The 288,358-nt window shown below is 41.3% G+C and overlaps 1 long non-coding RNA gene across 1 annotated transcript; it reads left to right on the forward strand.

The window, feature by feature from the left end:
• The first annotated feature begins 4,932 nt into the window (after positions 1-4,932).
• LOC123844313 (uncharacterized) lies at positions 4,933-149,311 on the forward strand. The gene is made up of 9 exons (XR_010406031.1): positions 4,933-6,352; positions 10,972-11,130; positions 18,472-18,593; positions 38,713-38,876; positions 55,030-55,159; positions 69,836-69,959; positions 144,439-144,592; positions 144,765-144,856; positions 148,792-149,311. It is a non-coding gene; the product is annotated as an uncharacterized LOC123844313 (long non-coding RNA).
• The last annotated feature ends 139,047 nt before the right edge of the window (positions 149,312-288,358 follow it).

Consider the following 288,358-nt stretch of genomic DNA (forward strand, 5'->3'; position numbering starts at 1 on the left):
CTACTCTGGAATTAAAATAATAAACAAACAAATAAATAAATGGCATGAGGCTCCCTCCTTGCCCACTCTTGGATCACTCACTCTGGAGAAAGGCAGCTGTCATGTTGTAAGGGCATACAAGAAGCCCTTTGAAGAAGTTCATCTAGCAAGGAACTAAGGCATCCGACCAGTCGCCAGCATCAACTTGTCCACTGTATAAGCCTTTTTGGAAACAGATCCTTCAGCCTCAGTCAAACCTTCAGATGCCTGGAGCCCGGCCAACATCATGACCTCAATCTCATGAGAGTCCCTGAATAAGAACCAGTCCCCTAAGTTGCTACCAAGTTCCTTACCCACAGAAATTGGAAGGTAATAAATGTTTGTTGTCTTAAACTGCTAATTTTTAGGGTAATTTGTTATGTGGCAATAGATACCTAATACCCTTTCCTTGGTTGAACCCCAGTCTGGGCGTCTCCACATCCTCACTCTTTAATAAGTCCTCATCACACTGAATCACTCAAGGTTCCTAGGAACATATCTGTCTTTTACCATTACTTTCGAACATCTCATATTTAAAATAATATTTGTTTCACAAATTCCCTTATGCTATGCCTTGGATTAATTTTCACATGATCAATGTTGTATTTTCTTCTGGTATTAAAGCTTTAAACAATGAAGCATGTTGTTGGTAATCTCATTCTTCAGAGAGGAATTCCTGTAATTTTAGGGTAGTTTTAATATATTGTGTCTATTCTACATTTTCCTTCTGGACATTAAGAAGTTACTGGTATGACTTCATTCTCATAAAGCCCCTTAGACATGAAGGAGACACATCCTCCTACTTTGTGGTCTGTGGTTAAGAAAGATAGCATATGCTATATGCTAAAATTTTACAGTAGTAGTTCTCAACCCTAGCTACACATTAGAATCCCCTGGCAAGCTTCATAAAAATTTAAATCAGAATCTCTGTTGGGGTTGGGGGCAGGAATTTATATTTTAACAGGCTTCCATGTGCCTCTATTAGGCAGCCAAGATTGGGACCACTGCTTTGGATCATACCCAGCATAGAATTCAGTCCTTTAGTACCAGCTCTAAAGAAAGCACAGTGCTGGTGGTTCTGCTACTATTTAGCTATGTCATCTTAAGGAAGTCACTCTACCTCGAGAACATCTATTTTCTAAAATAGAGCAATGGTTCTAAATCTTGGTTATAGGTCTGCAGAGATTTAAAAACACTAATTTTTTTGAGTCCTACCCCCAGAGATTTTAATGCAGCCATTTTGGGGTGTGCTCTGGACATCAGGATTTTTCTTTTCTTTTTGAGAGAGAGTGAGAGAACAAGAAGGGGGGAGGGGCAGAGGGAGAGGGAAAGAGAGAATCTTAAGTAGGCTCCTCACCCAGCAGGGAGCCCCATGTGGGGCTTGATCTCATGATCCTGAGATCATGACCCGAGCAGAAATCAAGAGTTGGATGCTTAACTGACTGAGCCACCCAGGCGCCCCAGGATATCAGGATTTTAAAAAGTCCCCCCTGGTGATTCCAAATATGCAGTCAAGTTTGAGAACTAGAAAAGAGATAATTGCTAAGATCCTTTCCAGCTCTGCTTCTATTTTCAATGCCAATGATTGTGGTTGACACAATTCATAATATGAAAATATTTTACACTCATGGGGGGAAGGAATTCTCAAGCTACATAGCTGGCTCTTGACATATATGTGGCATTATTCATGAGTTATTTAAAGTTATTCGATAAGGGGCGCCTGGGTGGCTCAGTTGTTAAGCGTCTGCCTTTGGCTCAGGTCATGATCCCAGGGTCCTGGGATCGAGCCCCGCATCGGGCTCCCTGCTCTGCGGGAAGCCTGCTTCTCCCTCTCCCACTCCCCCTGCTTGTGTTCCCTCTCTCGCTGTGTCTCTCTCTGTCAGATAAATAAATAAAATCTTAAAAAAATAATAAAATAAAGTTATTCAATAAATAGAATGGTTGGAACTGGAGAGGGTTAATCTTGGAACACATTCAGAGGAGTTGTTTTAGCAAAGTTGGGAAGTCAGGAGGACTAGGGAACAACTAAGAGGAGGAGATCTTCCAACACCAGGTTTCATGGATTGTGCATGAACATGGACAAAAGGCCAACTTACAAAATTTTTCCGAAACTACATACTATGATTTTTCCACGGTTGTCCCCCTGACAACCTCCCTTTTTTTCCCCCAACGACTTTATTGACTTGAGACTGCACTATGACAAATAAAGTACACATCATTTTTTTTTAAAGATTTTATTTATTTATTTGACAGAGAGAGACACAGCGAGAGCAGGAACACAAGCAGGGGGAGACGGAGGGGGAGAAGCAGGCTTCCAACCGAGCAGGGAGCCCGATGTGGGGCTCGATCCCAGGACCCTGGGATCATGACCTGAGCTGAAGGCAGATGCTTAACGACTGAGCCACCCAGGCGCCCCTCATCTTTTCTTTTTATTCTTTGAATGGTGTGACAGAGGAAAAGTTGTGCTTTCATTTCTAGAAGCAGGAAGGGAAATGGTAATTTCCGTTAAGAGATACCTGCAGTAGGTGGTCTCTAAGAGGTCTTCAGTGATCTCCAGCTCCTGGTAGTCATGCCTTTGTGTAAGCTCTGCCCTTTGAGTGTGGGCTGGACCTAGTGATATGCTTCTAACCAATAGAATACAGCAAAAGTGACTGGCTGTCACTTCTGGTATTGTTTACAAAGTATTTACACACTCTCTGCCTCACCTCATGGGCTGTCTCTTAATGAAGCAAACTGAATGAGGCCAACATGGCAAGGAGCTGCCAGTGACGACCTGAGGCTCTCAGTCCAACAGCCCTTGAAAAAGTGAATTTTGCCAACAAGGAAGTGAATCTTGTCAACAACCACTTGAGTGAGCTTGGAAGTGGGTCCTTCCCCATCAGGCCTTCAGATGGGACAGGTTCATGGCAATTATGTCACTTGTCCAGACCCTAACCTATGTTTTCCTAAATATGAATTTTCCACTATTCTAAGCTGCATTTATAACTAATCGTTGTGATCTGAATGGGTTATTCCCACCGACAATTACTGCTACACAAATGTAAAAAATGATCCCCCCTTCATACACACCAATTTTTGCTGAGTTATCACCATCATCAGGGTGTTTATCATTTCTGTGGAGAGAGTAATAAGCAATGCAGCCTGTTCTTTTACATCTAGTTCCAACTTCAGTTGTGTTAAAGAACAAAAATTCAGTGGAGTCAATTTGAAGATCTGGTTGGCTTTATTAAGCGATTTGTGAATTGGGCAGCATCCCATCTAGCAAGTAGAGGGGAGCTCTGAGGAGGCGTACAAAATGGAAGGTTTCTATGGGGAGGATTGTTCCAGGCAAGGTCACTTCTCCTTAGGAGGAAGACCAGGAGATCTTTCCATGCAGATGATCTCCTCTTCCTTTGGGGGATGAAGCAGGCCAAGTGACAGATTGCCTCGTTGGTGCTGATGGGAAAATTCCTGACTGACCAGTTCCTGACTACATTTCTGGGGGAGGTTGAAACTGCAATGAGGTTAGATATTAAGCCCTGATTTGGTGTCTGGGCCTAAGTGGCTCCATTTTGGGCCTGTGGTTTTCTTTTTAATAGTTGGAAATAGGTTTTGTTTGCCAATGTCAATTGATTGGTAGTGGTTGCTGGAACTCAGTGTTAAGAATGATCATAAGGAGCCCAAGTCTAGGCTCTGTTGGCGAAAAGAGCTGTGATCAGTTAGAGATTAGTTGGGAGTATAGTATATTTGCCAACAATTGCGTTGTTCTAATGTCAGTCCTGACCCAGGCACCTGGGTCGGATGACCAACTCTTCCTGGTTTGGGCAAGGAAAGTGCTGCATCCTGGCAACCCCCTCAATCCCAGACAAACTGGAACTGTTGGCCACCCTATATACCCACCCAGGTATCTTTCTGGAAGCCAGGAAAACTGGGAACTGAGTGTACTGTAATACCTTGCTTCTCAAATGTGATCCATGGACCAACTGAATCAGTATCCTCTGGGAGTTTAGTTACAGGGCAGACTCTCCTGCCCCACCCCAGACTTACTGAAGCATAATCTGTACTTTTACGAGGTCTCCTGGGGATTCATGCACATTGAAGTGTGAGCAGCTGCCCTAGAGCTTAAGTCCTGCTGGAGGATCACTGTTTATGGATCAATGGCTCCCAATCCCTTCACTTCGAACACCCAAAAATGATCACATCACCCATGTGACGTAATGTCACACACACAACCTGTGCTCTGCATAAAGTGGGCAATGGCACACTTCACTCCAGATTCATATGAAAATGAGAGGAAGGAGAGAGGCTTTTCAGAGCTACCTTGAAACTGCTCTAATATTTTAGTGACAGAGTAGTATGTTGGGGTGCTGTAGAGGGGAACTGCTGCTTGAAACTCTTGCTCCAACAGCAACTGACGCTGAGCGAGAGAAGGGGAGGTTCAATGGTCCTCCCCTGCTCCGTGTTCACCCTTTGGTCATGTGGCCAGTGGCGTCCGTCCTAAGATCCCCTGCTAGATGGCGTGTGGGGGAGAAGGGGGTTGGATTTGCAGAGAAGCCTTAAATTCCTTAGACCAGTAGTTCTCACTCGAGCATGCATCAGAATCACCCGGAGGGTTTAGAAAAAGAGTAGATTAGCCGGGCACGAGAGTGGCGGGGACCGCCTGCTGAGCGAGCAGGCGCCTTACGGAGGAAAGGAGGGACGCACGGAAGAAGAGAAGGTAGCAGACCTCACTCCGAAAAGTAGCAACAGTGTAGGAAGCCGGGAAAGAGAAGGTGCCGGCGTTCCCTGAAGCCGCTCGCCCCACTTCCCACGCGCCGGTTTCCCAGGAAGACGGAGGGCGGCCAGGGGGCGTGGCTGGCGGAGCTGACGGGGTGGGGCGGGGCGCGCGCTGGGCGCTGCCCGGAAAGCGCCTGCGCGGGCTGGCGGGGCGGTCTCGGGGGCGGCTATGTGGGAGCGGAGCGCGAGCTTCCGCAGGAGGGAGATACTCGCGAGCTCTGGTGGCGAAGTGACATTTAGTAATAGTTCATCTTTTACGATTGTCAAATTTTACTAGGGCCTGTCTCTCGCCGTTGTGGAAAGGGTCCTTTGAAGGGGAAAAAAGGAAAGTGAATGGCGGAAGCCTTTTGCAGCTCCTCCCCTCCTGCCGGCGCGCGCAGCATGGGCGGGGAACGTCCGTCTTGCGCCGGATACGTCATCCCGTCCTGCGCACGGGGCGGAGCGGGGCGGAGTCTCTAGGTCTAGGGCGAGCCTGCGCAGAGCGTGGGAAAGGCGTGCTGTGTGGCGTCTGACGTATCTGTGGAGACATCTTAAGTTTCCCTCCCTGGGCAGGAGGAAAAAGAAGTGCAGGTTTGCTTGGCTCATCGCCGGTTTTTCCGGCCCCGCTGCAGCGGTCTCCTTGTATTCGGCGAAGTGAATGTCCCGGCGCGGTCCCGGCGCGGTCCTTGCGGAGCAGCAGCTGCCCCCGCTCCTCCCCATTCCGGGCTCCAGCCGACCCCGCGGGCCAGGAAGCGGTTCTGTGGCGGTAGCCCTGGGGACCGGTGGCCGCCTGGCGCTACACGTGGGCACGTTGTCTAAGATTTACTCCACCCTGAGAAAAAACAAAAAGCAAAAAACAAACTTCGGAAATTTTGAACTACAGCGCCCTGTGTTGGTATAAGTTTTAGGGGACCTGGACTCTTTAGCAATAGCTGCGAATATATAATTACAAGGCATTTTGTTAGTTTTAGCGCTACAATAGTTACAATGAGGAGTAGTTGTTATTTTGAGGAACAAGTGGTTCCTGCTAACGGTATTCATTATCTGGGTCTTAACTGAGTTAATTTTAGGGATTGAACAATGGTTTTTAGAAGAGCCTAGTAACTACCCGGTATAGATCAGCTCTGCTGGGGCTGAATAAGAAAGATCTATACTGGATTATCAAAATCAGTTTATCTGTATGATTCTCAACAGTTATTTGGTTGTAAAAGACAGAATCATCCTTTTGAGAAGCCCTGTTGAGGTTACTGTTTTGTCCTTTGTGATGTAACAATTCAAACTTTGAAAAAAACCTTAGGACATTTGGATAATAGATTTACTGTTAAAGTGATTTTTAAATGATATTACATTGAATACAGATTGGAAGATTTGTCTTCAAAGCCTTGTACAGAGTGACTACTTAAGAATCGTGGCTGCTACAACTGAGGACGTTCTGCCACCTTTGGCAATAATTTGATTTAACTTGCCTTCAAGCGCCTCAAAACTCCAGATGTTGTGAAGTTGTGATTAGAATCTCAAATGAGGATTTCCTAAGAAAAGAGTTTGGTGTAATTGGTCTGGAAATGTCAGCTCTGCTAAATGCTGCTGAATTGCAAACTAGGCAAGTTATTACTAAATTGGGATTTTCTTACCTCTAACATCTTTTCTACCTGTCCTGTAGATAAGTTCAATTAATACTAGATAACTTATGTGGAATTAAACACATAGTGCTTTGAAATAATAAAAGCACTACATACATTTTCATTTTTTGGTTAGAATGAATGATTCCATTGGCATTCTTGTCAGTAAACTGGGCTGAGAGAATTAGGGCTTAGTGAGACACTATTTAGGTGGGTAGTAACAGGATTAAGGAAGAAGTGTATGGAAAAGATTTTTAGAATTCTTAAACTGTTGTCAGTCTCCAAATCCTTGGAATTGTATAGGCATCATTTGGAGAGTGGAAGTAGAAAAGGTTACTAGTCTATACAAATTGAATCTTGAAAAATATTGGCTTTGTACCTAAGTATTTTACATTTGTTTAAAAGCCCTTATTTTTTTTTCAGTTCAGTTTTCTACATTTTTATGAAGAAAGATAGTCTTCAAGAACTTAATACATTCCTCAAGGGAAGAAAAAGGCTTAGAGCTATAGGAGATAAACTCAAGAGTGTTTTAAAGGACTGTATTAGGGTTTCAGAAAAGCTCAGTAAGTGAATGTTAATGTACATTACCCACCTATCTTATAAAATACAGAATGCTTTTGGCTAATGGATTTTAAGCTAACATTTAAAATTCTTCCCATAAGTTTAAATAATGGTAAGTAATTCCAGTGCATTATAAAATGTCATTTTACACTCTTGTGTAAATGTATGCAATAGAATTAAATTATTTTGACACCCATCATCCATTTTTAAAAAGGGAACTAGCTCTTCGATAGTCAAAACTTTACATTGTATTGCTATTCTTTGTCGTTCTGGTTTAGGGACAAGGGGTTCCCAGAGGGCATTTGGCAATTTCTAGAGACATTTTTGGTGTCCTAACTAGGGAGTGGGGGGCACTGGCATCTAGACGGAATAGGCCAGGGATATTGCAAAACATCCTACAGTGCACAAGGCAACTCCCAACAACAAGGAATTAACCAGCCCGAGATGTCAGAAACCCTGACCTACAGAATTCTACTCTCACTTAGTGTGGCTTTAGGAATGAAAGTCTTTTTTTTTTTCTTTTTTAATTTTATTTATTTGACAGAGAGAGCACAAGCAGTGAGAAGGGCAGAGGGAGAGGGAGAAGCAGGCTCTGCTCTGAGCAGGGAGCCCGGTAACGTGGGGCTCCATCCCAGGACCCTGGGATCATGACCTGAGCGGAAAGGCAGATGCTCAACCGGTTGAGCCACCCAGGCGCCCCAAGAATGAAAGTCTTATTGGTTATCATTCTTTCCTGCAGCAAAAATGTGTGTATATTTAAATTTATTGAGTATCTTGTGATCATAAGGTTCTAAATGTTAAGTCAATCCAGAGAAACATTTTTTTAAAAATCATTACAGGTATCGTCTGCTTTTTGAAAGTTTACATTATGTCACTTTGCTTTTCGAAAGACTTACATTAGTACTAGTTTTGCTAACTGAAAAAACCCGTAGAGAATTTTCGCTTTTACAAAAAAGGTGAAAAGCAAAAATAGCGTTCAGCTTTTTGCAGCAAGCCCGGTGCACCCTGAGCGAGAGTGGCGCCACCAAGCCCCTTCCACGGGAATTACACCCAGCATCAGCATCTAGTAGCCCATAGCTTTTGAACTGTTATCTGTCAGCATCTGTGGTGTATCTTCATCTATTTTGTGCATCTATTGGCGAGATATGTTCTAAGGTATCAGAAAAGCCTAAGAGAGGTGGGTTTTTTGGGTCTGGGAACACTCAAAAAATTTTCAACGTAAATTAATGATAATTGCTTCTTCACTTTACGCCATTTTGGCTTACAAAAGTTTTCATAGGAATGCTCTACTTTCAGATAGTGAGGGAAACCTGTACAACTATTATTAGTACATAGCTGATCATAAATATCACAATTTTGAATAATTATCAAAGTAATATTTTATTAAATGCATTTTAAATATTTATTTTAAAGATTTTATTTATTTATTTGACAGAGAGAGACACAGCGAGAGAGGGAACACAAGCAGGGGGAGTGGGAGAGGGAGAAGCAGGCTTCCAGCTGAGCAGGGAGCCCGACTTGGGACTCGATCCCAGGACCCTGGGATCATGACCTGAGCCGAAGGCAGACGCTTAACGACTGAGCCACCCAGGCGCCCCTATTAAATGTATTTCTTAATGAGATTGGGCTTTTTATCATTTAGCTTAGGTTTCCATGGATGGATATTATTCATTGCTAGAACGTGACAGAGTTCTTTCTCTCTCTTGTTTTTAGAGATGTAAAGCCAAAACATCTTGTTCATTTAAATTGAGAGGAATAAAAAGAATGTTAATATAGTAATGTCATTCAATTCTTTCTATTCCTTCTGAGTTCTGTGCCAAAAATCATTTAGTGAGAGTGATCGAGTAGAATACTGTTAATGACGTATCTGTTACATGCTCCAGTTTAGTCTGCTTTAGAAGTGAAGTACTGAAATCCCAACTTGAAAAATGACTCCTTACCTAGTCATTCATTTTCTCGGTATTGACTGTTTAGTGCTGTGGCAGTTGTGTCCTAGAACAAGACAGTGTAGGAAGATTCAGGATGGCTAAGAGATATTCCTTTTGTAGAAGCCAACAGGGCAATCTCTGTGTACTTAAGTACCGAATGTCTGGTTTAAGTGGTTGTTGATGAGTAGTTGTTGGATGGGTAGATGGAGGAACACTTTAGGATTAAATATTGTAATAATCCAAGCTGGAAATCACGAGTGATAGCAAGGAAGCTGGGGAGAACATTCTGGATATATTCTGAAGACAGACCTCACCGAATTTTCTCAAGGTTTGGATGTGAGAGAAAGGGAAGCATCAGCTATCACTGCATGGTTTTTGTCCTAAACCACAGAAGAGTTACCATTTCCTGAGCTGGGGGAGAAGGAGTAGGGAAGAACAAGGCGGGTACGAGCGCAGGCCCCTGATGCATTTTCTCAGGGCCACGTTGGTGTTCCCCAGCTTAACTGAGCTGTTGACACCTGTGGCTATCTATCAAAATATAAATAATCTGATCACTTTTAGTCAGATTAAAAGTCTTACACGGTCATTGCCCCATAAGATGATGGAGTCTTTCCCCTTGTTTTTAACTCCCGTGCCTCAAATTCAAACACTTGGTGATGTTATTAACTCTGTTACTAAGAAATGTTAATTATCTGATTTATGTATATTAGATGTACCTTAGGGACAAGTTTTGTAGTTTAAAGTTGTTAAGCGTTTTAATAGATTTTGTTTTTTTCTTTAAAGGTTTTATTTATTTATTTGAGAGAGAGAATGAGAGAGAGCACATGAGAGGGGGGAGGGTCAGAGGGAGAAGCAGACTCCCTGCCGAGCAGGGAGCCCGATGCGGGACTCGATCCCGGGACTCCAGGATCATGACCTGAGCCGAAGGCAGTCGCTTAACCAACTGAGCCACCCAGGCGCCCCGTTTCAATAGATTTTTTAAAAGATTTTATTTTTTTAAGTAATCTCTACACACAACATGGGGCTGAACCCACAACCCTGAGATCAAGAGGCGCACACTCCACCGACTGAGCCAGCCAGGCGCCCCATAGAATTTTCAACACATTTTACTGTACTTAATTTTTTTAAAGATTTTATTTATTTATTTGACAGCAGGAGAGAGAGTGAGAGAAAGCACAAGCAGGGGGAGCAGCAAAGGGAGAGGGAGAAGCAGGCCCCTCACTGAGCAGGGAGCCCAATGAGGGGCTCCATCCTAGGATCCCGGGATCATGACCTGAGCTGAAAGCCGACGCTTAACCAACTGAGCCACCCAGGTGCCCCGATTTTATTGTATTTTAAATCAATAATTCTCTACAGAGGTATTGTTTAGGACAGATTTAATATTCAACAGTTAGCTCTGTTGGATGTAAAAATAGACTTCTCAAACTCCCAAACACCAAAACCATGATTTTGCTTCAGATAACTGAATCCTAGCTTTCTGACTTGGTCAGAATAATGCAAATTAGCTCAAATGCAACTTATAATTTATGATTTACATTAATACAGATTAACATGCAATGTTACGAAGGGTTTTCCGTCTTGGCTAAACTAATCCAGAGAGGCATATTTTTCTCTTAGTAAATTTTTAATACTTCTGTTTTTTCCCCCTGTTTGTTTCAGCAGAGAAAATAGTATATGCAAAGACAAAAAAATTAATATCATTTCAGTGAGAGGGCACTTATATACCCAGTTGTTAAGATCTTTTGAAAAGTTAACCCAAAACATGTTTGCCTGTGTAAATTAATGTTATTAACACCTGTCTTATGGGTTGGCATACATATGGAGAGTGCCCACGTACAAGATTCGGAGGATGTGGGTTCTCAGAGTCCAAGGGATGAGACAGATACCTACATACCAATTTTGTGACCATGTTTGTGGTAAATATTGAGATGTAAGCAAATATTAAAGGAACATAAACAAGCAAGAAATTCCTGTAGCTTCAGATATGATCTTTGCGTTGATCACACTCCTCAGGAGAGAAGGTTGTGTGCACTAGGGTAATTTTCCCTATTTCACCTGTTTCCCTCCTAAGCCTGGCACCCTGTATTTCTCCTCCCTCTCTGCATCTGCAGGCTGGTGCAGTGATGTTCCTGCCACTCAGCTGGATGACGGCACCTGCAGCCCACCGCTGTTCTAAGCGAGCATGCCAGAAAGCTTGGAGGACCGCAGCTGCCCTTTCAGAGTAAAAGCATCCTCTGGGTAGCTAAAGCTCGGATTTCTTTCTAAGCAAGGTATCTTTTACCAGGATCCCTTCATGGAAACCACATATACACATAAAAGACCTGCCATAGTCTTCAGACTAATGGCTGTGCCATTTATGAAGATCAGCCACAGCTGAGGAAGGCCTTTTATGTTTTGTACTTGGGTATCAAGCATAATGTATATTTAGTGCTCAAATTATATTGTAGAGACATATCAGTTTTGTTTGTTTGTTTGTTTTTCCTTACAAAAGGACTTATAAACCCTGTAGGTAAATAATTAAGAATTCCCATTTTGGGGAATTAAAGTTTCTGGTCACCAAAACAAAAAACCAAGAAGCCTCAGGGTGTTCCTGATTCTGTAGGTCAGAGATGGGACATGGATATTTGTAGTTCTTGCAAGTTCCCAGGTGACCCTTGCCGCTCAGATTGTGGTCCATGGGCCCGCAGCATCAGCATCACCTGGTCGTTTGTTAATAGTGTGGACTCTCACAGATTCTCAGGCCCACAGCAGACCTTCTCTGTCAGAATCCGCATTTTAACATGGTGCCAGGTGATGAGTGCACCATGGCCCACAGGCCACAAACTGAATAGCAAGGGTTGGATAGCCCCGAGAAGTTGTTTTTCTTGTTCCGGTCTTGTCGGAGGTGATGGCAGCCTTTAGAGCTGTCTCCCCCTGAGCCTTGACTTTGTGGTTGGTACCTGCCAGTCAGTGACCTGCTCTATGCTGTCCCCTGCCTCCGTGTGACTTGCCTGGTTTTGAATACTCCCTGAATTGAAATACTACTTGGCCCTACTCTGGAATATTAGTTCTGAAAAATATAAAGAAGGTGAATGCCTGAACATCTGCTTACCTTCCTGCTTCCTTGTTTCCTGCTCACTTCTCTCAACTCCCACATTGGCGAGCTCTTTTCCTTCAGCATCCTCTAGCAAATATGTGGAAGGCCAAAGCACCACCCCTGTTGAGCACTTTTATAGGAAGGCTCCAGATATATATTTAAAGGTCTAGAAAAATGAATGGTGATCAAGTGCATGTGCTGGGTATGGTTGGAGGTTATTTGGCAAGAATTGCTGACCAGCTCGATGGGTCAGGGCTGCACCTATTGGTCCTGGACTGAGAGGAATCTAAAAATGTTCAGAAAGAAAGCAAGGACAGCGGCAGTGAAATAGATCATAATGTGCTAGCAGAGCATCGAATAGGCTGAAATTGAGCAGAACTTTCTCATATTTTGCCCCCATCAGCCACCACTCTTTTGTCTGCAAAAGATTTATAGAAGTAATATAACAATGCAAAGGGTTAGGAAAATAGAATAGCAAATATTTACCCACTGTCCCACTGCCCTATTATATAGTTACATTTTTATATAAATTTTTCTATCTCTTGGAAACCATATGTGATAGGCAGAAGAATGGACTCTCAGAGATGTTCGTGTCCTAATTCCTTGAGTCTGGTAATTTGTTAGGTTGTATAAGAATTTGGAAATTAACACTGCGGAAGGAATGAAGTTGGCTTATTGCTGACCTTCAATATGGAGGTTACCCTGGATTATCTGGGTGGGCCCAATGTAATCACAAGAGTCCTTAAAAGTGGAAGAGAGAAGCAGAAGACTCTGAGGGAAATGTGACTGGAGGTAAGTCAGAGTGATGTGAGAACGACTCAATGAGCCTTGGTGGACTTTGAAGACAGAGGGTAGGGCCAAGGGCCAAGGGGTGTGGGCGCCCTCTAGACGTTGTAAAAAGGAAATGGATTTTCTTGTACAGCCTCCAGAAAAGAATGCTGCCCAGCTGACAGCTTGATTTTAGCTCAGTAAGACCTGTGTTGAACTTCTGAGCTCCAAAATTGTAAGATAATAAATGTGCATTATTTTAAGCAGCTAAGTTTGTGGTAATGTGTTACAGCAGAAATAGAAAAGTAATATACCATATTTCTCATAGTTATATCATGCCTAAATATTTTTCTGTGTTGCTAAAGTTTTTATAATTATTTGAATGGCCATATATTATTCTGTGGAGCTGAAGTACGGTCATTACTTAATCATACCTTCGTTTGAACATCAGATGTGTGAACTGCTTTCTGCATTTCCTTTTTTCATGTTTCATTATTTTCTAAGGATATTCTATCAGAATTACATTTGGACTTTTAATTTCTTTCAGTTTTTCTTTCTTTAATTTTAAGGAAAAAATCTCTTATGTCCACATGAAATATTTTTTAAAGATTGATTGATTGATTGATTTTAGAGAAAGACTGCAAGTGCATGGGGGGAGCAAAGGGAGAAGGAGAGAATCTCAAGGAGACTCTCCGCTGAGAGTGGAGCCCGCCGCAGGGCTCGATCTTGCAACCCTGAGATCACGACCTGAGCCAGAATCAAGAGTCAGATGCTCAACCACCGACTGAGCCACCCAGGCGCCCCTCATTTAATTTTCAATTGATTTTTTCAGATGAATCTTAATTTATTGTTTCTAGCTCCTATAAAAATCTTATTGAGGGATTCCTGGGTGGCTCAGTCGGTTAAGCGTCTGCCTCAGCTAAGGTCATGATCCCAGGATCCTGGGATGGAGTCCTGCATCGGGCTCCCTGCTCAGTGGGAAGCCTGCTTCTCCCTCTGCCTGCCGCTCCCCCTGCTTGTATTCTCTCTGACAAATAAATAAATAAATCTTAAAAAAAAAATCCTATTGAGAGTTTCTAGTGTCCATTGCCTTGGCAAACTCCTTCAAAACCCATAGACTTGCAGTCAAAGCCCTCAATCTTGTGATCCCACTTTTCCTATTTCCATTTTTCACAAACTTAAATTATATTTAGGCCATTTCTTTCATATCTACCCTATCGATTGTTTCCCACTTTAAGTCTTTGTGTAATCTTTTCCCAGTCCAGGTTGCAGTTTTCACAGTGAAATTATGTGTGATTTGTCTTACAAGCTTTTCCTCAGCAGCTTGGTATATGAAGAGTGTGAGTGTTAGAATCAGACAGCCCTGGGTTTGAATCTCAGTTTTGTTTCTCACTAGCTGTATGGCCTGGAATGAGTCACTCATCCTCTTTGAGCATCAGTTTCTTCTTTAGAATGAAGTTAACAGTGTCTTCCTGCATGGTTGTCAAGTGGATTATAGCTAATGTATACAAAGGATCTAGCAAGATCCCTGTGACTTAGTAGGCAATCAATGAATATCATTAATCATCTTATGACTTCTTTTATCTACCCTCATCAAACTATAAATTCTTTAAAAATAAGAACAGTTCATTATTCTTACATGTATACCCTGTGAAGCCTAGAATGTAATAGGTGCTTAATAAACATTTACTATTTTGACTTCCTCCTCCCTCTTTCTGTCTTATTAAAATCCCATTCATTCTCCCAGGCTCCTGCTGCAGCCCCATCTCCTTTTATGATTCATCCTTGCCACCTTTACCACACTTAACCTGGGTGAGTGAGTAGAATTGAATGATGTAAAATGGAGGATAAGGGAGAAAAATAGAGATTCCTGGAGATGATCCATTGGGTACCTTTTACCTCTTTTTTTTTTTTTTTTTTAAAGATTTTATTTATTTATTCATGAGAGACAGAGAGAGAGAGAGAGAGGCAGAGGGAGAAGCAGGATCCCAAGGAGCAGAGAGCCGGATGCGGGACTCGATCCCAGGACCCTGGGATCGTGACCTGAGCCGAAGGCAGACGCTTAACCATCTGAGCCACCCAGGCGCCCTTTTTTTTTTTTTAAGATATTATTTGTGGGGCGCCTGTGTGGCTCATTCGGTTGAGTATCTGCCTTCAGCTCAGGTCATGGTCCCGGGGTCCTGGGATCGAGCCCCGCTTCGGGCTCCCTGCTTGGCGGGAAGCCTGCTTCTCCCTCTCCAACTCCCCCTGCTTGTGTTCCCTCTCTTGCTGTGTCTCTCTCTGTCAAACAAATAAATAAAATCTTTTTTTAAAGATTTTATTTATTTGTCAGAGAGAGAGAGCACAAGCAGGGGGAGTGGCAGGCAGAGGGACAAACAGGCTCCCTGCTGAACAAGGAGCCCAATGTGGGACTCAATCCCAGGACCCTGGGATCATGACCTGATCTGGAGGCAGACGCTTGACCCACTGAGCCACCCAGGTGTCCCTTAGCTTTAACTTTTTATGTAATTTTGGAATTTTCTGGGGAAGGAGTTATTACTGAGCTCTTGTTAATATGCCCAAATGTTCCACTTATGCTAGGGCTTGTCATGCCATTTAAGATTCAACCCAGAATGAGAAAATATTTGCAAAAGGCATATCTGATAAAGGACTGCTATCCAAAATATACAAAGAACTCTTAAAACTCAATAGTAAGAAAACAAACAACCCGATTAAAAAATGGGCCAAAGACTTTAACAGACACACCACTGAAGAATGTATACAGATGGTGAACTAAACATATAAAAGGTGCCCTGTATCATATGTCATCAGGGAAATACAAATTCAGAGAACAACGAGTTCCCACTACACACCTATTTGGCCAAAATCTGGAACAGTGACAACACCAAATGCTGGCAAGGATGTGGAGCAACAGGAACTCTCTCATTCATTGCTGGTAGGAATGTAAAATGGTATAGCTACTTTGGAAGACAGTTTGGCAGTTTCTTATAAAATTAAATATACTCTTATGATTCAGCAATTGAATTCCTTGGTATTTACCCAGTGGAGTTGACAACTTCTGTCCACACAAAAACCTGCACACACATGTTTATAGCAGCTTTATTCATAGTTGCTAAAACTTGGAAGCAACTAAGATGTCTTTCAATGGGTGAATGAATAAACAGTTGTCCATCCAGACAATAGAATATTATTCAGCGCTGAAAAGAAAAGAGCTATCAAGCCATAAAAAGCCATGGAGGAACCTTCAATGCATACTACTAAGTGAAAGAAACCAATCTGAACAGGGTACATACTGTATGACCAACTATATGACATTCTGGAAAAGGCAAAACTATAGAGACAGTAGAAAGATCAGTGTTTGCCAAGCAGTGGGGCGGAGTGGGTAGGGAACGAGTAGGCAGAGCACAGAGGATTTTTAAGATAGTGGAAATACTCTTCATGATACTATAATGGATACAAATCATTATACATTTGTGAAAAACAATAGAACGTACAATACCAAGAGTGAATCCTAAGGTAAACTATGGACTTTGGTGATGATGATGTGTCAGTGTAGGTTCATCATTTGTAACACATGTCCCACTCTGGTGGGGTGTTAATAACGAGGGAGGCTATGCATATATGGGGCAGAGGATATAAGGGAAATCTTTGTACCTTCCTCTCAATTTTGCTGTGAACCTCAAACTGCTCTAAAAAAAATTTTTGAAGAGAATCCCCAAAACTCAAGCCAGCCCTTACCATACTATACTCATTTTTAGAATAAGGAAATGGAGAGACAGAGGTTATGTGGCAGAACCAGGACTTTCATCTCAATTTCTTTGCCTCCAAAACCCGCAGCCTTTCTACTCTCATCACAGTGGAGCAACACCGACAGTGCCCTGTCTACAACCTCTTGGTTCTCACTCTTCCCATACATTGTACACATGCCTACAGCTTCCTCTCAGGAGCCCCGTGCTCCTCCACCTTCTCAGACTGCAGAGATGTGCTTGGCCTGTATGCTGGGTAGGCTAGAAAGACTGGGAGTCCATATCCTGGGGAGCAGCTCTTGATAATGCTGGGCGGGTGTCAGTGGATAACTGTTCCAGCCTCCTCACCTGATAAGAAAGGCAGTGGGGCTGTGGATAGTGGTGACGGCCATGGCTGAAGTCAGGGGCCCAAGCTGTCTGTGATGTTAGGTGCAGAACTTCACAGTAAGCATTTAGAAGCTCTTCTGGTAATTGGACAGAGACAGCGTGTCTTTTGATTCTAATAATTAAAAAAACCCCAAAACGTGGGGATGCCTAGGTGGCTCAGTCAGTTGAGCATCTGCCTTGGGCTCAGATCAGGATCCCAGGGTCCTGGGATCGAGCCCTGCATGAGGCTCCCTGCTCAGCGGGGAGCCTGCTTCTCCCTCTCCCTCTGCCTGCCGCTCCCCCTGCTTGTGCTCTCTCGCTCTATGTCAAATAAATAAAATCTTAAAAAAATATTAAAAAGTGAATTTTTTGTATGTCTTTTTTAAATTTCATTTTTCTAGTGACTCATTTTTGTTGTTTTTACAAAAGTCTTGTTTTGCAGTGGATTGGGCACTTTTTAAGAATTGGTTCATCATGGGAGTTTAAGAAACACTATTCTCCAGCAAGGGGTTGACAAACTACAGCTCTTGGGCTGGCTGCCTGGTTTTGTAAATAATGTTTTATTGGAACACAGCCATGTGCATTCGTTTATGTATTATCCATGGCTGCTTTTTCTCTACAGTGACAGAATTGAGCCATTGCGACAGACGCTGTGTGGCTCCCAGAGCCTGAAATATTCACTCTTTGCCCTTACAGGGAAGTTGGGCCAAGTGCCGTTGTACTCTGTCTCCCTGAGTTCCCCAGCAGGGTTGAGCTCTACAGTGCTAACTTGCTTGCTAACATACCTTCTATTGATTTCTTTCCCTCCCCTGTCTCATGTTTTTCACTCCCTGCCAGTGTTTCCTAGCTATCCCAAATAGATGACTTGTACTCACATTCTTGACCCAAAGCGGAGTTCTGGGGGAACCCAACCAATGCACACATCATGTCCTTGTTTGTCCTAATTCCAGGGCAAACTGACTAGCAGAGCAGGGACCACTTACTAGCGGTGTCAACCTCAGCACAACGGTTACACTGTCACGTCCTTCCCGCCCCGTCTGTCCTGTCTCTTCTGCAGCACTATTCGAAAATTCAACCTTGTGGGCATGGCTTTTTCTGGTTCAGACATTCTGTCTTGTTGAGTACCACCTCTGCATCAGGGATGATGGAGGAGAGGAGGAAGAGAGGAGGAAGAAAGAAAATCCCATCTTGTTCTACGTAGGATGCTCCCTTTTCCCGGCGGCAGCCTGCTTGGAGCTGATCCCAAGGTGCCCATGCACCTGAGTCATGGCCAGTTGTTTGCAGCCTCACGGGACGTGGCCAAGTCAGTGGCTCCCCCCACTTTGCTGCTGCTGCTTTCATTTGTCTCTGCCCCTCCTGATTACTTAGGTCACTTCAGGCTTTGATTCTGTCTCTAAAGTGTAACACAGCCATAATTAGGCCATATGTTAATTAGCAAGATGACATCCTGTCACTCGTGAGAGATGTGGATCATCCCAGAAAGTACCATAGAAAGGGGAGTTCAGCAGGAAGAGGAAGTCTAAGGAGGCTGGAAGTGACACTCTATCTAGCCGAAACTACCTTAGAGAGCAGGAGAAAATGGCAGGATACAAGAGGGCAAAAGGATGGGGTCACACAAAGAAAAAGAGCTAGAGTTGACCTCTTTTCCACTCCAGGAATGAGCTGTAAGCCAGGAGACAAGCCTGAGGCCGCGAAGTCACCAGGGATGGCAGAATCTTCTGAAGGACTGGAGGTGGCCAGGGCTGAGGTCAAGGCCCCAGTGGAGGCTACGGGCAAGGTGAGTGTCAGGCATGCATGCTCCCATCTCTTACCCCTGGAAGCCTGCGGGGATGCCAGTCACAAATCAAGGCCATTCTCTGCTTCTATGGCCACTCCAAGGGGCCTGCAGGAAGTGTGGAAGATGGGGTTGTGGTAGCTCAGAGACTATTTCTACATGCTGTTTACTCAGTGTCAGTTCCCCCATTTTCTGTTAACTTATATTGTGACATTCTTGGGATGACAAAGTTGGAAAGAGGATTGGGCAGGTCATGATAATTTCCTGTTTCAGATAGTGGGTCACCTTTATCACTCAGGAGACCATTTTCCAGGAAACCAATTACTCCGGGAATTCATGACTGGGTACAATGACATTTGAATTATTAAGATATTAGCCTTCCTCCAGTTCGCTGTCAAAACATGATGTGATGAGAACTTGTTCTGTCATCACCCAACTAATGGATGAAAGGGACTGGGACAGTCGTTTAAAGTTGTGTATTTGCTTGGATTTCAGAAAAAGGCATTTGACATAGGAATTCTCAAAGCATATTAAAGGGGAAATTTTGAGCGGTAAAGTTTGTGTTAATAATAATAATATTAATAAGTATTATTATTATTGTATTTGTAGAGTTCCAGCTATATTCCAAACCTTTACAGGCATTACTTCTAATACTCCTAACAATCCTTCAAGGAAAGTATTATTGTCCTCATTTAACTTGAGGCTCACAGATGTTGAATCATATTCAAAGATCATACTGTCAGCCGAGACAAAGTTGAAAGCTGTTATTTTTTCTAAACTCTAAACTCTGAGCTCTTATCAGTACACACACTAAAATTTGTTTTTAACATAGTTTTCTTTTTTTTAAGATTTTATTTATTTACTTGTCAGAGAGAGAGAGGCAGGCAGGCAGAGGGAGAAGCAGGCTCCCCGATGCGATGCGGGGCTCGATCCCAGGACCCTGGGATCGTGGCCTGAGCTGAAGGCAGACTCCTAACCGACTGAGCCACCCAGGTGTCCCTAGATAATTTTCATATATCGTGTGTTATCATCGTTCTTTGGAATTTTCCCCCCAAACTATTTAAAAAATGGTAAAATCATTCTGCTCATGGGCCATGCAAAAACAGGTGGCAGTCCAGGTTTGGCCCACAGGCTGTAGTTTGCTGACCCGTGCCCTCCAAGAAACCATCTATCTCACAGTGACTTACGAAAACAAGTGAAAGCAACTGAGCTGCATATTTTACCTAAGAGAGTCAAGTCATCTACAGGAAAAGTTCTCACAACCTTTAGGACACAGAAGCTGTAGGGAACAATAATCCTCATTCTGGCCGTACCATCAAACTTAATGTATAGACTTGGGTACATCTCAGGAACTTCTGGGTCTTGCTCACCTCATCTCCTGAATTAGATAGATCCCTAACAGCTCTGCTGTTCTTTGATTCTACTCATAGTATGCCTGCACGGAATGATTTCCATAAAATTGGAATTTAAATCTAAGACGATTACTTGGAAGATGTCATCATTAACATGGGGAAGGCTGGGGGAGAAGCAGGTTTGTGGGTACAGCAAGAGTTTGGTTGTGGACAAGTTAAGTTTGAGGCACCTAATAGACATAAATGAAGACGGTTGCATATGAGAACCTGGAGTCGGCAGGGGAAGGCCGGACTAGAGATTCAACTCAGAAGTGCTCAGCTTGTAGACCGAATCTGGGTGTATCATAGCATTGAATAAGATCTTGTAGGGCAAGATTTCATAACCGTGGCACTATTAACATCTGGGGAGGGATAATTCTTTGTCGGGGGGCCGTTGCATCCTACAGTGGACATCACAGGGTGTTTAGCAGCATCCCTGGCCTCTACTCACCCCATCCCCAGTTGTGACAACCCTAATGGCTCCAGACACTGCCACATGTCCCCTGGAGTGAAAATCACCCTTGGTTGAGGGGGAATCGCTGTCTTAGGTAAAAGGCTGAGGATGGTCCCCAGGGACTGCAACTTTGGAGGTCAGAAAGAGGACGAGGAAATGGGGAAAGGGACTGAGAGGAGTGGCCAGTGAAGTAGGAGACAAACTCAACTGTGAGGTCCCAACTGTTTAGGCTGGACTGGGTGTAAAAGGAAAGGCAGAGGTGGAGGTCAGACAAGAAGTAATGGCCCATAGCTCAGGGCTGAGCCCCAGTGAGCTCCACCGCGTTTCCTTCATGGGACCCCCAGTGGTAGGGGGACAAGGGCACATGAAGCATTAGGTCATACATTTTCTAACTGCATGGCACCTGAAGACAGTGCATTGGACAGAGTGTTTTCTAGTAGGGAACTAAACTAGATAGCAGGTTAAAAGTAACATTTACAAACCAAAGATAGAGACTGTTCCATGTTTCTTCTTTTCCATTTTATTTTTAGAAATAATCCTCAGAGGATAAAAATGTTATTGTCTGGGTGCAGGAGAAAAGCAAGAACAGAAATAGAGTTGCTATGGTTTTGAGGGAAAGCAAAAGGGACTTAAGACCTGGGGCATTTGCCATCCTGAGCTGCAGGATGGATCCTCTTTGTTTTGTGATCTCTTCACTTGCTTCATGTCTAACAGTAGTAAAAAAAAAAATCAAGAGATGTGAACTTGAATTTGTGTGAACTTTCTCTTTATACATTTGAAAATTGAAGAGCTATGACTTAATGAAGCCCCAATATAAAGATTAAGAAAATCAATCCCTCATGTTGAAATTGATGTCATTAGACAAGAGTTCCTCTTAGTCACATGCCTGATAGTAAAGGACGGAAGAAGGGACGATGTATGCTTTCCCCTTTTTATATTTGTCTTCTCACTCCAAAATGAGGATAGTAAGTTTACCTCATGAGGTTATTATGTAAAACTGCCTAACAGTGCCTAGTGCCTAGTTGGGCCTCCATAAATGTTTTAAAAGAATAACAATGTATATCCTGCTTGCAGTGGTGGTTACACATTTATTACATTTATGTAAACATGTAATAAACATTCCATGTTTAGACATGTAATGAAATTCCATAGAACTAGATCCTGAACACCCACCCCCAAAAAAGTATAGCAAAATAGTGAAATCCAAATGAGATTATTAGCCGAGTTGGTAATATTCTATCAATGTCAATTTCTGGTTTTGACAGTGCACAATAGTTATGTAAGATGTTCTCATTTGGGGAAGCTGGGTGGAGGTACAGAGAACTCTATTATTTTTGCAACTTCTTGTGAGTCTTAAAACTATTTCAAATAAAAAAGCATTAAAAACAAATAATTAGGGCGCCTGGGTGGCTCAGTGGGCGACTGCCTTCGGCTTGGGTCATGATCCTGGAGTCCCAGGATCGAGTACCCACATTGGGCTCCCTGCTCAGCGGGGAGTCTGCTTCTCCCTCTGACCCTCTCTCTCATGCTCTCTCTCACTCACGCTCTCTCAAATAAATAAATAAAATCTTAAAAAAACCCCAAATAATTATATGTTAAAATAAATTACAAAGCCCCCCTGTTTGTGACTATTGAATAGCTCTGGATCATTTGGTTTTGTTGTCAACTTTACCTTGTAGATTCATTTTTTTTTTAATAGAGAGTCATATCATGAGTAAATCAAATTATCAGGTTTTATTTATAAGTGATAATGTGGAATCAAATCACTGTATGTTTAGGCTAATGCAATAGGTTATAACCCCCAGATTGTGAACCTAAATTGATCTTAATAAATGTGTAGTCATGAAGCCCAATGATAGGTGAAAGTCTGAAATTAAACAGGATTACCATTTAGTCTTTAGTTTTGGAATATTCTATTTTTGGATGGTCCAAGACTCATCTAAGTTTGCCAAAGATTGAAATTTTCACACAACACATCCTTAAATTCCCTGAGAAGTAGAAAGTAGAGGTGGCTTGCATACTTTTTTAGGTGAGAATTTCTACTTCAGCAGACTTTGGGGAGGGCAAGCCTCCTCTATCTTGCTGATATGCCTAAGATGTGATCTATTTATATTACAAACCATATGCAGAGCCTGGCAAGCCTTTCTGTAAATGAGCTCATCGGTTCTGCCCTAAAATAGGAGGCTGGAAGGAGGGTGCCAAAGACATTAGGGACCTTTCACAACCATTACACCTCTTGGTGCTGATTGAACAGGAAGGATAAACAAAATCTATGAGTTCTGATAGGAAGGATAAATAAGAAATACCTGTCAAGGGGAACAGCATGCTTTCCTTGGTCTTCTTTGCCGGCCATCAAAGTCAAGTTCTTAAAGACTTTGAGTCCTTTTTAATGGATTTTCCTTTTCTGTGTTTGTGCAAATTGCAAGTGAAGATAATTTCAAATTTGTCATACTGATGGGCCTCCTTCAAAGTGTGATGAGTTTTATCTAGAGCTTCATTCAAAGCAACCAGTATTTATAGAACATTTTATCCAGTGTTAAGTCATTAGATTTATCTGTAAGGAAATAGAGAAGAGCAGTTGCTGACCTTAAGAGGCTCCCAGACAAGTAGGAAAGAGATGAGAAAACAAAGAAATGTATTACAAAATGACAAGCACGCTCCGGAGAAGGAAGTAAGAGAGAGGTCATTAACCGTTTAGGACAGCATGGCTCAAGCTGGGCCTACAAAATGATGTATTCTTGGAGTGTGTTGTTTGCTACAAGAACGTGAAAGTTTGGTGTTTTCATTAGGTGGAAATTATATGTACACATATATACACATAAATATATTTTTTTCTAGTTATCTGGATGAGTGTGTATCAAAAAAATTTCTGGGGCGCCTGGGTGGCTCAGTCGGTTAAGCGGCTGCCTTCAGCTCAGGTCATGATCCTGGGGTCCTGGGATCGAGTCCCACATCGGTCTCCCTGCTCAGCGGGGAGCCTGCTTCTCCCTCTGCCCCTCCCCTTGCTTGTGCTCTCTCTGTCAAATAAATAAGTAAAATCTTTAAAAAATTTTTCTTTTATTGTAGGGAGAACATTTAACATGAGATCTACCCTCTTAACAAATTCTTTTTTAAAAAGATTTTATTTATCGGGGCGCCTGGGTGGCTCAGTCGGTTGAGCGACTGCCTTCGGCTCAGGTCATGATCCTGGAGTCCCGGGATCGAGTCCCGCATCGGGCTCCCTGCTCGGCGGGGAGTCTGCTTCTCCCTCTGACCCTCCCCCCTCTCATGTGCTTTCTCTCTCTCATTCTCTCGCTCTCAAACAAAAAAAAAAAAAAAAAAAAAGATTTTATTTATCTATTTGAGAGAGAGTGAGCACAAGAGAGGGGAGTGGCAGTCAGAGGGAGAGGGAGAAGCAGGCTCCCCATTGAGCAGGGAGCCTGATGCAGGGCTCGATCCCCAGACCCTGGGATCATGACCTGAGCTGAAGGCAGATGCTTCACTGATTGAGCCACCCAGGCGCCCCCAACCTCTTAACAAATTCTGAAGTGCACAATACAGTATTGTTAACTATAGGCACAGTGTTGTAAGCAGATCTCTAAAACTTACTCATCTTGCATAATTGAAACTTTAATCTGTTGAGTAGCACCCATTTCCCCCTCCCCCCCAGCCCCTGGTAACCACTATTCTATTCTCTGCTTCTATGAGGTTGACTACTCTAAGTTCCTCATCTAAGTCGAATCATATAGCATTTGCCCTTCTCTGACTGGCTTATTTCACTTAGCATAATGTCCTTCAAGTTCATTTATGTTGTAACAAATGGCAGAATTTCCTTCTTTTTTAAAGCTGAATAATATTCCATTGTATGGATATGCCACATTTTCTTTATCCATTTGTCCACCTATGGACATTTAGGTTTCCATATCTTTGTTACTGTGAATTGGATGAGCCTGTATCTTATGGAATACTCATGTCCACATGGTTTTAGTGCATTTGCACCTATGAACTGTTCAAACGAGAGTTTTGCTTTAGTTTGGATATAGAGAAGTAGATAAGAAAAGTGAGTTATTCCACAGCACAGGTAGTTGGAAATACGGAATTCAAAGAACCTGAACTAGAACATCAGTGGCATATTCTGAGTTCCAGGGGGATATTTTGCATAGATAACCATCTTTATTTGTTCCAACTTGCAAAGCTTCCTTAATAAGAAGGGTGGTAGTACATACTCGAAGAATTTGTGTATTCCTAATTTCAACCACAACTGGTTAAGATATCCATTTAGTTTCTGAATAATGCCCCAGTGCTTACCCTGCCTTTAACCGAACAGGAAAGCCGTGCCTCTGACAGACACTTTCCCCCCTCCATATTTTTGTAATGAGCAAGGCAGCATCGATTTTAATACTTTAAAGAAAAGGCCAAAGGAGCTATAGGTACATTGGCTGTATATGAATCAGAAATTGCATTCAGCTGCTAGTAATAAAAACCCATAAAAAGGGGGCGCCTGGGTGGCTCAGTTGGTTAAGCAACTGCCTTCGGCTCAGGTCATGATCCTGGAGTCCCGGGATCAAGTCCCGCATCGGACTCCCTGCTCAGCGGGGAGTCTGCTTCTCCCTCTGATCCTCCCCCTCTCATGCTCTCTGTCTCCCATTCTCTCTCTCAGAAAAATAAATAAAAAATCTTTAAAAAAACAACAACAACCCATAAAAGGGTGGCTTAAATTATGGCTTTATTAGTCCACAGTGGGTAGTCTAAGACTGCTATAGTAGTTACATGTTATACCCGGGGACCCATACTCCTTTTGCCTTTGTGCTTTGACATCTGAATCCTCCTGTTCTCAAAATGGCTGTCAGAGCTCTAGCCATCGTATATTCATTTTAGCCATAGAGAAAGGGAAGAGCAAAGAGAACAGAAGGTATATGCCAACTGTCTTAACCCCTTAAAATTGCCTTCCTAGAAGTCCCTTTGAGTGACTTTTACCTACATCTCATTGACCAGGACTATCTCAAATACTCCTAGTTGTAAGGGAAACAGGAAATTTCATTTTTAGTTCATCACATTGCCCCTTCAAGTAATCTCAGGGTTCAAATAATACAGAAAGGAGAAAATAGATATTTGGTAGACAGCCAGTAGCCTCTGGACATTAGGATCTTATTATCATTGGGCTCTTGATCCAACTTGAGCAACTACCTGCTTCCAGACTTCTTGATAATGTGAAACGAAAAAAAACCCCATTTGTTAAAGCTAGTATTATTTAGATGTTTGTTATTTGCAGCTAAACATATTCCTAACTGAAACAAATATAAACACTGCTTATTGATGTTTAACATTTGAAATTGACTCTTTTACCAGGAATCACAAATTCAAATATGTTGAGAATTAGAGAGGCAATGGGAGTGAGTGATGCTAGTTGAGGAAGGGGCCATGACAACCTGAAGAGTGTGTGGCCCATCTCAAGTGGGCTACTGCTGCAGCTGGTGGACTGAGAGGGTTATTTTCATACAGGATGACCAGCCCCTGTTACCAGACAAAAACATTTCAAGAGAACCAGAAAGCTGGATCTTAAAAAAAAAAAAAAAGATTTTATTTTTAAGTAATCTCTACACCCACTGTGGGACCCGAACTCACAACCTTGAGATCAAGAGTCACGCACTCCACTGACTGAGCCAGCCAGGCGCCCCAGAAAGCTGGATCTTTATGCTTATCACAGGGTCAGAAAATCCTTTTCATACCACATTCTAGATACGAAGAAAAAGAGCTCATTTCATTATTTAGTGTGTAATTTTGGCCTCTCCCAATCTCCCTTCCTCTGGCTAGAGGAAAAACATAAGAAGACATCAACAACACCTAAAAGTCAAACTTGTTTAAATGTTACTCCACTCTGAAATTTTAGGAAATGTTTTCCCCTGTTCTAAATTATTAAGGTATAATTCAAATGCCATAAAATTCACCTTCGAAAGTTTATGATTCAGTAGTTATAGTATATTCACAAAGTTGTACAGTTGCCACTGTCTAACTGCAGAACATTCATCACCTCAAGAAAACCCCCAAAACCCATACCCATTAGTAGTCACTCCCCTCCCCCCATCCCCTGGCCACCACTAATCTACTCTCTGTCTCTATGGATTGTCTACTCTAGACATGTCATATAAATGGAATCATGCAATACGTGGCTCTTTGTGACTGGCTTTTTAACTTAGTATAATGTTTTTTAGGGTTTATCCCTGTGTAACATGTATCAGTACTTCATTCCTTTTATGTCTGAATAGTATTCCATTGTATGGATAGACCACATCCTGTTTATGAGTTGATAGACATCTGAATTGTCTCCACTTTTTGGCTATTATAGATAATGCTGCTATGAACAATCGTGTACAAGTCTTCATGTAGACACATGTTTTCACTTCTCTTAGGTATATGCCTAGGAGTGAAAGTGCTGGGTCAAATAGGAACTTTGTGTTTAACTTTTTGAGGAACTGTCCAACTGTTTTTCAAAGTGGCTGTACCAATTTCCACTCCCACAAGCAGCGTGTGAGGGGTTCCGGTTTCTCCACCTCTTTGCCAACTCTTGTCATTGTCTTTTTGATTATAGCCAACCTAGTGGGTATGAAGTGGTATCTCGTTGGGTTTTGATTTTTTTCCTTAATGACTAATAATGTTGAACATCTTTTTATATGCTTACTGGCCATTTGTAGATCTACTTTGGAGAAATGTCGATTTAAATCCTTTACCTACATTAAAAAATGGGTTATGTCTTTTTATTATTGAGTTGTAAACTTTTTATATAGTTTGAAATAAATGTTATGGTCATATTTTGCGGATATTTCAACCATTTCAACAAATGGTTGAAAATGGGTGACTAATACGGTTCAAACTAATATAAAAATACCCAGTTTCCTACTGCTTTTCTCTCTAGAAGAGCATTGACATGTGTGGGGTAGGGTGTAGTTTTTGTAACCTCCTGGCAGGAGGGAAGAGTCAGGTTCTTTGGATCACCTTCTGGGTTCTTGGAGCATTGTTACTTGTTCCCTTGGGTGCTGCTAGCTTGGCTGGCATTTGCAGCTCACATCTTTGATGGGAGAACCGGTGATATGGCCATTCTTGGCTTTGTGAGGGTCTTGTGTTGCTCTGGCTGCTTTGGCCTTAGATCTTCCTCTCTTGTCACTGCAGATTCCTCTGAGGTCTGACCCTGACTTTCATTTGGCCTTGTCTTAGTCTGTTTGGGCTGCTCTAACAAAATACCAAAGATTGGGTATCTTATAACAACAAAACTTTATTTCTCACAGTTCTGGGAACTGGAAGTCCAAGATCAGGGTGAGAGCCCTCTTCTGAATCACACACTTATCATTGTATCCTCACATGGTGGAAAAGGCTAGGGAGCCCTGTGGGATCTCTTTTTATAAGAGCACTAATCTCATTCATAAAGGCTCCACCCTCATGACATAATCACCCCAAGGGCCCTGCCTACTAAGACCATCACCTTTGGGGGTTGGAATTTCAACATATGTTTTGGGGGGTGGGTCACAAACATTGAGACCATAGCACTCTTGACTTAAGTGGTCTGTAGAATCTTCAGTCGATGCCACCTTACCCCCACTGTAGTTATTCTCTTTAGCAAATTCTACATCTGGAAAACTCAGCTATTTTGCATAGTGGGAAACCAGGATACCCTGAGCAAGCTGAATTTCAGGGTCTCCCCCTGCATGACTTGGTTGTCGGGCAAGGTATATGATTGCACTGCAGAATGGTATGAGAGCTTCATCTCAGAGTTCCAGATTTTCTGTATTCACCCGCATTTGTCCATGATGTCTCTCCTTTGCCAGGCACAAGCTAAAGAAAAGAAATCAGGAGACCCAACTCTCTACTTTGCTCTCCTGCTTCTTTCTCTTTCTCAGAGCTCCTCAGATCAGAAGACAGGAGGTTGTAATAGGTAGGGTTCTTAAGGAAAACAGAACCAATAGGGTGTGTGTGTGTGTGTGTGTGTGTGTGTGTATAAAGATGTTTACTAGAAGGAATTGTCTCATGCAGTTATGGAGGCTGATGAGTCCCAAGATCTGTAGGGTGACTTGGCAGGCTGGGGACCCAGGAGAGACAATGGTATAGTTCAAGTCTGAATCCAAAGGACTGAGAATCAGGAGAGCCAGTAGTGTAGTTCCAGTCTGAAGGCCAGCAGGCTCAAGACCCAGGAAGAGCCAACGTTTCAGTTAGAATCCCAAGGCGGGAAAAAGCCAGTGTACCAGTTTGAAAGCTATTAGGCAGGAGGAGTTCTCATTACTTGGGAAAGGGTCAGCCCTTTTTGTTCTATTTCAGCCTTCAAGTGATTGGACAAGGCCTAGCCAAGTTAGGGAGGGCAGTCTGCTTTACTTAGTGCACCAATTTCAGTTTTAATCTCACTCAAAAACACCCTCACAGAAATACTGAGAATAGTGTTTGACCAAATATGTGACCACTGTGTGGCCTGGTAAGTTGATACATAAAATTAACCATCACAGAGGGCTGCCCCTTAGCTTCTATCATAACGAGGATGACCCATAAAATATATCATGTGACCTGGAACACATTTGAGAGCTGAAAGGAGATACTACCTGGAGGGGCTGAAGGGACAGCATGTGTAAACTGGGACCGTACAGGTCAAACCAGGCTGTAGAGTGAGCCTATGTGTAACATCCTCGGACTGCCATAGCATGTGTCCGGCTGGGAGAGATGGATTAGCTACTGTCAGGCTACTGTAAGAATCTGTGAGGCTGGGTCCTCAAAGCCTGTTCCTTGGCAAACTTAAGAGGGACATAAAGTAATTGAGAAAATCCTGTCTCAAGCAATAAGCTAGTTTTGGAGGATTAGTGTCCTGCTTTATAAGCCTGGTTTTAAAGACCTGGAGATTAATATTTCCTTGGGTTTTCTCTTCAGATTTTTTCTTTAATGAATTCCGGTCTCTCTCCAGGCAGCTGGATGATGGAACATGTTAGGGTGAAGGTCATGAAACTGAGAAGGCAAAAGAATGAAGCACAAAAGAAATAAGAAAAGAGTACTTCACTTACAGGTGAAATTTCTCAGTTTAAAATACTGAGAAGCTAATTTAACTTAGAAATTTCTATTTAAATTAAACAAAAAACATTCAGTCATCGTTCACTCAGGGGCTGATAGTTTGCGACCCTTGTTGGACAAAGCACTGATGAGTTTTGTTACAGAATCAGGCTGGTAGGGACAGGGAAGGAGCAGTAGAGAAACAGGAGAGAGGATTACTGCTTCCCTTTATAGAATGAAGAACCAAGAGACAGTGCCTATGGTGGAGGGAACATGAAATAGAGAAACAGAAGTGTATTTACTTACTAGCAGTATTGACCAGTGGAGATCTTGATCTGGAGATATAATTGGAATATATGCCCAAGTATAAGTGGACCCCGAATATAAGTGAAAACATCCCTTTCCCAAATGAGAGTTGAAAACAACATCTCTTTTTTTCAACTTGAATATACAATATTTAGGGAGAGAGTTGAAATAGCTAAATGTCTACCTATAATATTTAACTTGAACTTTAATTACTTTTTAAAAAGATTTTATTTATTTCAGAGAGAGAGAGAGAGCGCACAAGAAAGGGGGAGGGGCAGAAGGAGAGGGAGAAGCAGACTCCCTGCTGAGCAGGGAGCCCGATGCAGGACCCGATCCCAGGACCCCGGAATCATGACCTGAGCCAAAGGCAGATGCTTAACCATCTGGGCCACCCAGCTGCCCCTAACTTGAACTTTAATTATATCTACATGTTTTAAATCTCATGTTATATAAAATATAGTTATACAAAACTGCTCTTTTTCACTCTCACATTTCATAATATAACTTTTTTCAAACTCCGCACATACACATTGACATTCATTTCTCTTTCATCAAGAGCCAGTTGAAGACAGTGCCATATTCACTTCCACGAAGTTGTTTGATTGTAGCGCTTTTTTATTCTGAGCCCAGTGCTGCCATTAGAAATTTTACCATGATTCACATATGCCCATTATTTTGCTGTAAGCTCCACAACATACGTATTTAATGTATTGTAATAAACTGATTTTTTTTTTTTAAGATTTTATTTATTTATTTGAGACAGAGAGAATGAGAGACAGAGAGCATGAGAGGGAGGAGGGTCAGAGGGAGAAGCAGACTCCCTGCTGAGCAGGGAGCCCGATGCGGGACTTGATCCCGGGACTCCAGGATCATGACCTGAGCCGAAGGCAGTCGCTTAACCAACTGAGCCACTCAGGCGCCCATAAACTGATTTTTAAAAAAGGCTTGTATGCAGTGGCACTGAGAGCTGCAGTTTGAAGTCATTTCTCCAGAAATGGTGACTCAATATGTGTAAATTTATTTACCTTCCCCCATCCTGTCAAGTGACCTCTATAAGCATTCAAGCTGAGTTTGATTGAGGTCATTTCAGGTTAATGTGTCTTCCTCAAATAGCACTTTGTTGTTCAAAATTAAGTCATTGGGAGACTGCCTACTGCCTGTAATATGAAAATCTTAATGAGGACTTTATTTTATTTTGTTAGGAGTTTATTAATGATGAGGTAATTTTGAGGAAAAATCTTGCCTTATATTTGGGTTGTAAATTCAGAATTTTGGGAAGAAGGGCTACTGGAAATTTGGGGGTGAGAGAGATAGGTTAAACCTCATCTAGAGTAGCAGAAAATTAATAGAAATTTCATTTTGATAAACCAAGAAATTGTGACATAAAGCATACTATGTAGAGATACTGTGGCAACTACTAGATGACCAAATACCTGTAATAGTTCCAGTTAGTGGCTTGTGGGGAGCTAGACTGGAACAGGGTAAGTTCAAGTTAAGAAATTTGTTGTTCACGGGTGCCTGGCTGGCTCAGTCAGTAGAGCATGCAGCTCTTGATCTCAGGGTCGTGAGTTCAAGCCCCATGTTGGGTGTAGGGATTGCTTAAATAAACTTTAAAAATCGTTAAAAAAAAAAGCCTTAAACTATAATATAGTATAATGAATGAAGCATATGTAAAAGTTAAAGCTGGATGTTACAACAGTCCAAATGAGAGATTATGAACCATGTCGTTTGTGATGAGGATGGAAGGAAGAGGCAGATTTTAGAGCTGCCTGGAGATAGAGTTGATGGGGCTTCATGCCTGGATTATGGAAGTTCATGGAGAAGGAAGAGTACAGGATGACTTCTGGTTTCCCAGATTTGGAGACTAGGTGAATATGGTGCCAAGTTGGAAATGCATGAACAGGGGAGTCCCTGTGCCCTGTTTAGGTAGAGGTAAATTGGGAGTGCAGGAGAGAGGCTCTTGGGGAGAATCACATTTGGGATTCGTCAACATAAAAGTGTAGATACAGCCGTGGGAGTGGATAGATGGCCCAGTAAAGGTGTCTTATTAAGAAGGCGGGGGATTGGGCTTTGGTAAAACTACCACTATTAGAAGCAAGGAGAGAGAATCCAGTGAAGGAGGTTGAGAGAAAATAGGCCCAAGGCAAAGAAGGTCAAGCCAAGGAAGAGGAAAGTGTCAAAGAAAGAGTATTTGGTAGTGTTGGATTTCTAAGGAATACCAAGCAAAATAAGGAATGAGCAGTATCCACTTGATTTGGCACAATTCTATTTCCTAAATAAGCTTGTGAACTTCTTAGATAGATCCTTCTGTCTATAATCAATTTCAAAGAACCTTTTGGTCAAGGTATGGTATAAGAATGTTTAGTTGAAATAAACTCAGTATTCATCAGTAGGATGCTGACCCTCCCCAAAACAAATGATTGTGCTCTTTGCCCAAATTTGCCTATGGCCCTACGATAACCTCACAAGCACCTAAACTGAGCCCCTGCCTCTGTCCTTCAGGACCTCAAGGTCACTCTGAGTCTGGCTTGCTGTCTGGTTGTCTCTGATCCCTGCCTCATTTTCCTGCAAAGCCTACCTATAAGGCAAGGGCTTCAATTTTTTGGTGGGATTTCTGTTGAATAGATATTAGATTTGCCTCTGGACACTTACTGCTATCTTTCTGATTCCCACTGATAAACCTAAAGGGTGGGAATTATGGAGACACAGATTGGCTCAATGTAAGGATGACTCTCAGACAAGGTGATTCAAGGAGGTGTTGAAAGAGTTAATCAAGGAGGCACCAAATTTCCATTCTCTGAAGATCTTCCAGCATAGACTAGATGACCTTTCAGCAGTCCTGCCGCAGAGAAAAGAATTCGTCCATTGGATGACCTTTCAAATCCCTTCTTGTCCTAAGAAGTCAGTGGTCTCTCAACACCAAACAGAGCATAGAAATCAGGGAACCTCAGGGTTGGAAGGGACTTTAAGAGGTCATCTGATTCACTTTGTACCAAATAAATACATCCCTTCTACTGCCTTATTGAAGAGGAACATCCCTACTTTTAAAAATGAATAAACGTTATTTTTTTAGAGGCTTTTAGGTTCACAGCAAAATTGAGGGGAAAGCACAGAGAATTCCCCTATACCCTCCGCACACTTGCACAGCCTCACCCACTATCAATATGCCTCACTAGAGTGGTGCATTTGTTAGTTTATGAACCTACAGTGACACGTCATTATCACCCAAACGCTAGTTTACATTAGGGTTCACTTGTGGTGTTGCACACACTCCACAGGTTTTGACAAATATATAATGACATATGTCCACCACTCTAGTGTCGTATGGAATAGTTACATCATCCTAAAAATCCTCTATACTCTGCCTATTCATCCCTCCCCCCCCAGCCCCTGTCAACCATGATCTTTTTACTGTCTTTATAGTTTTGCCTTTTCTAGAATGTCATATAGTTGGAATCATATGGTATGTGGCCTTTTCAGATTGACTTCTTTCACTTACTAATATGTGTCAAAGGTTCCTCCATGGCTGTTTATGGCTTGATAGCTCATTTCTGTTTAGTGCTGAATAATATTCCATTGTCCGGATGTACCACTGTTTGTTTATCCATTCACCTACAGAAGGACATCTTGGTTGCTTCCAACTTTGGCAATTTTAAATAAAGCTGCTATAAACATCTCTGTGCAGGTTTTTGTATGGACATAAGTTTTCAGTTCATTTGGGTAAATACCAAGGAGTGCAATTGCTGGATCATATGGTAAGAGTATTTATAATTCTGTGAGAGACTGCCAAACGGTCTTCCAAAGTGGCTGTACCGTTTTGCAGTCCCACCAGCAATGAATGAGAGAGTTCCTGTTGCTCCACATCCTTGCCCACATGTTTTGGCCTTTGGCCCTTCCCCAGCTTCTGTTTGAATGCTTGAACAGTGGTAACCCACCGTGTCAGAAATTCAGAACTTATTTAATGGCCGGGCAAGGAAGGCCTTATAGGGTAGTATGCTGAGATAAAGAATGTCTATAGCATCTCTGCCTGGAAAGGGTTTTATCTGGGCGATGCAGCCTCTGGCAAGTGAGCTCACTGAATAGCCGTTTCCTCCCCTACATTTCCTAGCCTCCCTCATAGTTGGGTTGGGGCATGTGACTGAGCTCTGACCAATGGGAATATGAGAAGAGGAGCCTCACTGTAGTTCTGAGTCACTTAAGAGTCTGCGTGCTCCTGCCTTTTCCTGTTTCTTATATTCAGAGAACTTGGAGCCTCTGTGATACAGATAAAGCAGCTATAAAGCATCAGACCTCTGTGAGCTCAGACCTCAGAATAACTGTGTGAAACCGAGTTCCCTACCTACCTGCTTTGGAACATGTATTTTGAGCAAGAAATAAACTTTGTTGTGTTAAACCACTGAGATTCCAGGGTTGATTTGTTACCTCCACATAGGCTAGCCTAACCTGATCTCTCTTTGCTGACCCTTAAGTTTTCTCTTGGGGCTCAATTCCCCTTTCTCTCTATCCAGTTGGAATTCCCTTCTATGCTTGTGCTAAACTTCAACTTCATACCTCTTTAGTTATGGTTGGCCACCTGACTCATCTCACAAGGCTTTTGGAATCTGCCCCATGTCAATAAGGTTCCCAGTCTCCCAATTCATTCTTGGTAGCCCATCTTTGTCTTTGGCCTCTGTGGGAATCTCTGTGTTCACTCTTCTGTCCAGTCCTTCCATTGGCTCTCCACTGATTTCTCAGAATCTCACTAATACCAGCATTCCAGTCTTGAGCTCTCTCAGTGACAATGCCCCTCACTTGACAATTACAAATGAAGTAGCCATTCTGTTTCTAGAAGGGACTAACTGATATCAGATATCAAGTTTTTCCTTAAGTGAGTTTAATGTGCCTAATGAAAGTTGTCTTCTATTTGTTCAACCTCCATCCTCAGGAGTTGTCAAAATATCTTCTCCTTTGTCCATGTAGTAGACTTCTAGGTAACTGAAGATGGAAAGGTATCATGTTTTTTCTAATTTCTTCTCTTACCTAGGATATCTGCCTTTATCCAGATGAATACATATATATTTTTTACAAAACTAAAACCTTCCTGATAATATGAAAATGGAATCATAAAAGGACATATATTTCAGTACATAAATATAATTAACATTATACACCTTAACACAAGAGAGATGAACTTGTTTAAAAAACCATAACATGTGTAGGCTATATGATTATACCTATAATCCATCTGCTTTTTATATATCTTTCAGTTTTCTTGATAAGATTTCACTTGGGGTTGAAACTTGGCAAAGCCTTAGTCTGACAGCAATTTTTAAAATACAAAATGTGAGAAAAGGAGAAAAGGATCTGTTATATTTTTCAATTACAAAAGCACTAGGGCAAGAAATAGCTCGCTTATCTTCTTCTCTTTTTTATGAACTCAGAAAGTCCAAAAAAAAGGAGGGTTAGAAAAATAAAACCCTAGTATCTTTTAACTTTGAAAAAAAAAAAAAAACAAAACAACTTGCTCTAGATATTTAAGTGGGAGAAGTAACCAATGACCTCTCAGAAGTCAAGGAGGCCACTGTAATTTAAAAGTACAGTTGACCCTTGAACAACACTAGTTTGAGCTGCATGGGTCCACTTGTATGTGGATATTTCAAAGTACAGTACTGTAAGTGTATTTTCCTTAGGATTTTCTTAACATTTTTTTAGCTCACTTTACTGTAAGAATACAGTTTATAATGTATATACTGTACAAAACTACGTGTTCATCAATATATTATTGGTAAGGCTTCGGGTCAACAGCAGGCTATTAGTAGTGAAGTTTTGGGGAGAGTCAGAAGTTATCCACAGAGTTTCAACTGCATGGGGAGGTCGGCACCCCTGATGCCCACGTTGTTCAAGGGTCAACTGTACATTGAAAAGAGTCCATTCTGCCATGATAGTTTTCCACTGTTTCTTGTCTTCTAAAGCCAGGAGGACTCTGTATTTCTTTCAAAGTTCAGAGGAGCTCTGGGAGCCTGTTATTGTCCTCTTGTTCCATTTAGCTCAAATGCCTTTTCCTATTTAATCTCATCACTGTCGGTTTTCCCTCCCTTATCCTTCTGTCTCCTTATCAAAGCAGCCAGATTACACCAAACCGGCAGGACAAAGGGCACAGATACACATATATAAACAGAGGAGATGAAAGTAGGCATGTACAGGGCAGCACTGTGGCATCCTAGGAAGTGGAGTGTGAGGTGGGGCCGTGGGAGGAGCAGCCTTGAGCCTGGAGCTAGAGGGTCAGGGGGCCCGAGGAAGAAGCCAGGTTGGATCAGCCCAGCAATGATTTCCTCTTCTTCCTGCCCTCCCTCTTCCTTTTCCTGGCTTCTTCGTCTTCCCTTGACTTCCTTTTCTCTCTTTATTTTCCACTCTTTTGTCCTTTCTTTGCTTTCCCCAGTTCTTACTACTCTTCTTTCCTGCAACTTGTGTCCTCCTTTCCCAGTTTCTCACTTGCCATGGGTGCAGGAAGCCTGAGGCTGCTATCTTTAAGAGGCCTTTTTACAAGGTGGGTCCTTGGCTGGCGCCTGGGAACTCTGCCTTTGAAACCTTCTCTGAGTGATAGGTTGTTTTGCCCATCTGGGGCACTAAGCACCTGCTTACTTCTGGGGATCTGGCAGTTTGGCAGATGTGGCAGGTCATTACGCCGATGTGACAACCCCCCAAGAAAACCCTAAACTCTGAGCATTCGGGAAGACTTCGCGGAGCAGAACACCACGCACGTGTTGCTGCATGTCCTTGCTAGAGGAACACATTCCTTTCTGCTGCTAGGGAGAGAGCAGGAAATATGGGCATGGATTCTTCTAGATTCCTCCTGCCGGGTCCTTCCCCCTTGGTGATATCAAGGGAAATCAACTATACCCCTGAGAGCAACTGCTTCTGAATCCTGTGAGTCCTTCTAGCAAATCACTGAACTTATGGGTGGTCTTAGGATTCCTGAAACACATACCAAGGCTAATATTTTAGCTGGCCCATCTTTGCGGCCTTTAAAGTGGCATTTAAAAGTCAGAAAAAGGGCTGCTGATTTTTTTTTTATCTTGGGAAAGTTACTACTCTTTCCCACTGAGAAGAAACTTATCTTAAAAGAAGAGGTGAGGGGAGTGGAGACTACCACATACCAGGCACTGTGCTAAGTGCTTCTATATATTGTGTCATTTAATTAACATCCCTGTGAGGTAGTTCTATCATTCCTATTTTGAAGGTAGGAAGCTGACTCATTAAAGATCACAAAGATGGGAGTCAGAGGGCAAAACTTCAGTGGTTTAGTTTTGCTTAATGAACATTTATTGAACAACGAATAGCAATGTGTTAGGCATCAGAGAGAAAGTAATCAATGAGACTGAGAACCAATTATAAAGTTGCTCACTATTTAGGCAGACGCTTAAACAACTGAGCCACCCAGGTGCCCCCCCCCCCCCCCCAAAGATTTTATTTATTTGAGAGAGAGAGTTGCTCACTATTTAGGGAGGAGACAGAGAAACCCAACCATTATGCTCTGGTGAAAGCTTAAGACAAATATATACCTGGAGTGCTATGGAATTTGAAATTAGGCTTTTTTTTTTTTTTAAAGATTTTATTTATTTATTTGAAAGAGAGAGACACAGCGAGAGGGGGAACACAAGCAGGGGGAGTGAGAGAGAGAGAGAAGCAGGCTTCCCGCGGAGCAGGGAGCCCAATGCGGGGCTCGATCCCAGGACCCTGGGATCATGACCTGAGCCAAAGGCAGATGCTTAACGACTGAGCCACCCAGGTGCCCCGAAATTAGGCTTTTTAAAGTTCATTATTGCTATGGCCCTCCTTTCTTTCAAGGGACATACATATGAGAAAATGAAAAAGCTGTGTGTTGTTCTTGAATAATTTTTATTAGGTTTTGAAATATAAAAGAAGTATATGTTCATGACAAAAATGTCTGACAGTTCAAAAAAGCAAAGTGAAAAATCAAAATCCACATCCAGTTTTCAATAATAGGCCCCATTCCATTCCCCAGAGACAGCCACTTTTCCATTTTTCCATTGTCCTACTCACTCCTTAGTGCTAGGAAATATCAAATAAAAGGATATGAGCCTAACAATTCCTAAATTTAATCCTTAAAATAATAAATCACTTTTCTTACAGCCTTTCTGGGCAGAGTTTAAGCATCCTGCCTGCCCATGGCCATGTTGGACTGAATATATGTTTCTGATGATAAATTATATTTCTGACTATGAATTATATTTTAGTTTATCTTTGAATTCATTTTTTAAAAAAAGATTTTATTTATTAGAGAGAGAGAGCGGGGGTGGGGGGGCGGTGGTAGGGGAGGGGCAGAGGCAGACGGAGAAGCAGGCTCCTCACTGAGCAGGGAACCGGAGGACTGGGGGCTCCATCCCAGGATCCCGGGATCATGCCCTGAGCTGAAGGCAGGTGCTTAACCGACTGAGCCACCCACGTGCCCCTCTTTGAGTTCATTTCTAAACTGGGGGGAAAAAAAAAAGAGTTGTATTTCAATACATTTCTTTCTCATTTAAAAAAAAAAAAGTCCTACCGGTTAATGCTTTACGTTAGGAATCTCAAACCTTTATGTCGATGTTGGATTTTGAGAAAGCTATTTTGAAATGTTCCTGGATTCAGTTTTTAAAAAGCTGAGATTTTGTTTCTTCTATTCTGGATTTGAAAAAAAAAAACCTAACTTTCCTAAGGATTTATTCTTGGTAAAAGAATAGTGTGACAAAAATAGATTTATGCTCTCCTACTACAGAAATAGGTGATAATGGGTAGAAATGATAAATAATAGGAATAACAGGGGGTCATGATTTATGTTAGAACTGGAAGGGCTCGTAGAGCTCATCTGGCATGTCCCCTCATTTTACATGTAGAACTCTTCATACTGCTAATGATGAAAAGGAGGAATGACTATTAATCCACAATGACACGACAGTTTGTGGTTTGTTTTTGTTTCTTGTTTTTATCCTAGAGGCTACTTTTTATTTGTCCCTGGATATGAGTATTCCTGTGTATGTTTGGGGAATTTTGAACAGTGCAAGCTGAGTAATTAAGGAGTAGAAAAGCCACTATGTTCGATCTGATTCAGGAGAATGGCTCAGTCTCACCATGCTTATTCCTACAAATTTAAACCAAGTAAGTTCAGTCCAAATTAACTCATCAAGAATTTAACACAAATTCCTGCCCTATATTTACTTTATCTCATGGGAATAGGACCCTCAACATGAAGACACTTAGAAAGCAATATCAGAGTTCAAATACGAGATACAAAGCACAGGTACTAGAAGGATATTCAGACATTTTTATGGGCTTAAAAGGCAGTTTTCTTATTTGTAGAATAAAGATTTTGGATTAAATCAACCCACCGGTTTTTCTTTTTTAATTTTTAGTATATTTATGGAGTTATATAACCATTATCACAATCTTGATTTAGGATTTTCCCACTGCCCTCAAAATTTTCCTTGAGCCCATTCGTAGACAATTCCCAGCCCTATGCCCCCACCCCCATCCCTACCAGGCCCAGGCAAACACTGATCTGCTTTCTATCCCTAGAATAGAGTTGCCTTTCTGAAATTTCATATACATGGACTCGTATAGTAGTCTTTTGCATCTCGCTTCTTTTACTTAGCATAATTTTTTGAGCTTCATCCATGTTGTAGCCTGTATCAGTAGTTTGTTTTTATTGCTGAGCAACATTCTATTGTATGGATGTATCGTATTGTGTTTATAGAGTTACCAGTTGATGGACATTTAGGTTATTTTTACTTTTTGACTATTACAAAGAATGCTGCTATGAACATTCACATACAAGTGTTGTGTGGACATATGCTTTCATTTCTCTTGGGTAGATTCCTGGGAGTAGACATGCTGGTTTGTATGATAAATTTAATTTTTAAAGAAACTGCCAAACTGTTTTACAAAGTGGCTGTACCATTTTATATCCTTACCAGCAGTATATAAGTGTTCTAGTTTTTCTGAATCACTAATGATGTACATCCTTTCATGTGCCTATTATTTATTTGTGTGCCTTTCTTGGTGAAATGACTATTTATGGCTTTTACTCGTTTTTAAAATTGGCTTGTGTTTTTATTGTGTTACATGAGTTCTTTATGTATTCTGGATACAAAGAACTAAAAAAATAAATGTTTAAATCTTGAACTCTTCTTATGGATTTTGTTAACAAAGGATTTGGGGAAGTACTTGGCTTTAGCTTAGGTATGATGACAATAGAAATTTTTGAAAATGGCCAAACTCACACCTTGGAATGCAAATTATATATAGTTTACCTATAGTAACGGGTATAAATGTATATTTAAAAAAAAAAACAATTTAACAGATATACAGTAAGGTTCTGCTCTCAACTTCTAGTTCTTTATCACAAGGAAGCTAATGAGATCCTTTCATCTGGTATGACTAAGAAAAGAGTTGTTTTGGTCCAGTGGCAAGATTCCCTTCTTCACTGCATATTAGCTGACAATAAGAGACCAGCCCACTGGTCTGAAAAATGGATGATGGGTGAGGTGGGGATTGGGATATTCCTGTTTGGCCCTTTTGTGTCATCTGGGCCACATAGTCATACCTTCTACTTGGGAATTAATTATGTATGAGCAGGAAAGAAGGAAGCACCAGGCTTCATCAGTAAAATGGACCATACTCCACTTTCTCGGAGTCTATGGTGATAGCACAGTTTGTATGACTTTAGACTTTTCAAATTTATCGTGACTTTTTTTGTGCCCCAGTCTATAGTCTATCCTGTAGAATGTTTCATGTGTACTTTAAAAGAATGCTTACTATGAAAACTCTTACAGAAGAAGTTGATGCTGACTATAAAGTATCCTGTGAAATGTACTTTGAATCAGTTTATGATACCGTTGTGTAAATGAGGCTTCTTCCTATTCTCCTAAGGTAAACTTAACAAGGAGATGCATATTTATGATGCAAATTATTAAGAAAGCAAATATTATACTTGCAGAAATCCTTAAAAATGTAGCTGTCAAAATAATTTATTTTTTCCTGTCCCTGGTTTTAATAAACAAGTCAAGGTGTGAAGATACTATTTTTTTCTTTACCATGTTGACTTCAACATTTGTGTCCATAATAGAGGCTTAGTAAGGCCATTCCCACGCTTGAACTGAGCTATTTGACATTTATTTAATTAAAAAATTATTCATTTACTGTACATGGGAAGAACTATACTTGCAGACAAGGACATAATTATCCAGGATATCAATTTTTATTCTCTGCAGTATGAAGTTGATAATAACTAAAAGTAGGAAGCACAAAGAGGCAAAGCATAGCATTATGCAGTGTTTTAAGGCTTTGTCATGCAGTGTTAAAAAGAAATTTCAAGGGGTGCCTGGATGGCTCAGTCAGTTAAGTGTCTGCCTTTGGCTCAGGTCATGATCCCAGGGGCCTGGGATTGAGCACTGCATCGGGCTCCCTGCTCAGTGGGGAGACTGCTTCTCCCTCTGCCTCTTCCCCCCACCCATGCGCTCTCTCATGCTCTCTCTCAAATAAATAAATAAAATCTTTAAAAAAAAAATTTCAGGTTTTCACGTGATAAAAGTTTTGCAAAATATACTTGCTTTTGTTCTTTCAAACTTAGAATTGATCATTTTGAGATAGAATCTTTTTTTTTTTTTTTAATTTATTTGCGAGAGAGAGAATGAGAGACAGGGAGCATGAGAGGGAGGAGGGTCAGAGGGAGAAGCAGACTCCCTGCTGAGCAGGGAGCCTGATGCGGGACTCGATCCTGGGACTCCAGGATCATGACCTGAGCCGAAGGCAGTCGCTTAACCAACTGAGCCACCCAGGCGCCTGAGATAGAATCTTGAGATGAGGTGGACATTTTCTAGGGGAATTAAAAAAAATAAAGTCCACGTTAGGACAACAGAATTCCTCCATTTTGCATAAAGTACGGAAGGCCTCTTTCTAAGACTTTGAGTTCTTGCCTTTTTGTGTTTTAGAAGCTAAATAGTTAAGATTGCTTTGTTAATCAATTTATCACTACTTTAGAAATAATGTTGAGGTTGAAGGTCAGTAAAGAATTACTGAAATTGGGCGCCTGGGTGGCTCAGTTGGTTAGGCGACTGCCTTCTGCTCAGGTCATGATCCTGGAGTCCCGGGATCAAGTCCCGCATCGGGCTCCCTGCTCGGCGGGGAGTCTGCTTCTCCCTCTCCCACTCCCCGTTTGTGTTCCCTCTCTCGCTGTGTCTTTCTCTGTCAAATAAATAAATAAAATCTTAAAAAAAAAAAAAAAGAATTACTGAAATTGTTTTCTCCACGTATTTTAAGAGTTTTGCTTTTGGAGTTATTTACCACCCTACATCTGTCCCTTGTTACATTAACTGGTTTCCCCTGGAGTTTAGGCTAGCTTCTGCTGCCATTTCACATGAAAGGCTCCTTGCTCTTTCCTGATGTTTTCGCTCTGCCCGTGTCCTTCTCCTTCCTGGGGGATATATTCCTATCGTTGGGTGTGCTTTTTCTGGTCTTTATATTTGAGGATTTGGACTGTCAGTTCTCTTAACTCTGCTTAACTTTTGCCTTGTGTGTTGCAAACTTCCAAGAATTGTTGTTGACTTAAATGAGTCAAATGAGCAATTAAATGCAGCAAGGATGCTTCTTGGGACAATATAAAATTAAGAACACATTTGCCAGAGCACTTGAAATCTATGACAATAGGCATAGATTTTGGAAATAATAGTTTCTCAATTTACAGTTTTCTAAGAATGCATTGCTATAGTCCTTGGCTGGCTATTCTATGCAAACTTATTATATGTGGTTACTATTCCTCAGGTTAATCACCTTTTTGAGACTGAGAGGTAAGAAGAACTTTTTATTGAGGATTTTCTATGGGATGTTGGCCTGAAGTTCAGCTTCTTCCAAGGTGTATCTGGACTCTGTGCTTGAACTGCTCCGTGACTCAGGTGGCATTTGGAATCCTGATTCATCCCTTGCCGAGCAGCATATTGATGCCAGAGGATGTCTCCTGATAATCATCAATGTTCTCTTTGCTCAGATATACTTGGTTTTTCCAGGAAAGGGAGTTGGCAACTTAGAGCCAGTTGGTACTTGACTAGCTATTAGTGATGTGTTCTTTTCCCTCTGGGTGTCAGCTCCCCAAGGGCTCTGTGACAATCATACTTTAATGATATTTAGAAGACACGAATTGTCTTAGAGAAAATGTTTCTGCCTTGGAAGCATCTTTCGAGGTTCTTGAAATCTGATTATAAATGAACTCATGAAAGAGATAAAAATTTTATAAGTCAGTTGGATTTTCCCTAAACCAAGTTAGGAATACATGGTTTGTTGTTTCAGGTAACATGGGCTGAGTTTTAAAGGGCTTTCTGTAAAGCTCAAATTCCAGGTTGTCCTTGGAGATAAAGATTGATTGATCAATCTTCATTTGCTACTGATTTTTGTTTTATTGAAAAGTGTACAAGGTTCTCTATTTACATAAGAGTAGTTAATTTGGAGATTTTCTTTTTAGTCTAAGACTCTTGAATTCAACTGACATACTTTCTCAGAGGATTTAATTTTTAAAAAATAAAATAGCAGGTAAATCTTTGCTTTGAGACTCTTAAGCAACTTCAAGGCATTTATTGATTTTATTTCTTTGTATTAATTGTGGATGTATTTGGCACAAAGGTGAACAAGAGCCAAAAGCTCCAACAGAAGATCGACACTGAGATCTAACGTAAGTGATAGAGTGATAAAAAGGACATAGATAGCTGAAGAGGTTTTATTAAGGCTGTTAAAAGAGAAACTGAGGGGCGCCTGGGTGGCTCAGTTGGTTAAGCGACTGCCTTCGGCTCAGGTCATGATCCTGGAGTCCCTGGATCGAGTCCCGCATCCCGCTCCCTGCTCGGCAGGGAGTCTGCTTCTCCCTCTGACCCTCCCCCCTCTCATGTGCTCTCTCTCTCATTCTCTCTGTCAAATAAATAAATAAAATCTTTAAAAAAAAAAAAGAAACTGAAGCATATTTTAAGACTTTGAACAAACACCAATTGGAATTAGGCAGTACCAAACCTTAAGTGGTTAGGAGCCTTTCACCAACAGGAGCTTGGGGAGAGACTTCTATAGAGCAAAAGAGGAAGCAAAGTAAGAAAATTATTGAATGGCTGTACCTCAAAGCCTAGTGGGTTATTTGGGATTGGTGATCCATAGCGTTTTGATTTCATACCCTTGAGGCATTTACAGGCTTAGATTTGGGTTTGCTTATATAGGCTGCCCTACAGTCTCCTCAGTCTCATGACCTCTTTATTAATTTAACAGTTCCCCCTTTGGTCATCCTCTCATACATGACAGACAGAACACATCTGGGTATTAGTGGCATTCTTTTCTTCTTTACTTTTTTTTTTTTTTTTTAAGATTTTATTTATTTATTTGAGACAGAGAGAATGAGAGGGAGGAGGGTCAGAGGGAGAAGCAGACTCCCTGCCGAGCAGGGAGCCGGATGCGGGACTCGATCGCGGGACTCCAGGATCATGACCTGAGCCGAAGGCAGTCGCCCAACCAACTGAGCCACCCAGGCGCCCTACCTTTATTTTTTTTTTTTAAGTAAACTCTATGTGCAACGTGGGGCTTGAACCCACAAGATCAGGAGCTGCGTGCTCCACTGACTGAGCCAGCCAGGCGCCTTGGTATTTGTGCCGCACTCAGTCACCATCAGAGTTAAGTTGCTCTTGCTCATTGTGAAGCTCACAGGTTATGACGTCAGATCCGTGGAAGAAATGTTTTTGCCGTTCATCTTGTTTCTGTTTCCCCAAGTCTCTCCAGTGAGACCATCTGAGGTGCTGCTGAGGGCTGTGAACGTGCACTTAAGACCTTTAAGAGAAAATAGCATACCAGAGGACTAAAACGATGACTTAGTATACGGATAATACCAAGAGACTGAAGTATACTCCTCAGCCAGGGCCCCCATGAGCCAAAGCAATTGGTATCAAATACATCAAAGAAGGGACATCAACCTGTTGTAGCCCAGGGGCTGGTTGGTTAATGTATTGCATTTGCTGCGAGACCAGACGGGTTGGTCCAGGTACTGCCGGAGGTGTCTGCGACGGCATAGGCTCCTCCCTGTTCAGCCCATAAGCAATCTGAAGCAGCTCTATGATCTGGAACCAGACGTTCTTAGCAAGAGCGTCTAGAGACTTTGCTGCGAGGCTCTGGCCTTAGCAGTCGATTCAGCAACGGTTGCCCGAGTGGAGGAGCGTTATTTTCCTGTGCGTTACCAGCGAGAAGAGGCAAGTAGCGGCAAGGCCAAGGAATAAAGGTTCGGACTGGAGATGAAGATCTTGATCTGTGATCGTGGGGGAGCCGTCCACCTCAAGATGCCATCTGCTTCTGAGGAGGAACCTCCCCAGTCAACTTGAATTTTACATCTCCAGCTGGTGCGCAGTTCCAAGAGTCTGGAGGAGCCCCTTTTAATTGGGAGAAGTGGCCCCAAGCTCAAGTCCCTGAAGTTGGGCTGTGGTGTTGGCCGTGAGAAGGACCGGGTTTGGTTTCTTCCAGGGACATTCAAGGGCAGCCTTTGTTCTTAGTGCCTCCAAGTCAGAAGGGTGGGAGAAGATTGGAAACGTTGGCCTGGAGAGTTGTAGCCAGACGTTTGAGGCAACTGGGAGAATTCAGGATCCAGTTCAGGTTATAGATACACAGTAGTTTCCTTTCTTTCTTTTTTTGTTTTTTGTATCAATTTTTTATTTACATTGTAGTTAGTTAACATATAGTGTAATACGGGTTTCAGGAGTATACAGTAGTTTCCTTTTACCCTTATTATTTCTAAGTAGGTTTTTTTGAAGTTTTATTTATTCAGGGAATCTCTACACCCCGTGTGGGGCTTGAACTCACGACCCCCGAGATCAAGAGTCACATGCTTCTCTGACTGAGGCAGCCAGGCGCCCCTCCTAGGTAGTTTTAATTAGATATGTTGATTAGAATTCTTAACCCTTAGAATCCTTTGTTCCTAGTGAAAACTAAGAAGTAAGCAATGTGGACTGGCGGTTACACTAGCGTTCTGTGGATTGGGAAATTTATAAATACATTTCACAATTTCTAGAAGTATATGCTTCCTCATAGTAAAATTTTCAGTGTGGCACAAAAGAGGTTTACGAATAGAGCCAAATATCTTTAGTTCCTCTGTAAAAGAAAGCCAAAAGTGGATAAACCTGTGTTCAGTAATTAAGGTTTTAGTATTTTATCATATTCGGAATGATTGAGATAGTCAGTGAATAGCCATCATTTAACTTATCTCAGGATAACTTTCAGGTTTCCAGTTACTAAAAAGATTTTGAAGGGTACCTGGGTGGCTTAGTTGGTTAAGGGTCCTCTTGATTTTACTCAGGTCAGGATCTCAGATGAGCCCTGCCTAAGGCTCTCTGCTCAGCGGGAAGAGTCCACTTCCTCCTTCTCCCTTTCCCTCTGCCCCTGCACCCCCTGCCCCGCTCGCACTCTCTCTCCCTGTCTCTTTTTTGAAAGATTTATTTATTTCAGAGAGAGTGAAAGTGAGATCACAGAGGGAGAGGGAGAGGCAGACTTGCCACCGAGCGGAGAGCCCTACATGGGGCTCGATCCCAGGACCCTGAGATCATGACCTGAGCCGAAGGGAGATGCTTAACTGACTGAGCCACCCAAGTGTCCCACACTCTCGCTCTCAAATAAATAAATAAATGAGTAAATCTTTAAAAGAAAGATTTTGAAAACTATCTTTTTTGACCCCCCAAAACATATAACTCATTGATAATCATAATATTAACAAAGTCGATATAGTGTTTTTTCTGTTCCAAGCACTTTATATTTAATCTTCATATTGACCCTATGAAATATGTACTATTAGGGGTACCTGTCTGGCTCGGTGGGTAGAGCATCCAAGTCTTGATCTCAGGGTCATGAGTTCGAGCCCCATGTTGGGTGTAGAGATTACTTAAAAAATAAATAAAGAGAAAGAAATATGTACTATTATATGGACACACACAAATACATATATATACAAACATACATATACAATTGCCAAGAATACACATATTATTAATATATATATAATTTTATATTTGGTTCATATCTTAAAAATATTTCTTTTTCATCATGTAAATCATAGAACAGATGATTTTTGGCAAATGAAAATATATACATAAAACACATAACAGGATTCAGTGCCACAATTCATAGTGTAAAAATGGCTTGAGTTCTTCATTTTATTTTTTAGGTTTTCTTAATATACTGTATAGATGTGTTGTTCACATTATCTTTTTCATTTTTATTTTTAATTATAGTTGGCATATAATATTAGTTTCAGGGGTCCCTGGGTGGCTCAGTCAGTTAAGCATCTGCCTTTGGCTCAGGTCATAATCTCGGGGTCCTGGGATTGAGCCCCACGTCGGGCTCCCTGCTCAGTGGAGAGCCTGCTGCTTCTTCTCCCTCTGCCCCTCCACCCCACTTGTGTGCGTCTGCACGTACATGCACGGTCTCTCAAATAAATTAGTTTCAGGTGTATAACAGTGATTCAACAATTAAAAACATTATGAAATGATCACAAGTATAGTTACCATCTGTTGCCATACGAAGTTATTACAATATTATTGGCTATATTTCCTATTCTGTACTTTTCATCCCTGTGACTTATTTTATAATTGGATATTTATACCTTTTAATCCCCTTCAGCTATTTTGCCTATCCTCCCACCCCTTGGATTTTGGAAACTATCTTTAAGTAGATATACCATTAGGCATAATTATTGTTGAAAGTGCATTTATAAACCTCTATCTTCCTTACATATATTTAATTTACTTGTTCTTAACAATTATGTTTAAATTACTTATGAAAATTTTATAAGGCATTAAGCAGCTTAGCATTATTCTTGTTGACATGTTCTGTAACAGAGATAACACGAGCTTATTTCACTTTTAGTAAACCTAGGTAGAATAAAAGTATTATATTTAATGCTGGTAACTCTAAAGACATGCCTATTTTAATTAAACCAACACACTTAAACTAGCTTTTATTTACCGAAAATTATTCTAGATCACGTGAACTTGAAAACCATTCGGGTTAGTTCCTATATTTCTGAGAGTATACTGATTTATGTAAATACTTTTTTGTCTTTAAGCTCATTAAATAGAGGTCTTTACAAATTAATTTTGATGATATTATCTGGAGGTAGAAAAATATCACACATCTATAATATACATACATAGACATACAGACACAAAAATCTTATCGCTTTCATTTTTAGAGGCACCTGGGTGGCTTGGTTGGTTAAGTGTCTGACTCTTGATTTTGGCTCAGGTCATAATCGTAGGGTCATGAGCTCAAGCCCTGATCTGGGCTCTGCACTTAGCGGGGAGTCTGCTTAAGATTCTCTCTTTCCCTCTCCCTTTGCCCCTCCCCGCCACAGTGCTCTCTCTCTTTCTAAAATAAATAAATAAATCTTAAACAAAAATTTAGGCATGAGACCAACAGACACATACAAAGATGCTCAACTTCACTAGTCATCAGGGAAATGCAAATCAAAACCACAATGAGATATCACCTCACATCAGTCAGAATGGCTAGTATCGAAAAGGCAAGAAATAACAAATGTTGGCAAGGATGTGGAGAATAGAGAACCCTCTTCTCTGTTGCTGGGAATGTAAATTGGTGCAGCCAGCCTGGAAAACAATATGAAGTTTCCACAAAAAACTGAAAATAGAAATACGATATGGTCCAGTAATTCCACTTCTGGGTATTTACCAAAAGAAAATTAAAACACTAATTTGAAGAGATACATACATCTCTATGTTTTTTGCAGCATTAATTATAATAGCCAAGGTATGGAAGCAACCGAAGTGTCCATCAAAAGATGAATAGGAATACCTGGCTGGCTTAGTCAGTAGAGCATGTGACTCTTGGTCTCGAGGATGTAAGTTTCAGCCCCACATTGGGTGTAGAGGTTACTTTAAAAAAAAAATCTTAAAAAAAAAAAAGATGGATAAAGAAGATGTGGTATATATATACAATGGAACATTAGTCAGCCATAAAAAAGAATAAAATCTTGCCATTTGTGACAACATGGATAGACCTAGGAGGTATTATGCTACGTGAAATGTCAGAGAAAGACAAATACCATATGATATCCCTTATATGTGGAATCTAAAAAAACAAAACAAATAAATAAATAATAGTGAATCAAAAATAGAAACAGATTCATGAATATAGAGAACAAACTGGTGGTTGGCAAGGGACAGGGAAGGGAATCAGGCAGAATAGGTGAATGGGATTAGGAGCTTCCAAATTACGAAGCTTCCAGTTATAAAATAAATAAGTCATAGGGAATATAGTCAACAATACTGTAATACTTTTGTATAGTGACAGATGGTAACTACACTTCTTGTGGTGAGCATTTCATAATGTTAGTAATTGTCAAATCATTATGCTGTATACCTGAAACTAATATAATATTATGTATCAACTATGCTTCAATTAAAAATACAGATAGGGCTCCTGGGTGGCTCAGTTGGTTGAGCGACTGCCTTCGGCTCAGGTCATGATCCCGGAGTCCCGGGATTGAGTCCCGCATTGGGCTCCCTGCTCGGCGGGGAGTCTGCTTCTCCCTCTGACCTTCCCCCCTCTCATGTGCTCTCTCTCTCTCATTCTCTCTGTCAAATAATAAATAAAATCTTTAAAAAATAAAATAAAATAAAATAAAAAAATAAAAATACAGATAAATTTTGGGGTGCCTAGATGACTCATTTGGTAGAGCATGGGACTCTTAATCTCAGGGTTGTAAGTTCAAGCCCCATTTTGGGTGTAGAGATTACTTTAAAAAAATCTTTGGGGTACCTGGGTGGCTCAGTCAGTTAAATGTCTGACTCTTGGTTTCTGCTCAGGACATGACCTCAGGGTCGTGAGATGGAGTCCCCGTATTGGGATCCACACCTTAAGATTGCTTAAAAATGCTTAAGATTCTCTCTCTCTCTCTCTCCCCCGCCCTGACCTCCCCCAGTCACACATGTGTCCTCTCTCTCCCTCTCTTAAAAAAAACAAACAAGTTCCTATCAGGTTTTGTGTATCAGCTGCCAGTTTGACCAATTTATGGCCTTGGAACTACTTGAAAGAAAAAAAATCCTTTTGAGTATCTTGTCAGATTTCAGCTGGGGCAAACAGTAAATATTCCTGGTAGTATTGAACAACCCCACGGAGCCAAGAGGGGTTCTGAAAGAGGTGCAAAAGATTCTGTCTTCCCAAAATCCAGAGCCACTCCCAAAGATAACCAATAGAAAGAAGACTTGGACAATTCCCCTGAGAGCCAGAATTACTGGGTAATTTTAACAGTTGGTAGGACCCTAGCCGCAAATGGAATGCAATCCACATTTCTGCCCAGGCTTATCTAGCCATGGATAGGGCGCAACACACATTTCTGTTCAGCTATCTTTTTGGGGCCCCCAGTCTGACGGTTGCCAAGCCAAGTTCTCAGGATGCAAAATGAGACGAAAAAGAAGGCTATCGCTCTCCTTAGGAGAGAAAGGATGGATAACCAATGTTTTTTTGTTTTTTTTTTGCCAATCCGAATTTGGAAAGGAAGGCAAAATGTGAAATCTACCTCCTTCTCTCCAGGGAACAGACAGAGGTCTGGGAGAGCTGATTTTGGTAAGAATTGTTACCCTTTGCTGGCCTCTGCCAGTTTTCCCAGGATGCCTTCTTTCTGCATGCTCCAGAGTGAGCAGGGGTGTCCCAGCAGGTCTTATCCTGGCCACCAGAGACTGTAGAGGAGGAAAAATAACTTTCTCTCTACCCTTTGTAGTCAGTGTCTGGCTGAGACCCCTTTTTCTCTAGGGCACCTAGTAAATTGATAAGATTATCTAAAATGTTTAAAAGTTCCCCACTGAAGCCACTGTAATTGAAGATTATCTTTGGTAAGATTAACCTACTTGCTCAGTCTTAAAACAAAAGTTTATTCACCTGAGGCCTCACATTGGCACTGGTTCAGTTTAAGTCAGACCTAGTCTGACCCCAGACCCAGTCCAATTTTTAAGTCAGACCCAGTCCATTTCCAACAGTTTTGGAACCAGTCTGGAATAAGAAATGTTCAAATAAAGTCCGAAAGCTCATAATGCAAAAGCTGCAGAACTAGGATCCAGGAAGCAAGTAGGACTTGCCTACCATCTCCACAGGCAGCAAAAAAGCAGCAAGCTCAAGGGGCTCAGCAGGTACCTAAGTTTGGTTTCTCATTGCTCTGGAACTGTTAAAAGACTGAGGCATATTAATTTTTTTTTTTAAGATTTTATTTATTTATTTGACAGAGAGAGAGAGAGATAGCGAGAGAGGGAACACAAGCAGGGGGAGTGGAAGAGGGAGAAGCAGGCTTCCCGTTGAGCAGGGAGCCGGATGTGGGGCTCGATCCCAGGACCCTGGGATCATGACCTGAGCCGAAGGCAGACACGTAATGACTGAGCCACCCAGGTGCCCCTAAATTTTTTTATTTTTATTTTATTTTATTTTTTATAAAGATTTTATTAATTTTGTCAGAGAGAGAGAGAGCACAAGCAGGGGGAGCGGCATGCAAAGGGAGAAGCAGGCTCACTGCTGAGCAGGGAGCCTGATGCGGGGCTCGATCCCAGGACTCTAGAATCATGACCCAAACCGAAGGCAGATGCTTAACTGACTGCGCCACCCAGGCATCCCATATTAAAATTTTTTGGAGTTTATTTGAACAAAAATCAATTTAAATTGGGCAGTGCCAAACTGGAAGTGGTTAGGAGCGCTCCCCTCACAGGAACTGGGGGAGAGAGTTTCATAGAGAAAACATGGAAGCAAAGTAGGGAAATTATCGACTGGCTATCACTCCAAGCCTAGTTGGCTGTTTGTGATTGGTTGTCCTTAGCATTTTGATTTTGTAACTTTGAGGCCTTTAGAGGCTTAGATTTTGGTTTGCTTTTGTAGGCCTCCACAGCATTAGAGCCTTCTCTCAGTTTAATGGCCTCCTAGTTTAATTTAATAGGATTTTGTATTTAAATCTCTTGCAGAATATTCATTTATTGGGTCAGTTTCCTATGTCAGCTAATTATACTGAGTGGATTCTCTATGACTGCAGCAGTGATGATGTTCTTTCCCAGGTCAATGGGGGTTTTTGCATTGCATTTGAGAATCAAGATTAGTTTGGGTTTGATAGTTCCTGTTTATCTTTTTTTTTTTTTTTTAAGATTTTATTCATTTATTTGACACACAGAGAGAGAGAGAGCACAAACAGGAGAAGCTGCAGGCAGAGGGAGAGGAAGAAGCAGGCTCCCCGCCGAGCGGGGAGCCCGATGCAGGACTCGATCCCAGGACCCCGGGATCATGACCTGAGCCGAAGGCAGACGCTTAACTGACGGAGCCACCCAGGCGCCCCTCCTGTTTATCTTATAAATGTTTTTTTTTAAAACAACACAAACATGAAAATAAAAAAATAAGAAATAAAGAAGTTCTTTCAGCTTTATTTTTAGTCCTGGGTCAATAGATATGCACCGGGCCAGAATCTGTCTTTCATTAGTTCGTTTGTTTTTTTCAACGCGCTGTTCGCAAAATAGTACAGTAATACACACTTGAAATGTTTGCATTCCTTCCTGGGGTTGGCTATGGAGATAGAACTTATAAGAACTAAAGCAAGTAGAAATTGCTTAATAGAATTCTCTGGATGTTCTAAGGCAAGAAGGAAGCTTTCTACAAGGGTAGGGGTTGAGCAGATGGGGGTGGGCAAGAGTTTTGAATTTGGTCTTAATGTTGGATTGGCGTTTCAGAATGACCTTACAGCAGAGTAGGTAGGAGCTTGAAAAGAGGGTTTGAGCTGAGGAAAGTGAGGAGGGAATAGTATGAGGGAAAGCATTTTGGTCACCCTTTGGGGCTCCTATGGGGACCAAAGGGTTACTTAGACTAATGTAAAAGTGTCAAAAGAGGAAGTGCCAGAAACTAAGGTTACACATGGGTTAGGTGGAGATCAGGGAAAATTTGGATGCCAAGCTCAAGATTTATTGCAGATATAAACTTTTGAATTTCTCTGTAGTAGTGGTGTGTTGTCCCTGAGAATTCACCTCATAGGCCTCCTATACCAGGGGAGCAGTTGTCCCAGGGCCCCAGCCTCTGCCCTCTGGGATCCACTGTGGCTCTTGCCTCCCATGGGCTGCTCCCCAGCAGTGACCGAGTGGGGATACTACAGCATGCTGTTTCAGGAGGCAAACTCTTTGTTGGTTGACCTTGGCTCAAGAACTCCCAGACAGGTTTGCTGAACCGTCCTTAGATGTTAAGGGGGTCTAGGATGCTTCCACCGAGTAATCGGGGGTCTGTCATCGCTCTTAACCTTGCCTCACCCCATCTGATATTTCCCTTTGCGTAGGCATTTCTATTAACAAAATTCTCATATATTTAATCTTGTCTTCTGCTTAGATGAAGCACAAGGACTAACTTGAAGTGCTTAGGGTAGCAACCTGGTTGGAGGTGTATGACTTGGGAGATTGTCTCAAAGATGTGTTTGTATGGCAGGCACACTGCTTTTTTTAGATCACGTGGATATTTGAAGAGACTTTGGTGGAACTGGTGGCGATTATAGAGGTCTATAGGACCCCCTCTAGGTTCCCCTGGATGTTGGTAGTGGGGAGTCACTTAAAATTTTTGACTTATTACAAAAATAGTGACACAGATTGTTCCATAGTTCAGTCGTAAACTATTATTATTACATAATAACACTCATTTTTGCCTCTAGTTCAGTGCTTCTGACTTAGAACTGATGTGTTAAGTGTTTGACAAAGACAGCTTAGAAGTTCTTTTCTCGGGGCGCCTGGATGGCTCAGTCGTTAAGCATCTGCCTTTGGCTCAGGTCATGATCCCAGGGTCCTGGGATCGAGCCCCGCGTCGGGCTCCCTGCTCTGCGGGAAGCCTGCTTCTCCCTCTCCCACTCCCCCTGCTTGTGTTCCCTCTCTCGCTGTGTCTCTCTCTGTCAAATAAATAAATAAAATCTTAAAAAAAAAAATTCTTTTCTCCATTATTTTCTTCCCTCGGTAACCTTTCAATACATTTTATCAGGAATTATTGTATGACCATACAATGTCTTATTTTACAGTGCCCCTTCTTTGTGTAATTTGTGAAAGAACTTTTATGACAGCCAGAAATTACTTTGAGTCAGTTTAGCACTAATAAAGACTTGCGCCTTGTTCGCCTGTTACTCAGCTTTGGGTTCTGCTTGGTCTTGCATTGAAATAATTCTATGTTTAGGACCTTGCCGTCGGTTGCCTTGGATCTCCCGGTGCTGTCACAAGTTTGGGCTGTGACTTTGCTGCAGGTGCTAACAGGAGGAGACAATAGGCTGCCAGGCAGAGGCAGAGGGAGGGAAAACTGGATTCCCACACATCCTGCGGCCTTGGCAAGTGGCACACATCGCATGAGTCTGTGAAAATAACTTCTACTGAGAGTATGTGCCATAAATAAACAAAGACTGCTCAGAAAGTTAACAGGAATGGAGGAATGAGGGAGGGAAAAGAGAGGACCCTGGGTAAGGACTGAAGGCCCTTGAAGGGCACTGGATTGGTAGCACTAAGTGGGTGGTGAGACACAGCAGAGGGTGGAGGACAGAGGAAGCCAGCTAGGGGACGCGCGAGCCCACAGGAATCAGCCCAGACTGTGAACAGGGTAAGTCGAAGGGAAGGGGAAAGTGGCCCGCGGTTTTGATTTGCATGCACAACTGGACAATTGAGAGCTCTTGGTATCCTTTAGGGAAAGCGTGCGTTTCTTCCTGAGTGACTGAGGGGTTATTTAACAAATGCAAAAGCAACCAGGCCTATTGTCTTTATATGCAAAACCATCCTATCATTCTTCTGTTGCTCTGGGAATATTGTAGAGAATCGATGCCACATTTACTCCTGAAGACTTCCACTCATCTGCTGATCCCCTAAGAACAAAGACACATTCCAAAATTGAAGAGTTTAATGGACATTTTCCATTGACCATCCCATGCTTTGATTTTGTTGGCATTCTTAATTTCTGTTTATAGTAAAATGTGAGTGTTTCCCTGGGTAGTAAAATGGATTTTTCTCTAGTGAATGTTCCTGTGCAGAAAAATGTGAACGAGGCTTTATAATTCATTGTTACGAGTAGTTTCATAAAGTTAATCATTATTTAAATTGAGGGTGGTAGAGATAGAAAAGTCGGAAGAACAGCTATTTGTGACATTTTTAGGAGACGAATTCTCATAATGAGTAAAACTGAGTGGATTTTACTGTTCTTTAAAAATGTATAACACATTTTCTACAAAGAAGGTAGTCAAAACCAGATATCATTTATCTTCTAGGTGGACGGAAAAGAGACCAAGAGAAAAAAATAAGTGGCTTAATGACCCAACTTTACCCAGAGAATGGAAAATAAAATGCAAGATTCCAAACCCTGCCCTTCCATTTCATCTTCATTTTTGAAAAATACAGGTGAGCATCATCATTTTGAAAATTGATCTAGTGACTATGAAAGCAAAGTGGCCAAGACAGCAGTACAGATCTGATTCAAAGATTGGTTTGGTTTTCTTGCAAATACAATTAGAATGGTAATGTTTTCTTATTCGTGAATGTGAAAATGTGTGACTTGATTTTTTTTAAAGCACATCTCTGTGCGGGGCGCCTGGGTGGCTCAGTTGTTAAGCGTCTGCCTTCGGCTCGGGTCATGGTCCCACAGTCCTGGGATCGAGCCCCACATCGGGCTCCCTGTTCCACGGGAAGCCTGCTTCTCCCTCTCCCACTTCCCCTGCTTGTGTTCCCTCTCTCGCTCTGTCTTTGTCAAATAAATAAATAAAATCTTAAAAAAAAAAAACCAACCTCTGTGAGTTGTGTAGGACATACGAAGATGGGCTACACAGAACTCGGTCTCCACAGGAGGGACAACTACGACAATAGCCACAGCTTAGGGAGTACTCATTCTGTGTGGGACATTATACTAACGTGTGCTCTCTAGGTTTTCCAGTGAATCCTTATCATAAGATTCATTAGGTAAGTATTTTCAGCATTTTATGACTATGGAAACGGAGGCATAGAGAGGTTAAGACATTGGCTGATGTTCATGTATCTAATATGACTAGTCCAGGTTTGTTATCTCTCTCCAAAGATAATTCTCTTAACCAGGGCAGATGACATAAGTGGTAAACTGAGTGGTGATAGGAATACACCAGCTCCTTTCACACATTTGATTCTCCTAAAGGATAGCCAGATTGTAGAGTAAGCCGAATCAAAATGCTCTGATTCGTACAAGGCTTTGGCATAGGAATAACTACTATGTGGCCTGGTCTTATGATATCTTCTGTCCATCAGCTACTTGCTTTCAGGAGAAGGACTTCACCAAGTCGGTAGTATCCAGGCAAGTAGTTCAGGTAATAAAGGACTGCGGACATTGAGATCAGGCAATAGCAGGAGAAACAGGGTGAAAAAGCACAGCTCTCAGTTCTGGGGTCTTAGAAATCCACAGGCAGCTACTGGAGGTCCAGGGCAGACAAATTCTGTGAGCTGTAGTGGTGGTCTCCAGACTTACTTGTTCACACATCACCTCAGCAAAAAATGCTTCTGTGTATGTGTATATATGTTTATAGATTACACACAGCAGTCCTCTCATAGCCATGGTTTTGCTTTCCGTGGCTTCAGTTTTCCTTGGTCAACTGCGGTCTAGAAGTAGATGATCGTTCTTCTGACATATCATCAGAAGGTCAGTAGGAGCCCAGGGCTCCCCCACAGTGCCCACATCATTAGTCTCATGTCATCTCATCACGCAGGCATTGTGTCATCTCGTCATCACAAGAAAGGTGAGGACAGCACGATACGGTATTTTGAGGAGAGAGACCACATTCACATAGCCTGTATTATAGTATATTGTTATAATTGTTGTTTTATTATTAGTTATTGTTGTTCATCTCTTACTGTGCCTAATTTATAAACTCTGTCATAGGTATGTATGTGTAGGACAAAACATTGCATAGATGTGTTTCATTACTACCCGCCGTTTCAGGCATCCACTGGGGGTCTTGGAATGCATTTCCCTCAGATAAGGGAGGATGACTGTACTACTGAATTAATATATTAAGAGATCTTCAATGAGAGTTTTATTTATTTTTTTTAAAGATTTATTTGTTTATTTGAGAGAGAGAGAGAGTGTGCACAAGCAGGGGGAGGGGCAGAAGGAGAGAGAGAATCTTTAAGCAGACTCCCCACTGAGCATGGAGCCCAACATGGGGCTTGATCCTGCGACCCATGAGATCATGACCTAAGCCGAAACCAAGAGTCAGACACTCAACCAACTTAGCCACCCAGGCGCCCCTCAATGAGACCTGAGACTTTTAAACATACATCGGGTTTAGTAAAATTTTGCAAAGTAATGGACTGAATGTTGTCTCATGGTTTCTTAAAAAATTTTAATTCCAGTATACTTAACATACAACATTATATTAGTTTCAGGTGTACAATATAGTGATCTAACACTTTCATACATCACCCTGTGCTCATCACGATGAGTGCACACCTTAATCTCCATCACCTGTTTCACCCATCCCCGCAACCGCCTCCGCTCTGATAACCATCAGTTTGTTCTCTGTAGTTAAGAGTCTGTTTCTTAGTTTCTCTCTCTCTTTCTCCCTCTCTCTCTCTGCCCCCTCTTTTTTCTTTGCTCGTTTTGTTTTGTTTCTTTAATTCCACATATGAGTGAAGTCATACGGTATTTGTCTTTCTCTGACTGACTTATTTCACTTAGCATAATACTCTCTAGTACTAGTCATATCAATGTAAATGGCAAGACTTCATTCTTTTATTATGGCTGAATAATACTCTATTATACACACAAACACACACCCTACATCTTCTTTATCAATTCATCAGTCAATGGACACTTGTCTGCTTCCTCATAAAACCGTGAGGTTCATAATATTACTGAAAAATATGGCAGTGGTTTGTTTTCATAGTCTGGATGTTTAGTTTTAAAATATTTTGCGAGGGACGCCTGGGTGGCTCAGTCGGTTAAGCGTCTGCCTTCGGCTCAGGTCATGATCCCAGGGTCCTGGGATCGAGTCCCGCATCGGGCTCCCTGCTCCACGGGGAGCCTGCTTCTCCCTCTGCCTCTGTCTCTCTCTCTGTCTCTCATGAATACATAAATAAAATCTTTAAAAAAAAAAAAATTTTGCGAATTTTGATGACTTCGTGCTACCATTAACCAATTTCTAAGATGGAAATAGGCTTTTGTGCTGAGATTGATGACTAACAGTACCGTATGTAGGGAGTCTTCTTAATTTCAGTGTTGTGTGCCTGATTTCTCCTTGGATCTGATTATATCAGTATTTTTTTTCAAGTACTGCATATCATAACTGATTGGTAGATTATAATATTAATATCAAAACCTATTGGTGGGTTATAATATTAATAGTAACTAATACCACTTTTTAATAAAATAGAAGACAAAATGTTAGAGTATGTTATTATTAAGTATTGTTTTGAGAAACTCTTCTTTCAGTTATATACCCATATCTCTGTATTTGTATATATTTACACATCTATATATACACATCTAAATACTGAATTATGACATGAAATGTGGCAGTCAGACGCTTTTGAAAGTATTGAATTACATCATTATTGTTTTTACTCAGGACTTGTCGTTGTTCAAGAGGTTATAATAGGAGAAGGAGAAACGTAAACTCTATTTTCTTGCTTTTCTCTTGTGCTTGCATTATTTGCATTAGTGTTAGTCCTTGATTCTTTTACACAGAGCTTTTTAAGCCATTCATGTGTTGTGTGAGGGTTCATTTAGTTACAAGTAGAGAGTATAATGTGTAAATTCACTTAGCCAGGTACGTATCAACTGCAACAGAACAGAAGTATTCCGGGTGCCTGACAAACCCTTTGAATATAACTCTTTTCCCTCAGGAGATTTCCAGTAACATACTTGGCTCATGACCTTCAGCTATCCCGACTGAGAGAGAGTACCCCTGACAATCTTTATATGACCTACTGGCAAAGCTTAATTTCTTTCTTACTATTTTAGACAAAAAATACATTGGAATTCAAGTGCTGATACTATCATCTTGCACCCCAGTGGACTGTTTTGGGTCATGCCCGGGGGGGCATGGGCCCTGCTTTCTAGACACGTTCTCTAGTTGCAGCCACCCCTGCCTTCTGTTTTGACGTCCTGTCACACCATTGTACCTGCTCTAGCCTGACCACACTGAACACACCAAACAAGTTCCTGTCTCAGGCCATTGGAACAAGAGCTTCTCACTATCCCACCTGACCCCTATGAGTCTAGATTTTGTCGTTATGCAGCATTTGGCTCAAAAATACCTTCTTGAGGAGGACCTTCCTGATTATTGTATTTCATATAGCCCCCTCCTCTTTCCACAGCCCCCAGTTACTCTCTATTCCATTATTCTCTTTTATTTATTTTCACAAAAGTTATCACTCTCTGTTTAATCCCACCCCCACACTCCAAACCCCTCTAGAATGAGAACTTATCTCTACATTATACCCCAATATCCCCAGGATGTTTTGGGGGCTGGTAAATATTTCTGGAGAAATTCAACAAATGACTTAACATTTCTCCTGTCCCTCTGCCTCACTTGAGCCAGTGCCTTTGGACCTAGTTTTCTCATTTTTCTCTGAAACCAGTTCCTCCTCATGGTATCAGTTGGCAGAGACACTGTATTTGTAACCTACAACCACCCACTTGTAGGGTAAGCCAAATGCTGTGAGAACTCCCTGGAAGAAATGCTCATGACCAGGGGTTGGGTAGGGATGGTAGTGGTAGTCCTGGGAGTTGGGTCTGGCCTGGCTCTGACATTATTCAGTTGTGCAACCTGGATCAGGGTCTGACAAACTATGGCTCATAGGCCCAGTTCAGGCCCCCACCAGTTTTTATAAATAAAGTTTTATTGGAACACAGACATGCTCGTTTGTTGAAATATTGCCTTTCACATGACAGTGGCAGATGAGACCATATAGCCCACAAAGCCTAAAATGTTTACTGGGAAAGTTTGCTGACCCCTGGGCTGGAGAATGTCACTTAACTTCTCCAGGCATTGATTTTGTCTTCATAAAATGAGTTGAATGGACTCAGTGGTGTCTGAGGTCCTTCTCAGAGCTCACATCTGCATTTCCTGGAATCCAAGAGACTATGTTTGGAAACTCATAGTGATATGGATTTAAGGTTACCCTCATTGTCTTCTTAGAAAACATGATTTCAAGAAGCTATGCTTTCATTAAATGGACATAAGTGTTTTACCGCATGTATCTTAAAGACGTATGGAACATTCCAGGTTGAGTTAATTTCTCTGGTTTGGTGTTTAAGTGCTTGGAGCAGCAGACTTACTATGCTGCTTAGTTCCTTCCCACTGCTTTTACCAAGGGCTTTGCTAAAGTGAAAATCAAGAGTTTGTAAAGAAATTCTGAAAGGTGGGTTTGCTTATTATTTATAATGCTTTAGGTGTGGGTCTAGTATATTGAGTTAAGAAGTGAAAAATAGGGGCGCCTGGGTGGCTCAGTCGTTAAGCGTCTGCCTTCGGCTCAGGTCATGATCCCAGGGTCCTGGGATCGAGCCCCGCATCGGGCTCCCTGCTCTGCGGGGAGCCTGCTTCTCCCTCTCCCGCTCCCCCTGCTTGTGTTCCCTCCCTTGCTATCTCTGTCAAATAAATAAATAAAAATCTTAAAAAAAAAAGTGAAAAATAATGTTAAATATAACATTAAAATCTCAGCTGAATTTCTTTGACTTACTGTGAGGTCATTTATGGGCCAAATAAGAAAATTATTAGTTGCTACATGTTGCAGAAGAAAAATTCTGGTTTGGGAAGAAAAAATTGTCTATTAAGTTAGAATCAATTACTTTATCTTGATTGGTTTTCTTGTTTGGATTTAAATTACGAACGCTTAAGTAAATAAAAGCCTCATGGATACCTTTCAAAGATCATTAGATCTGCAAAAATTTTGTTCAGGTCACAGAATTTGCATTGGATGTTTCTTCTTACCATCTTCGTCCTTAGCTCCTTCTGTTTCTATTGCCTGCACCCTATATCAGAGATCACAGATGAACAACATAATCAAATCATGTAGTCAGGAGTTTCTAACAAACTGAACCAAAAGAAGTGGAATACATTGAATTTTTATGTGAGGATAAGCAATGAATTACAATTCAGGGACTCTGTCCCTTATTCATTAAACCTCTATTGAGCATCTACTATGTGGCAGTTCTACACCAGGAGCTGGAATATTTCAGTTACATGTTATCTTTTATAGATCGCAGATCTATGGAAATTTAGAGATTTCACACCATGATCCCACTTGATTTTCACACAAAACTTTGGGAGCGAATCAGAACAAGGATTCCGTCCACTCCTAAGGTTTGTGTGGGACTCCTCTGGAGGAATACTGGAGTGATAGAGTGGAGAGGTGAGCCCAGCTTGCTCTGGCCTCCTCCAGGTGAGTTTTTTAAGATGGGATCTTCGTGTGAACTGGGGAACACTGGGCACCTCAATAACCTGAGGATGGGGAACAGAAAAAGGTCAGTGACATGGTACTGGTGCAGGGCAACCTCTGCATGCAAGAGGTGCGATTCCTAACTTACATCCTACTCTGTCTCCCAGACCCAAGCAGGAGGCTGGATTTTCAGCTCACAGTGAGAACGTCCCTTCTGGGCCTACATAATTACCAGATAGCTCTGGTGTTTGCCCAACACCCCATTCCTAACCAAACTCAAAGAGCTACTTCTCTCTTGGGTGTAGAATGCTCACACCGGCGTCCATGAAATGTGAACATTCTTTGCACATCACCCATCAGTGTTTGATGGTGACCTCATAATAATAGAATTAGCATCTTAGACCTGTCAATAGGTAACTCTTTGCCTTTGGGTAAGTAATTCCCTGAGCCATAACACCCTGATCTGTGAAATAAGGGAGTTGGACTCGATTATCTTTGAGGTCTTTCCCAATTCTTACTTCCCATGATTTTTGGACTTAAACTTGATTCCCAAATTAACTCAGTTTATACAGGGCTCATGATCCAGAGATATCACTGTAGCAGATGCTGTCACGGTAGTGCCTGTTCATCTCCCCTTGGCACTCCTCATTTCTGCAGGCTTTCACTACCACTCTGCCAGAGGCTTTCATCTGGCTGCCGAAACATGCTTGGCTGGAAATGCAGGGGAATTCAGATCCTCAGCAGTGGTCCTCAATTAATGCCAAATGTGAGCTGAAGAAAGATATTGCAGCGTTCTTGTTCCTTGGGGGAGACAGCTCTGAAGCAGGTTCTTGCTTATCCACAGCAGTAACTTGTTGGTTAATGCACACCGCATTGACTTCCTTCTCTTCCCTCTCTTATGTCACCTCCCAGATAAACCACTTGCACTCAGATCTTTCCCCCAGGGCCTGCTTCTAGGGCGGGGGTGGGGGTGGGGCAAATCCAACCTAAGACTAGTCCCTAAGCAAGTCCTACTGTAATTCACCTAGGAGCACATGCATTAATTCATGGTGGTCAGTTCCTTGAGGAATGTATCTTGTTTACCCTGACTAGGTAAACAGATAAAAATACAGGACTCCCAGTTATATCTGAATTTCAGATAATGTCAAATAATTGCTTAGTACTTGCCGCAGTACTTCTAAAATTAGGAGGCTACGGTATAATACGAATCACAATATTACTCAACCCATTAACAAGTTCCATAGCATACCCCTTTAATATAAGTATATCCCATCCCAACTATTACATGGAATATACTTACACTAAAAAAATCATTGTTTATCCGAAATTCAAATATAGTGGGTGTCCTGTATATTACCTGTCATCCTTAATCCCAGCTCTCAATGGGGGCAGTGGGCATTGCACCGAACCAATTCCAGAGCTGAGGAAAGGAGGGTGATTGGGACTGGTTTAGAATTTTTTTTTTTTTAATTTATTTATTAGAGAGAGAGAGAGCACAAGAGGGGGAAGGGTTAGAGGGAGAAGCAGACTCCCCGGGGACTGGTTTAGAAGATGTAGAACATAGAGGGAGTGAAGCAGACCTGAATAGCAGTGCTTTAGAGATAAAGACATGTTGAGTATCAAATAGGAGATGGGTATGAAGTGGTGGATGATGAATGATCAAAGAGTTTGGCAAGGAGACAAAAACTGCAACAAAACTGCAACCAGCAGTCTCAAACATTGTGGGGAAGGAGGTGCCGAAGTCAGTGAACTTGCCCAGACCTTATTCATTTCTCTAGCCCTGCTGCCTAGCACAGTACCTGGCTCACTCTGGGTACTCAGTAAACATTGAATGAATGATAGGGAAGGAAGATCGGTGGAAATAGGAAATTCTGCTTTTGTGAGTTTTATGGAAAATGGTGCCCACTAAAAACTGCACAGGGCCTTTTAGAGCAATGACTTGCATCTGATTATAGAAGCATAGAAAATATGAATTGCTGTGCAAATTCTAAGTAATGAGCTTTTCTAATCCTTTCCTCATTTTTCATTGCACGGACAATTCAACTTACATCTTTCATGGCTAGCCAGGTTTTTGAATGCCACTTTTATGTTCAAAGCTAATTTATTTAATAGCCAACTTATCTGAACCTTGAACAGTATTACTGGAGCATTTAGATTGACAGAGGGAATTTGGGATGAGAAAATTCCCCATTCAATTTCAGAAGATTGTAATCAATTTATGTTTTTAATGACATTTCCTTTTCTTTCTACAGGAAGGATAAAATCTCACCCTATGTTTATGATTTCTAACTATAAGTTCAAAGTTGAAAAAGATTGGTTTTATCCTCAGCAAGCTATGTGAAATTTCCTAACTCTTTTATAGAGAAAATAAAAGGAAATACAAAAATAAATGACAGCATATAGATAGCAGAAGAGTAGCACTAACATGTCTTCAGTTTTCATTAAAGTCAGCTTTTATTGTTACTAGACAAAAAATTTTGTATGAAACACAAAGCAGGCCAGTCTGTGGATGATGTATCTTTAGAGTTAACATGTTCATTCTTTGTTAACAGTGTGCCAACCACATGAGAAGGGCAGAAATCTGTATATGGAGAAATACCAAAAATGCACCTAGGAATTCAAAATAATATATATCTTAATGTAAAGTTAAAGATGTATTTGTTCTCACTTTTCTATCAGAAGTAAAAGGTTTCTCTGATGCTATAGAGCTGTTAAAAAGAGAACCATAGGCCCCAAATGGAGTCACTTGTACCAGGCCCACCTCACCAAACCAGGGCTTGATACCTAACCTAATCGCAGTTTCAGACTTCCCTGGGAATATAGTCTTCATGGGTTAGTCTGGAATTTTCTAGTTAGCACCAATGAGGTAATCTGCCACATAGACTCTCTTCTATCCCCCAAAGGGAGATGATGTAATCTGCTCTTTCTTTATCCCTGTTCCCTTCTGTCTATAAAAGCCTTCCATTTTGTACAGCTCCTTGGGTTCCTTTCTACTTGCTGGATGGGATGCGGCCCAATTCATGAATCATTCAACATAGCCAATTAAATCTTGAAGTTTTACTCTGTTGAATTTTTGTTATTTAATAGAGCCAATGATATTACTTTGAGGTTTATTACCAAATCTGTGTGGTACTGTCATAGAAGTTTGCAGAAGAAGTAAAGGGAGGTCTCCTGTTTCTGAGGGTGGCAGGGTCAGTTATTCAGACCAGTTCTCTGGATAAAATATTTTTTATAAAGCTTAAAATTACCAAAGAGCTGACAAAAGCACAAAAGTGAAGGAAAATGTAAAATAACACGCGTTGGCGAGGATGCGGCGAATCGAAACCCTTGTGCATTGCTGTGGGCATGAAAAATGGTGTAGCTGTTCTGGAAAACAGTTTGGCAGTTTCTCAAAAAGTTAAACATAGAAATACCATATGATCCAGTAATTTCACTGCTAGGTGTATATTCAAAAGAATTGAAAGCAGGAACTCAAACATACTTGTACGCCAATATTCATAGCAACATTTGTCACCATAGGCAAAAGGTGGAAACAACCCAAGTGTCCATCAGCAGGTAAATGGATAAAAACGTGGTCTATCCATTACCATGGAATATTACTCATCTATTAAAAAGGAATGAAATTCTCATACATGTAACAACACGGATAAACTTTGAAAGCATCATGTTAAGTAAAATAAGCCAAACACTAAAGAACAAATACTGTGTGGTTTCACTTATATGAGGAGGTACCTAGAGTAGGCAAATTCATGGAGACAGAAAGTAGAATAGAGATTACCAGGGACTGTGGGAAGGGGTTATGGGGAATTACTGCTTCAGGGGTACAGAGTTTCTTTTGGGGATGATGAAAAAGTTCTAGAAATGGATAGAGGTGATGGTTGCATGGCACTGTGAGTGTACTTAATGTCACTGAACTGTACGTTTAAAAATGGTTAGAATGGCAAATTTAATGTTATGTATATTTAATCAGAGGGGGGAAAAAAAGGAAAAAAATGAAGGAGAAACCCAACAGGTAAATGAGCACAGAAGCTGCTCTTGACCCAAAGGCATTTACCAATTTTCAGAAAATTAAGACCTATTCTTTATAGCTTCCTGCAGCAAGAGAGACAGAGGAAGCAAAGCATAGAGTCTTTTCGTTGGGTTTTTAATACTCATCTCATTAATTTTATCCTGATTGTGTTCATGAGGTTTCTGAATCAGAGACAGACTATCATTAGTGTTATTTACATAATAATCATTGCATTGGCCTCCTTGCCCCAGACCTTACCGCCTGGGGCCTCACAATTAAAGTCAGAGGGAAAAAATCACTCCTGTGAGGGACCAGATGATGCATAGGTGAGGGATGGAGAAGAATGGATTTTCTCTGCTTATATACAGGAGAAAAAGGCAATTGTCTCCGCCTCTTCTCTCAAAAAGAGGGAATAAAACTTTTGCTTCTTGGGGATGGGGTGAAAGGATCCTGGGTTCTCACTCTAACCTTTTGGAATGTATCTTTTTAATGACTTGATAAGCCTGAATGGCTGGCTCCCCAAGGCCCTGGAGCCTCATTTTCCCTTGAAATGTTAACACAAACCTCCAGAGTTAAGTGAATCTCTCTGGAGTTCTCTCAGTATCTATACTGTTCTAAATTACCTTCCCAAGGCTTGCTCTTCGCTCTGGATCCCAAGTTTTCAGCAAAATTTATTCAGAAATCCCCACCTCTGCAGAAACACAAAAATATTTTCTCTGCATCCACCCTGTTGAACACCACACTTTAAAAATTTTTGATAAAAAAAATTTTTTTTTTATAAAATTCAGTTTATCAGCTCTTGCCACTATTTAAGAATGATTTCCCCATAAGATCAGGAAGAGGGCAAGGATTTCCCTTCTATTCAGTATTGTACTGGGGGTTCTAACCAGTACATTAAGGCAGGGGGGAGAAGTGGGGAGAGAAGGATAAGAAGAGGAAGAAGCAAAACTGATTTCATTTGTAGATCACATGATCATCTATGTAGAAAATGCTGAAGTAGCTACAAGAAGCCTACTAGCACAATAAGTGAGCTTTGCAAAATTATACACAAGTACCTGTCATGTACGGCAGAATGTGATAGTTGCTTTATAGAGGTACTGTGTCCTTTCCAAGTACTGAAGTGGCGAGATTAATTCTCTTAGAGAAAGAGGAAGGCATCATAAGAGTAAGCTGTGAATCAGGTGTTTGAGGAAAGATTGATTTTGGTCAGGAAGAAGGCAATTGGCGTTCTAATGGGAGGACAGAGAAAAAACAAATGTTTGGAGGTGGAAGATGATGGCACTGAAATGTCAGACCTTGAATGTCAGACCCAGAATTAAGGACTTTATCTGAACAATTTGAAATAATTCTCAACAGCTTCCTTAGAGCGTTGTAAAATTATCTTCTCAACTATAAAATAGTAGTCTTATTTTTCTATTGGCTAGTCAAAAAAGATGATTATGTTCATAGGTAATTTAAAATCACTCAATGGGACGCCTGGGTGGCTCAGTTGGTTAAGTGTCTGTCTTCGGCTCAGGTCGTGATCCCGGAGTCCTGGGATCCAGCCCTACATCAGGCTCCCTGCTCAGCGGGGGGCCTGCTTCTCCCTCTCCCTCTGCCCCTCTCCCCGCTTGTGCTCTCTCTCTCTGTCTCTCTGTCAAATAAATAAATAAAATCTTAAAAAATAATAAATAAAATCACTCAAAGTATACCTTAGTATTTTGAAGTAGGCAAAATAATCCAGTTTGATGTAAGAACAAATGAGAACATGACATGAAATGTTCCAAATCTGCAGCTCTTGGATATTTACCATCTCTCCATAGAATCCTAGAATTTAAGCTTTTTGAGGGTAGCAACACGTGATCTAAGTCTTTCATATTTGCCACTGTGCAGACCATTTGGTTGGTTTTTAGTAAATCCTTGCTATCCAGCAATGATGTAAAGCTGCAGCAATCCAGTTGGTAGCTCTTGACATTATTAAGAAATGAGTGTTGCCAAGTTAAGAAAAGAAAAGAAAAATCCACAGCACACAGCCAAGGAATAAAGCTGGGAAATAGGCTAGAAATAGATTTATTTCTTGAAGCTCCTGCTTCGAGGACCCGGCGCTTAACTGGAGGGTCCTTCCCCCCATCCAGGCCACACTGAGCATCCTGGACATTTCCCAAGGCAGACCGTTTCCTTCTCCTCCAATCCAGTCCATAGAGGAGGACATGGGTTACCCATTTCAGGACACCAGTGTGCTCATTTAAATACTGTTTCTCTTTCCTGTCCCAAAGCAAATGGGGCATGCACCTCTCTTCCCCTGCCTATTCAGTACCCTTTTTTTCAGAGGATCCTGAAAGCACAAACCTCAGCACTTCAGAGAATGACCCTCCGCACTAATTTCCAGAATAAGCCCTGGAGTGGACAGACAGCCGTACTGACACAGTTTACCATGTAAGGACCTTGCCTTCCTTTGGGTCACACCCACTGCTACTCAGAAAGCAAACTCTGAGGCTCCGAAGGCTGTTCGTCTCCCAAGACAACTTCCTTTCTGCAAGACTGCTCCCTTAGACCTACCATTCTTCTTAATGACAAGATGTCCGCCATCACCTGTGGACTCGAACTGCACTTTTGCTTTTGAAATCATCTGCCTAATTTTCTCAGTGTTGAATTTAAATAGACTGCTGTTATTGTGTTTAATTGAAAAGGCTTTTTGTGTGTGTGTGCTAATCTGAGGCTCATAAGGAAGCATCTCAACTGGGGTTGGTTAAGGTTACACGAATAGACAGGGAATCTATGTCCTCATTATCTCTGCCTAGATTTGTTTGGCTGTCAAAGATCAGCTCAGAATAGTTTGCCAGAGCAAAACTTACTTGCAATGGGATGACAGAAACCAAGGTAAAATGAAGGATCTGTAACGAAGGAGAAATTAACATATTTTAAATGGCAGGTTTGGGAGACTTGCAAACTATAGTAGTGTATTAGGACTCTCCAAGAAACAGAACCAATAGAATACACACACGCACATATTTGGACAAGAGTTCCTAGAGAGGTATTCTAAGGAATTGGCTCGCATGATTCTGGAGTTTGAGAAGTCCCATGATCTGCCATCTGTAAGCTGGAGACCCAGGAGAGCCAATGGTGTCAGTTCCAGTCAGAGTGCCTGAGAAGACCCATGGCCCAGCTCAAGACTAGGCAGAGAGAACAAATTCTCCCATCCTCCACCTTTTGTTCTATTCAGACCTTCAGTGGACTGTATGAGGCCCATTCACATTGTGGGGGTGGGGGGGCAGTCTTCTTTATTCAGTTTACTGATTCAAATGTTAATCCATTTGGAAGCATCCTCACAGGTACACCCCAAATAATGTTTAACCAAAAATCTGGACACCCCATAGCCCAGTCAAGGTGACACAGAATTAATCATCACAGGTAGTGAGCAGTTTAGCAGATGTCCATGGAGAGTTGGTATTCCCCACCTCAGCTACGTCTCTATTTTGACAAATCAAATTGGCCACCTGCATATGAGTTGTATGGTTCACCCACAGCCTTGACTTTACCTACCACCTGTCTTTGGCAGGAGCCTATCTCAAATGTAAATAACATTCCTCCTCTTTTGAGCAACTTCACCCAACCAATGAGTCTAGCACGGTGGTTTCAGCCGGGAGTGATGCTAACTCCTAGGGGGTACTTGGCAAGGTCTGGAAACATTTTGGTTGTCCCAGCTGGGGAGATGCTGCTGGCGTCTAGTGGTTAGAGGCCAAGGATGCTGCTCAACAACCTCCAGTGTACAGGGCAGCCCCACAACAAAGAAATATCTGGCCCAAAATGTCAATAATGCGGAGGTTGAGAAATCCAGGTCTAGAGAAAAAGAGACATTCCAAACTGCTCAACACAGTGTGCCCCCGATGTCCCCTGTCTTGGCCGTGAGAAACCAACACTTTCTGAAAGCTTCCCGGATTGGCATTTTTCCACTGGGTTTAAATTGCTGGGTAGGATCTAGCATTAAAATTGGCAACTTTTGAATAGCTTTAAGGTAGACGTGCTACATATCAAATTTGGATGAAACACAAGAAAGCCATGAGAGCAGTTAGCAGCCCTTTGAAATCTAAGAGAGCTGTCTGAGTTGTGTGCAGGTGGCTTTATTCCAGCTCACAGCGCAAAATACCCCGTAGTGAGTTCTCAGATGAGGAAGAGCAAATACTCATTTTCGTCAGAGGCAAATGCGGAAACTGCAGTTGTGACCTCAGACCTTCAGAAGGTGCCAGTTCATTCCCAGTATACTATCAGTTTTGATTCTAACTGCACTGGGTTGGCTTGATTCATAGTGGTCGGGGGCAGAACTTCGATCAGAAGAAATCTTGTTTCTTGACGTGTCGATTTATGTGCTCGAGTCCAACCCTGATTGCTTTTTTCTTAAATGGGTAACCTGTGCTGCTTCGGTCTTGGTCAGGAAAAAAAAGTCCGTTAATAATTTACAAAAGACAGAGCGACTCCTCTTTTGCATCCTCAAATCTCTCAAAGCACGTGATTGTCTAAGCATATCTGGTTTCCAAGTAGCTGAGGGATGAAATAGGATTGGCCTCTCAGCATCGATTCCTCCTCTCCTTCCTCTCTCACTCTTCTTGCCTAGCAGTTGTTTGCTATGATACAATCATTCTTCTTTTAAAAGAATAAAGAACGGAGTTCTTTCCTTCCCTCCTTAGGAAAAGGTGGGCTGTTTTGCCTTCCTACGATGGACGATGATCTTGAAGGAGAAACTTGGCAGACTTTTTCCATTCCCTGGGGCTTCGGCCAGGCAGTAGAGGATGAAGGAGAACATATATGCCAGTGAGTACTAGTCCTCAAGTACAAATATCCGGGGTCTTATCATTGTTTTCTGAGATTAGCTTATGTTTTTCGGTAGGATAAATTTATTTGCACATGGGTTGAAGAGCATGTCTCAGAATTCTACAAAAATGATGCCTTTGATAGACAAGTGATGGGAGCCTTCTGAGTTTTGTCTCGGTAATTCTAATTTTTAAAAAAGAATATCGGAGGTGAGGCAGGACTATCCTGTCCAAGAAAAGTATAACAACCATTATACTACTTTGGCTGTTTATTTCCTTAAGACTAACTGTCCAGAGGCACTTTTGGGAAGAGAGAAACTGATTTTTAGCTGCTCGTCCTTATATATGGTATTATAATAGGCTATCATTCACAGTAAACTTTTGATGGTGCTTTTTGCAAGGGAAATTGGATTGTGCTGTGCTTATTTTCTTTTTAAAAGCGGTATCTTCTCAGTGACAAATATATCTGTCAGGATGAAAAGTTTTGATTTTTAAACAGAAAATGCTCTGTTGGCTATACAAATTGGTTTGTATTTAATTGCTTCTTTATCTTCAGTGGTCTTGATAAATAAGTTTTTTCTCCTTTGGAAAAAAACTTTTTACAGAAATTTCAGATCCCTGATGAGTGACTTATGGTTTATATAAATATGTAAGTCGTTCTTAAGGTTGTTGAAGTTTCAAGTATGAGAAATTTGTCAGTAATGCATACACTTTGGAATGCTAATTGGAATGTTTCCAGTCATTCTGCTATTTAATGCTTTCTCATTAATCACTGGCACTTAGGGATTTGTTTAAATGATATTCTTTCAGCAGATTCTGTGATTATTGAGGGTTAAAGCATTGCAATAAGAACATTGTGTGGAGGCCCACGTATAAAGGAACTGCCACAGGTTAAGAGAAGCTCTCCAAATGGGTAAAATTCATTACCCTTGACTTTTATCACTTGACACTTTGAGCCAAATGTGTTTAGAGTTGCCATAATTTTCCATAGTAATAATCACTTGGTACACTGTTTTAAAATGGTTTTGATGGCTTGCACGGGTGCAAATGAAACCTCTTTCTGTTATGTAGTTCATTGTAAGGAAAATTTAGAAACTGATGTTGTCATTTTATGGGATTAAAACACACAAAACTGTGACATTTTGGAACTAGCAACTATGATCTCCCAAAACTACGGTTTGCTTGTGATGTCATTTCATTGGATAACTTTTCTTTTTAGTGCACACATTTTCTTCCTGATTTCATACCTGAAGGATGAAATGATTGAATATATTTGGATTAAGGAGAATGACTGCTTAAGACCTAGGATCCTGAGATTTGTGTCTCTTGCTTGCCTGATCAGTAACATGAAAAGAAAAGGATTCAGCTCCAAGCTCATTGAAGCATATTGTTTACAGGTTGGGGAGAAAGTAGGTAATGAAAGAGATAAGAAATATCGTAAATCAAAATGCTACAGCCAAACCACTGAATTCCGGTTTGATAGTTTGTTGGCCATAGTTTTAACGCCATGTATCTGGTGAAAAGTCTAGTGTGTCTTGTTTTATTAGAATCAGTGCTAGGTAAGTCTCTGAAGACTGGAGTTCTGTGTTATCCCTGGATGTACTTAGTCATTAGATGATCCAAGTTAGTATATTATTTGTTTTCTTTTTATACATAAAATATGATTTTATTTTTATGACTCAACACAAAAAGCAAACCATTATTATAACTTCAGCTCGTCTACAGTGGAGGATGCTATCAGTTATAGAACATAGAACTGTGTAATCGTGGTTCAAGATTCAGCGGGCAGGGACAGTCTTCACAGAGCAAGTGATGCTGGTCCAGTTCGCTCAACTGAGTCTCACTCGTGCTGCTGACTTTTCACAGGAATAAGATCTAAAATCCTTAGTCTGTCCTCCAGTCAGGCAGTGCAGGCTCTCTAGACTGGGAGGTCCCTGAGAATGGTTCACTTTCCTGAAGTTTTATAACCTTCAAAATTAAAGGGACTTGAGGTTGTTTTGTTGTTGATTAAAGAGCACCTGGTTCCTTTGCCCAGTAGAGCTGCCTCACAGAATGGTTAGGACTGTAGTTTCTGGAACTAGTCTGACCTGGGCGTGCACCCTGGTGCTTCATTTACTGGCTGTATGGCTGTGGGCAACTTTGTCAGTTTCATTAAGTCTCAGTCCTCATGTCTGTAAAACGAGGATCACACCGACCTCGTGGGGATGGGGGGTAAGTTAGTTATTACAGGAACATCTCCTTTCACAGTGCCTGGCTCATCCAATTATCTACCTACTGGTGATGATTCTTACGGTTCGCTAGTAGGATAGGAGTGATAGCAGAGCCTTTCAGAAACGATCTGGATCGCAAGCCTTCAGGTTCAGTGTAAGTTTGAGAGAAAGTTAGAGGTTGTGTTGCTGTATCTTCTGGTACGAAGATTCTAATCTTCCAGTAGGAAGAATGATTCATTTAGAACTTGGTAGAAGGAGTGAGTACAGGCAGGTAGGAAGGAATGTAATACTTCCCTGCAGTTTCTTTGGTTTTTAAACACAAAGCTTGGTAGAAAGTATAATGAAAACATTAGTGAGGTTAAAAACAGAAGTAAAAAATGGGATGAGTTGGTTTCAGTTTAATGAATATTTATGGATAACCTACCAATGTGCTAAGCACTGGGGTACAAAGATAAAAGTCAAGGCTACAGTGGGATGGTGCACCACACCTACTAGAATGGCAAAAAGGAAAAATGCTGGCAATGCCAAGTGCTAGACAGGATGTGGAACAACCGGAACTCTCACTGATTGCCAGGACAGTGGACCAGCAAAATGGTATGGCCACTTTGGAGACTATTTGGTAGCTTCTCATAAAGCTAAATATATGTTTGCTATAAAACCCATACAGTCCCACTCCTGGCTATTTACCCTAGAGAAATGAAAACTCATGTTCACAGAAAAACCTTTCACAAAAGTTGATAACAGCTGTATTCACAATTGCCCCAAACTGGAAACAACCCAAACATCCTTCAAGGGATGCCTGGATAAACAAGCTGTGTTAAATCCTCATGATGAAATACGACTCAGCAAGAAAAAGGAACAAACTGTTGATACACACAATTTTGGGTAAATGTCAAAGGCAGTATGCTGAAAGAAGCCAGTTTCAAAAGGTTATGTACTGTGTGATTCCATTTATATGACATTCTCCAAAAGACAAAACTATAGTGACAGAGAACAGATCCTTGGTTGCCAGGGGTGAGGGGTTAGGGACGGGTGTGATGGTACCTTATGTGATGGAGCTGTTCTATATCCTAATTGTGGTCATGGTTACAGGAATCTCTACATGTGATAACATTTATAGAACTGTACATCGAAAAGTCAACTTTACTGTGTGATAATTTAAAACATGAAAAATGAGATTATAGGGTTCTTGCCCTTGAGGAGTTCACAGGTGCAATGAAGGGCAAACACAAATAATTATAATACAGTGGGGTGAATGCAGTGATTGTGACATGCTGAGAGCAGAGCTACCAACTAGTGTGACATGTCATGCTGGTATGCCATGACTGGGTTACAAGTGTACCCAGATGTTGCTGCACAAGGACTGTGGTGTCCTGAGACCCAGGCCAGTTGCTTATGGCCACGCACAGCCTTGCCCCTTTACCCTTAACCTTCTTCTGTGTGTACCAAAATGTGAAAAAGTTTGGGAAGTCCTGGATTAAGGTATTACGAGAGCACAGAGGACGACCACTTTGTCTGCTTGCCTGGGAGGAGGAGGGTACTGGGAAAGGCTCCATAGGGGAGGTAATGCCTGCAGTGGGTATTAAAGGAGAAGAAAGAGATAGCTAGGCATTGCAGGCAAGCCAGACCTTGCCTGAGAAAGGCACAGAAGAGACAAAGTGGGATGCAAGTTGGGAGCTCTAGGGTTTTCAAGATTACAAGAGTATGAAGGGTGAGGTCCGGCTGGAGAACTGAGATTCAGAACAGATTTCTGGATAGCCTTGTATAATGAAGGAACATGTGGTTTTTTGATAGTAGATTCTGAGCATATTTAGAGATGGATAGGGATGAGGCAGCTGAGAGGGCGATTTGATGGAAGAAGAGGAGACTGGAGGGATGAGATAAAGGGAAGAAGTATAGGGTTCAATCTTAACTGTCAAGTGCTGGAGAACACTCTTGCAATGTGTAACGTTAATGGAAAACTCGGCCTCCTGGGAAGGTCTTTTCACTCATTCATTCATCAGTTCATTCAACAAATCTTTACTGAGCACCCACCTGCATGATAGGCACTATTTTAGGTCCTGGGGATCCAGCAGTGAACAAAAGCAAGTCCCAGCTCTTGTGGACCTGATATTTTAGGGGCTAAATGAGCTCAGCTTTGGACAGTTTGGAAGTGTAAAGGGACTCTGAAGTAATAATACCTAGTAGACAGGCCCCATAAAGACTAGTCTGGGTTGAAAATACAAATTGGTAGTCACTGGTACAAAGAAATCAGAGCCTTGGAAATTGGTTGGATAATCTATTTTTTATACCTCAGTAAAGCTGGAAAAAAAAATCTATCTTTTTCAATGAGTTGTCATTAGGATTTGTTCTTATGTGAGAGAAGGAGAGATGCATCTAGCTTATGCTGTAACCTCAGGGTGCTCATCCACCCAGGTTCCTTTTTTCTGACATCCTGGTAAAGGGTTCTCTAATCTTTCCGGAAGAGACTGTCTTAAAATTAACAAATGTTTCTGACATGCAGAGCATTATACTAAGCTCTAAGGTGGGAAGGGGATGGAAAAGAAAGAGTAGACCTGGTCCCTGTTCTGAAAACACTTAAGAGTCTAACAAAGAAAGCTAGCTCCTTTACCCTTTGTGTTTGTGGTGCTTGAGAACAACCATAAGCAAATAAGTAGAAATTCTAGGTTGCTAAGGGTATGAATCTTGCAGTACACATGCACGGGCAGAGTTGCAAAGCAATCATCAAGGACACTTCCGAAAGGAGTTATGTTCTGAAGCCAATTTTTGATGACCTGACAATAATTGGAATGTCATAGGCCAAGTTCTTGGGTTTGCCTTTGGGCAGCGTAAATGGGCACCTGATATTTTGAAGAGATTCTTTTCATGAAATAGTTTTAACCCAGCTGTGTTGTTAGAGCTATTGCGACTCAGGTTCCTGTTGATGTGAGCCCACCCCCCGACCAAAACATTAGAATTCTAGCTGTTCTGACAACAAGGAAATAAACAAATGGATGTCCTTTCTCCATCCTCATCGCCTTGTGGTAGGTCTGGGACAAGATGTGAGTCAAAAGTGGGAAGGTAAAAGGTTCAGGCACCATCTGGTAGGCAAACTACCCATGACAGGGAATCATGTGCTAACCATTGTCCTCACCTCATAAAGGACTTTGGGTCATTCTAAGGTGAGTGACCACTCATGTTTGGAGCTGCCATGACATCTTGAATGGTCTATATCTCATGTTATTTAATTTCACTTTTTTTTTTTTAGATTTTTTTTTTTTAATTTATTTATTTGAGACAGAGAGAATGAGAGAGAGAGAGCACATGAGAGGGGGGAGGGTCAGAGGCAGAAGCAGGCTCCCTGCCGAGCAGGGAACCCGATGTGGGACTCGATCCCGGGACTCCAGGATCATGACCTGAGCCGAAGGCAGTCGCCCAACCAACTGAGCCACCCAGGCGCCCCTCACTTTTTTTTTTTTTTTTAAGATTTTATTTATTTTTTGACAGAGGGAGACACAGCGAGAGAAGGAACACAAGCAGGGGGGGTGGGGGAGAAGAAGCAGGCTTCCCGCTGAGCAGGGAGCCCGATGCGGGGCTCGATCCCAGGACCACGGGATCATGACCCGAGCCAAAGGCAGACGCTTAACGACTGAGCCACCCAGGCGCCCCTAATTTCACTTTTAAAATGACAATGGCTCTACTTGTTTACATGTAACAAAGAATTATACTTACTCAACTAAAAATTTAACTTATTTTCTTTTCTATCTGATAATTCAGGGATAGACACCTCTGTTATTTGAAGTCTTCTTGAATATACTCAGTTTTATTCATCAGTGTTATGTTGGACACTGGTAAAGGGTAAAGAGGAGGAAAAACATATGTGTCTTTATTCTTGGCTCCATTTTGGACAGAAAGTCTTCAAATAAATTTCTAACAGATCTAATGTATATTAGAATATGTACATTCTATATAGAATTCATTTACTAATATATTATAAATTTCCTTTTAATTGATGTCTTAAGAGATAGTTGATACCCTTAAATACTTAGTTTTAACAGATTTTAAAAGATCTTTATTGCCTTTATTATAAATTTAATGCATACTTGTAAAAATTCAAAAAAAATACTGAAAGGAATAAAGTTGAAAGTAAAATTCACATAGTTGAGGAGGGGATAAGTATAGCTTAAGGATCAGGAAGTCTGTCACGTGCATGACTTGGTAATGAAACACCAATTTCACATTTCGGAGGAACCCTTTTGACAAGGGACCTGACTCCAAATTGCTGAGTCATGGTGTTCCTTGCATAAAAAGGGCCCATCAGAGTGGCTGAGTCAAAACTGTCCTGTCATTCCACTTCTGGGTATATATCTAAAAGAATTGAAAGCAGGATCTCGAAGAGATAATATCCATTCATGCATGTTTATGGCAAAATTATTCAGTATAGCCAAGAGGTGGAAACAACCCACATGTCTATTGACATATGAATAGGTTAGCAAAATGTGGTATATACATACAAAGGAATATTATTTAGCCTTTAAAAGGAAAGGAAATTCGGACAAATACTACATCATAGGCTAAGAACCTTCAAGACATTACGCAAAGTGCAATAAGACAGACAAAAACCCCCAAATATTCTCTTATATACCACTTATATTAGGCACCTAGAGTAGTCAAATTCATAGAAACAAAGTAAAATGGTAGTTGCCACGGGGGACAGGGAGAGGGAAATACGGACTTGTTGTTTAATGGGTAGAGCTTCAGTTTCCCAAGATGAAAAGAGTTCTGGAAACTGGTTGCACAACAGTGTGAATACACTTAACACAACTGAACTGTACACTAAAAAATGGTTAAGATGGTAAACTTTATTGTCATGTGTATTTTACCACAATTAGGAGATTTTTTAAATATTAAAAACAAAACAAAACAGTGGTATGTCAACACAGCCTGCCTGGCTGTACACATCACCTACAAAATGAAAATTCTTCTTCCAGTGCCACGCAGACCTGAGGTATTTCTGTTGTCTTCCAGTGTCTCGAAGGCAGGGGGCTCCCACAGTAGACCCAGGGGACCCATGAATTCCTCCATATTTGATGCACATTCTTATCTGTTGGCTTATTCTTCTGGGCTAAAGGGCCCATCACTTCCTTCAGTTCCTCAAAGAGGCATGTGACTCCCTCCTCACCCGAAAAGGCTTAGAAGCGCTGCTCAACAAACTATCTCTATTCAGGAAACTTAATTAACTATGCACAAAAACTATTATTTCAATGCTTTGAGTTGAATATATACTCAAAGCAAAATCTTATTGAGGGAGCCTGGCTGGCTCAGTTGATAGAGCATGGGATGCTTAATCTCATGTTTGTGAGTTCGAGCCCCATGTTGGGCATGGAGCTACTTTAAAAAAAAAAAACAAAACACCTTACTGAGGTTCATTTATGTAATTGATCATTCCATCTGTACTTTCAGTGGCTGGGATGAATTTATGGCCGCATACTTATAAAACCAAAGTGCCCTTGTGAGATGCTCACTTAGAGGGCACCTTATTCTGCAAGGATGCACATGTCCTCAAGGAATCATATTTGTTAGTTTCTCAGCTTTTCTCTCACACATCAAGAAAGTGTGTCCAGTAGTAATCAATGATTCAAACCCCGCCAATTTGTACTCCCCATTCATAATTTTCCTCCAGTATGCACTTCTATTTTCTCAAGTTTTTTAAGACAATAATTAGGGAGTCTTCTGTTTCAGTACAGTGGATTTCTAGAAAGAAACAGCTGGGAAACATGTTGGAATTACAGAGAGGAGATCGATTTAGACATCACTCGCCCCCCACCCTGCCTTTTTTTTTTTTCCTGGTTAGGAAGCACAAACTCAGTGCTTTGAAAAGCAAACAGAGAACTCAGGTCTTTCCCTAGGCCATTCAACATGAACTTGAAGGGCCCTCCTCTGACAAGGACTGTGCTTTGCCCTTTCAAAGCCCACTCTCAGGTAAAGATGGTTATCCTGCATTACAGATAATTGCTGATGGGGTTGAACACAATCCTCCCAGGGGCCTGGGCCTAATGGGTTGGAAGTTCTGTGTCTTGAATATATTTGCTGGGGGAATACCATGTCCCCTTTCCAATACAAAACTCAAAAGCCCAAAGTGGGGGAATATGCACACACACTCACATACAAACCAGCTCCACTAATCACATCTTTCATTTTTTTGTTGTTTATACTTTTCTTTTTTTTTAAGATTTTTTTTTTAAATTTATTTGAGAGAGAGAAAGAGAGCACATGAGAGGGGGGAGGGTCAGAGGGAGAAGCAGACCCCCTGCTGAGCAGGGAGCCCGATGCGGGACTGGAGCCCGATGCGGGACTCGATCCCAGGACTCCAGGATCACGACCTGAGCCGAAGGCAGTCGCTTAACCAACTGAGCCACCCAGGCGCCCTGTCGTTTATACTTTTTCTGTTTTACTTATTCTGTTTCTCTGTTTTTAACTATTATTGTTGTTGTTATCTGATAATCATTTCTTAATATCAACCCTCCCTTCTGACTCATGATTTTGTGCAAATTGTTCCCTTCATCTGGAATGTTTTTATCACTCCTCTCTCTGCTCAAATGTCTCCTCCTCGGAGAAAGCTTGCACACATTGACATCCATTCATTTAATGACTCTATTTACTAACAGTGTACCTGGCACTGAGCTATATGCTAGTAGGAGGGTAACATTATACCATTACTAAGCCAGTCTTTTGTCTCTTTGTGAGTATACAAACACTTGACTATGATTTTTTTGTTGTTGTTGACTATGATTTTTGGTTGAAACTTTCATCTAAAATGGGTACTATTCTGAGGTTTCACATTACCATTATATCAGGATTGTGTTTTTTCTCCCTGCGCTTTCATGAGGAAAGAGGTAACAAAATGATAACATAGATAAATGGAGTTTTGAGAAGGTGCCTACAAGATTAATTTCCTGTTTTAACAAAGTGGATTGATTTATTATCTAGTACAGTTAAAACATGATTTGTAAGTACATAATTTCCCTACAGAAAATGCTTATGACGATGAGAAAAATAAGTACATTTTTAGATTTTCTTGCATCTTAAATATGAAACTCATTTTATTGGAATATTATTGGAAAATCTTAATTCTGATATTTCACATGGCCAGTAGCAACCATTTAATCCAACATATTTTCCAAAAAGTACATTATGACTGAGATGTGGGTGAGAGGCCTAAAGATGATTACCGCGTGCATCAAATCCTTTATGTTTATTTTCCAATGCTAGTTTGTGTATGCCTTTTGCCTTCAAAGTTCTACATAGTCATCTTTTGGCTTTAACACTACACCTTCATAATGTTTACTTCCATGACATCTCTGAAATTCTATTTCTATTTCTGGAGCATATATTCTATGATATTCTTGTATCCTCACAATTTACTAGCTTAATGGAATTATGTGTGCCATGTGCCATAGCAAATAAAATTTTAAGAGTGTATTTAAAATTGTCATTCTCAGGGCACCTGGGTGGCTCAGTCAGTTAAGTGTCCAACTCTTGATCTTAGCTCAGGTCTTGATCTCAGGGTCGTGAGTTCAAGTCCCACGTTGGGCTCCATGCTGGGCGTGGATCCTACTTTAAAAAAAAATTGTCATTCTCTGTATAGAGGACTTTGAGAACTTTCTAGAATGTATTTGTCAGTAGGGCTGACTTTTTCAGTTTTCTATACCAGATTTGAACACCATTGCTCAATCATTACATACTTGTTTTTACTCCTCATTTATCCGATTCAAGTTGTACTTCCTCTAATGGACTGTTCTCTGATAACTCTAGAATACACTAACTGAACTTTTTCTAGGGGTCCATAGAATTTTGTTTTTGATGTTAAAATATTCTGATTCTCAGATATATGCTTAGTGTACTGTTATTGATTGAGGCATATTTTCTAATTGTTTTCTTTGTAAAATACTAGTATTTCCAAATATATTACAAATTTCTTAGAATTATGTTTCCAACTTTTCTCACATTACGCAGCAGCCCTGAATAAATACTTATGAAATTGAATTGAATACAGAAAAGAGGTCTTTATGAAGAAGATCTAGTCTAAATGTATAAGTCAGATCTTGGCATATATTCTGCCCTCCAGTTGGTAGGCATGTTTTTATATAGTTCTTCCAAATGTTTTGGTTTTTAAAATTTCTTTTTTTTTAAAGATTTTATTTATTTATTTATTAGAGAGAGACAGAGAGAGTGAGAGAGAGAGAGAGAGAACACAAGCAGGGTGAGGGGCAGAGGGAGAAGCAGACTCCCCGCTGAGCAGGGAGCCTGACACGGGGCTCCATCTCAGGACTCCAGGATCATGACCTGAGCCGAAGGCAGACGCCCAACTGACTGAGCCACCCAGGCGCCCCAGCTTTTAAAATTTCTATCATCTCCTATGCAAGCAGAACATGTGTATATGTATCACTGGCTGTGTAATGAACTACCCAAAACCTAATAGCTTAAAACAGACTTATTATTTTTCATAATTTCTGTGGATTGGGATCAGCAAGGGTGGTTCATCTGCTGCATGAGTTCTCAGCTGGGGTCACTTGTGAAAACTAGGAGGTCAGCTGGGGCTGGAATGTCCAACATGGCTGTGCTCACATGTCTGGCCCCTCAGCTGCAGTGCCTAGAGCTGAGGGCTAGTGAGCCCTCTCCCCCCTTTCTCATTCAGCAGTCTGGTTCAAGCTTGTTTTTACATGGCAGCTGGGTTCTAAGCAGGCAAAGAGTGGAAGCTGCCAGGCGTCCACAGGCCTAGACCTAGAAATCACAGAGCTTTACTTCTGCCACATTCTCCTGGTCCAGGCAGGTCACAGGACAAGGGAGATTTAAGGGGAGGCACTCCACCTCTCAATGGGAGGAGCAGTAAAGTCACACTGCAGAAGGACAGGTAGGGTGGGAGGAACCCTTGGCAGCCATTTTTGTGGATAACCTATCACAACATGATAGTGTGGTAGGAACGTGAAATGATTTAGATAAACTTCAAAAATTTTGCATCTTAGAAAGCCGAAGCCTAGAGAAATGAGATGGCTTGTCCAAGGTCCCACAGCTGTTTTCCCAGAACTCTGTTACACCAAGTGTGGCCCCTGGACCAGCAGCATCAATACTGGGAGCTCGCCAGAAATGCAGACTCTTAGGCTCCACCCCAATCTGCTGAACCAGAATCTGCCTTTTCCCAAGATCCCCAGGGGCTCTGAATACCCATCAAAGTGTGCTGAAAAGCTCCATTGCTCCTTTTACTTCCAAAGCCGAGACCAAAGACCTACCACCTATGAAATAAGAATGTTTTACCATCAGAGACTTGTCTCAGCATTAAAAAGGTTTTGTTTTCTTAATACCTACTGTGTATTTTTTGAAGCACTGCCCTTAGCTCTTTAAAATTATTACTGTATTTAATCCTTACAACAACTTTCATTGTTATATTATTAATAATTATTATAATTATTACAATTTACATTTTACAAAAGAGCAGACTGATGCTTCGAGACCCACACTTGTACATGATGGGGCTGAATTCAAACCTAGGGTTTTCTGACTCCAAACTGCATGCCCTTAATTACGGGACCATATACACTGGCAACTGCCACATAGCAGCTGTGAAGGAGTCTAAATGTTTAGAGGAAGAGATTGAGGGGAGCTGTGGCATGTGGCTCAGCCTGGTGAGCGGTCTCTTCTCTGCTGATGCCTTCCCACGCCCACCTTGCCTAAAATGCAGAGACTGGCACAGACCTGTGACAGATGGCAAGGCCCGCTCGGCCGTATGTGCCCTACTCCCTGTTCCTGGGCACACAGCTGCCTGATATAGGCCTTGCCAGTTGGGCAGCTGCCTCTTGAAGTGTCTCCAAGGGCTATTGCTCAGAGAGTGCAGTCCAGTGTTTTCCCTTTTAGGTATGTCTTCCCTCTGCTTCTAGGTCTCCACCTGGAACAGAGAACACTGTTGGGCTCTGACCGGGAGCCCAGGCCAGACCTTAAGTGGCACATAACAGGTGGTATGTGGACAAAGCTCATCCCAAAGTGGGTGAGCCAAGGCAAGGAGTAGGGAACAGGGAATGGCTTCTCCTGGATTCCCGCTTCTGGGAGAGCATGGCGCCTGCCAGAGCTTCTTTCCAACAGCTGTGCGTGGGATGGAAAGGCAATTTCCTTCTTGCTGTTCCCTTTCCAGGAATGAGAGAGGAAGGAATGAGGAACGAGGAGCAAGTGCAAGCAAGGGCACTCCTCTTCCTAGACCCAGGAGATGAGGGAAGAAAGGGCCAAGAAAGAAAGCTCCAGAATCTTTCCATCTTGGAGTAAACAGAGCAATATTTATGTCTGCTTTGGTCCTGTCAGCACTTTATGCCACCACTAGATAGGTTAACACTTGCCATCTGACACTCAATGTGCAGCATGAGCTAGCTTAGGTACTGTGATTACCCTCTCTTGATTAAAATCTACGTGCTGGGGCACCTGGGTGGCTCAGCCCATTAAGCATCTGCCTTCGGCTCAGGTCATGATCCCAGGGTCCTGGGATCGAGCCCCGCATCGGGCTCCCTGCTCGGCGGGGAGCCTGCTTCTCCCTCTCCCTCTGCCCCTCCCCCTGCTTGTGTACTCTCTCTCTCTCAAATAAATAAATAAAATCTTAAGAAAAAAATAAAAAATAAAATCTATGTGCTATCACTTTCTTTGGATAAGTTAGTTGATCTTGATAAGCTTCAAGGTTCTCATCTGGAAATTGGGAGCAATAATTTTACCTCCTCATACGATCGCTGTGAGGAGTAAATGAGAAAATAAATGTAAAAGGATTACATAGCCCAGTAACTGGCATTTAATACATATTTGATAAATGTTATTGAGTAATGTTAAAATTTTTGTGAGGGTAGAAACTGTCTCATTCACTGTCTTGTTCACTGTCTTGTCATATCCCCAGCTCCCAGAACAGTTTCTGGCACGTGGTAGGTACTTGTTAATTATTTGATGAATGAATTAATATATAAATTCTATAATAGTCTAGCAGTTCTTTTTGTGCTTTATCAGAGGACTTGATGGCTTTAGGTTTAGAGGGTCGAGTGTGTGATTGTGTTTGTGTGTATGTATACATAGGAGGTGTATATATGCATATAGACAGGGATAGACGGAGATTTTTCAGATGCTGCTCAGTTGGTCAGAGATGACACTGCCTTTTTTTCCTGGAGCTAGCTGAATAGCTGTCTCCCTCTCTCCTTCCTTCATGTGCCTGCACACTCTTGCATACTCCTGTTCTCCCTCTCACACGCACTCTTTCTTTCTTCCTTTCCATTCCATTCTGGCTTTGGTGTTAAAATCCTGCCTCAGAGCCTACGGAGACAGCTTTCATACTCACAGTAGACGCAGGGTCTTTGCCAGGGGAAACAGTACAGCCTTTCTGCTCTGATGATGGTCTTGCAACAGTGCGCTCACTTGCTTCTGTCGTGTTAAACAAAGTTCAAAGAAGTAAATTTGAAGATTGAATTGCTTTCTTGAACGATTTATGAATTGGTCAGCATCCCATTTAGCAAGTAGAGGGGTGTTCCACTGAGCCAAACAAAAGAAAGATTTCTTTTTTTTTTTCTTTTAAGATTTTATTTATTTATTTGACCGAGAGACACACAGTGAGAGAGGGCACACAAGCAGGGGGAGTGGGAGAGGGAGAAGCAGGCTTCCCGCCGAGCAGGGAGCCCCATGCGGGGCTCGATCCCAGGACCCTGGGACCATGACCTGAGCCGAAGGCAGACGCTTAACGACTGAGCCACCCAGGCGCCCCCAAAAGAGAGGTTTCTAAAGGCAGAGAGAGGCCATTAAAAAAACAAGAAAGAAATGTATTAGCAAGGAATGCATTGTTTAGGTAAGTTTTCCCTCCTAAGGGGAATGGATGGGGTCTATCAGTAAATTTCCTAGTATTGATCAGGATATTCCGTGTTGACTGGTTAAAGGTTACGATCCCAGGGGGTTAAAACTATAGTTAGGTTAGGTATTAAGTCTTGGTTTACTGACTCGGGGTCTAACCTAAGCCATACCATTTTGGACCTGTGGTTTTCTTTTTAACCGTTGTAATTCAACTGCCAGAGCATTCATTTTGCAGTCCTCCTTGGGGGTGTGAGTGGTTTCCCAATCTTCGCCTGTGAAGGCCATGAGGCTCTGACTACCACCGGCTCCTTACTCCCACATGTACAGGAAGGAAGACAGGATAAGCAAAGAGCCACACGTGCAGTAGGATACAACCAAAGGCGTAATAATGAGTACATAAAAATCTGCTGTGCAGAGAATGGATTTACTCTGTTCAATAATGAAGTTCTGAGATGGTGAAACTGAGGGGACTTTTCACAGTGAAAGAAAGGGCAAAGAATGAAAGACGGCTGACCTTGCATTTCCCCAGGCTCTGCAACGTTTGGTCAGAGATCGGGAAAGTGCAACAAGGATCCTGGGCCTGGCTTGCTGTCATATTCCTCAGGTATCGGGTGTTTCCTGGAGGGATGATTTTATAATAAGAATTTGGAATAGAATATGTTCTTTTAGAAATGAAGCTTGGGATGGGTCTCAACCCCGGAGTTTGCTTCAGAATCAATGAATATTTGTTATTTTATTAAATAACCCTTTTTATTTTAGAATAATTTCAGATTTACAAAAGGGTTTCGAAGCTATCCCAGGTAGTTCGCATGCAGCCCTCACCCAATTCCTCCCATCGTTAACACCTTAGACTTCCATCTTGTATGGGTACATTACTATTAACTAAACTTCGGACTTTATTTATATTTCATCAGTCTTTCTGCTATTCCTTTTTGTGTTCAAGGATCCCATCCAGAATACTACATTGCATTTAGTAGTCACATCTCCACAGTCTTTGGTCTGTAACAGTTTCCCTGTGTTTCCTTCTTCTCCATGACCTTGATCATCTTGAGGAATCCTGGCCAGAGGTATATTTACTTTTTCCAAGTTTCAAGTTCATTCTGTTAGTCTCTCCTTCCTGTATAGGTGCTTGGGCTTGCATTTCTTTTTTGTATATATATTTTTTCTCCTGAGTTCTTAAAGGTTTTATTAAGATTTCTTACTGCCTGTCAAGTATCTATGACATTTTGGTGCCAAATAACCTATTTTTGGTTACGGATGAAAACATATTTTGGCTATAATAGAAGCCAGTGTAAAGTTGAAATTGAGATTTAGCCATGTCAAAACACATTATGTGCCCAAGCACTTTGGTATAAGAATCTTTGGCTAAAAAAACTTTTGTGGTGGTGATAAAGACAATAATCACTTACTGAGTGCTGACTGTGAATGAGGTAGTGTCTTCAGTGAGTTAGATATGGTAAGGCATTTAACTCTGTGATAGCTTTAGATGTGTCAACTTGGCTAGGCTCAATGACAGTCCAATGGTTCCCTTCTAGGGAATTCTGTTTCTGGTTAGGGCGGGCAACAAGGGATATTCTCAAGAGTTTCAAAGGAAGAAAGGGACACAGTGACTATTTTGTAGCACATACATCTTATCCCAGTTATTCAGACACTAGTCTAGATGCTGCCATGAAAAGATTTCCCAGGTGTGATTAAGACACAGAATCAGTTGATTTTAAGTTAATCAAAAGGCAGTTATCCTGAGTGGGCCTGACCTAGTCAACTAGAAGGTCTTTAAAAGAGAACTTATGCTTCCCTGAGTTAAGAGATGTTTATGGGGGGCACTTGGAGGGCTCAGTTGGTTAAGCGTCTGCCTTTGGCTCGGGTCATGATCCCAGGGTCCTGGGATAGAGCCCAGCATCGGGCTCCCGGCTCAGCGGGGAGCCTGCTTCTTCCTCTCCCACTCCCCTTTGCTCATGATCTCTCTCTTTCTCTCTCTCTCTCTCTCTCAAATGAATAAATAAAAAATCTTAAAAAAAAGAGATGCTTATGGACAAGCTGATGCTTATGCCCGTGGGCCTGCAGCGTGCTTATGACCCTGCCTTCCTGACTGACTGCACTAAAGACGTCAGGCTTCATAAGCAGCCTTCACAACTACATAAGCCAGTTCCTTGTAAAATACACACACACACACACACACACACGTTGTCCTACTGGCTCTGCTTCTCAGGTTGAACCCTCATTGATGGAAGCCCTTATCATATGCAGTAGTTATTCCCATTTACATCTGGAGAAGCCGAAGCACAGAGAGATTAAATAACTTGTCCAGGATCACCTAATCAGTAAATGACAGTTGGAATTTAAACCCAGGGAGTTTCATCCCAAAGCCAGGCTCTTGACTGCTCTATTATACTGACTCCTCTGTAGGTTGTGGAATGTCTACATGAAAGAAGCCAGTATCAACCGTAACAAGAATTACTAATCCAGAGGAGTGGTTCTCAGCCTTGGCCACACGTTAGAATCTTATGGGAAGCTGTAGAAATCCCGATGCCTGAGGTGAGCCCCAGACCAGTTACATCAGGCTCTGTGGAGGTGAAGCCCACACATCGGTGTTTTTAAAGTTCTCCCCCACGATTCCAGTGCACAGCCAAATTCTAGAATCACTGCTCTAGACTAGAGCAGTATGTCTCAGACTTTGATGTGTGTGAGACTCATCTGGGCATGGTGTTAAAATGTAGGTTCCAACTCAGTACGCCTGGGTAGGGACATAGATTCTGCATCTGGAAGAGGCTCCTCCCGGGCGATTATGATATTGTTGGTGCAGGTACCACATTTGGGGGGCAAGGCTCTTAAGTGTGCCTGAAAGTGAAGGATATTTGAGAGGAGGTGGGAGACTAGAAAAGAGGAGGGTATTCTTGGCTGTGAATTACAGGATATGGAGCAGTGTACATGGAGCATGTGAGAGAGGGCCCTGGGGACAGACCAAGCAAGCGGAGTCACCTGCCTGATGGGTGCACCCAGGCTGGATGTGGGCGCTGGGGGCTCAGGGAGGTTCACTGGGAGAAGGTCTTAGAGCTTCCTCCCAGAAATATGAACTCAAAGGACTGGAAAGATTCCTGAACGGTTGATATGGACAAAATGCTTCCTGCTCTTGCTCGTGTAACAGATTATAGTAGAGCATGGTTTCCGAACAGCGGCACTGACTGATATTTAGGGCCAGATGATTCTTTATTGTGGGGCTGTCCTGTGCATTGTAGGGTGTTGAGCGGCAGCCCTGGCTTCTGCCCTCTATGTGCCAGTGCCCCCCCAGTTGTAACCCCCCAAAATGTCTCCGGGCATTGCCAAATGTGCCCTGCGGGACAAAATTGCCTCTGGTTGGTTGAGATCCACTGGAATAGACTGAAAATTAGCACAGGATGTTGCACTAGGTTCCAAGATCAAGTATTTAGAGCAGTAGTGAAAACTTCTGGAAGAAAGAATGAATGGCAGATCCAGGTAGTGACTAGAGAACAGGGAGCACTCGGTTAAGGGGGAGAAGGAAATAAGAACAAAGGGACTTGGGTTCATCCAGCGTAACAAGCGTGAACTTATTAAAATCAACAAAATTTTTTTCTGCACTTCAAATGTAAGCAGTTTAAGGATAGCAAACAGGGCGTATCCTGCTGCTCGTGGTAACCCTGCAGAGACCAGTGGATGGGAAGCTAGACCGTTGTAATACGCAGATTCGTTGTACGTCATGTTAATATGGGGAACGTCTTCTGCCTCTTAGTCTTCCATTAGTGCCTACCCAGGGCCTGTTTGCTTTGTAGTTCTAGAAACCTCTCAGCCATGTAGTAAGGAGAGCTTCCCTCACATGCATTGTTTCCTTCCTGCAGCTGGGTCAGTTTATGGTTCTGATAGAGTTGTTTAAGCATCCTGAGATGTGATAGCCCTTCTGAAAGTTCCTATTTATATTTGCACCTGAATCCCTTTTCCCAGTATTTTGTAATCCCCTCTCATCAAGCTACCCTTCTGCTTTCCATGAATACGTAAGAGCTGAAGGAGTCTCTCTTTGAGAGGAACTATTCCTTAACTGATGCTCTTCTATGTGATTTCTCAATTTGGGACTTCCAGCCATTGCGTTCTGAATGATTTCCCCTGTGTAATTACACAGACATCCTCCCTGAGCTCTATAGGCTATCGGAGTTTAGATAATCCAATTAGCTTTCCCAAACCTCAAAGGCATATGTATTTTTTTTTTTTTAAGATTTTATTTATTTATTTGCGAGAGAGAGAATGAGAGACAGAGAGCATGAGAGGGAGGAGGGTCAGAGGGAGAAGCAGACTTCCTGCCGAGCAGGGAGCCCGATGCGGGACTCGATCCCGGGACTCGGGATCATGACCTGAGCCGAAGGCTGTCGCTTAACCAACTGAGCCACCCAGGCGCCCCTTTTTTAAAGATTTTATTTATTTATTTGCGAGAGAGAGAATGAGAGACAGAGAGCATGAGAGGGGGGAGGGTCAGAGGGAGAAGCAGACTCCCCGCCGAGCAGGGAGCCCGATGCGGGACTCGATCCCGGGACTCGGGATCATGACCTGAGCCGAAGGCTGTCGCTTAACCAACTGAGCCACCCAGGCGCCCCTTTTTTAAAGATTTTATTTATTTATTTGCGAGAGAGAGAATGAGAGACAGAGAGCATGAGAGGGGGGAGGGTCAGAGGGAGAAGCAGACTCCCCGCCGAGCAGGGAGCCCGATGCGGGACTCGATCCCGGGACTCCAGGATCATGACCTGAGCCGAAGGCTGTCGCTTAACCAACTGAGCCACCCAGGCGCCCAAAGGCATATGTATTTTTAAGAAGAGAATTCAAACTTGACTACATTAGTTGCTTTGTCCTGCAGTATTCCTTCCTTATCTTTCCAGCCCCCAGTGCCAAGCTGGTGTTTGTAAAGAGGCCAAGATGACATTAGGAGTCCTTGCTTAGGTTCTGTCAAGTGGGCAGCAGCAGTGAATTGTGTTCCAGCTGAGTCCTGGCCCAGTAGCCACATACTATGTTACTTAGTAACTAACTAACTCTAACTAACTAACTAACTAACTAACTAAGTTAGAGTGGGGCGTGACGACTGCGTTACCGAGCCTCTCCACTAAGAGTATTTATTTATTTATCTATTTTTAAAAAGATTTTATTTATTTATTTGACAGAGACACAGCAAGAGAGGGAACACAAGCAGAGGAAGAGGGAGAGGGAGGAGCAGGCTTCCCGCCAAGGAGGAAGCCCGATGCGGGGCTCGTTCCCAGGACCCTGGGATCATGACCCGAGCTGAAGGCCGACGCTTAACAACTGAGCCACCCAGGCGCCCCTCCCCTAAGAGTATTTAAGCAGGTGCTTCACAAACCGGGAGGGGCTCCCTAATCGCCTGGGCATTTTGTTAGAATGCAGATGCCAATTCAGTAAGTCTGGGACAGGACCTAGGATTCTGCATTTCTAGCAAGTTCCCAGGGGATCCTGATGTCACTGGTCCCTGGGACAGACCAGGGTAGTGAGGATTTAAACCTTTGAGTAGTGAGGATTTAAACCAGTCTTGTGGTCGGAGATTTGGAAACTGCTAAATTCAGTGTTTGAATTCATCTGGGTATAAGTTATTTAACATTCACCTCACCTTGCTTTCCTCAAAAACCTTGCTAATTACTGTTCCAGTTTTTTACTTTAAGATATGGTATGAAGTGTGGATGACTTGCAAAAACATGATGCTGAGCAAAAGAAGCTAGACACAAAAGAGTACATACGGTATGATTTTATTTACATGAAATTGTGAAACAGGGGAAACTAACCTGGTGTGACATCAGCTAGATCAGTGGTTTCCTGGGGCTGGGGTTGGTGGCGATGGTGGGCTTGTCTACATTTGTTGGAGGTGATAATGGTTCTTATATTTTAGAGGTAATACCAATGTATTTACAAATAAAAGATATGATTCCTGGGACCAGCTTTAAAATAATCTGCTGGGGGAAATGGGTGGAAGTATATAGAAAACAAGAATGGTCATGTGTTGATAATTGTTGAAGCTGGGTGTTGGGTCTGCGGCCCTCATTGTATTTTTCTCTATTTCTGTGCGTGTGTGTATGACCAGAATGCTTTAAAAAAAAAAAAAAAAACAAAGTGATTTTTCTGTTGAGATGTTTCCTCTCGTGAGGAATGCCTTTTACAAATGTAAGAGATGTTATCTCCGAGAACTACTTCCGTTCATTCAACATAAATTCTTTGCGCACCTGCTGTGGTCCATGTGCCGTGCTAGGTAATGGGAATATATCAGTGAATGAGGCTGAGAAAAAAATCGCCCCGACTACATTGCTTGCCTTCTGGCGCAGGAGACAGGCAGGAACTGGTTACGGTGATAAAGAAGTAAGTACATCGTATAGGATGTTAGATGTAAGTGCTCTGGAAAACCAGACTGGAGTAAGGGGATTGCAAGTGGCGGAAGGCTGAGAGGATGAGAGGGACAGGTGAGGGCTCATTGAGGAGTTAGGTGCTCAGGGTTGGCCTTCCCGAGAAGGTTTCATTTGCATCAAGTCCTGAAGGAAGTGAGGGATTTAGCCCATGCAGATAATGGGAGAGAACATTCTAGGCCAAGAACTACCAGGGAGAAGGCCTCAGGCAGGAGCAGCCTGAGGCTCAAGCAGAGAGGAAGAGGCCCTGTGACTGAGTGGTGTGTGTGGGAGGGGAGGGCGCAGCAAGAAAGGAGATCAGGGTGGTGATAAGTCCAGACGAGCCATTGTGATAACTGCCTATTACTCTGAAATGGTGGCCTCCTGAGAGTTTGAGCTGAGAGTGGCAGGACGTGACTGCTGTTTGGAGACCAGACTCTAAAGAGCACTTACGTCTAACATCCTATACCTCTGTATGTAGCAGAGGTTGGAGCTTGAGTAAATAGAAAGATGGAGCTGCCTTTGAGATGGGAAGAATGCTTTGGGTGTCTAAGTAAGGGTTTAAAGGTTGCTTGACAAAACCCCCCACTCCGTAGTGAACATACCATCTAACTTCCTTAAAGACTTATGTTTGTGCAATAGCTTCATAAAAACTACAAAATGGCTCTTCCGTCGAAGCAAATTTGAAGAGGTTATTGAGGAATGCAGGAGGGCTGAACTGTAAATTTGTAGGGTGCTTCATGTGATGCTAGCAGCTAAGGGCAACATGCTCTATATTCCTCTCTGTAGCATCCTAATTTCTCATGTCTAGAACGTACTCAGGTGATTGAGAATGAATTTACTTCTTTTCAGGATGTGGCTGGTGACTGTAGCAAGGGGAATGTTGCAGAATAATTTGTTAGTTCAGAAGAAAATGGCTGGAGGGTTTATCGTAGACTAAAACCTGACGTCAATCCTAATCTCATTTTCAATTGCTGTGACTCAGGGGTGATGTTGACTTTGCAGCTGACACTTAGTGCTGCCAACCTCCCCTTCTCTTTCTTTGTTTTTGCTTCCTTTTTGTCACCCCACCAACATCGTTCTCTTTCTTTTCATGAGAGTTAAGGATTAAGGTGTAAAGGAGATTATATAATATACTGATTATTTAGCCATGGTCATTGAGTTGCTCAATAATACTTTCATTTTTATAAGGAGTTTTAAATATAAGTACACATTCACTTAAATGGACTCTTACGTGAAAGAATTTTTATGCCGGCCACTGGGTCAATTAGTACTAACAATAGAGCGCACAATTCTAAACCGACAGTATTCAGGACACCTGGGTGGCTCAGTCGGTTAAGCGTCTGCCTTTGGCTCAGGTCATGATCCCAGGGTCCTGGGATTGAGTCCTGCATTGGGCTCCCTGCTCTGCGGGAAACCTGCTTCTCCCTCTGTCCCTCCCCCCAACTCATGTGCGTGCACTTGTGCTCTCCCTCAAATAAATAAAATCTTAAAAATACATAAATAAATGGACAGTATTCTTTCCTTTGCATCAATTTGTTATTCACTATCAGTATAGCATCGTATTTCCCTGAATCATTTTCTGCTATTACCACAATCCCACAATAATACAAAAGTATTGGGTATTAAAGAATTATCCAAATGCATGGTCTTTGGGGCGCCAGGGTGCTTCAGTTGGTTGAGCGTCTGCCTTCGGCTCAGATCATGATCTCAGGGTCCTGGGATTGAGCCCCACATCAGTCTCCCTGCTCAGCGGGGAGCCTGCTTCTCCCTCTGTCCCTCCCCCCAACTCAGGTGCATGCACGTGTGCTCTCCCTCAAATAAATAAATAAATAAATAAAATCTTAAAAAAAAAAAAACCAACCAAAAAACAAATGCGTGGTCTTTGGAAAAATACTCATTGATTCAGGAGTCCAGGTTTCTGAACGATTTTCTTTAGGTCAGTTTCTTTCAGGTCTGTCATGAGCTGAGCTCCCTGTCTCTCTTTTGCTTTTTCATCCAGTTGTAAGCAATACTGTATGAAAGATGTAATAATTTGACAGATTATTAAATTGCCTTTCAGTGAGATTTGTTATTTAATTCTCACCTCAGAAAAATGCAATTGCTAGGAAACTGCTCTGTGGCTGCTCACACTTGGCATGGGAAATTATCTCCTAGAATGGAATTGGCATGGAAATGGCAGTGGCCTCTTACGTCCGTTTCACCCTCACTGTGAGGGAGAATTCCCAGAAGGAAAACGAATGGCTGAGCAAAGGGCAAAGGTGGGGGCTAGGAGACCTGTTGGGAGGTTGTTGCAGTCACCCAGGAGAGGGATGAGGGAGGTTGGCATCACTGGGCTAGCTGTGGAGCTCTCAGGAGATGGATAGATTCTGGATATGTTTTAAATATAGGGCTAATGGGATTTGCTGATGGGATAAAGATATGGTGTGGGTCAAGGACATCTCTGAGGTTTGTGGCCTGAATTACTGGAATAATGAAGTCGAAGACAGGGTGTTCTTGAAGGCCTATGGAAAGGAAACTGAGGAAGGCAGGATGTGGAAGCACGAAGTGGCACTGAGCAGGAAATGCTGCCAGGTTTCATGGTGTCGATAGTCTTTGAGCGTGATTACAAATCTGATCTACCACTGGACATTTTCCAAAGCTTTTGAGTAAATGAAACATGCTGGGCAAGTTAAATGGTGTGTGTTTATATGTCAGTATTGAGCATAGACTTCAACCCCAAAATGGAATCTATTGCCCTAGTTTTTTAAGCTATAATATTTTCAACTTTAATATTTATGCTAATATAATACTTTTATTGAAGACAAATTGAATCCAACTTTGGTTGAAGAACAAATTAAAGCAAAGCACACTTATATATAGTCTAAATTCCTGGAGCCGGAACATCAGAACATTTAGTGTAGCTAGCAAATAATGAGGCTGATTAATAAACCACATGGAAACCCACTCTTGATTCTTTAAGGCCCTACTTCCTCTTCTCTGATTTAAATCCAAATCACAATTCCATTTTGTTCAAGTTCCACCTTTTAAATTCCATGCTTTCTTGTTTGAAGTCAAGAGATTTTGAAGTTACAAATTTTTTTTTTTAAGATTTTATTTATTTATTTGACGGAGAGAGACACAGCGAGAGAGGGAACACAAGCAGGGGGAGTGGGAGAGGGAGAAGAAGGCTTCCCGCCGAGCAGCCCCCTGATGCGGGGCTCGATCCCAGAACCCTGGGATCATGACCTGAGCCGAAGGCAGACGCTTAACGACTGAGCCACCCAGGCGCCCCTGAAGTTACAAATTTAAAAGTCGTTAAATTATATTAGAAACCCAATACTTGAATCATAGTTGTAAATTTAGAGTTTATGTTCTCCAGCCAAAATTCCATAGAAATTTCTCTTTGTAGCCCTACACGTTGTCTTTTTAACAATTACTGTTATTTTAAATCCTGTGCTATTTCAGTTTTAATATATCCTGTTTTCAGTCCAATTTTGAGACTACTAAGTGAAACATTTTTTTGAAATGTTAATTTATTTTGAAATGGTCGCATTTATCCCCTCTTTCTTTTTCATATAGGTGGCTATAAATAGTCATCATCTGGTTTAAAGCACTGTCATTTTTATTTTTTGCAGTGTCTTTTAAGAAAAAACAGAGCCCTCCATCCTAAAAGGTAGTCTTCATAAAGTGCTGCTTTACTCACTGAACTCAAATAACTAAGGAGAGACTTTGCCACTAAGCTTGAGATGAAGGAAGGGTATTTGTCACTTTCATCAAATCCTGTTGATCCTTGGCCTTTTTAGTTGAAGGGCAAGGGGCACTGTTAAAATGTTGGCTGCAAGGAAGACAGGAGCTTGATTTAGGTTTTAAATTTAGCATTCAATTTTGTCCAACCAACATTGAGTCAAGTGGTTTTACACGATTAGGTGAAGTCAATATTGAGTTTCCTGTCTTGGTCCTCACTTTCACCCCTCTCAGGAAGCAACTTGGAATTGACTCTGCAGCAGCCTTGATTTCCAAGGCCCATGGGAGGTCAATACTCATCAGCCACCTTTTAGGAGTATCAACAATGACCATACTAGGACAGTCATTATTGATCCTTCGATTGCTGTTCTCACTTTAATGTTAGAACTCTGAAGTCTTGACCTTGTCCCCATAAGCTCTGGAACTTTTATAATATGATTATTTTTAAAGATACAAAAGTAATATTGACATGTAGAGAATAAATCTATTTTTGGTGATAATGGAAGTAGCTCCTCAGATAGCAAGACTGTGTTTTTTTCTATTACTTTCTGTGGCAAAGTTAGTTATATCCATAATAACACTTCCCCTTTCTCCTTGCCACCAAGAACACGATTTTATTTAGGTGGTGGTATACACCCCCACCCCCCACGGAGATGAATCTAAACCAGTGGTCTAAACTGGTGGTCTAAATAAGTACACTGTCATTCCATTTTCCTTGATACTCCCTTTCCCATCCCCTCTTGCAAACTAGCTGGTTATGTGACTTTTGGTCAAGGAGACATAAGGGTAAGACTGCGGAAGGATATCCAGGAGAGATTTTACTGCCTGTGAAAAGCAAGTTTAGAAGGACACCTCCTCAGCAGTTCACTTTCTTCCTTCTTCCCTGCCTTGAATGTGGTTATGTGATGCTTGGATTTACAACATCCATCTTGAAACCATGGGGTTACAAACTAAGGCAAAATGCTAAAGATTATAAAGTGGAAAAATAAAAATGATCCTGAAACCTTGGTGATTTTGTTGATCTGAGACATTGAACCAGGAACTCCCTATCTTCTTTTGTTTTGAGATAATAAAATATATTTATTTTTACATTGTTAATAATTCTATTCCTCAGTAAGAAACATTCCTTATTGGGGTGCTTGGGTGGCTCAGTCAGTTAAGCATCCAACTCTTGATTTCGGCTTAGGTTGTGATCTCAGGGTCATGAGATGGAGTCCTAAGTCAGGGCTCTGTGCTCAGCGGGGAGTCTGCTTCTCTCCCTCTACCCCTCTCCCTGCTCATGTGTGCAAGTGCCCTCTCTCTCTCTCTCTCAAATAAATACATAAATCCTTAAAAAAGAAACATTCATTATTGATTCAGCTTCTATTATATTCTTCAGGCAAATCATCCACACACTCCACTTCGTAGAAGCAAGTTTTGCGTACTAAAAAGAGTCTTGAATTAGCCCAGACTTGGGCTCTAGTCTTAGAACTCTTATATTTGAATGCCTACTATTCATCAGATTCTGTGCTACATATTGGGGATATTAAGATTGATAATATGTGCTCTTAACCCCAAAAGATCTTAGAAACAAGTAGGAGATATTGGGGCACCTGGGTGGCTCAGTTGTAACTGTCTGCCTTTGGCTCAGGTCATGATATCAGGGTCCTGGGATCAAGCCCCGCATCTGGCTCCCTGCTCAGTGGGGAGTCTGCTTCTCCTTCTCGCTCTTCTTCTGTGTGTGCTCTCTCTCTCTTTCAAGTAAATAAAAGCTTAAAAAAAAAACAAAAAACAAGTAGGAGATTTTGGCTTTAAATAGATAATTTTGATATACTGTGTCAAGTATAATAACAGAAGTATTATTTTTTTAAGATTTCATTTATTTATCTGAGAGAGAGAAGGGGAGACAGAGAGCATGAGAAGGGGAGGATCAGAGGGAGAAGCAGACTCCCCGCTGAGCAGGGAGCCTGATGTGGGACTCAATCCCGGAACTCCAGGATCATGACCTGAGCCGAAGGCAGTTGCTTAACCAACTGAGCCACCCAGGTGCCCCTAATAGCAGAAGTATTAACTAAAAGTTATTAAAGCAAAACCTGGGGTTATGGACTCCATTTTGTAAGGCACAGAGAAAGCTTCTGAGTAGAAGATTATTTTTCTTTTTAAATAAGTTTTATTGAGGTATAATTTACAAACAATAAAATTCACCAATTTTAAATTTTATGTACAGTCATGGAACAGCCATCAAAATCAAGATACAGGGTATTTACATCCCTCTAAAAATTTCCTTTTCAGTTAATACTCTCCCCAAATCCTCTAATCCTGGCAAACATTGGCTTTCATTTTTGTCCCCATAGTGTTGCCTTTTCTGGAATGTGAAATCAATGTGTTTAGCTCCCTCTCATTTTGAAGGTTAATTTTGCTGAATTTGAATTCTTAGTTGACAGTTTTCTTTTCCTTTTTGTACTTTAAATATATCATCTCACTGCCTTCTACTCTTTGTTATTTGTAAGAAGTGAGCTTTTAATTATTTTTTTCTACTGTCTATAGTGAGTTGTTTTTCTCTTCCTGCTTGTAAGATTTTTCTTCTTTATGGCCTTTAACAGTTTGACTATGGTGTGTCTAAGTACAGATCTCTTTGTGTGTATCCTATTTGGGATTTGTTCAGCTTCTTGGGTCTATAGATTAATATGTATTATCAAATTTGGGAAGGTTGCAACAATTATTTCTTCAAATATTCTTTCTATTTCTCTCTTCTCCTTCTGGTACTCCCATTACATGTACATTGGTACACTTGATATTGTCCTACAAGTCTTTGCTTCTCTGTTATTTTTTTCTTCTATTTTTTCTCTCTCTGTTGTTCAGATTGGATAATTCTGTGGATCTATTTTAAGTTTACTAATGCTTTCTTCTGCCATCTGAAGTCTGCTGCTAAGGCCATCTAGCGAATTTATCATTCCCGTTATTGTACTTTCCAACTCCAGAGTTTCCATTTGGTTATTTTTAATATCATTTCTTTTTTTTTTTTTTAAGATTTTATTTATTTGTTTGACAGAGAGAGACACAGCGAGAGAGGGAACACAAGCAGGGGGGTGGGAGAGGGAGAAGCAGGCTTCCCGCCGAGCAGGGAGCCTGATGCAGGGCTTGATCCCAGGACCCTGGGACCATGACCCGAGCCAAAGGCAGATGCTTAATGACTGAGCCACCCAGGTGCCCCTCCTTTTGTTTTTCTGTGTATGGATTATACTTTCTTATTTCTTTGTATGTCTCATTTTGTTGTTGAAACCTGGGATTAAAACTAGATGTTTTAGATAATATATTGTTGAAACTGTGAGTTCTGCATTTTTTCCTCTTAGCATCGCTGTTTTTGCCGATTTTTCTTTTTTCGGTTTTATTTTGTTTAGTAACTTGCTTTGCTTTGATCTATGGAATCTTTTCCATCCCTCCTTCATTCCCCATGTTTGTGGCTGCAATGACTCTGTTGTTTTGTTTTTTTCACTTCTAAGTTTTATTTTTATTGTTATTTTACTTTACATTTTAAAAATCTTAATTCCAGTATCATTAACATATAGTGTTATATGAGGCACCTGGGTGGCTCAGTTGGTTAAGTATCTACCTTGGGCTCAGGTCATGATCTCAGGGTCCTGGGATGGAGCCGCACATCAGGCTCTCTGCTCAGGGGAGAGCCTGCTTCTCCCTCTCCCTCTGGTGCTCCCCCTGCTTATGTGCGCTCTCTCTCTGTCAAATATATAAATAAAATCTTTAAAAAAAAAACACCATATAGTGTTATATTAGTTTCAGGTGTACAGTATAGTGATTCAACAATGCCATACATCACCCAGTGCTCATCGCCACAAGTGTGCTCCTTCATCCCTGTCACCTATTTCATCCATTCCCCCCACCCCCACCTCCTCTCTGGTAACCATCAGTTTGTTCTCTGTAGGTAAGAGTCTGTTTCTTGGCTTCTCTTTCCCTCTTTTTCCTTTGCTCGTTTGTTTTGGTTCTTAAATTCTACATGAGTGAAATCATATGATCATATGGAATTTGTTTTTCTCTGACTGACGTATTTCGCTTAGCATTATATTCTCTGGCTCCATCCATATCATTGCAAATGGCAAGATTTCATTCTTTTTGTGGCTAATTAATATTCCATTGTATATACCACCTTTTTATCCATTCATCTATTGATGGATACTTGGGGTGCTTCCCTAATTTGGCCATTGTAAATAATGCTGCTATAAACATAGGGGTGCATGTATCTCTTTGAATTGGTGTTTTTGTATTTTTTTGGTAAATACCCAGTAGCATGATTACTGGATCCTAGGGTAGTTCTATTTTTCACTTTTTTTTTTTTAAGATTTTATTTATTTATTCATGAGAGACAGAGAGAGAGAGAGAGAGGCAGAGGGAGTAGCAGGCTCCCAAGGAGCAGGAAGCCCGATGTGGGACTCGATCCCAGGACCCTGAGATCATGACCTGAGCCGAAGGCAGACGCTTAACCATCTGAGCCACCCAGGCGCCCTATTTTTCACTTTTTGAGGAACCTCCATACTGTCTTCCACAGTGGCTGCACCAGCTTGCATTCCCACCAACAGTGTAGGGGGGTTCCCCTTTCTCCACATCCCCACTAACACTTGTCTTAGTTTGATTGATTGACTGATGTGATGTGATTTGATTTTTTTAAAGTAAGCTCTATGCTCAGTGGGAGGCTTGAACTCACAACCCGGAGATCGAGAGTCACACGCTCCACTGACACCCCAGGCACCCATTTGTTTTTAACCTTGCTTCCTATTGGTCACTCTTTTGTCTCTGTAGCTTCATTTTCAGTCAGTGATTAGAGAGAAATTGTGCAAGAACAACTTATGTCAGTAAGGATTCTACTTTCTGCTGATGGATGCGTGTGTGCACATGCAAGTACTTTCAAAATTTAGGCAGTTTTCAATCTTCTTTAATTTTTTGCTGGGTCCTCTTGGGTCTTCTCTGCATTTGCAAGCAGCCTCCCAGTTATCTAGGAATGTGTGGAAAGCTTAGACCCACTCACATTGGCCTATGCCTGCACACAGCCTCCCAATTAGCCAGGGATGTATATAGAGAATTTCTAGCCCCCCTATGCATCTTAATTTTTAGGATCTCCTGTTAAATTTCTCACTTTCTAGCTGGTCTGCCACTCGCCCCCAGTGGGATTACGCCTTAGGCTAATACAGCTGTGGACTTTCCTTTTTTGTTTCCTACTGAACTTGGAATTTTTACTGACAGTACCACTGGTCATGGGTTTTCCACCTTGTGCCTCAAATCAGGGCAGCACCGTCTAGCAGTAAATGTTTTGTTTTACGGAACCAGCCCCACCTGACACTACTACGAAGTATTACTATTTGGCTTAATAATCTGAGTGAGTATGATGTAGGAAAGACGTTAGGGTTCGAAGCCAGTGGCCAAGAAAGAATTCTTGAGACGTCTTTGGTGCAAAAGGTGGTTTTATTAAAGCACGGGGACAGGACCCGTGGGCAGAAAGAGCTGCAATGGGGTCATGAAGAGTGGCCCATTATATACTTTCAAGTTGGGAGGGGGTTAGGGAGAGCGTAAGTCTCTAAGGAATTTTGGAAGCAAGGTTTGCAGGACCTTGAGGGTCTAGCTATTGTTGGGAAAAGGTCCTTTATTACTGTCTAATAAAACCTTAGTCATGCAACCCTTCAGATGTATATCGGTGGGCCATATACTTGGGGGATGATTGCCAACATGTATCTTGGGGGGTTTAGAGATAAAGCAAGTTTCCAAAGGAATTTTTATACATGAAAGTAGACTTATAGAATCCTGGGGGTGGGAGGTCAGGTTAGGATTGCCTTTTGCCCTTAGCAAAGTATTAACATCGAGGCAGTTGAGTCCCTAGAAGAATGTCACTCTGCCTGTTTCAAGAACTTGTCAATGGGCTGTAGGTAGTAAGGAAATTTAATAATTTTTCTTCCGCCTTTGTTTCCCACATCAAGTAGGCTGGGGTGTGTGTGATCCGTTCCAGGCAAGAGTGCCATAGAGTCCCATTATTTTACTCAAAGTTTACCAGTTTTTCATTAATAAATATGTCTCAAAATTTTTTTCTGCCTTTGGTTGATTTTGAGAGCTTTGAAATGGTTGTTTTTGGCAATTGTCCAGTTTTTTTTTTAATTTAAAGATTTTTATTTATTTATTTGACCGAGAGAGACACCCTGAGAGAGGGAACACAAGCAGGGAGAGTGGGGGAGGGAGAAGCAGGCCTCTCGCCGAGCAGGGAGCCTGATGCAGGGCTCGATCCCAGCACCCGGGGATCATGACCTGAGCTGAAGGCAGATGCTCAACGACTGAGCCACCCAGGCACCCCCAGAGTAATGTTAACCTCAACAAATTAGTTGGAAATATTCCCCTACTTCCAGTTTCTGGAAGAGTCTGTGTGTAATTAGTCTTATTTCTTCTTTAAGTATTAGGTAAAATTCACCATTGAAGCTATCTGGGTCTAGAATTTATTTTTAGGAAAGTTTTTTTGGGGGGGGCGGTTGTTTGGGTTTTTAAAATTTTTTTAAATTTACTTTTATTTACTTTTAAAGATTTTATTTACTTATTTGACAGAGAGAGACACAGTGAGAGAGGGAACACAAGCAGAAGGAGAGGGAGAAGCAGGCTTCCCTCTGAGCAGGGAGCCCGATGCAGGGCTCGATCCCAGCACCCGGGGATCATGACCTGAGCCGAAGGCAGATGCTTAATGACTGAGCCACCCAGGTGGCTCCCTGCTCAGTGGGAGGTCTGCTTCTCCCTCTCCCATTCCCCCTGCTTGTGTTCCCTCTCTCGTTGTCTCTCTTTCAGTCAAAAAATAAAATCTTTAAAAATAAATAAACAAATAAGTAAATAAAAATAAAAACAAGAGAAAATAGAATTGGAAATAGATATATGTGCGGGGAATCACACAGACATGAAATTCCAAAGAAAATGAGTCAACATGAGGCTTATATGAGCTAAGGATAGTTGTAGGGTCTGAGGATACAAAGGGGAGAAGGAAATTGGCAGGAAGGTGAGAGATGTTTTGAAAAACAAAGGTCGCCGTATTATGCAGATAAGTCCCTTAGGTAAAGGAGGGGGTCTGTTAATAACTCTCTTCCTGGCATAGGCTCTCCTTTCCAATGTAAATGTAGGCCGTTGACAGGGAGGCAGAGAGCTTTTCCTGCATCTTCTGGGTTTTGATTACTTTTAACTTGAAATAATCTTTATGCCAAAATGCTCAGCCTGCCCTGAGCCCATACAGTTCCCTCCTCTGAAGCTTTCTTTTTGGGAAAGGTTTTTAAAAACAAATTGTTATTCTATTTCTTCTTAAGTGAGCTTTGGTAGTTTGGGTCTTTCAAGGAATTTTTCCATTTTACCCAAGTTTTAAAATATATTGCCATAACATTGGTCATGATATTCCTGTAATATCCTTTAATGTCCATAGGATCTATGGTGATATCCCCTTTTTCATTCCTGATATGGTTAATATTTGTATTCCCTTGTTATTTTGATCAGTCTGGCTAAATTTTTTTCAATTTTATTTTCTCAAAAATGGTTTCATTTAAATTTCTTTATTGTCTTTCTGTTTTCTGTTTAATTGATTTCTGCTCTCTTTAAATTTATTATTTCCTTTTGCTTACTTTGGGTTTTATTTGCTTTTTTCCCCCCAGGTTTCCTTGATTGAAAGCTTAGAATACTGATTTGAGATCTTTCTTCTTTTATAATGTATTCACTCAATGCTGTAATTCACTGATTTAGCTTTATCCTACAAATTTTGACATGTTGTGTCTTCACTTTCAAAATTCTATTTAAAATATATATATTTTTAAAGATTTTATTTATTTGTTAGACAGGGAGAGAGAGAGAGCACAAGCAGGGGGAGCGGCAGGCAGAGGGAGAAGCAGACTCCCCGCTGAACAGGGAGCCCGATGCGGGGCTCAATCCCAGGACCCTGGGATCATGACCTGAACCAAAGGCAGATGCTTAACCGACTGAGCCACCCAAGCGTCCCTAAAATTATTTTCTAATATCCATTGTGATTTTTCTTCAACCTATGACTTATTTGGGACTGTGTTACCTAATTAAATATGTGAGAAATTTTCCTAGTGTCTTTCTCTTATTGATTTCTAGTTTAATTTTGTCATAGAGAACATCCTTATAATCAGTCATCTGAAATGTATTGAGACTTGTGTCCCAGAATATGGTCTGTTTTGGTGAATATTCTATACATAATTTAAAAGTATGTGTATTCTTTTGTTGTTGGATGGAATATTCTATAAATGACCATGCTATCAAGTTGGTTGATAATGTTTGTCAAGTCTTTTACATCACTACTGATTTTCTGCTTACCTGTTTAACTCTGAGAAAAAAATTTTGAAACTTTAAACTGTAATTTTCCATATGTCCATTTCAAGAAATCTTCACTCACTTATTACATCATTGTAAACAAACCCCTTAAGTCCATGGGACTCCGTTTCTTCATGGTTAAGATGCTAATACTCTCTTCCCACCTTAGAGGATTGTTGTATTTCACAGAAATGGACAATTTAGGAAGAAGCATTGTAAACCATGTACTACTATGTAAATATACTATCTCATTAAAACCCACCTTGCGGGGCGCCTGGGTGGCTCAGTTGGTTAAGCGACTGCCTTCAGCTCAGGTCATGATCCTGGAGTCCCGGGATCGAGTCCCGCATTGGGCTCCCTGCTCAGCAGGGAGCCTGCTTCTCCCTCTGACCCTTCCCCCTCTCATGTGCTCTCTCTCTCTCTCTCTCATCCTCACTTTCTCAAATAAATAAATAAATAAATAAAATCTTAAAAAAAAAAAAACCCCACCATGCAACATTGCATAAACATAAACATAAAAATTTAATAATATAGTAATAGAACACATGACTTTGCATTTGTAATATGATATTCCTACCAAAGCATCAAGCCTTCTTCAAAGGTATGCATCATGTGAAGGCACAGGGTGATGCCTGGTAGGACTTAAGCATTTGTCTTTTGTGAATTAATATTAAATATCCATAATAGACTTTCAGAGTCAACTGTTTTCATCATTATTTTTAAAGGAAGTAGCTATTTTTGCTGTTACAAAGAAGTAAAAATGTAGCCCTCAAATAAAATCTGCCAAGAACCCCTGTAGAGGGACTGTCTATTCTGCTAAGTGCTGTAACAGCATGTTTTTGGCTTTGGTTTGTTGTAAGTCTAGCACAAGGGTCAGCAGACATTTTCTGTGAAGGGACAACTAGTGAATAGGCTTTATGGTCTATCTCAACTAGTCAACTCTGCAGTTGTAGTGAAAAAGCAACCATAGACAATACGTGGAGGAATAAGCATAGCTGTGTTCCAATAAAATTTTGTTTACAGAAACAGGTGGTGGGCCTGATTTGGCCTGTTGGGCCATAGTTTGCCAACCCCTGCTAGAGATAATAATCTCTGCTTTCTCCTCCCTCAATTCAAACACCGCATTTGTTTATCTGTGTACATATATTTGGTAACTGGGAGAGGTAAGAAGATATCCTGTTCAGGGAGGGTGACTGGTAGAAAGGATAGAAGGGTGAAAGAGGTTGGGATGGCAATTTGGGCTGGTTTTGAATTCCCTACAGTGAAAGCAATGTAGATGCCAAGGTTAACAAAATCATCCAAGTACTTCAGGAGACCCCGACCACAGGTACAGAAGCATTGTGGTGCCAACTGTCAAAAGACTGGCAAAGAATTCTGTCCTTCTAAGTGGACTCCAATTCCATTCTGGCACCTTGGAGAGCATCCGTAGGGAGACTCTGGTATAATTTTGGTGGGGCCTGACAGGTGCTGGCAGTAGGGAGGCTGCTTCTGGAGGCTCAGTGGACAGGGGATGGAGGTCAGGTTAGCAAGAGTAAGAAAGGAGGACAGGTAGATATCTGGGATGGATTCTAGCTGGCAGACATTTTTTTAAAAAATATTTTATTTGTTTATTTGACAGAGAGAGAGATAGCGAGAGCAGGAACACAAGCATTTTTATGTAGTTCAGCCTTAGAATGTTATGTGTTATTATCCCAACAAGTCATTTGCTATCTAACCCTCCCCTGACTCACACATGCGATCTCTCTCTCTCTCTCTCCAAAATAAATAAGTAAATCTTTTTAAAAAATATGTTCCATCAATTCTTATAATATTTTAGTATGTGGAAGCACTCTGTTATCCAATCATAATTGTAGGACATGACAACAAATTGTTTATTTTCTGATATAGCAAAATAAATGAGATTACAAAAAAAAAAAAGAAAAAGAAAAAAAAGAAGCTTCTGGGGCACCTGGGTGGCTCAGTTGGTAGAGCATGTGACTTGTGATCTTGGGGTCATGAATTTGAGCCCCATGTTGAGGGTAAAGGTTACTTAAAAAAGAGGCTTCTTCTAGACAATAGCAAAATGGGGAAGGGAATTTATGGACCACCAATTCTGCCCCAGATATGGGTCTGGGTGCTATACTTTTATTACTTCATATTATTTATTTCTGAGGTCATTACCATTATCCCATTTAGAGATAAAGAAACTGATGCTAAAGGATAAGAAACTGACTCTTATGAAAAAGAAAAAGAAAAAAAAAAGAAAAGAAACTGACCCTTACAGGGATAGCTTTTAAGTGGCCAAGGTGGGGGGCACCTGGGTGGCTCAGTCGTTAAGCGTCTGCCTTCGGCTCAGGTCATGATCCCGGGGTCCTGGGATCGAGCCCCGCATCGGGCTCCCTGCTCCGCGGGAAGCCTGCTTCTCCCTCTCCCACTCCCCCTGCTTGTGTTCCCTCTCTCGCTGTGTCTCTCTCTATCAAATAAATAAATAAAATCTTTAAAAAAAAAAAAAAGTGGCCAAGTTGGTCTTAATATCCATATCTGCCTCCAAAGCCAGTGGTCCTTATAGTTCTATATTTCTGTCTAGCCTGTGGCTCACAGTCTTTATTGGGCCTACATATTTCAAAGAGAGCTGGGAATATGTAGATTCCTGAACCCTGGCCCCAGAGATCCTCATTCTGTTGCTTTTTGTGGGGTACAGTCAGAAATTTTCATTTTCCAGGCATTCCCTATGTTTGTAATGCTGACTGACACAATACTTGGAGGAGTGCTGGTCTGGACCTGAGGTTCTCCATGCTGGCTGCACATTGATCAGCTGGGAAGTTTACAAAGTACCCATGCTTGCCACCTCACCCCAGACTCTCTGGAGCGTGGGCCCAGGCACCAGTATGTAAAAGTAAAGTTCTACCCGCTCTGGAAAATGGTCATTCTGATGGATAGCGAGGGTTGTAAATCTCTGGTCTAGCTATTTCTAGTCTCACTTTCATCCCTGAGTAATTTCATGATCACTGACAGTCCTTCCTCCTCCACAAGGCATTAGACTATGATGGTTAATTTTATGTGTCAACTTGACTAAGCTAAGGGATGCTCAGGTAGCTGATGAAACATTATTTCGGATTGCGTCTGTGAGGGTGTTTCTGGAAGAGATCTGCATTGAATCAGTAGACTGAGTAAAGAAGATCTGCATTCATCAATGTAGGTGAGCATCATCTAATCCACTGAAGGTCCAAATGGAACAAAAAGGCAGAAGAAGGGCAATTTCTTGACCTCTATAACTACATAAGCCAATTCCTATTATAAATCTCCTCATAGGTAGGTAGGTAGGTAGGTAGGTAGATAGATAGATAGATAGTTAGATAGATAGATATAGATATAGGTATATCCATCCTATTGGTTCTGTTTCTCTGTAGAACCCTAATACATGAACTCTACCTTCGAGATCTCTTCCCGATAACTGGGTCTTAGAGGAAAACTAATTGATATTGGATGCATTGTTCATTGTTCAGTAAAACTTCCAAGTATCTTATATATGGTTGCTTTCTGGAATTAAAATTTTAAATATCATCTTCCCTTTGGCAAATAAGGAGAAATACAGTATTTGCAAGTAAAATCTGATTTTTTTCAACACTTCCTGTAGAATGAAGATCAAGAATGTTCTCAAAGCTATGAAATAGAATGGGAAAAGAAGGACAAAAACTGAAGATGGTAGATAGAATAAGTGAGCAGAGGCAGGATGTGAACCCAGGTCAAGTTTCCTGTTTCATTGGAATGCTCAGCAAACTCTGGAGGAAACAGATATGGAGGAAAGAGAATGACAGCATTTTTAGATGCAGTAATTATAATCATTTTAACTGCAGTAGATAGTGAGAGCTGCCAATACATCAAGAATTCTAGTTCTGCTAGAATTCAGTGTTTTGAAGAACACAGGTCTACAACTCTGTATCCCATAAATACAACCCTGTATTCCATAAATATTTCCTGGATGAACTAATTCCTCCAGGTTTATAGAAAGTTCATAGATGGAGAAAGGGAATTTGTCCTTTTTGTTGAAAGGATTAATCCATCTACAATGGTAAACTGATATTGTACTGCATCTAAACAGCACACTGCACAGTGTCCTTCAATTATGATGCCATTTGAATAATAACTAGGTAAGAATATGACTTTTTTGGAAAGCATTTGAGTGCTCTGAGTTTCTGTAGTGGAATACTGCCTAACCAGGGGTTGCAAACTCCAATGTCTACAGGGGGCCAGGCAGGTACAGTAGATAGGAGGACAGAGCAGATGTAAAACAAGAAGGGATGATAGGAACAAGGAAATATTTGAGCATGCAAGTCCTATCTGAAAGCATTCAAATATACATTTCTAAAAAAACATTGTGTAAGTGGAACAAAACACATTCAAGGGCCACCACTTTGCAACCCCTGATCCAAACAAAATCAATTAGTATCCTGTTGCAGGCTTATACTGTATAGATTTAAGACTGTAATCCCTCGAATCATTTGAAAATTCTTTACAACTTTTAATATACCATTTTGTTGCCAGGCTCTCTTCTCTCCCTGGGAAAGAAAACAAAACTCAAAACACACAAACAACCCTGTGTGTTCTTTAAATTGTAGCAGCTGGTGGCTAAACATATGGGAAAATTATTTCTGCGGTTATTATTATTCTCTACACACTGTGCCAAATGGGGGAGAAAAATGAACTTTTTTAATATATACGTTAAATAACACGGTGTAGACAAACCATATATTGCCTTTGTCACTTAGATATTTTCACATTGAGTTGTGAATAGTGTTCAGAAATTTATATTAAGGTAACTTCTTGATACAGATACCTGCTAAAGTTTCTAAGCATAAATCTCCATAGGATGTATGTATTTTTAGGGATAAAAGAAAAAAAGAGCTTTGTAGCAACACAACACAAATAGCTTTGAGGATTTGCTTGTCTTTACTGTAGTTGACTTTTATTTCCTATTCCTTGGCACAATGTGCTGACCTCATAAATGTTATTAGGTGTTGACCTGTAAATATAACGAGGAATTGTCAATAAGTGGAATTGCATTTCTGAACACAGAGGTCAGATTCTTCTCTAAGCTTCATGAGATTACTTTGGAGTTTATAATATCAAAAGTAATAAAACAGTTTTTTGAGAAGCATTTTCAGTTAGAGTGGTTAACCAAATTTTGTAATTACAGGGATTGTTCAGCATATGCTGCAAAATGGGAACTCAGGAAAATAGTCTTGTCTCTCAGTTGTAGGGGTAGAAAAGCTGCCCTACATTTTTATGGCCCAAAAGGAAATAGGCCTATTTCAATCTAACACACATTGAAAGTGGATTCTGGGGGCATCTGATAATGAATAAGCTATAGTCCCTGCCCTCATTTGGAGACGAATATGGTACAAAACTGTGTTGTCCAATATGGTAGCCAAGAGTCACATCTGGCTGTTTACATTTCAGTGAAATTAATTAAAATGAAATGAAATTAAGAATCCAGTTTTTTAGTCACAATGGCCACATTACAAGTGCTTAATAGCCACATGTGTTTAGTGGCTACCATATTGGAGAGCAGAGCTATACAACATATCCATTATCACAAGTTCCATTGGACAGCACTGGTATAGAAATCATGAACTCATCTCCAGACTCAGACTAACTGGGTTTGAATCCAAGAAGAGTTCCTTGAGATCACTGTGCCTCAGCTTCCCTGTCTGTAAAATGGGGATGATACTTATAAGAGGGCTGCTGTGAGGATTAAATGAGCTTATCATATTTAATTCTTTTATAAATATCTGGCCCATAGGAAGTATACAATAGGAACAGGGGGGTAATTCCTCAATAGAGGTTCAATAAAACATTCTGAACTCCCAGAAGAGGCAGCAAATTAATTCTGACACAGAGATTGAGAAAGTTTCATGGAAATGGTGACATTTAAGTTGGACCTAAAGTGATAAATTGTAACAAGTAAAGAAGGGAAGTGGATGGGGAGGTAGGGTATTCAGGCTGTGTAAAGGCATGGAGGCATGAAATTCTGTGCCACATCTGGGTGATGGCAAATTGCCCAACTTGTCTGTTGAAAAAGGGAATGCAGAAGGTGAAGCCAGGAAGGCAGGTGAAGAAAGACTATGTAGTGTGCCTTGCATGCCACACTAAGGAGGCCAGATTTTATTTTATAAAAAAAAATATAAGGGGGCGCCTGGGTGGCTCAGTCGGTTAAGTGTCTGCCTTTGGTTTAGGTCGTGATCTCAGGGTCCTGGGATGGAGCCGCTGGTCGGGCTCCCTGCTCAGCGGGGAGCCTGCTTCTCCCTCTCCCTCTGCCCCTCCCCCTCCCACTTGTGCTTTTTCTCCCTCTCTCTCTCTCAAATAAATAAATAAAATCTTTTTAAAAAATGTTAAGGGGCACCTGGGTGGCTCAGTCGTTAAGCGTCTGCCTTTAACTCGGGTCATGATCCCAGGGTCCCAGGATCGAGCCCCGCATCGGGTTCCCTGCTCGGCAGGAAGGCTGCTTCTCTCTCTCCCACTCCCCTGCTTCTGTTCCTGCTCTCGCTATCTCTCTCTCTCTGTCAAATGAATAAATAAAATCTTTAAAAATAAATAAATAAAAATAAAAATGTTAAAAAAAAAAAAGGAGCCAGCAAAAGATTTTGACATGGTCATACCTAAATTTTGGAAAGATAACTATGGTGATATTGTGGAAGATGGATTAAGGTGAGGGTCCAGCAATCAGAAAGGGAAAAGGGGGATGAGATTATGAACTAAGGCTGAAAGTCTGGAAGTAAAGGAGAGAGGGATGGTGATAAATCTTGTGGGTGAATCACATGTGGGGAGATGGAAAAGGGGGATTTGTAGACAATTCCTTGGGCTTCTGATGTGGGTGGAGATGTTCTTACTAAAGCAGGATTTCAGGAGAAGGGTCAGGCATGCATCTTCGGAGAAGCCTTCCTTGACCTCTCCAGACAGTGGGGACAGCTCCTGTTTTGTGTCTTACATTCTAGCTTTATTTATTCATTTTTTATTTGAGTATAGTGGACACACAATGTTATATTAGTTTGAGGTGTACAGCTTAGCGATTTGACAAGTTTATACATCATGCTATATTCACCACAAGTGTAGCTACCCTCTGTCCTGATACATTTCAATTACAATATCAACTATATTTCTTATGCTATGCTTTTTATTCCCATGATTTATTCATTCCATAACTGGAAGCCTGTATCTCCCACTCCCCTTCACCTGTTTTGTCCAACCTTACTTCCCTGCCCAGCAACCATCAGTTTGTTTTCTGTATTTATTGGTCTGATTCTGCTTTTTTTTTGTTTATTCATTTTTTTAGATTCTACTTATGAGTAGAATCATACAGTATTTGTCTTTCTCAGTCTGACTTATTTTACCTAGCATAATATCCTCTAGTTCCATCCATGTCATCTCAAATGGCATGATCTCATCCTTTTAATGGCTATGTAATATTCCATTATGTATGTATAAAGGTATGTGTGTATATCCATACACACACACACACACACACACACCACATCTTCCTTATCCATTCATCTATTGGACATTTAGGTTACTTTCATATGTTGCCTATTGTAAATAATGGTGCAATAAACATAGGGGTACATATATCTTTTTGAATTAGCATTTTTGTTTTGTGGGGTGGGTAAGTACCCACCAGTGGAATTACTGGATTATATGGTATTTCTATTTTTATTTTTTTGAGGAACCTCCATGCTGTTTTCCACAGTGGCTGTACCAACTTACATTCCCTCCAACAGTGCACAAGGGTTCCTTTTTCTCCACATCTTTGCCAACACTTATTATTTCTTGTCTTTTTTGTTGTAGCTATTCTAATAGGTTTAAGGTGGTATCTCGTTGTGGTTTTGATTTGCATTTACCTGATGATTAATGAGACTGAGCGTCTTTTCATGTGTCTGTTGGCCATCTGTATGTCTTCTTTGGAGAAATGTCTGTTCAGGTCCTCTGCCCACTTTTTAATCAGATTTTTTTTTTTTTTTTTGGTGTTGGATTGTATAAGTACTTTATATATTTTGGATATTAACCCCTTGTCACAAATATCATTTGAAAATATCTTCTCCCAGGGGCGCCTGGGTGGCTCAGTCAGTGAAGCATCTGCCTTCGGCTCAGGTCATGATCCCAAGGTCCTGGGATTGAGCCCTGCATCGGGCTCCCTGCTCAGTGGGGAGCCTGCATCTCCCTCTCCCTCTGCCTGCTGCTCCCCCTGCTTGTGCTCTCTCTCTCACTATCTCTCTCTCTGTGTCAAATAAATAAATAAAATCTATTAAAAAAAAAAAAGAAAATATCTTCTCCCATTTAGTAGGTTGTCTTTGTTTTATTGATGGTTTCCTTTACTGGGCAAGCACTTTTTATTTTGATATAGTCTTAATAGTTTATGTTTGCTTTTATTTCCCTTGCCTTAGCAGACATGTCTAGAAAAATATTGCCATAGCCAATATCAGAGAAATTACTGTTTGTGTTCTAGGATTTTTATGATTTCAGGTCTTACGTTTAGGTTATTAATCCATTTTGAGTTTATTTATGGGTAGTGTTAAAAACTGGTCCAGTTTCATTCTTTTGCATGTAGCTGTCCAGTTTTCCCAGCACCATTTATTGAAGAGACTGTCTTTTCCCCATTGTATATCCTTGACTCCTTCATCATAGATTAATTGACCATGTAAGCATGGGTTTCTTTCTGGGCTTTCTATTCTGTTCCATTGATCTATATGTCTATTTTTATGCCAGCACCATACTGTTTTGATTACTATAGCTTTGTAGTATATCTTTTTAAACTATTTACTTATTTGGGGCGCCTGGGTGGCTCAGTTGGTTGAACAACTGCCTTCGGCTCGGGTCATGATCCTGGAGTCCCTGGATCAAGTCCCGCATCGGGCTCCCTGCTTGGCAGGGAGCCTGCTTCTCCCTCTGACCCTCCCCCCTCTCATGTGCTCTCTCTCTCTCTCTCATTCTGTCTCTCAAATAAATAAAATCTTTAAAAAAATAAAATATTTACTTATTTATTTTTTTATATTTACTTAGAGCAAGAGTGGGAGGGACAGAGAGAGAATCTCAAGCAGACTCCGAGCTGAGTGTGGAGCCTGAGGTGGGGCTTGATCTCACCACCCTGAGATCATGACCTGAGCCAAAATCAAGAGTCAGACACTCAACCGACTGAGCCACCCAGGTGCCCCTATTTATTTATTTTAGAGAGAGGAAGAGAGAGAGAGAGAGAGAAAGCACAAGCAGGGGAAGGGGCAGAAGGAAAGGGAGAGAATCTCAAGCAGACTCCCCATTGAGCATGGAGCCCCATGTGGAGCTTGATCCCACAACCCTGAGATCATGACCTGAGCCAAAATGAAGAGTTGGTTGCTTAACAAACTGAGCCACCCAGGTGCCCTATGTAGTATATATTGAAATCTGGAATTGTGATACCTCCAGCTTAGTTCTTCTTTCTTAAGATTGCTTTGGCTATTTGGGATCTTCTGTGGTTCCATACAAATGTTAGTATTATTTGTTCCAGTTCTTTAAAAAATGCTGTTGGTATTTTGATAGGGATTGCATTGAATAGGTAGATTGCTTTGGGTAATATGCACATTTAACAATATAAATTCTTCCAATCCATGAGCATGGAATATCTTTCTATCTGTTTGTGTCATCTTCCATTTCTTTCATCATGTATTATAGTTTTTGGAGTACAGGTCTTTCATCTCTTTGGTTTTTATTCCTAGGTACTTTATTCTTTTCGGTGCAATTGTAGATGGACTTGTTTTTCTTTCTTTCTTTTTTCCTTCCTTTCTTTCTTTCTTTCTCTTTTTTAAGCTTATTTATTTATTTATTTTTAGTAATCTCTACTATGTGGAGCTCAAACACCCAAGATCAAGAGCTGCATGCTCCTCCAACTGAGCCAGCCAGGCATCCCTGGAATTGTTTTCTTAATTTCTCTTTCTGCTACTTTGTTATTAGTTTGTAGAAATGCTACCAATTTCTGAGTATTGATTTTGTATCCTACAACTTTACCAAAATCATTTATTAGTTCTAGTAGTTTTTTTGGTGGAGTCTAGGATTTTCTATGTATAGTATCACATCATCTGCAAATAGTGACAGTTTAACTTCTTCTTTACAATTACAGATGCCTCCTCTGCGGGGAGCCTGCTTCTCCCTCTCCCACTCCCCCTGCTTGTGTTTCCTCTCTCGCTGTGTCTAAAAAAAAAAAAAAAAGAAAAGAAAAAAAATACAATTACAGATGCCTCTTCTTTCTTTTTTTTTTTTAAAGATTTTATTTATTTGACAGAGAGAGACACAGTGAGAGAGGGAATACAAGCAGGGGGAGTGGGAGAGGGAGAAGCAGGCCTCCCACTGAGCAGAGAGCCCGACACCGGGCTTGATCCCAGGACCATGGGATCACGACCCGAGCCGAAGGCAGACGCTCAACGACTGAGCCACCCAGGCGCCCCTTATTTCTTTTTCTTGTCTGATTGCTGTGGGTAAGACTTCCAGTACTCTGTTGAATAAAGGTCGCAAGAGTGAACATCCTTGTCTTGCTTCTGAGCTTAAAGAGAAAGGTCTCAGTTTTTTGTTTTGTTTTGTTTTGTTTTTACCATGGAGTATGATGTTAGCTGTGGGTTTTTCATATATAGCCTTTATTATGTTGAGGTATGTTCCCTCCAACTCTACTTTGTCGAAAGTTTTTATCATGAATAGATGTTGAATTTTGTCAAATGCCTTTTCTGCATCTATTGAGATGATCATATGATTTTTATCCTTTGTTTTGTTGATGTGATGTATCATGTTGATTAATTTGTGAATATTGAACCATTTTTGCATCCCCAGAATAAATCCCACCTGATCGTGGTGAATGATCTTTCTAATATATTGTATATGCGGTTTGCTGATATTTTTTTGTGGTGTCTTTGTCTGGTTTTGGTATCAGGGTTATGCTGGCCTTGTAGAATGTACTTAGAAGCTTTCCTTTTCTATTTTTTGGAATAGTTTAAAGAGAATAGGTGTTAACTCTTCTTTAAATATTTGGTAGAATTCACCTGTGAATCCATCTGGTCCCATACATTTATTTTTTGGTAGTTTTTTGATTACCAATTCAGTTTTGTTAGTTGCAATCAGTCTTTCAGATTTTCTATTTCTTTCTGATTCACTTTTAGAAGATTGTATGTTTCGGGGCACCTGCGTGGCTCAGTCATTAAACGTCTGCCTTCGGCTCAGGTCATGATCCCAGGGTCCTGCAATCAAGCCCCGCATCGGGCTCCCTGCTCCACGGGAAGTCTGCTTCTCCCTCTCCCACTCCCCCGCTTGTGTTCCCTCTCTCGCTGTGTCTCTCTCTGTCAAATAAATAAATAAAATCTTAAAAAAAAAAAAGAAGATTGTATGTTTCTAGGAATTTATCTATTTCTTCTAGGTTGTCCAATTTTTTGATATATAATTTTTCATACTATTCTCTTATAATTCTTTGTATTTCTGTGATGTCAGTTGTTACTTCCTCTCTCATTTCTGATTTTATTTATTAGGGTCTTTTCTCTTTTTTTTCTTGATAAGTCTTGTTAAGGGTTTGTCAGTTTTGTTTGTCTTTTCAACCAAGTTTTCATTAATTTTTAATTTTTATTTATTTATTTTATTTTTTTAAAAGATTTTATTTATTTGACAGAGAGAGACACAGCGAGAGAGGGAACACCAGTAGGGGGAGTGAGAGAGGGAGAAGCAGGCTCCCCGCGGAGTAGGAAGTCAGATTCGGGGCTTGATCCCAGGACCCTGAGATCACTACCTGAGCCAAAGGCAGACACTTAATGACTGAGCCACCCAGGCACCCCTAATTTTTGTTTTAGTGTCAGTGTCATTTATTTGTTTGTTTGTTTCTTTCTTTTTCTTTTTAAGTAGGCTCTGCACCCAGTGTGGAGCCCAGTGCAGGGCTTGCACTCACAACCCTGAGATCAAGACCTGGATGCTTAACCAACTGAGCCACTCAGGCACCCCTTCAATGTCATTTATTTCTGCTCTGATCTTTATTATTTCCTTTCTTCTACTCATTTTGGACCTTGTTTGTCCTTTTTCTAGTTCATTTATGTGTAAGGTTAGATTATTTATTTGAGCTTTTTCTTGTTTTTTGAGGCAAGCCTGTATCACTATATACTTCCTTCTCAGAACCACTTTTTTTTTTTTAAAGATTTTATTTATTTATTTGAGAGAGAGAGAGAATGAGAGACAGAGAACATGAGAGGGAGGAGGGTCAGAGGGAGAAGCAGACTCCCTGCCAAGCAGGGAGCCCGATGCGGGACTCGATCCTGGGACTCCAGGATCATGACCCGAGTCGAAGGCAGTTGCCTAACCAACTGAGCCACCCAGGCACCCTCTCAGAACTGCTTTTATTGTGTTCCAAAGATTTTGGCCATTGTGTTTCCATTTTCATTTGTGTGTATTTTTTAATTTCTTCTTTGATTGCTTCATTGACCCTTTGGTTGTTTAGTGTCATGTTGCTTAGTCTCCATGTGTTTGTATTTTTTTCCACTTTTTTCTTGTGATTTATTTGTGGTTTTATACCATTATGATTGGAAAAGATGTATGATATGATTTCAGTCTTCTTAAATTTATTGAGGCTTGTCTTGTGGCCTAATATGTGATCTCTTCTGGAGGATGTTCCATGTACACTTGAAAATAATGTGTATTCTGTTGTTTTCAGATGAAATGTTCTGTATATATCTGTTATGTCCGTCTGGTCCAAAGTGTCATTCAAAGATCTGATTTCCTTGTTGATTTTCTGTCTGGATGATCTATCCATTGATGTAAGTGGGATCTTAAAGTCCTCTCCTATTATTGTATTACTGTCAATTTCTCTCTTTTTGTTTGTTAATATTTTTTTTATGCATTTCGGTGTCCCAGTGTTGGGTGCATAGATATTCACAATTGTAAATTGTACAGTATTTATAATTTACAATGTCCTCTTATTGAATTGAATCCCTTTATCATTATGTAATGTCCTTTTTTTGTCTCTTGTTATAGTCTTTGTTTTAAAGTCTGTTTTGTCTGATATAAATATTGTCACTTTTTTTTTTTTTTGGCTTCCATTTGCATGGTGAATGTTTTTGCATTCACCTCCACTTTCAGTCTGTATGTGCCATTAGGTCTGAGGTGAGTCTCCTGTAGGCAGCATATAGATGGGTCTTGTTTTTTAATGCATTCTGCCACCCTATGTCTTTTGATTGGAGCATTTAGGCCATTTACATTTAAAGTAATTATTATTATTATTTTTTTAAAGATTTTATTTATTTGACAGAGAGAGACACAGCGAGAGAGGGAACACAAGCAGGGGGAGTGGGAGAGGGAGAAGCAGGCTTCCCGCCAAGCAGGGAGCCCGATGCGGGGCTCGATCCCAGGGCCCTGGGATCATGACCTGAGCCGAAGGCAGATGCTTAACGACTGAGCCACCCAGGCGCCCCTAAAGTAATTATTGATAACTACATACTTATTGCCATTTTGTTATTTGTTTTCTGGTTGTTTTTATAGTTCTTTGTTCCTTTTTTCTTTTCTTGCTCTCTTTCTTTGTGATTGATGAGTTTCTTTAGTGTTATGTTTGGCTTTCTTTCTCTTTATTTTTTGTGAACCTGTTATAGGTTTGTGTTTTTTTTTTTTTAAGATTTTATTTATTTTTTTGACAGAGAGATACAGTGAGAGAGGGACCACAAGCAGGCGGAGAGGGAGAGGGAGAAGCGGGCTTCCCGCCAAGCAGGGAACCCAGTGCGGGGCTCAATCCCAGGACTCTGGGATCATGACCTGAGCCAAAGGCAGACGCTTAACGACTGAGCCACCCAGGCTCCTATAGGTTTTGGATTTATGGTTACCATGAGGTTCACATATAACATCCTAAGTCAGTAGCAGTTGATATTAATTTGATGGTCATTTAGGTTCAAAGACATTCTAAAAAAGCAAATTAATAAACAGAAAAACAGAAAAAAGAAAAAAAATCTTTTTGTTTTTCTCCTTTTCCCTTTTTGCTTTCTACTCCACATCTTATATATATGTTGTCATATTTTACATCTTTTTGTTCATAGTTCTCTTATGTCTAATTATGGCCATTTCTTTTCCACTTAAGTCCCTTTAACCTTTCTTTGAAGGTTGGTTTAGTGGTTTGTTTGTCTGGGAAACTCTATTTTATCTTTGGTTGTTCAGAAGCTGTTCATTTGGACCTTAGTTCTTCAGGAAGAATTGTTCTGTATATCGGTATAATTTGGTGTGTTCCGTGGAGGAGGTGAATTCAGGGCCTTCCTGTGTCATCATTTGGACCAGATTCCTAATCCTTACATTCTAACTTCAGATGGCAGCAGCTGTCAGCCACCGGCACTGCCTTGTTCTAATCTGATTCTCCTTGCAATAGGCTGTGAGTTCCACGAAGAGAGAACCAGGCCGTGTGTGCACTGTCATGTGCCTTCTTGTGGAAATGACCACATTCTCTTTTTTGCTAGCAGGCACACCCTCCTGCTAAAATGCCAGATACCTGTGTTTCCAGCCTCCCTTGCCACTAAGGCATGGGCCTGGGCATGGGCAAGTGATTCAGTCCTCTCCAGTGTGAACTGAGGGAACTAGTAGAGCTGAGTCTGGGTAGAAAATTTCTTCCTTGACAGAGGAGCAAGGTAAGATGGGAGGCTTCCCTCCCCTTCCTACTTTAAGACTTTGTTCTGTGAAAATGTAACAGAGCTGTGGCCACCATATTGTTACAATGAGGCAAATGTGAATAGATCAAAGAAGCTGACTCTGAACCCTGATATTGTTGAGGCCCTGGACCAGACATGGAACTGCCCTTCTCCTCATACTTCTTCCCACTTTTTACATCCCCTTTAAATAGGTGTTTTCTTACTTATGTTCCCTCAGAGACAAACTCTCCCCGAGTTGAGGACCACTGTTCTAGGCAAATGCTTTAGTTATGTGTCAAAATCTAAAGAGTAAATAATAAGGTCTACACAAATATCTGTTATAAATTACTGATGAGTCCATGAGAATCCATCAGTCTAATAGATTGGTTGGTGGAGAGAATAGGGCCAATGGAGTGTAGGAGGCTGTGCACAGGAGTCAGGGGAGCTAGGTGAAATAATGGGTGCCGTGGGACGGAGGGTTGGTCTGGCTGGAATGTTTCACACAATTCCTAGGGAGTCAGGGTCAACAGAAATCATGCTTGGCAGTTATCATTGCAGGGATCCGATGATAATTCCTGCCTACTTCAAGAATTGAATTTGGAGATGACTGGTTAGAGAAAATGCTGTCCAAATCAGAAATTCCACCATGAAAACCGGTTCATGTTTCTAATTCAAGGCTATTAATTGAAGCTGCATCCCTATAGTTAATTCTCAAACAGAGAGAGCATCTTTTTAGAAAGGCTTTCCCTCCTCCTCCTTACTCCTCTTCAGAGATTATCTGTTTATACAATGGTACAGAGCTCAGGAGCTGTGACAGCAAGGCATGCTATCTGCTGGGTAAATATTAAACTGTTCTGGAATTAGTACTGAATCTCTTTTTAGTCCTATAATTCCTGAATTAAAAACAATACAGCTGGCATCATTTTATGAACCTTTACACAAACACACCAAACTCTTCTCCCTCCCACCATCTATATTCGTATAATTTCCAAAGCCTCCCCCCCAACCCATTTTGTTTCTAATAAAAATAGAGAATTTTTCTTCTGGACCATTGAGATTCTGCATTGCTGAGACGAGCAGGAAAATAAAGGAGGAAAAAAAAGTCAAGCATGTTTTCAGCTTTTGCCATAGCTGTGGGCTTAGTCACAATTGATGATTAATGCTAACATCTTTATTTAAATGCCAGTGTTGTTATGACAAACTCCAGTCAGCTGCATCGTGGCCTATTAAATAAATGCAATGAATCTTTCTTCTTGCCTGTCGGTTGCCTCCAACAGCCTCCATTCTTCCTTTCCCATCTCCACTCTCTCCAGTCCCCAAACAATTAATCACAGTATCTTCTGTACGGTAATTAGTCCTGTAAGATGAGCTCTGATTTGAAATAATGATTTATGGAACAAAGGAAATGTCTCTTTTGATAAGACTGATACATGCTAAGCTTTAAATTCCCCTCAGGATGAATTTCTTCAGTTCCTAACAAGAATGTAGGAGGAGAACAAAATAACATTTGATGAAAGCCTACTGTGTGGCAAGATTTTTCTCTCATTGGGGCGCCTGGGTGGCTCAGTCGTTAAGCATCTGCCTTCGGCTCAGGTCATGATCCCAGGGTCCTGGGATCGAGCCCCGCATCGGGCTCCCTGCTCCGTGGGGAGCCTGCTTCTCCCTCTCCCACTCCCCCTGCTTGTATTCCCTCTCTTGCTATCTCTCTCTCTGTCAAATAAATAAATAAAATCTAAAAAAAATAAAATAAAAAGATTTTTCTCTCATTTACTTTCCACAGCAACCCTGGGAAGCAGTTAGCTGTATTCTTATTCGACAAACAGTAGAACTCAGAGTTGAAATCAGGTTCCAAGGACAAAGTGCTGTAGCTATGACAGCTGTCTCTTCTACTGGGACCAGCAGCTCATTCTGTGAGATCTAGGGGCAGAGTCAGTCCTGGACAAATGGAGAAGAGGAGAGTGTTTTACTATTCGTGCCCCCCAAACTACCTTTCTCCATGTGTCTATTTAGACACTCCCGATGTATCTGAAAAGTCAGGGTAACACTAGCTCAGTGCTTTAACAAATATCCCCTGACTTGAGTGGCATAATGTAGTAGATGGTTTAATTGTCCCCGATTGTTTAGTCTACTTGGTAAGGAGACTGTCACTCTCATCCATTGCCATGTAACTTGCAATGCCCCTTTATGGGGGTGTATTAGTCTGCTAGGACTGCCACAATAAAACGCCACAGACTTGGGGGCTTAAACAGCAGAAATTTATTTTTTTCGTACTTTTGGTGGTTGGAAGTCCAAGATCAAGGTGCTGGCAGGTTTGATTTCTCCTGAGGCCTCTCTCCTTGGCTTGCAGATGGCCACCTTCTCATTGTGTCCTCACATGGCTTACTCCTGGTGACTCTTCCTTGTATAAGGAGATTAGGGCCCCCTCCCTTATGACTTCATTTATCTTTAATTACCTCTTTAAAGGCCCTATTTCCAAATATAGTCACACTGGTGGTTAGGATTTCAACCTATGACTTTTGGAGGACATAATTCAGCCCATAACAGGGGGTTAAGTAGAGTTTCTACCCTGGTAACTGAGGCTTGGCCATATGACAGGCTTTGTCCAGTGGAATGTAAACAAATGTGATAGAGCCACATCTGAGCAGAAGGTTTAAGAGCCTTGCATAGCAGCTCTGCTAGTGGTTCATTTTCTCCTGTGCCATGAGAACAGCATGTCCCAAATAGGGAGTGATCATAGTCACCGCCAAAAAACAGTTATCATGTAATATGAATTATAAATAAACATTTCTTGTCATAAGCTATTGAGACTTTTGGAGTGGTTACCACAGCATAACCTAACAAAAATTGGCTGATACGTGTAACAACATAAAAATGTATTTCTTGTTCAGCTATAGTCTAATGCAGGTTGGATATCTCTCCTTTATGTTTCTTTTTCCAAATAGTGACTCAGGAGTTTGAGCTCCTTGCATGGTAGGGTTCTGTGATCTTGAAGTCCTCATTTCTAGCCACACAGATGAAAACAAGAGAAAGCCAATGATCTCTTGGGAGATTTTAGTGGACAGACCTAGAAATGGAATATATCACTCTGTCTTCATTTCTTTTCTTTTTTTAAAAGATTTTATTTATCTATTTATTTGACAGAGATTGAGAGAGAGAGTGCATGCACAAGCAGGGGCAGCAGGAGAGGGAGAAGCAGGCTCCCCACTGAGCAGGGAGCCCGACGCAGGGCTCAATTCCAGGATCCCAAGACCATGACCTGAGCCGAAGGAAGACACTTAACTGACTGAGCTACCCTGTCTTCATTTCTTTCTTTCTTTCTTTTTTTCTTTCTTTCTTCTTTCTTTCTTTCCTTTCTTTCTTTCCTTTCTTTCCTTTCTTCTTTCAACAGAGAGGTAGAGAGAGCCAGAGAGCACAAGTATGGGGAATGGCAAAGGGAGAAGGAGAAGCAGGCTCCCTGGGGAGCAGGGAGCCCTATGTGGAGCTTGATCCCAGGACTCTGGGATTATGACCTAAGCTGAATGCAGACGCTTAACCAACTGAGACACTCAGGCGCCCCATTTCTTTGATGAGAATTAGTCTCATGTTCTAAACTTAAATGTAAGGAATGTAAGGAAGGCTTATAAATATAGATTTTCCAGAATGTCCAAAAAAGGGAAATATTGGTGAGCATTTTGTCACCCTCTATTTGACCATCTATCCCCAATATTTAATTCCTGAGAGGGGTCCTCTCTTCCAGCTGTTAATAATACCCCAAGTGTATTAACTGACAGTGGCATAGAGTATTAGATACATATCTGTTTTCTTTTTTTTTCTTTTTCTTTTTTTTTTAAGTAAGCTCTACACCCAACATGGGGCTTGAACTCATGACACTGAGATCAAGAGTCACATGCTCTACCAACTGAGCCAGCCAGGCACCCCCAGATACATATGTTTTATTTAACATAAACACTTCTAAAGATCAGAAAGCCTTGTGAACCCCAAAGGAATAAAATGCCAGCAATCTACCTTATAGATGGGGATAGAACCTATATCCATCTACTCATAAGCCAAACTTGACCCAGCTAGTTCAGCGAATATCTATTAAGCACTTAGCCATGCCCATGTAAGACCCTGGACAATGTGCTGTGGGAAGTGAGAAGCAACTAATTTTCCCTATAAGGTATTAAGAAGGTTGTGTGGAAGAGTGACATCTGAACTGGCCCCAAAGACTTTGTTCCGACAGGGCATATAGTGAATGGCAGAAGGGTGCTGTCATGTGATTGCCCTCATACAGACACACAAATGAGCACAGTGTGTCATGGGAAGTGCAAGTGGCAAAGAGTGCCCAGATGACAGCATCACTGGGCCAGGGACAATGGGGAGAAAGAGAGGACATGGAGGAGTGAGGTATAGTGGATTAAATGGTGCCCCCCCAAAAGATAGTTCTACCAGGAACATGTAGATACGATCTTATTTGGAAAAGGGGTCTTGGCAGATGCAAATAGATTAGGGATTTCTAAATGAGATTATCTTGAATTACCCAGGTGGGTCCTACATCCTGTGGTAAGTGTCCTTATAAGAAGAAAACACAGACACAGAGAAGGCCACGGGAAGACAGAGGTACACATTGGAGTGACATAGCACAAACTGAGGGATACCCAGAGCCACCAGAGACTGGAAGAAGCAAGGAAGGATTCTCCCCTAGAGCCTTTTGAGAGAGCACAGCCCTGTAGACACCTTTATTTCAGACTTCTGGCCTCTAAAGCTGAGAGAATACATTTCTGTTGTTTCAAGCCATAAAGTTTATGGTAATTTGTTATGATAACCACAAGAAACTAATACCTGAAGATATGAAGAGTCTGTTCTATGTCTTGCTGAGGAGTTTGGAGCAGGGGATGGGCAGAGGAGGCAATATTGATAATCTTTAAGATGAAACTGATACGGGGCACCTGGGTGGCTCATTCCATTAAGCGGCTGACTCTTGATTTCAGCTCAGGTCATGATCTCAGGGTCGTGGGATCCAGCCCTGCGTCAGGCTCCATGCTGGGTGTGGAGCCTGCTTGGGATTCTCTCTCCTTCTCCCTCTGCCCCTCCCCACTTGTGCTCTCTCTAAAAAAACATAAAAGATGGAACAGTCTGATTTGTCCATCAGAATGAAAGGCAACTCTGGTGGCTCTGCAGGGTCTTGGGCGATTATGATCAGTCCAGTTGTGTTGCGGAAGTGGGATGATGATGAGCTATGGTGAGCCCTGAGGGGCAGTGGACCTGAAACGGAAACATCTGCCTCTAGAGACACCGGCTGTGCCTTGGCCACGAGGTTCTATAGCCTCTTCCCACCCAGTGAGTTACTCCAGCACCCTCTCAGGTGATATTTAATGGACTGCCTCTGTCTAGCTCTCAGAATGGCCAGTTCACTACCAGAGGGAGGGGAATGAATTCTTTTTAGTGACTCCCTTCTGAAAAAAGCAGAACTGTTGTAATCATCTGGCTATATATTGCCTCTTCTGGAAAACTGACCTCCAAAATATTCTGAGTGCAGTGCATGTGTGGGAGTGCCCCATCGGTGAGCCCCCAAATTCCACTGAGGCTTATTTAGTTCTTTATCACTATATAACAACCCATCCCCAAATACCGTGGCTTAAAACAACCATCCTTTCATCCTCTCGCATAGGTCTGTGGGTTGACTGGGCTTAGCTATGCAGCTCTTCTGCGGGCCTTCCTTGAGGTTTCTAATGGTTGTAATCAGATAGTGCGGGGTCTAGAGTCATCAGGAGGCTCCCCTAGGACACTGGGATGGCTGGGCCTCTCTCCTTCTCCACATAGTCTCAGTACCTCTCCTCTCCACAGGTCTTCTCCACACGGTCTCTCCAAAAGGGGAGAGGGGCTTTGTACATGGTGGTTTTGGGGTCCTGAATATGAGAGTTCCAAGAGGGAGGAAATTATAACTGTTAGTACTCTGAAAAGCCAGGTCTGAAATTGGGAAGGGCTGGCTTCTGCTGCATTCTGTTGGTTAAAGCAGTCACAGTGAAGTAGATTCAAGGAAGGAGAAATAACCTCCATCTTTTGATGGGAGAAGACTGAGAATGGGCACCCATCTTTAAGGCCATCTCAGGGCTATTTGCAAAAAGTTGCACTTTTGTCATTTTCCCTCAGCAGAACACTGTGCTCAGAGGCACAGTGTAGGTATTCAATGAATATTTGATGAATGGACTGAATGAATACACACATGCCATCAGTCAGCTATGTTTCAGAATGTCTAAGTTATGTTAAAAAGAGAATTTGGTAATTGCGAGGGCGTGATACTGATGTTGCCCAGAAATACTGTTTAGGGTTTAGATTGGGGAAAAGAGAATAGCTTCTTGTCTGGTTAAGAACATAATGTCAGCATAGAGTGGTATTGTTAATGAATCGTGTTGTTAATTACAGGGTGTATATATACCACAATGCTAAGCCCCAGGAAGACACTGTTGTCTGCCCCTAGCCATTTAGTCAAGATACTCGTTACAAAGAAGTATTAATGACATTTAGTTTCCTTTTTTTTAATGAATTCTAATCTAGCAGATAAAACTGCTACAGGCATGAATTAAGACAGATGAGCCATTCCCTTAAAAAATTCAAAAAATTCAAAAGCTTTTAAATCAATATATGCATTTCATCTTTACCAAATAATTCTGCGTTCATAAGTCATATTATTTCCTTTGCTTACCTTTTCCTAATCTTTATCCATCTCTCTTTCCTATGACAGGAATCCTAAAAGTCATACATTTTCTAACTTAAAATACTATGATTGCTTTAATGTTATAATTAAATACTGCTGGTTACATTAATGATTCAGGCATCTCACAAAACGTATATCAAAATGCTGGGGGAAAATATCGATACGTTCTTTGGAGAATGTTATTCAAATTAAGAGATTGGTCAACTGTCCAAATGGCAGTGCCATTTTATTTTATTTTATTTTTTTAAAGATTTTATTTATTTATTTATTTATTTGAGAGAGAGAGAGAGAATGAGAGACAGAGAGCATGAGAGGGAGGAGGGTCAGAGGGAGAAGCAGACTCCCTGCCGAGCAGGGAGCCTGATGCGGGACTCGATCCCGGGACTTCAGGATCATGACCTGAGCCGAAGGCGGTCGCTTAACCAACTGAGCCACCCAGGCACCCCTGGCAGTGCCATTTTAAAGGAGGAATCTCCAGCTACATAATGTGTAATGAAATTCTTCAACATTTACTGCTTTGAGTTGGTTGTCTCAAATCATGTACTAGGTATTAAATACCCAAAGCAAGTACTATTCTGTTTGAACAAAGGGAGGTCTTCAAGAGGACCAAAGAATAGAATAAGAAACGTTAAAAAATGCTTTGAACCCAACAAGCAGGTTCCTGGATGCCTTTGCCCAGCCTCCTCTCCCCATATCCTCCTTTGCCGGCAACTCACCTGTTGGGTAGGACTTGCCCCTGATTCCTCTCAAAGGCCTGCTCAAATTCCACCTCACTCACCGGGGTCGCCTTTCCCGACCACCCTTATTAAAGTAGCATCTCCATTATTTTCAGTTTCTTCATGGCGCACACATCGAGTTGTTGGTTTCTTGTTTATAATTTGTCCCTCTCCACTGAGAGCAGAGGCCCAGCTTTCCCACTGCCCCCCTACAGTGCCTGGCACATAGCAGCTGCTCAGTAAATGCCTGTGTATTATTCATAAGGTCAAGTCCCAGAATGTCAGCTTAATGTAATGTACAGGAGTCGAGGGCTCACACACTCCCAAAACAGGTACACGTTTCCACAAAAGGGAAAGATAAACACTGCCGATAGGAGTGCCAACCCTAGAGTCTAACGAGGAGACATCTGCACCAGTTGTGGAAAAGGCTGCCAGTTCCAGATTGGCCTTGTTATTCGTGGGGTGTGAAAAAAGAATTGTTTCGGGGCGCCTGGGTGGCTCAGTCGTTAAGCGTCTGCCTTCGGCTCAGGTCATGATCCCAGGGTCCTGGGATCGAGCCCCGCATCAGGCTCCCTGCTCAGCCAGGAGCCTGCTTCTCCCTCTCCTGCTCCCCCCTGCTTGTGTTCCCTCTCTAGCTGTCTCTCTCTGTGTCAAATAAATAAATCTTTAAAAAAAAAAAAAAGAATTGTTTCTTCCTCTTGGAAGAGGGCTCATTGTCAGTATTTATCATTTCGTACTAACTATACCCTTAAAATGCTCTTCATGAAGACGGGTTTCCTGTCTTTCATGGCCCTCTCCACCTTCCCCCACCAGCTGCCCTTCTTTTTTGTATTTAAGCTATGAGCTACCTCAGCAACCTCAAATGGTTCTTTGGAAATATCTTTCATTTGGATCAGTGGAAGTTTTCCAGATGTGAGGAGTCGCAGTAAACTAGGAAAAAATCAGCAGAAATTCAAACATTTTATTTTCTTGTTGCAAAATGATTTTCAGTTCTTCCTACACCCAAAGCAGTGCCCAGGAATTCCAAAGGATTAAAAACTTCACTGTTTCTCAGTGCCTCCACCATTTTTTTTTTTTTTTTTTAAGTAGGCTCGACGCCCAGCATGGAGCCCAACACAGGGCTTGAACTCATGACTGGGAGATCAAGACCTGACCTGAGATCAAGGGTCAGATGCTTAACCGACTGAGCCACCCGGGCACTCCACCACCATCAATTCTAATTCACCAGTTGTACCCATCCGCTCTCAACTGGGGAAAATGATTGTATCCATTGGTAGGATTGAGACTGAGTTTCCAAAATATTTGGGTTCACTTTGTTTCTTTAGGGATGATCAATATCTCACAAGAATAAATGTAGCATCAAATTGTATTATTTCAGTGGCAGGCTTCTAATTATGATTCCGTTGATAAATCTGGTGCTAAAAGCATGCAATAACCTTGCTCCTTCGTTTATGTTTGCCTCTGTGCTAATTTTCTTTTAAAATTAAACTCTTCAGAAGAGAGTTTAAGGTGTGGAATTTTTATTTCAGTTAAGTAGGCCTGGCTCATTCATGGCATATACCCAGCTTTCCTGGCCCATTGCTAGTCTTACTTAAAGGGTGGATGAGCTTATCGAGGTGGTTTGATAATGCCAGGCAACAAGTCTACTACCTGGTAATCTCAGTTTCAAAGAATGTCAAGCAAGAGGTGTGGACTTCGTTTACTGTGCTGGCTAGATGGGAGGACCACTGCATGCTTACTGGTTTACTACACTGGGTGCTGGGACTTGATGTTGGGCTTTTGTCCATTTGTTTGCCTCACTTGGGTCTCTCTAACTTTTAAAATAGGAAAGTATGCTCGAGTTCTTACATAAGCAAGGTTTCTGCCAACCTGCATGGCACTTGGTCTACATAGAAACGGAGTTTAGGGCCCAGAAGGAACATCCTGACTTCCAATTCTCCAAGCACAACACCAATACAAAAGTTATTGAGAAATGGAGAGCATCTCTCTGGCTGCTTGGGTTTCTAGTTATAGTGGTTTCTAGACTATAGCCACTCCCAGGAAAGTCTCCATGGTAAGGGTGGTTTATTTAATTCACAAGAGAGACGACCCTTGTTATAAATGTAAAGGGAGGATTTGGGGGAACATTTTTTGTCCCTACACGAAGAAGTAATGTGTTCTTGCCAAACATAACTGGTAGTACTTAGCATTTTGATAAGATAACTTGATGAAGGAAGCATTTGTCTTTTCTAAAATGATTACTTATTTCTAATTACTTGTATATCTGTGTTCCTGTGAGATTATAAACTCTTCGAAGTTACGGACAATGTCTCTCTCTCTCACTGCTGTATCCCTAACCTGGGACAGGGTCTGATACTTGGCAGAGTGTCCATAAATATTTATAGATTGAACGAGGAAGAGATGAATGATATCCTTGAAGTTAATAGCAATTTACTGCCCAAGTTTATTTTTGTTGTTGTTGTTGAACTTAATTTGTTTATAGAGGAAGAGGAACCTACACCATATTTTGTGAATAAGACACATTACATGCAATTGGTCTTGTGAATGTTGAAGGTCAAATTCGTATATACCAGTTTGTCAGTAAACTTTTGGCCTTTTGTGATACTGGATTTCTATTGGTGAGTTTTTTTTACAGTATTGTTGGGAGGTTTTAAGAGATGATTATTGTGAGAAATGCCATATGTTTACCTGTAGGCCATTCTGGTGTTTGCTGGTAACTGCATTCCCCATGGCCCTCCGCACTTAGTGAAATATAGAAGCATTCTATGCTTGCTCCCCCACAGTTAGCCATATGCCACTTCGTATCTATAGGTAATTCTTCCACATCACTCCCTCTTGGGAAAGAAAAACAGCTCCCATATATGAAGGCTCATTCGAAAATGACAAGCATGTACAATGTTTAATTTAAGAAATACTTCAACCTTGAGTATTTAAAAGCTTAAAGAGAGCAGTACCTTTGTGGGAACAAATCCAGTGTTCAAAATTTGAAGAAATCCAGTCGGTTTCAAGCAAGCTTCTAGATTTATCTCCTACTTTAAAAGACTTAGGGAAGGGAGATGAAGGCATGGAAGTTATTTTTAGCACTATTGAAATCGTGGAGGGACACATTTACTGCTCTGCAAGTTGAGAAGGTTTTTCTGCTATGCTGAAAACAGGTCTTTTTCCTCCTTCCTAAGGCAATGCTGGCTTCTAATCCAGTGTGTGTGAAGCTAATAGGGGCCCTTGTTAATAATCATCAATCCTCAATTGTCAGTGGTGACCAGGAGCTTCGGAAAGGACTTGTGCAGTGGAGAAATCAAGAAAACACACTACCCAGATGCATACGAATGCTAAAGCTTTGAAATGGACAAAGTCTAAACATTATTGCAAATTGGCTTCTGATTTTAATGCATATAAAATAGCAAGTAAAGGCCTCTACTGATCCCTCCCAGCAAACCTATCTTTGAAAGAGTTGTGCTTTCTTAGAAATTTATGCTAGATTTTGCATTTTTAATAGTAAGTTTCCTTCAAACTCTGACCCTGTGGAAGTGTTCTGGGCAGTTATGTTGATTATTGATTTAATTGTAAGATGCATTTTAAAATCTATCATTACTTTGGGGCACCTGGCTGGCTCAGTCAGTGGACATGAGACTCGATCTCGGGGTTGTAAGTTTGAGCCCCATGTTGGGTGTAGAAATTACTTAAAAATAAAATCCTTAAAAAGTAAATAGATAAAATCTATCATTACTTAAGTAAAAGCATCAAATAAAAATTAGGCACAGAGGAAGCACATGTAAAATACTGGGTATGGAGAATTAAGGGAGAAGCAGTAACTTCCCACCTCATTATCAACTGGAAATAAGAGAGTGGAAGTTTCACCAAAATTAATATAACACTGTACGTTAACTATACTAGAATTCAAATAAAAAAAAAAACTATACTAGAATTAAAATTAAAAAAGAAAGTGGAAGTTTCCCACAGTATAGTAACATTTATTTTAAATTTAGGACCAGGGACGCCTGGGTGGCTCAGTCAGTTAAGTGTCTGCCTTCGGCTCAGGTCATGATCCCAGGGTCTTGGGATCAAGTCCCGCATTCGGCTCCTTGCTCAGGAGGGACTCAGCTTCTCCCTCTGCCATTCACCTCGTTCCTGTGCTCTCTCACTGTCTCTTTCTCAAAAAAATAATAAATAAAATCTTTAAAAAAATTAAAAAAATAAATTTAGGACCAGATTTTGTGTCTGACAAAGGGCTGTTAGGGATTAGGTTGTCTTCCATAATAATGGTCTCTTATTTTTATAATAAGTAAAAGGAAAGCATATGGGATAGTTTTTTTTTTTAAATTGTGATAAAATTCACCATTTTAACCATTTTAAAGTGTACAATTCAGGGGCATTTAATATATTAACAGTGCTATGCAACCATCAGCACTAGCTAGTTCCCGAACATTTTCATCACCCCAAAAGAAAGCCCAGTACCCATTAAACAGTCACTTCCTATTTCTCCCTCCTCCCAGTCCCTGTAACTAAGTACAGACTTAGGCAATCAGGAAATATGCTTTCTATCTCTTTGTACTTACCTATTCTAAGTATTTCACATACATGGGATCAATTTTTTTTTTAAGATTTTATTTTTAAGTAATCTCTATACCCAACGTGGGGCTCAAACTCACAACCCCAAGACAAAGAGTCGCACACTCTACCAACGGAGCCAGCCAGGTACCCCTGGGATCAATTTTTTAACAGGGGAAAATCCAAGCCAGCAGTAGCTATCATTTGGTAAGTGGGATATGAGCAAATGGTTGGATTTCACAATCTGGAAGCCTTCCTTCTGCCAGCTGGCTACACCAGAAGTGAAGGACAAGCTGGAAAATCTTGATAATTGAGCAAAAACCAATCCTGGAATACCTAGGTACTATAAATGAAAGTGTAGAATTTCAGGTGAATTCCTATGTCCCCAAACTGGAAATTTGGGCAGAATTCCATAGTAGAATCTCAAATTGTTACAGTGACCTATGTCTGGTGCGTAAAATTACTAAACTGAGAACTCCACTCTCTCCAACTCTCCTACCCTTCCTTCCTTCCTTCTTTTCTTTCTTCTTCTTCTTCTTCATCTTTTTTGTTTTTTAAAGATTTTATTTATTTGAGAGAGAAAGAATGAGAGAGAGCACATGAGAAGGGGGAGGGTCAGAGGGAGAAGCAGACTCCCTGCCGAGCAGGGAGCCCGATGCGGGACTCGATCCAGGGACTCCAGGATCATGACCTGAGCCGAAGGCAGTCGCTTAACCAACTGAGCCACCCAGGCGCCCACTTCATCTTTTTTTTTAATTTATTTATTTGACAGAGAGCACAAGCGGGGGCAGCAGAAGAGGGAGAAGTAGGTTCCCTGCTGAGCAGGGATCCTGATGTGGGGCTCGATCCCAGGCCCCTGGGATCAAGACCTGAACCGAAGGCAGACACTTAACCGACTGAGCCACCCAGGTGCCCCTTTTTTTTTTCTTTTTAAAGATTTTTTTTATTTATTTGACAGAAAGAGAGAGAGAGCAGGAACACAAGCAGGGGGAGTGGGAGAGGGAGAAACAGGCTTCCCGCCGAGCAGGGAGCCCGATGTAGGGCTCAATCCCAGGACCCCGGGATCATGACCTGAGCCGAAGGCAGACGCTTAACTGACTGAGCCACCTAGGCATCCCTTCTTTTTTTTCAAGTAAGCTCTGTGCCCAACGTGGGTCTCGAACTCATGACTCTGATATCAAGAGTCACAGGCTCCACCGACTAAGCCAGCCAGGTGCCCCTTTTTTTAAAACAAACTTTATGGAGCATATAGTAGGGTCAACACTATGGAAATGATAATGTACAAAGCAGGCATTATCTCTACATTCACAGAATCCACACTCATGTAAGGACAGACAGTAAAATGAGTAGCTGCACTGCGCTGTGTTGAAGGAAAAGAACATATTATGAGTGAGAATAATGGCAGTGGGAAGCTCCTTTAGACCAAGAGTTCAGGAGTGGCCTCTCTGAGGATGTCATATTCAAGCTGGGAGCTGAAGGTCGCAAAGGAGGCAGCCATGTGAAAAGTGGTATGCAGGAGTTCCAGATGGAAGAAAGGCCATGTGAATGGCACTGTGGCAAGAAGGCACATAGCACATTCTATCAAGAAAAGATCAGAAACCTAGTGAGTGAGGTGGGACTGGAGAAGTACCCAAGGGCCCAGTCATACAGGACTTTCTAGTCCGTGGTACAGAACTTATTATAAAAGGAATGGCCAGTCATTAGACAGTATCAAGTAGGGGATCGACTTGAGCCAATGGTTTTTTGTGGTTTTTTTTTCTCTTGCTGTGAGGAGATAGGATTAAGGGGATAAGAGCAGACTCCAGGAGAACAGTTAGGAGGGTAATGGAAAGGTCCAAGTGAAAGATAATGGTGGCCTGGACATAGTGAAGATACATCTATTCATACAGTGGTCATTTGTGGAATCCTATGACTGTGCTAGGCAGAATGGAATAAACATGGGTGTTCACATTGCTATTCTGTCCATGTAACATTCCTCTAAGGGAGTTGGAAACAAATAAAATACAGATCAGGAATCAAGTTGGTAATTTGTTGCTGTTTAATAAACATTTATTAATACTTCTCTGTGCCAAGCACACGGCACCATTTTTCTTTAGAATTTTGAAGGCATTGCTCCCATGTTTATCTTTTTGGTCCCAGGATTGCTGTTGAGAAGACCAAAGCTGTTTTGGTTCTTGATCCCTTGCTTTGACCTGGTTTTTCTCTGCAGAAGCTGGAGGGATCTTCTCTGTTCTGCTCTTTCATGATGACAGGCTTTAGTTTGGGTGTCTGAGCATCCATTTTGCTGAGCACTCCCTGAGCCAATTCAGTGTCAACATGCATGCTTTTCAGTACCTGAAATTAAAAAAATAATTGTATCAATGATTTCGTGTCTCCCATTTTCTCCTTACTTTCTCCATATCTTATTATATCCAGATATTGAACCACTAGACTGGTCCTTTCTCTTTTTTTTTTTGTACTTTTGGAACATTTACTCAATTTTATCTTCTAACCCATCCATTGAACTATTTATTTTTAATTTCTATGAACCCTCCTTTTCTATTTAATCTTTGGATGTTCCTTTTGTACAGGATCTGGTAACCTGGAAATCTAACTGCTTCTTAAACGTACTTTTAATCAACCCACTCTTTTTTTTTTTTATAATTCCATCCTCTCCCCAACTCCCTGACGTACTTGACATTGCCAGTTCCCGAGCCTTTGGAGTAACCTAGGCAGGGATCAGCAAACTTTTTCTCTGAAGGACCAGATAGTAACTATTTGAGGCTTTGTGGACCATGCAGCTGCCTATCACATCACAACCCCTCTCACCTGCTCAGCTCTGCTGCTGTATCAGGAAAGGAGCCACAGACAATACCAAAGTGAATGGATGTGCAACCTTTATTTACTCGCCCCCAGTGTGTGATCTAAATTGAGCTGCGTTGTGGCTCTCCCCGCTGCTCCTTCAGGTTTTCAGCTTCTTTTGGTCTGCTAACTCATCAGCTTCCCATCCAGCTGCTTTCCAGCTTCCCAAGTTTTGTTGCTGTTCTTTGTTTCCCCTCCAATTCTTATTTTGAGATTGTATGTCTTTAATCCTTTCACAGTCCTTTTCCTGGAGTTTCAGGAGCGAAAGTAAATAAATATCTTGTTTCTTCTGTCATCTTTACCTGGACACTGCATTTAAGCAGTAACTAGTCAAGGGTAGAGTGAGGTGTTTACATTCCTTATTTCTGTAATTTGACCCAGACACTGTAGGCCGTTTAAATGATTTTACTTGTTTTACCCTTTTGCAGGGCCCACTAATTCGGGTTCTTCAATCTTTGTTTTCCCTTCTTGTGACACAAAGCTTACTTTTATCTTAGTCTTTATCAAGAAATCTATTTCCAGCAGTTGGTAGGATCTTAGCATTTATAATTTCATGTAAAATTAATAGACCATAGATTTTAGGCAGCACGGTCAATGTATGAGGCTAACTTGTAAATGGTAGGTCAGAAAAACAGCTCTCCCAAGGAGAGGCTGGCACCAGCCAAGTATGCTCAGAGAATCTAGAATCAGCTGCTTCTATTTCCACCTTCCAGAAGTAGAACCGAAGCCAGCAGGAGCAGTGGCTAGTCCTTGCACCCTGGAACCTTGAGCCATGGTGGCAAATAGGACAAGAAACCACTCCCAGAACAACGCCTCCCAATAAGCTAGTGATAGCAGCACATAGATCTTTAAACCATGATTATGCTCCACAGTTCTTCCCTTCCTCTCCTAGAACAAAAGACAAAAATCTTAGTGTGCTATTGGCCAAGGAAAGAGGGCTGAAAGAGAAATCCACTGTTTTTTCCAACTAGAGAATGCTTCTTCAATATTGCAGGAAATGCCATAGGAGCAGTGGCTTTCTACGATGACTACACAATGGTGTCACCTGGGGAGCTTTGAAAATCCCAATACCCAGGCCTCACCCTAGATTATTGATATCAGACTCTCAGGGGGCAAGACCTGGGCATTAGTATTTTAAAGCTCCTGTGTGGGTTCCTTATATATTTTGGATATTAAATCTTTATCAGAGATAGGATGTGCAAATATTTTTTCCCATTCTGTAAGTTGTCTTTTCATTTTGTGGATTGTTCCCTTTGTTGTGCAGAAACTTTTTTGTTTGGTGTAGTCCTACTGGTCTATTTTGCTTTTGTTGTGTGTGCTTTTGATGTCATGTCCAAGAAATCATTTCTAAACCTAATGTCATGAAGTTTTCCCCTATGTTTTCTTCTAGGAGTTTTATAGTTTCAGGTCTTTTCTTTTAAAGAGAGAGATTGAATGAGAGTGTATGCGAGTGGGGGCAGGCAGAGGGAGAGGGAGAGAAGAACCTTAAGCAGGCTCCTCATCCAGCTCAGAACCCGTTGTAGGGCTCAATCTCATGACCCTGAGATCATAACCTGAGCCAAAACCAAGAGTCCAATGCTTAACTGACTGAGCCACTCAGGTGCCCCTATAGTTTCAGGTCTTACATTTAAGTCTTTAACTCTTTTTGAGTGGATTTTTGTGTATGGTATAAGATAAGGGTCCAATTTCATTCTTTTGCATTTGTATAATCAGTTTTCCCAACACATTTGTTGAAGAGACCATCCTTTCCCCATTGCGTATTTCTGGCTCCCTCGTCAAAAATCAATCGACTGTGTATGCATGGGTTTATTTCTGAACTCTCTGTTCTGTTCCATTGGTTTATATTTCTGTCTTCACTATGCTGGTGGGCAAAGGATTTGAATAGACATTTAGTTAATAATGAATAATAGCTCAAATTTAGGCACTGTTTTAAGTACTTTCCATATACTATCTCACTTCATCCTCATAGTAACCCTCTGAGGGAAGCATTATCATTTTCATATTTTTACCAATAAGGAAACTGAGGCACAGGGAGGTTAACTTACTTGTTTAAGGTTACACACAGGACATAAGTGGCAGAGCTGGGACTCCATCTCTGGGGTTCAAAGTCATGGCTGCACTGCTTCTACATTTAGTTTTGTAAATGGATGATGTCTTTATGAAAAATAATCAAATTATAACAAAACAAATATAAAACTGAGCAGAAATATAAATCCTTGAGCACAGCACAACTCCATAATTTTTTTTAATCTTAATTTTAAAATACCCATGGCTTGAAAAACAAAGTTTTGAAGTTTGGTCCACAATTTCATTTGCTTATAAGACCCGAACTGAACAAATGTAAGGTGATTCATAATCTCTTCTTACTCCTCATAGAATAAATATTCACATTTTCGGTGGCATAGTTATCAGGTTTTACTACTCCTTGCTGTGGCAGACTCTGCTGGGGCTGTTACACAATATATGGCTGTGGAAATCCAGCATACTGTGTACCAAATATTTCCAGCTCTCCACTCTCTGGGCACATTGTAGGGTTGCAATTTCCCTCGCCTTGGAAGTTAGGTGTGACCACGTGACTTGATTTGGCCAGTGAATTGTGACCAGGTGTGATACATGTAACTTCCGAGCAGAAGTTTGAGGAGGCAGTTTGCAATCGGCTTTAGCCGTCTTTCCCTCGGGAACTCTGACTAGCTATGCTTTTGATAATGTGTGCTCTGACAGCCTGAGACCTGGAGAGGTTGCAAAGCAGAGCCCCACCACCCTGGATCTTGCAGGTCTTTATTACTAGAGCATAATCTAACCTATTCTGACAGTTACAATGATATGAGCGCCACCTTATCTTTCTAAAATCTTAAAGATTCTGACTTCTGAAACAGATCCAGTGCCAAGGAGTTCAGACAAGAGATTGTGGATCTTTATTTGAATATACGACATTGGCATTTTTTTCCCCAAGAAAGTCCAAACTGTGTCCATGCTTTGAGCATAGCCATTTCCTGAAGAGTAAACTAGCACCTGAGCAGTGTCCTCTGCACTGAGCTCTTGGAAGTCAGGGGTTGTCTCATTTATCTGGGTAGTCTCCATGCCTGATGGGGGGGTGAACACTTAGTACACAGGCACTGAAAACATCCGTGGCACAAAGACCATGCCTGGAGCTTGAGGCTCCAGGGGAAAGAGCAGAGAATGTATAAGAGGTGAAGGTGAAAGTTATCTATTTCATCTACTCCACAATTTGGCCTTGTTCAAATAATGAACTGGAGGCCTAGCAAATCCTGTGTGAAAGGACAATATAATGGCTGTAAGTAAATGTTCATGTGTTGATATCAAGATTAACTGAAGTAATGAGAACAAGTAAGGCTCTTAGCACAGAAGTGGCTTATAGTGAACTTGTAGTCATTTTGGCTATTAATGAAACAAAATAGGTAGCAATCCTTATGAAACTCTGTGTAAGAGGGGGAAAACTAGCTAACACTATGGTTTTTAAACCGTGCTTTACTGCGTTCCATGGATTCTGAAGCACCTCTTAATAGCCCTGTGGTGGGAAATCTCAGAGCTCCGGGGAGGCCAAGGGCGGGTAGGGCCTGAACCATCACTGCTCCAAGCTCAGCAGCTGTGCTTTACAGCCATCATGGATTAGTTTCCACCTAGGACTTTTTGTTTGAAGAAAGGATCCTATGGATAAAAACGTTGAAAGCCATTAGAGTGATGCATATATTTTTTTTAGTTTATTTGACAGAGAGAGAGCACAAGCAGGGGGAGTGGCAGGCAGAGGGAGAGGGAGAAGCACACCCCCCTTCCCCACTGAGCTGGGAGCCCCATGTGGGGCTCGATCCCAGGACCCCAGGATCATGACCTGAGCCGAAGGCAGATGCTTAACTGACTGAGCCACCAGGCGCCCCGAGTGATGCATTTTAGAGAGACCTTCGGCAGCAAGTGGTGAAAACCAAGGCTTTTTGATAAATTTCATTTTAAAATAAATGAATTAGTTATTCATAGTATTCTGGTATTCTGGCTAATTAAGGTTTTAATGTCGCATGTTGACATAACATTTAAAAAAATACTAAATGCGGGCGCCTGGGTGGCTCAGTTGGTTAAGCGACTGCCTTCGGCTCAGGTCATGATCCTGGAGTCCCTGGATCGAGTCCCGCATCGGGCTCCCTGCTCGGCAGGGAGTCTGCTTCTCCCTCTGACCCTCCTCCCTCTCATGCTCTCTGTCTCTCATTCTCTCTGTCTCAAATAAATAAATAAAATCTTTAAAAAAATAAAATAAAATAAAAATAAAAAAATACTAAATGCTGTAGCAATCATGAGCATATGGATCCTTACAACATTTTCCCTGCCTCCTCAAAAACCAAGTAATAGATTTGGAAATTTGTAGGTTAACCACATGAGAGTTCTCCTATGTTAGAATTTAATGAGATGTTACTTGAAGCTCCTAGAATCTCCTCCTTGGCTCGTGATTAAGGGCCTTGAAGGTCACACTCTTAGTATTCTGATTTAAGGTAAAATTAGAGACTTTGAGAAAAGGCCATTGGGTGGATTCCATTTTCAAGGTGCCATTTATGTGATAAATGGGAAGTCACTGAGTGACTTTAGCTCAGTCTGGCTTATGAATCGTGTAGAGTGTTGCGGGGGTGTATAAGGGGAATATATAAAGAAGCTGTCCCCTCATGAACTGACTGACCCATGAGGTCTCACAGTAAGATGCTGTTCCTACTCACTCTTCTTCACTGTTGGTACTTCAAGGAGTCCTTTTCTGGGAGCCCTTGTGGGGAAAACAAAAGAGACTTTAAACTCTCAGAGAGTATTTGTTCAGTAGTGGAAGAGGAAGGAGGGCTGCTCACAACACCTTATCTAAGTTAGAGACTTCCAGAAGGTGGCATGTTTCCAAAGACAAATCTGATTGTTTTGAAGTTTTGTCTGGGGAGAGCCCTGAAAAAGTGTTTATGTTTGTGTTGGTGAGGTGCAGCTAGAGGGGGAATGGAGTGTTCCCCTTTTCCTCTTTTCACCCATCCAGGATGTCACTGATTTCCAGGATTCTCAAATGAGACCAATTTCATTAGAAGTCTACTTAAGGTCATGTAGAGGCTCAGCGAGGGCTGCAGTTAGCCTAGGACCATGATCACCCTGAACAACGTTATCAGAGGGTGGGGAAAAGTGTAACCCGGGCCCCAATTGGCTCAAATGGTCTTTTGAACAAGCACTCAGTTCTATGCAGGAAAAAAAAATCAGTGACAGGCATTTTCACATCCCATCCAATATAAGTCTCTTTGGTGGTAATTATTATTATTATTTTTTAAAGATTTTATTTATTTGTTTGACAAAGAGAGACACAGCGAGAGAGGGAACACAAGCAGGGGGAGTGGGAGAGAGAGAAGCAGGCTTCCCATGGAGCAGGGAGCCCGATGTGGGGCTCGATCCCAGGACCCTGGGATCATGACCTGAGCCGAAGGCAGACACTTAACGACTGAGCCACCCAGGCGCCCCCAATTATTATTTTTAAAGATTAAAAAAAAGTAATCTCTACACCCACCGTAGGGCTCAAACCTACAACCCTGAGATCAAGAGTCACAAGCTCCACCGACTGAGCCAGCCAGCCAGCCAGCCAGGTGCCCCATTTGGAGAGATTCTGTCTCTCCCTCTCCCTCTCCCCATTTCCCCACCTTCTCTCCCTCTCTAAAAAGGAAGAAAGAAAGTACTTTGAGGATAGAATTGACTGAACTATTTAAAGCTGGATGCAGGAGTTGCAACTGAAAAAGATACTACATATTTTTTGCCCATGTCAGTAAATCTGGTATACACAATATGTGACTTTGGTGAACAAAGAGATGCTGGGATGTCATTAATTACAGTAATAAGAGAACAATGTGGTTAAGAGAGTGTTCACAAGTTGTCCCATTAGCACCTCCTAAAAATAATCATCATGGCTGAAGTGCTTTTTTCATGTGGAAAGCTTAATAATTAAAACAAAACAACCAAGAGCAGGAGAATCTTTAAGTAAAGGTGAGGGAGGAAGAAAGGTGAATTTTTTACCACCACATTTTTCAGTGCTGTGGTCCACTATTACCACCAGCTGGCTGCAACTTCTGTAAATAATGCAAATCCTTTCTACTATCATCCTGGGGTCTTGCCCTTAGTGTTCTACAGTTTGCATTGCTGTTCTCTGTCATTCTATCTTTCATTATAGGATCATAAACTGATTGTAGGAACTGCTGATTTCTCACTGAGGATTTGTTCTTGACCTTGTTGGTGTCCTTTGGGGGCATTTTAGCAGAGTAGAAAACTCTTACCACTAGGGACTAGCCTAAAACTCCTCCAAAACATCCACAATGACAACAAGAACCAGAAAACCATTTATTAGGAATAAGCCAGACACTGTCTTAGGCGGTGATAAAGTGAATTCTTATATTGGGCCCGCAAAACAGAGGCCGCCCCAGTGGCTCAGCCCACATAGCAAATCTAAACCTAGGTCACCCTGCACTTACAGGAAGCACCTCATTGGCAAGGAAACCTAATATGAATCACAGTCTTCTAACTCAGCTTCAGCTAGCTTCCCTTACCGTAGAAAATAGAAGTTTATACATTTTATTTCATTTAAACCTCACTACTTACTAAGTGGGTATCACTTCACAGATGGCAAAATTGAATTTCCAGACGATTAGTCTCAGGCTTTTTACTACACTACAGGAAATTTCGAAAATGTATGACAAAGAAAGGGGTCTTTTGAGTCCAGATTTCGGAAGGACAAGTAAGGGGCCACGGAGGGGGCTGGCAGAGGTAGGCTGCTCTTTCCAGCTTCTTCCAGCTGTGAGCCTCGGTGACTTCACATTTTAGGCTCATCTTTGCCAAGCTGCAGAATCAGTTCGGACACCTGTGGGCGGCATGTTAATGGTTATGTGGCTTAGGATACGCTACCCCCAAATCTGGCACCTCAGCATCTGAATATTTTAAGCTGAAGGAATTTGAGAAAAGGCAGGCATCGGAAGGACTGTCTGATCATTCCTTGAAGCAGTTCAGAGAACCCTGTGAGAGGTACCCTCCTTCTACGTGGAGGGAAGGAGCATCCTTATCTCTGAAGGTAGAGAGGTACTGAGAAGAACTGAAGGAATGGGCCTAGCTAGGCTTCCCCGGGTTTACTACCCTTAGCTTTTATATATCCCTCTGTCCTATCACATTTTTCTATGACTTTCAGTTCTTAAACTGAGCATAAAAATACTCAGGTGTAATGGCTCCTTCAGGTCTTCATTTCATTATGCAGGCTCCTATATCACATAAAACTCGTATTACATAAATTTAGATGCTTTTCTTTTTGATAATCTGCCTTTTGTTACAGGGGTCCCAGCTGAAAACCTTGAAGGATAGAAGGAAGAGAATATATTTTTCCTCCTCTGTGATGGCTCACACCCTCTGGAAGATGAGCTCTAGAGTTCTCAACTGCCTGCCATATGCTTGATCGCGGGTGTGACGTCAGAGCCAGAGCCTTCCTGACGCCCTACCCCTGGCCTCCCCCTGTCTGTAATTCATTGGCCAGTTCCATTCAGTTTCCTTGTTAGCATGCTGTTTTCCTCCCTGGGACTGTAGGCCGCTCTGTTCTCTGTTTCTTGCTTTCCAAAAGGTGGGATTATAATACATTCAATTAAAGATGTATGTGAGGCTTAGAGAGGGGAGGACTGCTTTAGAGAACATTAGCTACTCAAATAGAATGTAGAGCCATTCCCTTAGAAAATGCCGAATATTGGGGTGCCTGGGTGGCTCAGTCAGTTAAGTGTCCAATTCTTTAAGATTTTTATTTATTTGAGAGAGAGTGAGTGAGTGAGAGAGAGAACACAAGCTGGGGGGGTGTGGAGAGGCAGAGGGAGAGGGAGAAACAGACTCCCCGTTGAGCAGGGAGCCCAGTGCAGGGCTCGATCCCAGGACCCTGGGACCATGACCTGAGCTGAAGGCAGACACTTAACTGACTGAGCCACCCAGGTGCCCCAGTGTCCAATTCTTGATTTCGGCTCAGGTTATGATCTCAGAGTTGTGAGATGGAGCCCCGCATCGGGATCCACGCTAGGTGTGGAGCCTGTTTAAGATTCTCTCTCCCTCTCCCTCTGCTCCAACCCCCACTACCTCTCTCTCTCTAAAAAAAAAAAAAGAAAGAAAGAAAGAAAAGAAAACAACAACAGTGAATATAGTAACAAGAGGAGGTCACTTCACTATTAGTACATAGATAAACCCTTAGTGGGATTCACTGGTGCTACGGTCCCATGATAACTGGATGCACTTTTTAAATGACCCTCTAGTGTAACCTAATTCTTCCTTCTGTGTAGAAAATTCCTTGAAACCTTCTTTTATATCTGTTTTAAATAGCATCTTTATTCTTTTCCTTTTTCATTTTTGGTCTTTCAGAAAATAAACTCAGAATGTTTCAAGAGCATTAGAATTTTTCCCCCCATGTTAAAGTTAGAGAACTGAGATAGAATTGTCACTGAATAGAGGCAGGCAGGCTACTAACATATGTTCCAGAATTTGGCCCTCAGGTTTGGAGTTTCAGAAATGGGAATTGTGTGGTACTCGGAGTCAGCCTTAAATGTAACCTAACCATACTCATAAGAGGCTGGTTTATCATCAGAGTCAGAATTTGTGTACCGTGAGGTACAGGAAGACCAGAATATCTGTTGTATCTGATACTGCATTTTCTCCCTTACAGAAAAGCTGTGGTTTTTGTGGAAAAGCCAGAAAAATAAGTAAGAAAAAGCTAGATGAACTCACTGGCTGGCCTCCTTTCCCTCTAGATCCCTTGAATATTAACTTCCTTAATAGAACCTGTTAAAGGATAATTTTTAACAGTGGTAAACTCATGACTCTCATACAAATGGAAAATGAACACATGAAATATTTGATGTAGCTCATTAATTAAGTGAGGGCCCCAGGAAGATGCTATGACCAGTTCAAAGTACAGTTTATATGAAGTAAAGAAGTGTTGAAATGAATTTACAAATGGATACAAAACTGGGTTTTCCCATGGGGTGTGGTTGAGGGAGTTGATTGAACTACCACCAGACAATTTATTTGCACGTCTTGGGCAAGACTTATTTTACATTGCTATTACCTACAATTTATAGAGTCGTAAAACAGCTCAAAGGGAATGAAAGGTTAGAAGCAGCCCACAAGACTGTGCTCTACACAATCCATAGTTTTTACTTTGGAGATACCTAGTAACCTTTTTTGCTTATTTCAGATTTTCTTATAAACTTGTCTGACCTCTTCTTCTTGCAGACAGTCATTATCTTGAAGATCAATTGTAGAACTGATTTCTCCCGGCCTTGAGACACCTTTCTTCCCTCCCTTCTCCACTGGCCAATTAAGAGTCCTTAGCAATATACCCTAAGGAAGTAGCTTTTAGTATTTAAAGCACCCCTCAATTGGCCTTTTGTGCCATTAAAAATCAGCACTTAATACATTTGATTCCCAAACCTGGTTGATCAGAATCATCTTGGATTTTCAGGAATATAGACATCCAGGTCCATCTCTGGATTTTCTGATCCAGGTTCTTGAGGATTGGTTCTTGAGGGACATACATGTCTTTAACAAAAGCTCATGTTAGGAGTCTGTGGATATACTCTGGCTTAGAGACCAAGGGCCCTGAAAGGAAAAAATGCCAGCCTTGATTTGGGGGGTAGGGGATTTGGGCCAGAGGAATATTTGAAGTGAAAGTGGCAGGACCTAGTGACCAAGGACTATTGTAGTGGACGGTGGGGGAGGAGGAGGAATTTTCATGAGTTGAGGATAGCTTCCAGTCACTGAGCAACTTGGATGGTGGTAAGGCTCATTATCATCTTTATAATCTTTAAATCATTAGACACTCACGTTAGTATAGCTTTTCTCTCTACCAGCATTTACCATTACTTTAGAAAGTTGCATTTTGTGATAGAATGTAATTCTCTATATTGCCTATATAGTATTTTATACCAAAAACCAATGAAAATAAAAGTTACGGTTGGTAGTGATGGGGTTTTGGAATATAGGTGAGGTTCAGTGAGATGAGGTCCGGAGCCGACAACCAAGAAAGAATTCTTGAGACGTCTTTGGTGCAAAATGGTGGTTTTATTAAAACACAGGGACAGGACCCATGGGCAGAAAAAGCTCCTGCACCGGGGTCATGAGGGATGGCTGATTATATACTTGGGAGTTGGGGGAGGTAAGGAAGAGGGAGGTTTTCAAAAGGATTTTCATATGTTAAAGAAGACTCCCAGGATACCAGAGGCCTTGCCATTGTCAAGGTTGTTTTCCTTCTAGCAAGTTATTAACATGAAGATAGTTGGGAGCTTCCTGGAGGAACATTACACTCTGCCCGCTTCAAGTATCTGTCAATGGGCTGCAGGTTATAAGGACATTTAATTGTATCTACATTTCCTTCTGGAAGCTAGGTTATTGATAGAAATGCTTTGTTCTTACAAATTGCTAAGACATTTGTAAACTGAGGGAGAGTCATGTTTTGCAGGATTGTGTTCTCTGTAAGTTAACTATTTGTTTTTCCTTTCCTTAGCTTTAGGGCATCCAGGAGTGCCTGAGGAATGTCACATATATCCCATCTTGGGGGGCTTGTGGGGTGTTGGCTTCTGCTTTGTCCTCAGCTTGCCTTCTGTTCCCTCATCAGTAGGTTTTTTGTTTGTTTGTTTGAAGTAGGCTCCATGCCCAGCATAGAGCCCAAGCATGGCTTGAACTCACAACCCTGAGCTGAGATCAAGACCTGAACTGAGATCAAGAGTCAGACACTTAACTGACTGAGCTATCCAGGCACCCCTGGTTGGTAGTTTCAAACTCCATTAAATTTAATTTAATGGGCATTAAAAACATGCAAAAAGGGGTGCCTGGCTGGGCTTAGCCAGTGGAGCATGTGACTCTTGATCTCAGGGTCGAGAGTTCAGGCCCCATGTTGGGCCTAGAGCTTACTTTAAAAAAAAAAAGAGAGAGATTATGAAAAAATCATGCCAAAAAAAAAAAAAAATCAAAATGTAGTTTGTGTCCTGAAAAGAAATCTTAAATGGAAATCCCAAACTATTATTTCAGGTTGTATTTGTGATATTGTAATGTTGGGGAGGAAAAAGTTTTCCTCGACCCTCTGGGGTCCCTGGCTGGGTCTGAAAATTAAACTGACAAAGAGATTAACAGGAGGAAAGCATAGCCAAATGTATTTAATGTAAGCTATATGTGATTCGGGAGCTCTCAGAAGGAAGTGAAGACCCAAAGAAATTAGACCTGAGTATTAAACGAGGGGCACCGAGGAGTTAGCAAGACCTGTTTGTTCACATTCTTCTCCCTTTGTCTTCAGAGATAAGGATACTCCTTTCTTTTGGGTATAGGGAGGCCCCCACTCACTTGAGGGTTTTATGACCTGGTTTAGAGCAGAATGGGGTGGGGAGGGCCAAGAGTGACCCTCTTGTTTCTGTTGTCTTCTCAAACTCCTTTATCTTCAATGCCAAGATGCCATGTTTTAGGGTAGTGTGTTCTGATCCCATCAGTAATTTATGGTAAGAAATATACATTTGGTCTTTGTCCAGTTTCTGGCACAGAGCTCCTAAAGTCCTAGTAATTTCCTAAGCCACAGAATGATAAATGCCTTTTGTTATTCATAACAAGTCCCTTTCAAGCATGCCTGAGTTTGCTAATGAGGTTAACTTTTGAAAAGCCCCAGGTGTTCTAAGGATGGGGGCTGGCAGTCTAGGGAACCTATCTTGATTTGAGGTTTCAATTTTCAGCCCCTTCCCTCCGGGGAGGGAAAAGGGGCTGGAGGTTGAATCAATCACAAACAGCCATTGATTTAACCAGTTGTGCTGTGTAATGAAGCCCCCGTAAAACCCCAAAGGACGGGGTTCAGAGAGCATCCATGATGAACAAGAAGCATCCGTACGTCAAAGGGTGACACACCCCAAACTCCATGAGAACAGAAGCTCTTGTGCTCGGGACCCTTCTGGACTGACCCCTATGTATCTCTTCATCTGGCTGTTACTTATGTCCTTGAATATCCTCTGTAATAAACCAGTAATCTAGAAAAACTGAATTCTGTTCTGTGAGCTCCTCTAGCAAATTAATGGAAACCAAGGAGTCATGGAGACCTCCAGTCAGTCAGAATGAATTGTAGGACATTCAGCCAGTGCACAGAATTGCTCGCTGTGTGGAAAACCCACACATTTGGTGTCAGAAGTGAAGTGGTGGTGTTGCAGAGTAGCGAGTGAAGGAGACCCAGGAGTGTGTTTTTCTTTACAGTATTTCTTTAAACAGTTTCCATAAGTGAAGTAGACACGCTTTGTTCTCAACACAAGTACTTTCTTTTTTTTTTTAAGATTTTATTTATTTGAGAGAGTGAGAGAGCAGGAGCTGGGGGAGGGGCAGAGGGAGAGGGAGACGCAGACTCCCTGCTGAGCAGGGAGCCTGATGACGCGGAGCTCAATCCCAGGACCCTGGGATCATGACCTGAGCCGAAGGCAGATGCTTAACCAACTGAGCCACCCAGGCGCCCTCAACACAAGTACTTTCTATAAACGATATAAAAGGCCTTAATTGACATATGCTCTGTCTCATAGGGGAAAAAAATCACCTCAGCAAAAAGTAATTGATGATGCCACAGGCAGCGCTGTTGGAGGTTCAAGTTCTCAAATGATGGGGCATCATTCAACAAATTCAAGAAACCCTAATCCATCAGTGTTGAAAAGGAACAACATGCACAGAAAATAGCAGGTGTGTTAGCCTTTTCAGCAGATGGGGTGTGCATCCCAGAATGGGCCCAGCATATTACACATATTACAGCACTGATTATTATACTGTTGGGGAATAATATGTCAATATGGAGATGCTCCCTTGTGGAGCATTTAGGATTTCCTGTCATTCCCCTTTCTTTTCCTTCCTCCAGTTTTCCTTTCCAGCTGGTGTGTGCATGTTTGCGTGCGCACGCGTGCGCGCGTGTGTGTTGCCAGGGACCATTTGGATTTTAAAGGCTGAAAAGTAAGTCAAGTTCTTTTTTCCCAGGGGTTGACCAGTTACCAGCCACTTCCTTCTTCTGGCTGTCATTGCCTTCAGTCTGTCATTGGCAAGGCCACACATTGCTACCAAAGAGGACCTGAGAAGCAGTCTGAAACTGAGATGCACTGATCCATATCAAGGAATTGTTAAAGACCATGGCCAGTTACCAGTTTTCTGGCACAATTTTCTAGGCATTTTTATGGCTTTAAGCATGGTTAAAAATTTTGATGTCCACATAGATACTTGAGGATTTAAATCTCCTATAATACAAAGATGGATGTGCCCTTTTTTTTCAGATGTATTTTGCCTTTATTCTGTAGTCTAATCCTGCAATTTACTCTTGCTAAAGCTCTGCCTTGTGCATGTCATCCGCTCAGCACCAGATGCACATCTTGATCATAGCATTCATCACAGAGTAGTGAAGCATATTAAATTCATGTGTGTGTATATATCTGCTCCCTCTTTGGAGGTACTTCCTATTCTATTCATTTTCATATCTGCACTGTCTAGCACAATGTTCAATACATATTTGAGTTAAATTTAATTTATTCCCTATTGCCTGAAGGGATGAAGTCCAAACTCTTTAGCCTGATAATCAAAACCTTATTTAACTTCTCACCTTACTGTCCTTTGATTACCTACTTATAACCAGTATGTGGAACAAGAAGGACTTAGGGGGTGGAATCTTAAAGCAACTTTAGTTTTGCTTCCTTTATCCCTCTAAATCCACTCTGTAGAGTTGTGTTTTACTGTTATCTAGAGACTCTTTGATAATACAAATCCCTATGGTCATTTCAGGTTGCACAATACAATCTGAATCCGGTAATTCAAATGTCTGGTGCCATCAGACTTGTGCCTGAGCTTAAACCTCCTGCGGCCACAGGCTGTGCTTGACTGGCTTCTCCTGTCTTCTCCTCTGAAGTTTCTCTTCCCCTCTCAGATTGTGAGCCATGGTTTCTGATTCCTCCAGAGTGGAAAAGGAGACAGAACAGGGGTAGGCAAGAAAACGTTGTGTGTGTGCAAGCAACTTATTTATTCAGAGTGTAGTACTGTCTACTTTGTAAGACTTGAGAAAGAACCAAATGGGATAAATATACAGTTAATACTAAAGATGATTCAGATACTTAGGCAGAATTTCCCTTTTAACCCTTTCACAAGTATTTTATTTTATTTATTTTTTTTTATTTTTTATTTTTTTAATTTTTATTTATTTGACAGAGAGACAGAGAGAGAAGGAACACAAGCAGAGGGAGAGGGAGAGGGAGAAGCAGGCTTCCCGCAGAGCAGGGAGCCCGATGTGGGGCTCAATCCCAGGACCCCGGGATCATGACCTGAGCCGAAGGCAGACGCTTAACGACTGAGCCACCCAGGCGCCCCTTTTCTTTCTTTTTTTTTTTTTTTTTTAATTTTTATTTATTCCTTTCACAAGTATTTTAAGAAGTCAAAATTGGTGAGTAGAATAAATACAAAAGGAAGAATTTTGTGTACTGACAAGAAGACTGTCCACCTCGCACCAATGATGGTTCAGCCTATAGCAAGGCGCTTCTAGTCTTCCTGTAGACCTGGGTGGGGGGTGGTGGTTTAGAGTTGTTAATGTCCCCAAGTTACAATTACCTTGCTCTTTCCAGGCTTTTCAGCACATCTGTGTGTTTCCCCAGTAAGTCCTATAGTTGTTCCATATTGCAACTAAAACTCATCTCTGGATCAGGAATCTGTTCGCTACATTTAAGGTCACCAAATATGCAAGTCTGTACATCTTATGAAGTTGACTGGTCTTTATCTGCTATTCTAAATGCCAAGAACTGTCAGCTAGGAGGGAGAGCTCAGCCTGTGCTGAAAGACACAATGATATATTTGTATGTAACATCTACAGAACAACTTTCAGTATTTCAGGAAACTTCTTACTTGACTGGTACTGCCAGACAGGTCTACCTTGGTGTCCTCTCTAGGCAGAGATATAAAGTTGATTTTTTTTTTCTTTTTCTTTTTTCCTTTCTCTCTCTCTCTCTCTCTTTTTTTTTTTGTATCTTGAACAATTTCATATGTCCTTGTTATTCATTTCTTAGCCCTGACAAATCTGGAAATACCTCCAGCTTCTCCCTGCTAAGTCTGTTTGCCCCTCCCAGTGGTCCTCTTACACAGGATTAAAGCCACGCCATGGCTGCTCACCCTCATACAGTCGCTGACATCTAGTCCCTGGGAAGCACTTCTGCATTTTCCTTCCTGACAGACACTAAGAGTTCAGATCCATCCCAGTGACCCCCTCCAGCACGCAGCACTTTCAGAGAAGCTAGCCAGCTCACCTTTCACGCTTCAGAGTTTTCAAGTGTGAGTCAAACACTCAAACTGGAGGGCACTCATCTTAATTCCCCCGAGGACTCCTTTGGATGATCTTTTCCCCCAGGCATCCCTCCACATTTCACTCCTGATTTGCCTGGTCCAGGCAGGAGAAAGAAAGCACACGGACAATATGAACAGAGTATCACTGTGAAACATTTCACAGAAGTTGTTAGCTAGATAAACAGGTGTTAATGACTGAAGAGATAAGAGGTGGACCCTGGGAGGTAGCAGAGGTAGCCATCGGCTAAAAGCTACCACCATCTCTATGGCTGAGGGATCAGAGGGAAGAGGTTGCCGTTATTAGAATTCAGAAGCTAAGAGAGGGAGCCTCACAAAGCTGGTGTCTCTGCCACCCATACTTCTGGGGAGGGCCAGTGTTCAGCCACAGGATCAAACTGCTGCTGCAGTGAGGAGGGGTTCCTGAGGCGCCCCTAGGGAACCGCATGCCCATGGCCGACCCTTAGGAGAGCAAACCCGTCCTCATCTTCTGCCTCCAGGCTTCTGGGCGCTCTCTAGTGCCCCTATGGAAAGAGCCTATCAGGAGGAGGCTGGCAAAGCAGAAACAGACCCAGAGATCCAGTATCACAGAGCAGAGGATGGAAGAGTGGGTTTTCAGCTGGATGACAGAGACTTTCCTGGCACAGCACCTCTTGGGGTGGGGCTGGACTCATAGCATGTCAACAGCACATTGTCTTCAACAGTCCTTGAAACCCCTCTCATGAGGCTTGTGGTCCCCCCACCATTCCCCCTGGAGGGGCCAGGGTTCCCGGTAGAGTTTCTGCCCCCCGCCCCCCCCACCCCCCCGCCATAGTCTGTGTGGGTGGCTGGGTTAAGGATCAGGTAGCTGGTTTTTGGACACCTCTTTTAAAAATTTCTCTTATGCCCAAACACTTTCATTTTAAATATGATCTCTACTGTTTCTTATTACCCTGTTCTATAGCTTTAACTGCCTCCAGCTGCCTCGGTTTCTTCATTATCTACCCCCTCCTCGCCCCTCCCGCCTCCACCATTACCACCACTAATAAGCAGAATGTGTGTCAGTGTTCTTTCTTGCCTTATCTTCCTTATTTTTTATTTATCTAATTTCTTTCAATACCCGTACTGGGGTTGGTGAGATAACAGAAAGGATAGAATTATTAAGTTGGACATAAATCAGAGATTTCAATAATTTCTTTTCCTTTTCTTTTGTTTTTCTTTCTTTCTTTTTTTGGTAGATCTCATTAATTTCTAAGATACAAATTGTGAGGCTTGGAGAGGGCTGGAGCCACCAGTCACTGCATGTCCTCTTGTGTAGGATGCACTGTGTGAGACACTGTATGCTGCTAATTGATTATACAGCAGGAAGCTGTCTTGGACACAGAACATGTATACTTAGTTACATGGCTTAGATGACATTTCCATGCCCTGTAAGTCCATAGAGTCCAGGCCTGTTTGCCATAAAGCATCCTAGACAGATCAGGTATACCTTGCTAAAAGAATTCTATAAATAAGAAATCTCTAACCAGCCATTAATTTGCCAGGAAGTCTGTCAGTAGCATGTTTTCACAAGGATTTATCCAGGTAAACTTTCTTTCAAGAAAGACAATGGAATGCAGGACTGCAACCATTTCCTTTCCAAGGAACATTTCCTGTCCAGCAAGTAAGATGGAACTGAATGCTAAATATGTTGATTGAAGACGAGTGGAACAGAAGGAGCAGAGATGCATGGACAAGCTCATTTGTGTTGGATCTGACCGGTGTTTTCCTTAAGAAGGTAGGGGGAGTCTAGGCCAAAATTGGTAAGCCTCAAGCAAGGAACTGGAGGGAAACTGGTGACTCCTTTTTTTTTTTTTAAAGATTTTATTTATTTATTTGTCAGAGAGAGAGAGCGAGCATGAGAGTCGGGCAGAGGGAGGAGCAGGCTCCCTGCTGAGCAGGGAGCCTGATGTGGGGCTCGATCTCAGGACCCTGGGATCATGACCTGAACCAAAGGCAGACACTTAACTGACTGAGCCACCCAGGCATCCCAAAGCTGGTGACTCTTTTTTTTCTTTTTTAAAGATTTTATTTATTAGAGAGTGAGCGAAATAGTGAGAGAGAGAGAGAACTGTTGGTGGGAGGAGCAGAGGGAGAGGGAGAAGCAGGCTCCCAGCTGAGCAGGGAGCCCAATGTGAGGCTAGATCCCGGGACTCCGGGATCATGACCTGAACCAAAGGCAGACAGTTAACCGACTGAGCCACCCAGGCGCCCCTCAAAGCTGGTGACTCTTAACAGAAGTCAGCAGATACATTGTAAGGGAGGTTTGAGGGTAGGGAATGGTAGGAGGCAGAACCAGCTTTAAGCTCCAGACTGCAAAGAGGAAATAAGTCCCTCGGGATCATGTAGTCCAACCCTTCTTTTTAAAGACAAATAGACTACACTGATTTGCCCCCAGGTTGTTCCAAGTTTGTTAGATGTGCTATGGGAGATCTCCTACGAGGTGTTTCCCAAATTTGGCTGGTCTTAAGATTCGCCTAGGAGATGGGGGAAGCTTTTAAAAAATGTGAAATCCTGGCTCCCACCTCAGACGTACTTGGATCAGAATTTTGGGGGTGGGGCTGGAATTCAGGATTTTTAAGATGCTCCCAAAGAATGCTCTAATGATCTTGGTGGTTTGAGGACCACTTCCCTGTACTACAGATCAAACACAGTATGACTGGGATGCCTGGGTGGCTCAGTCAGTGAACCGTCTGCCTTTGGCTCAGGTCATGATCCCAGGGTCCTGGGATCTAGTCCCGTGTCCGGCTCCCTGCTTAGCGGGGAGCCTGCTTCTCTCTCTCCCTCTGTCCCTTTCCCCCGTTTATGCTCTGTCTCAAATAAATAAAATATTTTTTAAAAACACAGTAGGACTTCCCATGTTGTCCTGTTTGGGGACTATAACACCTAGTCAGTAAGACTCTAGGCCCTTTGGGAGAACCAGCCTTTCCCTCAGAGTCCTGATATCCTGTGAAATGTGTGGTCCATACCATTTGGCACTAGGCAATTACTACTGCAGATAGTTATTTTTCTATTTATAATTACTCTTGTACTAGTCTTCCATTGCTGCTGTGACAAATTACCATGAACCTAGTGGTTTTGAGAATGCAAATTATCATCTTTTTTTTTTTTTTAAGATTTTATTTATTTATTTGACAGAGAGAGACACAGCGAGAGAGGGAACACAAGCAGGGGGAGTGGGAGAGGGAGAAGCAGGCTTCCCGCCGAGCAGGGAGCCCGATGTGGGGCTCGATCCCAGGACCCTGGGATCATGACCTGAGCCGAAGGCAGACGCTTAACGGCTGAGCCACCCAGACGCCCTGCAAATTTATCATCTTACAATTCTGGAGGTCAGAAATCAGAAATGGTTCTCACAAGGCTAAAAATCAAAGTGTTGGTAGGGCTTTATTCCATTCTGGACGCTCGAGGAGAGAATTTATCTCCTTGTCCTTTCTGGCTTCTAATGGGCAACCCATATTCCTTGGCTGAGTCTGCCTCCCTCCATCCTCAAAGCTAGCAACAGCAGGCTAAGTCTGTGTCACCCTACCATTTCTTTAGTTCTTCTCTGCCTCCCCGTTCCACAAGTAGGGACTACAACTACAGTAGTCCCTCCTTACCAGTGGTTTCACTTTCTACGGTTTCAGTTACCTGTGGTCAACAGCAGTCTGGAAGCAGATGCTCCTCCTCCTAACACATCATCAGCAGGTCAGTAGTAGCCTAAGGCTGTGTCTCGCAATGCCCACGTCATTCATCTCACTTCATCTTATCACATAGGCATTTTGATCATCTTACGTCACAAGAAGATTGAGTACTATACGAGAAGATATTTTAAGAGACCACATTCACGTAACTTTTATTACAGTATATTGTTGTAATTTTATTGTATTATTAGTTGTTAATCTTTTAGTGTGCCTAATTTATAAGCTAAACTACTATAGGTATATATGTATAGGAAAAAAACATAGTATATACAGATCTTCCTTAGCTTGTGATGGCATTATGTCCTGATAAACCCATCGTATGTTGAAGATATCAAAAGCTGAAACTCATTTTTTAAAAGATATATTTACCGGGTGCCTGGGTGGCTCAGTCGTTAAGCGTCTGCCTTCGGCTCAGGTCATGATCCCAGGGTCCTGGGATCGAGTCCCACATCGGGCTCCCGGCTCAGCGGGAAGCCTGCTTCTCCCTCTCCCACTCCCCCTGCTTGTGTTCCCTCTCTCGCTGTCTCTCTCTCTGTCAAATAAATAAATAAAATCTTAAAAAAAATAAAAGATTTACTTATTTGAGAGAGTGCTTATGAGTGGGTTGAAGGGCAGAGGGAGAGAAACTCAAGCAGACTCCCCACTCAGCACGGAGCCCGATGTGGGGCTCAGTCCCATGACCCATGAGAGCATGACCTGGCCCAAAATCACAAGTTGGACGCTTAACCTACTGAGCCGCCCAGGTGCCCCTTGAAATGCATTTAGTACACTGAACCTACCAGACATCATAGCCTAGTTTGGTCTACCTTAAATATGCTCAGAACACATACATTAGCCTGTAGTTGGGCAAAGTCTTCTGACACAAAGCCTATTTTATAATAGTATTGCCTATCTCGTGTAATTTACTGAATATTGTGCCGAAAGTGACAAACAGATGGTTCTCTGGGGACAGAACGGTTGTCAGTGTATGGGTTGTTGACCCTTGTGATCGCATGGTTGACAGAGCTGCGGCTCGCTGCCGCTGCCCAGCATCAGGAGAGAGGATCATACTGCATTTTGCTACCCCGGGAAAAGATCCAAATTCAAAATTCCAAGTACCGTTTCTACCAAATGAATATTGCTTTCGTACCATCGTAAAGTCGAAAAATCGTAAAATTGGAAGCTGGGAACCATCTGTACAGGGTTTTCAGTCCTATCGTGGTTTCAGGCATCCACCAGTGGTCAGAGTGCATCCTCCATGGATAACGGGTGCTACTGTGTTGTGACTATATGGGGCTCACCTGGAAAACCCAGGCCACTCTCCCGTTGTAAAGTAAGCTGATAAGTGCCCTTCAACCTTAATTCCTTTGCCATGTAATATAACATCCTCGCAGCCTCTGGGGATTAGGGTGTGCACATCGTTGGGGAGGGAGGGCATTATTCTGCCTACGTCATGTCCTGTTTTCCAAATTAGATTCCTAAGAGGACAGGACCACATGTTATTTTAACTAGAAGGGTGTTTTGCCAAAGTAATCATTCAATAATTAATGGTTGAATGGTTGGATGAATTTGCACTAAATGAATGAAAGTGACTCCATTTCCAAGTTTTAGTTCTCTGAAGAGGATTCCTTCACATTACTTACTTCATACACCAGAATAATTTCATGAAGTACATTGTAATCAGGAATAGAACTCATCGGGGCACCTGAGTGGCTCAGTCGTTAAGCGTCTGCCTTCGTCTCAGGTCATGATCCCGGGGTCCCGGGATTGAGCCCCACATTGGGCTCCCTGCTCGGCGGGAGGCCTGCTCCTTCTCCCACTCCCCCTGCTTGTGTTCCCTCTCTCGCTGTGTCTCTCTCTGTCAAATAAATAAATAAAATCTTAAAAAAAAAAAAGGAATAGAACTCATCGTTTCGCTGTAACTCATCTCAGTGTCCAAAAAGATATTCTTTCTGCTTATTTAAATCAATATACATGCTCCCGGAGCTATTGCCGTTTCTCCAGGATCACATGCTCCTCTCACTATCGGTTGTAAATGTTGCACTCCTTCCAAAGTCCCTGGAGTGTCTGGCAGGATGAGTCCAGCAAGATCATCTTCCTGTTTAGTCACTGTTGTTGGAAGCAGAAATCAGCATTCTTTTGTCAGTAATACATCATTCCTGTCTGTTGCTTTCCACCCTCTCAGCATCTTAAATTTAAAAAAAAAAAAATCAAGGGACGCCTGGGTGGCTCAGTTGGTTAAGCGACTGTCTTTGGCTCAGGTCATGATCCTGGAGTCCTGGGATCGAGTCCCGCATCGGGCTCCCTGCTGAGCAGGGAGTCTGCTTCTCCCTCTGACCCTCCCCTATCTCATGTGCGTGCTCTCTCTCACTCACTCTCTCTCTCAAATAAATAAAATCTAAAAAAAAAAAAAAAAAAAAAAAAATCAAACAATACATGAATACAAAAGAAAATGGTATTGGCTGTTTTCACCCCAGTATGAAGCCTGAATAGTGTCTTGATTTGTTATTTAGAAGCAACCTTCTTATGTTCTAAGTCAAAAAGTTCTTTCCTTTCTAAAAAGGGGGAAATAATAGTTTTCTGATATCTCCCACAATATTGTCATACTTCCTGAACTCCATATTTTAAAATTTAATGAATCAATCAGGGAGCATTTTTTTAAGCACTGTGCTTGATAAAAAGACCTCTAAGACACAAACCTCACCTGAAAGCGGCTTAAAATCTAGTGGAAATATATACAAAGTTGGAAGAAAAGAAGTTTCTGTACAAAGAGTAGAATTAACTGGACCTTTTCTGTGCTATGGAAATATTTGCATCTAATAATCATAATGCTATTTTAGCTGTAATAGCCTCAGTTTGCCATGCAGGGAGTTGAAAAAAGAGCACGGATATGTAACAATCATGTATGATTTCAAAATATTTTCACTGAGACTTAATTTTCTTACCAATCTAGTACTTTTCTAAAGCAAAATCAGTAAGTAAAACCAACTAAGTTGAATTTCACTTTCTCCTGTTTAACCTTTTCTGTAATGCCAAGTGACAATTCCTTTGATTCACACAGACTCTCACTTCGATCCCAAATCCTCCTGAATGCTTCATCTCTTAAATCTCCAGTTTCACTTAGTTTTAAGTGTCCAACTTGTATGAATGCAGCTGATTTTTTTTCAAGTAGGCTAGATTAAACATTCTAAGTGGCCACACTTACTTGGATTACACTGGAGGATCCTCTTCTAATGATCATCATTTCAGTCCCTACTTCCCCAGCCATCAGCAAGTAAATGGCTTGGGTGGATTTTTCTTTTTAAAGATTTTATTTATTTATTTATTTATTTATTTATTTATAAAGATTTTATTTATTTATTTGAGAGAGAGAATGAGATAGAGCGTGAGAGGGGGGAGGGTCAGAGGGAGAAGCATACTCCCCGCTGAGCAGGGAGCCCAATGCGGGACTCGATCCAGGGACTCCAGGATCATGACCTGAGCCGAAGGCAGTCGCTTAACCAACTGAGCCACCCAGGTGCCCAAAGATTTTATTTATTTTTAAGTAATCTCTGTACCCAACGTGGGGCTCGAACTCACAACCCCGAGATCCAGAGTCACATGTTCCACTGACTGACCCAGCCAGGTGCCCCTTGGGTCTGAGTTTTAATCTCTTATCTGGGTTTCTTTTTTTCTTTCCTTTTTTTTTTTTTTTTTTAAGATTTTATTTATTTGAGAGAGAGTGAGAGAGCATGAGCAGGGGGAGAGGCAGAGGGAGAGGGAGAAGCAGACTCCTCTAAGCAGGGAGCCCGATGTGGGACTCCATCCCAGGACCCTGGGATCATGACCTGAGCTGAAGTCAGACGCTTAACCGACTGAGCCATCCAGGCACCCCTACCTGGGTTTCTTTTATGCTTTTCATGGCAAGAGGTAACAGCAATAAAAAATATTTTAAAAATTAAAAAAGAACGTTATTGCCCTCCTGGAGTTGAAACTGCAAAGACTTTAGATGTAAAGATATCTTATCGATGTTGGGGCTTCTCCCCATTTCATTGCCTCCAGAAATTGGAGACACTGCCTCTCCCGCCCATTACTACTGAAAATGTACAAAGTAACGAACTGCATTGCCTGGACAGCGCTGTTACACGTTGGTGTGCTGTGAGACCCTGACAGAGGCATTTTTGGCAAGTTTAACTTGAGAGTCATAATTTACTGCCTCAGTTAGAACTGTGCCTTCCAGGTTCCTGCTCGAAAAGCAATAAGCTTTTGAATTTGTAAATTTTCAATGCCTTGAGCTCTTACCCTAGGCCCTGATCATTTGCATTTTTCAATGAACACCTGTTCTAACAGACTCAGGAGTGGAGGGCAAGCTCACCAGCTTCCTTCAGTTTAGACCGAGGCTGTCAGAGCCTGGGATACAATGAGAAGTGGCTGTCACCTCGCCAATTGTGGTGGCAGCTGGAGTAGGCTTGTTCCTTGCAGGCGCTACTGTCACTGACTTCCTGGGTTTTCTCCAAGAGGCAGAAATGGAAGATCTGGGGGAAGTGGCCACCATCTAGAGTTCTAGATCCCCTTTTTTCTCTGTTTGACCGCGTAGGTCCACCAATTCTTTCCATTCCATCTTCTCTTGCTCTTCCATTCCTTTCTCTTGTGACCAACTGGGGACCCCGTTACCCCCAACCCCCTTTATTTGAGCCTTGGGTTTAGTTCATGGTAAAAACTACCGTTTTATGCCAGGCACTGTGCTAATATTTCCAACAGCCCAATGAGGAGATGCTAGTATTTTCTTTTTCTAAGATAAGGCACCTGAAGCACAGAGAGGGTGAATAACTTGCCCAGAGTTACACATAGGTAACGGGTGGTAGAGAGGATTCACATCCAGGCAACCTGGCTCCAGCACCCGTGTTCTCAACCAACAAACTACACTGTCACTCAGTTGCTCCACACCATTTCTGCCCCATCCTTCCCAGTCATGGGAGGCAATAAAACCATTTCCTTCTGCCACTTTTAACCGCATGAGACCTGACCAATAGGCCAACCAAAATCCCATTTGCTTTCATTTCAACTTCTTTCTTATTCTCTGGTCAGAGAAAATAAGGAACTGGTGGAAGGTTTGCTTTCAAATATTTAGACTGAGTAAGGTGTTAGTCCCCTCTCCTGTCTATATCACATTCATTCCAATCCAGATATTGTTTGAACTGATGTATACTACCCTCATGAATATTACTATACATGAGAGTTTCATGGAGGTGCTGTTAGCTATTGTTTGGTCGTTATAGGGAAGTATTTTTAAAAGGTAATAGGTGGTGGGGCGCCTGGGTGGCTCAGTTGGTTAAGCGACTGCCTTCGGCTCAGGTCATGATCCTGGAGTCCCTGGATCGAGTCCCACATCGGGCTCCCTACTCGGCAGGGAGCCTGCTTCTGCCTCTGACCCTCCCCCCTCTCATGTGCTCTCTCTTTCTCATTCTCTCTGTCTCAAATAAATAAATAAAATCTTTAAAAAATAAATAAATAAAAGGTAATAGGTGGTCTCGAGGAAGACAAGACAACCATGAGTTTGCTGGCCAGGAGAGAAGGATGACTGTTGGAGGATAGGGATCATCTGTTGTCTCACGAGGAAGTTTAGGATTGTTGAAATGTTTTTTTCTGAAAATTTTATTGATTACCTAAAGCACTTGTTAGTTTCAAACTCACTGTGTTTTAGTCAAAAATGCCTATCATTTATCTCATACTACAATAATTGAAGCAGAGAACTATATCCCAACCAAGAGTCTCCTAGAAGCTGGATCCCATTTTAGGGCAGTTTTAGTGGCCTTGGGATTGTAAAGAAACTTATAACAGGTTGCTGGGGTGGGAAGACAGTGTACGAGACAATTTCAGGCAAGGCTATTATTAAAGCAAAGCTCACAGCCAGGCAGGCCATGATTGGGTGTGAATTTTGGCCTGAAAATCTGGCTCATTGGATCTTATCTCCGATTGTACTGTGCCAGCGAGGACTAGACCGAAAACAGAGGCTATTTCTCATCAACGTTTCTTCTCTGCAACACGACTGCTAAGAGGGGCCTCTTGTCAGCCCTCTCTGGGTGGCAGAGTGCCTTGAAAGTCTTCTTGGGTGACACCTCTAGCACAGCCCCAATCCATTTACTGACATGACAGCAGGCCAAGTTGCTGAACTTTCTCGTCAATATTGATGAATTCAGCTGTGGAGGCACATTGCCAAGAATGCTACCGATGGGGCAGTGCCATCCCAGGGGGGAAATCGCCGGTGGATTTCCATGGGGTTAGGCCTTAGATCTGAAAATAGGGAGCCTTTCATCAATGACTTGGATAATAGACCAAGAGACTCCTAGGTATTAAGATTCCAAATGGCCTTAAAGTAATTGTAGGGGGTTGTCCTGCAGCTTGGAATTGGGTCCAAGTTTACAGTCGCCTTGATGGCATTGATCATCGGGATCAAATAGTTAGGAGCCCAAGGCCATCTTGATATAAACCCACTGATTAAGTGTGAGATGTTGTGGTCTGTGAAAATCTGACTAAATTTGAGATTAGGGAGATGCAGAAAACCTGGAATCTATATGATTTAACAAAACATTGTCTTTGCTATGGAAGAATAGGTAGCAAATATGTTAATTCATTCTTATATCTCTCAAGGTCATTAGTTTAATAGATTAAAAGGGTTGGTTTAACTGCTCCCTGCCTTTATTCCTGCCTCTCTAGTCCCACAAATCTTCACTGGAATATCCAAAGCACAGGTAGTCTCGTTAGAAGTTACAGTCATAAACTGTTGCTAGTCCATTCCTCCTCTACCCTCAGATCCAGGAGCTGTTGGTATTTGGGGGTTTTCTAAGATAGTGTAGCAAAATCAGGGACAGATAGAATTTGTTGTATTTTGGGAAACTTTACTAATTTTGTGATGCCTCCTGGCACCCAAGAGACTGGGCAACTTGGGTCTCTTGCCCAGATCAAAGAGAGATACTTTTCCAAAGATATATCTTATTAAGGCACCCTTTCAACTCAGTAACCTTTGCCCCCTCCTGTCACCATGACAAGCTTCATCCCATAATAAGCAGTGATTATCAAGAGAGGCTAAGGAGGAAAGCTTCTTGTGGTGTCTTCTGCTTCTCTTCCTGGGTCCATCTGGTGATGTTACTTCTCGTAGGCCCTTTGCACTTCGTAGCAGATGATCTCAGCCCTTAGATTTGCATTCCCAAATGGAGCCTGATGCTGCCACACTGTGTGCGACCTTCTTGATCACTGTTTTGTCTCTCCATTGCCTGTACCTCCTGGTCTGGATAAATGCCTAATCACGCTGACTCTATCTAGAAAACAGAAGAGAAGGACTTCATCCTAGTGCTAACTGGCTCTGTTCCAATCACAAAAATTAACTAAGAATGCTCTACGCAAAAGAGCTGGATCACCGCTCTTCATAGATACGAGCTACCAAAGAACCACCAGGGGAGCAGGAAGAGTAGGTGTTTAAGCCAAGTCAGGAATAAAATTTCTGCTGACTGCAAGTCTCTGCCACTTTGGCTGGGTGAAATGATTTTTTCCCGGAAGGTTTCAGTGATTGCCTAAAGCACTTGCTAGTTTTGCTAATGTGGTTTGACCTCATTGAGGCTCTCATCACAAATGCCTGTCATTTATCTCATACTACACATAGCTGAGGCAGAGAATTTATTCCCAGCACCAAGAATCTCATAGAAATTGGATGATCACCCTTTGCTTCAATCCAATTTCATTTGATTGTCCCCTGGTTTAAGCCTCCCCTACAAATAAATACGGTATTGATCTGGTGGTTAGTATGTGTAATTGGCAATTGTTCTTCCCTCTTCCAGATCACTTGTGTGTCTCCCATGGTTTACGATGGCTGAATTTGTCAGAGGTTTTCCCACTGGGCTTTCTCGATTTCTACAGGCTGTGATCTGATCCCCAGGGTTTCTTTATTTCCTGCCTTCCGCAGTCTGTGAGTCACTGATGTGTCTTAGCTGTGGGCTGGCCTGCCATCCATATTCCCAAACCAGAATCTGAGTTGCTACCTTACCTGCACCAGATTTTGTGAGGGTCAGGGAAACATGTTTCCCTTCACTGGCAGCAAAGTTTTTTGAGTATTACATTCCGTGTAACATATTATCTATGGCCTTGCTATTTCATGTATTTGATTGTTGTTTGGTTATTTGTAGAATATGACTCAGGAGTTATCACCATATTATAATTTTATTACTTATGTAGAGAGGCGTGCGTATGTGTGTGTGTGTGTGTTTGTATGTGTAATTTAACGCTGTAAATATCAGCATAGAGAGTGAACTGTTCAATGGCACAGTCTGTATCTCATTAATCATTTATATCTTAGCACCTTGAAGAGTACCAGCTCATAGTTGGAATTCAATAAATGCTTTCATTTTAATGAATAAATAAGTGAATGGATAAAAGAATGAATGACTTTGTACTGTTAGATTTTTCCCCTTGGTTTGTGGCTAGTAACTTAACATTTCGATTGTCTTCCCAACATTCGTTCCACCCTCCCTGATCGGAAACATCAGTAACGCATTTGGTGCAGATTAGGGCCATTCCAGCTTTAGGGATCATTCTTGACTGCTCTAGGCCTGTCGTCCCAGTGTTAGATACCAGAAAGGGCACACTCTTTGAGGTACCACTGAAAACAAAATGAGGAAAAATTCTGGCATAACTAAACATCGACATGTAACAGAACATGTAATGTGTATGTGTAACAAAATACATCAAGATATATTTTACATCAGAGCTCTTACAATATGAAAAATATTTATCTCAGAATGGGTGGAATATGGTGAGTTGGTTCAGAGTGAAGCTCAGAACTTTTGTTTGATAGTTTGGGGAAGAGATGCCCCCTTTTCAAGTACAAATGAGGAAGTAGGTGGCTCTCAGTGTCCCTGGCCACCAACGTGTTATGACTCTGAGGAAGGCTGGCCCCAGATATGGCCTGCGATTGCAATGGCCATGTGGAATGCTGAAAAGAAACTGGGTTCTCGACACTGTCATGTCTTGGGAGTTCTGCAGTTATGTGTATTAGGACATTTGCTTTATCATTTAAGCCAGTCCCAGTTTTGTTTTGTTTTTTTAATTTGGAACCTAAAGCATCCTGAGTCAAGTATGACATTTATTTATTTATTTATTAAAGATTTTATTTATTTGACAGAGAAAGACACAGCAAGAGAGGGAACACAAGCAGGGGGAGTGGGAGAGGGAGAAGCGGGCTTCCCGTGGAGCGGAGAGCCCGATGTGGGGCTCGATCCCGGGACCCTGGGACCATGACCTGAGCCGAAGGCAGACGCTTAACGACTAAGCCACCCAGGCGCCCCAAGTATGACTTTTAATAAAGGATACTGAGCTCAAGAGGACAGACCATACACTGTGCAGCAATTAGAATCATAGGGAAAGAAATCCCAACTGTCACACAGTATAGGATGCGAAAGAAAGAATGGCATGTACGTGGTGCAAAATATCCCTTCTGTGTCCTCACTTTTGCTTGATTCTCAGATCACAACTGGCTCCTGCTCTCGAGTCCATTTGCAGACCTTTTCATGAGAATTCCAGAGGAGTCTTCCAGGGAAGGTACATAAGAAAATAAATTGGAATTGTCCAGCTTGGGGGGAAAAAAAAAACCAAAAGAAGTAGCAGAGAGGCAGGATAGCAAGTGGTTGAAAGCTTAAAGCTAGAGACCGGTCCTGAGTTCAAATCCTGACTCTATCGCTCACTCCTAAGACCTCAGGCACCTTGCTGGCTTCTCCTTGTCTTTTCTCCTCTTCTGACAAATGGGTCTAACGCTTTCCATTGTTAAGAGAATTAAATGAGGCTGATGCATGTAAAGACATAACGAGTGCCTTGCGGATGGTAATTTTTAATATTGGGAAAACTTAGAAATCGTTTTCAATTATATGCCGTAACAGAAGAGATCGTGGTCCAGCGGCCTTAGCCTCATGTGTATGTCAGAATAAATAAAGACAATTTTCAGCCAGTAAAAGCTGCTAGGCCTCAAGATAGATAATAGACAAGTAAGATTCTTTTTTTTTTTTTTTTTAGATTTTATTTATTCATTTATTTGAGAGAGTGAGAGAGAGAGAGAGCACATGAGAGAGGAGAGGGTCAGAGGGAGAAGCAGAATCCCTGCCGAGCAGGGAGCCCGATGCGGGACTCGATCCCGGGACTCCAGGATCATGACCTGAGCCAAAGGCAGTCGCTCAACCAACTGAGCCACCCAGGCGCCCAGACAACTAAGATTCTTAATTGTCTAGATGTAGTCAAATCTTCTCTGGAGTTGTCCCAGCGCAATGTTCTTTTTTTTAAGATTTTATATTTATTTGACAGAGAGAGAGACAGCGAGAGAGGGAACACAAGCAAGGGGAGTGGGAGAGGGAGAAGCAGGCTTCCTGCTGAGCAGGGAGCCCGATGCGGGGCTCGATCCTAGGACCCCAGGATCATGACCTGAGCCGAAGGCAGACACTCAAGGACTGAGCCACCCAGGCGCCCCACCAGCGCAATGTTCTGAAACAGGAGGCTTGATTTTGTCTCCCTCTCACATGGGTTCGTGTCTTTGGGGGTCTTTTCTTCTTTCAGCTGCAGACTTCAGTAGCTTTATTTTTGTCTGGTTGTCCAGTAACCTCCACATCAGTGCCTCCTTTCTAATTCCTACTTCCTCTGTCCTTTTTCCTCCCTTTGTTGAAAGAGACTGCTTCAGAGTCTATTAATCAGGCTCCTTCCCATAGCTATGAATAAAGAAATCATTGTTTGAAAACACTTGGTTTTGCTTAAATGTATTATAAAATGTGATGTTTCCAAGAAAAGGGCTGTGGTCTGAATCCAAGACAAGGGCTCTCTAATTTTGTGGGTACCGCTTAAGGAGGAGGCCAGGTTTAAATTCCTCCCCAGTGTATCAGCAGATCTGGGCTTTGCTGCAGAAAATGTCGACCTTGATGTAGCCAGGACATCACATGGGAGCCTGTTAGAAGTACAAACATCTCAGCACCCCTCCCCCCCCAAACCAGAATCTGCATGTTAACAGGTACCTTGAATGACCATGATGCTGGAGGAGCCCTGCTTTCAGAAACCTAAGTGGACCAGGGGGGGAAGAGACTGTGAGGCAGGCTCCTCCTCCGACTGGAAGAAGGGCTTTGTGTGACTTTATGCTAAGTGTTCATTCTTCGTTTTTTGGTCTTTTTTATTATTCTCCTTTGTCATGAAGAGAGAAAGCTGATTATTTAGTAAGAAAGAAACCACACTGATAGAGACAAGCCCGTGATAACACTAGGGAATGCGCAGTGAAACATGTCTTCTGTCAGAGAAAGCTCAAAAGCTGTGAGGATGGCAGTTAATTAATTCTACCCAAGTCTTGAGGAGATCCAGCAGCAGTTGCAGTGATAGAAGGTGCCTGTGCACCCTGAGATGAAAGGGGGTCGGGGGTCACAGGCCCTCACCACAGCTCAAGGGCGTGGGCACAGAGTCAGGTCCCAGGAGGGGCTGGAAGCTGGGGGTCAGGCTTCAACTAGAGATCTGGAGTGAGTGGTTTCCAGCGAACTCTGCTCAGCCCAGAGTGGAAGAATTTGCAGAGAGAAAAGGTCAGAGTCAAGAGACAGAGCCATGCAAGTTGTGTAGGAAAGAGCAAAGAGAAAGATCGGAGGTTCAAAGCAATAATCAGAAACCAGAAGCGCCTGGGAGTTGAAGAGGTAGGAAAAAAGAAAAGTAGGAGATGTGGGATGTCAGCCCTATGGACAGTTTGCTGTTGGTGAGTGCAGGACACTGAGCCTCGGATGTGCTTCGCCAGGAATCTAAGGTTGTTATGAAGTCGGGGCTCCTGGCTGAGTGAGGAGAGGGGGTCACAAAGAGAGGCAGCTCCTGAGCAGGAGCGGTTGACCCAGGCAGACCTCTGTGCTGTGGGTGGCAGCGGGGCAAGCCTGGGCAGGAAAGATCAAGTCCACGGGGTCAAAGAGTGAGAAAAGTTAATGGAGGAGCCCCGGTTTTTCCACTCTGCCAGACGGAGGAGCAAAGAGTTCCTGCAGGATCATTTGGGGCAGGAAAACAACGGAAGGTCAGCCCGGGTCTAAAAGGCCAGGAGAGTCAGGCAGACAAGGCTGTTGGCCCCAGACTCTGAGGTCTGCCTGTTGGTTCTCTGTTCTCGGGCACGGATGACCCGGAGCATAAATCCCATCACAGAGGATGGCAGGGGCTTGCAGAGAATGAGAGCAAGGTATCTCAAGCCAGTGAAGCTTGTCCTTCGGTTTAGTATTTTCAGTTGCCTACATCTTAATCCAAGAAAATGATAACATTTTGAATAGAGGACAAAGCATGCTCGCAAGAAAATTTGCAGGCATCGCCATCAGACACAGTGGGGCTCTAGAAAATTATCTTTGAGCTTTAGTTTCCGTATCTATAAAGTTGAGAAAATGCGACCTTCGCTGCAGGGTTGTTGGAAAGGCTTAAAGCATGTCAACATTTAACACAGGAAGGCCAGACACATCGCAGGGGCTCGATAAGATGCAGCTAAATAACTAAATAAGGAGGAGGAAGACTTCATACCTGCTGGCTGAGCCTTCTACCTACTAGTGCTCATCATGGACCTCTCACTATTCTTTTTGTATTTGACAGATACTAATTGTTTTTTGTTGTTGTTTTTGGTTTTGTATTCCCTGTATGAAGAAGATGATAGCTTTATTTCTGGTAGGTAATGAAGAGGACCAATGTAATTCTTGATTTCAAATAGAAGTGACAGAGGGAAAGTTGAATTCTACCTAGAAGCTGCCACAGCAGAGCCCTGGGATCAACTGCCATTTACTGTCGGCTTCCCGCTGGTGGGCAGCCCGCCTCGAGGAAAGTCAGGAGTCTCTTAAGTGCTAACCCTGAAAATCTCTGTCAAGGGAGGGCCAACATCTCAGCTTTTATCAATCCAAGAGCTGCTATTTACTTGGTGAATTATTAAGTTACGTCCGCGACGAGCTGCTTTTGAAGTGAGTGGGTGGGTGGGTATAGTTAGGCCATTGCCCTTTCCAGACAAGACATTTGCATTTTAACAGGGATCTTCAGAGAAAAATGCCACCATTCAGAGCAGTGACTCTCACGCTAAGAATTTTTTTAAAGATTTTATTTATTTATTTATTTATTTATCTATCTATTTATTTATTTATTTGACAGAGAGAGACACAGTGAGAGAGGGAGCACAAGCAGGGGGAGTGGGAGAGGGAGAAGCAGGCTTCCCGCCGAGCAGGGAGCCTGATGCGGGGCTCGATCCCAGGACCCTGGGATCATGACCTGAGCCGAAGGCAGACGCTTAACGACGGAGCCACCCAGGCGCCCCTCACGCTAAGAATTCTTAATGCTGTGGCAGATCCATTGGAGAACACTTTGGAGACAGGGAGCCTTTATCATACTCCTGTCCTTGGTGCTCTGGAACATTTTCTTTCCGTGTGAGCCTCTCTTCTTCCAAATGAACCCTACACTTCCCTGATGTTGAGGTGGGGAGTGGATTCTTCTCAAGCTGTTTTCTGGCCCTAGAGTTCAGATTCTGCCACAGAGGTATCTGAATAATGTGTAGCTTATCACGCACAAAAAAATAAAGATAAATTCTCCATGAAAAAGTCAGCAAAAGAAAAAGAAGGACCTACTTGCCTTTTGATAGTGAATACCATGGAAGATAAAAGTATTTCCTCTAATAGCTATCATTTCTTTCAAGAAAAATCTTGCCACTTTGATGTTCTGGTGCTGTCTTTCCAAAACAAAACAAAACCCTTTAAAACACAAACACTCTTGATTACACATCCATTTTCAGGTAAGCTGTGGCCTTGATCAATAAATTGATTTTTATTTAAATGGGAAGGAAAACCTACTTTTTTGGCAGGGGCATCAATCTGGTTGACCCTTTGAATGTGTTAATTACAATCGTCAAAGCAATTGGGAAGACACAGTTTTAAATATTAGATCAATCGATCAATTATAATGTGATTCCTCAGCTTGCACACTCTGTTTTCTAACAAACAAGCCCTTCCCTATTCAGGTTGTTGCCTTATGAGAATTCATGCCAAAAAATTGCCAGTGACTAGCCAATTTAAGAGATTAACCTTGCTTAAAAAGGGCCCCTGAATGGCTGTGATTCAGCGGTCTCCATTAGACTCAGTTCTTTCCTCCTTATTTGCCATGACTCATCAGCTTTGATGGGACCAATTCTGTGATCATTTTTACTTTGTTTTGTCCTTTCTTGTAAATTGCATCAGGCTTTTACTTTAATTTTCCATCACACAGGATCATACTTATTGTAGAAGGGCTTTTTCTTGTAAAACAAATAAAAGTATTAATTCTGGTTCATGGAAACATTTGGAAACTGTACTCCACTACGGAGCAGGTAGTGTTTTTCTCACGTATAATGAGTAAAAAATCTTAAGGCATTCAGACTGATAGATTTTGCTGCTGCTTCTTATTTAAAAAGTAGCTAAATGGTGGAAAACAAACTGAGCAAGTAGCCGCATTTCTGTAAATTTGCTTTTCAGAATTATCCCCGTATGGTCCTGGGTCTCAGAAATGGAGTTTGTGTACAAAGTGGAGTCAAGGGCATTGGTCAGCCCATGTGTTTTTATTCTCTGGTGTTCTGATGGGTACTCAAAACGATCTGATGTCATGGGGGCTTCACAGTGGTTCTTCCTCCTAAAAAAATCCTCTCCAATGCTGACATCCCCTGCGATTCAAAAGGGGTTGGTTACGTCTTTCAAAAGGCTAGAATATGTTAAATGGTGTTAACTGGAGGTGTGAGAACTAGATCTAAGAATCCTGCAGCTTATCTACTTTAGCAGGATTGACATATCTAGGGCATTTTGCCTGTTTAAAAAATAAAGACAAAACAAAATACATTTGGAATTGAAAACCAATTCAAAGAATATATGTTACCCATCTTTGGGGGGAAGGAAAAGAAATCCTTCTAGTAATTACTGCATGAGAAATCTAAACTGAATCACTGTATTAATGAAATGGTTATTATGAGCACTATAATTCAGTGCTGGTAGGAAAATTGGAATCTTAATGAGTAGAGTGTGCTTGTAGAGACTAAATCATGCCCTGCAAATACAAAAATTTATTTTGAAACAATTAGAAAATTAGGGAACAAAAGAAAAGAACATCTTTATGATTTTTATTTTTTTCCCCAGCTTCATTGAGATGTAATAGACAAAAATTGTATATATTTAATGTGTACATGTTTTGATATTTGTATACATTATGAAATTATTACAACAATCAAGCCAGTTAGTATATCCATCACCTCACGTACTTGTGTGTTTGTGGGGTGGTGAGGACGCTTGAAATTTGCTACAAGAGTAGATCTTAAATGTACAATACAGTGTTGTTAGCTATAGTCAGCGTGCTGTATATTGGGTCTGCAGAACTTATTCATCCTAACTGAAACTTTATACCCTTTGACCAACAACATCTCCCCATTTCCCCCAGCCCTTGGTAGTTACCATTCTACTTTCTGCTTTTATAAGTTCAACCTTTTAAGATTCTACATATAAGTGAGATCACACAGGATTTGCCTTTCTGTGTCTGACTTATTTCACTTAGCATAGTGTCCTGAATAATATTCCTCTGTGTGTGTGTGTGTGCATAGTACATTTCCTTCATCCATTCATCCATTGACAAGCACTTAGGTTGTCTCCATATTTTGGCATCCTAAAGATCTCAATTCACATTAGAGTCAGTGCTTTTTCTTGAAACCCAGCATATGTAGAATGGTAGTGTTCCTGGTCTCTCCTCTCTCTGTACCACCGCTCTCCACTCTTAACAACTTACTCTAGAAATAGGTCCCTCTTTATTCCCATAATACCTATTCTTTGTAGCACTAAGCACTTTTGTAATTATTACTATCTTCGAAAATTGGTTATGGTGAAATATATCAGCACGAGGAAGTGGGACTCATTGGGGGCCATCTTAGGGTCTGTTTGCTACAGGGTCTAATCCTTAAAAACATTTTATTTATTAATTTTTAAAAGATTATTAGAGAGAGTGCACATGTGCACGAATGGGGGAGGGGCAGAGGGAGAGGGAGAGAGAGAATCTCAAGTAGATTCCCCACTGAGCGGGGAGCCTGATGTGGGACTTGATCTCAGGATCCTGAGATCATGACCTGAGCTGAAATCAAGAGTTGGACACTTAACCGACTGAGCCACCCAGGTGACCCTTAATAACATTTTAAAATAAGGTCCAATGTTTCAGACATAAACACTTCCAAGTTATGATTCCATGAGCTAATTATGCTGTAAAACAAGGAGCCAGCCTTTTACTGTTGCCTGTAAAGATCCCATGCCTTTGAATCTATTTGATCTTTTTCTGGAAACAGACATATATAAGATGTCTCAATAAAAGACACGTAGGTGTACACTGGAGCAGAATTTCTAACTTTGTACCTCTATTCCAACAACAGACAGGGATTTAAATTTAGACACTAATTGTAGTTGAATAGACTTTTAAAGTCAAGCTTAAGGATAGTGATTACTTCTAAAACTCCCACCCTTCTTACATCTACTTGAATCTGAAGTATTTCTGCTGTGCTTTGAGCAATAAGAAAAATGATTTCCTTTAAATTTTAGTCATTTGCCTTGGAGTCACCTGAAAACATTTGGCCATTTGCTCTTCTAAACCAAAGAGGAGACAACACTATCTTTGACACTGATAAAGCATGTATTTCAGTTGAGATGCACTCTAAGAGCGCGAAAGAGTTGATTTTAGGTTCACTTGCCCTAATTGCAAAGAGTGGCAATTGAAATCACACTGAAGTTTCACTGCAAGTGCACTCACATCCAGATCACAGGGAACTGTTGTATTTTTATATCTAGACTACTATCCAGTGATTTAGAAGATAGATATACTCTAATTTTATTCAGTGTGTTCTTTCTCAGTGCTATAATGGGCTTTTGTTTGCATGCAGGCACCTAATTAAGAGAGGGGGAGAAAAAAAAAATCCCTTGTTAAAATCAGCTGGGAATAATCAGAATGATCATTTTGTGGCTCATAAATATTACATGAGCAATATGGGTGCATCAGTAATATTTAACTGTTTTCCAATTCCACTTAAAACTTTTTGTTCTGAAAGTCTCCAAGCCCAGGAGAAGATTGGCGCTTTAAATTCTTAATCTCAAGAAGAGCTCATGGGATTTCTATTTGCAGCAATTTGGTTTATTTATACACTTTCGAGGATTACAAAAAACAACATGGTATTGATGTGGCCACATGTTGTCTCTCAGGAGAGGACTCTAGTGTGGCTTACCCAGAGTCCCAAGAGTGAGATGTCTGCATTTCCTGAGCTATTTCTCCACCCATGTTTTGGGCCTTAACACTTGGACTGCCCTTTGTTGTTTGAATTCCTCTGCCTTTGGAGAACTTGGAGTAATGGCTTACTATCATATAAATCTTCCCCCCAAATTAAGTCAGATCAGAGTTCTCATTCAACAATTTTAGCTGTAATTACAGCAAAGAGATGCAAAGAGAGAAATAGATGGTGAAGATATTTACTTAAAGCCCCCCCCCCCCCCCCGGTTCTCTATATTGTCCATTCCCTGCCTCCCTCCCGCCCCCCAGCATGATGGTGGCCTCCTTGGGCCCTTGGAAGGCCCTTCAACATTATTACCCATCAGGGAGCTGCCTCCTCTTGGTGGAGGACAAGGGGGTAGAGGTAGCTCTCTAGCGTGAGGAAGAGTCTTGAGCACCCCTTGGAGATTCAAATGTACAACCAACAGATTTGTGACTTTTATTGTCCTTGTTTTCTTGGTTTTTGGTTTTTTTGCAAATGTTACAATTCTTTTATTTAAAAATAGGATTTTATTCCAACTGTACTTACTTTAAGTTTTTGGTTTACCAAGAATGTTTTAAGCAAAAGGAATAATATTATTTCTTTCTCTTCTCCTTCCAAAATATTGGATTTTTCAGGTAACAGTTACATTGGGTACCTGCGGTGGATATAGCATTGTGGTCAGTAAGCAAATGGAGAAGATGTGGATACCATTCCTTTCCCATAGATTGTAACCAAATCAGGGGCTATGAGTGGGAGTTCTAATTATGTGTCTAGACAGGGATTTCTCAGCCTTGGCACTATGGATAATTCTTCATTGTGGTGCTTCCCTATGCATTGTAGGATGTTTAGCAGCATCTCTGGTCTCCACCCACTAGCTGTCAGTCATACCCCCTCCCCAACCCTGTGCCTCTGAGCTGTGATAACCAAAAAATGTCTACAAACACTGACAGTCACCCCCAGTTGAGAACCACTGGTCTCAGGAAACTATAGGGAATGGAGATGGGGAGTACAAAAAATTAAGTGAAAATAAACATTCATTTTAAAATCAGTATGTTTTATAGATTACTGTGTCGAACTTGAGCTAGAGACATGTATTGTACAAGTCAGGGATCTAATACTAGAATTTCTGTAAAAACAAAGCTTTGCCTCTTCACATGTTCTTAAAAGTTATTTTTCATTTTAACAGTTTTTGTGGTACAGTAATTTCAAGGGCTACAGTAAGTTTGAAGGAATATAGTCAGTTTTTTGCCCTTTAGTACATTTTCAAGTAGATATTTATAAATCAGGCTGAGGGCAAAGAATTATGATGTATTGAGTCCTTCCTTGAGAATATTACTCACGTGTAAATTTTTCTCCAGCAAAACAAGAATAAAAGCTCTTGACTGGAGTCCAATTCTGCTAATTATTTTGTGGTGAACAGGTTTCCTGTTTTGTTTTGTTTTTTTCCCAAAGAGTGATTTATGTGCTAATAGCAACTGCACAAGAATAAGAAACAGGATCTGAGGCAATGAATTTAAGATTATTGGTGTTTGCAAGTGAGGCCTGTCTTAAGGTAGACCAGCAGTTCTCAACTGGGTGATTTTTGCCCCCCCCCCCCCCCCCCCCCCCCCCGCTTTCAGGAGACATTTGATAATGTCTGGGGATTTTTGATTTTCATAACGGAGTGAAACAATGCTATTGGCATCTGGTGGGTAGGAGCCAGGGATACTGCTCAACTTGCTACAGTGCACAGGACAGCCCTCCATGACAAAGAATTTTCCAGCCCTGAACTTCAGTAGCGCCAAGGTTGAGAAACCCTGGCATATACATATGAGAAAGGAGGGCTTCAGCACGCAAGGTGACTTGAGGGCCAGAGAAAAGTTATTTTGCTGCAAAAATTCCTCCCCTGTTGGCCTAGGGGAATTCATTCCTTTGAGTCTAGCGTAGACTTCTCATTCTCTTCTTTTAAAAGGCAGATAGTCCTGGGAGAGATAAGCTATCGAGTTACTAAAATACAGTCAGAACCTTCCAGACGGTTTGCTCTTATGGTAAGAAGATTGCAGGATAGAGCAAGTACAACTTTATTTGGGAATGGGAGAAGTCTTTGAAATGAGGGAGAAGCTGCTGAAGGGGGCTATGGGGTCTGTAAGGATGAACTTTAGTATTGCTTCATTTCCTTATGGTGGGTTTTTTTCAGGAGTATTATTAATGTTTATGAACACACAAAATGGTAAGTTATATGTTCAGGGTCATGTGCATAGGAGTTATATTTTACATTAAATCTAAAAGATGATTCCTATAAAATGAACTTTTCGTATCTTCCATGCTTTCTAATTCTTCAGCTAATGAGTGATAATGGAGCCTACTCATCCCAATAACTCAGGTACTCCAGAGTTTACATTTTGCTCAGAGACTTCTAGAAGACATCAATTCTGTCCAAAGCTCTCAGCTTAGTCCTTCATTCTAGCTCTGTTTCTATGTTCTTTCTTTTCACTGTTGCATATTTAATGCCACATATGTGCTCTGAAGTAGGCCTAGAATAATTTGAAATACTGGTATCACTTAAAGAAAGTCCTTTTTTCCCCAGTCCCTTTTCCACTGAAGACTCCAAAATACTTGCAACAGCTCTCCTTTTTCTCTCAGAACAGCTTGAATCTGTGGTCCTTGAACCATTTCTGTTCCTCCCAGATTATGTGTTTTGTCTGTGTATTGAAATGTTTCTCATTTTTAAATTGTGGTTTTTTACAATGAAAGGTGGGTTTAATTAAGACTTTGGCAGAAACTTTCAAAACTGATCTGAAGATCAGAGACAGTCACACCACAGGGTCATACTTTGAGGCACTGCTTCCCCTACGGTCTGGGTTTCCTGACATCTGGTTTTTCACAGTGGCATCCTGTAGCACTTCATATTTTTTTCAGTCACAGATCAGCTGGCGGAGGTCCCAGAGAAATTTAATTTTGTCATTCCATCTTTCCCACTCTTGCTTGGGTCCCGCTATCTTTATTTTCCCAGGTTTCCCATTTTAGTTGCCAGTGAGCTCTAAATAAATTTAAATCTTCCATATTTCAGACTTCTTTCCCCCCACCAACAGGCGCAAGAGAAGACTCTACTGTCCTTGGAAAACACTCCTTAAAACTGGAAGATTGAGAATTAAAGATAATGAATTTTTTGATGCTCTTTCATCAGTTAGATTTTTAGGCACACAGTTATTTAAAGTATTAAGAGAAATGGATTTAAATTTTTAAGATCTCATTGTTAATGTCACCATAATTATTAATGCTGTCCTTCTTGGTCACTTGAAGACTTTCACCCAGTCGGCATATCAATCCCCCTTTTTATTCGGCGTCTGTTGTGGCCAGGGACCGTTATGGACTTGGACCAAAAGTGTGGGCAAAATCATCCACTTCCATAGTTAATATCAGATTGCGTTAGAAATATCTAAGACTCCAACTCTTATGTTCATTAAGTGTGACTGAGATATTAGAGGCTGGAAGTGGTCTTCAATTAAATTTCACCTTCGTAAATGTGGCAAGGCTAATTTTCAGAATCTTTGGGCAATGTTAATTTAAAATTCTGTTGTTGAGTTCTATTTCATAATCAACAATAGGACTTTAAAATTTCCCCAGATGTGCCAGGTATAAAGTTTCAGTCATTTAGATCAGTTCTCCGTTTATAAAAAGAAAAAAAAAAAAGAGAGTGAGAGAGAAGACTGTCTATAGAAAATGCGGTTCCATTAGTTAGTGCATTGATTTTGTAACATAATATGCTGCCTCTTTGATAAATTATGGAAGTTGCTATCTTTCTGTCAGATGACAAAGGGGGAAATTAAGAAAATACATTTAAATATTTGTTTCTGGTAAATTGAAAAACTATAAATAGTGTGCTTTAGCAGAAGATTCCATCCCCATATGCCCTTTTGGCCCTTCCTCACTGCCTTTGCAAAGAAAATAAATAAGAATTGACAATCATGTTCCCAGAGTGGTGGCAGTTACGTTAAGAAAATTCTCTGGGTAAGACATGATTGCATCTTCAGGAAATGCATCCATAGTGCTCCGCTTCCATCTTTTTAGTCTGGCAATGGATAGAAACATTTAAAATATATGCAGCAGATAGAATGAAATTCCTTCAGAGGAAAATAACAATGCTCCCTTTTATGTATTTATTTGTTGCTGTTGTAAATTGTGAAGCTCTCAAGGCCATAGGGGGTAGCTTATTCGTCTTTTTTTCAGCCATTACATATCAGTGCCTGGCACATAGTAGGTGATTAATTGGTATGTATTGAACAAATGAAAGCCTATTTTAGGGTATCAAACAAATATCCATTCCCTCTTGTGTCCGGCCATTCTGCAAAGAACTTTGAGGGGAGAGCTAGAGAATGTAGTAAACTTTGATGTAGTTCTGGCTTTCAAGGAGATTTCAAGGTAGTTGGGAAGATGAGATGTACACACATACATATATGTAAAGTCACTGTGTAACTAGATGCTCCTGTGATAGAAACTGAAAAAGTCATAGGAGTGGTACAGTCCTTGCAGCTCTGAGAAGTCTGGGAAGGGTGATTACTACATGAAAGAAACGTGGCTTAAAGTGAAGCTTTGTAGATGGGCTGAAAAGAAGAAATGAATATTCTAAATGGGGTTCAGGGAAGGAGGTTCTTCTGTCTGAACAAAGATATGGCATAAAGAATTAGTCTGGGATGCAAACAGTGAAGAGATTAAACTACTTGGTGGTTTTTGGAAACAAGGCAGAATTTGAATCTGAAATGCTGTACCATGCGAAGCCCTGCAAATGGTGAGATGAGATGTGACATCAAGGTGGTGTTGAAGAAGAATAATCGAGACATAGACTTCAGGATGGATGAGAACTGAGCAAACAGACTCAGGAATATTGGTTAGGAGGCTGTTCTAGTAATCTAATTCTAAGGAAGGATTACAAGAATATCTCCTTGGTATTTTGGATTTGGAAGAAGAGGTATAAGGTTAAATGGGAGTTAAAAACTCTTCTCATAGGGAGTCTTGGTGGCTCAGGTGGTTAAGCATCTGCTGTCGGCTCAGGTCATGATCTCAGGGTCCTGGGATGGAGCCCTGCGTTGGGCTTCCTGCTCAGCAGGGAATCTGCTTCTTCCTCTGCCTCTCCCCCTGGCTTGTACTCTCTCCCTCCCTCTCTCTCTTTCTGTCAAATAAATAAATAAATAATCTTTGAAAAATTGTTGTCATATTTCCTAACATGCATGTATTAGTCAGCTCTTGCTACAGTAATGCTGTGTAACAAATCACTCCCAAACTTAGTGGTTTATAACTGTGCATTTTCTGTTCTTGCTCATAAGTCTTTGGGTTGGCGAAAGTGGTTCTTTTTCAGGCTACAACTTGGTGGGGCTTGATTTGGGGTTTTGGAATCCATGAATCAGGCTTTGAACTCCAGGCTTTGTATCTGCAGCCTGGGTCTCATTATGGGGCTCAGGCTGAAGGGACAGAGGCTATCTAGAATATGCTTTTCTTGTGGTCATCATCGGAGGGCAAAGTATACTTAAAGCTACTGTTAGAATTATATTCCTTTGGTCAAAGTCAATCATATGACAAAGTCCAGGTCCATGGGGCAAAAATGTATATACCCCACTCAAGTAGAAGGGAAGTTAAGTGAATATTTTCTGAGCAACAGCCCAAACTTTTAAAACTGGTATAATTTTTTTGAAATGCATCTGGAAAAATCATTTGCGTGGCTCCTTACTTGTGTAAAGATCAAACTTCTTAGCAAATAGAGTTCTTTATGATCTACTCACATTCCCATCCCTGTGCTGCTATGTTCCCACCTCTGTCTTTCACTTTGATCACACTGACCTATTTGCAGTTCACCATGAAATTTCATGCCCTCTTTTCACACATTGTTCCTTTCTGCCTGGAATGTTCCCCTTCTCCTTGGAATCTTTTAATTCTCAACCTAAGTGTTGTCTTCTCTGAAAGGATTTTCCGACACCCTTGAAAGGCTGTTGTTGATGCCACTGATCTGTATTCCCTGACACTTTATGCATAATTGTCACAGCACCTTCCACAGTTTAATGCTATGCTCTGGATGTTGGGCATGTGGCTCGTTTATCTATATTTCCCCTACGTGTGTTGATTGAATAAGGCTAGGATAATGGGGGTACCTTTAGAAGGAACTGAGAACTTGGGAAGCAGAACCAAAAGTTTTCTTTGATTCATTTTTTGTTTTGGTTTTTGTTGGGTGGGTGGATGGAGGGATAAGAAAATGAATTTTTCCCTTTGGGCCTTTTTAGTTTTGAGGTGAGGGCAGGACATTCAGGTGGCTCTCCATAGCTGAAAGTCTGGGCCTGGAGCAAAGGTGGATGGTCTGGAACAGAAAATCCAATTTGGCCACCATCTGCAGTAAAAATTGTACTGAAATCTTGACTATGGTGGTACAGTCTTTTCTGCCTAATTGTCATCTAAAATCCTGATTTTGGAAGTTCTCCTATTAAAGGGGATTTTTTTTTAAAAGACTTTTTCTTTTTGGCAGTCAACCCATAAATCATGTCTAAATCATAGGAAATGTGTGATTGTTCATACTCAGAGGAAAAATAATTGTTTCAACTTGACATATCCTACCTCTAAAACTTTTATTTCTAAACAGCTTACATCAGGGACAGCTGCACAGTCACTTAAAAGAACTAGTTGACTAAGTGCTTTTCAGTTTGTACGGGATGATGTTTTTCCTTTGCTTAGTAAAAAAAAAAAAAAATCTTCTTTGGTTTTTTTAAAGCACGGGTAGCTCAGGATTGCTATCTAAATGGGCAATCAGTTTTTGCATAATTTTATAGGTCTATGGGACACACAGTAAATAACAGTTGATCATCTGACTGCTGAAGTATATGGATCTCATCTAGGAAACCCTTCCATATGCTACTTCCCGGACAGGCCTTGGAGGAGGGTCACCAATGGGACTGCCCCCACCTGCCTCATCACTTTATCCCGGGTGCCCATATCCTGCCTATATAGACTCACGTCCACGAGGCTCTCTTGACAGTTGCCATATTTGCCCATGACCCTGCCACTCAATCCAGAAGCAATAAAGACATTGCTAACTATACTAGACCAAAATGGAATAGTTCAGCTTGCAACTTCTCAACGATTAATGTTCTAAAGAAACTTGAGGAGAAAAGAGATCCAAGATATGGCTGAACCCCATAAATTAACATCGAGTTTTAATGATGAAACACTAACATTAACAATTAAATCAGAAAACTTTCAAGGGGAATAAATTTTTTTTAGCAACTCTGACAAAAGATTGTACAATTAAGACAAATAACATTGGGTATATTGCAGTGATTCCCTCAAGATGTCATTAAAACATGTTTGCAACTTGGTGGGGGAAGTTACTGACAAATTCACCACGACAAGACGCAATGGCTCATGCAAAGTGACGCGTGCACCTGTAACAATCACACGGGAATTAGGTCTGTATCTCCCACTGCTCATCACATCAGAGACTCTCCAAAGACAGAAAGCAAGTCTGAACGGGAGATTACAGAAAAACAGGCAGAGGAAGCAATTAGCAAATGGAGCGCATCAGCTCCCCCAACTGAAAACCTCTTCTTAAAATGATTATGAGCATCTGTGTATGCTGCTGATGGCTGTGTCTGTCTTTGGATCCCATCAGTGATATTCAGAAAGTGGTAACGATGAGCCTTTCCTCGTCAACACACCAAGCACATCCTGAAAAGATGTTCTACGCTTTGAATTCTCGTCTACTCTTTGAGGAAAAGAACTCAACTTACAAATATTTTAAAGGCCCATGTTTGAGAATTAAGCTTGAAGTGGAAAAATGATAGACCTTCTCGGATTCATTATTTTTTAATTACACAAAATCACGTGTTTCAGTGGTAGTTTTAAAAAGCCGCTTTACTGGATCTTACCTACTTGAGTTGTTTTGCCATCTCTGCTCCACCCTCTCTCTGCTCTTACCGTATTAAATCTTTTCTGTAGGTTTTGATACCAGATTGGATTATTTTTCCCCAATTAATTTGGCATAGAGTAGAGCTGTGAAAATATCTGTGAAGATTTTGAGTTACATGGAGGTAAGGTGGTACATTAGCCAAAGAAGCATGTATGGATTTCAACTCTCATTTTAAAATATCCTCAGAGGTGTCTGACTGGCTCAGTCGGTGGAGCGTACAACTCATGGTCTTGGGGTGGCGAGTTTGAGCCCCACATTGGCAGTAGAGTTTACTTAAAAAAAAAAAAAAGAAAAAAGAAAATATCCCCAGAACAGTGATTGTAATTATGCAAGAGAAACAAAGATAAAGTCCAGTAAAAGTCTAATAAAAAGCAACTTTGACATAAGTATACAGCAATGTTTAGTAGGAGCAAAGAAGTTCAATATCATAATAGATGGAAAATAGATGATTTGCTTGTAGAGAAATTGTCAAACATGATGCTGAGTTCGGCTTATTCTGAGTGTCCTCTGCTCATTCCTTCCTGATCCCAGTAGCTGCCTTAGAGTGTATTTTCCTTGCCCAGAACATTCTTCCCTCTCCGTTCCCTTCCTCAGATTACATTCATACTTCTCAAGACGAGCTTGGGCATCGTTCTCCCCTGGAAAGTCTTCCCAAACCCCCGAACTAGATTTGGTGTCCTTTCTCTCTATGACCCTAGCATCCTCTGGCTAGCTCTTCCATCATACTCAATTACTGTACTTTATGCATCTGTGAGCTCCTTCCCTATAAAATTGTGTCTTTCATTTCTCAAACCCCTGGCACCACAGAAGTTTGCTGAATGAATGGTTCTTTTATCTGTAGATCCTACTTTTCTACTTGATACAATTTGTAACTCATTGGATGCATTTTAAAAACTGACATGGGTGGTGCCTGGATGGCTCAGTCGGTTAAGCGTCTGCCTTAGGCTCAGGTCATGATACTGGGGTCCCGGGATCGAGCCCTGTATCCGGTTCCTTGCTCAGTGGAGAGCCTGCATCTCCCTCTCCCTCTGCCCCTCCCTCCCGCTCGTGCTCGTTCTCTCTTGCTCACTCTCACTCTGTCTCAAATAAATCAATAAAACCTTTAGAAAAACAAACAAACAAAACTGACATGAAGCTATTTGAAATCTTTGTTTGTCATGCCCAGTGAGAATATTCATGCATTTAGCTGCAGAAATCTAAATGTGCTTGAATATTTGGTGCTATTCTGGACCCGACTGGTGGGTTATGTATTAAATGGTATATGCATTGCTCACTTTATAAAATCAGAAGAAAAAAGATGACTTGGGGTATGGATATGACCCTAAGAGTTTCAGACAAAAGCTGGTGGATCTCTCCACGTACACACTGTTCCCTGGCACAGTACCTGTACTTAGTGGGCATTTGCATTAGTTAAGGTTGGCTGTGCTAGCTGCTGTAATAAAGACTGAGAAACAACCACATCCATTATATGATCTCTAATATTCTTTTAAGGTGGACCACATGGAATTGAACTGAGTCGAAAGTGCAGGAGTTTCAGCAAGTTGCCTTTTCTGATGATTTACTTGACAATCACATGAGTGTAATTGGAAATAGAGGAAGGTGATAGGAAATAGATAGTTTACATTAAGAAAGAAGGGACCAAATGAATGACCATCTATTTCTCAGATATTTTATGAGTGTGGACAAATAGTGATTTAAGAGTACAATGTTGCCGTGCCATCTCCTCCAGCCCAGAGTGCCAGAAACCCCGAGAAACTGATATCAAAAAAACAAACAAAGCAATCAAGCTATTGAAGGGGAGAGGGAAGTCATCCTATCTAGTACACTCACAACACCGATTTTCAATTTTGAATTTTTCCTCTGAGAGGCTTGCTGGAATGACTTGACCTGCAAAACTGATGCATTTTTATCTTTGTAATTAAAGGAGACTTTTGGAAGTTTTCCCTGTAAATGAATTCTTCAGAATCGCCATGGAATCAGTCCTCTCCCCATCATTTTTTTCCCAAAGACTATTGGTCTTGAATAAAGATTGACTTCCCATAATTAACAGACTAGGACCAATGCCTGGGCTTTTAGAAAATATGATCTAGAGTGGGCCATGAAGGTATTGTCTGTGTGTAACCAGAATCTAGGAAGTAAATAATAATAATCGTGGTTCTCACTCTTCCCAGGGGCCAGCAAAGCATCCATTGACACACAAAGCTCTGCGTAAAAAACAGGATTAGGAGCCTTCTCAGAGGCTTGTTCTCATAATGCTGGAAAGGAAGATGCAAAATGTGACCACAGAGCATTGGACTTCCTTCTCAGTGCATTCTGTAGAGCATTTATTACCTAAATTCTGGACAATGAAGGATGTGTTTTAATTAACTTCCTGTCTCTCTAGTGAGTTTTTGGACCCCTCACTCCCCTTTATGTGCCTGGAATGATATACAGGAGTAATAGCCCGGCCGCTTCTGCTCATGTGGGTAGGAATCCGTTATTTTCCTAGGCTTATTCATAGGCAGGTGGCTTTGATTGTGTGTCAAGTCAGCAATTTGAAGAAACTCGATAGCATTACTCCTAGAATTGCATTTCTAATCACAGGGCAATGCCACAGACTGATTTAAAGCAAGTATGTAACAGGAAAGTCAAGTAAAATTAAGTAATGTTAGAAGTCAAAAGCAGTCATACTATATTCTTGTTCCTCTCTACCGTATGCTCAATTTTTAAGGCCTTAATTTGAGTGTGATAGTGTTGACAACTGAGAGCCTTTGTGTTTATCGCTATATCTCTACTTCCTGGAATTCTGCACGGTATATAGTAGGTGCTCAATGTTTGTTGAAAGAATGAAAAAAAATCCCTTAGAAACTGGAGAAGGAATCCCCTGAGGAGTCACGTCTGTATTCATTTACTCATTCATTCAATAGACCATTATTAAGAAGTTACTACGTATCTCCTAGTATTAGGTACTGGGGGTGTAATGCTCGAGTTTCTTAAGCCTGGAGAGGTAGGATTTCGAACATGTAGACACATTGACATAATATATTTACCAAAGTTGCCATGGTAGACATACATTTCAGTAGTCCCACTAATAGAGGAAGGGATGGGAATTTCTCTCTCAAATACTCAGGCTTTGAGGTATTATTACGTGGAGGTTTAATAAAAGAAGCAGGGGCTGAGTAGGTGTCTACCATCTATTCCAGAAGCTGTTCTTACATTAAGCTACTCTTATCAAGTCCCCACCATTTAAGGAACTCAGACTCCGGGTCACCCCCTGCCATTCCTACCTGTTCTAGTCCAAGATAGTGCAAGAAGGTCTGAGATCTCAGGGGACTGATTTGGAAAGCTAGCTCTGCAAGTTGCTTTACACTTGCGGAAGCCTTGATTTATTTATCTGTAAAATAGGGATGTTATCATAGGGTAATAGAGATAGTCACGGCACTGAGAGAAGTGATCTATTACACCTTACTAGAGCCTTGAACCTTACACCCATATTGAGGTTCTGCTGAGGAACTGTTAGTTCTCTTCCCCATTTGTCACCTGGTTCCTTTTGTTCCTCTCACTGTGCCTTTTTTATCTACCCATCATCACCCAAACATACATCATTAACATTATGAAAGGCACAGGTTTGGTTTTTTTTTTTTTTTCTTTTCATTACACTTGCTCTCAGGTTGTAGACAACTGGTTGAGTGTGGGTATTTCAGGCACATGGGCTCCTAACATAATTAGCTCAACTGAGGTTCGTTACAAATCTGTCCCCTCCCTCCCTTCCTCTACCTTCCCAAAGATAGGCTGGGCCAAGATTGGCTTTTCCTCTCCCCCTCTCCTCTCCCCTTGGTTCTCAGTGCTGGCTGCCTAATAGAATGATTTGACGAGCTTTCTAAAAATGCTTCTGGGTCCCACCTTAAGCTACATAATTGATCTGAGCCTGGACAACATTATGTATTAAAAGCGCCAGAGGTTGAGAACCACTGCTCCAAAGCAGAGCCCCATTTAGGTCTTGGTAGGATGGAGGACATCTGCTTGGGCCAAGGTCTGCCAGTCTGATTCAGGTGAATACTGCTTCCAACTTAAAGCAGTAGGATCCTGATTCAGCTGCTCTTGGCGCTTACTCAGTTGTTGGAGAATACCTGAGTAGAGTTTCCTTGCTTTGGACATATCGACAGGATACTTATTATGAACATGGCCTCTGGTTTGCATTGTTGCATTTAACTGCCATGCAGCCCACCTACCTCTTGTCTGGTTGTGTTCACCAGGAAGCCTGGCCTGGCCCACACCATGCTATGAGCCAGTACCTAATAAAGTTAGGCCCCTAAATCCTTATATTGTTTATCATCTTGGTAAAAATGGAAACAAATTGGGGCCACAGTCTGAATTGGGGCTTCTCACACTATAGCATGCTTAAGAATCATCTGGAGAGCTTGTAACACACAGATTGCTGGACCCCCCCCACCCCCCCAGAGATTCTGATTGAGTCACTCTGGGATGGGGCCCAAGAATTTGCACTTCCAACATGCCAGGTGATGCTGCTGCTGGTGGTCCATGGACCATACTTTGAGTAGCTCTGGCCTAAGTCACCGACATCCCATCCCAGGTTGACAATTTATATTTGAACCTCAGCTTGACCATTACTGAGGCTCCCCAGCATGAAGAACTTGTGACAAGAGCATCATTTACTTGGTTCTCTTTATTGGGCCATTATATATTTTTTGTAGTCTAGACAGAGTCCATTTCACCTCCAGTGTTTCCTTTAATCCCTAAGTACCTGGTGATACAGAACCATTGTGTAGAATTTTATTGTCCTACTTTTTTACCCTGATGAATCATCTTTTAACAGACATGTGAGCCTTCACTAGATGCATTATGTCATTCTCCTGAGCTCTGCAGAGAGAATTGATATATGCGTTTGGGTCTGATGTGAAATGATGGCTTCCGTGTGTCTATCATGCAGCAACTCTGATTTGAGCAGGTGGCCCAGAAACGTGACAGAAAACCCTGTAGCCAGCGCTAAGTGGGAAAGGGGTGGCTTGCGACCCTGTTACTCAAGCCTCCTACCTCCATGCTTGTGTGAGCAGGTCTGTCTCCTCCCAGGCTGCTACATTCAAAAGTGGGATTTGTTTTTAGAGAAGAAATCATTAGTCATTAGACTCTCCTGCTTCTTTTTTCCCTTTGGGTAAATTTTAAGAACCTGATCTTTTAAGAAAATTTTCAGGCTGTTAGAAGAAATGGTAAAATGATTATAGCCTTGGTACAGTGAACTTATTTGCCTCTCTTGCAGACAAAGGCAATCTTCCCACAGGAGTCACTGCTCCCGGTCCCTACATCTAAACCAGCTTTATCTTTTAGCTTTATTTGAGAATCCTCTGGCTCTTCTGATTTCCTGGCCCCCTCAAACCTAGGATTTGAGAAACTAATTCTGTCATACACTTAACATTTGCTCTTTAAGCCCATTATAAAATCCATAATGGAAGCTGATTCTTAGCAAAATAGCCCTCTGGCATAGGTATTTACAAATTTTCACTTAAGAACAGAAGGGTTTAATAGATACCTATATCGAAGCAGAAATAACTGAAAACAAGATTTCTCTAATATCTTTAAATCTGGGGTTATATTACAAGAACTTTTTGCATGTTTCCATTGCCTCCGGCTAAATAAATGCCATGTTAATGGATTTACTACCAGAAGGCTGCCAAAATAGCCAGGTTTTGTTTTTTTAAATGTCGTGTTAATGGTTTTACTAGCAGAAAACCACCAAAATAGCCCATTTTTGTTTTTCATTAACCTATATCTGTAAATATGGAGTTGGGAATGTCATTTTGAAGCATATCAAAAATTCATAATCACCTGGTGGCTGATCCCCAGAGAGGAACACAGCACATTTCATTGTAGCCTTCCCTCCCTCCCCATGGCTGTAACATTTTGTTTCTACACTTTAATCTTACTCAGTGAGACGGAGACCATCAATTTTAGGAAAGCAGGAGGTAGATTTTGCTAAGGGATACCAGGAACCCAAAGAGAAGGGATTCTGAAATATGGTAACCCAAAGACCAAGGAGTTTCTGTGATCTGGAGTCTAGAGGAAGGGCCACACCACTCTTCTGCTTTGCTGACATGATGGAGAAGGAGGAGAGAGAGGTTATTTGAGTCTCAGTCTTCTATTCTACTTTAAGGCAATTAAGTATGGCAAGTAATGGGGCGCCTGGCTGGCTCAGTCAGAAACACATTCAACTCTTGATCTTGGGGTTGTGAATTCGAGCCCCATGTTGGGTGTAGAGATTACTTAAAAATAAAATCTTAAAAAAATACTGTGCAAGTTAAGATGGCCACAAATTCCTTGACATGCCTCTCATTGGAAGATTCTGTGACCCCTCAATGGGGCTCCTGGGTGCCCAGTTGGTTAAGCGTCTGACTCTTGGTTTCAGCTCAGGTCATGATCTCAGGGTCATGGGATTGGAGCAAGCGTCGGGCTCCATGCTCAGCACGGAGTCTGCTTGGGATTCTCTCTCTCCCTCTTCCTCTGTCCCTCCTGCTTCTGCTCTCTCTCTCTAAAATGAATAAATAAATCTTAAAAAAAAAAAAAAGATTCTTTGACCCCTCCCCTTGAATCTGGGTGGGCTTTGTGATGGCTTGAGCAACAGAATACAGTGGGATGTTGCTGTGCCAGTTTCTGGGCCCAAACCTTAAAAGACAGGAAGCTTCTGCTTCCTGTCTTTTGGAACACCCATTCTTGAAACCTAGCCTCCATATTGTGAGGAAGCCTAAGCAGCTTTGTGGAAAGGCCCACATGGAGAGGGACTGAGGCCAGATCACAGCTAGCATCAAGTTGCTAGGCACATGAATAAGCCATGTTGGAATTGTATCCTCCAGCTTCAGTAGAACTGCCCCAGCTGCTATTGTGTGGTACAGAGATAAGCCTTCCTGCTAAGCCCTGTTCATCTTGCAGATTCAGGAGCAACATAAATGGTTGTCATAACTGTCAAAACTGCTGAGTTTTGAAGTCATTCTCTGTATAGCAATACACATCCAGGACAGAGCATCTCCTTTTTCTACTCTTTTCCATGCTGAGACAATGCCAAGACTATACAATAGCAGGGTCCTGCTGGAATTTCCAAAACCATGATGCACTTGGAACTGGTGTCCTGGTGTCCTCCCAGTTCTTTTCCCTGGCAAATGCCATAGTCTCAAATGCTCTCTGTATCTTCCCCCAGATCCATCATCCATGTAATATTGCTTTCTATCATCCAGATCCCACTGATTAACCAAGTAATGTGTTTGAGGTCAAAAGCAAGAAGTAGCCTGAGATTTCCAACCTACTGCTAATTATACCAACAGAACGCTTTTTATTTTCAAAGCTTGTATTTTTTTTTTAAAGATTTTATTTATTTACTTGACAGAGAGAGATAGTGAGAGCAGGAACACAAGCAGGGGGAGTGGGAGAGGGAGAAGCAGACTTCCTGCTGAGCAGGGAGCCCGATGTGGGACTCGATCCCAGGACCCTGGGATCATGACCTGAGCCGAAGGCAGACGCTTAACAACTGAGCCACCCAGGCGCCCCAGAATGCTTTTATCGAGGTGAAAAGCTTCTCAGTTTTCTATGTCTGCCCCCCGCACCGGTAACATAAATACGCCTTTAAAGATGTAGCTAAAATCTGTGATATTAAATTCTGAGCTGGGGTTGATAACAATCAGCCAAGAACAAAGATTGGCCTATTGGTGGCCACAGGATGGGACCTGCCCCCTTAAGAGTGCTAAGAGGGTCAGGGCACTCGCCCACCACTGAGAAGAGGAAGGAGAGATATACTGAAAAAGAGACAGAAAACAGGGAGTACATAAAAAAATACAGTTAAGTGGTTTACCCTGCCCAAGGGAGACTATACTCCTGTCATTGCATGTCAGGCTGATGATGAAACATCACCATGATTAATACTAATACTCCTTCCATGTGATGACATAGTGGGGCTTTCTTTGTGTCGGATGATGTTCCGACATCCTGTATGAATTAAGGTGGGTGTTACTAGTATCCCTGACTTATGCCTGAGGAAACTGAGGCATTGGAGGAGGGGCCATTTGGCCAGGGTCACACAGCATGACAGTGCATAACCAAATTCAGAACCAGGATTCAATCCCAGGGGGCCTGGCTCCATCATCCATCACCCCTGATGTCAGAACTCTAGGCACAAAGACTGCAGGGAGCCCAGTTTGAGTTCCCAGTACACCTGTAGTCTTTGCTTCGTGTTTTACATCACATCACACTATGTCACACGGGCTAAGAGATGCTTCATTTTTCTTCTTTTAAACACATTTTAGGCGTGCCTGGTTGGTTTAGTTGGTTAAGCATCTGCCTTTGGCTCAGGTCATGATCCCAGGGTCCTGGAATCGAGCCCCACGTTGGGCTCCCTGCTCAGCGGGGAATCTGCTTCTCCCTCTCCCTCTGCCCCTCTCCACTACTCGTGCTCTCTCTCGCTATCTCTCTCTCAAATAAATAAATAAAATATTTTTAAAAACCACATTTTAGGGGCGCCTGGGTGGCTCAGTCATTAAGCGTCTGCTTTTGGCTCAGGTCATGATCCCAGGGTCCTGGGATCGAGCCCCGTGTCGGGCTCCCTGCTGGGCAGGAAGCCTGCTTCTCCCTCTCCCACTCCCCCTGCTTCTGTTCCCTCTCTCACTATGTCTCTCTCTGTCAAATAAATAAATAAAATCTTAAAAAAAAATAAAAAATAAAAACCACATTTTAATCTCAGATATATCATATGTCCTTTTGTAGGCTGTTTAAAGTTATTCTCAGAAGAAGGTAGAGTGAAAATAAACAAGTACACAAACATAGCTTACAAAAACTAATGTAAAAGACAACAGAGTAGTTTTGTGCAATAAGAATGAAGATTTGGGGGCCCAGCCCATCATCCAGTTAGCCCACTGGCCTTTACTGTGATCAACCAGAAAACTAGGTCACATTGGTATTAGGCATGTGTTCCTGAATTTACAGGCGTTCTAATAACCCTTATTACAGTGACTTTTAAAAATATCAATTCTTGCTTTAAAAAAATAGATGTAGATTTATTTTAGTCTACAAACATTTATTGGTTGCCCACAGAGAATTGAATGCATACTTCATGATATGTATTTTGCCAATAGGGTAGCCTCCAGCTCAGAGAACCACCTGCTTATATTGAAACCTTTCATTTGCATTAAATTGCATGCATAATTTAACACGTCAAAGAGGCTCAAAACCAAATCCCTTCTTTCTCACTGGGCAGAAATAAGTAGACTCTCCATAACTGCAAAGAATGCGACCCATTTCAGAGAAAGGGGTATATATATTTTTTAAATCCTGTTTGTGTATCAAAACACAATGTAGTTATCTAATATAAATGTGAAGACATTACAAATATTTTTTAAAAATTCATGAGTTTAGTGTTTAATACATTCAGAATAAAGTCAGAATGTTTTTACTGGAAGACATAAAACAATTGTCCTGTATTCTCCCCACTCTGCTTTTTTCCAATGTTTCATATCAGCTGTGTCAACAGTCAATACAGTAAAGAGGTGTTGCTGAGCAGATAATGGACTTGAATTAGATAAACTTGGCTTGGACAGACTGAACATACCATTGGGGCATATTATTCTTACTTATGGTTTAATCTGATAGTTACTAACTTGAAGTCAATAACTTGAAGATGTTGAATGAAAAAGAGGGAGCACAACTGCCTTTGTAAGGAGGAAAACAGACCAGGGAGAATCAGTGTGACCAGAGTGGGAAATGTACATTTTCTGTATCTTTTGAAGTTTTGAAAAAAAGTTCCTTCATATTTTGGGGGGGAGGGAGGGCTATTATTATTATTTTTTGTAACTCTTGTTACATCTTAATTCACTTTTAAATTTAATTTTAATTATTTTTTGAACTTAGAAACATAAAAATGTTTTAAACTGACTAGTTCTCACAAAAATAGTTCCTTTTCTATGAAAAATAACCATGGTTTACCTGAGCCATGATTATTAATATACTGAGTAGATATAGATGCATCATTTTGTTATTTTGGGTTCTATCAGCATCTTAGTTCAATTTAAGGGAAAGCAGGTAAGCACAGAGAGGCAGAATGAGGTAGCTCGAAGCCAGAAATGGGAAGATCTGGGTTTATGACCCAGTTTTTGCAACTCCTTACTAGCTGTGTGGCCATGTGCCTTAATTTTTCACCGTGTAAAATGTAGATAATGAGACCTACTTTCTCCGTGTCAGGAAGTTATCTTGACTAGGAAATGGCAAATTGGGTGGGATAATGTTTGCAAATAGAAAATTGATATACATAAGCAGATACTACTATTCCTTATAAACAAAAAATTCATGTAAAATATTTATATTACTGCTATATGTAGAGCAATAGTCTAGGTTTTGTGAAGATAAACAAAAAGGTAAATCAGATAGTTCCTGTAGTTCACTCCAGAAGTTTATAGTAATAGAGGACCAACCAACTTTCTATGAAGAGCCAGATAGGAAATACATTAGGACTTGCAGGCCAGATTGTCTCTGTTACAGTTACTCAGTTCTGCCGTTGTAGGGCAAAAGCAGCCATAGACAATATGTAACATAATGAACATGGCTGTGTTCCAATAAAACTTTATTTACAAAAACATGCAGTGGGCCACATTTTGTCCACAGACTATAGTTTGCTGACCCTGGGTCTAATCAGAGATGATGTACACATATAACTGTAATATGCAGTCAGAGTACTAAATATTAAAAATGAAATAAATGGGGCGCCTGGGTGGCTCAGATGGTTAAGTGTCTGCCTTCGGCTCAGGTCATGATCCCAGGGTCCTGGGATCGAGTCCCACATCGGGCTCCCAGCTCAGCGGGGAGCCTGCTTCTCCCTCTGACCCTCTCCCCTCTCATGCTGTTTCTCTCTCGCTCGCTCTCTAAAAAATAAATAAATAAAATCTTAAAAAAAAAAAATGAAATAAATGAAGAGTAAAGGACATCCAACTGAGGCAATACGGTCTTCCAGGAGACTACAGATTTGAATTAGGACTTGAAGAATGTGGGCATGTTTGAATTGTAAGGTGAAGGAAGACATTCCCAGCAGAAAAGATAGTCCAAGGAAAGGTGGAAAGGTGGAAACAAGAAGGAAGTATTTAAAGAAGAGCAAGTAGGGGTGCCTGGGTGGCTCAGTCAGTAAAGTGTCCGACTCTTGATTTCAGCTCAAGTCATGATCTCAGGGTTGTGAGACCAAGCCCTGCACTGGGCTCCATGCTGGGCATGAAGCCTGCTTGGGATTCTCTCTCTCCCTCTCCCTCTGCCCCTCCCCCCTCACGCACACACTCGCACACGCGCTCTCTCTCTAAAAAAATAAAATAAGTAAAGAAGAGCAGGCAATTTGTTTGGCCAAACTATAGGGGTAAAGTTAGAAGCAAGAATTCACTGGAGTGGGTATAAGAGAAGAAAAGCATATATAGTCACTTAAATGTAAGCTGTATTGTTTCTGACCTCATGCCGCCTCCATAATGAATACTAAGCTATCGTTGTTAGGAAGGTATTTCTTATATTTTTGCTTGGTTAGAATTCTTACATGTTTCTATGTTGCAGAATCATTTTAGGTGCTTCTTTTTTTAAAGATTTTATTTATTTGTCAGAGAGAGAGAGAGAGAGAGATGGAGAGAACACAAGCACGGGGAGTGGCAGGCAGAGGGAGAAGCAGGCTCTCCACTGAGCAGGAGCCCGATGCAGGACTCGATCCCAGGACCCTGGGATCATGACCTGAGCCGAAGGCAGACGCTTAACCGACTGAGCCACCCAGGCGTCCCCATTTTAGGTACTTCTAAGGATGTGCTGCAACTTTTAATTATTCCCAAGGGTGGTTTGTCTATTTCATGGTGCTATCCCTCATCAAACAATGAGGAATTGCACATAGGGTGGCTACTCCAAGGACAGAACTCTGAGAAGGAATGTCTGATTCAGAGCAGGGTCTAGCTCTCTAGGGCTACACTGTCCAATATGGTGGCCACTAGGCTCATGTGGTTATTTAAATTTAAATTTAAAAATTTAGTTGTTCAGTCATACTAGCCACATTTAAAGTGTCCAATCCCCACTTGTGTCTGGTGGCCACTATACTGAATAATGCAGAGATAGAACATTTTCACCATTGCAGAAAGTTTTATTGGACCTTGCTGCTCTTAAGAGATAAGAAACCAAGCAACCATTATGCATTGACTTAGAGTCCTGGGGCTGGAGATTTGGATGACAGTTATGACATTTAGTGACTGGCACCATTAACAGATACAGGTTTCCCTGGCTATCCAAAAGTAGAGCGTTTCTATGAAACCTTTTGTAAGTTGAAATTGTGTAAAGCAAAGAGCTTCCCCTGCTTTCTGGAAGTTTGCATTAGGCTACTGTGCTTTTATGAAAACCTATATTAGCACAGTAATGGCTTTTTTTTGGTGAAAGTTAAAATTCTCTTTGGATTTCTTTTGGTTAGCAAAACCAGGTACCAACGGAGGTCTTTCATAAAAGTGAAGTGGCCTAACATGAACTTTTAGAAAGCAGGTGATACCTTTACATCACTTTCTAAGTAGAGTTGACCCAGAAATAATATGGGGGTTGGGGTCACCAACCCTCTGCGCAGTCAAATATCCATGTTTAACTTGATTCCCCCAAAACTTAACTACTAAAAGCTTATTGTTGACCAGAAGCATTATAGATAACATAAACAGTTGATGAACACGTATTTTGTATATATACTGTATTCTTACAATGAAATAAGCTAGGCAAAAGAAATGTTATTAAGAAAATCATAAGGAAGAGATAATGCATTTATAGTACTCTAATGTATATATAGAAAAAACAAAAATTTACATGTAAGTGGACCTGCACAGTTCAAACCTGTGTTGTTCGAGGGTCAGTTGTATTAGTTTTGTCATCCATGATATGGGTACTAATAATACTTATCTTACAGGTGGTTATGAAGACAAAATGATGCACAGCTCTTTGGAAGCTATGAAATACTTCATAAATATAAGACATTGTTACCATGTCAGTGATACCATATCTGTATCTTCAGGCAATTTCCATTTTTTTCCATGTTTGCTTCTGTGTACAAAATTATGTCATTGGTAAATAGAGATAGTTTTGCTTTTTCCTTTCCCATAGTATGCCTTTTATTTCATTTTCTTTTTAAAAGATTTTATTTATTTATTTGACAGAGAGAGAGGGAACACAAGCAGGGGGAGTGGGAGAAGGAGAAGCAGGCTTCCCGCCAATCAGGGAGCCTGATGCGGGGCTTGATCCCAGGACCCTGGGTTCCTGACCTGAGCCAAAGGCAGATGCTTAACCCACTGAGCCACCCAGGTGCCCTTTTTATTTCATTTTCTTGCCTAATTGTTCTGACTAAAATAGAAGTAGTTAGAGCAGACATTCATGTCTTATTCCTGATCTTACATGGAAAGTTTTCAGTCTTCCACCATTAAGTATGATATTATTTGTGGATTATTTATAGATGCCCTTTATCAGATTGAGGGAGTTCCCTTCTTTTCTTAGTCTGTTGAGTTTGTTTCATTTTTGATCATGAAGATGTGTTGGTCCTTGCTCCCTTCTGCTCATTCAACTTATTTATCACCTTCTATTAGCGCCTTTCCTTATTTTTTTTTTCTCTCTTAGCTCCTTATGGGAGTGGAAACTAGCTGGGTGACTAGTTATACCTAGCATTCCCTAAAGAATTTTCTTTCTAGGAAGGCCAGACAAGAGTATATGGATGAGTTAGACAAATCCATGGCACCTATGTTAAGGCTACTGCTAATTAATCAATGCAGAACTCATGTCCTACCACAGTGGGAAGCATGTCTCTTGGCAGAAGAACCGTATACCATTAGTGTTTGAAATTATTTATTATTATTAAAGATTTTATTTATTTGAGAGAGAGAGAGAAAGAGCACAAGCTGGGGGGAGGGGCAGAGAGAGAGGGAGAAGCAGAGTCCCTGCTGACCAGGGAGCCCCATGTGGGGCTTAATCCCAGGACTCTGAGATCATGAGCCAAAGGCAGCCACTTAACCAACTGAGCCACTGAGGTGTCCCTGAAATTTATTATTTTGACGTGGAAAACAATGGAATTTGTTTATTGATGTGGTAGTATGGTAGTATAGGGGAGAAGAAGATAGAAGAGGGAGATTTGAAAAGGATAGATAAAGCATGGGAAAGGGAGGGAAAATTGGGGAAACTGCATGAGCAAAGACAAGGAAGTGGAATGATCATGGAATATTCAAGTACTAGTGAGTGATGAGACAGATTTAATGTATACGAGTCAGGTGTTTTTGCTGCATAAATAGGTGGCATGTGAGTCTTTCCACAGAGGCCCTCCTATAAAACTTTAATCTAATGAACTCAGATCTGGAATCCCATTGTTCATAGTGGTCTCATAGTTATGTCTCCCCAGAGTGCAAACATTTTCAAACACCAGGACAGCAAGGAGTGGTGTGGTAAGCAGCTTCTAACAAGGCCCCCAGTGAACTCTTTCTCCTGATATTCACTCACTTGTGTGGTTCCCATCCCTTGAGTGTGGAATTGGTTTAGTGACTTTTTTCCTAATGAATAGAATTCAGCAAAGTGACGGGATGATTTGATCTTTGATTACAAATGATTGTAACTTCTGTCTAGCTGGAGACTCTATTGCTTTCTTTTCTTTTTTTTTTTTAATTTAAATTCAAGTTAGTTAACATATAGTGTATTATTTGTTTTAGGGGTAGAATTTAGTGATTTATCAGTTGCATGTAACACCCAGTGCTCATTACATCAAGTGCCCTCCTTCATGCCCATCACCCATTCCCTATAGTTAAGAATCTCTGATGGTTTTCCCCCTTTCAGTTTTTCTCTTATTTTTCCTTCCCTTCCCCATGTTCATCTGTTTGTTTCTTAAATTCCACATACGAGTGAAATCATATGGTATTCATCTTTCTCTGACTGACTTATTTAGCTTAGCACAATACACTCTAGTTCCATCCATGTCATTGCAAATGGGAAGATTTCATTCTTTTTTTAAAAATATTTATTTATTTATTATTTTAGAGAGAGAGGGAGTGTGTGAGCAGGGAGAGGGGCAGAGGGAGTGGGAGAGAGAGAGGCAGAGAAGCAGACTCCCCGCTGAGCATGGAGCCCAACACAGGGCTCAATCCCAGGATCCTGAGATCATGACCTGGGCCATAACCAAGAGTTAGAGGCTTAACTGACTGAGCCACCCAGGTGCCACAAGATTTCGTTCTTTTTTTTTTGTCTTTTTTTTTTTTTATTCTTATGTTAATCCCCATACATTACATCATTAGTTCTAGATGAAGTGTTCCATGATTCATTGTTTGTGCATAACACCCAGTGCTCCATGCAGAATGTGCCCTCCTCAATACCCACCACCAGGCTAACCCATCCTCCCACCCCCCTCCCCTCTAGAACCCTCAGTTTGTTTTTCAGAGTCCATCGTCTCTCATGGTTCGTCCACCCCTCCGATTTCCCCCGCTTCATTCTTCCCCTCCTGCTACCTTCTTCTTCTTCTTTTTTTTTTCTTAACATATATTGCATTATTTGTTTCAGAGGTACAGATCTGAGATTCAACAGTCTTGCACAATTCACAGCGCTTACCAGAGCACATACCCTCCCCAGTGTCTATCACCCAGTCACCCCATCCCTCCCACCCCACCCCCCACTCCAACAACACTCAGTTTGTTTCCTGCGATTAAGAATTCCTCATATCAGTGAGATCATATGATACATGTCTTTCTCTGTTTGACTTATTTCACTCAACATAATACCCTCCAGTTCTATCCACGTCGTTGCAAATGGCAAGATCTCATTCCTTTTGATGGCTGCATAATATTCCATTGTATATATATACCACATCTTCTTTATCCATTCATCTGTCGATGGACATCTTGGCTCTTTCCACAGTTTGGCTATTGTGGACATTGCTGCTATAAACATCGGGGTGCACGTACCCCTTCGGATCCCTACTTTTGTATCTTTGGGGTAAATACCCAGTAGTGCAATTGCTGGATCATATGGTAGCTCTATTTTCAACTTTTTGAGGAACCTCCATACAGTTTTCCAGAGTGGTTGCACCAGCTTGCATTCCCACCAACAGTGTAGGAGGGTTCCCCTTTCTCCGCATCCCCGCCAACATCTGTCGTTTCCTGACTTGTTAATTTTAGCCATTCTGACTGGTGTGAGGTGGTATCTCATTGAGGTTTTGATGATTTCATTCTTTTTGATGGCTGAGTAATATTCCATTGTTCTGTTGCTTTCTTGACTGAATGCTTTGGTGAAGCAGGCTGCAGTGCTGGGGAGACCCACATGGCAAGGAACTGATGGCTGCCTCTGGCCAAGAGCCAGTCAGTAACTGAGGTTCTTAATTTAACTGCATGCAAGGAACTGAATCCTGTCAACAACCACATGAGCTTGGAAGTGGATCCTTCTCTAGTTGAACCTTCAGATGAATCCCCAGAGCCTGGGCTGACACCTTAGTTTCAGCCTCCTTAGAGAGCAGGAAGCAGAGGACTCAGCCAGGTCACATCCAGATCCCTGACTCAGAGAAACTACGAGATAATAAATGTATGTTGTTTTAAGTCATTAAATTTGGGAGTAACTTGTTATGTAGCGATCAGTCATTCATACAAGTGGACGGTACCTAATCCCAGATAGTGACTTCCAAATGGCGAACATCTAGATACATAGAAGCAGGAAGGGCAGTATTTTGGAGTAAGGGCTGTCTCTTCTTAAATGTAAGGTCATCTTTACTGGTAGCAACCTTACAATCCCTAATAATCAACTCTTTAGGATTTGTTTTGCTCGATTTACAATTACCGTGAGTATGTGAACGTGACATAGGCCGATTTCTGAGATTATTCGTTTTTTCTTCCTTCATGGTCTGACCCAGTTATGTTGTCATTGACCTGCAGCTGGTGTATACTCCCACAGTTCTCCAACTTGTCAGAATTATTTCAACTGCTTCTCTGTAGCTGTCAGCCACATCCCCCAACTTACCATTATTAGGAAAATATTGTGTGAGTTTACTTTTTAAGCCTATTACCTAAATCACAAAGAAACCATCATGGTATACTAAGCACTAACCCTTATGAAATTGACTTAATACAAATCACATATTAATACTTCTTTGAAAATGATCGTCAAATCAGGTCCATTATTTAAACAGAATATAGGGGCACCTGGGTGGCTCAGTCGTTAAGCATCTGCCTTCGGCTCAGGTCATGATCCCAGGGTCCTGGGATCGAGCCCCACATCGGGCTCCCTGCTCTGTGGGAAGCCTGCTTCTCCTTCTCCCACTCCCCCTGCTTGTGTTCCCTCTCTCACTGTGTCTCTCTCTGTCAAATAAATTAATAAAATATTTTTAAAAAATAAAATAAACAGGGCGCCTGGGTGGCTCAGTCGGTTAAGCGACTGCCTTCGGCTCAGGTCATGATCCCGGAGTCCCGGGATCGAGTCCCGCATCGGGCTCCCTGCTCGGCGGGGAGTCTGCTTCTCCCTCTGTCCCTCCCCCACTCATGTACGCTCTCTCTCTCATTCTGGCTCTCTCGAAATAAATAAATAAATCTTTAAAAAAAAATAAAATAAAATAAACAGAATATAAACTATTTCCTAATTTTTTCGAGACACAAGGAATGTGCTTACCAAAGCCTGACTAGACGCAGACCTCATTTTTATCCTACATGTCCCCCAAGAGCGGAAAGGTGTCTGCTGAGCCTTCATCCGGATGACACCAGACAGGTTTGGCGATGCAAGTCATAGCTGTCAAGAGTGCCCCGTTGTATACCTGGTAGGAAGCAACAAGAAAAAAAATGGGGCAGGAGCTTCTTAAGGTCTGTCACTCTCTGCTCAACTAGAAAGAGGACAGCTGCTGCCCATGGAGCCTCAACCAGTGTCCCTCTGGTGCATGGCATTTATCATTCTGTTCCTTGAGTAGTAATTGATCTGTTTTTGTACCATTTAGATTTTACAATGTTAAGTGAATGCTTCCTGCCTTACTAGTTACAAGGTATTATTTTTAATGCTCTATTCCAGTTATTCCAGTTATTCCAGTTATTTGGTGAGTCCGGAAGCTTATTTCTACCAGCTCAAACGTTTGACTGGTTCTGACTTGCATGGTAGGATATGGACGTCCCTGTCTGCTCAGTGCCTGTTTTGCAGAATATTAAGCCAGGTAGTGCAGAAAGTCAGAAAGAAAGCCAAAGATAGTAAGTAACCTTCCATCAGGGTTTCCAGTGCTTTGGGAGGAAAGAAGAGAATAAAAAACATCTGTCGATACAAAACTAGAAATGTATACATACTTGATTGTGTGTGTGTATAGTGTGGGTGGAGGTGTATGTTTAAGGAATTCTAGAGAGAGAGCTGTGCCTGAAGAGCTGCTGAAAATCTACCGCATCAAGTGCTTCTTGATGCCACAGAGCGGACGCTTCCGCGGAGGCAGTGACCGTACGAGTACTGCAGGCTGCGACAGAGGAGTGGGATCGAGGGAGGTGGAGGTGCAGTTGTGATGATTAAATTGCAAATCTCCCTCCATTTCCCAACAGAGAACACTATAAAATAACATTCTAGACAGTAGAGGACAAATACGTTAGCTTGACGAGGACTCTGTGGTTGGGCACAAGGATATATAAAGAAGGGCAAGAGTGGGTGAGTTTCTTTGCTGCATTCTGTGATTGGCAGCACTACGCTGGCTTTCTGAAAAAAGGAAAAACAAATCTTGACTTATTTTTTCCCCCCAAATCCGAGAGTGCGGTCAAAGGGATGGATCTTGATGTAGACTAGCTTTGGCAAGATTGTTACCTCCAAGTTTAGGAATTTTAAAAGTACACACCCACCATGTTATAGAGTTCATTTCGTAGTAAATTTTAAAAGCTTGTTTCCAATTCTGGCTGTTTGGCCAGCTCCCCAGTGTGAAGGTAGCAAGGAGAAAACACATTGCCCCTAACCTAGTTAATTCCTATTTATTTCTCCAGTTCCACTTAAGTTTTTTTGTGATCAGGGCCCCTGGGTGGCTCAGTCAATTAAGCCTCTGACTCTAGATTTCGGCTCAGGTCATGATGTCAGGGTCGTGACATCGAGCCCCACGTCATCGGGCTCCATGCTGAGCGGGGAGTCTGCTGGGGATTCTCTCTTCTCACTCTGTCCCTCTCCCTGCTCGTGCTCTCTCTCTCAAATAAATAAATAAATCTTTTAAAAAAATAAGGTTTTTGTGATCATCTCTTCACTACATTAGATCACGTTGCCCCATTATGTACTCTCATACCAGTCTGTACTTTTTCATCTTACAATTTATCAAAGCTTGTTTCTGTGTATTTTTATAATAACTACCTTATGCCTGTCACCAGATAGCTGATATTAATTGCCCTCCCCCATTTTTTATTGAGATACAAATGACCTATAACATTGTGTAAGCTTAAGGTATACAGTGTGTGAATTTAATACATTTGTATATTGCAGTATGATTCCGCCCCCCCCTTAGCCTTAGGTAACATCTTCATCATGTCGCATAATTACCATTTCTTTTTTTGTGGTGAGAACATTTAAAATCTAGTCTCATAGCAACTTTGAAATACATTATACAGTACTGTTAACTATACTCACAATGCTGTGCGTTAGATCTCCAGAACTTACTCAGTCTTCTAACCATAAGTTTGTACCCTTTGACCAACATCTACCCAATTCCCCCTCTTCTCGGCCCCTGGCAACCAGAATTCTAGTCTCTCTACAAGTTCAGCTTTTTTAGATTCCACATATAAGTGAGATCATACAGTATTTGTCTTTCTCTGATTTACCTCACTTAGCACAATGCTGTCAGGGTCCATCCATGTTGTTGCAAATGGCAGGATTTCCTTCTTTCTCATGGCTGAATAATATTCCATTGTGTCTATTAACACATCTTTTTATCCACTTATCCATTGACAGTTTGTTTCTATATCTTGGCTATTGTGAATAACGCTGCAGGGTGGCAGTGCAAATATCTCTTCAGTATCCTATTTTTATTTCCTTTGGAGAAATACCCAGAAGTGGGATCGCTGGATCATATGGTATTTTTAATTTTTTGAGAAACCTCCATACTGTTTTCCACAGTGGCTGCATGCACAGGGTTCCCTTTTCTCCACATCCTTGCCAACACTTGTTATCTTTTGTCTTTTTGATGGTAGCCATCCTAACAGGTGTGAGGTGATAGCTCATTGTGGTTTTACATTTGCATTTCCCTGATGATTAATGATATTGAGCACCTTTTCTTGTGCCTCTTGGCCATCTATATGTCTTTTTTGGAAAAATGTCTATTCCAATCCTCTGCCCATTTTTTAATCAGATTGTTGTTTTGCTATTGAGTTGTATGTGTTCCTTATATATTTTGGATATTAATCCCTTCAGATATATGCTTTGCAAATATTTTCTGCCATTCTGTAGGTCACCTTCTCTTCTCTTTTTATTTATTTATTCATTCATTTATTTATTTGAGAGATAGTGAACACACGTGCACATGAGCTGGGGAGGGGCAGAGGGAGAGGGAGAAGCAGACTCCTAGCTGAGCAGTGATCATAACATGGGGCTCAATCCCAGGATGCTGAGATCACGACCTGAGCTGAAGACGGATGCTTAACTGACTAAGCCACCCAGGCGCCACTGTAGGTCACCTTTTCAATTTGTTGATTGCTTCTTTTTTTTTTTTTTTAAAGATTTTATTTATTTATTTGAGACAGAGAGAATGAGAGACAGAGAGCATGAGAGGGAGGAGGGTCAGAGGGAGAAGCAGACTCCCTGCCGAGCAGGGAGCCCGATGCGGGACTCGATCCCGGGACTCCAGGATCATGACCTGAGCCGAAGGCAGTCGCTTAACCAACTGAGCCACCCAGGCGCCCCTTCTTTTTTTTTTTTTTTTTAAGGGTTATTTATTTATTTTAGAGAGAGAGTACATGAGTGGGGTGAGGGGCAGAGGGAGGGAGAGAATCTCCAGCAGACTCCCCACTGAGCATGGAGCCCAACACTGGGCTCCATCTCATGACCCTGAGGTCATGACCCCAGCCAAAATCAAGAGCTGGACGCTTAAGCCACTGAGCCACCCAGGCACCCTGTTGATTGCTTCTTTTGCTGTACAGCAGCTTTTTGTTTTAATGTAGTCCCCAACTTGACTTTTGCTTTTGTTGCTTGTATTATTGCCATTTAATTTTATCTATAATAACTCTATTTTGTTTGAGGTGGAAATTTTTCTGCCTAACATCTACATTTCCTAGGCTCCTGTGCATTTATAGCTGGTCATGTGACATAATTCAGACCATTAAGATGTTGGTAAAATTCTACAGTGAGGCTTCAGGGAATGTTCTTTCTTTCTTTCTTTCTTTCTTTCTTTCTTTCTTTCTTTCTTTCTTTCTTTCTTTCTTTCTTTCTTTCTTAATTTATTATTTTTTTAAAGACTTTATTTATTTATTTGACAAAGAGAGACATAGCGAGAGAGGGAACACAAGCAGGGGGAGTGGGAGAGGGAGAAGCAGGCTTCCCGCCAAGCAGGGAGCCCGATGCGGGGCTTGATCCCAGGACCCTGGGACCCTGACCTGAGCCGAAGGCAGACGCTTAACGACTGAGCCACCCAGGCGCCCCGGGGAGTGCTCTTTTAAAATGACAACAGACACAGCTGACGTGGGTGGCTTTTGCCTGTCATGCTCCCTGTTTTCCTGCTAAGGGCAGAGTCACAATATTGGAAGAGAAGCTGCCACTTTGCAACCATAAGGCAACAAGCATCAGGTGAAAGCCACACACTATGCTGAGGCTGAGTGAAGAGAGAGATGCGACACAGATTTCCCCCAGTGCCATCTCAGAGCCACCGTAGTCCTTGGGACTTCATTTTAACACCAGAAAAATAACCACCTTGTGGATTTTCATGGTTTTTTTTTTCTGGCTTTATTTGTTTGCTTGTTTGTTTGTTTGTTTAGTAGTACAGAAGGATAAGCAAAGAAGGAATGATATGGACTATTTTGCCTAGAGAAGAGGGCTGGGTTTTCTTAGACTGAGGAGTGATGTGAGGGAGTCATAACCCTTCCTGGGAACTCATGCTTAGAGAAGTCAGTAGAGAAGAAAGCACCCCACTCGAGAAGGGAAAAGCACTCACTGAACGAGTTATGTCAAAGGAAGTAGAGGGGAAGTTATGAGGGTCTGTGGTATATCTAATGTTCCTGTTATTAAGTGTGGTTGAGTTGGAGGAGAGAGGCTCTATGCGGTTAATATAGTTATTGTGTGCATTAAGCAGACCAGAGTGCATTAAATGTAGAGTGAATTGATTTTGTACAACTATCCTCTGCCATCTTTTTAGAAAAATAATGACTAATGCAACTCTGCAAATGTGTTTCTCCGGAAGAGCTTTTGGGGAAGGGAGGTTTATTTTATCTAATCCCTTTCATCTATGTTATAGATTACTTAGTGTGCTTATTTGACCTTGGCAACTCTACTTCTGGTCATTAGGCAAAGGAAGGCTAGCCTAAAAAGAAAAATTACATTGAGCACTATCCATACAAAGTCAGCCATTTAGGTCAACTTCTTCCCCCGTACTTAAATATAGAGAGTACCCTGCCGATCAATGGAAAACTGCTTGTGGAAGCTGAAGTCTGCAGGCCGAAGCACAGTCCATATGAGCGAGTACAAAACATGGCTTTCGCTCTGCTTCGTTCCGCCCACCCCCGCCCCCCATTCCTTCCTCCAGACAGATTTTCCCAAATGGCTCCAAGCATGGGCATCAGATTGTCCACACCAGGGAAAGGCCTGGGCTTCCCATGAAGCAGGCCAAAGCCTCTCATTAGAGACAAACTCTGGTCTCACCGCTGCAGAGCTTGAGTCTGACCTCCTGAGTTTTACACCGATTCTCTATTTTCTCCCTTCACTGGGCTATTGTTCGCCTTAGAATAGTGCTTGCCCCATATACCGGTACTATTTATATCCTACTTCTTGCTGATTGACCTAGCTTTGGAATCCTTACTTGCCCTGATCATGGACAGTTGTGTACGCTTCCTTCGCAGCTCATCTTGAGGCTTCGGATCCATTTCCTGCTCTAACTTCCTGTATTTGCTCCATCAGTCACTGACACACTGTATCTGCCTCCCTGGTTCCTGGGCTGGGCCCTTGCAACTCATGGAGTTCTTTTTTTTTTTTAGATTTTTATTTATTTATTTGTCAGAGAGAGAGAGAGAGCGAGCACAAGCAGGGGGAGCAGCAGAGGGAGATGGAGAAGCAGACTCCCCGCTGAGCAGGGAGCCCGATGCGGGACTCGATCCCAGGACCCTGGATCATGACCTGAGCCGAAGGCAGACGCTTAACGACTGAGCCACCCAGGCGTCCCTGGAGTTCTTTTATAGGGTCGAATGCAGAGAAGTGGAAAGAGGTGAACTGCTTGGCAGGAAATTCATATGAGCATATAACCTGTACGTGTCCCATACAGTAGAAGCCAGACTTCCTGCCTGTGACAGTGTTTACTGAATCCCTTTCTCAGCCAGTCAGGAGCTTGTTAATTGCTGGAATTTGATTTTATGAACAGGCTTAATTTCAGATGTCCACCTTTCAAACACTTAGCTATTAATTCCTTTTCTCTTTTGTTTTTTTTTTCTTTTCAAATTTTTATTTAAATTCTAGTTAGTTAACATATAGTGTAATATTGGTTTCAGGAGTAGACTTTAGTGATTCATCACTTACATATAACACCCAGTGCTCATCACAGCAAGTGCCCTCCTTAATGCCCATCCCCCATTTAGCCCATCCCCCACCCACCTCCCTCCATCAACCCTCAGTTTGTTCTCTGTAGTTGAGTCTTTTATGGTTTGCTTCCCTCTCTCTTTTTTTTCCTTTCCCCTACGTTCATCTGTTTTGTTTCTTAAATTCCACATATGAGCGATTTTTTTTTTTAAATACTTTTATCTCAAGGGAACATCAAACTCAGCTCTTCAGAGAAGAGCTTGTTCAGGCCAAATAGGTGGTCAGTGAGGAGTCAAGGGTCTATTGTCCAAAAATAAGAGAGAAGTTTATGGTGCAAAACTATTATTATTATTATTATTATTTACATTTTTAAAATTAAGAATTTGGTTTGTTTTAGAGCAATATTAGGTTCACAGCAAAACTGAGGAGAAAGTACAGAGATTTCCCATTTACTCCCTGCCCGCACACATGCACAGCCTCCTCCACTATCAGCCCCCTCCACCAGAGTAGGACACTGGTTACAGCTATACTGTCACATCATTGTCACCCCAAAGTCGAAGTTTACATGAGGGTTCATGCTTGGTGTTGTATATCCTATGGGTTTAGAACAATGTATAATGATATGTATCCATCACTGTAATATCATACAGAGTATTTTCATTGCCCTAAAAATCCTCTGTGCTCCATTTATTCATTTCTCCCCTCATAACCCCTGGAAACCACTGATCATTTTACTGTCTCCACAGTTTTGCCTTTTCCAGAATGTCATATAGTTAAAATCATATAGTACATAGCCTTTTACATTGGCTTCTTTCACTTAGTAATATGCATATAAGGTTCCTTGATGTCTTTTCTTGGCTCTTGATATTTCATTCCCTTTTAGGGCTAAATAATATTCCATTGTCTGACTGTTTATTTTATGCATTTTCCTACTGACGGACATCTTGGTTGCTTCCAAGTTTGGCAGTTATGAATAAAGCTGCTATAAACGTCTCTGTGCAGTTTTTGTTTGGACGTAAGTTTTCAACTCCTTTGGGTAAATACTAACGAGCATGAATATTGGATCAGATGGTAAGAGTGTGTTTAGTTTGATAAGAAACTGCCAAACTGTCTTCCAAAGTGGCTATACTGTTTTTGCATTTTTACCATCAGTGAAGGAGAGTTCCTGTTACTCCACATCCTTGTCAGGATTTGGTGTTGTCACTCTTCCCAATTTTGGCTATTCTAATAGGTGCGCAGGGTTCTATATATTGTTTTGTTTTGCAATTTAGCCTATTGACAATGCTTTTGTTATTCCCAGGGAACAGAAACTATGAATTATGGGATTCTCTGTTGCTAGTTCAAATTCAAATCTGCCGATCCTAATCCTTTCTCCAACATTTAAATGAAAAAAAGTCAGCAAAGCAATACATGTAAAGCGCTTTGCAAAGTGGTACGATGTGAACACTGTACAATTGTTTGATATTATTTTAACTAACAGTCCATCTGTATTCTTGAGAACCACTGGCAGCATTCACGCCATGAGCCCATTTGCTAGCACAGGAAAGTTGCCGAGTTGAACCTTTGTGGGTAGCTAGGCCCACTCATTCCTTGCTGAAAAGACACACATCAGAGATTTTCATTCCCAGGGGCACCTGGCCGACTCGGTAGAGCATGTGACTCTTGATCTTGGGGTTGTAGGTTCGAGCCTCACGTGACTGTAGAGATTACTTAAAAATAATATCTTTTTTCCCTCCTTTCCCCCACCCACTAAAAATAAAATCTTAAAAAAGAAAAGATTTTCAATACCAGAATTTCTGTGAGAAATGGATCTGAAGATGAAATACTTATGGATTCACTCAGCACCTTTTCTTCTCCCTTACCAGGGGAAGCTCCCTCCTGGGTCATTCTGGGTTGTGAAATCAGTGTGGAGCTGGGCTGGGACACAGTGCACCAGGCCTTCTCAGTCATGCGCAAAACATCATCGGCATCATTATGTCTCTGAACGCCTGGATCTAGATGCCTCTTTGGTCATCTCCCTTAGGACTCAGGTTCTCTCCCATACTGATGCCTTTAATCACAGCATTCTTTATAGTTTCTTCCAACCCAAGCAATAGTCGAGCACCAACAATGTATTTCTTCTTCTATCAGTTCAGTCTTTCAGTAGGTTATTCGGGGCAAACTACTTAGAAGAGCAAATCGGAGTTGAGAAAAGCCCCTGGGCTCTAGCCACTGTGTAGCTGGCTGGATCACTCTGCTTCCCTCCCTTCTTCCCTCCCTCCCCACCCACACTCACGGCTTTGATGCAACTAATGGTGCGCCTAATCTTTGCTTATCCTTGTTTGAACTGGGAGTCACAAGAAGTTCAGACTCCCCCAAGTCACCCCTCATCTCCTGGACTCTCAACCTTACACATGTCACATGTCACCTTATCAGTGGCTGTGTTCCTGCTCACTGGATTTTTAATTTTCTACCTTTTCCCCTGGTGCTCACCTGCATTATTTTTCTAAATTAACATTGTCAATAATTTCTTTCATTGTTTATTGTCTGTGACCTGCTAGAATATAACTGTCATGAAAGCATCGACTTTGCCTTGTTCGCCACGTCTTCCTAGTGGCAAAAACAGTGACTGGCACGTGGTAGAGACTTGAAAGACAAGTGCCAAGTGGCTCTTTACTGGTAATGGGCACGTGGCCCTTGGGAGAAGATGCTTCTACTTCCTTATCCACCTCTAGGAATCCTGCTCCCATCTCTTCTTTTCCGCATGAACTCCCTTTAAATTTCTGTTCTGAGTCTCTGAGCTTCGCTTGCCTTTTCCATCTGAAGTCATAACGACAACGGCCATACTCTTTAGGCTCCAGCTTCAGCCTATCTTTTCTTGGTTAAGCAGTTGCTGAAGAGATGCCCACTCCCTTTTTAACTGTATGCTTTTTGGAGAGGGCAGTGGTGGAAAGGGTAGGGCTAGAAGACTGCTTTCTTTGGAAAGTCACGTAACTACAGTCCAGCCACAAAGTTTGGCCAGCTTCTGAAGATTTTTTTTTTCTCATTTCTTTGTACTATTACAGACAGATCTGAACACCACTTGGCAGTATTCCCTGCCATTTTCTTTCCCCTGCCATTTCTTTCATCAGTACTCTGTGTTTTAGCTAAGCTCTGAAAGATTGTCCTTTTTTCAGCCCTCACTGTGAAGGTTGAATTATAGCTATCATTTATTTATTGCCTGCAATACATTTATCTATGTGTGCATTTGTATGTGTGTGTATATTTGCATGTGTGAATATGTGTGTATGTACACACATATACATATATATGTACACACATACACATACACACCACTTTATAAATGAGAAAACTAAGGTTCAGAGATATTAAATAACTTCTTCAAGATCACTCAGAAGGTGGGGGCGCCTGGGTGGCTCAGTCGGTTGAGCATCCGGCTCTTGGTTTCAGCTCCAGTCTTGATCTCAGGGTCAAGATCTCAGGGTTGTGAGATCAAGCCCTGTGTCAGGCTCCATGCTCAGCAGGGAGTCTGCTTGAAGTTTCGCTCCCTCTGCCCCTCCCCTCACTTGCACATGCACGCGTGCATGTGCTCTCTCTCAAATCAGTCAATTAATCAATCTTAAAAAAAAAAGATCACTCAGAAGGTAAAGTAAACTTCTTAAAAGAAGCATCCACCCTTCCTCACCTCTCATTCTTTTTTTTTTTAACTCCAGTATAGGTAACATATAGTGTTACATTAGTTTCAGGCGTACAATACAGTGATTCAACAGTTCTGTACATTATTTGGTGCTCATCATGGTAAGTGTGTTCTTAATCCCATTTGCCTATTTCACCCATCCCCCCACCCACCTCCCCTCTGGTGACCATCCATTTTTCTATATAGTTAAAATAAAATCACTCTTAAAAGATTACCAAATCTTGTCAAGCTGTGTTAATTTCATATTTTCACTATGAAACATTTCAAACATACAGACAAAAAAGAGAGAATAATATCAGGAATACCCCTGTATTATCCTATATTGTCTTCAAACTTTTAAAAGGAATAATACATTACAGATAAGGTGATGCCTATTGTATGCTTTTCCCTGATCACATTGCCCCACTCCTTTCCCAGATGTAACTGCTTTCATGAACTTTAAAAAATAATTCCTGTGCTTGCTTTTGCATTATTCCTATATACAAATGGATCTGTTAAAAAATACTTAGATTTAGATTTTTTAACTTTTAAACAGTATCTGTCTTTGTGACAATTGCTTTTGCTTAGCTCAACATTATGTTTTTGGAATTTTTCCATGTTGATGGGAGGGTCTCTTTCTTTCATTAATTTTATTGCTCAGGGTATTCTATTGCATGAATATGCCACAATTTATTTACCTGGCCTTCTATTGATATATAATTAGGTTGTTTCCATATTTTGATTTTAAAAATGATAATGTCACTTTTCAGTCTTCATCATATTCTGCCTCTCAGCAACATGTTCCACAGTTAGCCATCTTTATTCTTCTATATTTTTCTCTTTTGGTTCTGCAACACCAAGAGTCTTTGTTTTTCTCCATGTCCTCTGGTGACTCCTCAGCTTTCCTTACCTTCCTGCCCTCTCCCACTTAACCTGAAATTTGGGGGGTTCCCCAAAACTTGGTATTGGACCCTTTAGCCTTCTTTCTCCCTCCCATTTTTTTCTTAGATGGTGTCATCTACTTCTGTGATATTAAATACTCACAGTGCTGTCTCCTGCCCACATTTCCCCTCTGAGGTCCAGGCATGAATCATGACGATTATCTACTTGACACCTCTTCTTGGATATCTCAGAGGCCACTCAAGTTCAAACTTGAGAAATCTAAAAAAAAAAAAAAAAAAAGGGAAACTCTTTATTCTTCTATCTAAACCCATGGTAGAGCGTTTCTAATGTGGTGCTTAATGATCCACCTCCTGGTAGGTGGTCGCATCTTTGTGTAATCTCCTCCCCTGAGTGTGGGCTGGACCTAGTGACTGCTTCTAAGGAATAGAGTAGAGTAGAACAAAAGCCATGAGATGTCACTTCCAGGATTAGATTATAAAAGACAGCTTGCGTTATTTCTAGCTCTCCTTACTTTCTCACTCTGATAAAGACAATTGTCAGGTTGTGAGCTGCTCAGTGGAGAGGCCTACATGACAAGAAACTGAGAGCTGTCTCTGCCTGACACCAGTGGAGAATTTCATTCTATCAACAACTCCATGAGTGTGGACTTGGAAGATGTCCCTGCTATAGTTGAGCCTTGTGATGGCTGCAGCCACTGTTGACACATTGACTGCCCTCTGGTGAGACTCTGAGACAGAGGATCCAGCCGAGCTGCACCGGGATGCCTGACCCACAGAAAGTATGACATAATAAATGTGTGTTGCTTTAAGCTGTTAAGCATTGGAGTAATTTGTTAAACGGTGTTAGATAACAAATACAAATCGTGTTCACCTTCCAGCAGTCCCCATATCAATAAACCATCTACTTGGTAACTCAGGTTGTAAACTAGATTCTTCTGTGACTCATTCCTCTTCCTCATCCTCTATAGTAATCCATTTGTTAGTCCTGTAGCTTCTGTCTTCAAAATGTAACATAAATATCTCAACTTATTTCTCCACTGATATACACTAGGCCAAGCCATCATCATTTCTTATTTTGAGGGAGAAAGAAGAGATCTTTGAACAGGCCCCTTAGGGGATGTTAAGGTCATTTTATCCTCCTGCCCTTTTTCCTTACTAATTTATATTTGCCTATTTAATAGATTTTATTACTGAGCTCCTTCTTTTAAGTACTAGGGATGGTGATCAAAACCTAACATGGTCCCAAGAGTCATGGAGTTTGCAAGGGAGACACATCTTATAAGATTAACTGAGAACTGTGAAAATTCTCTGAAGAAGGGATGTCTGGTTCTATGAGAATTAAGAACCCAATGTGCTTATGATTTCCCAAGAAATTGATATTGAGGATCATTCTTGATCAGAGGGGCTTCCAGACTTGTTTGAGGCAGAATTTTCTAGAATGGTGCAGAAAGTGATGGCTGATAAAGCTATGCATGTGTCATTATGTTCCATCATCTGACTAGTTATTCTCATTCCTTCCTTTATTACCCTCCCCATATATGAATCTCCAGGGATGGGGCCTTAAGTACCAGAAACTATGGTTGGGTGTTCTTCCCCACCTTCCCCATCAAAGAGTCAGGGCAAATTATCAAGTTTGCATTATACCTAAGGAAAAAAAAGGCATAAAGTTGTTCCTATAATATACAATGAATGAGTGTTCCAATGCAAGTATGTAATGGTGTAGGATATCTCTTTAAATTATTACATCTATTTTTCTTTAGGATCATAAAAACTCTTAGAGTTGAAATGGGGACTTTATTGGTCATTGGATTCACTCCCCACTGTAGGGTGGAAATTTCCCTACAGTCTTCATAACCAGTGATCTTCTAACTGCTGCATAATCATTTCTAGTAATTGGCAACTCATTATCACACAAAGCACCTTGTTTAATTGTTACAAAAATGAAATTGTTGTGACCTTTTATATTAATTAGAATTTACTTTCCTTTTTAAAAAATTTTTATTTATTTATTTAAGTAGGCTTCATGCCCAACATGAGGACTTGAACTCATGACCCTGAGACCAAGAGTCGTGTGTTCCACCAACTAAGCCAGCCAGGCACCTCAGAATTTTCTTTACTTTGATTTATGTCTGTGGGGCCTGTTTACTTCTAGCAAAGCTGAGTAATTCTAACCTAGGGTCCATTGCTACTCTGTAAATTTATATCAAAAGCTTCCACCCTTCATGACTAAGACTTTTTAGATGGCTTATTACTTCTTGGTCTTCAAAGGTAATTTTGTATGTCCTCACGTCAGTTCAATGGATTCTTTGTAGCAAGAGACAGTCTTAGAACTTGAATTGTATGAAACTATAATTTCCTCAATCACGTAGATATTTGGTGCAGTCATCTGATGTGAGCAAGCAATCTATGTGAAGAAAACTAGAATCAGCTTGCAACAATTCCTTCCTGTTATATGGAGAGTGACAGAGTGATCAGTAAAAACTGTTTATGGAAGTCAACACTCATTCCTCAGTCCTTGCTTTCTGAAAACAAATTTGCCTGGGGCATAAATAAGATAAAATGTAAATAAGTATGAAAGATAGTCCTAATTAAAAAAAAATATCTCAGCCCTTGCTTCTTGTAAATTGGACTTTGTGATGCATTTATAAATATCTAATGCAATATTTTGAACTAAATTATACTTTCTTTTTCTAGTCAAAAGTAAAGCCAGCATCTGGGATACGTTACCTATGCAGATAAAATAATTGCTGATAAATGTCAGTGTAGTCTTTTTTTTTTTTTTTAAGGTTTTTTCATTCATTTGAGAGAGAGAGTGAGTGCACAAGCAAGAGCATGAGCAGGGGGAGGGAGAAGCAGACTCCTTGCTGAGCAGGGAGCCTGCTACAGGGCTCAGTCCCTGGACCCAGGAATCATGACCTGAGCTGAAGACAGATGCTTAACCGACTGAGCCACCCAGGCACCCCATTGGTCAGTGTAGTCTTAAATGCATGGGAATCATTTGCTTATAAACTATAATGTCTTTTTCTATTACTGGTGTTTAAATATTACCCATGTCTTTGAGGCTTCCATAAGATGGAAGAAGCAAGTTTATTAAATAGGTCACTGGTCTTCGGTTGCCAACTGTTGGATTTCATGTTTTAACATTAAGGATGCATTCGTTTTCTTCTTTTTTTTAAAGTTTTATTTATTGGGGCGCCTGTGTTTCTCTTTATGCTATTATGATAAAGATAGAAACTAGTCTCGTTTACACAATCATAAGCATCTGCCTTTGGCTCAGGTCATGATCCCAGGGTCCTGGGATCGAGCCCCACATTGGGTTCCCTGCTCTGCGGGAAGCCTGCTTCTCCCTCCCCCACTCCCCTTGCTTGTGTTCCCTCTCTCACTGTGTTTCTCTCTTTCAAATAAATAAATAAAATCTTTAAAAAAAAATAAAGTTTTATTTATTTAAGTAATCTGTATACCCAATGTGGGCCTGAACTCACGACCCCAAGATCAAAAGTCACATGCTCTCCCAGCTGAGCCAGCCAGGCCCCCAGGTTTGCACTAGTTTTCATTTGCTGCATAACAAATCACCAGAAACTTAGTGGCTTAAAAAAACATACGGTTTCTATGAGTCAGGAGTCCATGCACAGCTTAACTGGGTTCTGTGCTCAATGTCTCACAAATTTGAAAGCAAAATGTTGAGTGGGCTGTGTTCCTTTCTAGAGCTCAGGGTCCACTTCCAAGTTCATGTGGTTGTTGACAGAATTCAGTTTCTTGCAGTTGTATGACTGACATCCCCACTTCCTCTTGGCTGTCAGCCAAGGGCTGCTACAGCTTCTAGAGACCCCTGCAGTTCCTGGCCACTTGACTTTCTCACAATATGTCGGCTTACATCTTCAGAGCCAGCAGGAGAATCTCTGTGATCTCTAAAGCCTCTTTTAAAGGGCTCACCTCTTTAGGTCAGAACCACCCAGGATAATCTCTCTTTTGATTAATTTAATGCCAAATGATCAGGATCTTGAATTATATCTGCAGAATCCCTCTACCCTTGACGTATAATGTAACCTAATCATGGGAGTGACTGTCCCATGATATTCACAGGTCATATCCGCATCTAAAGGGAGGGGGGTACACAGGGCATGTGCACTAGGGCAGTGGGCATCTTGGGTACCGTGTTAAAATTCGGCATACTAGATTCCATTTGCTCATTTCTGATCCTAATACCCCTGAGCTTCACTTGTCTCATCCATCAAATGAGAATTGATATAGATATTAAGACCCCACTCCTAGCAGCAAATCTGTGTTTCTCTTTATGCTATTATGATAAAGATAGAAACTAGTCTCGTTTACAGAATCATAAGAAACTTCCCAGACTTCATGAGGCACACTGGCATTTTGGAAGGAAAATATTATGTCTTCTAGATCATCTCAAAGGAACAGGCTTTCCAGAAAAGTTAGGATCTACATTGTCACATCGTTCACTGACATTAGCACAGTACCCCGTGATAAGTAGAAGGGACACCCACAAACAGGATGGTGGAGGAAACCTCCAAATGAGACCTTCTCCTCTAGTGAGAGCCGTTAGTGTTTGGATTCCATTCTAGTTGTTTGAGGTCTCTTAGTTATGGTCATCATCATGGAAAGTATCATCCTGAGCTACTTAGTGAGGCCTTATTTCTTGGCAATTGAAATCTCTGCAAATCCAGCATCAGTTGGTAAGACTGGTAACAACAAAAATGGCATATATTCTCTCTGGCAGAGCTGGGAAGAGCAATGAACCACAAGCATCTGACCTTGGCTTAGTTACGCAGGGAATCTGGACCATTCTAAGACAAATGGACATGGAAGTTGTTAGAGAAGGCACTATCCTTTAGCACTAGTAAGGAGAAAAAAGAAAAGGAAGCCAAAAATCAAGTTAGAGCTAGCCATTGACTTACTAGAGATAAGGAGAGACAGAATGTTAGTTGAAACAAAGCAAAAAGGTGAGAAATGCCGGTTATGTTTTGATAGCAGACATTTTTCTCTTAAGCTGAGAGTATTACCCCAAATCTAACTGAGCATTTCCTTTTTGAAGATTCCCTAACAGATACCAGGAATACCTCTATAAAAGAGTTTGGGTGAGGGACACCAGGAATGCTTTCGAATAGCTACCATAATGCCTGGTAGATAATGAACGCACATGGCAAACGCTAACCTGTAGAAGCTGTGGAGACACAGTAGGAGGAGTCTACCGCGCTGTCTCCCTAGAGGAGACAACTATAAGGAATCAACACCAATGTTCACAGTAATTCATGGGAGGACTGGAGAGAGGAGGAGTGAATACGGAAAAGCATGTTTCAACATGCCTGGTCAATTTTCAGTATCAGGAGTGGCTATGCTTTCTCTCAGGAGGTCAGTCTTCCGACACTGTAGTGAATAGAAGCCTGTATCATCTGTGTCCATATAATGCATGCCATGCAGAGCAAGGAATTCTTTTCTTTTTTTTAAGATTTTATTTATTTATTCATGAGAGACAGAGAGAGAGAAAGAGAGGCAGAGGCAGAGGGAAAAGCAGGCTCCCTGCTTAGCAGGGAGCCTGACATGGGACTGGACCCCAGGACCCCGGGATCATGACCTGAGCCAAAGGCAGACGCTTAACCGACTGAGCCACCCAGGCGCCCAGAGCAAAGAATTCTTTATTAAAACCTTTTGAAATTATGTCTGCAAGAGATATTTGACAGGTTAAGAGGAAACTTGGAGGAATAGAGGAGTGTCAAGAACGAAAGCGCAAAATGTTGAAGGAGAGAATGTCCCTGGTGGTGAATTTCCCATGAGGCCAGTGGCAAGGTGGAAATGATGGGTGTACATGAGGAACCGGGAGGGTAAAAGCTGAGGAGTCATTTGCTTTCTATCGCTCTAGGCCACTAGCCTCAGGCAACATTGAGCCATATTTCGAGACCTTTTCCATTGTCACAACTGTGGGAAGGCCAGGCGGTACCGCTGGCGTCTGGTGGGTAGAGGTCAGGCATGCTGCTCAACATCCCACAGTGCACAGCCCCCTGTAGCAAAGAACTATCTGGTCCTAAAGGTCAATTGTGCCAACGTGCGAAACGCTGTCCCAGGGACTTTCATTCTGTTACTGGATAAAGTTGAACTGGCAAATGCTACCACCTTGGACGGTGTTAGCTAGAATCATGCAGTTGAATGTTTTGCCTTTTACCTTTGTCAAAAGCCTCCACTAAAAATAAACCTACAAAATTTAACATGACATTCATGATTTTATTTTATTTTAAAGATTTATTTATTTATTTTAGAGAGGGAGAGAGGGAGAGAGAGACAGCGCGCACGCGCATGAGCGGGAGGGGCAGAGGGAAAGGGAAAGAGATTCCCAAGCGGACTATGCACTGAGGGCGGAGCTGGAGGCGGGGCTCGATCTCACAACCCTCAGATCACGACCTGAGACGAAACCAAGAGTCCGGTGCTTAACTGACTGAGCCACCCAGGCACCCCATGACATTTATGATTTTTTTTTTTAAAGATTTTATTTATTTATTTGAGACAGAGAGCATGAGAGGGAGGAGGGTCAGAGGGAGAAGCAGACCCCCTGCCGAGCAGGGAGCCCCATGCGGGACTCGATCCCGGGACTCCAGGATCATGACCTGAGCCGAAGGCAGTCGCTTAACCGACTGAGCCACCCAGGCGCCCGACATTTATGATTTTTAAAAAGGCATTGTTCAGACCCTACATGAGACATTTAATGTTAATTTTGTTGCTGGTAAAAAAGAATACCCTTTGCTGAAGAATGTTCCTGCATTTCCTATTTAATAAGATCCACGTAATAGCTTTTCTTTCCCTTTTTGCCTTAGTAGCCAGGAGGTTCAGGGCCAAACTTGAAGTTCATTTGTGATTTTTGAGCATTTGAACATGATAGCTAGAATAGTTTGTATCTTTCTTTTCTTCAGTTATGATTTTCTTCTTACATTTCCATTGAATTTCTATTCATATAATATTCATATATATGAATATACACATACTATATATTCACATGTAATATCCATGTATATGATTTTTTCATAATCAGAAAGAAACTTTCTTGCTTTATTGAGTTTCTAATCATTCTTTTTTTTTTTAAGAAAGAAAGTGTGCGCCTGAGTGGAGGGGAAAGGGGCAGAGGGAGAGAGAGAATCTTAAGCAGGCTCCATGCCCAGCACAGAGCCCAACACGGGGCTCGATCTCACGACCCTGAGATCATGACCTGAGCTGAAGTCAGAGCCATCCCGCCACCTCTCTAATCTTTCTTAACATGAACTACCTGGATTACTTATATGTAGGTTGTTATTGTGAGTCCCTTCTAAGCAATGTATGTTCATGCAATTTTGTGCATTAAATACATTCTTGGAACGTCAGACAGAGCACTTGCATCTGGCAAGTGCTGCTGCGGGAATTAGAAAAGAGGTATGACCAGAGAAACACAAAGGATCTCTAATCAAAGGAATTCTGAGGCCCCGTTAAGTCTGGCTTCCTTCAATGTGTGCCACAAATCCATTCTGTTTTAGATCCTCTATAGCAGTTGTCAGCATCTTGGTGGAGGCAGTATGAATGTAGAGAGTTTTGTTTATTAGGGCTAAGGTTTGGCCAAGTGGATCTGAGGGAAGAAGAGCAAAGAAAGAGTATTGTGGAATAAATGTCCATAAAACTAAATGAAGTGGAGAAGGAAGTGTAGACAGGATGGGGAGTGGCAGATGAGGAGAAAACAGTAGAATGACCAAGGAAATCAAGGACGTCTCTAGGTGAAAGAATAGCTCCTTGAAAAAAAAACTGGAGGCAGAGGAAGTTAGGGTTAGGGTTACAGGGGGAGCTCTCCGAGTTTGAGATTTCAGACAGGGAGGTGTTCTGGATGAAGACAATATAAAAATGTGGCTATGGGAGAAGGCAGAAGTGAAGCAGAGGTGAAGGTAGTTGCAGGTGAGGAAGTCAAGGACTTGAGAGACAAGGTTATTGAATGCAGTATCCAAATTAACATGGACTAGAGAGGTGTAGTCATTGTTGATTATTAAAGGAGAAACTCCTTCATGGACTATGGAGAGAGATTTAAAGGTAAAGGTGGGGCGCCTGCGTGGCTCAGTCGGTTAAGTGTCAGACTCTTGATTTCAGCTCAGGTCATGATCTCAGGGTCGTGAGAGTGAGCCCCATGTTGGGCTCTGTGCTCGGTGTGGGGCCTGCTTAAGATTTTCTCTCTCTCTCTCTGCCCCTCCTGAACCCCTCCCTCTCTAAAAAATAAATAAATAAGGGTGCCTGGGTGGCTCGGTCGGTTAAGCGCCTGCCTTCGGCTCGGGTCGTGATCTCAGGGTCCTGGGATTGAGCCCCACATCTGGCTCCCTGCTCAGCAGGGAGTCTGCTTCTCCCTCTCACTCTCCCCCTGTGCTCTCTCTCTCTCAAATAAAATAAAATCTTTAAAAATAAGTAAATAAATAAAGTGTACAACTAAAAGAAAGAAAGAAAGGTAATGGCAAGGAGGATGCGAGAGGAAGGTGGTGCTGGGTGTCATCCACAGATGAAGTACTTTATTTTTTTTTAAATATTTTATTTATTTGAGAGAGAGAGAGAAAGAGCGAGCATGAGTAGGGGGAGGGGCAGAGGGAGAGGGGGAGAATCTCAAGCAGACTCCTCACTAAGCACAGAGCCTGATGTGGGGCTTGATCTCATGACCCTGAGATCATGACCTGAGCTGAAACCAAGAGTCAGATGCTTATCTGACTGAGTCACCCAGGTGCCCTGACAGATGAGGTACTTTAAACTCAGGATTTAGGACTGATGGTCTCTAGAAGTAGCCTTGCAGTGTGAAGAGGTCCTAGATCTATTTCTCTACCACACTATGAGATGTGGACACTATGCAGATTTTGCTTAATGGACTTGGAAGGAATACATGGGAGAGAAGAAGAAAAAAAATCAGCCATTATTTCACTGTCCTGAGCCATCCCTGTGAACATATCTAAGGAGATTACACTAGAGCAGATGTAAGAATCTGTCAGAGTGGTGTGGGGCGCCTGGCTGGCTCAGTGGATAGAGCGTGACTCTTGATCTCAGGGTTGTGAGTTCAAGGTACACGTTGGGCATAGAGATTACTTAAAAATAAAATCTTTAAAAAAAAAAAAAAAAAGGATTGGCCAGAGTGGGGAGACACAGCTCAGACAAAAAGGCAATGAGGTCTTTGATCTAGGACTGTGGTTGTTGAAACAGAGACAGAGATGGATAAAAGCAGGATCAGCATTTAGATGATCAGTTAATTTTCCTGCCCTTCAGTGCTAATTTCTGAACATTATCTGTGTTCACACGGCCTGCAAGTTCTTTCAGTATTCCTCTTCGCTTATCCTTCATTCTGAGCTCCAGTCCATCTAGCTCTTGTCTCCTGCTGCTTCTTTCCATTGAGAATTGATTTCACTGCAAACATTTTCATCTGGTCCATAGTCCTGTTTTACATGAAGCTTCAGGGGAAGTCGGTATTTTTCCCGGTGCTTACTGTAGCACTTGCTAATAGAGTGCCAGCTACAATATAGCTGGGCCATTCGCCTCCACCCTTTCTGGTTCTTTCACTGGGAAGGTCCACTCAGCCACCAGCCCTGAAGTTTAACTACTCAAGAATTGGATTCGATGAACTCATAAACCAGCATGCAGGCATCACTTGAAGGGAATTATGCTGGTTAACTGATTTGTCTTTGCCAGAACCACGGCGTGTATGCACACGTGTGTGTATGCACACGCGGCTGGTGAAAAGCAGCCTGCGTTTGAGCGTTTGCTGGGACCGTGTGTTTAGGTAGCTGTAGCATCACTGTAAGAGGTGGGCAGCAGGCTATCACCAGCCCAGCGGCTGTTCCTGTACTTTACTCCATGAAGTGAGCGTGGAGAGCAGTCTCTTGAGCAGTTTACGCCCGGTTCTTGGCATCGTTAAAATTCTGTTCTATGCAGTGTTCCTTCATTTGTACCATCAAAATGCTTCCTTTTCAGACATTCGGAGCATTGAAAATTCTTTAATAAATAGATTTTTATTTGGCATCAAGTCGAAGTTGAAGGATTTTTCATGTGGGAAATAACAATATAATGGTATTTTGGAGAGCATTTCCCCCTCTTTGGCTAACATTTGTAAGTGGCTTTATGGCTTCCAAAGCTCTTTAATGCACGAGATGTTTTATTTCTTATACGGCCCCACAGAGTCAGTACTGTGAGCGCCCCCAATTTAAAGATGAGTAACTGGATTTTCAGAAAGGAAAAGTAGATTACCAAAAGCTAGGTTTGAGCGATGGATTTAAGGTAAAAACGCTGGTTGTTGTAAACTCTAGGGATCTTTCTGTTATAAGGTGCTAACCTTGAACGAGTGGAGTTTCTAGTGTCTTCAACTTGATCTCAAACTATATTTCAAGGTTAACACTTTATAAATGGGACGAAATCATTGGAGCTTAGGCCAGGGGCTGAAGGTTTATTTATTGATCGAGTCTGGCCTCTTGGGTTTCTTGATGTTTGGTGAGATGGTACATTTGTCAGTACATTGGAAAAGCATTCTGTTTCCTCCAGAATGAAGAGCACTGCTCTTGAATTTTAAACAGAAGAAATGACTATCCAACAGGCCTCATGGGCACAAAGCATAAACAACAAGCCTCACGTTAGAAGAAAATAGGCAACTTCTATCAACATCTACTTAAATCTATGCCTTAAAAATAATAGAAATGTATGATAGTAAGTAAACATATTTTTCTATCCTAACACTATTATTAGTGGTCAAATGTGTTTATTTTCAAAGATATACTTCATACTGTCATAATACTTTAATATTCCGGTATATATAATACAATAATAAATTATGAGCTATCAAAGTATTTCCACGTGGATTACCTATCAGTTAGAAAGGGTGAAAGATCCCTTTACCATAGAGAAATCTGACAAATACCACCTACACCAAATGATCCACGTTAACACTCCCGATACCAGCCAGGACAAATGAACGTTATGTGGGTCCTGATGTGATGTAACACAAAGGACACGATATCACGTCTTTAGGCACCTGCCTAAAATGCTTAACCACAATCTGTGGCAATGAGAAGCATCAGACAAACCCAGATTGAGGGGCATTTTACAAAAAAATTGGCTTATACTCTTCAAAATGGAAATATCATGAAAGACGAAAGGCAGAAGAATTGTTCCAGATTGAAGGAGTCTGAAGAGGTATGATAACTAAATGCAATGAGTTTCACCTGGATCAAAAAACAAAATTGCTATACAGGATGTTATTAGGAAAATTTGCAAAATAAAAAGTTGAGCAAGAAAAGATAGCAATATCTTTACAAATAATTGAGAACGTTTTGACATTTCTTTAGAAATAATATGCATTGATTGGAATGTTATTTTGAAAGCAATCTAGAGCTAAGAGATGAACAGCTTGCAGAGAAGCTTTTGAGTTGGCTGCATGATTTCAAAATGCAATAAAATAAGAAATTCTGCCTGTTTTAAGGGAAACAAATTTATTACAGAACCTTGTTTCAGCTCAGGTATCATCTAACTTAGATCAGTTGTACTTGAAGAAAATTTTAGGATTTGGGTAGAGTTTCTTTATTTTTATTTGTTTATCTGTTATAATCTTCAAGTGAGTCAGTTGAGAGGCATCTGTTTACTGGTTTGGCAGTACAGTGATGTACAGAGATTCTAAAAGAGCCACCCAGGCACCATTGACATGGTAGTGTGGAGAATTAGATTAATTTATAGAATCTTCTGTTTTCATATTTCACCATTTAATATCCCACCTTCACACCTGGAAGAGTATCTGATTTTGGCTAAGTATCTTAGAAACCATCTGTCCATTTATTATACAAATACTTACTAAGCAGCTATGAGATTATGGCCCTTTGCTGGGAACTGGGACTATACAGACAAATTAGACCGTGTCTTTCCCCTCATACAGGCAATGCACTGACTTGTGGAACTTCTTTTTTTTTTTTTTTTAAGATTTATTTATTTATTTATTTTAGAGAGAGGGAGCATGAGCGGGAGGGGCAGAGAGAGAGGGAGAGAGAATCTCAAGCAGACTCTGCCCTGAGCACAGAGCCCGACTCAGGGCTCGATCCCTTCACCGTAAGATCACGACCCGAGCCAAAACCAAGAGATGGACACTTAACCAACTGCGCCACCTGTGGAACTTCTAAGTAGTTCTCTAATGTCCTTAGCTGGATTATAGATAAATATTTAGTTTTTAGTGTGAGAGGATGAGGAGACCTACTTCTACACCGTATTTTCGTATAAGGATTATACTTACCAGTAATCTTTTTTCCCCTTTTGTACTTATTTACTTAAGATGCATTTCAGCAAAGGTATACAGTCATGTAACCACCATCGCAATGAAGATGTAGAACATTTCCATCATGCCAAGAAGTTCTCTCGTGTTCCTTTTACACCTGTTTCCTCTCCCCCTCACCCCTGACCCCTGATTTGATTTCTGTCCTTATTGTTTTGCATGTTCCAAGGTGTGATATAAATGGAATCATTCAGTGTGTAACTTTCTGGGGTTGGCTTGTTCAACTTAGCACAGGACTTTTGAAATTCATCCATAGTTGTGTGTGTATCAGTAGGTTGTTCCTTTTTATTACTCAATAGTATCTCATTAATTCCGTCGTGGTTGGAACACATACTTTAAATAATTTGATATATCTCAATTTACTGAGTTTTTTTTTTTGCGGTCTAGGATAAGGTCTATTCTAAGGAATGTTTCATGCATACTTGAAAAATGTGTATTCTGCTTTTGAGCAGAGTGTTCTATAAATGTTAACTAGGTGTGTGTGGTCCTGGTCACTGCTCTTTCTGCTCATTTTTTTTCTCTGATTGTAATTTTTATCCTGGATATACTGATGCCCCAGCTCTGTCTGTGTAACTTAATAGTCAGGCAATGATTGGGCAGAGCTTGTGTTCAAACATTTCAAGCTGCCAATGAATTCCTATGTGGGTTGGGAGCGCCTTCAACGTTCAGGCAGTTTGAAAGTCGGCCTCGGCTTTTACTTTCCACTGGACCCTTTTGGCTCTTGCCACGCAGACATAATTTTCCCGGTCAGTCAGGGAGGTGTGGAGAGCTTTTCTTGCACTTCTAAGGTGATCTCATTTCCAGGACTACCTCCTTGTTACATTTCTGCCTGGCTTCCCATTCGCCCTGGAAGCCGACGCTAGCGGGGCTGTGGGTTTTCTCCTTGTGTTTCCTACTGAACCTGCTACTTTTCCTGACAACACTGCTGGGAATAGATTTTCGGCTCTGCTCCAAATGCTGTCAGGGCTCTCAGGCAGTGAGTGAGGCTGCTGCTTTGCCAGCAGGCTCCACACCTGGACAACTACCACTCCTGTCTGCTGAAGCAGGCGGCCCCGGGCAGGCAGGCCCCAGACTCGCACAGTTCTTGCCTGAAGTTCTGGGAGCTTCTCAGGAGTCAGTGCTTCTCTATTTATCATCCGCCTTTGGTCAGTTGTTGCAGCTCTGCAATGGTCGTTCGTGAGCATGTTGTACAGCTTTAGATGTGTCTGTGGCAGAGAGGATTTGCCAAAGTCTCCGCTCTGTCAGAGATGGAAGTTCTGCCAATTATACGGGTTTTAAATGAAAAATTGACTTTTTTGTGTGTGTGTGGTGAAAGAAATGATATATGGCTAATTTAGCGAGGTAACGATAAAAGCCTGTAAATCAGACAAGAAGATAATTGAAATTGATAAAAATGTAAATTAGAAACTAAATTCAATATCAGGTTTAAGAAAAGTGAAAAGCGTCTGCAAGAACTGTCTGTGGTGATCTGTGGTGAGGCTTGCGAGAAGGGGGAGAGGCATTTAATAAAGATGCAGGAAAAGAATTTAATGACGTTGAAAAAATTCGCATTAGAAGAGACCTTGGATACTTTCTAACACAGTAGCCCCCAAACAGTGGGCCATGGATTCTTAGGGCCTTTGGGGCCCATGAAGTTATTTTCTCTAATCCGTAGCACACTTTAAAATACCCTAACAATTTGACGTCCTTTTCATAAAGCCAAATCGATTCGACTTAAAGGACTACATTTTACACAAAGTAACATTGTTTTCCTACATTTGGTATAAAACACCCTTTGTCTCCTGTGAAATGGCGGTAATAGACGGATGGACATATCATGTTCTTCTTTGGCAATGTTAATATTTATCTACTGCCCGTTATTCCCTCGCATTTTGAAATTTTACTGCAAGTCCTGAGATGTTAAATTCTTTTCTCAGTTTCACTCAGTTAGACAGTTTTTTAAGAGGAGAAAATATTATCTTATATTAGAATGTGGTTTGTTCTTCAGAAGAAAGACTTTTATATAACTGACAGGGAAAATGAATGACTGCTTTGCCGTCTGTGTAATTTAGCTATTTGAGTTAATTTTTACCAATTTTCCGAATGATAAAATCTTATTTGGGCTTGGGACAAAATTCACCCACAGTTCTTAAATCCTTCTTTGCTAAATCAATTTAGCAATGATTAGATGACTTTATAATCAGCAATCCAGAATCCTCCTCATAGAATTTCGTTATGCTCTCATCACAACACTTGTATTCTGAAGATCCTGAGCTTTGTATGCGGACGCAAGGGATTTATATATCACATCGTTCTTCTTGTATTGTATCGTAAGCGACCTGCTCATTCTTACTCTTGTCAGTTGGTCCTGTCTACTGGAAATAGTTGAGGTGTGCTCTGTGGAGACCACATTCGTTTATTTAATCATCTTTAAATGAGCCATTCCCAGGTGTCGGCTTCATGGGTCTAGGTAGGAGAGATGGGAAGGTCAGCAAGGAGCACTCAAGCGAGAGAGAAAAGCAAGTTTGCACTGCACTGCTAAGGCTACAGGGAGTATGTACAAAGGCTAAAGTTCATGCAGATGACAGAAACATTACCGTTGGACAGTCCAGAGGAAGGGGCGGGGTGACCAATTTGAGCTGGATTTTGAATGATGAGAAGGGTTCTCCTAGTGTCAGACACTGATCCAGTCACTCAAACATTTCAGGTCTCAGTTATGCAACACCTAGCTCTAACATTCCGCTTTCCCAGATCAGTGCAGACCTGACCATCTTATCAGATCAATAAATAGGACGCTGTGGTCTCATGTACTGTGAGCTCTCTGACTTTGCTTTAAGTGGTACAATAAGAGGCTTCCTTGGGCCAGGTTGTCGGCTGGGAAACTTGCTATGAAAACAAAAGTATCCTCTTTAAATTAGTGATTATTGATGCCTCTTAGTTTAATAATAGTAGCAAACACAGATGTTGCTTTCTAGGTATTAGAAAATATTCTACAATATTTTGCCTGTGGGCCAGATTCAGATTGGCTGCCTGTTTTCAGACTGCCTAGAGTTAACAGTGCTTTTTACATTTTTAAATGCTGAGAAAGAAATAAGATTTAGTGACATTTGGAAATTATACAGAATTCAGATTTCAGTGTTTGTTAATAAACTTTTATTGGGACACAACCATACTCATTTGTTGATGAGTATGAGTCCATGATGCTTTAGTCCACGCAAAAATGGCAAAGATGAGTAGCTAGGACCCTCCAAACCAGAAAAATGTTGCCGGACTGTATTTTAAACACATAATAACGAATCTTTCCGAGGCCTAGATCGAAACTATTTGTCTCCAAGTATGTTTTGTGTTTACTCCCAGGATTACTACCATTTAGCAACCACATTTTTATTATTTCTTTCTTGGGTTGGGGTTTCCAGGGATTTTTTTTTCTTTATTTCTAGGGGCATTATAAATAGGGAACCATTTGTAATTATCCTCTCCCTGGTTTGGAGGGTCCTAGATCACATCAACATTGAACATATGAATCCTGAACCCATGTGAGGGCTGGTCTGTGATTTCAAATTCCAGAGGAAGGCTTCTTTTTTTCCCTGCAAGAGCCCATGTTGAGATGGACACATTACCCTGTTTGCCTTGGCTGGTGTGGGGATTTTTTTGTAGTCTTATCTTTTTTGCTCAGGTCTATAGACCTTCAAGGGTCCTTGGCAAGAAGGAAATTAGACTCAGAATTGAGATTTAAGAAGGAAGAATATCACTAGAAAGGGATATTATGACTGAGAAAATGTTAATGTCCAAATTTTAGGGGCAAAAGAGCAAGGAGAAAATAAATTAATGGGTTACAGTGGCACACAAAATGGATGGGGTATTTGCAGAGTCAAATTGCTCTAAGGTTCCTGTATTCTTGAGAAAAGATAGGAATGTGGATTAATTTGTGACAAAATATGCTTTAAGTAAAAAAATCACTGTTAGGGATAAAGAGGGTCATGGCACAATGAGAGAAAGCTACGTGTTAACCTAGAGATATACACATTCTAAACTTTTTTTTTTTTTTTTTTTTTAAGTCCGCTCTATGCCCAGTGTGGAGCTTGAACTCACAACCCTGAGATCAAGAGTCACATGCTCTAGCGACTGAGCCAGCCAGGCGCCCCCATTCTAAACTTCTATGATAAAGTCAGAACATAATCTTAAATGTATAAAAAGCAACTATTTACAGAATTACAAGGAGAAACTAATAAATCCCTAGTGGGAGGTTTTAACACACTATTCTCAATAAGTGGAACATTTACAAAAATTGACTAAGAAATAGGTCTCAGCAAATTTCCAAATATTGGTATCATACAGACCCAGTTCTTCAACTGTGATGCAATGAAGTTAAAAGATCAATAACAAAAATACAACCAAAAAGTACCTGTATACTCAGAAATTTAAAAGTACATTTTAGATTAACCCGTGGACCAAAGGAAAAATTATAATGAAATTAGAAAACATTTGTAATTAAGCCATGATAAAACAATACTATATTTCATAACTTGAGGGCTGTAGCTAAAGCAGACATTGAAAATTCATAATCCTAAATTCTTATGTTAATAAAAAGAAGAAAACTAAAAATTAAAAAGCTAAGCATTTCAGTTAAGATATTAGAATAACCCCCAAATTAGAAAGAACTAATGAAGAGTAGAAATAGGAGACAAAGATACAATAGAAAAACAATTCAAGTTAGCCAAAATTTCATTCTTTGAAGACTATACACATACACACACAAATATATACACATATATGTGTGTGTACATGTATATATACATTATATACTCATGCAAGTTTGGTTAAGTGCAAGCAAACATTATTTAGAATTAAATAATTTTTCTAATGCAAAAAGCAAAACTTTAAAATTTATAACTTCTGTATTTTAAAGAAAGTATAGGAGCATAATTTGAGACTTTAGTGTAGGGAAAGATTTCTTAAATAAGACACAAAAAGCACAAACCATAAAGGAATAGACAGATGCATTAGCTACAGTAAATGTTAAAAGCTTCTATGCATCATGGGGCTTCTGGCTGGCTCAGTTGGTAGAACATGTGACTCTTGATCTCAGGGTTCTTAAGTTCAAGCCCCACATTGGGTGTAGAGATTACTTTAAAAAAAGCTTCTATACATCAAAATACAGCGTAAAAAAGAGAAGAGTTAAGCCACAAATTTGGAGAAGATGTTTATTATACATAAAACTGACAACAAATTATTTAGAATATATTAATTATTATCAATAGGAAAAAAAACACAAATAATGTAATTCAATATAAACAAAGAGTAGAAACAGGCAATTCACAAAAGAGGAAGCCTGAATAGAAAACAGACATGCTTATCTGTATTAATGATCAGATAATTGCAAATTAAAATAACATACCAGTACATATCATTAGGATTAAGAAAAATTTAAAGTTGATGACATTTTTGGTGAGGATTTGGAATGATCAGAACTTTCCCATATTGTTGGTGGGCATATAAATTGGTACAGTCACCTTGGAGAACAGTGTGGCAATATCTAGTAAAGTCAGAGACATTCACATCCTATGACCCAGTCATTGCAATACTACCTGAACGTGATTCACATTTGGGCACAAGTACAAGAAAACTTGTACAAGATGTTTATATCAACATTGTTAGAGCCAAATACTGTAAGCAACGTAAATACCCATCAAGAGGAGAATGGATAGGGGCACCTGGGTGGCTCAGTCGTTAAGCGTCTGCCTTCAGCTCAGGTCATGGTCCCAGGGTTCTGGGATCGAGTCCTGCATGGGGCTCCCTGCTCAGCGGGAAGCCTGCTTCTCCCTCTGCCTGCTGCTCCCCCTGCTTGTGCTCGCTCTCAAATAAATAAATACATAAATAAAATCCTTTAAAAAAAAGAGGAGAATGGATAAATAAATTGTGGCATATTACTACAATGGAACACTACACAGCAGGAAATATAAATGAGATAGAGCTATATGTATTAACATGGATAAATCTCATGTTGAAGGACAAAAAGCACATGGCATAATGATACATATAGTGTAATGCCATTTATATGAAGTTTAAAATCATGTAAAACAATACTATTTATAGTTTCAGGATACATGCCATGTAGTAAAAAGTATAATGGTGGGCATGGAAATGGATGAACAACAAATTCAGAATAATGCAAACCTTCAAGGGTATAGGGAGAAGTGTACACAAAGAACTTTCAATGTATTTGTAATATTTTATTCAGATGGGTACAAAAGTATTTTTTATAATATACTTTTTGGTTAGACTGGGTAACAAAGGAAAGCTTACTATAGAAGGTGTATGCTAATTGAGAAGGAAAACATGGAGAAAACGTTATATTGTGGTGGTGCTGGTTACGTGTTATAGATATCATGACCATACAGCCATCTATCCATCCATCTATCTGTGAACTGAATAAATGCCCAATATTGTACTAATCACTGGGATGGTTAAAGTAATGGAAAAGAAATAAACTGTATTCCCTTTCCTCCAAGTCTAGCAGAAGGCAACATAAGAAAGTAAATTAGTTACATCACCGTGTGAGTAGAGATATATTTCAAATGCTCCAGAAGCACAGAAGAGGGAAGTAATAACTTGGTCAGGGGAGGTGGTTTTCTGCTGTGTTGAGTGTAGAGAATATAAAACAATTCTTTTCATTAAATAGAGCCAGCAATTTTGTTCATTAATCATTTAGACATATTTTATGGTGTGCCTCGAAGATATTGGTCCAATGGTGCTCTACCATTTCGATGTCTTTTGCTAAATAAGGATATCAAGATTTTACCAGGCTCCACGTTCTTGAGGTTATTTCTCCTAGTTGGAGGTAGATTCAGATGAGTCCTTTATAAATCATTGTGTCAGATTTATAGAGAAGGGAAGCTTGTAAAAGTGTTTCTTGTGGTCATTAAATGCCCTTTGTCTTCGGCCTAGCTTGCTATATTGATGGTCTAACCAACACATCAAAGAAATTTATGGGGTTGTATCTTTGATCTCACTCAGTGAGAGAATCAGTAGGGAGTTGGGGAGGAAAGAGCATCTGAGTACCCAAACAATGTCTTTACAATATTTCCACAAATACACTGCTTTGTGTTTGTTTGGGTGGGCAAAGGAATATATACTTTGACTTCCATCCAAAATGGGTGTAGTTAGAAAAGCCCTGAATTGAAAAGCAAGGAACATGAATTCTGTCTTTTGTTAGTTCTGTCACTTTGTGACATTGGGCAAATCAATCAGCCATTCCAGAGCCATCATAGAGTGTCCTTGGTCTCTTTATCTGCTTTGTCCACAGCCACCCAATAACCATGTAGGCAGGATATCCCCCAGCATTTGGAGTCCTTTCCAAGTCTCTCACTTTAGACATTCTCTCAGTTACTTTATTGTAAACAAGTTACAACAAAACAGCACCTATAGTAAATTGACAATGATTCCCTAGTATTAACATTAATAAAACCCTACTATGGCAATGTGTAGGGCCAAGAACCAAGGTATCAAGGAAGGGAGAGGGGGGTTTCAGGGAAATGAAAAGATTAGTCTACAAGGGTAGTCATCATAAAGGTATTCTAAACTTGGACCACATTTTCTCTGGTTAAATCTGTGACACATTGCAAGATTCAGGATTCCTGTTAAACACTCTGAAGAATTGGACTTATGGGACAGACTCAGGTGGGAAACATTCAAGGCCTACACATCCCCAATGAAAAAGGTGAGTAGAAAATATTTCAGGGGCGCCTGGGTGGCTCAGTCGTTAAGCGTCTGCCTTCGGCTCAGGTCATAATCCCAGGGTCCTGGGATCGAGCCCCACATCGGGCTCCCTGCTTGGCGGGAAGCCTGCTTCTCCCTCTCCCACTCCCCCTGCTTGTGTTCCCTCTCTCGCTGTGTCTCTCTCTGTCAAATAAATAAATAAAATCTTAAAAAAAAAAAAAAAAGAAAATATTTCAGTAAACAACCGAACCATGGCCAGTTCTTAATTGTAAGCGTCTGCAAACTCCCTGGATGATGACATTTGGGAAACAAAGAGGAATCGGCCCTCAGTTGCAATCATGGGCTCTGGGGTGAGAGGCCTGACTGTACTTGCAGAGCCACAGACAGTGGATTAAAGGACAAGCAGGTGGACATGGATGACAGGCAGACATCTTCCTTCCCACAGGCCAGTACCCTCCCTCTGCAATTCGGACTTGTGATCAGGATTTCAGTTAGCCTTCAATTCATCCTGGTTCCTCATAAGTTTGTTTAGTTGCTTAAAAGTCTAATTGACACATGCACAGCCTCCTACCCACCATTCTCATTATCCTCTTTTTCTCTTCCTATTCCCCCTCCATACAATTTACTGATTTATTATGCCTGTTGTTTAAGCATTCGCCTCGTCTCCCTAGAATGTAATCTTTATGAGAACATCAATCTTCATCTGGTCACCATCTTCATTTTGGTCACCAACTGGTCAAGAGATATTTGTTGAAGTAAACTTAATTAAATCTGATCAGATGAAAAGGGAAAAGTTGTAACTGGAACAGATCTTATTCCCAAGAAGCAAATGGAGAAAAAAAGTACCTATCAAAAAAAAAAAAAAAAAGTTAACCTGAATAAAACATGCTGATATTTTTAAAAATTATAAAAGTATGATGTGACAAGTCATAATTTATTAATGTATAGATGTTTCCAATCTTCCTGCCTGAGTTTCCTCAAAGAAGAGAGGAGTTTGTATTCTTTGGCAAAGAATTTCTTGGGGGCTTGGGGTTTAACCAGAGAATGGTTAGAGGAAGATGCGGCCTCCATGCTTGAGGCATGGGGGCTGGGAGAGATGTATCTGTCTCAACCTGGTTGCTGTTGGTTCATAAAAGACCACAGAGCAGGAAGAAGAGTAGTGGACTAGGACAAAATGGGATGGAAATATCATTCATGTCTCTGGGGGTTCAGACTTGAATCTGATGTGATGCTTATAAGATGTGCAATTAGACATTTTAGAAATTAGATGGATTGGAAATGAGGCATTTTCAACAGTGACCATTCTGTTTGTGTGGACTCCATGGGTTGAGGACTCAGAGGGGGTAGAGTGAACAAAAGAAAAGAGAAATTCCCCAAGTCCCTCCTCCTCATTTCTTCTCCCCAAACGTTATCTTCTCCTAGCGGTTTGGTTTTTTAAAATCTTTGTTGTTGTTGTTTAAATATTTTATTTATTTAGAGAGAGAGAGTGCACACACAGGAACAGGGGGAGGGGCAGAGGGAGAGAGAGTCTCAAACAGACTCCATGCTGAACACAGAGCCCTATGTGGGGCTCGATCCCATGACCCTGAGATCACGACCTGAGCTGAAATCAAGAGTTGGTCATTTAACCAACTGAGCCACCCAGGCGCTCCTTTGTTGTTTTATTTTTACAAACCTTATATTTTAAATTTTTTCTATGCACAGAATATAAATATGCACAGAATATTTTTAAAATAAAGGTGTCATCAAAAAATAAAAGTGTCATCAAGCTATATATATTGTATTACACATTTTTTCATTCAGTGAAATATTATGGATATCCAGGACAGTACATTCTGACAAGCTTATTCTTTTTAATGGCCACATAACATTTTATGATACAAATATACCAAAATTTATTTAATAATCCTTGTATTGATGACTATGTGGCATGTTTCTATGTTTTATTAAAACAAATAATGTGTGGCACCTGGGTGGCTCAGTCGGTTGGGCAGATGCCTTCAGCTCGGGTCATGAACCCGGGGTCCTGGGATCAAGCCCCACATCGGGCCCCCTGCTCAGCCGGGAGACTGCTTCTCCTGCTCCCTCTACTGTTTCCCCCTGCTTGTGCTCTCTGTCTCTCTCTCTCAGTCAAATAAATAAAATCTTAAAAAAAATAAATAAATAAAACAAATAATGTTGAAATGATTATCCTTATATATTTTAGGAATTATGCAATTATGTCTATTCAAATGACTCCTAAAATAGTAAAAAACTTATTTGAGAGTAAATTAGTTTTCTTACTTGGCTTTTTTTTTTTTTTTGCCACAGTGTAAGCTTAATTTCTAGTACTTATTTTTATGTTTATTTTTAAAGTTTATGTATTTAAGCATTCTCTACACCAGCGTGGGGCTTGGACTCACCACCCGAAGATCAAGAGCTGCATGCTCCACCAACTGAGCCAGCCAGGTGCCCCTCTAGTACTTATTTTTAGAAAAAAATTTTGATACTATAAAATTCTTTGAAGAAAAGAATATAAGCACCATACACTAATTGTATGATAAATTTAATGTGTACATAACGAAGACAGGCATTTATTTTAATTACCCAGATTTTGGCAGATGTTCCTTCTGCTTTCATTTGTCAATTAGTTACATTACTGGTGATGGTGTTTTTGAACAGAGCATAATTCAGTTTCATCAGCAACCCTGAAAAGAATCAAAATCAGAATTTACTATTTTAGTTATTTTTCATGTTGCTTCTTTTCTTTGTCATAAATGGACTATATTTAAATATTTAGATCAGGAATTTAGATGTGGGTATGCTGTCCTGTGTTATGTATGAATGATATATTTTAAGAGGTGGTAAAATACAGCAAACTACCCCCTTCTCACTGAGCCTTGTTGGGGCCTGAGGTATCCAAAGAGAATGAACTTCTGGATAAAATAATCGCAGTTTACTTTTTCAAGAGCTCAAATAATCTAGCCATTTTCACAGAAGTTATCCTAAATCAATATTAGTTACTTCCTACAGTATTAATTTTCCATTCTGAGCAACCACAAACAATGGCTTAAACAAGGGTAGAGAGTACGGAGGCCATCTTAGAATTCTAGCTTCTCAAAGAGACCATATTATACTTCATTTGATGTTTCTGAAAATGCACAGATACTATCATGAATATCCATTCGTCTTCCTTGTTGTTACACACGTGTTAGACTTGTCCTAGAGCACAATTAGATAGCAGCTTTTGAGTTATAGTTACAATCAGTTCTTCTGCCTCTGCCTTTTTATCTTTGCTTTAGGGTTGGTTTCCAGAGACCCGAGTTTATACTAGGCTATCTATTAGTAGGTAAGTAAGCAATTCTTGTTCTGGGCTGGTAGGAACGAATGCCTGCTTCCTCTCACAGTGTATCTATAAACCCTTTACGTTATTTTCCTCACACCATTTCAAATCTTTCTAAGCAATGGGGTCAGGGCTAGTACATTAAAATTACACAGGGAACACAGAGGGTATCATCTGTCATTCAAAATTAGAAATTACTTCAAGAAATATTGTCATAAAGCAGAAGGATTATATTTCATACAAGACTCAATCATCAGATAAAATGACTTCAAGTTCATTGGGGGTAAGTGGGAAAAGAAATGCTAATAAATAAAAATAGTACACCATGGGGCGCCTGGGTGGCTTAGTTGGTTGGGTGACTGCCTTCGGCTCAGGTCATGATCCTGGAGTCCCGGGATCGAGTCCCGCATCGGGCTCCCTGCTCGGCAGGGAGTCTGCTTCTCCCTCTGACCCTCCCGACCCTCCCCCCTCTCATGCTCTCTCTCTCAGTCTCTCTCTCTCAAATAAATAAATAAAATCTTTAAAAAATAAATAAATAAAAATAGTACACCATGATGTGTTACATCTTTTTTCATGCACTGGTTTCATACATGATTTTTATCAAGTATGATACACAGGGTTGCTTAGTATTAGTGGTATAAAAACATATTTCCCCTGAAAAAGAGCATGTCTTGTTTTTTATAAAGATTTCATTTAAGTGAATTTATTCACTTATTATTTCATTTATTTTAACTAATGTTTTTAAGATTTTATTTTTTCACATAAACTCCACCGCCAACAAGGGGCTCAAACTCACGACCCCAAGATCAAGAGTTGCATGCTCTACTGACTGAGCCAGCCAGGCGCCTCCAGTAAACTGTTTTTTAATAGATATTTTAGTGCAAATATCCCTATCATTCATTACAGTTATTGTTACTATAAAAATGTGAAATCTTCATTTTCAATTTCAAAAAAAATACACTTGCTTTTGGTGATCATAAATTAAGCATAATTTAATTTTTTTTCTGTTTTTGTTTGCTACTTTGTGTCTTTCTCCTAACTGTAGGACCCCATTTGGTCATTCCAGTTCCATTATTTCCTAGTTGGTGAACCTGATTTCTATTTCTTACTTTCCTCATCTCTAGTATGGGTATAATGATCTTCCCCATCACACAGGAAGATGAAGTGAGGCACATGGCAAATATTATGCACTAAAATATGGGAATCATTATCATTCCCAAATAGCAAGGAGTCAGGAAAATGTGTAGCAGCCAATTTGGATATACAGCACATTAAATTACAAATATACTCATGACTCATTGCATGTAAATACAAACCCAAAACTTCGTATGATAGTCATGCCTACAAAATACATTATTTTTAAATAGATTTTAGATCAACAGAGAAAGGGGAGGAGGGAATACACATAGCAGGTGGAAAGGGGTGGGAAAAAGCAAGTTAGAGGCTTCACAGATTTACTCTTTCATTCCAGGCCAATGATCCATTTAGCACCAACTGTTATGTAAAATATGTTCTTTGTTTAAACTTATAAGGGGGAAACAGTGTCATTCTTTAAAGATATAGACATGGCCTAGAAAATACAACGGTAGACTTTTTTCACTGTACTAGAATAATATTTAACATAGTTAACTACTTGCACTTAGTGCAAAGTTTCTCAACCCCAGAACTACTGACGAGCACTATCAACTATTGGGTTGGGTAATTATTTGTTACGGGGGGCTGTCCTGTGCACTGTGAGATATTTAGCAGTATCCCTCATCTCTACCCATTACGTGCCAGGAGCACCCCTGTCTCCTAGTTGTGACACCAAAAATGTCTCCAGACATGGCTGAATACCTCCTGGTAGTAGGGGGAGTGTAGGCAAAGTGGCCCCAGCTTGAAAAATCACTGACTGAGTGAACTGATGAACATTCTCCTTTGTCATGAAATAATTCTCTAAATGCATCTTTTAATGATTTTAAAATATTACCACATATATCAATTTAATTCAATCATTATATATAATTAGACATTTTAGGGTTTTTTTTTAAAGGATTTTATTTATTTATTTGACAGAGAGAGCGTGACCAAGCACAAGCAGGGGGAGCATCAGAGGGAGAGGGAGAAGCAGGCTCCCCGCCGAGCAGGGAGCCTGATGTGGGGCTCGATCCCAAGACCCCGGGATCATGACTTAAGCCAAAGGCAGACGCTTAACTGACTGAGCCACCCAGGCGCCCCGAGCCATTTCAGTTTTATCACCTTTTAATTTGTTTCATGATAAATAAGAAATGCACAAAATTCTTTGGTTGGATAACTGATGATTTTCTTAGGATAAACTCCCTAGGTTGAATTATTCAAAGGGTCTAAACAATTTTTAAAACGAATCTGTGGTCCACTCTCCAGAAATGTTGAATCAAAAGACGTGCTCTTGGGGCACCTGGGTGGCTCAGTCGTTAAGCGTCTGCCTTTGGCTCAGGGCATGATCCCAGAGTCCTGGGATCGAGCCCCACATCGGGCTCCCGGCTCAGCGGGAAGCCTGCTTCTCCCTCTCCCACTCCCCCTGCTTGTGTTCCCTCTCTCGCTGTGTCTCTCTCTGTCAAATAAATAAATAAAATCTTTAAAAAAAATACTTTACTTGTTTTTATGCACTTCTCTGTTCCATTGTATTGAGGAACATTTTAGTTCCCCAAAAAGCTAAAAGTCTAACGTATATTTATTATAAATCAAGGGGTGTTGAACTGACAGCTTAGGGAGATTTTTTTTTAAGAGTTTATTTTTTTGAGAAAGAGAGAGCATGAATGAGGGGAGGGGCAGAGGGAGACACAAAAGCAGACTCCCTGCTGAGCAGGGAGCCCAACTTGGGGCTCTATCCCAGACCCTGGGATCATGAAGATTAGGGAGATTTTGGTAAAATCTGTTTGAGCTAGGTTAAGGACACTAATGTTCTTATACTCAGATGAGAAACACACAATTTATATCTGAAAGCATCTAGAAGAAGCTAATAAATCTCTATTAAGTCTTTAATACCCCTAAAGGTTTTTTTAAATTAAAAAAAATTTTTTTTAATGAATTAAATATTTTAGAGAGTTGGAGGAGGGGCAGAGGTAGAGAGAGAGAGAATCTTAAGCAGGCTCACGTCCAGTATGGAGCCCAATACTGGGCTCAGTCTCATTACCCTGATACCATGACCTGAGCTGAAATCAAAAGTTGGATGCTCAATGGATTGAGCCACCCAGGCACCCTTAATACCCCTAAAGTTTTTATTTTTATTTATTTATTTATTTATTTATTTATTTATTTATTTATTTATTTATTTATTTTAGTACCCCTAAAGTTTTTATTTAAAAAAAAATAATAAAGCTTGTTGTAAAAACCCAGAGGGTACAGTCATAGGGACAAAATACAATTCTACTTTCCTGCCCTTACCCTATCCCTTTAACTCCCCATATCATTCATTACTGTTTATGTACAACCATTAAAAAAAATTTTTTTTGGCATTAATGGAATCATTGTGGGAAGCTTAACTTTATTTCACTTGACATCTGTAGGGGCCAAAGGCAGGGTCCCCAGAATGTGCCACTTTGGCAAATTGATTATTTTGAATTAAAAAAGAATTAACAGCCAGCTCAAGAACATTCTGACCCCCTCTCCTTTGTCTCCAGAAAGCAGATATAAATCTCCCATGTGAAAGATACTCTTCCTGCACGAGAAGGTAAAGAATCATTCTTATCACCAGAGATAGATAATTCAGTGCTGAGAACGCTATACAGACAAACCTTGTACTTTTTTTTTTTTTTTAAAGATTTTATTTATTTATTTGACAGAGAGAGAGACAGCGAGAGAGGGAACACAAGCAGGGGGATTGGGAGAGGAAGAAACAGGCTTTCCGCCGAGCAGGGAGCCCGATGCGGGGCTCGATCCCAGGACCCTGGGATCATGACCTGAGCCAAAGGCAGACGCTTCACGACTGAGCCACCCAGGTGCCCCACAAACCTTGTACTTTCACTAACTTACTACCCCAGCCCAAATTCTCTTTAGAATTCCTTACTAACTGAAGCTCTTGAACACAAAGTTTTCTTTGTTCTGCCAGTTCCTCACGGGTTTATCATCTCGTCTAAAAAGTATAAAAACTGCCTGCCTTGGTCATTTCTTTGGATCTCAATTTTATTATTGAGCCTCTGTGCACATGTAATTAAACTTTGGTTTTTTTCCCATGTTGATCTGTCTCATGTCAATTTAATTCTTAGACCAGCTAGAAAAATTTTGAAAGGTAGACAAAAATTTTTCCTCCTACACAACATATTATGGTTATTTGTCAGTACACATTAATCTGTTTCACTTTGTTGTAGCTTTATGATATTCCAAAATATGTATGTATAAAATTTAACTGTTAATATAGCTTATTTTGGTGAGAAATAACTCTTTTCAATATTGAATGTTCTCTTCCAGGAATATGATCAGTCTTTCCTTTAATTACAAGTGTTTTAAAAACACTTCAGTGATATTTTATAATTTTTTTCATCTAGGTCTTCCACATTTTTTGTTAAGTTTATTCCTAGTTTTCTAGTATTTGTGTCCTCTTTTTCTTCATGTAGGTAGATGAGTAGGTGGGTGGGTGAGTGGATGGATAGATGTGTGGAGCAGAGGTTGTTTGTGCTATTGTGAAAAGGCCATGCCTATTTTTTTTTAAATTATATTTTCTAATTGGTTACAGGTGGTATACAGGAGCACTTTGATTTTATAAAGTTTTCTATCTCATCTCACCATATTACTGATTTTTGTTGTTTTGGTTTTACTGTTTTTGCTATTGAGCCTAGAATTTTCTAGGTAGAAAATTATATATATATAAAAAAAAGAAAATTGTGTCAGAAGGTTATAACAAAAATAAGCATGATGGATTTTTCTGTCATTTCACAATATTTTTGCTTCTTATATTCTTTTGCACTAGGTAGGACTCCCAGTCCAATGTTGATTAGTCAAGATGAAGAAGCCGAGAGTATTGCCTTATTCATGGCTTTATGGGAATGCTTCTTATATTTTACCACTGAGAATGAAGTTTACTCTAATTTTCTGGTGGAGATCTTTATTCAAATTAAGAAGATTTCCCACCATTCTGATATTATTGAGTTTTATAAGAGCAGATATTGAAATTTATCAAATACTTTTTATTATGTATTGAAAAGATAATATGCTTTTCTGCTATAACAGAATAATGTAGTGAAATTCATTATACATTTCCTAATATTGATTGCATGGTTATGGGAAAACCAAATCTACAGGGTGAAATTTACTAATATGTAGTTTATAACTTTGTATATTAAGTATATAAGTGGGAAGGATGTATAGTACTCCTTATTTTGTGCAGTTTTCAGAGATGTTTGGCCTAGTAAAAAGAGAACAGCAATTTTCATTTTTGCCTATGTGCTGGACTACCTTAATAGAAATGTATGATCTTTGCATGTTTGTTAGAATTTTTCGATAAAGCCATCCACGCCTTTGTGGGGATTGATTTTGACTAACTTCAAATTCTTCTGTAGTTATTAGGCAATTCCTATTATCTGTATCTCCTTGACTTAATTTAAAAAATTTGCATTTTCATAGAAAACTATTCAGTTCATCTAGATTTTCAAATTTATCAGTGACATATCTATTGAAAAACTAAACGGAATACTTTTGTTGTAAAAGATATATCTAAATTGCACCTAGACTGTTAGCGATGGTGTTTTTGCTGTTGATGATGATGACTGTTTATATCATAGCCCCATTTTAGTAAGCACAACAAGCAATTGAATCTCATCTGTTTAAGTAGGGAATGATTAAAGATCAGGATGAATGATGAGCTTAGCTTTCCCCCTATTTTTTACCTATATGGCAGACCATATTATTATTTGATCATCCACTTATTTCAGGCATTGTTTGAGAAAGGTGCTTTGTGTATATAATCTCATTTAATTTTCTAAACAACTCTGTAAAGTAGATATTTTTTTTTTAAGATTTTATTTATTTATTTGAGACAGAGAGAATGAGAGACAGAGAGCATGAGAGGGGGGAGGGTCAGAGGGAGAAGCAGACCCCCTGCCGAGCAGGGAGCCCGATGCGGGACTCGATCCCGGGACTCCAGGACCATGACCTGAGCCGAAGGCAGTCGCTTAACCAACTGAGCCACCCAGGCGCCCTGTAAAATAGATATTAACACTGACATTGTACAAATGATTAAATGCAGATTTAAGAGGGTATTGTATTTGTTCAACATTCTAGAACAAGTTTATAGCAGAGTTGGGGTTTTAACCAAATTCTGTGGCAGCAGGAGAAAATTCATGAGACAGTACAGTATGAGAAGAAAAATCTCTCCCTCTACCTATCTCTGGTTCTCCAGCTGTAAATAAGACTAGCCAAAGACAGATTAGCAGGACAAAGACAAATAGAAGTTTATTAACATACACATCATGGTGTACACATGGGAGCACTTAGCGATGAGTAACCCAAAGGGGTGGTCAGAATTTGGGTTCAACTCAATACCAACAAAGGAAAAGGGGTTTGGAGGCTACTGTACAGGAGAGGCAAGTTAAGGGAAGATGACCTGGAAAAGTATGGTAAACAAGGGTTGTCAAAAAAGGTTTGTTAATGCAGATTTAAGTCAGAGCCTTCTCACTGGATAGGAGTTGTTAAGAGTCCTTTTCCTGGGAAAGGAGAGGGGGACATGTCTACAAATGGAAAGTTCTCTTACAAAAGGAAAATGTGTGCTCTGTTTTTAGTGCTCTGGCTGGTTCTCAATGGCTCTTAGCTCAAAATAATCCATATGTCAAAGAAGCATATTTTGGGGTGGCATAATCTGGTACCCCTAAGAACCATGTCTTTGGCACAAACTTGAATGGTGATGGACCTTTTCAGGGGTATAGATAAATCATTGTATTCCCAGAATATACCTCCCTGGGTCTATTTCAAGTCTAATAGGTACCTGGCCAAAAAATGTGTCTGATGTTGAGTTACTGGTCAGATGTCTTTTTCTAGAATTGAATCAAAGCTTGCTTTAAGTCTATCACTGAAAATACTTACATGTGTGGGTTTGGAATTGTTGCTCATACAAGTGAGGTACAGGAGAATGAAAAGTGAGGAACACTGAGGTTAATCTATGCAGGAATAAGAAATCCATCATCTACCTTGTCAGGTGATTTTTTCCAGTGGTTTAAAAATAATGTAAAAAGGGGCACCCGTCTGGCTCAATCAGTAGAGCATGTGACTCTTGATCTCAGAGTCGAGTTCAAGCCCCATGTTGGGTGTAGAGCTTATTTAAAAAAAAAAAAAAAGGCAATAGATCATAGGAACCCCTGACAATATATCCTGGGAGAAAACTTATTCTAGGGCTAGATGTAATAATCACTTGAGCCCTAAAAATAATTGAAAAAATGTTCATTTCAGTGGATTAATGTAACATTTCAATAAAGATTACTAAAAATTCTCTATCTGGTTTAACAAAAATGAACTAATTTGTGGAAGAAGTTATATGGTTTGTATCCTTCAAGCTAGTAATAAGTACATAGAATTCATATGGTTTTTAAATGCCAGTGTGCATAATTAATAATCTGCATTCACTAAATGAAGAGGAGGCAGTTAACATGAAAATAGAGTAATTAGGCTTCTGTAGTTTGTAAAAGGACGGAAAGATTCCTATTTGCAAATACTATTGAATTAAGTCATTCTCAATTGGCAAATTGAGTGAGTGTTGTGACTTTTAAGAAGCCGGTGAATACTAGAAGGAAATAAATGATTAAACCTTTAAACAGATTGCTGTGTGAGCTCCAGGTATTCTGCTTTATCCCTTTCTGAGTAGTTGTCCCTGGCCGGTCTCAGGTACTGATACTTGTGAGAAGCAGGTAGCCGGAAATGCAATGACTCGCAGTGTCAGAAGGCATGAAAAGGAGAGTATGTCTTCAACCAATGTCAAACAGTGGTGACAATTTCACGTTTATATCGGGGGAGCCGAGGATTATTCAAGGGCCCATTTCAGCACATAGGACAGTTCCATTCAAAAGGAGAAAGCAGCTGGGTTGGCTGTTTAGAGGGACAGAGCCTGGTTGCCTGAGAGCTATATTACTCCTTCCTCCCTCTGCACTTCCATACCAACTCCTGAGGCTGCATATCGAATGTGAGTATCTCTTCTCACTTTGTATATGTATTCCTGCAGCAGTCTACCTACTCTGGCTGCTCTCATTTCTGCTTTTGGCTTTGTGGTTCAACGCTACCTTTGATGATTATTTTAAACAAGATATTCCCTGACTATGAATATTACAGCAGGAGTTGGGGACTTAGACACACCTTATGGTTTGCCCTTGGTTCTTATACCTTGAGGGATGGCTCTCCTGGTATCAAAGTAATTGTAATGTTTATGTGTTTAGTAATCCAAATTGGTACCTTGAGACTATGTGGGAGATCATTTGCTTTTTTCAGTCTGTATAAATCTTATTTATGCTATGTTTCTAGTCGTACTCATTGTTAAGGTTCAGAAATCAACCACAATTGCTTAAACGTATAAATCTGACTGTGTTCCTCCCCTGGGAGCTCTATTATGTCACAGCCATTGAGTTAAACTATGAGATATTTCATGTGTTTCAGAAACTTAAATCATTTGGTTGGGGCCCAAGATTAACCTGCTAGATAACAGTATCCTGCAGTGAATTAAGTTTCAGCAAGTTTCCAATTTTGTTTCTTTCTCCTGCTATTTTTATTAAATAAATTAAATTTCTTTCTGGAGAATAACATCCACCCCAGATCCTTCTTTTAGGATGTCTGCTCATGTCATCTTCTGTACCTGAAATGTAGACTAGGCAGTTTCAGGATCTTTATCCATGTGTAGGAGCAAAATGATGAGGCACGGATACCAGATTTGAAGGGGTGTTACCTAGGAAACAAATCAAATTCTAAGACTGTGTTTTCTATAATTGTCCATGATTGGAGATGAACCCTTGAAATTTAACTTCCCAGGGATGCGCCTTTTTGTGAACATGGTGTGCACAGAAACCACTGAAAGGGTCAATTAAGCAAATATATTTGATGAGATATTCAGCATTTCTTTTCTGCCTTTTGCCTTTTAAACAACTTAAGTTCTGTTTATGCTTTAACAAATAGAACTACTTTGGGCTTGCTCATGGGGAAAGAAAAATTTAATTATGGAGCATTTAGGTTTTTGAATATTTGGATTGCTTAAAGAGTAATAAAACATGGGATTCATATATTGTAGACCACCTAAGTTCTTGAAATAATGCCTTATTATAACTTTTTTTTAAAGATTTTATTTATTTGACAGAGAGAGACACACAGTGAGAGATGGAACACAAGCAGGGGGAGTGGGAGAGGGAGAAGCAAGCTTCCCTCGGGGCAGGGAGCCCGATGTGGGGCTCGATCCCAGGACCCTGGGATCACGACCCGAGCTGAAGGCAGACGCTTAACTGACTGAGCCACCCAGGCACTCCTATAACTTTTTAAAACATCTGGATAATTTTGTTTTTACAGAAACAGTGTAAAGCAGCCATTATTAGGAAGGGGGGGAACACTATTATAAAACTCAAACCCTAGTTCCTATAGTTTATAACTCCAGAGTCCATAAAAACTACAAGACAAACTAAAGCACAAACATAGCAGCAGCCCCAAGATTTTAAAGAAGCACTGGCCTCCATGACAAGTTTCTTGCACAGTGAACTTCTTCCACATGAGGAGATAAGAAGATGGCCTGATCTCCCCTCTTCCCCTGGCTTGCAGACAGTGTCCAGGTCCCAGAAATGCCCATGGCCAATCAGGGCCATCAGCGCTCACCCCTTCTGGTCTTGGGCACTCAAAGCCAAGCACTAAGTGGAGCATGTTTTATGTAAATAATCTGTATATTTGTGAGTTCTGCTACGGTTTTGGCAGGCCTAAGTTACTGATCTGATGACTCAAAATAGTACATCTTTTCCTTTTGGTCTCACAGTGAATGACTACTGTAGGCCGTATAATGGCCTCCTTCCAAAGATGTCCATGTCCTAATCCTGAATTTTATCTCATGTTGCAGAGCAAGAATTCCTGTCCCCTCAAAGGTTCTTCTGGCTGGACTAAGAATCAAATTGACATGAGACAGATTAATAGGAGAAAATCAAATTTAATAGGCATAACGTCCAGGGAATCCACATGGTCATGGAAATTCCCAAGACAGGCAGGCAAAATGAGGTCTATATATCCTTCTTAACTAAGAAGAAGGGGGGAGGGGTCTGGGATTTTAGAGGAAAGAGATGATGTTTGCCCTACCATACAGATGGGTCACTCAGATAAAATTTATCTCTGCTAATAACCCTTATTCTTATGAAGACTGCCCAATTTAGATTCTTCTATGTAGTTAAGGGAGGGGCAAATGTTTCTTTTGAGCCCATAGGGTCTCAGGTGCCTTCAGCTCAACATAATCCATACTCCAAAGTGACACATTCGGGGGTGGGGGTGGGGGCGTCTGTCCTGAACCTCTTCACTCATATACCAAAGGGACCTTGCAGATGAGATTAAATTAAGGATTTTGAGATGGGAAGATTATCTTGCATTATCCAGATAGTTCCACTGTAATCACAAGGGTCCTTACAAGAGGAAGGCAGGAGGATCAGAAGCAGAGGAGAGTGACAGAAGCAGGAGTTGGGGATGGAGAGGGAGAAAGAGAGAGAAAGAACAAGAGAGATTTGATGATGTGATTCTGCTGGCTTTGAAGATGGACGAAGGGACCATAAGCTAAGGGATGCAGGCGGCCTGTAGAAGCTGGAAGAGGCAAGGAAACAAAATCTCCTTCCCCTAGAATCCCCAGAAGAGGGGCCGCCTGGGTGGCTCAGTTGTTAAGCGTCTGCCTTCGGCTCAGGTCATGATCTCAGGGTTCTGGGATCGGGTTCTGGGATCGGGTCCTGGGATCGGGCCCTGCATCGGGCTCCCTGCTTGGTGGGAGGCCTGCTTCTCCCTCTCCCACTGCCTCCTGCTTGTGTTCCCTCTCTCGCTGTGTCTCTCTCTGTCAAATAAATAAATAAAATCTTAAAAAAAAAAAAAAAAAAAAAACCCAGAAGAAACATGGTGCTGCTGAGCTTTGATTTTAGCAATGTGAGACCTGTTTTGGACTTGTGGCCTCCAGAAATGTAAGAGAATAAATTTGCATTGCTTTAAGCCACTGAGTTTGTTACAGCAGCAATAGGAAAATAATACAAAGACAGCTTTGTGTTTTTCAAAATTGACCACTTTTTTTTCTGATGGTAGTAACAAACTGAATTTTTAAAAAATATTTACTCTTCAGAAAAGTATAAAGGGAGGAAGGAAACCATCACTTAGAGAACACAGCAGTCCTGTTGAAGATTGATCTGTGTGGGGACCTTCTGACCTTCCACCCCTCCTTCCTTACTATCAAAGTCTGATGAACACATTATGCCATGAACTATGGAACTGGACTGCTTATTTTTCTAATATCCCCCTTAAGTATGAGCTCTGAGGGGCACCTGGGTGGCTCAGCTGGTTGGGTGTCTGCCTTCAGCTCAAGTCGTGATCTCCAGGTCCTGGGATCGAGCCCCGAGTCCGGCTCCCAGCTCAGTGGGCAGTCTGCTTCTCCCTCTCCCCCTGCCTCTCCCCCTGCTCTCTCTCTCTCTCTCAAATGAGTAAATAAAATCTTCGGGGAAAAAAAAATATGAGATCTGAGAGCTCCCAGCTCAGCGGAGAGGCTGCTTCTCCCTCTCCCTCTGCCTCTCCCCCTGCTCATGCTCTCTCTCTCAAATGAATAAATAAAATCTTTGGGGAAAAAAAGTATGAGATATGAGAACTCCATTTTCTTTCATTTCATTCCTGGCTTTTAGCAAAATTCTTAACACACAGTAGGTAGGTCTACACGGTCAACGATTGCTGAACTCATTGTTTCGTTGATTAATGGATGAAATGCTGTTCATAGTCCTTTATAAATATTCATTAAGTATCAAATGAAATATTTAACATTTGTTGAGTATCTGTGGCGCGTGAGACTCAATCCTAGGCACTGTATAAAGAAGAAGTTCCTGCCCCTGAGGTGCTTATATTTGGAGGGGATACACAGACAGCAAAGAAAACAAGAAAAACATAAATATACAGGTTCCCCAGCAGTGATCAGTGCTTTGAAGGAAAATAAGTGGCCTGTGGAGTGGAGGGTGTTGGGTTGCTGCTCTTATACAGGGAGGCAGGGAGGACCACTCCAAGAAGATGACATTTGAGTAGAACCTGAAATAAAGGAGGAAGTGAGCAATGTTACTAACCCAACTAAGAGCAAGGGCCCAGAGCCAGGCAGGTGCTTGGCATATTCAATGAGCTAGGAAGAGATGCCTGTGGAGAGAGCCCAGCAAATGAATGGAACACTGCTGGCAGGGAGTTTGGAGAGGTAAACTGGGCCACTCATGAGGGCCATGCTTAGGACCTTGACTTTCATTCTGAATAGGATGGGAAGCTTCCGGAGGCATGGTGATCTGACAGTCTGTAAATATCACTCTGGCTGCTGTATGGAGATTAGGCTGTAGGCAGAGAGAATAGGAATCCAGGCAAGAGGTGAGGCTGGTTTAGAGCCCAGTTGCTATGGCAAAGGTGGTGTGAAGTCACTGTATTTTGGATATATTTCTAAGGAAGTGCTAATAGGATTTGTTCATGAATTGGATGTGAGATATGAGATATGAATCTGGAGTTCTGAGAAGAGGTCCAGGCTGAAGACCTAAATTTTGGAAGCGTCAGTGGGTAGATGGTGTTTCAATCCAGGAGTCTTGCTGAATGGACCGAAGGAGTGAGTTTGCAGCTTGCAGAGGGCTGGGCCCAGAGCACCGAGATATTTGGCGGTAGAGGAAATGAGACTCAGAGGGATTTGCCTGTCAGTGGGGAAGAGAACAGAGGGTGGAGTCCCCAAAGTGTTGTGAGGAGCATGGAAGGAATTGCATCTCGCACCCTTGACATGTGGATAAAATGACGAAGATGGGAGTGGAGCATGGATTATGGGAATTGACCTCTGGAAAGTCATTGGTGACCTTGAATGAGCAGTTCAGATAGAATAATGGAGAAAAAAAACTGATGGCAGTAGGTCCAGGGAGAATAGGTAGACGGGAAGTGGAGAAAGTGAGTGTAGGCAAACCTTTCTAGAAATTTAGCTACAAATGCAAAGTTAGGCAGTAGCTGGAGGAGAATGTGGGATCACGGAAGGCCTTTTACTTTTAGTATTGGAGATATTACAGGATGCTTGAATGCAGATAGTGATGATCAAATAGAGAGTGGGGAATTGAAGATGCGAGAGAGGTGGGCATCTGGTTGCTTGAGTGATCCAAAAGTGGGGGTGGGGCCCAAGGGTCCGGTGAAAAGCTTGGCCTTAAAAGTGATGAAGGGACAAGTCACATATTTTCTGAACAATTGATAGGGGCCGTATATTTTAACAAAGGATTTTTTATACCACTTTTTAGTGTTAGAGGCATTTCAAAATAGGTAGCTCTAATGCAAAAAAGAGAAAAATAGAAATTTCTGGAAATTGTCCTGATTTCAAGGGGGCAACAGGACATAACATTTTTGAAAAACCTGGGATTTCAGAGGAAACCAATATATACAGACAACTATCTAACTGAGTGGCAGTTATCTCTGGTTTAACTCATTTTGTTAGAATCTTAAGTCGAGGCCATGGTTCAAGGCTCCAACCCAATGTCGTCCTGCCGGCTTTAAGCAGATAAACAATTGTTCAGTAGCTGTGGATTGCACCACTAAAGCGAGCCAGATAAATAAAGGTTGGGGGAGCTTGAGCACATCAGGCTGATTCACCTCAGGATCCTCCAAACTACTGGAAAAAAAACCAGCTCCAATGACAGTGCGTCAGCATCATTATCTCATATAAAAGATGGCCCTTTGGGCAAAAAAATAGATATATATTGTGGAACTGATACTGTCAATGTAATGAAACAGCATTTTCAAAGATGAGATACAATTGAACTAAATCTTTTTAAAGTGTGAGCCTTAGAGCTTCTTGGACATTTGCATTGCAAACCACTCTGTTACCTCATAGCACTAGGCAGTGTCCGGTCATTAAGACCTTTCAGGGGAGTGTGTGCTCTGGGTTTATTTTGGAGTAAATTTTTTGTCTAAGAAAATTACTTTGCAGCATTTTTGAGAGACTGGTTACATTATCTACACACTGCAGGTGACAATAATAAGATGGTTGAGTTACCTGCCCAGAGCCCATAAATAGTGCTCATAAGAATGGGTCTCTGAGTAATGATGAGACCTCCTCAAGATTTTCCTTTGGGGGCAGGAGACAGGCTTCACTTTTCCCTTCCTTCTCTCTCCTTCCCTCCCTGCCTTTTCCCTCCCTCCCTCCACCTCTCCCCCCTCCTTTCCTTCCTGCTTTTCTCCCTCCCTCATCTTTCTCTCCCCTCCCCCCTTTCTCTCCCTTCCTTCTACCTCCTCCCTCCCTCCTGCCTTCCTCCCCTTTGTAAATCCCCTGAACCATGACATATACCACACAGATCAGTGGAAATATTCTAAGTTGCACACTGCACAAAACATCTGGTAGAACAGCTAATATCTTTACAGAACTTAACCCTTTATAAAGCATTTTGGCAGAAATTTTCCTTTAAGACCTTCCACAATCCTGCGGGATAGATATTTATCCTTATTAGCTTACGGTTTCATTCATTTGGCCTTGGAGAATGCAAGATGCTCACCCAGGGTTGCACAGACAGCAAGTGGCAACGCTGATAACAAAATCCAGGTTTCCTGGCTCCAAGATCCTTGCCCTAATGCTGCATAATCTCTGCTCCTCCTCGCCTCCTCGTTAGTGCAGGCAAACAGGCAGATCGCGAGGCTGATAGAGCCTGCCGCTTTCCCTTTCTCCATAACATTTTCCCTAGAGTCGTGAAAACTTTTCCAGTGCTCCACCTCCACCCTTACCAGCAGAAGGAAGGACCCCACCAGGCAGGTGTTTGACCCAGCAGTGAGTGATTATACAGGAACGTGAGTTTCCATGAACACTCCCAGGCACCAGCAAGCCTCAAACTGCCCAGCGTTAAAATAGATGGTGTACGTTTCCCACCACGTCTGACATCATTCTCATTAGTATTTAATCATGCTTCACAGCAATATCCTTCTCGACTTATAGCCGGGAAGAGCACATTTCTCTTCCTTTTCCTGATACTGCTGTTGGAAACGAAGCTATTTTTCATTCACCGCGTCTGGGAAATGTACACTCTTTATTAACAGAAGGGTGATTGGGAAATGCGCACTCCTCGTGAAATATATCGCTCCTGAATTCTTTTCCATTTCCATCTCTGTTCCAATATTCATAAAACATTTGTCTGGGGTTACAGCAACTATTTTGTCACCCATACCCTATGGTGTCACAGTAATTAGGTGGGTAGTGGGAGAACACAGCTTTATGGACTATGTAATTAATCATGCCCGCGGGTGCGCATTTCCTAGCATCCAACAATGCAGGGCTGACACTAACCAAACCTTCCACCTGACTGCCTTCCCCAAGTGTTATGTAATTCAAAGGGCATTCACAGAAAGGGTTGTGGTCAGCTGAAAATGTGGGCAATAGAAATAATAGCTAGTGGGGTAATTTTCTAATTCGGAGATCATATTTTAAATTGTGAAAATAGCTTATACATTTCAAAAACATAGAGCACGTTGCAGTAAACACACATACACCCATAGTAAACATATTGTTTCTTTCTTATTGGCTACCAGTACTTCTTTTTTTTTTCTTTTTAAAGCAATAGAACAGTACAGATGCAGATGAAGGTCTCCATCCCATTCCCTCCTCCTCCTCTGCAGAAACAACGGGAATCCTGAGAGTGTATATTATTCCTATCCATATTTTTATACTTTAATTCTCTCTATGTATAATCCATACACCATATTTTGTATCATTTAAGGTTTTCCAGACTGTATATAAATAGTTTTATACTGTATTCTTTTGCAACATTTTTTTGTTCATTCAACATTGCATATTTGAGGTTTATCCAAGTTGATACGTGTAGGTCTATTATTTAAAAGCTATTAGATTTTATTGTATAAATATGCTAAGATTGATTTATACAGTCCTTCTTAATGAACATTCACATTGCTTCCTGTTTCTTTCTAATAAAAACAACATCCCAGTGAACACTCTTGCACATCCTCCTTGCATACATGTATGAGAGTCTCTCTAGGGCCAGGCTCTGCAATTTTTTTTTTCTGTAAAGAGCCAGATAGTAAATATTTTCAGCTTTGCAATTCTATCTGGCCTCTGTCATGACTACAACTCTGCCCTGGTAGCATGAAGCAGCCATAGACAATATGTAAGCAAATGGGCATGGCTGTGCGCCAATGAATCTGTATTTATGGATACTGACATGTGAATTTCATATCATTTTCATGTGTCATTATTATTTATTTGATTTTTTTTCCTCAGCCACTTACACATGTTAAGAGATGTTTTGAGCTCATGGGTGGGCGATACAAAAATGGGCATTAGGCCTGATTTGGCCCAAATTATGATTTGCTGACCCTTGCTCTAAGGGCTATACCTCAAAGTGACATTACTGTACCAAATGGTAAGTGTAATTCCTTCTTTACTAGATAGTACCAGATTACTCTCCAAAATGGGTGTATTAATTCCTCTTTTATATTCCTATCCACATTTTCTGATAGCCTCACCTACATTTGTTGTTATCAGACTTTTTCTATATTGCCAATCTGATGTGTGAGAAATGGTGTTTCATTTTTGTTTTAATAGCTGTTTTCTACAAGCTGGCCTTTTCATCTCTTTATTCAATCAGGATTTCTATATAATATTTCACATGTTCATTAATCACTTAATTTCTTTTTTCTATTGATTTGCCTATCCGTTTCCTTTTCAGGTTTTTTATTGGGTTGTTTGCCTTTTTTTTAAAACTAATTTGCAGGACTCTCTATATTCTGCATACTAATTCTTTGACAGAAATAGACAGTGTAGGGCGCCTGGGTGGCTCAGTCATTAAGCGTCTGCCTTCAGCTCAGGTCATGATCCCAGGGTCCCGGGATCGAGCCCCGCATCGGGCTCCCTGCTCCGCGGGAAGCCTGCTTCTCCCTCTCCCTCTCCCCCTGCTTGTGTTCCCTCTCTCACTGTGTCTCTCTCTGTCAAATAAATAAAATCTTAAAAAAAAAAAAAAGAAATAGACAGTGTATTGAAAATGTCTCAAATTTGTGGCATGTCTTTGTTGTACCAGCACAGTTAACACAGAATTCGTGATTATTTTATTCATAGGTTGTGTTTTTTTTTTTTGTAAAAGAAACTTCCAGATTAATTTACTTGTTTTAAAATCATTGCTGTCTGTTTGGGGCACCTGGGTGGCTCAGTCGGGTTAAGTGTCTGCCTTGGGCTCAGGTCATGAACCCGGGATCCTGGGATTGAGCCCCGCTTCGGGCTCCCTGCTCCGCGGGAGGCCTGCCTCTCCGTCTCCCACTCCCCCTGCTTGTGTTCCCTCTCTCGCTGTGTCTCTCTCTGTCAAATAAATAAATAAAATCTTTTTTAAAAAATCATTGCTGTCTGTTTAAAAGACCACCACCACTACTGCAGCTCACATGGAGACGGAGATGACACTTATCTTAGATGAGCCCATCCTCCTGACTTTTCTTTGTTTCCTGCGTCTTCCCTCCAGCCCCCATCTCCAGAACTGCCCCTTCCTCTCCTTCTTCTGTGCCCCTTCTGTGTCCAATTCAATCCTGCTCTCAGGTCCCCACATAGATACAAATCTCTCATACCTGCTCAGAGATTTTTTCCAAAGAGACCAATGTCTTCACCCAAAGGGATAATTGATTGATGTAAAATTTCAAGCATTGGTCAGCTTTTAAAAAAAGAGGATTTTCTTGACTCCCTGAAATCAAGCCAGTTAGACTGCAGTAGACCTGCCTTACCACTGCAAGGTAAGTGAGATTATTCCTTCAACGTAGCATATTATTGATTTGACATATGGTTCTTATGGTCTATTAATGAAATTTGAGATAATAAAAATATAAGTGTTTCAAAAATGTATTACATGTTTTGCTAGCTTTTCTCCAGTGACAAGAGATTGAAACTACATTTGCTCTGCATGGGTTTGCACTATGTCGAGTGACATAATTAAGATAATCTCTCTTATCCTATAATTCTTACAGCAGTGTTCAGAAACATTCTTCCCCAAATGTTTTAAATTATGGTCTTTCTAAAGAGAAGTGCAGTGTTTGTGAAGGGAAGAAGGATCTTGTAGCCTGTGTGGTTAGAGGATTGTAACCGATGATAAAAAAGTTGAGGGGTCATAAGCTTGCAGGTGGAAGAAGGCAGTTTACTCGGCCAGGTCATGTCAGATATAGAGGAGTGAGTGGATCTGATGCCTATGAATCCACTATAATTTGAATCCATCCTTGAGCCCGGTGACTGAGAATGTCTACTACCTGGAGACATTCAATGGCTTTGCCTGGACATAGAATAAACCAGGTAATGCTTGACTTTGCTCTTTCTTTCTTTCTTTCTTTGTGGGGAGAGAGAGGGAGAGAATCTCAAGCAGGCTGCATGCCCAGTGTGGAGCCCAATGCGGGGCTCAATCCCACAACCCCGAGATCATGACCTGAGCTGAAATCAAGAGTCAGACGCTCAACTGACTGAGCCACTCAAGTGCCCCTGCTCTTTCATTTTTTAGATTGGAAATTATTATTTGTATATGCCTGTGTTCATTGAGCATGTGAGAGGTGGCCAGAGATCAGAAACATTGGGCCAACTGTACAGTCAATGCTATTCAAGTTTGGGAGGGCATGGGCTATGGTGGAGCATCTCAGATGCTGCTTCCTGGAGGTTTCTGAAAAGACTACAGGAATGGTGATGGTGAGATTTGGGAAGAAACCAAAGGCACCTTTCAGAGAACTCTGGAAGTAATTTTCTTCCTGCCTACAAGGAAAGAATAATGATACAACTCAGAACCATAGAGTGGAGGGAAGAAAAAATGGAAGTCTGAAAAAAAAAAAAACAGATCTGAACAGATCTTCTCCTGGGTCAAGGATGTTCTAGATGCCCAGACAACCTCGGGGAATGAGTGTACCAAGACTCTCCAGCCTGAGTCCTAGAAGGAAAGGAAAGAAGCACAGTCAGCTCAGCAGCCTGGATTGAGGGATCTGATCAAGATTTAAATATTCATGATAAAAACTCTGTATGAGGACCCAGGGAGGAAGGAGATGCTTCCTTGCCATGGATGTTACAAGACAGAGGGATGGAAATGGAAGCTTTTAGCCTTCTCTAGATTTAATGTCTATGTCCATTTCATAGTGGTAGTGGTGCTGGTAGGGTTGTTGATGGTAATGATGATGGTAAATGATGACTCCCAGGGGAGGAAGGACAAGATGTTGCTGCTACACAGAAAATATAGTACTGGAGTGTTGAGAGTTGAATAAAGAGTGCCTGTGTCTTGAAAGATAAGAACTGTATTAGTGACTTGGGCATTTCAGAAAAGGGATGGTCAACACAAGTGCTATTATTAGATACGACCTTGAAATCGGGACTTCACAGTTCTTCACCAAAATTATGCTTTCTTCCCATTCAGGTCCTCTAACTAGCCTTGTTAAGAAACCAGGAGAGGTGGGGCACCTGGGCGGCTCAGTCGGTTAAGCGTCTGCCTTTGGCTCAGGTCATGATCCCAGGGTCCTGGGATGGAGCCCCGCATCAGACTCCCTGCTCAGCGGGGAGCCTGCTTCTCCCTCTCCTCCCTGCTTGTGCTCTCCATTGCTATCCCTGTCTCTGTCTTTCTCTCAAATAAATAAATAAAATCTTAAAAAAAAAAAAAAAAAGAAACCAAGAGAGGAAGACAAGCACCTGCTCTCTGTGAACTCACGATCTAGAAGAGAAAAAAGATAAACACATAATGGCAGTCCGGTGGATAGGTGCTGTGAGAGGAGCTTGTGGGTGGACTCTAATGCCTAAAATTTCCCCCACCCCTCTGTTCCAAACCACTCCCTACCTTCACCCTGCACACCCACATATAAAGTGGCTCTTTCTTCACAGACCCTGCCAGTGACCAAAATAGCCAGGTCAGGAAAATAGATTGAAAGCTCCGGTGGTCTTCTTTTTAAAAAGTCAATCTTGGGGGCGCCTGGGTGGCTCAGTCATTAAGTGCCTGCCTTCGGCTCAGGTCATGATCCCAGGGTCCTAGGATTGAGCTCCGCATTGGGCTCCCTGCTCGGCGGGAAGCCTGTTTCTCCCTCTCCCACTGCCCCGCTTGTGTTCCCTCTCTCGCTGTGTCTCTCTCTGTCAAATACATAAATAAATAAAATCTTAAAAAATAAAATAAAATAAAATAAGTCAATCTTGGGGGGCCTGGCTGGCTCAATGGGTGGAGCATGCGACTCTTGATCTTGGCATCGTGAGTTCAAGCCCCACATTGGGTGTAGACATTATTGAAATAAATAAGTAAACAAACTTTAAAAAAAAAGTCAATCTTGTTACCAACATAAGCAATGAAATCTATAACGAAATAACAATAACTTATATAAAAGGGTACTTACAATGTCATACACTCTGTTAAGCACCGTACTTAAACTATGTCATTTATTCCTGACAGCGTTTTAAAGCAGATGCAGTCGTGCCTCATCACCTTATCCCTTGTTCATTTGACCCTCTTTGTTTTGGAAAGGCAAGGAAAGAAGCTTAGTCAGTTTAAGCGACTTGCTGAAGGAAACACAGCTAGTGGTGGTCAGAGCCTTGCATCGATCCAGCTCCATCTCTGAGAGCTAAGCTCTTATCTGTCTGCACTGAAGTGCTCTGGCGCCTGTAACTCAGTGAGCATGAGGGCCATGCCACAGGTGCCCTGGCTCTCCCCCTGCCCAGCCAACCAGCATCGTGGGAAAGTTACCTTGCTTGGCCAGAGCTAATGATAACTGCAGAGCAGCGAGTCTCTCTCCAGAGTTCATTTAAAATAACAAATTAGCAAAGCAGCTAATGACCACAGTGGTTGCTGATTTGGTTTGCCTGGACTGAACTGAGTTTTCCATGAGTCTTGACTCAAAGAGCACTGGGAGAGTGAATCTGGAAATGCAAAATAAGACATTCCTTACTGGGCAAGTCCTTTTCTTTCCCTACCCTGTTGTTAGTAATGCCTTAACCCCAAATTCTGGTCTCTGCTTCATAATAAATATCTCAAAGTTATTTTATGAGTTCTTTCTGAAATTGTTGCTTGCCTTTTGTTTTGTTCTTTTGAAACAGCCGTAAGGAATGATTTTCATTGCTTTCTTCCCTGTACTGTATTATGAGTGGATACTTGGAGTAGACAGTGAAGAACATTTGTCCATTCTAGAGGAGGTTGACTAAAGCAAATCAAATGCATGAATAAAGCATTTGGCCCCTCTCGCTGACTCTTAACCTCTACAAAGTAGCACCAACGAGTATTTTCCATTGGCAAGTTAGTAGTCCTTAGATGGCATAATACTGGGGAAAGCATCAACTGCAGCTTCAACCCTTTCCTGAGAGAGAGAGAAAGGGGGTGGCGTGGGGGAGGAGTATCCTGACCTATTGCCAGGATTCCTAAGAGCGCCTATAGTCTTGAGGCAGAAATCTTATCTAAAAGACTAAAAATTACCTTCAAATTGAAGTCCATTTGTTAGAAGTAAGGGTGGTTGGTAAAGAACTCTCTTGGCAGCTTGAGAGTCCTGGTTGAAAACTACAGGGTGATCAAACAGACATCTGCTATTCCCACTTTGATCTGGAAAGTTCAGATTTCCCCTTAGCAGCCCAGAGAGATCAAAGTCCCTGAGGGCAGCACCACTGAAGGCCCTCCAATTTTCCTTCCTCTGCAGAGAGAAAGTTTTCCCCCACTTTGTCTACTCATCCATGACCTTCTCTTAGCACTTAACCCTGGCTGTTCATGTTTCTGGGAACTCCTTGCTCAAATTGCACAAAATGGCTCTATAGTCATTCTCTCCCTGCTTCTCTGAATAGACCTTTCTTCCTGCATCCTCTTCTCTTTCCCCTAAATCTGCGCTCCTCTTCCACCCTCTCTGCCTGCTGCCTTATAAGTTCATCTCACCTCAAGTTTCTGTTCCCTCAGTAAACTGGCTTCTCTCTTAGTCACACAATGCATCGGTTTTTTCTTCATTTATTTCCTCCGCTCTACCAGCGCCCTTTCCTTCTCATTTCGTTCTGGTTTTTTTTTTACTACTAATTTTCCTAGGGTTTTATAGAGCCTATGTTTTCTTTCATTCCTATCAGAGTCTGAGTCACTGAAAATGTTCTGTGGCTTGCTTGAATAAATCTTCCCCTGATTATTCACATCATCTGCCTTCTCCATCCAAAATGCATTCATTCTGTTACAAGCGCTTTTGTTTAGACCCCACATTTGCTTCTTCTTGTGTTGTGTGCTTTGGCTTGGGACAGTTCTGCTTGCATCCACCCCTTTTTCCTCAGTAAGCAGCACCAAGGGTTCCCTTGATTCACTTCTACTGTTTCCTGAACTCTATTTGAATCTTCCTCTTGGAACCCCACATGGAGGACTGGGCACTGCTGTTTGTTCATCTGTGTTCATCCATCCATTTCCTACAAGAACGGGGAGAGGGGGTGGGGCTTTTCAGCTGGAAATGGAGAATTCCATCTCCTTGAAATTTTCCTCCCTACCTGGTGAAACTCCTCTGCCAGGGGGTTCCTGTGTCAGGCCACAGCAATGCTTCTACCCACTTAGGGGTGATCTGGTCACGTTGGAGAGAAAATGGGCCAGAGTGAAATATGGAGGTGTTTGGTGAAACAGTGGAATTTTCTATATGCAGCTCCCTTTGATCCACTGCTGCCACTTGGCCTCCCAATGCTGTTTTTTTTTTTTAATTTTTTTATGTTATGTTAATCACCATACATTGCATCATTAGTTTTTTTTTTTTTAAAGATTTTATTTATTTATTTATTTGTGAGAGAGAATGAGAGAGAGAGAGAGCATGAGATGGGGGAGGGTCAGAGGGAGAAGCAGACTCCCCGCTGAGTGGGGAGCCCAATGCAGGACTCGATCCCGGGACTCCAGGATCATGACCTGAGCCGAAAGCAGTCGCTTAACCAACTGAGCCACCCAGGCACCCTGCATCATTAGTTTTTGATGCAGTGATCCATGATTCATTGTTTGTGTACAACACCCAGTGCTCCATGCAGAATGTGCCCTCCTTAATACTCATCACCAGGCTAACCCATCCTCCCACCCCCCTCCCCTCTAGAACCCTCAGTTTGTTTTTCAGAGTCCATAGTCTCCCATGGTTCGTCTCCCCCTCCGATTCCCCCCCTTCGTTCTTCCCCTCCTGCTATCTTTTTTTTTTTTTTAACATATAATGTATTATTTGTTTCAGAGGTACAGGTCTGTGATTCATTAGTCTTACACAATTGACAGCGCTCACCATAGCACATACCCTCCCCAGCGCTGTGAATTGTCCAATGCCATTTTATAGTGATGCTCTAAGCCCAAGCAACACCCCCAGACCTTCTTTCTCTCAGTCAGGAAATCAGATAAATTAAGAAGAGTGGCACATGGCTCTACACTTTTTCCTCAGCACCACAGACACTGCTCTTCTGTGGTGAGTTCATCCTGTTGCTGCATAACCAAGTACCACGATTTTAGCAGCTTAAAACAACACCATATCTTGCAATTCCTGTGGGCCATGTTCAAGCACAGCTTAACTAGGTCTTTTGCTTGGGGCCTCACAGCTGGCGACTCTGGAGTCAGCCAGGGCTGCGATGTCATCTACGGCTTGACTGGGGAAGGACCCTGTCAGAAATTTCCTCAGCTTTTCCGCAGGTCATCTCCTGAGGTGCTATGCCTGAGGTGTCTGGCTTTTTATTGGCCATCAGCTGAAGGCTGCCCTCAGGCCCTAGAAGTCTCCCGTAGTTTCTAGACACATGGCCCACTTCACAGGCAGTTCACAACACGGCAGCTTACTTCTTCAAGGCCAGCAGGAGAATTTCTCCAGCAGGAGAATTCCAGTCTTCTGGGACTGAGTCTTCTATAACGAAATATAATCGTGAGAGTAACATCCCATCAGCTTTTCTGAGAAGCAAGTCACAGGTCCCAGCCATCCATAAGAGGATGGGACTCTACAGGGCTGTGGCTCACTGGAGGTCACCTTAGGGTATGAAGAATAAGAGGCTGGCCATTTCTTCTTAGCAGAGTCCCTCAGAATTTCCTCCCTCCCTTCCTGTGCCACAAACACCTTCTAAAGATCCTGCAACACTTTGAATAGGGAACATCAAGCTTCAGATGCAGTACATTCCCACAATCTGGAAACTAATTATAAAGGTGTCTGATTTTACAGCCCATAGGCATCAACATCAACTGCATTGGATGAGTTATCAAATGGGTCAGTTCTATCCCAACAAAATAACTTGGAAATAACTGTGCTGATGTCTAGGACAGGATTTCTCAACTGCAACACTATTGACCTTTGAGGCTGGATAATTCTTCGTTGTTGGAGACTGTTCTGTGTATTGTAGGATCTTTAACAACATGCCTGGCCCCTCCTCCCCCTTCCAGGGATGTATCAACTAAAAATGTCTCCAGACATCACCAAGTGTCCCTCGTAGGGAGGAGAGCATAATCAACCCCAGCTGAGATCCATTAAGCCAGGTTCATTCCCAGGTTTCCGTTAAGGAGACAGTGGGCATCTCCTGATTGCAGTAAAATCCATGCAGTGTAATTTCATGGCACCATAATTAGGATGGAATTGGTATGAATACAGCTGTGAGTCTACCCAACTGCATTACAACTGATGATATAAGGCAATGGGAAATTTCGAGCCGTGCTTCAGGCAGCCTAATAGGGTCTGAAGGTTTCCATTTCTAGTTTGGACTGTAACTTCTCTCTGCCCAGGTCACTTACCCTGTAAAATAAGGTAGATTTTGTACACCTCCGTGAAATAAGGGTATTGTCATCACAGAAATGATACTTTGGTTTGAAAAGTACTGCCACATCTATTGAAATCCCCCTGCCCCAGCAATGGACCTGGCAGTTGGAATATCTGAATTTGCCATTTACAATCTCAGGACATTTCTTTTAATTGAGAAAAGAATGAAATTTCACAACTTACATAATTAAACAATAATAAAAAGTCTTGTGAAACAAAGTTTGCTTATTGAATCTCTATACACGATCCATTTCCCAAACACTTGTTTATGTCCCCATTTTTGCACTTTAAGACTCCAATTTTCTAGCCCTTCGAATGATAATAAAATGTACAAAACAGGAAATGAAAGGCCTCAGACACATGTTTGGCAATCCATTAGGAATTGCAATTTGTAGAGATGACCCCATAAATCTAAATTATTGGCACCCGTGAAAGATTATTTCCATTTATTTTGTTTTATTATGCAATTTTTTTCATTCAAGCTGAGGTTAGTATTAAGTCCTGCCAGTTCTGTAGTCATAACCTGATGATTTCATTTATTTTGTAAATATCTGCAGTCTTGACCCATCTCTTCAGGTCATTCCGCTATTGGCAGCATTAATTGAAATATATTCTACAACCAAGGTCTTAAAATAGAGAAGGCCTGTTAATAACCTGTAATATAAATTGGCTGGAAACGTGAATATCTCTTTATATTCCAGAGTTTAAATAAGAAGTAAAACCAAGGATATATTATGGCTTAATGTGCCATTTGGATCATTTACACATTTGTGTGGAAATGAAGTTCTTGCATTTTGAAAATTATTGCTGAACCTATTACTTTCGGAAACTTGTGGAAATCAGGTACCATATCCTTTCAATCAGTAATGTGCTTTTTTCTCTGAGTGCCAGTAGAATGAGGACATCCTCCCCAATGAGGAGAGAATGATAGTATTATTTACCAACGCTATGACTTTCTCTGGTCTCCTCTCCACAAGTTAACAAATTCTAATTCTTGCTTCACTTCAGTTACCCAGGGACAAAGTCACAATTTCTAACTTTAATACTTAGAATGGTCATACATCCCTGTTTGCCTGAATCAGTGCTGGTTTACATCTGTTTTCTGGATGTCCATATTTTCAAAACTTCCACTTGTTCTCACAAGCATTTGGTTTGGACCATGACATATATGGTCCTCCTCTTAACCATGACTTCTTTTTTTTTTTTTTTTTAAAGATTTTATTTATTTATTTGAGACAGAATGAGAGAGAGAGCACATGAGAGGGGGGAGGGTCAGAGGCAGAAGCAGGCTCCCCGCCAAGCAGGGAGCCCGATGCGGGACTCGATCCAGGGACTCCAGGATCATGACCTGAGCCGAAGGCAGTCGCTTAACCAACTGAGCCACCCAGGCGCCCTTAACCATGACTTCTTGAGGGAGTCTGGAGAGAAAGCGGTCCACGTTTCCGTGTAGGAGGTATTGCCGTGAATGTCCACCAGGGAGTGCTCTTGTTTCTGGCTTACATCCCTCAGCTAGAGAAGGTTTTTTCTCCCGGCAGATTTTTAAGAAAGAGAAAAGCTAAAGGCGCCTGGGTGGCTCAGTGGGTTGAGCCTCTGACTCTTGATTTCGGCTTGGGTGATGGTTGAAGGGTCATGAGATCAAGCCCCACATTGGGCTCCACTCGGAGCATGGAGCCTGCTTAGGATTCTTTCTTTCCCTCTCCCTCTGCCCACCCCCCCACGCCGTGTGTGCACACATACACGCTCTCTCTCTGTCTAAAAAAATAATAAAATAAATAAAGTCTATTAAAAGAGAGCGAGAGAAGCTAACTCATAGATATCTGTGAGAAGATATTGGCTGGGCGCAAAGCTCTCAGTAGAACTTCTAAAAGTTGGAAGCAGAAAACGAAAGCAAAGTCTACACTAAAAACACCAGAAAGCATCAGAGTCTGAAGAAGGAATAGAAGACCATCGTTGAGAAGAAAAAATAAGTGGAAGCATCTAGAATTCTAGAAATTATTTATGTTGTGATTATTTGGGAAGTGTAATTCAAAGAGAATTTATGAGCATGTCCCTTTCAGTAGTGCTTATAGCTGCTTTTCTAGATAACTATAGAAGGTCGATACAATAGCATCATAGATTTTTTTTGAGCAATCTAGCTGAACAATGCAAAGCTGAATTATTTCTTTATAAAGGCATCGATATTGCATTTTATTATCTTCTGAAAATGTATCAGACTCAACTCCTGTGAATTATTTACCTACTGGTTTGCCTTTCCTCCCATGTAAATGGCTGCATATTCAAAGCTACCCACAGGAAACTTGATCATGGCAAGTCTTTTCTGACTTTCTCACTTTGGTTCTTTTCATGAGCTAAGTCACCTTGGACAGAGTGGTTTGTACATGACCAAAAATTAAGTTGTGCTATTCTACTGTGGCTTATTGCCCAGCACAAACCTCTGGTCCTCCCGTGGGCTAAGACCACAGAGAATGGAAATAAGCTTTCCTTTGTTGCCTTTATTTTTATTTTGCTTGTAGATACAACTTATGTGTTATGACTTAGTTGAAGTTAATGGCAACAACAATTTCTTCCCTTCTAGGATAATGGTATCTTTCTTTTTTTCAGCTAAGATTTTCCCAGAAGCTACACTGTAAGAGAACTGCACGTGTTTTTGCTTCCAGTTTATTTATTTTTTTTAAAGATCTTTATTTATCTGACAGAGACACAGCGAGAGAGGAAACACAAGCAGGAGGAGTGGGAGAGGGAGAAGCAGTCTTCCTGCCGAGCAGGGAGCCTGATGCGGGGCTCAATCCCAGGACCCCGAAGATCATGACGCTTAACGACTGAGTCCCCCAGGTGCTCCTGCTTACGGTTAAATATGAGCAGAGCAGTTTTTGTCTCAGGCAGTCTTCGGTCATGGTTTTATAAGTAGTGAGCTTGTCATTAGTTATGGTTTCTCTTTTGCCAGGCTGCTTTCTCAGCTGTGAATCTGACCATTGTCTTATATACTCTAAGTACTTAACTGGGAGGAAGGAAGCTCAAAGATCTAGTAACGGGATGAAAAGGAACAACAAAGCTGCCCAACCTTTCCCACGCCTGATGACGCTTGGGTTGCTGTTTTTAGAATGCCAGTTTCTCCTATTTAATTCTTTCAGTATAATTTTAGATTCTAATGGAGGAGAAATATATGAGCACGGACTCTTGTAGGAGTGGTGCTTTTCATTTTTTACTACATTTGAAATCCCCTAATGTCACCAAAATTGACAGCTCCTACCTTCGAAAATTTCATCAGTATTCTCTGCTGTGTATGCAACAAATTTGCTCGTTCCTATGAAATTCATGATGCAAGGAAGGAGCCACCATAAATAGTCTTCCCTCTCACAGTGACATTATTCAGACAGTTGGTGAGTTATGCTTTTGAAATTACCCAGTGTAGCCCGACTCATGATATTTTTAGTTTGTTTCTTCCAGGAATCAAGCACAAGTCATGTTCTTTAGGAGACTAATTAATTTTTAAAGAAAATAAGATTTTAACCAAATGGGATGATAATATAAGATGCGGTTAATTCCTTATTTATTATTTCTTGTTTCTTTGAGAATATCTAATCACATTTATATGTGCTTTTGTGTGTGTGTATGTGTGTGCATTCTAAAGCACCCTTCTTGGGGCACCTGGGTGACTCAGTAGGTTGAGCAGCCTACTCTTGATTTGGGCTCAGGTCATGATCCCAGGGTCCTGGGATCGAGCCCCGTGTTGGGACTCCATGCTCAGCGGGCAGTCTGCTGGAGGAGTCTCTCTCTCTCTCCCTCTCCCTTTGCCTCTCTCCCCACTCACACCCTGTCTCTGTCTCTCTCTCTCTCTCAAATAAATAAATAAATAAATAAATCTTTAAAAAAATGAAGCACTCTTCTTTTTGCAAAAAAAGCTTACATTTCACAATGAGTAATATATGAAATATCTAGATAATTTCTCTTAGTGATGAGGAATTTCTGATGTTAATATTGAGTCTTATTTGTGGTCCTCGAGAAAGAGTTAGACATTTTGATGGCTTCATTATCTAAAATAATGACTAATGTCCAACATATCAAGAAAACCAATAAGCAATGGATTTTAAAATTTCTTGCCTCTCCACCGTGAATGAAAGCAGAATGGTCTAATAGCTACTTAAAAGAATCTTCTTCTGGTGTAGGAAACTGCCAGAAGAGAGAAGCCGCATTGGGTGGAAGCTTTGGAAAGGCCAATGTCTTGGGTGTGAGATCCCCTTGTATGGGCGGGCGACTCAATGGCACACAGATTTGGATACGAGAATAAGCGGATTGGCGGCAGAAAAGCCTTAAGGCAAACTCACATATGACATCTTGAATTTTGCTAGAGCCAGGAAAGTGTTGAGGAAAATGCTGATGTTTGGATATCATCAGGGGATCACAAATAATGGAAGAATAAATAGAAAATGAAAAACATCATGGATAAAATGCTTTTAGTCTGAACGTAGCCTATTTACAACTCAGTGCTGGGGATAAAAGAAATCATGAAACACTAATCTCAAATAATGAACTCTGTTAATGGTATTTGCTAATGCCCCATAATAGCAGATATACCACCAGATGGTAAATTTTACCCAGTAAATGGGGCTTCAAAGAGTTCAATTAAATGAAGTCTTTTTGTGAATCCACCATACAGCAATTATTACACTAAATGTGTATTTCAATTTTTAAAAATTGAAACATAATTTGAATGTATGAAGAGGTTCATCTTTTATGGAAACCTGTAGACATCTTTTGAATACTGATAAAGATCAATTGATCTGATTGCATTAGGAATAATCACCCTTAATTAATTTTTAAAAAACAATTTCTGGTTGGGGCGCCTGGGTGGCTTGGTCATTTAAGTGTCTGCCTTTGGCTCAGGTCGTGATCCCGGGGTCCTGGGATTGAGCCCTGCTTGGGGTCCCTGCTCAGTGGGGAGCCTGCTCCTCCTTCTCCCTCTGTTCCCCCTACCCCGCCCCACTTGTCCTCTCTCTTTCTCACTTGCGGGCTCTCTATCTCTCTCAAATAAATAAATGAAACCTTTAAAAAATTATAATTTCTGGCTCAAGATGGATACATGCTAGTTACTTTCTCTAAATTTTTTTATCTTTAAAAAATTTTTTTTATCTTTGAAAAATTATTTGCAAACAATAAAAATGTAGAGGAGACAAGTAAACACCCTTAAACTCATTATTATATAATAACTACTGATATAACTATTATTTATAGACATTCAATTTTAATATCTTCTAGTTCTTTTCATATGTGTGTGTGTGTGTCTGCCTGCCTGCCTGCCTGCCTGCTCTCTGGGTTGCTGTCCCGTAAGATTCCACACACATATGCACACAAAAGCACACACATTAAAAGGGGAGGAGGAAATGGCTGTGTAGTCAAATACGTTACACAAATGCTGTGTGCTTATCTCCTTTTGTGGATCCTCACACTCCTTTAGGAGGATATAAGCTCTAAAACTCCTGCAGTAAAAAAAAACAAAAACAAAAACAACAACAAAAAAACTTGCTTAACTTTGCTTTGCTCAGCATTTCCCAAACATTTGGCCACAGAACTGGTTTTTTGTTTTGTTTTGCGTTTTTCCGAGCACACCTGGAAAAATACTGAGGTTTTCTTTTTTCTTTTTTTTATTTAAGTAGGCTTCATGCCCAACGTGGAGTCCAACGAGGGGCTTGAACTCATGACCCTGAGATCAAGACCTGAGCTGAGATCAAGAGTCAGATGCTTAACCGACTGAGCCACCCACGCACGCTGATACTGCTGTTTTCTATTAAAAAGTTTATATTCCTGGAATAGCTAGATGACAGAATCACTAATGTTTAATTATTAATCAGTCTATCAGAGATTAACAAACAATTCTCTTTCAGGCTCTGGAGAAATAAGAGAGTTTGGATGTTTGAGGAAAGAGGTTTTTGTGAGAGCATCTTTCAGAGATGGGACAAAGATGGGAGGCTTGGGTGTGTTGTGACATGAGGGCCTGGAAAAGTCAAGCTGATCCTGAGAACACTGTTATTTGTTTTCACATTGTGTAAGTTTAAGGTGTGTCATGTATTGATTTGATACATTTATATGTTGCAAGATGATTACCACTGGTAGCATTAGCTAACACCTCCATCCTGTCACATAATTACCATTTCTGTTTTGTGGTGAGTACATTGAAGGTTTACTCTTTTAGCAACTTTCAAATATGTAATACAGTATTATTAGCTATAAATCCCCATGCTGTATATTAGATCCCCAGAGCTCGTTAATCTTATAACTGAAAGTTTGTACCTTTTGACCAGTATCTCTCCATATTCCCCACCTGGTAACCACCACTCTACTCTCTGTTTGTCTGAGTTTGGCTTTTTTAGATTTCACATATAAGTGTGATCATATAGTATTTGTCTTTCTCTATCTGACTTAGTTCACTTAGCATAATGCCCTCAAGTTTCATCCAAGTTGTCACAAATGGCAGGATTCCTTTTTTCTCATGGCTGAATAGTATTCCACCGTATACACTTATCTTCACATTTTCTTTATCCAGGTATCTGTGGATGGACACTTAGGTGGTTTCCATATCTTGGCTATTGTGAATAATGTTGCAATAAACAGGAGTATGCAAATATCTCTTTGAGATCCTGCCTTCATTTCTTTTGGATATATACCTAAACGTGAAATTGCTAGTCATATGATAGTTCTATTTTTAATTTTTGAGGACCCTCCATGCTGTTTTCCACAGTGGCTGCACCAACTAGGGTTCCCTTTTCTCCACATCCCTGCCAACACTTTTTATCTTCTGTCTTTTTGATAGTAGCCATTCTGACAGGTGTGAGGTGATGTCTTCTTGTGGTTTTGATTGGCATTTCCCTGGTGATTAATGTTGTCAAGCAGCTTTTTGTGTACCTGTTGGCCATTGTATGTTTCCTTTGGAAAAATGTCTGTTCAGGTCCTTTGCCCAGATTTTAATTGGGTTGTTTGTAGTTTTGCTATTGAGTTGTATGAGTTGTTTTCATATTTTGGATATTAACCCTTCATCAGAAATATGATTTGTCAATATTTCTTCCATTCTCTAGGTTGCCTTTTCATTTTGTTGATGGTTTCTTTTACTGTGCAGAAACTTTTTAGTTCGATGTGGTTCTACTTCTTTACTTTTGCTTTTGTTGCTTGTACTTTTGGTGTTATATCTAGGAAATCACTGCCAGGACCAATGTCAAAAAGCTTTTTCCCTATGTTTTCTTCTAGGAATGCTATGGTTTTAGGTCTTAGGTTTAAGTCTTTTTTTTTTTTTTAAGATTTTATTTATTTATTTGACAGAGAGAGAGCACAAGTAGGCAGAGCGGTAGGCAGAGGGAGAGGGAGAAGCAGGCTCCTTGCTGAGCAGAGAGCCCGATGCGGGGTTTGATCCCAGGACCCTGGGATCATGACCTGAGCCAAAGGCATACGCTTAAACGACTGAGCCACCCAGGCGCCCCTAGGTTTAAGTCTTTAATATCCATTTCAAATTAAATTTGTGAGTTAAGTGTAAGGTGGGAGTCCAGTTTCATTCTTCTGCATGTGCTTATCCAGTTTTCCCAGTGCCATTTATGGAAGAGATTACCTTTCCCCATTGAGTATTTTTGGCCTCCTTGTCAAATATTAATTAACCATATACATAAGGGTTTATTTCTGGGCTCTTGATTCTATTCCATTGTACTATGTGTCTGTTTTTAATGCCAGTGCCATAGTGTTTTGATTATTGTTTCATTGTAATATAGTTTGAAATCAGGAAGGGTGATGCCTCCAGCTTTGCTCTTCTTTCTCAGGACTTCTTTGGCTATTTGTGGTCTTTTGTGGCTCCATACAAACTTTAGGATTGTTCTGTTTCTGTAAGAAATGTCATTGAAATTTTGAAAGGGATTGCATTGAATCTGTAGATGGCTTTGGGTAGTATGGACATCTTAGCAATATTAATTCTTCTGATCTGTGAACATGGGATATCTTTCCATCTACTTGTGTCTTCTTCAATTTCTTTCATCGAAGTCAGTATAGTTTTCAGTGGACAGATATTTCATCTTCTTGGTTAAATTTATTCCTAAGTATTTTATTGTTTTTGATGCTATATTGTTTTTTTTAAAAAAGATTTTGTTTATTTATTTGAGAAAGAGAGCATGAGCAGGGAGGGAGGGACAGAGGGAGAGGGAGAGGGACAAGCAGACTCCCCACTGAGCGTGGAGCCCCACGTGAGGCTCTATCCCGGAACCCTGAGATCATGACCTGAGCTGAAGTCAGCCACTTAACCAACTCAGCCACCCAGACGGCCCAATTTGATGCTATATATTGTGAATAGGATTGATTTTTTTATTATTTTCTAAGATTTTTAATTTATTTATGAGAGAGAGAGAGAACATGGGGAGGAGGAGAGGGAGAGGGACAAGTGGACACCGTGCTGAGCGTGGAGTCCAACACAGGGCTTGATTCCATGACCCTGAGGTCATGACCTGAGCCAAAACCAAGAGTCAGATGTTTAACTGACTGAGCCACCCAGGCTGGATTTTTTAAATTTCTTTTACAGATGTTTTGTTGTTAGTATATAGAAATGCAACATTTTCTGTGTGTTGATTTTGTATCCTGTGACTTTACTGAATTTGTTGATTAGTCCTAGCAGTGATTTGGTGGAATCTTTAGAAATTTCTATATGTAAAATCATATCATCTGCAAACAAAAACAATTTTACTTCTTCCTTTCCTATTTGGATACCTTTTATTTCTTTTTCTTTCTTTTCTTTCTTTCTGACTCTGGCTAGGATTTCTAGTACTATGTTGAATAGGAGTGGTGAGAGCAGCTACTCTTGTCTTGTTTCTGGTCATAGAAGGAAAGTTTTCAACCTTTCACCACTGAATATGCTGTTAGCTGTGGGCTTGTCATATATGGCCTTTATTATGTGCCTTCTATACCCAGTTTGTTGAGAGTTTTTATCATGAAAGTTGTTGAATTTTATCAAATTTCTTTTCTGCTTCTATTGAGATGATAATGTGATTTTTATCTTTCATTCTAATGTGATATATCATATTTATTGATTTGTATATGTAGAAGCATCCTTGCCTCCCAGGGGGAAAAATCCCACTTGATCATGGTGTATGATCCTTTTAATGTGCTGTTGAATTCAGTTTGCTAATATTTTATTGAGAATTTTTGCATCTATATTCATCAGGGATATTTGTCTGTAATTTTCTTTTCTTGTAGTGTCCTTATTTGGCTTTCTTATCAAGGTAAATGTTGGCCTCATAAAATTAGTTTGGGAGTATTCCCTCCTCTTCAGTTTTATTTATTTATTTTTTTTTACAAGTTTCAGAAGGATTGGCCTTAATTCTTTAAATGTTTGGTAGAATTCATCTATGAAACCGTCTTGTCCTAGGCTTTTTTATATTGGGAGGTTTTTTTTTTTTTCTAAAGATTTTTATTTATTTGGGTGCCTGGGTGGCTCAGTTGGTTAAGCGACTGCCTTCGGCTCAGGTCATGATCCTAGAGTCCCTGGATCGAGTCCCGCATTGGGCTCCCTGCTCGGCAGGGAGTCTGCTTCTCCCTCTCCCGCTCCCCCCTCTTGTGCTCTCTCTCTCTCTCTCAAATAAATACATTAAAAAAAAAAGATTTTTATTTATTTATTTAACAGAGAGAGAGAGAGCACAAGTAGGCAGAGCGGCACAAAGGGAGAGGGAGAAGCAGGCTCTCCGCCGAGCAGGGAGCCCGATGTGGGGCTCGATCCCAGGACCCTGGGATCATGACCTGAGCCGAAGGCAGACGCTTAACGACTGAGCCACCCAGGCGCCCCTATATTGGGAGGTTTTGGTTACTGATTCAGTTTACTTACTCAGTATTGGTTTGTGCAGATTTTTTATCTCTTCTATCTACTATGATTCAGTCTTGGTGGGTTGTATGTTTCTAGGAGTTTATTCATTTCTTCTGGGTGATCCAGTTTCTTGGCATAGCATTGTTCATGGTAGTCTCTCATGATCCTTTGTATTTCTGTTGTATCAGTTATAATGTCTCCTTTTTCACTTCTGATCTTATTTGAGTTCTTTTTTCTGAGTTGGTCTAGCTAAAGGTTTGTCAATTTTGTTTATCTTTTCAAACAATTAGATCTTAATTTCACTGATCCACTGTGTTTCTGGTCGCCATTTCATTTATTTCTGCTCTGAACTTTTTTATTTCGTTCCCTCTGTTACCTTTGGGCTTAGTTTGTTTTTCCAGTTCCTTGAGGGATAAAGTTAGGCTGTTTATTTGAGATTTTGTTCTTTCTTTTTTAAATTTATTTTTATTTTTTAAAATTTTTATTTATTTACTTGACAGAGAGAGAGAGAGCTCAAGCAGGGGGAGGGCAGGCAGAGGGAGAGGGAGAAACAGACTCCCCACCGAGCAGGGAGCCTGACCTTGATCCCAGGACCCTGAGATCATGACCTGAGCCAAAGGCAGATGCTTAACCAACTGAGCCACCCAGGTGCCCCTCTTTCTTTCTCTTTCTTTCTTTCTTTCTTTCTCTCTCTCTCTCTCTCAATTAGGTTTGCTTTATTTTTTTATTCTATCCTATCACTACTCCCTCTCTCTCCAGTGGAGATATATTTCTTTTTTTTAAAGATATATTTCTTAATGTAGGCATTTGCCACTATAAACTTCTCTTTCAGAATAGCTTTGGCAGCATCCCATAGGCTTTAATATGTTGTGCTTCCATTTTTATTTGTTTCAAGATATTTCTTGATTTCCCTTTGGATTTCTTCTTTGACCCATTGGTTGTTCAGGAGCATGTTGTTTAATCTCCAGATATTTATGAAACTTCTAGCTTTTCTCCTGTTACTGTGTATTTATTTTCTGTTGCTGCATGACGTTACCACAAACGTAGTAGCTTAAAATAAGACACATTTATTATCGTAGAGTTTTCTGTGGGTTGGGAGCCCAGGCATGGCTGAGCTGGGTCCTCTGCTCATTGTCTCACAAGGCTGTCATCAGGGTGTCAGCTGGGCTTCTTACTTTCCTGGGATCCCCTTCCAAACTCACCTAGTTGTTGGCAGAATTGTTGCTTGGCATTGTGGAAACGAGGTCCCCAAATTTCTTGCTGGCTGTCAGCTGCTGCCACTCTCATTCCTACAGGATGCCTGCATTCCTTGCCGAGAGGCCCTCTCACAACATGGCTGATTACTTCTTCAGGCTCAGTCAGGGAGAGTCTCTCACTCCAACCTGCTGAGATGGAGTCTTATGTAATATCCCATCACATTTGCCATTAATATTATTTAGTCAATGAAGTGACATCCCACCATCTTGGCTATATTCTCTTGGTTAGAAGCAGATTATAAATCTTATTTGCACTCAAAAGGAAGTGATTATACAGGGTGTGACTCTTTGGAGGGTCACCTTAGGGTGTGTCCATTGAAAGCACCAAGGGTCTAAGGACAGGAGGTAGGGAGGAGGGGTGGGGGCTGAGAGGTGATGGGAAAATCAAGAAGAAGAAGAGAGAAGAGAGAAGAGAAGAGAGAAGTTCCGAATATGGCAGCAACAGGCTTTCTAAGCCAACTTCCCCTCTTTTCATAACTGGATTCAGTTCCATCCTGCTCTGCAGCCTCTATTTGATGTACAAGTTGATGCACTCAGTGCTCTCCTCTTAGAATTCCTTGCTCATTGTTGATATCACCCAGGGTGAGCATCGAGATTCAGGAAGCCTCCCAGGTAGACGGGTTTGTTTACCCAGGCTGCGTTATGTAATACTTTGGCCTCTTTTGTAGCTTCACCTCCTTCTGGCATCAGTATGTGTTAAGTAGAGAAGAGATACAAAAAGCCTTGTTCCCGGAGAAACAAAAAATATACTCGCATCGTTAATTTAAACATGTTTTCCTTGAATACAAAATACAGATTTTTTTTGGCCTTCAAAATGACAAGGCAAAGAACTGCTACTTGTAAGATTTTTCTCTTTCTTCCCCCCAAAGCATGAAACAACTCTACAATACAATGTACCATATAATTATTAACCAAGTACTAGGTTATGAGTCTGCTGTTTAGCTACAGAAATTAGCACATACATGTAGTGTGCAAGAAACAGTTGGCCCCAGAGAAAATTAATAAATATATCCTCTCCTATTAAATTCCTGTCAAGTTTTCAGAGAAAAACTTGGTGATGGAGAGCTCTTGGTACCTCTGCAGCAGACAGAATATTTTTTGGGTGTATACTCCAGGGATGATCGGTTTCCCCAGGAGGCTGTAAACTGTGGACCTTTCCTATGGAGCTTTAGTAATTCCTGGCAAACAGGAGGCATGGGTGTTGCTGGAGGTAGGGTTCTGGGACCTCACTCCTATCTCAACTGTGAATTGACCGTTTGGTCTCAGACCAACAACTTGACTCTTACAGAGTCCATTTTCTGGCCTGTAAAATGAAGTTCTTTCCAGTTCTCCGTGCTGAATTCTGTGTAAAGAATGACATGTTCCCGTGTATTTAGCAAAAGACAGGAGGTGGTGAACTGGTGCTGGTGAATGGAAGGGTTTCTGTGACCACATGAGCAGAACATTATACGTTTTTCTCTCCAGGGAATGGTGACTTTGTTACCTACATACTATGTACAAAACAAAGCAGTACCTGGAAATAAAGATGAATGTTGCTAACTTACTCCTCATTGAATCAACTGAAATAATTTAACTTTATATTGAAGAATAGTCTGCATATAGGAGAGGGTACATATTTTAATTGTCCAGCTCAATAAATTTTCACAAATCGAACATGCCCATATAATCAACACTCAGATAAAAAAAATAGAACATTAGCACTCATCTCTGAGGAGGCCCCTCATACCCTCTCTGCAAGAATAACCATTTTCTTCTTCTTTTTTTTTAAGATTTTATTTATTATTTATTTGACAGAGGGAGCACAAGCAGGGGGAGCTGCAGACTCCCCACTGAGCAGGGAGCCTGATGCAGGGCTCAATCCCAGGACCCTGGGATCATGATGTGAGCCAAAGGCAGATGCTTAACCAACTGAGCCACCCAGGCACCCCCATTTTCTTAATTTCTAACAGCATAGGTTTGTTCACTAGATTTTGTTCTGTATGCAAATCGGATCATACACTGTGTACCCTTTTCTGTCTGGCTTCTTTCACTCAGTATCATGTTTGTGAAATTCATCCATATTGATGGGAATATTGTATATTGTTCCTTTTCGTGGCTGTATCATATTCCATTAGAAGAATATAGATGTTTCTTTTTTCATTCTAGTACTAATCTGCATTTAGGTGGTTTTTACCTTTTGGCTATTATGAATGGTATTACTATGAATGTTTTGGTATTTAACTTTTAATGAACATACATATACATTTCTGTGGAGAATAAACCAAGGAGTGGAATTGCTCATTAACAGAATGTGCTTATGTTGAGCTTTTGTAGATACTGCTAAACGGTTTTCCAAAATAGTTGTATCATTCTGTGGTCCCATCGGTTGTGTATGAGAGTTCCAGTTGCTCTAGTCTGTGTTCTACATCTTTTCATTTTAGACATTGTGGTAGGTGTGTAATGATAGCAACACAAGGCTTTAATTTTCAGTCACCTGATAACTAATATAATTGAGTATCTTTTCATTATGTATGTTGGCCATTAGGATAAACTCTTTTGTGGAGTGTCTGTTCAATTCTTTCACCCATGTAACTATTATATTATTTCCTTTTCCATTGATTTGTGGGACTATACATATCTATATTTATACATTTGAGTCCTTTATTGAATATGGGTGTGTGTCAACCAATATGACTTTTAATTAATTTACGTGTTCGGTGCCTACTAAGAGCTCCGCATCTAAGCATAGTGCAACAGGAGATTCACATGAGAAACACAAGTTAGGTCCTTGCCATGAGTCATCTAAAATTTGATTGGGAGGGGTGCCTGGGTGGCTCAGTTGGTTGAGCATCTGACTCTTGATTTCGGCTCAGGTCATGATCACAGGGTCGAGGGATCCAGCCCCACATCAGGTTCTGCACTAAGCGTGGAGTCTGCTTGTCCTTCTCCCTCTGCTCCTCTTCCTCCTCTCTCTCTTTGTCTGTCTCTAAAATAAATAAATGAAATCTTTAAAAAGAAGTTTGGAAAAAAAATTTGGTTGGAAACAAGGAAGCCACATGAACTGCAGATGAATAACAGCTGTGGTGAGTGTGAGTGTGGGACGCAGTGTCTTGTTGAGAGCTGAAGTCCTCTGAGTACTTCCGAAATTTGAAGAAATAGTTTGGAGAGCATGCCAAGGGCCACAGGAAGAAAAGTATCCATGCTGAGACTTGGAGAATAGATCGGAATTAGAGAAGCAGGAACAACTCAAGCAAAGGAGACAGGCAAGAATCGAATTTGATCCTCTGTGGTGAGGCTCCAGGTCTAGTCGGGGTGCAGGATTTGCGGTGAGGATATATGGTTGACCTTTGAACAATGTGGGGTTTGGTGGCACCAACCCCTCCACAGTCATAAATCCACCATATCACTTTTGACTCCAAAAACTTAACTACTAATAGTCTACTGTTGACCAGAAGCCTTACTGATAGCATAAACAATTGATGAACACATATTTTGTATGATATGTGTATTATATACTGTGTTATTACTTTAAAGTAAGCTAGAGAAAAGAAAATGTGATTCATAAGGAATACATTTACAGTACTGTATTGTATTTATCCAAAAAAAAAATCCACCTGTAAGTGGACTGGCACAGTTCAAACCTATGTTGTTCAAGGGTCAACTGTATACACATCTAGGCCTACATAAATGTAAGTTATTACCTGAAAGCCTTTCCTTTATAAGAGTTTTCAAATGAGACAGTAAATAACGAAAGCACAGCCTTTCTTAGTATGAAACAGTCAGAATTCATTTCACTATCAGTTTGTATTTCTCCTCTTGGGTTTTCCTTCAGATACTTTAAACTCATATTTTTCAAAGGTTTTTGATCCTCTCCTTCTTTCTTTGAAATGAGCACATCAAAAATTAGAGACGATTAAAGGAGAGAGACCAATAAGTTGATTGGATGTGAGAGATTTTATTCTTTTCTGGGCAGATTTTATAGTTATAGAAATCAGTCCCTTAAGGCGCCTGGGTGCCTCAGTTGGTTAAGCGGCTGCCTTCGGCTCAGGTCATGATCCTGGAGTCCCAGGATCGAGTCCCACATCGGGCTCCCTGCTCAGCAGGGAGTCTGCTTCTCCCTCTGACCCTTCCCCCTCTTGGGCCCTCTCTCTCTCACTCTCTCTCTCTCTCAAATAAATAAATAAAATCTTTAAAAAAAAAAAAAGAAATCAGTCCCTTAAAAAGTAATATCACCATGTTTTTTTTGTTTCCCCTGAAAAGGGGTCATAAATGCAAACATGTATTGAGTGCCCATGACTCCTTGTGACTTTGGCACCATTATCATCAGCCCCAGTGACAGATTAGGAAGCTAAAGCACCAGGAGGTTTAAGGACCTTGCAGCAAAATGTATTGGTGATAAGCAGCTGACCTAGGATTTAAAAACAAGCAGCCTACCTCCAGATCCTATCTGTGCTATAAACCAGGGATCAACACCTTTGGCTGAAAACAGCCAGATCATAAATATTTAAGGCTTGGTGGGCCATGCTAACTCTGTCTCAGCTATTCAACTCTGCCTTTGTAGTCTGAAAGCAGCCATAGACAATAATGTAAACAATGAGCCTGCCTATGTTTCAGTAGAACTTTATTTACAAAAACAAGTGATGAGATGGATTTGACCGGTGCGCCATGGTTTGCCAGCCTCTGCTGTAAACCATAAAGGCATATTGCCCCTTATGTATGCAAAAGATTTAAGTCGGGTGTGTTTTTTACTGCCTTCTGTTTCTTGTTTCCTGGTCAGACATCAGTGGTTCCCAACCTGGAGTGATGGAACCTCTCAGGGGACATTTGACAATGTCTAGAGAGAGACATTTCTGTTTATCACAACTGAGGGGGGATTGCTACTGCAATCTGGTGTGTATAAGCCATGGATAATATTAAATATTTTAGGGCGCCTGGGTGGCTCAGTTGGTTGAGCGACTGCCTTTGGCTCAGGTCATGATCCCGAGTCCCGGGATCGAGTCCCGCATCGGGCTCCCTGCTCGGCAGGGAGTCTGCTTCTCCCTCTGACCCTCCTCCCTCTCATGCTCTCTGTCTCTCATTCTCTCTGTCTCAAATAAATAAATAAAATCTTTAAAAATATATATATATATTAAACATTTTACAGTGTGCAGGGTAGGACCCCTTCAGCAAAAAGTCATATGGCCCTGGATGTCGGCTGTGCCACTTTTGAGTAACCCTCGACTAGTTGAACCAGATTCATCTTTCAACCTATAGAATGTCCCCTCTTCTCTATTTCTCTCTGTGATGGTACTCTTCTCTCTTACTGCCTCTGAGGCAGATCAGCCCTTCCAAATGATAATGATAATGATGACGGTGGTGGTGACGGCCGACATCTGTTGAGCGCCCATTATAGACTGGGTAATTGTACATAATAACATCCCAGTCTTAAAATATCCTGTTTCATCCTAAAACGAATTCATAAAGCAGGTATTAGGATTTTGTTTCTTTGTATGAAGAAGTGCAAGTGCCTATATCCAAAGTCTGGATCTTTCCATTCTACACTGCTGCCTCTTTCTTATTATTATAATGAATTATATCATTGGACATAAGGACTTCAAAGTTTGGACAACCTCCTTGAACACCGGCTATGCCTAGGAAAGAGTGCCAGATTTGTGTATTTTTTATTTGTAAAGTTGCATCCTTAGCCATCATTGGCTCAAAAATAGCTTTTGTAAGAGTCTGGGATTGAAAATTTGATGTTTGCCTCTTTTTTCCACATCAAGAAATAAGGTCAATGGTCAACCCCATGCCTTCCCTGTTGATAATAGCCTTTGCCTTCTATTAGTACATGCAGGCATTTTCCCTGTCGGTTACTTTACCTCCTGTTTAATTTACCTTGGGATGGAGCTCCCACGGTCCCGAAAGAGAGAACAGGGTTGACAAAAGGAAAATTCACAGGAAGAACAGAGCAAATGTGGACATGAACATGAGATTAGAGCCACAGCCCGAAGGCCAACCCGGAAAAGCAGTGGGGCTTGAGGTTTATGAGCTGAGCCTCACTCCCACCTCACTGTGCTGCCTTCGTTGTGTTCATTCATCCAACAGACATCCATTGAGCCCTGTGCTGCATGCCTGGCAGTCTTCTAGGCGAGGCCACACAGCAGTGAGCGGAACTGGACAAAAGCACCGCTGCAGGAGCCTATAAAGTAAAAGTAACCTTTATCGTATAATGAAAGGTAACAAGCATTATGGAGAAAAATAAATCAGCAAAGAGGACGGGGCGTGCCAGAAGGGAGACTGCAGACTGTCACTGAGGTGGTTAGAATCGGTCTGCCTGTGAAGGTGACTTTTGGCCGATTTGAAGGGGGTGAAGAAGCAAGCCCCCGGGGTAGCTAGGGGGAGATGTTCCAGGAGGAGGAAACCAGAGGGTATAGATCTCCAGGGTGGAAGGTATGTGATAGACTGGAGGAGGAGTAAGGAGCCTGGTTTGGCGGGACTGCAGTGAGCCTCGGACAGAGGTCGGGGGGTGAGTGGGCAAAAGGCCAGACTGTACTGTAGGTCTGTAGGCCACGGGGAGGATGGTGGCTGTTGCTCTGGGCAAGGTGAGGAATCATCTGGAGGGTTCTGAGCAGGGGAGCGATAAGAGCTTCAGTGTTTGAAAATGGATCTCTCTGGATGCCGAGTTGAGAAGAGAATGTCCATTCTATAGGAAGAGGGATCCAGTCATGTAAATGTATTTGTCACTTTCTTCCCCTAAACTAAAGCTCAGCCACCTGTATAAGAGTCTGCTTGGGAATTAGAACAGTGGTCTTTATCTAAATCTCAAGGCCAGAAGACACATCAGTGACCATCTCGTCCTGTTCCCTGGCGATCCTGATAAGCGGATCAAGGGCAGTTTATTGTTTATTGTTATTGCCCATTTATTGGGAGCCACACTCTGCCCAGCTTTGCAGTAGTTACAGACAAGACCATGACAAAAATGTCTTGCCCTCAAGGAACGTTCTGTTTGCCAGATGAGCAAATCAACAACTTCAAAAGGGCATACGGAGTATGATCGAGGTGCACGTGGGACTACTGGGGTACAGAGGAGAGACATCCAACTCTGCCTGCACATCGGGGAAGGCCTCATAGATGAGGTGACCGAGAATCAGGGTCCCGCTTAAATACTGGGCTGGGCCTCAGCCCAACCAGCTCTCCTGCCTTATCCGTCCGGTTCCCGTCTTTCTACAACCTGCTGCCTCCTAGAAGGCAGAAGACTGCCTTCATGCAAAACAACTCCTAAACGCAGGGAGTTTCTGCTCTGGTGACTTAGAAAAAAGGCAGCACGAGGGCCAAAATTGGTCCTGTCCCTCCCGCGGCAGAGCTGTAGCTTGACAGAAATAGGAAAGAGATTTCAAAGATCACAATTTTGGGGCTCTCCGAATCTTCTCGGTGGCAGTGGCCTTCGTCCCTTGCCATTTAGACTTGATTTTCTCAGGGTAATAGGAATAGTTCTGAGAATAATGAATACATGGGTGTTTATTCGTAAACCCTCCCGAAGACCAGGAAGTGGACAACTTAATAAATGGGACAATAAATAAATCAACTGCTCTGTTGTACTTTTTGACTTTTTTGGTTCCATCTAAAGGCCTCAAGCAGTTTATGGGCAGGAACTCATTTATTCTGCGCCCTCGGGGGTGGGTTTAGCCTGGGGCCCGTGGGGCAGACGGGAGTCTGCTCCCAGCATTTCCCCTCTCATGAGTGTGGCTGGGGGATGTAACGGTTCTGTGCCTCGATTTCTCACCTGGAGTGCCTGCCTTCTAGGTTTGTTGCATAGATTCACTGAAAGGATATACAGAAGAATGATTCTGGAGCCTGGCTGCCTGTGTTCAAATCCCCATTCACTAGTTCATTGCTGTGAAACATTCCCTATGCTTTGGCCTCAGTGAATGTTACCCATAGTTAGAATTATTGGCAAAGGGCTGACGAGTTTAGAAGGATGCTCCTTGGGGCGCCTGGCTGGTTCAGTTGGTAGAGCATGCAACTCTTGATCTTGGGGTTGTGAGTTTGAGCCCCACACTGGGTGTGGAGATTACTGAAAAATTAAAAAACAAACAAAAGAACAAAGAAGCCCACAAACCTTTAAAAGGCCTCTCCTTGGGGTGCCTGGGTGGCTCAGTCGGTGAAGTGTCTGCCTTCGGCTCAGGTCATGATCTCAGGGTCCTGGGATCGAGCCCCGTGTCGGGCTCCCTGCTCAGCGGGGAGCCTGTTTCAGATTTTCTCCCTCTGCTCCTCCCCGCCCCCTGCTCATGCTCTCTCACACACTCTCTCTCTCTCTCTCTCTCTCTAAATAAAATCTTTGAAAAAAAATTTAAAAAAAAAGGCCTCTCCTTGTCTGTCAGGTTTTCCTCAAACCCAGAGTCCCAGAACTAGAAGCAGTCTCCACCGTCATCTCATCCAGGCACTGGCAAACTACAACCTGTTGGCCAAATCTGGCCCACTGCCTGTATGTTCCCAGTCCACGAGTTAGGGATTGTTGGGGAAAAAAATCAAAAGAAGATTTCATGACATGTAAAGATTATATTAAATTCCAGTTTCAGGGTCAATAAGTGCAGCTTTATTGGAACACAGTCATGTTCATTAATGTCTGTATTATCTGTAGCTCTTTCTGGATACAGTGGTAGAGTTGGGTCGTTGCAACAGGGACTGCGTACACTGACAAGCCTACCATGTTTACTCTTTGGCCCTTTACAGAAATGTTTCTTACCCCTGATCGAGGCTAACACAGAGGTCACCAGCTTGAATACTTTTTGTGTTGGCCAGTTTACTACTTTATGAAGCCACCTCTGTGCCAAGGAAGTTCTCACAAATATTCACACAGAAAGCCTGCCTCCTTAGAATGTCTCCTTCTTGGTCCTAATTCTTTTCTTCGAAACAACAAATATAAGGGTAGTTCTTTATCCACATAACAACACTTTGGCCACACCCCATCAATCCTCTCTTACCTAAATTATCCATCCCTAGATCTCTCAACTGTGCCTTACTGTTTCCAGACTGCTCACCATCGAGGTCACCTTCCTCCAAAGGAACACCTAGGCTAGGTCCACCCTTGTCTGCTCACATCAGCTCTTCCCTCTTCCCTTGAAATACTCACCGTGCTGGTAATGACTGACTCAAGACCTGCCTTCACAAGGACGAGGACTCTGTTTCCTTATGTTGTCCTAGATTCCCAGTGCCCAGCATGGTGTCCAACACCGACGCCTGAATTATTCATTGAAGGTTGTTAGATGGCTACTCTGTAATGCACCTCTTAAAATATTACATTCAGAAATGGGTGTAATGTTCCGAATGTCATCTGAATTTTGTATTTCTGTTACTGCTGCCAATGACCATAATATTATTTTTATAAATAAGTGATGTAGGCAATATACATGGAAATTGTTGGCATGTATACCCCACTGACTTCTTTTAAATGAGTGATTGTGAAGCTGGGTCTCCTTCCTTCTGTTCATGTGAAATGGATTTGTTGAACTTTTATATCTATTTTTAATTTTATTTTGTTTATTTCAGCATTTTGTTCCAGCTTACTGAGATACTCTTTAACCTTAGGTCTATTAGCTAATGCATTTTCTGCTCCTCCTGTTTTTGAGTAACTAACAAATTGAATGAGGACCCTGTCTTCAATGATGCTGATAACAAACAGGGTCCTGTGGCAAGCCACTGGAATCTTTCCTCCAGCTTGATCAAAATCCATTAATCAAAACACTTTGTTTAGTATACATTTGACAGGAACTGTTAGAATCAATGCCTAAGCCAAAAAGAAGGGAGTTGGGGACAGAACAGAAGGGGGAATGTTGGGGTATGAGGACTTCAAATGCTCCTGAATCCCCCAGAAAGTAGCTACCACCTACTCTACCAAAATGGAGGACGGCCTTCTAATTGATATATATGCATAAGTAAATTGATCTGTGATTCCATTATAATGTCACCACAGCAATGGAATCAGAACCTGTAAAACTTGATACTTGTCTCATTAATTTTAAGGATGCAGAGAATGTTAGAATGGAAGGTGACATAGAGACATGGACAAATCTCTTCTTGTTGAGACCTGTAGTTAGGCCTGATGAATGGAAGGACAGTGGAAGCTTACAGACCGAGTTGATAGCCTGGGAGGTGAACCTCAATTTTCATTCAGGAGAGGTTTCATCTAGACCTGTGCAACAAATACTTTTAACAGCTTTAGTGAGATATAAATTAGATATCATAAAATTCCCCCATTTAAAGTATACAATTTAGTAATTTTTAGTTTATTTACAGAATTGTGCAACCACTGCCATGATCTAATTTTAGAACATTTTCATCACCTGAAAAAGAAGTTAATACATATTAGCAGTTACTCCACATCCCTACCCCCCCCCGCCCCCATATATACCCAGCTCTAGCTAATCTAGTTTTTGTCTCTAGAGATTTGCCTGTTCTGGACATTTCATGTAAATGGAATCATGCAGTATGTGGCCTTCATGTCTGACTTCCTTCACTCAGCGTTAGGTTTTCCGGGTTCATCCATGGTTAGCCAGTGTCAGCACTTCATTCCTTTTTATTGCTGAAGAATATTCCATTATATGAATAGACCACATTTTGTTTATCCGTTCACCAGTTAGTGAACATTCGGGTTGTGTTCACTTTTTGGCTATGATGAATAATGTTGTTATTTGGGTATAAGTCTTGGTGTGAACATATGTCTTCATTCTTAGGTAGATACCTAAGGGTAGAATTGCTTGGTCTTATGAGAAATTATGTTTTACCTTTTTAAGAAACTGCCAACCTATTTTCAAAGTAGCTGCACCATTTTACCATCCCACCAGCAATACGTGACAGTTCCGATTTTTCTACATCTTGGCCAATGCTTGTTCTTGTCTAGACCTGGGTGCTATTTTTCAGTGACACCAGAATGACATTTATCTGAGGACCGGTTACTTTTTATTACGTATTTCAGGTAACTTATTTCAGTTAGGGAAGGCTGGAGGTGACATAAGTTTTGGAAGATCCTTATTATGAATTCCAAGATCGTTTAAAATGTGTAAAAAACAGAATGAAAAAAAAAATCAGGGAAAAGCTGTGGATCCACAGAGCACTAATATGGACATAAAGCCTATTACAGTGACGCACAAGTGATAATTGATACTATAAAAAATATCAAGAAAGTGTGTTAGTGCATATGTAAGATTTGCAATGAGTTCCAAGTGACAAAATCATGGCTACACCTCAGTAAAAAGGTGGGGCCATGAGTGGGCTCATGGTCCTTAAATAAAGCAGAAGAAAAGTGCTCTAACTAGAGCTTACGGGGACTTCTCCTTTTTTTTGGATTGAGTGTTAAGGTAAAGCCAATAGCAGATGAGTTAGATCCTGACCCAGGCAACTTTGCCGCCCAAGGGACACCTGGCCATGTCTGGAGACAATGTTTATTGTCATGATTGGGGGCGGGATATTACTGACATCTAGTGGGTAGAGGCCTGGGGTGCTGCTCTGTGTCCTGCAAAGCACAGGGCAACTCCCACAGCAGAGATTCACCCAGCTTCAGAGCGGTAGTCGTGTTGAACGGAAGAATCTCTGCTTTAACGAGGGCTTCTGAAGGGGGAATAATTAGAATCACGTCTTACATGATTTTTTCCCACTGATTTGGCTTCCTAAGCGCGGATGCCAAGTCATTTCCTGACCCGACCCGGGGGGGGGGGGGGTTGAATCTTGAGCTGGTGGGGGTAAAGACTGGACTGTGTATTTGTGGTAGAGATTTCCAGTTAATTCTGCCAAGTGTTCCTTTCTCCATTCCTTCTCTTTGCAACGCAATTGAAAACTCCCCATTCTAAGTATTTTGTAAATGTCTGTGGCCCATCTTTAAAGGAAATTTAGCATTAATAATTGGAAGAATGGATATTTTCTTATTCCTGTTTTTTATTCTGTGAAGAACCAATCATTTAGTGCTTTTCTGTGTGACAATGCATTGGATGTTTGGGACAAATCTCTGAGTTACTGAAACCCAAATAAGAAAACGATTATTTGTATTTTCCGGGAAATTCAGGTTAAAATTATTTTTTGACATTCATGTAATAACTCTTCACTGGACCTTGGCAAGACCAACTTCTCACTAATACCTGCAAACCCTTTTGAGACTGTAAATTTTACAGTGAGCATGGGCCCTAGTGGAATCTTGATATGTTCTACGTGAATTATTTGGGCACCATTTGTGTATTTAGGTGAGTGGAATTTGTCCTCTGAACCGTAAATCCTGCATTTAAATGACTACAAAAGGTATAATGCCAATTAACACAACTCAGCGTGGAAGAAAGAACATGAGCTCTGGGACATGTGGTCCTCAAATCCCAGGCCTGCCACTTATGAGCCGAGTGACTTTGAGCAATAGTTGCTTGCAATATTTGCTCGAGCACTTTGAGCAATAGTTTCTTCATTTGTAATTGGGGAATAGTATCTAGCTCAGAGGTCAACAAATTACTGCTCACAAGCCAAATCTGGACTGCTTTTATAAATCAAGTTTTATTGGGACACAGCCATGCCCTTTCATTTCCATATTGTCTCCAGCTGCTTTTCCACTACTGAGGCAGAATGAAGTAGTTTTGGTAGAGATTGTACGTCTGCAAAGCCTAAAATATTTGTTATTTGGCTCTTTACAGAAAAATTGCGTCAACTGCCGCTCTAGCTCAAAGATTTGATGGACTTAGGTAGAGTTAGCGTATGTAAATCTCATCTCAGACAGGATCTCAGAGAAATATTAGTACCTATTCCTTTCTAGATCCAATAAACGATTTTTAACAATGACCATAACACTAAAGCTAGGGTTTATTCAACACCTGTGAGTATGTACCTACACGTCGGAAGACAGTGAATTCTTTTTTTTTTTTTTAAGATTTTATTTATTTGACAGAGAGAGAGAGAGCAGGAACACAAGCAGGGGGAGTGGGAGAGGGAGAAGCAGGCTTCCCGCCGAGCAGGGAGCCCGATGTGGGACTCGATCCCAGGACCCTGGGATCATGACCTGAGCCGAAGGCAGACGCTTAACGACTGAGCCACCCAGGCGCCCCAAGACAGTGAATTCTTACAACAGCCTAGGTAAGTGTAATCCTCGTTTTGTATATGAAAAAGTGGAGTTTCAGAGAGGTGAAGTAACTTCTTCCAGGTCATACAGCTAATTAGGAGAATTGGTGATAAAAATGTAAATATCACAGCTGTTTTGGTTTTTCTTTGTCTACTATTTAAACAACCCATTTATACCATGTAAGACCTTTTGCAGGGCAGTTTTTGAAGCTTCTAAAAAAAAAAAAAATAGCTGACTGTTTAGGCAGGTGACTAAACCTCCAAGGCCAGAGTGTACATTTATTTTGAATGTTTGCCATCAGATGTTCTCTAAAAGCTTTTCCATTTGTATTAATTTGTTGCTGTGTTCCTTGTTCTCCATACTTTATCATCCTGTGTTTCTCCTCTTTTCCTTGATCTTGTGTTTTCTTCCTTCTTGAAGCTCTCCCCTTTCTTTCTTAATTGAGAGCCTTTTTGAAAGGGAGGGTCATGTGTATCTCCGGCAGCATCTGCGAAGCCAGAAAGCAGGTGGTTAGAAGGAACAGCTGAGCATTACCATGCAGCTCTTCTGAAGCTAATTGTCACCAGTGCTTCGGTTCCAAGGCGTTCTTCATATTCATGAAACACTGCGGCCCCCAAAGACAGGCTGCTGGCTTTGTGGCTTATTGTTTTAGGACCTATCTCACAGCTCTGAGGAATATCTTTAAGGATGGAAAACCAACTTCATGGTCACTTCTTAGGCTGGCTTGTGGCCAGGAAGGACATTCAGCACGGGGCGGGTCTGCCTCTTCATACGGCCATTGGCATCCGGATGTATGTTTCCACGTACGGTCATCCATCCATATGGATATGTGCATCCATAGATGGTCATCCAGCATCCGGAGGCGTGTTTCCACCAACGGTCATCTAACACCTGGGGGTGTGTTTCTGTGGATGGTCATCCGGGAGTGTGCCTCCACGGAGAGGGAGCACACTTTCATCTTGGGAAAGTATTTTTCTCTCGTGAGCTTCAGTGAATCTCCCTTTACTTTTCTACCTACTGGTCCTCGTTGGACTCTCTGAAGCTACCCAGACTAAAGTTTCATCCCTCCCTTATGTGGTCATGGTTGTTCCTTAGAGTATTTGATGAATCTTTTCTCATTCTCCGGAGCCTCTGGTTTTTCCATGATCAAAATTGCACCATCCTTCCGATGTTTCTCATAGGACAAAATTCTGACCTTTTGTTTTCTGGGGGAGGCTTATATTGATCCATTCTAGTATATCAATGGTTTTCTTTTCCAAATGTAGCTTTTTGTATCATTTCAAAGATGATGAATATTCATTCTAAAAAACCTGGACAATATATAACTCCAAAAGAAAGGAAGGAAGAAAAGGAAAGAAAGGAGAAAGGAAGGAGGGGAGAAAGGAAGAAAGCCGCCCCAGTATCCCACAACCAGACAAACACTTCACAAGTTTTAGTTCTTATTTTCCAGTCTGTGTGGGCATGAGTGGATAGTGTGTGTTTACCATATTATTCACGAGCGTTGTTCTCCAGTCAAGCTTCTCTTTAGCATCTGAGCATGTTTAACCTATCAATCTACAGGGGAGAGGCACATTTGCAAATGTGATGGCTTATATATATATAAAAGCTGTAAAACATACCGGAGACAGAATGAGATCATTTAAAATGAAAGCTATCGCTATGTTTGATTCAAGTTGTCCCATGATGTGTGTGTGTGTGTGTGTGTGTCTTTGTACAAATAATAAGAAGGCATTTCAACAGGTCTTAGCACCTCCTTTTCATTTTATTCTCTGTTCTTCCTCAAGGTGATAAACTATATATTTAGATGTTGGCTTTTTCTGTCTGGTGCCCATAAATGTGAGCTTTTTAGAAAATTTAGTAGCACAGTTTCTCTGCTGTGTTATAACACGTTTCAGATTCCCGGTTATTCTGTGTGCTCAAAAGAAGTAGGAAATACAGTATGTGTGTCTTAATGCTCTAAAGCAAGAGTTCTTAACCAAGGGTTTATAGCTGACTTAGAATCGATGGTATTTTGGGAGTCGGTGATTCATGAATCCCTGGAGTTTCTACCCAAATTTTTGTGTGACCATTTTTTCCCTTGAAATAGGGCCCTTGCCAGATTTTCTTATGGTGCATGATGATTGCTCCAAAGAGCAAATTAGTGAAACCTTCCTGAAAGGCTTAGTTGGTATTCTCTGAGTGATGCTGTTCTCACAGTGGAACAATGGCCGGGATGAGGGTGTAATTTGAGAATGCATTAAAGTTTCGAGGTGATGGCCTTTTTGTTTATATGATTTGTCTCGTGGTGTATCAGGTAGCAATGTGTACATGAGAATGTGCTTCCAGCATCCAGCAAAGTTTTTTCTCCCAATGATTTCTGAGATTTTCCAGGAGGTATCTTGAAAGTGTTGAGATAACCCCCGCCCCTTGCCCCACCTCATGGCACCTGTCACGGTGTCCTCTACCTTCTGTCTTTCCCTTTTCTCTCTCACAGGAGTCTCTGAGTTTGCCCAGAGGACCAAACTTTCAGGCAAACTTCTGCTCTTCTCCCACCCGCACCCCCTCCAAACCCCTCTTCCTGTTCAGAGAGGGATCTCGGCTTTGCTCAAGACAGGACCCCTGCCACGATAACAGCATATAACACAAGCACTCGTCAACAGGCCTTCCTCTACCAAAGTCTTGGGGGGTCCCACATGCCTTCCTGGGCCTAGCAGAGAGGTGAAGGCGAGTGGCAGCTGGATGTGATAGGATAGGAAGGAGCCATCTGCGCTGGGGTGGGGAGGGCATGCCCGCTCCCAGGAATTTAAATTCTAGTTTTTTGCAAGCACTATGGTGTCCAAAAACATAGCTATGGGAAGACATCGCAAGTGGGCCAAGAGTTGGTGACTTCTGTCTTAAGGAAAACCAAGCCTTGACATACTTTTCAAGACAAAAATGCACAACATAAAATCCTAAATTGTAGAAGACTAAGGTGTCTGAGAGGTCATGCAATAGGGATGCTTTTTGGTTCAAGAGTTGAGCTGCTTGGTTAAGGGCACAGGTTTGGAGCTTAGATTTCCTGGGTCTATTCCTGTCAATTCAACAAATGACATTGGACAAGTCACACTGCCTCCCTATCTATATAATATGGCAATAATAACAGAATCTATGCTTCAGGGCTGTCATGACAAGTAAATTATTTAATATATGTAAGGCACTTAGAAGAGTAGCTGGTACATAGTAAACACTCAGTAAAGGGGCACCTGAGTGGCTCAGTGGGTTAAGTGTCTGCCTTCGGCTCAGGTCATGATCTCAGGGTTCTGGGATCAAGCCCCGCATCGGGCTCCCTGCTCAGCGGGAAGTCTGCTTCTCCCTCTCCCTTTGCTGCTCCCCCTGCTTGTGCTCTCTCTCTCAAATAAATAAATAAAACCTATTAAAAAAAATAAACAGTAAAGACAAGCCAACCTTCCTTCTCTCTCTCTTTTAAAAAAATACGTTGTTTATAAATATATATATAAACATATAATGTATATGTTATATACATAAATTAAAATTTATAAATTAGCTATTAAAAAATGTTGAGGGGCGCCTGGGCGGCTCAATCGGTTAAACGTCCAACTCTTGATTTTGGCACAGGTCATGATCTCAGGGTCGTGAGATCAAGTTCTGTGCTCAGCAAGGAGTCTGCTTCTCTCCCTCTCCCTATGCCCCTCCCCCCATTCTTTCTACCCCCCCCCCCCCGAGATAACAAGAGTTTACGTTTTGGTGAATATTCAATGAATCTTCTTCTAGTAGAAAGATGCTCTCAATCTCTTCCCTCTGTAGGTCTCTGGGAGCTTGGTTCATTTGTGATTGGCTTAACCTTAAGGTTTAGTTATGGTAGTTGGTGGGCAGAGCTGTCTGGGTCCAGTACCTGTGGCACTAAAGGCCAGGGGAGAGGTGGAGAACTAAAAGATGATAGATTTACTCTTTCCAGAGTTGTCTTCTCTCTTCATTGAATAGCAAACTTCTTTAGGTGATTGTCACACTAGTTGCATCTGTGGGGCCTGGACTTGTGTTGCTATGTTACATATCTGCCAAAACCTTTCAATCCGTATCCCGTAAGTTTTATACAGGCACACAATAAATTCTTAGTGATTTTAAAGGTTAAGGTGGGGGCACACACATGTACTTATCTTCGTTTTTATCATACTTACATTTCTGAGAATTAATTAGTTACTGAGCACTTGCCGTATCCTAGACACCATGCTGAATACAAGTACTTATCTTCGTTTTTATCACACTTATATTTCTGAGAATTAATTAGTTACTGAGCACTTGCCGTATCCTAGACACCATGCTGAATACAATGAATACCCATTTCATTGGATCCTTCCCCAAACTTTATGATATAGACATACTGTTCTCATTTTACAGACCAGTAGACTAAGGCTTCGAGAGGTTGAATTACTTGTCCAGGTCAACACTGAGAGTAAGTGGTGACCCAGGATTTGAACTTGAGTCTATGGACCCCTCTTTAGTCTGCATACTTGCTGTAGCTTTGTCTGGTGCTAATGATCCCCTTCATTTTTGTTTCAGGTAGTTGTCTTCTTTAGAGTAGGGGAAGTTAAAATTCCAGCTGTGAATTACTTTTGTCACTTGACAAGCAGAGATGCACTTAAGACAGAGTTCAGTTATTTGCATAGTTATTAGTATGCTGGTGAAGTCCCCTCCTTACAATCAAATGTGATTCCTTCCATCACATTTGTCATTCAGTTTTGCACACGAGAAAAGCAGTCTCTCTCTTCTGGAGGATGCTGACTTTTTGTCTCTGCTTCTGTTGATTGAGACATCCCAGCCCTGCTTTCCTTGGTACTTTGTTCTTCCAGTTATATGGTGTTGGCACAAACCATACCTGCAGCATCATGTTACTCTCCTGTGCTAAAAATAACTGAGATCCTGGGTGAGACTTCATATATAATTCATGGTTTTGATTTATTAATCTCTCCATTAAGTCAGAAAATGACATTTTTGCTGGCTGCATTCCAATCTGCATTATCTTAGACATTTAGAATTTGCATTAACTTGAATACACTCCATGTGTGTATATATATGCCTGTGTGAGTGTTTGCGGTTTTAGTAACACCAGAATCATCGCTTGTATAACTCCTTTAATCTTTCACTTAACCCCTGACTTCAGATTCATAACATGAATGTAATATCAGAAAGAAGTGAGCATCCAAATGAATGTTGATGATAATAAAAATGCAGAACCAGGATGAAAAAGGATAGTTATGCCTTTTTGTATCGCCTTAAAAATACATTTATATTCAGCAAGCGAGGAAGGGCGACACTTTGAAGCCCATTGATTCATTCAGTATGTGTTTATTGAGCCCTCCTAAGTGGTAGGACCTGTGGTAGGCTGATCAAGATGATGAAGGTACTGTAGATAATAGATCAACTTGTATGCTACCCTCTAAGTCTTTAAAGTAAATTAAAATCTTTTCCTACTCCTACTGATGCATCAGAGTTGGTTCCATTCACCTGAGATTTGAAGACACCTTGAAAAAAGTGAACACATTTGAATTGCTTTATAAGACATTTCTCTGAGAGCTAGACCCTGAGGGTCACTCCATCTCTGTGGGCTCCACCACCTTCCATGAAACCTTCACCACCACCACCACTTTGTGGGCACGACCAGGCTTTTCAAAGCAGGAAGGGAGGACGCGGTGATAACAGATCAATAAATAAAGGCGGAGTCCCGATACTCTCCCATCTGATTCCACCAAGCGTCACCTCTTTGGAATTCTGACGCCCTGGTATCCCAAGGGCCCTTGGAACAGTGACCATGTCCCACCTTGGATCAAAAACAATGCCACTTAGGGGTGCCTCAGTTGGTTAAGCAGCTGACTCTTGATTTCAGCTTAGGTCATGATCTCAGGGTGGTGAGATCGAGCCCCCAGTTGGGCTCTGCACTGGGTGTAGACCTGCTTAAGATTCTCTCTCTCGCTCTCCCTCTGCCCCTCCCTGCCGCCGCCCCCCTCGCCCACGTGTGTTCTCTCTCAAAAAAAAAGAAAGAAAAAGAAAACAATGCCACTTAGATATTGCATTTTACTTTGGTTTTACCTGTTATTTATGTAATAATTATCTTTTTTACTGCTGAGCTACCAAATTCATTTATTAACATAGAATAGGCCAATTTTTTAGGAGCTGTATCCATAATGGGGATGATGGGTGGTGGTGGATCAAGGGCATTAGTGAAACCACACATGTAATCAAAATCTGGCATATGGTTTTCGTATTACAATAATGTTTTTAAAAATTTATAATCAGGGCACTTGGCTGGCACAGTCGGTAGACCATGCGACTCTTTATTTTGGAGTCATGATGAGTTCGAGCCCCATGTTGGGAGTAGAGGTTACTTTAAAAATAATAATAATAATTATATGCTATATATATATAACCAGTAGCCAAGGGAAGTGCATTAATTTTGAATTTTTCAATCAAATATTGAATATGTACTTTTGAAATAGTATGTTTGTTCCCAGTGGTAGCTATGATTCTTATTTACTCAATATCCTTTCCCCTCTTCTGGTAACAGCACCTTTCTTTCTTGTGGGGACCCAAGTCTATGTGGTTCCTATGGGGCTGACCCTTCCCCATCCCTCTTGCTCCAAACACAAGGGTGAGAGGCCCAAGACCTGGCAAATTAAAATACTGCATACCCCTAGCTAAATAATTGGTTCAAGGAAAAGGTGTGACCACCTTCTAAGCCAGTCAGATTCCCCCCTGGGCTTTTCTGGAGTAAGGTGGGGGGAAAGCTCTTGATTTTCTTCTGGGGTTTCCAGGTTTAAGAAGGGCCACCACTCACTGTAGCTCAAGGGATCTCCATTCATTAAGGACAAGGCAAGCCATGAACTACCTGGGTTTATCTTTTCTATGACATGGGGAGGAACTGCCTGAAAATGAGACTGGCACAGAGGAAAGCATTGTTTAGAGATTATTGTAATGGACAGGTTCACAACATCAGCTGAACCACTGGATTAAAATGGGCTGGGGGTTTGTTAGACTCCTTGAACGTCCTGGTTACACAAGTGTGTGAGTTTCCTATTGCTGCTATAACGAATAATCATACACTTAGTGGCTTCAGACAACACATATTCATCTTGTAGGTTGGAGGTCAGAAGTCTCAAATGGGTCTGCAGGGCTCTGTTCCTTCTGGAGGTTTTAGAGGAGAATCCATTTCCTTGCCTTTTCCACCTTCTAGGGGCTGCCCGCATTCCTTGGCTCCTCATCGCTCTGACCTCTGCTTCTTCCATAACATCTTTCTCTTTCTCTGTCTCTGACTTTCCTGCTCACCTCTCTCCTTTCCCTTATAAGGCCCCTAGTGATTACATTGGACCTGCCCAGATAATCCAAGAGAATCATCTCATCTCAAAAACCCTTAACTTAATCACATCAGCAAAAGTCCCTTTTGCATATAAGGAAGCATATTTTCAGATTCTGGGGATTAGGACATGGACATCTTTGAGGACTTAGCACAATAAACAAATTCATTCCTTTTTAGTTAAAGCTGGTCTGAATTGGAACACTGTCATTGGCAATCAAGAGTCTTAAAAAATACTATATTAAAGAAAATGAGGGGCGCCCAAGTGGCTCAGTTGGTTGAGTGTCTGACTCTTGATTTCAGCTCACTTCATGATCTCAGGGTTGTGAGATCTGAGCCCTGTCTCAGGCTCCCGCTGGGCATGGAGCCTGCTTAAAATTCTCTCTCCCTCTCCCTCTCCCCCTCCTTTCTCTCTCTCTCTCTCTCCCTCCCTCTCAAAAAGAAAAAAAAAAAAGAAAATGAGATACTGGGGCAATTTAAGGACATTTATATAGATATTTGGAGTTATGAAGCATTTTATCCCCCCGGAAAGATGAAAGAATTGCACAGAGAACATTAAATTATACTTATAACTTTAAATGGCTCCAGTATTTTCCTGTCCTTTAATCTCTTTATATCTTTTTTAACCATCTTTTTCAGTTCTTTTATGCTACCAACTGGGAATTTTTTTCACATGCTCTTGTTCTCACTCAAGTTCACCTTTAAAATATCTTGCTTCCTATAGCCTGTTATATGCTACAGAGCCTTTCTGAAATATTTTTTCCTCTTGTTATCCATTTTTCTTTTTCCTTCTCAACTGTCACTTCTCTCATTTTTCAGAATATTCATCTGTTTCTTTCTTAAATTTAAACTGTTTTCCCTTGTTTGCTGTTTCTGTGGATTTTTTTTATTTTTATTTTTTTCTATATGTCTTTGAGGGTGGGAAATAGGCTCAAAGCTTTTTTTTTTTTTTTTAAGAAAATTATGTGCTTCTGTTGTTCTAAAGAATGTTCTGTGATAATTTTCTTGGCTGGTATCAAATAAACATGAATTCCCGTTTGACAATAAATGAATAAATAAATCTTTCTCTTCCAAAATTGTTCTTACTCTGCTGTTTCTATGTAAATAATATAGCCCTATATTACTTTCCTGAAAAGCTTATAAAATCATATTTTTAGTCTTTACTCATGCATATTGCAACTGCATCTATTTTTAATTGAAATATTATTTTACCAGATCATTTTGACTTTTTGCTCGTAAGAATATGTAAGGGAGGAAGAATTTTTCCTTGAGCCTTTTGGGGTCCCTGACTGGGTCTGAAAAGTCAACTGACAAAAAAGATTATTAGGAGAAAAAGCATACAAATTGATTTAATGTAAGTTTTACATGACATGGGAGACTTTATAAGGAAATGAAACCTCCAAGAAAGTTAGATCTTTGTATTTTTATGCTGGGTTTGACAAAGAGTGGGTAGTTGTGGAAGAATAGGCTAGGAGAGTATGAGGGAAGTCTGGTAAACTGGGGGAAACAGCGAGGCCTGTTTGTTGGGATTCTTCTTGGTATTCCTTTGTCTTTGGAGATCAGGATGCTCCTTTCCTCCAGATAATAGGGAGGGACCCTCTTACCCGAGGGCCTCAGGATCTGTTTTAGGGGAGAAGTGTGAGGAGGGAAGGAGATCAGAATGATCTTCCTGCTTCTGCTGTTTACTTAAACTCCTTCAGCTTGAAACTTGCAATATGCCAAGGTGCCGTATTTTGAGGTAGCATGTCCTGAGCCCCATCAAATACATTGCACAGGCTCCTTATTTACACAATGGAATTTAACTATATTATCTATGGCAATTTAATCCAACGAATGGAGTTTCTTTTCTCATTGTACTATCATGTGAGAAATAACTGTTGTATATTTTATTTTTATTTACCATCTTTAAAATAAACGTATAAATATGTCATAGACAACAAAAATACAAAACAAGTTTTTTTAATGATTTTATTAATTTGTTTACTTGAGAGAGAGAGACAGAGATAGCAAGAGAGAGCATGAGTGGGGAGGAGAGGGAGAAGTAGGCTCCCCACTGAGCAGGGAGCCCGACGTGGGACTTGATCCCAGGACCCTGGGATCATGCCCTGAGCCAAAGGCAGGTGCTTAACTGACTGAGCCACCCAGGTGCCCCCAAAACAAGTTTTAAATGTGATCTTATTTATCTGTAGGATTCTATGACTGCTTTCCAATTTTTTTCTGGTACGTTCATGGTTTTATTTTTTTTTCCTTTTTCCTTAAGCCATGTAAATTTTTTGTGTATCTACTGATGCGCAATGCAATATATTGTCATACATACGACATGTAATCATATCCCAGCTTTGCTCACTTGTTGGGTATCTTTTCTGTTTGTTTGTTTTTTCTTCTGCTTTGTTTATACAATGAACAATACAGCTATAACCAGTCTTAAATCTATTTTTAAGTAATTCCTTTGAATATATTCCTAAAGGTAGTAGATCAGACCAAGCCATATGGTCATAACTAATTATCTCTAGTAGACTTTTAGTGCTGTCAGAATAAATACCCCAGAGAGTATATGAGATTTTGATGGAAGGAAGCCTACACAAAGAAACAAGGAGATGAGGTTATTCTTTGTCATATGGACAATATTAGAAGAAGTGTTTGTTCTTTCTTTTTAAATGAGACTAGGATCTGAGGAATTTGAGGGAAAAGAAATAAGATGTATCTCCTTGGGAGGATGTTTCTGGTCTTTGTGATTACTCTCTCTCTCTCTCTTTTTTTAAGTAGGCTCCACACCCCTGTGGAGCCTAATGTGGGGCTTGAACTCATAACACTGAGCTGAGATCAAGAGTTGGATGCTTAACCGACTGAACCACCTATGTGCCCCTGTCTCTCTCTCTTTTTTTAATATTTTATTTTTAAGTAATCTGTACACCCAACGTGGGGCTCGAACTTACAACTCCAAGATCAAGAGTCGCATGCTCTACCGACTGAGTCAGCCAGGCACCCCTGTGGTCTCTTTTTTAAGTGTCCCTTTTCTCCAGTGTTGTATTACCCCCCCCCCCCCCCATGGTGTTGCATCTTTGATACTCTCTTTCTGCTCCTCTGTCCCCTCTGGTGGCTCCTTTCCTCACTTCATTCCCTAACTCTGAGCATCCCCCAATGCTGGCCTCTCCATTCTCTTCCTCATTTACTTCAGGCTGTGCCTTTATGTCACACATATTGAGATAATTCTATGGGATTTGAGATTGACTCACAACTCTTTCCTCAGCCTTATTATCATTCCCACAATGTCTCCTCCTCCCCACTGATACTACCATTCCCTTTTTTCAGAACCTTAGCATTTATCACCTGGGTGATTTAAATTCATTCCTGGATGGTTTCCTTGCTTCCTGGTGGTTTCAGTCTTCCCTCTTCCCTTGCAAGCTGTGCTTGTCTACACTAGTCACTTAACATTTTTGAGTCTTGATTTATGTACATAGAGTAATGGATGAATTGCCCCTGGCATATCATATATATATACTGTGGTTTCCCTACTCTTCTAGTCTTTCCTTCTTATAACTCATCCCCCATCAGTATTACTATTGTGACAAACAAGTCTGATCATGTCACTCTCAAACTTTACTAATTTCAGTGACTTTCCCGGATCTAGAGGGTAAGGTGTTAACTCTGAGAACACATCAAGCCCTTCATGGCCTGTTCACATTTCCCACCTCATCTTCTGCCCTCAGCTCTCAGACTCACTATCCCCAGCCCTAACACTCTTCTCACCATTTCCCAAACAGGCCGAGCCCCTCCAACCTCTGTCTTTGCATATGATGATCTCTCATTTTTTATAAGTAAACTCTACCCCCAACATGGGGCTCAAACAACACCGAGATCAAGAATGTCATGCTCCACCGACCGAGCCAGCCGGGTGCACCCATGATGATCTCTTTTTTGCTGAACTTGCAAAATTCTCTGATTTTTTTCAAGATCCATTTTAAAACATCTCTGTTTAAAGCCTTCCCAGATACTTGAACTCTTCCCATGCTCCTGGGACTTTAAATCTTGAGCAAGTGAAGCAATAATTTCAGAACAAAGGCAGTGAGTGGTGGGTGGCCGAGACCATCTTGTTCTGGTGCTTCTGCTCAGCCCCCAGACAGCCTCTTTCAATTGGGGTGCCTCATCTAAGCCACAGAAACAGAAAATGATTTGAGTGACAATTTTCTCAATCCTGCCAGAGATGGCATATAACTAGTACCATTTTATTCTTTTTATTTTTTTTAAGATTTTATTTTTAAAAAAGTAATATCTTCACCCAACGTGGGATGCAAACTTACAACCCTGAGATCAAGAGTCACATGCTCTACTGACTGAGCCAGCCAAGCACCCCAACCAGTACCATTTTAGATGCATAGGAGAGGAGTGAGGTCGTTATGTGTAA

This window comes from Mirounga angustirostris, unplaced genomic scaffold, assembly GCF_029215605.1.
Source record: "Mirounga angustirostris isolate CCGP_5_RB_7025 unplaced genomic scaffold, mMirAng1.0.hap1 SCAF_11, whole genome shotgun sequence".
Classification (NCBI taxonomy): domain Eukaryota; kingdom Metazoa; phylum Chordata; class Mammalia; order Carnivora; family Phocidae; genus Mirounga; species Mirounga angustirostris.